The sequence below is a fragment of the Hibiscus syriacus genome, unplaced genomic scaffold, assembly GCF_006381635.1.
Source record: "Hibiscus syriacus cultivar Baekdansim isolate YM2019G1 unplaced genomic scaffold, ASM638163v2 tig00000340_pilon, whole genome shotgun sequence".
Classification (NCBI taxonomy): domain Eukaryota; kingdom Viridiplantae; phylum Streptophyta; class Magnoliopsida; order Malvales; family Malvaceae; genus Hibiscus; species Hibiscus syriacus.
Genome location: NW_024061783.1, coordinates 1,680,134 through 1,924,779, shown reverse-complemented (window position 1 = coordinate 1,924,779; position 244,646 = coordinate 1,680,134). Strand labels below are relative to the sequence as shown.

Genomic DNA, 244,646 nt, shown 5'->3' with positions numbered 1-244,646 from the left:
TAAAATATGATTATTTTTCTTAAAAGTAATTTATATAAAATTACATTTATAAATAGGATTTTTATTTAATATATAAAAATAAGTAAAAATATTATTTATTTATATGTTTATATGACTACATAATAATAAAACAATAATAATTAAATATATAAACATATAAAATATAAATATAAATAAAAATGACTAAAATAAATAAAATTAAAACTATAGTATTAAAATATAAAGTAAAAACTTGTAAGATAAATGAAAGTATTTGAAATTAGTGATTAAAATGTAAAATATTTAAACTTAGTGCTCTAATTCGAAATATCACAAGATCTAGAGTCTACAGTGTAATTTAGCCAGAAATATTAATTATTTGGGTTAAAATAAAATTTGTAAGACTATAAGGGACTAAAATAGTTATTTATCCTAAATATTATATAAACATGGCCAGAGACTAAATTATAATAAATAGAAATTCGAATACCAAATTAAAATAAATAAAAATAACTTGTAGTGACTATTTTGTAAAGATTACAAAATCAGAGGGGTTGCGGAAAGGGTTTTACCGTTATGAAATTACACAAATATCCTCCCCCAAAACGGTGTCGTTTGGGAGAGGGTATATAAACCCTTTAACTGGTCGAGAAAGGCTCTAAGCCTTTCATTTCTTTTTTCCTTTCTCTCTCTAGAGAGATATATAAATCTCTCTGCCTTCTCTAAGTTTCCCTCGTCGAAGAGAAACCGGTCGACGACCGGCCGCCGTAAACATCACCGCCGATCACCAACTCCGGTGGCCAAAAAATATCTACTTACCTTAAAATGAAGATCGGAACGCCCTAAGGTTGATTATGGTATCCTTTTTTCTTAAATAACCTTAAAATTGCCTAGATCTACAAAAATACCTTTGGGTATTTCGAATCTTTTTGTGGCTCGTGGATGTTCGTGGTTTCTCCGATGACCGTGAGGTCCTCTTCGGTAAGCTTCTATCTATCTTTTGGTTTAATATTTGGTAGTGGTTGCCACTATTGGTTGCTATCTGTCTTGTTGTTCATCCTTGCTCTCTGTTGGTGTCTCTCAGTTCTCGTTCTTGCTCTCTTGGTCTTTTCACTTTTGCAGGTTTGGTGGCCGTATTTATAGGCCACCACAAAGCTGTCGTCGAACCGGCTAAAAGAAGGATCGTTCAGTGAGTCACCATAGCTATGGTGGGGACTCACCATAGAGCTTGACGTGTGGAGGGCGTCGTGGCGTTTCTAGAGCATTCTGGCGAGGCGTCGGCATCGGCAGTGGAGTGTGGACGTGGAGGCGGCGTCGCGTGGTCCTAGGGTATCATAACCCTAGGGTTTCACCTGGAACCATCTGGCCGTTGGATCAAAGCCAAATCCAACGGTTGTGAGCTGAGGTGACTGACTGAAATGATGAAAACCCTAGAAGTGTTCTGCTGGGCCTGGACTGGATTGGGCCTTAGGGATTTGTAAAACGGGCCTCCTGGTCTGGTTGTAAATGAGCTCTGATTTTGGGCTTGTATTTTTTTAATAATAATAATATAATATATATTTTAATAATAATAATAATAATAATATGAAAAATTAATGTTTACAGCTGCCCCTCTTTGCTCATTTTTGTTAACAAGATATAGCAATGACGAAAAAAAACAATAATTTTTTACATTTGGCTTCTTTTGAGTAGGATGGAATGTTGAAAACATTTTGCCCATAGGTCTTATGAATGGCTCTGAGGTCTTATCTTGTATTGTAGGTTTTACAGATGACCCGGAGGATTTAAGATCAAGAAACCTTTGAAAATCAGTTTCTTAAAATCTCATTTGAAAACATCCTGCACTATAAGTCTTATGGATGACCCTCAGGTCTTATCAGCTTACACTGTAGGTCTTACAGATGACCCTGAGGCTTTGAAAATATAAAAAACTCCCGAAGGCTTTTTGAAAACATCTTGCACTGTAGGTCTTATGGATGACCTGAAGGTTTTGAAAACATCATGTACTGAAGGGCTTACAGATGACCCGAAGGTTTTGAAAACAACATGCACTGAAGGGCTTACAAATGACCCAAAAGTTTTGAAAACATGCACTGAAGGGCTTACAGATGACCCGAATGTTTTGAAAACATCATGCACTGAAGGGCTTACAGATGACCCGAAGGTTTTGAAAACATGCATGAAGGGCTTACAGATGTGGGAAATAGTTGACTAAGTAAGATACTATGGAAATCGTTTTTACTATTCAACAATTTCATTTTCAGAAAAATTAAATGAGAAACTTTGGAAATCGTTTTCTCATTGAAATAATTTGTTGATTGTGTAACATGCCCCAAAATAATACTTCTTCTGTGGATTGCGTCCATCTATTCTTCAGATGTTTGCGTGATTCCTGCATTTGAGGTTGAATTCTACCTTCTTTTTGTAAGATATTTTTCATCATGAATCTTCTTTTTCATACGAAAACCTGTAAAACTTCATGTTAAATGCAATGAAATGTATCAATGTAATGCATTGTCTATTGTGCAAATGATGTTCTTATGAATACATGCATGTTGATGCAATCTTCATTGACTTCAAAGTGGCGAACTCGGTCTTCCTTCACTTGATCATTTATTGCCAGGGTTACCTTCGGATATCAGTTAGCAACTTATGCTATATTTTTGAAGAACCATTTGATCAACTGGTATCTTTGTGTCTTTTTAGCTTCATTTAAGTCTCAGAAGAAATATTTCATTATGAAACTCTTGTCATAGTCAGACTATGACCTTGATGCCCCATTTATCTTTGATAACATCGGCTTTCTTAGTCTGGACTTGTGTAGAAATCTAATAAAGCTTTCATCTTTGAAAAGAGAATCTATCATCTTTGAAGAGAGAATCTTTGAAGAATGTAGATATGCTAAACTCAGCAAGATTAATAAGAGAGTAGAGTTTGTTCTGATTTGACTCTTGAAACATATCACAAGGAGGATTTTATCCTAATTCCTTTCATGTCTCCACATCTAATCAAATCTCGAATAAGACAATTTGGGCCATATCATGTCGAGATGTTTAACAACAACCTGTCGTTCAACATTAGTTGGCTCCACTAGTTTCTTGTTGTTAAAATTTTGCTTCCTTCTGTGGAAAGAAATCTTCATCATATCTCACTTCTGACCTTGGAGTTGAAGAAGTCAAACTTTATTTAGATCAATAAATGAAAACACCATATGATAGAACATTGGTTCAACACCATAATCACTGGTTCGTAACATGTGACAATATATTCATCCTTTCTCGTGGTTTCTGCCCAATTTTCGTAAAGCTTTTGATAACACATTCATCTTTTCTGTGGCTTATGGCCAGATGTTTGTAAAGCATTTGACAACACGTTCATCCTTTTCTGTGATTTCTGCATAGATTTCTGATCAATGAAGCTCTTTGCACAGTATTCAAAGCTTTTGTATGATGTCACAAGACCACTTGAGAACAAAACTCAGTGGAAATAGAAGTGAGATGTTGGTGTTTCAGACCAAAATGTTGGCCAAATTCACAAAATATGCTAGTGTTGAATTGAAAAGAGATACCAACTGATCTTGATATCATCTGAGCAAGTGAGATACCAATCACGTTTTCTTCTGTAATGAGTGTTGTAGGAAGTAGAAACACATCAGCTATAGGATCCATGTACATAAGGAGGTCCATGGAATTCTTACTACTGTAGATGAAACGACATGATAAACCACATAGATGAAAACTCAGTTCATCTTGACTGGTAATGATAACCCCAGTAACAACGAGAAAGGGCAATATACGTAAGCTGAGCCTCTTTATTCAATGTCATCAAGTAAACAAAAACTGATGTGAAAAACAACTTCGTAACCTCAACAGTATGGTTGAAACTTCCAGAAATCTCAAAGAAATATTTCAATCATCACCGACACACGGAATACAAAATTCAAAGCCAAGATTTTGAGGAACTGAACCCTAGATCGAATGGTCTACATGGGACATCTTTATTCATGCAACCGTGATGTAGCTTAACAAAGAACATCATGTCATGTGACACATGGTTAAGAAGATTGGGTATTGAAACCATACTTGTTGAGTAAATATTTGTTCAACATCAGGACCTTAGTGCAACTGCCTGATGAAAGAAGCAATTATGTATAATCAGCTCGACTATCACTGTTTTAACATTTTCATTCTTCATACCTTTTTGTCTAATTGGAAATATTTTCTCAAGTCAATGATCTTTCTGCATAAGATGATATGGGTCTTCAGCATGCCCCAACATTGGCTAATATAACGTTCAAAATACATCAACATTCCTGATTCTGATTGAAATGAGCTTTCAACATTCTCCATCATTTGCTTCTTGTTAATCTGAGCCTTCAAAATGCTCCACATGGATCTGTCTGAAGTAACCTTTAAAATGCCCAAACATTTGCTGATACAGATTTTAAAATGTACTCAACATTACTTCTTGCTGAGATGAGCCTCCAAGAATGCCCAAATATTCATATTACTATGAGCCTTCAAAATGCCCCACCATTCTATTTCTGGTTGAAATGGGCTTTCAAGATGTCCCGCATGGATCTGTCGAATTGGGCCTTCAAAATGTCCCCAACCTTCTAAACTATAGGCTTACTTTCAATGTTTGTTTGATTTCAATATCATGATCCCCACGAGGTCCAATTTTGACAATGTACTGTTGTGGGTAGTTGTGGCTTTATCCGTGCCCCAAATCTGTTTATCTTGAATACTCTCATTCTGATGTCACTAAACAACAGTTGTCAAGTAACTTGAGGAATTTTCTTCATATTGTCACAAACTTAAGAAGTAATCAATCATTCTGACGGAAAATGTCTGAGATATGTGCCTCTTCTGAATGAGGTGCCTATTTTTTGGATCTGGAGGGATCTAGTCGGACAGAGTGGTATAAATCTTGGTAATTCATTCTAGGCCGACATTGAACCTTGTTTTCAGTGAAGGTTATTTCTAAAATATACTTTTCTGTGGGAGAGAAACCAATTTATGTGAACATTAATCTTATTTTGATGCAATAGCAAGACTACATATACAGTGATATAGGCTCTTGAAAAGTCCACACCCATGCAACATGTTGATTCTGATAACTACTCATCTGATTATGAAGCAATCATTCAGGATGATTTCACAGATATTGATAGTTCTTCTAATATAGGAAATCATGAATTCTGATTCTGATGAGGAAATAAATTGTTATACTTGACGAAAATGGGGTACTCAGAAGCTGAGACTTCAATATTCATGGAGATGTGGTCTGGATTCATCAATTACAGAATTAATAGATTTTATATGTACTGCTCAATGGCTAAGGCTACTGGCGCACTTCTTCCGTAGAAGATAGGAAGCCATTATGCAATGACCCCAATTACAAGCAAAGGCGAAACTCGGGTTATGATTTTTTGGAAAAGGAATAAGCAGGAAGCTTGAAAAGAAGCTTCTAATGAAGACGATCATGCAGTTCATCTTCCAAATCTAATGATTGGTTTTGGGGTTCTCATCGAACCAGATCAGATAACTCAAAGAACACTTCCAGAAGATGCTATTAGGCCTCCTTTTTTCTACTACGAGAACGTGAACCTTGCTCCAGTTGGTGTTTGGACCGAAATGTCACAGTACTATACGATGTAGAGCCATAATTTGTAGATTCGAAGTATTTTTGTGTTACTGTACGAAAAAGGGTTATATTCATAATCTGTATATTGAGAACATATTTCCTCTTATTCTGCTTCCTCCACGCACTATACATGATGCTTTTCCATTGACAAAAAAACTGGTGACCTTCCTGGGATCCAAGAACAAAGTTGAATTGTTTATAAACATGTACAAGAAGTGTTAAATTGACAGAAATGATCCGTAAGGCTCTTGAAACTTATGACGATGAGCCACCTTCGAGTGTCCAGAAGTATGTTCTTGATGAGTGCCAAAAATGGAATCTGGTATGGGTTGGAAGGAATAAAGTTGTTCCACTTGAACCTGATGAAGTAGAAATGCTTCTAGGTTTCCCTAAAAACCATATACGAGGAGGAGGATCTGCTAGAGACATGTTCCCCGGTGTATCAATGTCCTGTCTCTTTTCTCTGGGATTGGTGGTGCAGAGGTTATCATTTACCGGCTCAACATACCTTCAAAAGCAAATGTGCAAGAACTGAATGGTGATCAGTTGGATCAATTGATGAGTAGATTTGTCGAATTTGACCTTGTTGTCGGTGGCATTCCGTGTAACAACCTTACCGGAAGAAATAAACATCATCAGGATGAACTAGAAGATTTTTGTTGGTGCATTTTCTTGAAATAATGTTACAGTGATTGTCTCTTCTGCTGCTTCAAGATACACACCTCCATATTCCACTCTTCTCGAACCATGGAAAGGTTTGGCTGATAGAAAAACTGGTTATCTCTACTTTTGGAATCCTGTAACCAATGTTACCCAATATGAAAGGTTATAAGTGTAGAATCTGTTCCAATGTCTTATTCTGTGCCATAAGTTCTCAAATTCAAGTTCAACAATCTTCTGAAGGACATAATGGATATAATCCTGACAAGAAAATTATCGGCATGGAAGAAGAAACAATGATGTATCAAGACTTGAGCTAGCATCACGGTATAACCAGAGTGCAGGTGGTGGACATGTTCATTCCCATAATACACCTAATGAACTTATGGCTTTGTGATTGGAGGATCTGCTAGAGGACATAGATTGATGGCTAGGGAAATAATTATGGTGATGCTTATCGCCCTCAGCATGAGATAAGTGATAATCTTCTTAATGGATTGCTAATGATGTCACAGGAGAGCGTTACAAGTTCAATTCTCCAGACTTTCTGGCTTTTTGGACCACTTACTTTCAAGAAAGTGAAATGCTTCGTCATTCTAGCCTCGTTCATTCTTTTTCTTTAATAGAGGTAGAATAGGCCACAACTTGCTTCAAAGACCTTCCTCATTTGAGACTGTCCCGTTTGAAAATGTTTTTTCTCCTTTCTTTATCGAAGAATGAAAGAATTTTGTAAAGTGTTGCTTATCACATATTCACAATAGAATCAAATCATAAGCATGAATTCAAAGAATATCAAAAGATCAACAATTCTTTAATGTTTGAGAATTATAGCTCTTTGCAAGTATCAAGATTTATGGGTTAGTTTCAGGATGGCTTTCCTATTTTCTATGGTTACATCTATTTAAGATGTCACTCCTCTCTCGCTCTTTGTGAACTTTGTCACATGCCTCGCTTTAAGGACTTGGTATTTTAACCGAATACGTACAAAATGACACAATCTAGCATAACAGTTACTAGACCTTATAGAATACTTCCATTTCAATTCTCTGAAATCTTTCATTTAGACTCATCTAACCAAAGTAGTGCGAAATATTGGTCTAAAATGAAATTTCTGAGTGCTCGTGTGAAGTTAATTATAATAGGTGTTTCTTAACATCCTTAGTCCATTTCTTAACACATTTGCCATTTTGGCTAGCTGAATTTAGCTTTATTGTATAATAATATAATCACCTTTATCAGGCTAATTGAAACTTATCCATAAAGCCAGGGGATTAATCAATTGCTTTAGAGGGACAGTTTTATGCATATAATAGTAATAGGTTAACTGAATATTATCCATAAAGCCGGGGCTATTAACCAATTGCTTTAAGGGGATAACTCAAGCTTCATTGTATATAAATATATAACATGTGTATCCAAATCCAATTTCTTAAGCTTGTTAAGAAGAACCTGTTATAGTCTAGGTTTTTTGGTGGAATTCAGAAAATCTCTTTGTTAGAGTTTAATATCCAAGCAAGTGACTTAAACTAGATTTATCTATTTGTAAAATTATGTTCATCATCAACGTCATCAATAGAAAAGTAATCTAGTCAATTTTTGCAATGTTACATAAGATGCCCCACATTGTATACCTTTATATGTAAATACCAAGCCTTTTTGTAATTTCTTTCAATAGGAGTACTATCTCATATTTGTAATAGATAGTGTTTGGGTATATTCTTCTGAGGTAAGGTCAAGGGTCCTTGTTTTTGGTTTTCAATCCTGATATTATGTCAAAGATTATAACTCTAATCATAAAGAGCTTTTTAATCTAGTTGATATTCAAAGAACTGCAAGATTGCAAAATTGACTTAATGCTCATAACCTACAAGCAACACAAATTTATTGATCACAAAAAGCAGAGAAATGAACAAAAACATGTTCAAACAATATATTGAAAGTATAAAGTACTACAGTGGTAGATAATAACTTCCACTTGTTTATTTTATCTTGCTCTATCATTCCTCGAATGTTGGGTGTGTACCTGGCCGAGGATTTTCATCCTTATTTGCCCCCCATTTCTTGATCATTTTTTGTGTCAACTTCTTTGGGTAAACCTTCAGATACACAAATCTCTTATTCTTTTGAACAATTTCCATTATCATGTTTTCTCCTCTGACTGGACATTGAGCTTATTTTTAGATCCAGAACAACTTTACTAAGGATGATAGCCTTATCCTGATTCTGAACACATATTACGGCTGTAATTGGAGTAGTATTCACCAGACTCTTTGTATCTAGACTCTTTGTATTGCCCACTGCCTCACTGGTCCTCAGAAAATCTGATAGGTGTTTGAGGTTTCTTCAGAGTTGCATATTTCCTATTCACTCTTAAACATGTGGGGTCAATCTCGAATTACTTCTCCTTTTACTTCTTTATCATTTATAATCAGAGAGCTATTGAAAATTGAGCGTTTTATCTTTGGCTCAAATACTTTGTTTTCTTCGTTTCTGCGGCATGTACTTCACTTGTTTTGATACTATCAACTCCATATTGGTGTTCATTCCTGATTGCATGACCAAAAGACTGACTAACATCCACTTCTATGATTCCCTGAACTACAAGGTCTTAAACCTTTCGTTTGAAATTACCACAATTCTCGATGGAGTGCCCTCGTGCTTCAGCATGATAATCACAAAAGACTTTCTCATCATCCATCTCGGTAAGGAGGTAATAAAGGCTTAGCCTGACATGGGGCAATAAGTTGGGCTTTGAGTAACTCAAGATATAAATTGTTGCACGAAATTGAAGAAACTTGGGTAAATTTCCCTCAACATCACTGTCTCTTTACAATGTTTACTTTGCTCTCTTGAAGACTGTGATTGATGACCAAATTTTTTGAATGTTTGATTCTTGACCATCATCATGAGACAGAAAATAATTCAAACATTTCTCTTTTTCGACCAGTTCTGAGTTTTTAGGAGCTTAGGTTTCCCATCTTCAAAACATAAAATCCTTCTGTTATAAGATCTTGGACTTTTAATTTCAAAGTTATACAATTTTCTGCGAGTGACTGAAATCTCCAAAATAATTGCATAATTCTTTGACATTTTGCCAACTTGGATGCCAAGAATAAGCTCTATGAGGAATGGGTGTTATAAGATCATTTTCAAAGAGAAAAGGTACCAAGTCTGAATATGAGATTGGAATTGGAATGAGAGGCATCACTTTATTTTTTTCCTTTCTTAGCTTTCTTCAATGGTTTTTGAACCTCTTCTATACTTTGCTTCAGCTTGATCTCTGTCGCCTTTTCTGGGAGCTTTATTAGATTTCCACATCTCTTGACAAGTTCTTGGTCATTTATTTCTATTGCATCAACTACATCATTCATAATCCCATTCAAATCTTTCACAACAAGATCCTCTAAGGGTTTCTTTCCATGGATCATAATATTCACCATATCCATTAGTTTTGTCATTTGCTCTTTTGAATCATCTTGGAATTTTTGCTTGATCCATTTGTTCATTTGAATCACCTGGAACTTTTTTACTTGATCAATCATATCTTGTTGAGTCTTGATAAGTTGCTCTTGCAGTTTCTTAATTCTACCAACCCTTGATAAAATCTCATTCATGGCTGTTATCCCTTTTTACGAAGACCAAGTTAGCTCCACTTTGATTTCAAAAATTCTGTCATGGAATTCTCCATAAAATATTCCACATTGTCATGATTAAATATATGTAAAATAGTTTGAAATAAAATGTAATTATGCAAAGATGCAAATGCAAAAATGAAAATGTAAATACAAACGTAAAAATGCAAAAATGCAAATGCAAATGTAAATATGTGAATGTAACAATAAGAATGCAAATTGTACAATACAAAAGCAAACAAAAAAGTATAAATGAAAATGTAAATATGCAAAATGAAAATGCATGTATGAAAAGATGTTACTCAAGAGTGATCATCTTAGAACAGATTTCATTGAACACAAAAGTTTCCATGCATCAAACAAAACTTTTACATGTAGGGGACATCTTTCAATCCTAACTTTAACAAAACTTTACATATAGGGGATAACTTTCCTTCTTAACTTCTCTAAAACTAAGATAATTTCCATTCATGCTCAAAAGTTGAATTATCAGTCTGCTTCAATTCCTTGTAAAGTCAGCTTGGTCTATCAACTTATGGGCCATATTGCTTGTATGGACTGCAGCTTCTTCTATGACATTCTTTTTTTCCTTCATCTTCTGTGTCAATTCTCGGAGTTGCTCATTTTCCCTTGTAAAGAACCTTTGTGTCCAAGAAGTTCTTGGATAAGATCTTCATATATGTTACAGTTCTTTTTCAGTTTGGTGACCCCTATTATCTACTCTTCTGGGGTGTTTCCTATGCCAGCATTTTGAAAGGCTTGACTGATCTTTTGGAAATCTTTATGCATGGTTTCCATTTCCGTGCTCAATTTCTTGTTTTGATCCTTCAAATAACATGCTTGAACTTCATAAAAACCTCATTTATTCTGAATTCCCTGACTGATACTCTTGCCGTAGAATACTTTGGTATCAATCTGGCAGGATCTTTGCGTAATACTTTTGGTATTAATATAACATGATCTTTGTGTGTATAGCTCGCTTATATCCTCGGAGTTTCCTCATGATGTCTTTCCTTGGTTGCTTCATATTTTGTTTGATCATAAAACTTTTTGTCCATTTATGAATTCTTTCCAATTTGATGAACAGTCTTCAAGTCAACACCTTTGGTTATGTCATGATCATGCAATGCAAACAAAAGAAATCAATATAAACAAGTTAGAGCAACAAAATGTATGAAAAATAAAATGAGAAAGAAAAAAATAAATTGGTTAGTACCAATTAATGGAAGAAAAGATCCTATCTATCAAGGTATAATCCTAACTTCATGCTTTCTAGTTCCATGCTTTGTTTGGAAAAATTATCCTAACTGCATGATTTCTAGTTGCATGCATTTATTCAGGAAAAAGAAAATAAAATAAATTAAAAGCTAGAGCTTATTTCTCCTTTGTTTACACCTATGGACAGGGTTTTAGTATTGTTTTAAATCAGGAGAATTTCTAGGGTTTATTATATGCAGAGTTTCAGTTCTAGGAGTAAAGGTACTCGAATTGTCCTTGTTGGTGCCCTGCCAAACCCTCAATCCTAGTCTATTACAGACTTAAGCGGATCGAGATCAATTCGAGGGGACACATTTCTCTATGCCTGACACGGAGAATAAATTCTCACGAAGACATAGAGCATATGAACCCCGAAAGCTACTTGCTAGATCTGACACGAAGAATAAATTCTCATGAAGACGTCGCTTTCACTCCCACTTAAAAGGGATAAGCTTGATTTATAAAGCTTATTTTATGTAATGCACGTGTTGTGTGTGAGGAGAAATTTTTCAAACCTTTGACAAACAAATAATATGAAATTTAATATATGAAAAATAAAATAAAAAATTAAAATATAATGAAAATTTTTGAAAGAAAATAATTATAAATTAAATAAATATGAATTTCTAATTTCTAATTGATTGAGATAATTTATAATTGATTTTAAAGCTTGACCATAGTCCCCAGCGGAGTCGCCAAGCTGTCGTAACCGGTTTTCACCCGGACACGAATTTTTTTACTTGGCGGGAAAAGTGATGTGAATAAATGACTTTTAAAATTTTTTGGGAGTCGCCATCGGCCTTTTGGGTCAGGTAGGTCGAATGCCTAAAAATTATCTTTTAAAAGAGTTTTTAAGAAAACATTAGTTAAAAGATAAACTGATCTGCGTTTTAACCAAAAATTCGTTCTTTTTAATAATAAAAAGGGATTCGTGGTCGATTACGTTTGGGGAAGGATTAGCACCCCCACAATGCCCAAAATTGGTACTCATTAATTATAAGTTGTCTCTATTATTGAAATTTAAAAATTCAAAAATATATTTAATTCAATCCTGTTATTTCAAATTTATTAATATAATTTTAAGAAAATATATATATATATAATATATATATATATTATTTTTATAAATAAGATATTTATTTACTTAGAAATATCAGAAAAGACTTCTAGGTGCTTTAAGATAGCCCATTTCTTAATATTAAAAATAATAAATATTAATAAAACATTTCTAAAAATAATTAAATAAATATATATAATTTATAAAATATGATATTTATTTATTTAAGAATATAAAAGGACTTCTAGGTGCTTTAAGACAGCCCATTTCTTAATATAAAAATAAATAAATAAATATTAAAATATGATTATTTTCTTAAAAGTAATTATATAAAATTAAATTTATAAATAGGATTTTTATTTAATATATATAAAAAATAAAATAAATATTATTATATATGTATATGACTACATAATAATAATAACAATAATAATTAAATATAAAATATAAATAAATAAACAATGACTAAAATAAATAAAATTAAAACATAGTATTAAAATATAAAAAGTAATAACTTGTAAGATAAATGAAGTATTGAAATTAGTGATTAAAATGTAAATATTTAAACTTAGTGCTCTAATCGAAATATCACAAGATCTAGAGGTCTACAGTGTAATTAGCCAAAATGTTAATTATTTGGGTTAAAATAAAATTTATAAGACTATAAGGGACTAAAATAGTTATTTATCCTAATATTATAAACATGGCCAGGACTAATATAATAAATAGAAATTCGAATACCAAATTAAAATAAATAAAATAACTTGTAGTGACTATTTTGTATAGATTACAAAATCAGAGGGGCGGAAAGGGTTTATGTTATGAAATTGAACAGATACCCTCCCAAAACGGTGTCATTTGGAGAGGGTATAAAACCTTTAACTGGTCAAGAAAGGCTCTAAGCTTTCATTTCTTTTTTCCTTTCTCTCTCTAAAGAGAGAGATAAATATCTCTGCCTTCTCTCTATGTTTCCCTCGTCGGATGGAAACCGGTAGACGACTGGCCGTCGTAAACACCGCCTCCAGCCACTAACTCCGGTGGTCGAAAAATATATACTTACCTTAAAATGAAGATCGGAACGCCCTAAGGTTGATTCTGGTATCCTTTTTTCTTAAATAACCTTAAAATTGCCTAGACCTACAAAAATACCTTTGGGTATTTCGAATCTTTGTGTGGCTCGTGGTTTTTCCGGTGACCGTGAGGTCCTCTTCGGTAAGCTCCTATCTATCTCTTGGTTTAATATTTGGTAGTGGTTGTCACTGTTGGTTGCTGTCTGTCTTGTTGTTCGTCCTTGCTCTCTGTTGGTGTCTCTCAGTTCTCGTTCTTGCTCTCTTGGTCTCTTCTCTTTTGCAGGTTTGGTGGCCATATTTATAGGCCACCATAAAGCTGCCGTCGAACCGATTAAAAAAATGATCGTTCGGTGAGTCACCATAACTATGGTGGTGACTCACCATAGAACTTGACGTGTAGAGGGCGTCGTGGCGTTTCTGGAGCATTCTGGCGAGGCGGCGGTTTCGGCAACGGAGTGTGGATGTGGAGGCGTCGCCGCGTGGTCCGTAGGGTATCATAACCCTAGGGTTTCACCTGGAACCATCTAGGTCGTTGGATCAAAGCCAGATCCAACGACTGTGAGCTGAGGCGGCTAGCTGAGATGATGAAAACCCTAGAAGGGTTCTGTTGGGCCTGGACTGGATTGGGCCTCAGGGATTTGTAAAACGGACCTCCTGGTCTGGTATGGGCTCTGATTTTGGGCTTATTTTTTTTAATATAATAATATATATAATAATAATAATAATAATAAGCCGTCGAACCGATAAAAAAATGATCGTTCGGTGAGTCACCATAAGTATGGGTGACTCACATAGAACTTGACGTGTAGAGGGCGTCGTGGCGTTTCTGGAGCATTCTGGCGATGCGGCGGTTCGGCAACGAGTGTGGATGTGGAGGCGTCACCGCGTGGTCCGTAGGGTATCATAACCTAGGGTTTCACTGGAACCATCTAGGTCGTTGGATCAAAGCCAGATCCAACGACTGTGAGCTGAGGCGGCTAGCTGAGATGATGAAAACCCTAGAAGGGTTTCTGTGGGCCTGGACTGGATTGGGCCTCAGGGATTTGTAAAACGGACCTCCTGGTCTGGTATGGGCTCTGATTTTGGGCTTATTTTTTTAATAATAATAATAATGATAATATATATATATATATATAATAATTTTAATAATAATAATAAAAATAATATGAAAAAATAATGTTTACATTTAGGGTTAAAATTTTAAAAATAATATAGACTAAAATGATTATTTAGATAAAAATTAGAGACTAATTTCAATAATATATTTAAATTAAATACTCAAATATAAATAATTTATTTTTAATATTGTAATAAAAGTTAAAAAACTAAATTAAAAAGAAGATAAAGTGTTTTTTACTACCATCTCGAGTTAATATTTGACCCAACTCAGGCTCTATCCATAAACCTGTTTAATGTAACACTTGACTCACATGCTAAACCTAATTTTCACACTATCTCGTCTGACGTGATTTCTTTTTCTTTTTGTTGTACTTACAGAGTTAAGGGTAATGAGTCACTGACATCATTAAAGATTTCGACTCACCCGCCACCTCGCCCGACCGGCTTACACCTCGGCGGCTTCAAGTTATGGTCTCCAGGCAAGCCGGTGCTGTCATTCGTGGCAAAATGGTAATGTATCACTTTGCAATTCACATCTACTAAATTTTCTAATATAACTTTTTAAATCCATATTTCCAACGTAAAATCGTATGTTACAACTCGTATTCGGTGCGGTGTAGGGATCGGGAGGGATCACGATCAAGAAATGGTTGCAGCGCTTATATTCGGGTCTATGATAGCCGGTGACTCCAGGGCAGTGCAACCTTGTTGTGGAGAAGCTGGTAGATTATCTTGCTGATCAGGGCCTGTGATCGACCTACCAAATCGAACCCAATTTTGCATATTTTTTCCATTAAAAAAAACTATGATTTTGCTGAGTTTAAGATTATTTGATTTCACTTCATAAATGTTATTTCTGGGCACAGATTGATGCCATTATTTTTCTAATTGATTTCCATGTTCTGGGTATTCCTTATAAAGAAGATTCGAATATTATTGCAATTTTTTTCTTTGTAAAATGGGAGAATCATGTGGGAGTTTCCCTTTTTTTTATTATATTTTGACGGATTCAGAAATATTTTTTTAGGGTCGACACACAATTTTAACAACACAAAATTTTTGAATAAGTAGAAACAATAAAATTTCAAGTGGAAATGTGCTCACTATCAAGTATAGGTGGATAGGCCTGTAAATGAACTGAACGTTCAACGAACCGTTCATGAACCGTGCATCAGGAAGTTCGTTTATGTGCGTTTATTTATTAAATGAACGAACATGAACAAGATTTTTTGTTCGTTTAATTAAATAAACGAACATGAACATAGGTCTCGTTCGTTAATTTACTTCGTGAACGTTCGGTTATGTACGTTCGTGAACGTTCGTTATGTTCGTTCATGTTCGTCGGTTGTTCGTTTATGTTCATTCATTTATGTTTAACCCAATCTTCTTAAATCAATTTTGGTGACCAATTTGTAAGTATCTTTAAAATATTAATTAATCTGATATTCTGATGACCAACTCCATAATTAACCCAATTTTATTTGGAGATTAAATCCAATATGTTAACCCGTGAGGCACCTCGCACCTATATTCATTTTCTCCCTTTTTTTTTCCAAACTCTAGTGTTCACTGGAGAGTGGAGACGATCGCTGAAAGCTTCGAAACAAGTTATATTATAGTGCAATCTAAATTTTACATGTTTTCATCTCTTTCTATGTTTTATTTGGCTTAATAGTTGATGTAAAGTATTGCGGGTATCTTCACATCTAAAACTCAAGAAAACATCTTACTTCTTTCTAGAAATAGATGGGAAGAAAGGTAACATCGGAAGTATATGAGTATCAGTAAAGAGAAAATATATAGAATTTGCCAGAAAACAAACAAAGGTTTCTATGTAATTTCTGAAAAAGAGTGTAATAGCGGAAGTAATGAGTTTTCCAGGAAAGACCTATTAATAAGTAGAAAATACACTTTGACAATGAACTTTTGTTTCATAGTTCTTGTGTGACCTTTAGTTGTGGAGTAGACTTTAGGTACGTTAAATTTTGAATGGTGGTTTAGCAATAATATTAGTTACGATATGTAGCATCGAAGAGATTTCGATCTATCTTATTGCCTTGTAGTCCAATTTGTACATTTGAAATCTTCAGCTGTTAAATTTCTACTTTGTCAACGGAAAGGACCATTATGAACAAACCTCACTAAAGTCTGACATTAATGTCACAAACTTTAGCCGGCGAATTTATTAGATAACGGTGGAAAATGATTGTTCATGTAATCATGGACCACTAAGATAAATGTTATAGCTTTAAATTAAAGTGTGAATCATTTAATGTCTTTAAAAGATCGATCGAAATATTTGATATCTTCAAACATTTCATCACTACTATCAGCTCTTACGACGTTTATCACTGTAGATTGGTGATTTGCATTGTCGACTATTTTTCATGAAAGAACAATGGAAGGTAGGTCTCCAACGTTTTATATTCGTTTATGTTCGTGTTCATTTATGTTCGTGTTCGTTTATGTTTATTTATTAAATAAACGACATGAACATACCTCCGTTTGTGTGCGTTCGGTTCGTTTACAGGCCTATAGGTGGACACGTGCACTATCAAGTATGGTGGCTCTGCCACTATTTACACTTAATTTTTCTATTGAATTAGTATATTATTATAAGTGTCATTGTTATTTTTTAATTAAAATCTTTAATCTTAATTTTATAGTTAATATATTATCATTAACCATAGCATAAATCTTAAATTGATATCAAATTATTTAAGTTAATAATAAATTTATTAGTATTTTTATAAATTTAGAATATATAACTAAAATTTCTATTATGTCAGATAACATTTATTTTTATCTAATATTGATGATAAGTGATTTGTTTATAATAATATTTTAATTAAAATATTATATTGTATCTTTTAGAAACGAGAATCATTCTTTTTTAACCAAATTAATAATTGAGTGGCCTGAGATGAAATTTACCCAAAAAGGGAAGAAAATTTAACCAAAAAATAAAGCAGATCTCGTTGTTCCTACGCTATATCCCCGTGTCATAAAACTCTCAGTTCTTATTTATTTTTCGAAGCTCTCAAAGCTTTGAAGAAGGAAGAAGGAAGAGGAGAAGGAAGAATAAGAAGAAGAAGAAGATGTCGTGGCAAGCTTATGATGATCTTGCTCTGTGATATCGAAGGCAACCATCTCACTGCCGCTGCTATCATCGGCCAAGACGGCAGCGTTTGGGCCCAGAGTTCCAATTTCCCTCAGGTATTTCTCCTCTAATTTTAGCCCTTTTTTTTTTTGGTTTGGGTTTCGTTTCGAAGAAAAGATTGATCTTTGAGTGACGGAATCTGATTGTTATGATTGAATTCTCATTGTTGATTTTATTAGATGATCTGATTTGCTCCGAAAGGACTGTTATTGTTTACTCGTTAGTGAAACGAATTTTTTATTTTTTGAAGTCCAAGTTGATTTGATTTCAATGTTGAAAGATTGATTTTTCATGCATGGAAAACCGTATGATTCTGGGTTTGTTTGTTTTGTAAGCATTATGCACCGTTTAAATCCATTGAAATCTACTTCTGCTAATAGATCTCTGCAGCTGACCATGATTTAGAGAATGAAACATTTGAATATGCAAATCATGTTCATTTTCCCGCTTGACCTGTGCTTATTGCTTCTCGGTTTTATGTTTATTTCAGTTGAAGACAGAAGAAATCACTGGCATCATGAAGGACTTCGATGAGCCTGGATCACTTGCCCCTACTGGATTGTACCTTGGTGGCACTAAATACATGGTGATCCAAGGTGAACCAGGAGCCGTTATTCGGGGGAAGAAGGTGATGATCTCCGGTGGTTTCTTAATTACGCTGTATCCATGACACTAACAAATCTCATGAGCGGATGACTTTTAGATTATGATCAATGCAAATAGATTTGTCATTTATGCATTTAGATAGTGTAGTTTCTGGTTCAACCTTTTGATAAAATTAGTTGAACTGATGCTGTGCTCTCGTATCTATTTGGTATGCATCTGGTTTCTTTGTATGTTGCTCATGTCTTGTGCCTCCATGCATTGAGATTGCCAAGGGAGTGTATTTGAGACGACTAGTCACCGCGTAACTTTCTAGTCTCTATCTTGTCAATGGTTGTATTCTGAGCATTTTGTCATTTTAATTTCAGGGACCTGGAGGTGTTACCGTTAAAAAGACCAATCAGGCCTTGATCATTGGAATCTATGATGAACCAATGACCCCCGGGCAGTGCAACATGATTGTTGAAAGTCTCGGTGATTATCTGATTGAACAGGGTATTTGATCTCTTTGGTGTGCCCTTTATTTGTAGCAATTCATCTCGACTTTTATGCAAGTGCTGCTGGCTACCTCATGTCGTAATGGTTGAGTGCAGTTAGTATCTTTCTAGTATTTAAGGGAACCCTTTTCGAGATACAGAATGGTTGGTTTTTGTATGTCATGCTTATGATCTCCTGCTCTGTTTACGAACTCATTTCGTTGATGATGTTATCAAAGATTATCCGAGTTTTATTTTGGCTTTTTCTAATGGATTTGGTAAATTATTTGGCTAACTTGTTCATGTAATCTTCTGTTTGTGCCTGCTAAATGCTTAAAAAGGCCAAATGAGCTAAAGAATCCCAAAACCAGGGACATTGATGAAGGAATCACACATCATTCAGTTCAAAGCAGCGGCAATGGACAAAATATACATTCTCATTTTACAGCATCTCATCGTATACCATACAAAAAGCTAGATTCAGCAGGAAGTTCCTCCCACCCCAAATCCATGTCAGACTCTCCTTAATTGCCTTGAAAAAGATGTGTCGAACACATTGTCCGGGATTAGAACGAATCCGTCTGGATGACGAAGAAGAGCTAGCAAAAGCAGTTGTATTACTTGTTGCGGTTTTGTTGACCCTGCATGATAGATAATCACAAAGTTTAGTACTTCAACGATCAGATTCGGGGACGGGGGTGCATACTGAAATATAAGATAGATAGAGTAGGGTAAATTGAAGGATGACAGAAAACGTGCTTACCCTCGTGTAGTAACATAGATGCAATTATCATAGCCTGCACCAATAATGAAAGTTTAGTTTGGGCATGTTGAACCAATTTATGGTGTCATCCGAAAACATTCACCTAAACTAAAGGTTCACGCATTCGAGTGGCGTTGGTATTATAAGTAATGAGTATGTACGTCTAATCTCGGAATCAGATTCAGCTTAAAGTAATTGACTTACTAGGATCCTTGTCAACTTTGACCCCATTTCCCCAAAACTGCAAGCCACATCGGTAGCGCCACTTTTGCTGGTAGTAACTGTTGAATGCGAAGGAGGCATTAGAAAGTGTATTATCAGGCTCGAAACATGGATGGCTCGGCTGAATAGGCGAGCAATCCACATTCCCAGGACCACAAGCCCAATCTAGAGCATTCTGTAAATCTTCTTCAGAAGCAATGCACCATGTTGTTACATTCGATATGGAGCCGCTCGCGCTGTTTATCATGTCAATAGTACCTTTCCCAGTGAAGTCGAGGTTACAGACACTAGTCTGGTCGGGATAAAACAATCCCAGTTTCTCTCCGATTCAAGTCCAGGCTTCCGGTTCTCATTAAACAGCGAGAAAATATACACGTCTAGTTCTTCGCCGGGCTTGGCAGGAGTGCCGGAGTTTTTGATAACAAGATGGATTAGATTGTCTTTATAAGTCTGGGCTTTGGACTCGAATTGGTTTGGATACGCATTTTTACGTTCGTGAATAGGCTTCACACGTCATCCGATCCTGACTTGCGATTTATCGATGATCTTCCAGTAGTTTCTCCCTTTTATGGTTCATTGCCCGATTAAATCAAATTTATTCGTATGTTTATTTTATTCGAACTTTTGGTTAGGCTTTTTAACATTTTTCCTTCTTTGGTTCTTGTATGACCTAGGTGTCTAGGTTTTATGTCTTAATTATGTTTTAATTTATAGTCATGCTCGTAAATCTTCATTCTAATTCTAAATATTTTTAAAATTTAATAAAAAATATATTAATTATATTTTAATTTTATCGGTGGTCGAAATATTTCCAACGTCATATTTTAACAACATAGTAAAATCAAATTAAAATATAAAAAAATAAAAATTTAGATATTAAATGATATTTTGTTGTCCATAAGGGGTGTGTATTATAGTTTACTAAAATATTCTTTCAAGACATCCCATTTGCATAGGCATTTGAGATTCAATGAACAATTGGAAGCAATAAACAATTAATCTGATAAAATAAAATATTATTTCTCTTAAATAAAGTTCAACATTTAAATTTTAGTATTGTAGATAAAGTAAATTAAATTAAAATATCATTTAAGTAACAAATATATATTAATTATATTTTACAGAGTAAAGTACAAAATAATCTTTCAATTAGTTGCTTTGTTGAGTCCCTTAACTATTAAAAGTTACAAAATGGTCACTTAAACATTCATTATGTTCCAAACTCATCCTTTTTCGTTAAAGAATTAACTGTAGTATGAGTTGGACGTTAAAATTGTGACTGAGATATGATAGTCGTTTGAGATTATGAGATTAGATTTTACCAAATCTCATAATAGGTGGGTGATAATTTTGTAACTTTTAATAGTCAAAGGACTCAACAAAGCAACCCCTATAGTCAGAGGACTATTTTGTAAATTTTAATGGTCGAGAAACTTAATAAAATAGTTTCTTATAGTCTGGGACTATTTATGTACTTTACCCTATATATATATATATATATATATTAAATAAATTCCATTTCACTTAAAAAACGAATCAATTTAAAACCGTAAAAAATGTATATATTATTACCCTTAAATTTGGCATTTCACTCGGCACATTAAAATGTTTTTACTTAAGAGGATATTAAAAAACCTTATAACTTAAAAAAATAGTTAAGCCCATGAATTATTTGTGCATAGGGATGGGCATCTAACCCGAACCAGACAGGTTTCGATACGATCTGACCCGATCGGGTCAGATTTTTCTATAAAAAAATCGGGTTCGGGTCGGGTCGGGTCCGACCCTATATATTTAGAATTAATTACAATAATACCCCTCTATATATTTTTTTCAATTTATTCACTGTTTTTATTGAATAAAAATAATTTTTTTATTATTTCGGGTCAGGTCAGGTCACGGGTGGAGGTCCCCTTCTTATCGGGTTGGGTCGGATGGACCAAAAACCCGACCCATGCCCATCCCTATTTGTGCATCTAATTAAAGTTTATTACTTTTAAATTTCATAATTTCATTCTTTAACTAATATTAATATTTTTATAAATTTATCAATCTATTAATAAAGTTTTGGTTTTTTTTACAAAAATTTTAGGATTTAAGAATTTTTTAAAAAATTATAAAGTCTACATGACATAATTACCGTGTGTTACATGATAATAATATCTTAAAAATTAAAAATTAACAATTAAAATAGATTAAATTAAATAATTTAATTCATTTATCATTTTCATTTAAGATTTTAATTAATTTAATTTTTGAGTAAAATAGACAAATGATCCCGATTATAGAGTATTACTTTATTAAGTTCATTGACTATTAAAAGTTACAAAATGATTACCCAACTATTCATTATGTTCCAAAGTCTTCCTTTCCGTAAAAAATTGGCGGTTGTCTAACTTCGATGTTAGCATGATGACTGAGATATGATAGTCGTTTGAGATTCCAAAATAATATTTTATCAAATCACAATCAACGGGTTAACGTTTGGCTCAGAATATCATCAATTTTTAACGAAAAAAGATGAGTTTAGAATATAATGAATAATCATGTGATCATTTTTGTATATTTTAATAGTCAATCGATTCATCAAAGTAATATTCTATAGTCAGATGATCATATTACAATTTTTAATAGTCGAAAGATTTAATAAAATAATATTTTATAATCTAAAGACTATAGATATAGTATACCCTTAATTTTTTTAAAATTTGTTTACAAATTTAATGAAATTGATGTATGATGCCATCAATTCTAATACACTAATTCCATTTGCCTTTCTTGACCAAATCAAATTACATGTCCCTTAAATTGAAGACAGTTGTTAAGAAAAGGATAGATTGGAATTTTTATTTTTTTCGATTTAATTTGAATAAGAATAAATTGTGTTGGTCTCAGAATTTTCTTAATTTCTTTAATATTATTTAATTTTTTATATAAAAAATAATTAAAATATTTATTTGTAAATGAGATTTTAAGAACAGTTTCATACATCTAATCACCAGCTGGACATTACAATAAATTATTATCCATTTTATGCACAGTACAAGGCTTCTTTAATCAAACAGCTTAATAATTTATTCTTTTCATGTCCAAGCAAATTTCTAAGAAGATTGATTTGAGATCCTTAGATACGACTCGGAGGTTTGGTAATCTTTTTATGTATTAAAATGTATATAAAAAAAGTTAGTGGCCAATTTGTTATAATCAATAACGTTAGTGACCAATTTGTTACTTTTGAAATTTTAGTGGATAAAACAAAAATGTACTCAAACTTTAGTGATCATTTATGTAGTTTACCCTATAATAAACAATCGATCATTCATGTCCATCTCTGACTAATACATTAATTTTTTTTAATTTACCTATAAATTTTTTGGAAGGATTTTGTGTGTAAATTTATAATAGATAATCACGTTCTTATATTGAGTAATACCTTGTAAAAAAAATTATAATAGAAAAAATATAAAGAACTAAGTCTTATTACAATTATTTCTAAATTTATAATAGAAAATCACGTTCTTATCTTGAGTCATACCGAGTAAAAAAAATTAGACGAAAAGGCATAAGAGGTTCATGTACTTTAAAATAATTAATGTGGCTCTTGTATCATTTTTTTTCTCTCAATGTGACCATTTAACTACGAAAATAAACCCAATGTGGTCATTTGACCAACGTTTATCGCCGTTGACCGTTACAGTGTTGACGTGACATTTTACAGTACTGAAGTGACGGTTAGGCTGGCGTGGCAGTCTTTGCCATGTTCGAGTTAGCAATTTAGCCAATCTGCCATGTTATCAATCATCGCGGACTGTCACGTCAACATCATGGACCGTCACATCAGGACCGTGAATTATCACGTCAGTATTGAAACAACCAACGAAGAAAAATATTGGTCAAAGGGTCACATTGAACATATTTTATGAGTAGGAGAACCACATTGAGAAACAAATAATACGATAGCCACATTAGATTTATTAAACGTACAATTACATCTGATATCTTTTTACCAAAATCTTATCTTAAACCTTATCCTCTAAAAATTCCAAATCAAACTTTATTTTTTATTTTAAAAAAAACTCGATCCTATAAAAGTAGGGTTAGATTTGAATCTCATGTTCATCCCTAATATCAATGGTAAAATACATGTTAAATAGTAAGAGATGCATAAGAAATCTTAAACACACCACAGTAAGTATAAAACCCTTCTCCAAATTATAAATTTTTATTTATTTATTAAATTTATTTCCTCATCAAACCAATTATATTATGTACTTTTTGAATAAACTCCTCCATTTCTTGAACTTTACAATCCGATCACTGCTGCTGGGGGTTGGGACATGTAAAAATTATTGTAATGGCTTTTTGAAGCAATGTTACTCAAGATAGAAACCTAATTTTCAAAGAAAGAGACTGAGTAGGACATGAATGCCTTTCAAATTTAGATCTTATCCATTGTCCTAGTTCAATGGGAAAAAGGCATATTAAATCTACACCATTAGTAGATATATATATATATATATATATACACACACACACGCATAGGGTTTTCAGAGCTCAGATATTGCTTTTGTTCTTGTTCCTGCTATGAATCAGATGAAGAAGATGGATATCAATGAAGCCTGGGGCAGAAACTTGATGATCATGGAAGGAGACGACTCATCATCATCACTTGGTGAAAACTCATCAAAGAACTGCAGTTCTTCAACATCTTCATCGGACTTTGTTGATGATGCATCATCATCATCATCATCCAATGGACCTCTTTATGAATTATCAGACCTCATGGCTCAACTACCTATCAGGTAAGCACCACCACCAACATGGATCTTTTTTCAATAAAAAATCTAAAGAGAGAAGAGCTTGGTTCTGATCAAATTTATGCATGAATCTGCAGGAGAGGGCTTTCAAAGCATTACCAAGGGAAGTCTCAGTCATTCACAACATTAGCAAGGGTGATGAGCATAGATGATCTTCCAAAGAAAGTGTTGAACAATAGAGGCAAGATGAAATCCTGTAAGAGATATGGATGGGGACTTGATGGTCAAAGAAACAAGTCGTTTAGCCCCAAGGCTGCCACTTCAAAGAAGGGTTGTTCCAACAGAGGCTGTTTCATGTCTTCTCTGGATAAGAGGATTAGTAGTGATTTAGTGATTACTGAAAATGTAGGGTTGAGGTAATATTGTTCATGTCTAGGATGAATCGTCTACAGTCGACACAGATCAAATTTTGTCATTAAGTTGGGATTGGAATTGGGTTCAATAGAAGACTAGAGATAAAGTATTTTGATATCTGGTGCTGGAAATAGATTTTGAATGTAAGAAAAGCTGCAGTTCAGATTTTCAGGTGGATAGATGGCCAGTAGCGCTTAAACCCAAGGTAATTTGGGTTTAATGCACATTCCAAGGCTTGGGGAATGAATATAAACCTACAACTGACAGATTAAAGGTTTGGGGAATGAATGTTGATGAAGATTGCAGCCTGTGTTGTGCAGATTAAGATTCAAGAAACCAGTGGAATGTTCTTATTCTAAAGCTATTTGGAGGAAGATTTTGCAACTAATGTGGTTTGAAGATAGAATCAAGTGATCGGAATAATGAATTACTTGGTATCATCCAATTTTTAAAAAAATAAAGTATAAAATATACAAATATTCCCCGATAATTGGATCTTTCAATTATTAAAAATTATAAAATAGATTATATAATGTTATTTTATTGAGTATTTCGACTATTAAAATTATAAATATAATTACTCGATTATTTATTATGTTCTAAATTTAATTTTTTATATTAAAAATTAACGATCTCATGAGTTTGAACGAATAATATTATAAAGCAAAAAAAAAATGGTCGGCGTTTTCTTACATTGTGTTGAAATTGATTGAATATAATTAATTTCGATCTTATCCATTCACAGAATTACACTTCATCCTCGCCCACAGAGTCACAGAGAGCACCTGCCTTTCCCACCCTCTCTATATATAAACACGCAGACCGCATCACCGGTAAACCACCGATTGACGGCGCGATTTTCGTATCATAACTGAAAAGCAGAAATTATGAAGCGAAGTGGAAAGGGTAGCAAAGGCAACGGGAAGTCATCGGAAGGACAGGAAATCGGAAGAGGGGATGAGCGGATCTCCAAAGAAAGGAGGTCACGGTGGCAAGTTCACCTGGGCCGGAGATGGCCTTTTCACGGCTGAGACAGGTTGTCCATGTTAAGGATCCTAATTTCGAAGATCCAGATGAGGTCCTGAGCACTTGATTGCATTGTGGTATGATGATTATGGTGATCCCGATCATCATCGTCATCTTCATCGCTAGCTTGATCGTAAATATTTCATCAATAAATTGTAATGGATTGTGATTTTCTACTGCTTTTCTACTTCATTTTTATCGATTTTTCTTATGGACAAGATCATTCCTTGATTTCCTAAGGCTAGTTAAGAACTTATCACAGTCCTCCTCCGGGGCAAATTATCGATTTTTATCTATTTTAATATCTAAACTTTTAATTTTTTCAAAATAATACTTAAAACTTAATTTTTTTACATTTCAATATACTGTTATTAAAAACTTTAAAGTTCTTAGCAACTCTGTTCAAAATTACAAATGAAGATGATGAGTGAAGTAGAGTTGATGGTGATATATATATATATATATATATATATATATATATATAAAGAATATGGGGGGCATTGAGAAGGTGAGAATAGTTAATGAATTGGAGTGTGGTGGGGGAAAATTACAGTTCTTCCTCGCCTTAAAACTTGTATTGGTTACACATATCACAGCCATCAAGTTTTTTTTTGGCGGGAAACCCCATTGTTAAAGCTTAATACCGTCTCTAAGTACGATTCTTTACATTACTCGTCGTGCTTTTAGGGGCATTTACAAACTAGGCTGCGTTACAAAAGGCCTTGCATTGTCTCAAGAAAAAGATCATTACTTACTCTGCCCGGTTCAAAGCTACGAGGCGATGGATGACCGCCATGCAAAAGAGAGCATCGTCTCGGCAACTCACATCTCGTTTCGGTATGGACTCCAGAATGGCAAGCGACGTGCAAATATCTATTCAAACGACGACACAAATTAAAATTACTGGAAAACGTGTAAACTTAAGATGAGCTTCCCGTGACAAATATCGATGCGGGTTAAAATGCCAAAACACGTAAAACACGTACGACTAGCGCGAAATATTAGCACAGGATGTAAGGTACAATGAAATGAAATATGAATAGTCTACCTGCCTTCAACTTGTATCTGTAGTTTCTTCATCTAAATACCAAACTTCACGAAACTGTCCTTCCATAGCAAATGGATGAAATATACAGATTCTTCAACCATTTATCCTGAAAAACAGATAATAGCAAGAATCATAGGATGGTATGGGATAAATCAAACATTTATAAGGTATAATTTGGAGCTCCATGGTTTGATCATAACAGACCACAATTCTCTTTATTCGAAAGGTAAATCCGTGAAGAACATACAGCCTCGTGTGAATTGAACTATTCTGGTTCATTTCTAAGCTAGAGCTTACAGGACACTATTCGATAAACGATATTGCCAGTGACATTATTAGCAGGTTGCATGACAATGACATTATAGAAGTTTTCAAGTTTCGAGCGTGGTAGATAATATAACACGGATCACTGAGCCCGCTTCAATCATTAAAGATAGTGATAGAACTATATATAACATCATACACCCTTAGGAAGAAAAATCCTGAAAAATTAGATTACCTTTACATGGGTACTAGGAAAAGCAGATGTACGCAAAGTTTCTTGCATCACGTCTTGTGATTTTCTCTTGGGTGCGCTAAGTATGAATGCTGCTTGGTCATCTGTAGCGGCCGCTGAGGTAATCCGGTATCCTTTTTCCCATCTTCTATGAATCCCCTCACTTGGATAAAGGAAATCGAGTTCAACAACCTAGTTAAAAAATACCAAAATGATTATAGATGATTACTGCAGCGTCATATAATCAAGTGTATTAGTAGGCTGGAATCGGACCTGTCTAGGATAGCCCGCATTCCGGGACATGACAACGCTCCATTTGTTGCCTGCAGTGGTCATTGAGGTCACTGAAAAGCCTTCTTTCCATTTCTTATTAATCCATTTGAAAGGAAATACATCGCAAACTTTGTAGGACTGTTGTGTGTAGGGTGTACCTTTAGAAGAAATAAGGAAAAAGCAATATCAGCATTAATGTTGACTGCCAAAATAAAGTTCATCCTTTTGGATAATTTATATGGTGAACATAGTACTCGGAAAAAATACAAAAACTAAGGCAAACACGATTTTACCCTTTGACATGACAACGAGTGCACTGCCATTGCTAGCACCAGCAACTGAAGTGATGTAGCAATTCTTGTCCCACTGTTCCATTATCCACTCCTGATCAATATAATCAGTAAGGAATAAAACTTCCTATGACTTATCTAATTACATGAAACCGAAAAGCTGACAACTGAGAATCAGTAATTTCTACCTTATGCAAAAAGATAGGCGATAACTCGTAAACCTGAGATGTGAAACCTGTCCCCACATCCATAATAATGGCCCACAGATTCGATGATGAAGCTACGCAGCTAATATACAAGCCATCTTCCTTCCCCTTCTCCACATGTTGGTAGAGTCTTGAATCCATAACATTGTAGTGATATCTGCAGAGAGCATTATGAGTTTTTAATAACAAAGGAGGAAAAATCTAAATACCAAAAATGGCAGGAGCTATATATACTTTATAGCAAATTTTCACCTCTGCTTCATTGAAGGTCTGGAGTTATAGACAGAGATCCACTGACAAGCAGGAGCTCCTAGTCGGAGTTTCTTCTTAAGTGGCTCACTATCTTCCAACTCAGAAACTAATCTTCCCCTTTTTTGACCCACCTGATGCATTAAAAATTATTAACAAATTCTTAAAAAAATCGAACTTTTTGTTTCAGTGTTGGAACAACTTAAAATCTCGGGCAACAACCTTAATAGCACCATCAATTAGGATAGGGAGTATTGATGAATTGAAATCTATGCTATTATGAAAAAGGGAAATGAGCTTCGAGTAATTTGGCTCTTCATCAAATTTCATATTTGTCACAGTATCGAGAAACTGTTGAAAAGGTGGAAGGCACAAGTAGCAAAGCATTTCGGGAGAAGTTGCCATCTTTTTCTTACAAACAAGGAATCCTTTGTTCTCTCCCTGCGGTCCCATGGCAAAACAAATCACAACGCATTAATGACAGGAGACAGCAATTAAGCTATAGTCATTGGAAATACAAAGTGAAAGAGTTGAATAAACTTACAACGTAACCTTGCCAGGGAAGTTTTCCTCTAAGTAGAAATATTAGTGTGTAAGCCAATGATTCAAGGTCATCCCTTCGACTACCAGTCCTGCCCAAATGAGCATGCACACTCGCATAACGCACGGTTCCCCTAAAATGAACAAAGTAATAAATGTTTTAACATGGCAAACTAAATGTTTAAAATCTTTCCTTATTCAGCCTGAACTCTGAAGCAAGAAAAAGCAACTAGGCAGCAAGTCAATAAACATATATCACTTTAAAAATTATAAATAAATAGATTCTCGGGAAAATGTTCATGTTCATAACATAAATCCGCAGTCTCAGACTTGGAGCCCATTACCTAAACACATCAGGTCTTTGGTCATAATCAACATGGCGTCCAGAACCTGTTTCCTTCCATCTTGAAGCTGAAAAGAACCAAAAATTTTAGGTCATTCCAAAATAAAAATAGCAAAGCATCTCTAATACGTAAAGGGAAAGTGGCTATACCCAAACCAAGATCAATTAGATACAACTTCTTCTCATTTACAGTCCCAGGCTGACCAAGCAAAAAGTTCTCAGGCTTAATATCTCCATGCACAAAACTGAAGCAGAGAAAAGAAATGTGAACAAAATACGACAGAGAGTAAAAGAAGCGAGGGAAAAAATGGAAATATAGCAATTTTGAAGTACCCTTTCTGATGAAGCTGCTCAAGAATTGATATTGCCTCCACTGCTATACAAGCGACCATCTCTTCTGTCAGCCTATACCAAAAAGCAAAACAACATATATCAGGAACAAAGTTTTAGTAAAAAAAAAATATTCAAAACATAAAATTCTAGGAAAACCGAGGATAACCCCAAATAGGAGGAAGAGAGAAGAATAATTTCTTACATCTGGTTGTTTGAATTCCAAACATCCCATAAGCTTGGACCTAGCATATCCATGATCTAGATTCACAAAATTCACAGAAACATTAATAAGGACCTTCAAGTTTTTTCGTTTTCCAAAATGCATCAGTGGATTTGAAATTCTTTACTAAAAAACTGACAAGGATGTAGTAGCCTCCCAGTTGACCTTTGTAGTGAACCAAAGGAAGTCCATAACAACCATTAAGATCGCTGAATGATATTTGAGACAGAAAAACAAATTAGTTCATAAAAGTTTGGAAGTTCAAATGACTGCAAGAATCAAATCTGGCATACCTGTACACTTGCCACTCATAAGGAGGACCAGAACTGCATCCCTTACCATTTCGATGCTCAAGTTTCAAAGCAACCTGCAAATTGAAGCAGGATATTGATATTAGCAACAGAATCAACTTCATGTGACTTTTGTATAGGTTCAGAGGAGTTTCAAGTGAAAGAGAACCTCAAAGGCATCTGCCCCAGTGCACCCTGTGCCATCATAGATCCTTCTTCCAACATAAACCTGTCCGAAACCCCCTTTACCCAGCTTTCTGTCTAACTTGTACACAGGAGAATTTCCAAGCTGTACCTGCAAAAGGAGAAGCAGCTAGAATATTAGTATGAATCACATTAAAAGGTTTGGAACATGAAATTTGAAGATAAAATATGTAAGTGAAACAGTCAGATTTGACCATAAATACTTATCACATCAGGCATAACCAGAAAGAAAGTTATATATGCCTCATCTTTTTCTTTATTAGGGGAGGTTGGAATACTTGAAGCGGTTGCTTAGACCAATCTGGTCATTTACTTCAAACAGTTTGACATCCCCATCGCCTAACATGAGACTCTCATCCATTATCATTCATTACAGCAAAGGCAAATTATTGGGATCAGAATTCAGATTAATAAAGGAGAACAATCATACCTTTTCAGGAAGTGGACTAGTGCTTCCTTCTTCCTCAACAGCAACCAATCTTTCTGCAGTCTTCTCAATTACGGGCCTTGCCGGCAAGTTTATTCCTGCTCCATCCCTGACACAGGCACTAGGGCCAACAAGCTTGGCATTGTCATCCTGATTCATTGCTCTGCGCCCTCTACCTCTACCTCTACCTCTAGTAGCTGAAAATTGATTCATATTATACAGGGAAACAACAGGTAAATTGGATATATTCAAAACATAAAAACATTTTAAGAAAAAATCGGAAAAGGTTATAACCAGTGCCACGCTGAGCAGTTGGAGCTACGGCAGCAGGGTTCTCCTGGTTATCATTGATCCTCTTTGATCGTCGAGTTCCACCTCTCAAATCTGGCATTCTTTTCCCATGCAAAAAAAAAGGAAACATCCTCTGATTAAATCACTAATCATGATATTTTACTAAACCATCAACACATCCTTCAGCTAAAATCTCCAAATCTTCCACCATAACATCAACAACCCCACAAAGTGGGAATTAATAACATATACTAGTAAAATTCATAATCCATTTCAATTTCATAGCAACCTAAAAAACAATACTACAATAATCATACATCAAACATCAAGTTCTAAGAAACCATAGCTAACTTGTATGCTTACAAATTCAAAAACCATGTGTAAACCATCATCAAAGTACGAATGCACTTCTATATCAGATTCATCCAAGCAGCAAAACCCACACTCCGATGATCATCATAATAAGAACTAAAAATTCGCATTGATCATCTACTAGGGAGAAAAAAAAACCCAATTACTCAAAACTGAATCCAAATCAGTTCCAAACAAAAACACAATAAATCATCCATAAACCAAATACCAATGTGTTCTATTTTTAATAAATAGTTTATAAATCAGGCTCATTTCTTGAGAAAAAAAAGTTCAAAACTTGAACAAATTTCAGCATTGGCTCTAAACAACAACTTGATCATACCAAAAATATAAATCTGGGCACTCAAAAATCAAATGATCGTCCAAAAAACCGACCCCCATCACCATAAAAACTCTGCTTTTTCTTCTAAAAAATAGCAAAAAAATCAATACCCACAATCCGATTGCCATAAAGAAGGCACTAAAGAAACAAACACATCAAAACATACCCAAACCGATTCGCTTCTTTTACCGTATCATCTTTTCTCTTTTTTTTTTTTTTTGTTGCCGCCGTTTCAATAAAGGCAACAGACAAACAGATAAAAGGGAAGGATATGTGATATATACCTTTTCACAAGAAGAACGTAGAAGATGAAATTGAAATGAGGCAAAGCAATCACGTGCTTTAAATAAAAGTTTGGTGCATTAACAAACAAAAATGTCGAAGAGTTCAATCGAAAAACGATTCATGCGATGGGAAAACAAAGAAGAAGAAAAATGCCAAATATAAATAAATAAATGGAAAGCGAGAAATGACGGTGAGTGAGTCGAAGGAGGCAAAGGGCAAGGAGACATGGACGAGGACTTACCTACGTAGGATGACATTAGGGGATTACGTGGAATGACCTAATTGGTTATCGTAAATTAAGGCACCAATTTGTTAAAGAAGGTGTTTTGGGAGGACTAAAAGATCATTTACCATATTATTTATGATAATATGTTTATTTTTTCATTTTATCTTTTATTAAAAAAATCATCATTTCATAATAATATTTATCCTATTTATAAGTAAAAATTCTAATTTCATTGAAAGTTTGGATAAATTATAAAATTACTTTATTTATTAATAATAAATAGAAAGAGTTATTTTTGTTAAATTAATTTATCTCTAAAATTTATTTTTTATTTTTTAAAGTAATGTTCAAAATATTTCAATCACTTTTCAATGAATGTAACTGCCTATATCCATTTTTGGAGTTACAATTAAATCAGGGTGGTCACGTTGATTGGGCCATGAATGAAATTTGTTTAATAAATTATTTTGCAAATATTTGTCAAATATGTCGGAACGGTCCTTAATCTTTTTGGGCTTTGGCGATAACCAATCCAACTTAATATTGGAAAATATTGTGTTTTAAAATAAATGTAAAAATAATTAAATTTGGAGTCGCCATCGACCTTTGGGTTAAGTAGGTCGAATACCTAAAAATACATTTTAAAATAATTTTAAAAATAATTTTAAAAGATAAAAAGTGATATGCGTTCAACCAGAAATTTGTTTTGAAAAAGGGTTCGAGAGTCGATTAGTGTGGGGGAAGGATTAGCATCCCACAACGCCCGAAATCGGTACCTAAGCGATTATACATTATCTAAATATCGAAATTGGCAAATTCAAATATATATTTAAATTATGATTTTTTTTTAGAAAAAAATATATGAGTTGTTATTTTGCATGAACAATTCTCGAAATGTCTTCCTTATCAATTAAGGGGATATTTTTATAGATTCCCCATACAAAATAATATTGCCCAAATTTCTAAATAAAATACATATATAAAATAAATATAATAATATAATAAATCAAAGTCTGTAAACATATAGGGGTTAAGGAAATTAACTAAGCAAATACATACATATATGATATAACATAATAGTAAAATACTTAATAACATATACGTAATAAGGAGTAAATAAAAATATGCTAATTTTTAAAATAAAAAAATGAAAACATTTTCAGTGTACAAAATATTCATAAATAATATATATATATATATATATATATATACAGCACTGCACTTCTTTTGCAGCACTGCACTTCTTTTGCAACGATTACATATAGCCTTTCATTCATTATTGATCTTTCCTTCTTTTTTAAAGTCATAATGCGGGTTTTAACTTTAACGAGATGCAATTCATATTTCTGACTGTCGGAGGTCTTTTACGGAAGCTGCTCTCAACCTAGCGTTGGGGGCAGCCTACTATCCTACTTCCTCCTCACCTTCACCCTCACCCTCACCCCATTACATATGGGAATAGGGTCAGTTAATTTTAACGAGATGCAAATTGTTGGATGACTATATATTTCAAATTAATTTGAAGTATAAACTAAAATATACAAATTTCAATGAACACTAACTAAAAACCCTATTGATTTTTAATAGGGTAAGATTATTTTAACCTTAAATCCAACTCAGACTCGAACCCGAATCTTTTACACATATCACCTCACATGACCTGATTTGATTCCGATTTTTTTATAAAAAAAAAATTTGATCCTATCGAGTTGAATCAAGTCAAAATCCATTTAATCCGGATCTCATGTCTATCCCTAAGTAATACTCCATTTAACCACGACTGATATCACTATATGATGAGAATTTTATTTCCCGTATTGAGAGTCCAAAAGGGATCATATGGTCATAAACATTTTGATAATTCTAGTAGTTCAATGTTCAAGTACGATGGTGCAAAACTTTGGTTAGAGACAATGCCTTATGTTGATGTTCTCGGCTTCTCGATCTATGAACTAAGATAAAACATTAAATGTTAAGACTCTCGTCATTGTCTGTTCAATTCCGATCCAATTCTTAGTCAAAAACCAACCTACTACCTTCCATTTTCCTCCCTAGTAATTGGAATCTGTAGGGCAAACCGGGGCTGCTGGTGCAACGCAGATGGTTCGTTTTGCAGGCATCGACGCTGGCTGCTGCCGACCGTCATGCACCCGGAGGGGGTAGAGTGACTGGTGGATCCACCGGTTCAATGAAGTGTCTGTGTTCGCCTACGAAGCACCCGGGGTCGTTTCGATGTAGGCATCACCATGCGGAATACGTGTGGGGTGGCCGAGTCATCTGCAAGAAATGACTGCACTACTATTCCCGGAACGTGTGCCTGGTACTATTTAATGGAACCAACGGCTTGAGCTATTTTATTCCATATGGCTTCCTCTTGGTCGATTTTTCTTTGTTTTCTTTTCTTATGAATCATGTTTCCTGCCCAAATCCCAACCCTTCTCCACCAACACCTCAATGATCGGATTCAAATTACGATATCATCTCCTCCATGCTGCAATTGTGAAATAAAGGAACGAAAGAAAACTGTAAAAATCTATTATCTTTCGGATTTCATCCAACAATTATGATCCTTACTCAGCTTGAAGGAAACTAACTGCAGAACAGTAGAATAGTCTATCTGTGCAAAGCTGGAATCTCAATTCACTCATAAAAGTCAAATTCAATTGAATCTCAATATTACAGAACCAGAAGGTAAGCCACAATCATGGGTTTACAATTCCTAATATACGCACTTACTTGCCGAGCAAGCAAAAAAGTACTTTGGGGATACATAGCCTTATTCGATAACCGAACTATGATCATTTACATTCACATATACAGTATAACTGATGAGGAACCAAATCACAGCAGCATCCGAATCTGTTTCCCACTTCTAGTACATCCACTGGCCCAAATGGTATATATTGGTGCACTGTCCACCACATTACTGCGAATCACAAACCATTATAGGGTTATCAGTGAATGGATCTTTCATTAAAAAAAATGGGCAATCGGGTATAGAAGAAAGACTTTTCTTATAGATGGCAAGGAAGCAAAACTGGTCTTAGCACTGTGATTTCATATCCTTGCAAATTGGGCTGAATAATAGACATGTTTTGTGATTTCATCGGACCCAAATTTTAACTATTTATAGCATTAAGTCATTACATTATTGAACTTAGAGACCTTCATACATCAGCTTACACAGCTAATTAGAAAAAGCCATCTCAACAATCCACCTACAGAGCTACTGCCTCCTCAAGAAGGAAAGGATAGAGCTCTTTTACTTTAAAAGAATTTCTGCATATTCAATTGTTCACTATACCATAAATGGCCTCGTACATTTATGCTTAAACTCGACCAAGTACTAGAGTTTCAGAGGTCTCTTCAGTCTTCATTCTTTTAGCAAAAATCCACAAACAAGCGTTAATCTACATGGCCTAAATTTTATATACTCCACAATCATGTTTATACCTTTAGTCACAGAGCTCTAACAAGTCCAACAACCATCCGATTCTTCTAATCCTTCCTGACTAGGGGTGATTATCAAGCGAGTCGATCGCGAGTTGGGTAGTGCTCGACTCGTGCTCGTCAAAACTTTTGTTGCTCGACTCGACTCGGCTCGTTGCTCGTTAAAAAATAGTTTGTCAATAATAGGGGTGCTTAACCAGTTGAACAGCTCGAATTCGACTCGGTCAAAACTCGATAAACGCTCCACTCGAGTTGGCTCGACTCGAGACCTTAACGAGCTGAGCCAAGCAAAGTTTAACTTGACTCGATAAGTTCGCGAGCAGCTAGTTAATTTTTTAAAATATATTTTTAGTAATTACTTCAAAATTATTTTATTCAAAAAATAAATCTAAATAATAATTATTAATTTATTAATAAATAATAATAAAAAATAAGTTAACTAATATATTATTTTTAATAAATAATAAAATATTATTATTTAATAATATTATTTTAATACAAAAAAAAAACCAAACCTTAATATCCTCCTATAATATTAGTAAATTTTTTTTTAGTTAAAAAAACAAGGTAAATTTTTTAGTGAGCTTAACGAGCAACGAGTCGAGTTAAACAGTACAATTTTTTTTAATAAGCACGAGTCGAGCAACAAAATTTTTTATCGAGCACGAGTCGAATATTACCCACCTCATGATTACTCTCTCGATAAGCATCCCTAATAATGGACGGGTAGAACGATAACGTTTTGGTGGTTAGGGTTTGGAGGGAGTCGGCTGTTGGGTACGGACGATTCTCGTAAATCCTGTTTCGACATCTTCGCTTCTGTCCAGTCGTCGTCGGTTTTGGCGGTGGTGTTTTATTAGATGTGGACAAATGTAAGATGTGGACTCTTATTGGGTGTACTACGTTGTCGTTTTAGCTTACATATGCTTGTCAAATTATTAGTTTTATTATAAATAAGTTATTTTATTTCTAAAAGTTACAATTAAGTTGCTTAATTAAAATATTATTATAAATATATCAATTAGTCATTAAAATAAAAATATATTTATATTATGATATAGTACAATAATTATCAATTTTTAAATTTTATATATTTTATTAATTTAATTTTAATTTAAAATAATTTAATACTTGAATTTGTTGAGCAATCTCAATAATAATAATAAATATTATTCTTTCAGAGTTCATATGTTTAAACAATTGTATTTGTAAGATGTATCTAACCGATCAATTATTAGATATTATATATCAGGTCATATTAAACATATATTTTAATTTTAAAGATAGAATGATATATTTAAAATGATATTTTAATTAAATAAATAAAATATAATTTTTAAAAAAAATTAATATATTTGTAATCAGATTGATAATTGATGTGAGATATATTTTACTCATCAATGATGTAAATTGCAGTAGCCTGAAACAGAGAGACCTTTACCAGATGAAGAAAATTGAAGAGAAGCAAAGCTGCTGCTGATAAAGTTGTTTGATTTATAATCACATCCCAAGCAAATACAAAGACCCCAACACACCTATATATATATATATATATATATATATATATATAACATAGCACTTGGTTTGGTCATGCTTTTTAATGATTAATTCTGGGGTTTACGTAGAGTCGACGGACATGGGAGAAAAAGGAGCATGATCGGCAGGCATGGATTTGGATCGCTTCATCTTAGACGATGACCGATGAAATCTGCATCGGAAAGAGCCTTGATGAGTCGTCGGCGAGCACAAACATTGTGCTCCTTTGCCGGAATTGGCTGTTTCGGAGGCGCTGTTGCTGCCTTTGGGGGAAGTGCTTACTGTAATGTTTCCATGGGAAGCCATGTTTTTTTTTTTTTTTTGGACAAGAGAGAGAGAGAGTGTTTAACAAAGGAGCAAAAAGGGAATTGAAGGGGCAAACTTGAAGAAGCGATTAGGCCTTGGTTATATAGGACAAGATGGGTAAACAAACTCAAATGTTGTCACTCTTAGGATATTGTGTAAAGATCGAGACTTTAAACTAAGCAAAACCATTTGATCCACTAAGGTGGTTTGTGATCTTTCACTATAATAAGTTAATAATTAATAATATAAATTACTTTTTTATGTCTCATGTACTTTTATTTTTTTTACCTTCCGATTTCAAGATTCTCTTGATTAATCCGGATCGATCTACGTTGCATACATGATTTTGGTAATTGGAATGTAGTAAGGCAACCGCCTCCTATTAATATAAAATTAAGCTTTATTCTTCTCAAATGAGGTTATTCTTTGAAATCTTGGTGTTTAGTAACATTAGATCTCAATTATATTTAAAAATTAAAATTTATTTAAATTTATATTTTAAAAGAAAAAATTACGAATCAACTTATCTCGGTGGTTAAAGAAATCGTTGTTGCTCTTAGAGGTTATAGATCCGAACACCAACAATTCTAACTGAATGATTGAGCGTTTGTCAAATAGTTAGAATATTTAAAGTTTAAAAAATTGAATGTTTCACATTAAACCCTTATAATTTACACTTTTAAGAAATAAATTGAGACTCGGCTGAAATAGTATTGAGCCCAAGTTGTTATTCGGCTATATCTTTGAGGTTGAATTTGGTTGAAAGCTTGTGATATCAATAATAGAATATTTTTTTATCAATTTAGGGTGATTACATGTGATTAAATAATTTATAATTGTTAGCGCTCGAACTTGAAATATTTAGGGATAATAATTATTACTTTAATCACTTAAGTCGTTTAGTTTGTGCATAAATTATTATTATTATTGGCACTAAAAAAAGTTTAGGTCATGGATGACTTTCCAATACAGAGTCAGCGTATATTTAAGACCTAAGTGAGATTTACATAAGAATTTACAGACTAGAGTAAAGATGGTAGGATTAAAACATGATAGTTCAAAAAATACTTAAAAAAATCTTAAATCTTCGTTTAAAACTTAAATTTTTAACTTTTTGACCTTTTACACCATCTTTGGATCAACTATGTAAATCAAATTTAACCTATAATATTTTTATTACTTTTTCCAACTACTTTACCTTCTTTATATATAACTATCGGTATTTGATTTATGAATCGACTAATCCGGATCAAGTATTACAGAGACAATAACGATCATCTCAATCTAATTTTTTCATACACAATCACTAAAATTCAAACCTCGACTCCCTGACTTTACTTTTAAGATCACCTAAACCATTATTTTGGATTATAATTGAACTAATAGAGATTTTAATGTTTGATTATAGGTTTAAATATCTTAAGTTTTTTTTTTAAAATGACTTTAATACTTTTTAATTTTTTTCCTTAAAAATTAAATAACACGTCAGAACTGTAAACTTAGTCTTTGCATCCCTATATAAAAAATTATGGGTAAATTACGCATTTGTTACCTAAACTACAATTTTAATATATTTTAATATCTAAACTTTCAATTTTTTCAAAACCATATATAATGTTTAGTGTTTATTTCATTTTAGTACATATTCAAAATTTAACGTTAATTTTTGTTTGCAAAAACATAGCAAAAGTAAATAATTTAGCTACTAAATGCATTAAGTTTTTTACGATGAGTACTAAAATGAAACAAAAATTGAACTTTAGGTATAATTTTGAAAAATTGAAAGTTTAAGTACTAAAACGAACCAAAACTGATAGTTTAGGTACTAAATGCATATAGTTTACCCAAAATTTATTGACAAAAACAAGTTAAACGCAACACATCAGTATTTCTTCTTCATTGACAATAAAAATTGCGTCGAGATGTCTGAATCCAATCCAATTTAAATTATCTTTTGCAAATAGAAATAAAATTACTTGACCACCGAAATGAACACTTACTAGTAGTTTTTGGTAATAGTCCTAGCAAAAACATCTCAAGAAGTTGATGAGTAAATGGAACAAGTAATTTTCCTGGTCTAACATGTCACGTCGAACCAGCCTTTCCCATATGATGTTCTGAGGCAGATGGTCACTGTAATATAGCAAAGTCGTGACCGAGGCCGCCGGCTCCGAAATCAACGATGTCAACAGCCGCAGCAGAGATCGGAACATGAGGGGTGCGAGAGACTGCAACAAAGAACATATACTGTAAAACTAATCTATCTATCCATATTATATGTATGTTGAGAAAGAAAATGATTGAAATAAGAGATGGGGGAGGAAAAGGAGCATATACCATGGGGTAATGTGGGGGGGGGGGGTGGTTTGGACAACCTGAAAATATGCAGAAAATGTGGAGCTTGGAAGGAGTGGAGTGGGGCATTGAGTTTATGTTCTCTCACTATCAATCTTCGGATCAGCTGACGGTCATACCTAACCTTCCATGCAGTGTCCCCGGGAACTATGAAAAATGTTGGGCCTTGGTAGCTGGAGAATAACGAGGTCAACAACTGTTGGCAAGTGGAATTTGGCAACAACCAAGTAGGTATCACAATGACTTAAATATATATTATCTGAATATTCGATGTTCAAATTTACTTTACTTTTATAAATAACTTTATTCCTTCAGTTTTTCAATTTAAATACTTGTTATATCCTTGTACAAATTGTTTCCCACGAGATTCAATCCTAACTCCGTCCCCTCGGTTAAACTGATGTCATAGCAAGTTAGCAACAAGTATCAAACCGCTTGTATTCTAGTTCTGAAACATCCCACCATAATCTTCTGGTTGTCTTTTTAGTACAAGCGACCCCCTTTGCCATCTAGCCTTCCCTTCTGTTTTTAAATCCTTCCATCAAAACGTGTCATTGCTTCTTTCTCCTACATAAACAGGCACTTATCACGTTTACAGTACCAAGGAAAACTGTTGGACCAGAAAGAACACATTGCCGATGATAAAGGAGTAGCATACACAAACTCGAAAGCTAGAAATGTCTTACGTGATGGATATATGAGCCCTCAGATATAAGATTTTGGAATGGTAAGAAGTTTCCGTCAGAATTAGTACATGGCCGATATAAACAGGGTAAGTTTTGCGACAGAACATTTAGGGTCTCAGCTAATGCCTTAATTGGAACTACATGCATCTCCTAACTAGTATTAAATGGCCATGTATTAGTCAGTGTTGCCAGAGTATGCAATTAACGGTATTTTATCTGCAAAATCTTATGTCTTCAGTTTCGGAGTACTAAAGAACACTGTTTTATTTTCCATCTACCCACCTGGCTGCCCGCCAAAATCATCACGTAGGCTAACAAGACAACTTTAAACATACTGCAGATTACACAGAATACTTACATTTTGAGTCAGCAACGAAAACGGCGGGAGGCATGGGGTTTGTGGATGCAAGGTGAACTTCTCGAACTCGAGAATGAATTGCTGGAAGCATGCCCCCCAAAAATGTGCTTTAGAGTTGTATTCAGGTTGCTTTGATGTGAGCACAAGCGAGTGCTTCCATGTCCGAACTTACAAATGATGTTATATTTCTACAAGGGACAAAAGTACCTGCACGTTCTATCAAAACAGAAAGGAGGGTAACATATTCCCAAAGCAAATCAAGCCCGTTTCAGTTCACATCATGTACATATCCTCCATACCAGAATCTAGATAGAGATTATGTTACATTTCCTCTAAAATTTCTACATACTTATGTGCATGGTACATGCTCACTATAAAATCAAACCGTATTATGTCTTCAATGCGGTTATACGTTCAAGAGAGCCGAAACTCTAGAGGATATCAAAGATTCAAATCATAGATGCATGACATCAAGATAACTAACAATCAAGCCCCCTTTTCATTTCGTTTTCATCCAAGAAGTTCTAACCCTTATACTAAATCAGCCTGAATAAATTCCGACAAGATGGTCCGGAAAATGGATGACTACAACATTCCATCAACTCAACATACTAAGCGCATAAGAAAAATTCAAACTACATTTTATCATTATTGTTTGTCAGGATTCTCGGGGTCTTCTTCCTTTTCAGGATCTTCCTCCTCTTCCTCTTCCTCTTTCTTTTCTTCCTCTTCTTCGTCTTCTTCCGGAGGATCGTATGGCATCGGTGGTGGTAATGGTGTTTTCATAGGACTAAATTTAGGAAATATATCAGGTCTACGCCCAGGTTTAGGCCTCTCCCACTCCTGCCAATTAAGCCAACAAAAATGTTGAATTATCCAAGCAGATCGTCAGCACCCATTGATCAGACAACGCTTAATTACAGCAAAAAGTAAATTAAACATATCACTTAAAAAATACTTGAAATTCACTCTCCCAGTTTTAGGGTTTAAAAAGGACTTACGATGGGGAAATCGAGGGGGTTGCGACGAGTCAATTTCTCTTCCTCAGGAGCCATACAAACCAAATGAAGTTTCGTTCTCCTCGTCCGCTGACGGCCGTTGGAGAGCGGAAAGACGAGGGAGAATCTACCGCCGCGGCTAGTGGAAGTGGAGGAAGAAGAAGAGCCGGTGGAGGGCGGCGGCGATAAGGACATGCAAACGAATGACGCCATGGTTTGTGGTGGTTACTGCTTACCCAGTCGGGCGAAAGCGGAGTTTCAGAAATTTTTGTGCTTCGCCAATCTATCTACAACTAGTATAGGGCTACAGGCAGCCCATAAAGATATTCAGATCCAATTCGATCTATAAAATTAACCAAAAATCGATAACCGAAAAAAATCGAAATTCATTTAATGTGTTTGGTTTTTTTTTAAAAATCGATCGGTTTTGTTTGATTCAGTTTCGATTTGAAAATCCAACATCAATCCGAACTGAACCAATAATCTCTTACAATTAATGGCATATTCCCACTGTTCGCCTTAATATTAACGTAACTAAAACCAGAAACAAGAACCGACCGGGAAGAATAAGTAAAATAAAAAAAAAACGGCATATTCCCGCCGTAATAGCGGCGGTATAACGACGTTCAAGGCCACTTCGTTAATAGTTGAAAAGTTCATTTTGGCTTCACCTCTAAATATAGATGCTTGTGGCTTGGATTGTTGTTTTGGAATGTTTTGAATTTGAACAATTATACAATTTTTAATAATATATTTGGAGTTTAGAATTTGAACAATGTATTGACATTATCGTTGCCTTGAATTATTTTAAAAATTTAAAATTTAAAAATCGCATTAATTCAAATCAAATCAAGTCGTACTTAATTATATCAGATCAGATTTTATTTTTAGAAACATTCAAATCGATCCAAATCACAAATATTTATACTTTCAGATTGAATAAATTTTTAACTAAAAATAGATCTAAACCGACCTCGAACAACCCTAGCAGCCCATATAAATCTCACCAACTCTAATTTTCTGGCGGCTCAGTCCCTTCACTTTTTATATGTTTTGATAACCTGTGGGTAGGCTTAAGGGCAACAGGCCATGATTGATGATATTAAAATATAATTTAAAAAATAATTATAAATAAGGTAAATTATACGAGTGACACTTTTATTTCTTATTTATTTTATTTTGATCACCGTTTTTTTAAATATTGATTTAATTATTTACATTATCAATTTGTCTTATTTTTTATTATTAAATCATTAATTTTCACTAGTTTTAATATTATATATTTTATTGTATTTATAATAATTTAATACATGACTATAGCATAATGCTTTATTAAGTCCCTTATCTATTAAAATTTATAAAATGGTCCTCTGACTATATAGTATTGTTTTATTGAGCCCTTCGACTATTAAAAGTTACAAAATGATCATCTGACTATTCATTATGTTCCAAACTCATCATTTTTCATTAAAAAATTGATGATATTCTAAACTAAACGTTAAACTTCTTATTGTGATATGATAAAATCTAATTCTAGAATCTTAAATGACTATTATATTTCAATCATCATGTTAACATCCAACTTAAACAATCACCATTTTTTTAACGAAAATGGATGAATTTAGAACATAATGAATAATCAAATGACCATTTTGTAACTTTTAATAATTAAAAGACTTAATAATGCAACATTCTATAACTAAAGAACTATTTTATAACTTTTGATAATCAAAAGGCTTTATAAAATAGTATCCTATAATCAAGAGATCATATGTATACTTTAAAAAATATATTACGGTTTTTATTTTTTTAAGTTTTTGGACTGTTTTTATAAATTTTAAAAATTCTAAAATTTTAGGATTTAAGGTTCATACAACCATGAACCATGCTATATACCACTGAATCATTAAAAGTTTCATTCAAGGAAGCATCTATTCAAATACACCTAAGAACCTAGAGAAAATGCTAATTGGATTGGAAACCCTATAACTACTTTGATTCAAGCCTTAAACCCTCCACTTCCCAAGGCGTTTCCGTGCTGCTAGTGCCCTTCTCGTCCTCAATGTGGCAGTCTTCTCCTCCTCTTCGCTTTCTTCACTATCTAGAACAACTACATTTTCAGATATTGAATATTCTTCTTCCAACACATCAGTTTGCATACTTTGAGCAACTTGATGGGGCTGCTTCTTCTGGATAGGTTCCGAGCCCTGTTGCTTACGACCGAGCCGCTTTTTTCCAGGATTTTGGGGCTTTGAATGTGGCAAGCTCTGTGCTGGCATCACATTCTCCTTGTTAACCACTTGTTGCCTATATGATGAGCCTTTCAGTCCCAGTGAAAGCTTCTTACCTACAGAACTGAGCTTCTCCGGTTTCTTATTCGCAGAGATGTTTTCGGTGCCGAGTACTTTGGTGTTGTCACATGTTTGCATTGGTTCCCTAGACCCAAATGGTTGTTTCTGCATTTGACAAGGTTTTGTGTTGACCTTTGTGCTGCTGTTTCCTGAATTACGATCTTCGTCCTGGTCATGTTGTTGATTGCGGTTAGCCTGACAAGAAGCCTGGTGTGTGAATAAGTAATTTGGGTCCACATTTTCCTTGTTATCAAAGTCATCATTGTACCGATCAGACATTTTCGAACACGATTTCCGGCCATTTTCATTAACTTCATCTTGGTTCAAGTTGTATTCGTTCAGCACATCATTTTCCTGGTCCCTTTTTCGCTTACAGTCAGACAGAGTTATCGGTACCGAGAGAGATAAATAATGATCTGGCACCTTCAGATCAGCAGCTCTTTTCTTGTTTGAGATGGTAGACTCAAGTGATAACTTCTGGCTAATGCCATGTGATCTTTTATGGCTAGGATTAAACTCCTGAGCAGCATGGTTTGGTTCCTGGTTCAATCCTTGAACTTCCACCTTCAATCAAAAGAAGCAAGGAATCAAGTAAAAAGAAACCATAAAAAAAATAAAGCAAATAAATGCTAATAGCCTAATACCGGCGTTGAATCTGGTTTAGATTCAGTGCATTGATTGCTGCAACTGCTTTCTCCAGCTCCAGCCGTGGCAAATTTCTCAGTCATTGATCGTGCTTTATAATCAAAAGCTTGTCTATTATATTTGTATTCCCTACTCTGCAGATTCATCAACATATCAAAAGCAAAGGGGAAACAAACAAAAACAAATCAATTTATCAGCCAAACCCAATTCATCTTGAGAGAAAGTGTACTTACTGCTTCACACATTAGACCGTCATCGGGATTTGGTTCACTGAGCAATAGCCTAATACTTGTAAGCACTGTTGAAATGTTCAACGACGGTTGCCATGCCCCCTTCACAGCCAAGAGAACCATACTCATCATGACATATCTTTTAAGAAACAAAACTTACATTTTGGAAGTGAAATAGAAGAAAAATCAATGAGGAAAACATCGTTTTTAGTATAAACTTTATGGCATCATCCTACGTTACCCCAACTCTTATTTTGCTTGGTTTACCTTTATCCAACATCCGTGTGAAGATATGATCTTCTAATAATCTTTCAAATATATAATATAATTTGAAAAGATATAGCATGTAAAAACCCTTATAATATTATTTATATATAGAGATAAGATCCAATTATATTGTGTAAAACTAAAATTAGAATGATTAAACTAATAAAAATTAATGACTAAGATTAAAAATTAGAAATGATAATATCCACTGTCCCCTCACCTTGAACTAACAAATAGAGCTACATGATGTAAGTGACAATTTCCTAAACTAGCATGGAGCCTAAATATACGAATAGTCATATCAAGTGAATGTTACAATGTCTTCTAGGATAAATATCTAAAGATGATTCATGGCATGGGAGCCATGTATTACACTCTTGAAAGTCACGAGTTTAAAATAACTTCTCATAGACCCTAAAAATATCCAATCCAAAAGTTTTTGATGCATTTGAAAATTAGAATCATATACGTATAATATCTATTTTAAGTATAGAAATGGTTAAATTATTAAAAGTAACATAATTCTATGATCAAGTAGATCTGGGCTAAATCATTGATAATAAATTAAACTTATTTGGAAGGTGCCCCTTTCTAAATGGCCTAAGATATAACGATCTAGTCAATAAGTTGTGTCATTTGATCCTAAATCAGCATATACATATATATATATATATATATATATATATATATATATATATATATGACATAAACCCTTTTAAGTGGGACCAAAGCAAATATATATAAGGTACTGAACAAAGGTAACCTTGGGTGGAAGATTGAGGATATCAAGGCAAATTCGACCTCCGTTATCGATGTTCGGGTGATAAATAGGCGTCGCAAAGGTCACAATCGGAGGCTGAAGCGGATACCTTCAAGTGAAAAAAAAAGGAAAAAAGAAAAGAAAACAAACCAATAATCCCTTCTTTTAAAACGTGAAAGAATAACATAAATTCATTCTGAATCTTAGCCATACCTTTCAGGTATCTGAATCTTAATCTTGAAGATTCCTTTGCTGTATACAGTTTCGTCAGGACCTTCTATTTCTGAAGAGGAAAAAAAAACATCAGTATTTTGTATTTCGATGAATTGATCAGAAAACAAAAACTATTTGAAACGCTGTTGGTGTAAATTAAAGGAGAAAGAACTCGCGGGCGTCGATGGAGGAGAGATCGGTGATATCAGATTGAGAGGATAGAAAGGGGAAGGAAGCGCCGTGAGGAGGGTCGTCGAGGAGAAGCTTGAGCTCCTTTTGCATTCGCAGTTTAAGCCTTGCTTCTTGCGCCATTTTGGTCTGCTAAATCTGCTTTTGAGATTTTGGTTTGGATCCGTATCGGCCTTCAGCTTAAGAAATCAAAATTTTGAGCGGGCGGGAGAAACCTTTTCATGCGTGTTTCATTTTCGGGTTTCAACCTTAAATCTCCCTCGTAAAAAAAGTCTAAACAAAAAAAAATCGCGGGTAAATTGTGCATTTAGTACAAAAAATATCAGTTTTATTCTTTTAAAATACCAAAATTTTCAATTTTTCATCCTAATGTTTAGTTTTGGTTTCATTTTAGTACAAATTTAACATTAATCCAAATTCAATAATTCATTATTCAATTATAAGTTTTAACATAATACTCTACCTTTCTAACATTTGCATATTAATCCTTCAACTTCATGTAATTGCAAAAAGGTTCTTAACAACTTAACCAAATTCCAATTAATCCTTTCAAGTCATTCTAATATGCATTTATCATTATAATTTACTTAAACTTTTTACATTATGTTATATTCAATTTCTATTTTAACCCATAATTTATCCATATTTATAATTTAGTCATTAAACTTATACTTATTTCCAAACCAGTCCCAATTAACATCAGTATCACTATTTTATTATTTAAACTTTAAGTTCTTTTATATTTCTATTTATTCAGTGACTTTCAAACTCACAACATCAACCCAAAAATCAACATTCCAACATTAAATCAACATTTTAATATTCAATTCCAATATGTTGCTTAAAATTCTTAACAATTACACAATTGCCAGTTAAATTCTCATCTTTTTCCATTATTATGATTTAGCCATTATACTCTTACAATCTTCCAAATTCGATTTCAAATTCATAATCTTACCATAGGATAAATTATTATAAAATTCATCTCAACTTTTATATTTTAATTCAATATAATCATTTTTATCATTTAATCCCAAATTCAATCATGAATTCATCCTCTAAACAGCATTTCCAAAAAATTCTCATAATTTCATATGTTAAATGTCATAATTATCATACTAAGATAATAGAGTTGGCTCATTTCAAATAATTAATATAGTATATAACATAAGTGTATCATGAAATGCATAATTTACCTCAATTTCATATTATGGTAGTTTACACTCCCCTCAAAGAAATATTATTTTGTATTAATCTAGGCACTGAAAAAGTATTCCGTTTGTACCCTTAAAAACTATACTCGAATATGAATCTAATCATATAAGACACTTCTTATATTTCAACTTGTACAATTTATGATGAATTTTCTAATTTCATTTACAAAATATGTTTTGAGCAAAATCTGTTGTCCAAATTTATGAGCTATCATCGGTTAAAATTTCATATTTTGTATAAACTTCTAAATTAATAATCGTTTTTTTAAACAAAACTTTATTGATTTACAAATCCAACGGTATAAAAATCATATTTTAATCATTCTAGTATAGTTTATGGTGATTTTATAAACTTATTGTTCAGATTATCAATTTAGGCATATTTCACTAATTTACATCACTAGCCTATTCACTAATTTTATTAGCTTATAAAATGAACACACATGCGTGAATTTAAATTCCTATCATCTTAACCAAATTCATCTTTAAACATTTTCAAATTATTTTAATGATTATTCGATCTTAAAAACAACTTTATTAACATAAAAGTCTATTTTTAAATTATCAAAATCCAACTTGCTCATTATCTACTCTAACAACCAAATCATTGATTCAAGCATAAAAACCATGTAATATACATGACAAGTGATAGAGAAATTGATATAAATAAATTTTCTAGCTCATACCTTAATCCAAAAATCAAAGGAAAATGGCTAAAAATAAATAAAAGAAAGAAAACCTGCATTTTCCTTTTCATTTCATGGTTCACGACATATATAGGAAGAATAAGGTAAATTTCTAGAAAAATCTCCTAAAATATCTATGTATACTAGTATAAATTATAATTAAAATTAATTTTTAAATTAATTTTAGTTCAAAAGTCATTTCTACCCTTCATGAATCAAGCTATCTACCATTTTACCATGTTTTCATCACCATATATACATCATCATATCAATATAAAAATCATATTTATTGATTTCCAGCCAAAATTTTAATTTAGTCACTTAATTTTTATTATTCAACTTTAACATGGAAAATTCACTTAATTCTATTGTTCCATGTTAAATTATAATGATTAAAAATAAAAATAAAATATTTCTAACTCATACTTCCATCCTTCACATTTTTGTAAATTTCTGATTCGATCCGATTATCCAAATACTTTACCGAACTTTATCACTTATTATTTACACCAACTTCGGATAGAAATATGAATTTCATAGGGAATATATTCTTAAAGATGAACTATTTATTTATAGAATAATTTTTTTTTAAATAGCTCTTTGATCATTAAGCTTTTCCACTTTCTATTTTGACAACTAAACTTTTAAAGATTTTATTTTAGTCACTAATCAAATTTTTGGGCTATTTCACCGTTAGTATTTCTTTATTATCTTTTTCCTTTCTTATATCAAATATTTTTTTAAAATTTTAATAAGTCTTCCTCTATGATACGTTTTCATATGCATTTACATATTTCTTTTGTCTTTTGGTATATTTTTAGGTCGTTTGATCGTTTTTCATTTATCTTTTTCTAAGAATTGATTTAACATCTCCACAAAATGATCAAGATGACTCTTATCTAATATGTTGTTGATCTTCAATGCTTTGGACGCGTAGAGTGGATTTGGATACTCGTTCTGCATTTGTGGATAACTTTTCATGTTGCTCGAGTCTGATTTGTAATTTTGTCGATGATATTTCAATATCTTGATCCCCTTTTGTGGTTAGTTATTCGATGCGATCAGATCTATTTGTATCTATATTTCTTTTAGTTTATTTGTTGGATTTTTAATATTTCCTTGTATGGTACTTATGAACTTAAGTTGCTATTTTTGTTTGAATAATTATAGAAAATTATCATAATTAGATGCTTAATTTACTATATGATTATAAAATTTATTGTAATTTGAGATATTTGTTATTTTAAATAAAATTAGTTGCTTTCGTTAAAAAAAGAAAAAAAAACAAAGCAAGGACCTCTCATTTGACACTTCACCCATCCAGCAAGGCACAACTTCGGCCGCTCTTTGTCCACCACTGCCAGCCTTCATGGACAAAACAAAGCGCTCGACCCACCTTGAGGGTGCATTTGGTTCACGGAATATAAGATTACCAGCGATAATAGGATTACTGGGAATGTTATATTTTGTGTTTGATTCGTTTAGCAGAAATATAAGATTACAGTGTTTGGTTAAAGGAATAAAAGATTATTGAAATGTATATTTTATCAAATTGTCCTTATTATATATTTGTTTTTAACAAGTTGAATTCTACTATAATTTTACTATAATTAATTTATATATATTTTTTAAAAAATTTAAATTCATAAAATTTATATAGTTTTTTTTACAAAATTGAAAAAATAAATAAGTTTAATGAAATGGTAATCTTTTATTTTAACCCTGAACTTCATATAAGATTCTAATTATGGATTTTTTTTGTAAATCTAAAATAGTTTAAGGGTAAATTTATAATTTAACTTTCGTATAATTTTTTTATTCAACGATAAAATAAGGATATTTTTGAATAATTTTTTTTAAGAGCATTTTAGTCTAAAACGTCGGTAATCCAATAATACCTAAGGAAACGAGTAATCACATTCCCGATAATATACCCCAAAATACCACTGTTGAAAATAAAAGATTACCGAGAGCTGGGAATGTTGGCAACCAAACGGGAGAATGATTTTGTAACATCCCAAAATACGAGTTAGTGATTAAATTGTAAAGTTTCAAAATTTGGTGATTAAAGTATGATGATTGAATAGTTCAATGATTTGTTCGAAAATATTTCCTAAAAGTTTATAGTAATTATCCAAAGAATTAAATGGCAAAATGGTCATTTAGCATGAAAGATATTCCCTCCCCCCCAATAATATGAATGAATCACGTGGGGGTGGGGGAAAAAGTTATCTGAAAACTCTTTCTTCTTCCTTTCTTCTTCTCCCAACCGTGGAAGCTAGGCAAAGGTAAGTGTTTTTTCGATTTGTTGATTATTTGTTAAATTAAAGGTTAGGTTTTGATCATTAGATGATAACTAAGCTTAAGGAAAACTTAAGTTGTCTTATAATCAAAAGATGAAGAAGTTATAATAGATTTAAGAAAACGAGTTTTTATATGAAATAATGGAAAAGAGTTGATAAGTTGAATTTGAAGTTAAATTTGACTTGTCATCATGCTAATTAGGGAATATGAAGTATTAGAATTGTATTTAGAACATATTGAAATTTGAGTATGATTCTTGAATTACATATGAAGGATAGAATTTTGAGGTTATGGATGGTTTTCATGGATATAAGTTGGTTTAAGTAATGATAGTTGAGTTTAATGACATGATAGGGGTTTAAGGATACAATTGATGGAATTTGGTTCAATAATCTGGCTTAAGTTGTTAACGTCAAGGTTAAGGTTTAGGCTTCTGATAGTTGTTTTGAAATGTTATATTTATGTAGATATTGAGCCTAAACAAGTTCTGGAATAATCAAAAGATTAGAATTAATTCAAATCAAACAAGGCTAAGGTGAGTGCAATTTTAATTGTACTTATATTATTGAACGAACATTGGCTTGCGATGAGTCAGTGATGGAGTTACTATGGTAAGAAGTGACTCCTAAAATGTTATTTGATTGGTGATTCTTATATGTGCATGAATACATGAAATGAGTATAGGTTATTATATATGTTACATAATATGCATATGTGATATATGCTATGAGACATGACCAATATGAAATGAGATAAGCTATGTGACTATATGAAATGATATATGAATATGCAATACGTGATACATGTGATATGATATGAAATGACATATGAATTTGTAATACGTGATACATGTGATATGATATGAAATACATGGTTACACATACATGTGGTATGTGATAGAAGAGAAAGAACAAGTGATGAGAAATGTATTCATAATAAATGCCCATAGTATATGATACGAGAGTTATAGGTATAGTTGGCATGCCAAGAGTCTAGGGTTACATATGTCCTATAAGACATATGATAGGTCTTACGAGACACAGATTACATCCTTCGGGATGAGAGGTCCTTCGGGACACAGATGACATCATTCGGGATGATAGGTCCTTCGGGACATTTATACGAGCTGTGGTGACAGCATATGTGTGCACAACCTCAGTGTACTCACATACCTTTATTCTCAATAACATACATGGGCAATACAATTGAAAGATAAATTAAAGTGAAAGTGGCACAAGAAGGTAAGTTTTACATATGCATGACATGCTTATATATGTTATCGTGTAATAGATACATGCATGTTGAAATGTCATGATCAAAGGATAAGAATGCACATTCATGAATTTGTTGTTAAATGTTTATTTATTACCTCACTAAGTCTATGACTTAGCGTGTAAGTGATTTACACGTAGGTACCAAGAAACGATAAGAGCAAGAATAAAAGTGGCAAGGACAGTATTATTACTAGAAGATCAGATCAGAAGTAATCAACAAAGTATATATTTTGGTGTGTATAGAGTGTTGGCATGTAATAAGTCGTTAATTACGAGTACTCTGATGGAGTTTGTATTTTGTGGTAATTTTTATGTAAATTAACGTATTTTGCTTTAAACAAAGTTTTTAATTTCTCTGTTTTTCAAAAAGAGTCAAAGTTTGAAAAGTCAATGTGACACCTCGGACTTGTATTCGGGTCGGGTACGGGTTGGGGTGTTACAGATATTTCATTCCTCTTGTAATGTGAGATGACTTGAACCAAACACCCCATAGTGATTACACACTTATTCATGAACGCCTATCTACGGTTTATATAATGAGAAAATAACTTCAGTGACCGAAAATACCTTATAATATACGATTTTAACCATTTTTTTGGATTTGCGAAAATGACAAACAAATTCGCAACGCGATCTCAAATTTGCAACGCGAACTCCAATTTCGCAACACAGGTTCCAAAATTGCAACGCGAAAGTGAAATTTGCAACGCTAATTACCGATATAGGTAATTAGCATTGCAAAAACGAAATTCGCGTTGCGAATTTCTTTTTCGCAACTCGATTTTCGCAACGCTACCTATATAGGTAATTAGCGTTGCGAAATTCGAGTTGCGAATTTAGAGAATTCACGTTGCGAATTTGACTTCCACGTTGCGAATTTGACTTTCGCGTTGCGATTTTGACTTTCGCATTGCGAAATTGGAGTTCGCGTTGCGAATTTGAGATCGCGTTGCGAATTTGTTGGTCATTTTCGCAAATCAAATTTTTTTATAGTTAAAATCGTATATTATAAGGCATATTCGGTCATAAAGTTATTTTCTCTTATATAATAATATCTGAAAACAGGGTAAACTACACTAATAGTCTATGAACTTTTAAATCCCTTATATTTCAGCTACTAAACTTTTAACATTTGTATTATAATAACTAGATTTTTAATTTTATTTTCATCATGATTAATGTAATCAAGTACTATTAACAACAACTCACATTATGTATCATCATCTCATTAATGAAATATAATAGAAATATGATATACACTTGATAAGAATCAAATCAAGTTTTATGGAGAAGGAATTAAGTACTACCAGGGTAAGTTAGAATATTAATATGATTAATGAACTTTATTTACAATTTATATTATAAAATTAAAAGATTAATGAATAAAAAAATAAAAATAATAGCAAAAATAAATAAATTATAAAATATAGAATATTTTATATAATAAATTATAACATCAATTAAAATATGTTTAGAATAATTTTATAATTTCATAAGAAGATTAAAATTTATTTTTTGTATTTTAATTTTATAATATAAGTTATAAATAATATTTATAAAAATAATATAACATATGGGCATGAAACATCAATGGATTAAAAGTTTAGTGAATATAATACAAGTTTTAGAAGTTTTATGATCAAAATGTAAGTATTTTAAGAAGTATGAGACCATGAATGTAGTTTACCCTTAGAATAAAAAAATCCGAAACAAAAGCGAGCCAAAAAAAGATCCTGCCTGTTCCACACGCGTGGACCCATGCCACTCGTCCTCTCATCTATCGTATCCCATACTCGCCGCTCCTCCTCGAGAGAGGCGCCGCTTAAAATTTTAAAAATATTCAAATCTAGATAGGAAGTACTGTTGACTTGAAATTTAAAAAAAGAAAAAGAAGACGAAGAAGGAAAGCTTCAAAACAATCCATCATCACTTACATTTCACCTGTTCGTCTCTACTCTCCCGTTAGCTTTACCTCTTTCTCTCTTCATATTCTTTGTTTCTTCTCTGTTGCCTTTTGGGTTTTCTATCGTAAAACTTTTTTATTTTTGGATAATTTATCGTAAAGCTTTAGTTGTAGAAGCTTTTGCGGAGTTATTGTACGGCCGGCGAGAGAGAATGAACGTTGTAGGGAGACAGATGACGCGATCTGATTCGACGGCGAATCATCAACGTCAATACTCCGATAACTTCCTCGACGCTTCGTTTGACAGTGACTGGCTTCAGTCCTCCAATTGTCCTTCCTCTCACGTCTTAAGTCTTTCCTGGCTCTCATTTACATTTTGTTTTCACGTATCAAAGGCGTTTTTCTCATTTATTGTTATTATCATTGTTTTTTTTTCTGTTTGGTTAGGAATTCGGATTCTATGGCGGAGGAAGAATGAACCGGAAGTCGCCGGAGCCAGGGACGACACCGATTTGTTCGAGGAAGAACAACGACGAATACGTGTTGCCCAGTGATTTTAGCCCTGGTTTACTTGATCTGCATTCATTTGATACTGAGCTGCTTCCAGAGGTTTTACTCTATTTCTTCAATTAGATTAAAATTTTCCAGTTTTATTCTCACGCATGAATGCTAGATTTAGCTCGCGTTTAAATAAAAATATTAAATGCCAATTAATGATAAGTTTTGTTCTATGGTGAACTGGTGATATTCGACGAAATTCTCTGGTAAATCAAGTGATTCGATCGATAATTATATCGATGCATTTTGTTTTTTATAGTATATCTTGAACGTGGCGGACCGACAAAATTGGTTTTTGTTAATAATTGGTGGCATTGAATATTTCACCATTTGTTGAAAACTGCTTTTCTTTAGTGGATAATAAGTTTATCAGTGCCTTTTGTCCCCACTGGTTGCAGGTTCCTAGTGTATACGAAGGATACGAGCTTCAGAAACCTGTTCGTGGTAAAAGTTTTGATGATTCTGAACGGTATATAGCTACCGACAAACTTCCGAACATGCCGCGCGGAAATGCTGAAAGTAAAGTTCTTGAAAGCATCTCACTAGATAGAGAAAGAGCTAATAGTGTTGCCAAGATTAAAGTTGTGGTATGCTACTTGAATGCTTTCGTTGGTTTTATGTATCGCACAATATAAATTTCATTGTTTTGAATGGTTATTATAGTGGATTGATCCATCAGGTATTTAGTTGTGCCAAGAAATAGGATGATCTGTTTGATTTTGAGGACCTTAATATCATCTGCGTGATGAATTAATGATCCCAACAAATGTTAAAGTTCTAAGGACAACTGAATCATTTGGTTTAGACATACAGATCCATGCTTTTCACAGGCTATCAATGTTAGCGATATATGCTATAGATTATGAAAATCTTTACCTCTGACTAATTGTAAATGCCGTATGGTAGAAAATATAGACTGTTGAAGTTGGCAATGAAAACCATATACTCTTACTAGCTTTTGTCTTATAATTTTTAAAATTGCTCATAACAACTTCCATTGCAGGTGCGCAAGAGACCATTGAACAAAAAGGAAATATCAAAGAAAGAGGAAGATATTATCACTATAGGGTCAAATTCCAATGCACTAGTGGTTCATGAAAAAAAACTAAAGGTGAGCTTTTTTAATAGGGTTTCCCTTTTTCCCCTTCAGTTGTATTTTGATGTAAATATCTGGGTTTATTTCCTGGTGCAGTTACTAAATTTAGCCGCCATGGGCTGTTATAGGATTTTCAATAGATTGCCATTTAAAATTTGAACAATAGAAAGTTAATTGCTATTTGCCTTGATTTTTTCATGGAAAATCCAGAGTGACTTTAAAGCCTTAGTTATTGATGATAATCATCGCCATCTGTAACACTTTACATCTTTTTCATTTTGGTGCCATGCTGAAGGAAGATGTAGTCTTCCTTGGGTTATTATACATATGACCTAGTAGCAATCTTTTGCATGGTCGTTAATGATTGATACCTGCAGGTTGACCTGACAGAATATGTTGAGAAGCATGAATTTCTTTTTGATGCCATACTGAATGAAGCTGTTAGCAATGACGAAGTGAGTATATGACAGGAAGTGTATAACCTTTAGTGTGTCATCGAGCTAATTTGACTAGATTTAATTTTCTATTGCTGTAGGTATACTCTGAGACCGTGGAGCCAATGGTACCACTGATCTTCAATCGAACAAAAGCAACTTGTTTTGCATATGGGCAAACAGGTAATTGACAAAGACAGTAGAATAAAATTCCGTAGAATAAATCTTATTGTGAACTTGCCATTATTTTTAAGCCGAGTGCCAGCTACTTTAATGTTTTTTCCCCTTGAATGCTGATCTTTAAATATCTGTAGTTTTATATGCTCTTTATGCTAGATTTTGACAAAGACAGTAGAATCGGAAAAAAGGTCAAAGTAGAATTTTGGTTTTTTTGTGGACAGGGAGAATATGGAGTAAACATACATACTACTCGATCTGGTTTTAGGAGTTTGAAGTATTAGAGTTTATTTATTAGTCACACTCACATTCTCTATTTTCTAGTACTCTCATAGTAACCAATTTGCCGGGTGTATTAGTTAATTATTATGCTATAAATTCCTGAATGCACCTTGATAAGTTTTTCCATGGTTAAGCATAGCTGTCTCGTTTCCTTTGTCCTTTATCTTTATGAGCTACAATCTGTTCACCTGGTCCTTTTTTATTTGCATTTGGCGTTTGCCCTTTACTAATAACGAATAACTCTTGGATTCTATGACTAGTAATTATGCTTTGGTGTCTTGAGCTATGGTTTTTTTTGGTCTCTGTATATTGTGTTTGAGTCATCACATAAGCTGCATTAAAACATAAACAGAAAGCACTAGAGCTATCATTTGGATGAATGTGTATGTATGCATATGGGAAGGGCTGTTTCAAATTATGAAATTTCTTAATTAGTTCAAACTTTCACCATCAAATGTGTATTTTTTATGGATTCAAATACACCTTGTATAGCCATTTTGGTCTCTGTTGAAATCTTTAGTTGATCTTATGTTTTCTTCACAGGAAGTGGAAAGACGTATACCATGCAGCCACTGCCTCTAAAAGCATCTCAAGATATTTTAAGATTAATGTACCATACATACCGGAACCATGGCTTCCAACTCTTTGTCAGTTTCTTTGAGATTTATGGAGGAAAAGTCTTTGATCTCCTTAATGATCGGAAGTAAGTTATTTCCAAATAGAAACCTTTACAGATTGCCACCGAGTTTGTAGTTCTCTGATTAGATTTGATTCTTTTGGCAGAAAGCTGTGCATGAGAGAAGATGGGAAACAACAGGTCTGTATTGTGGGCCTACAAGAGTACAAGGCATTAGATGTTCAAAAAATCAAGGAATTAATCGAGAGAGGAAATGCAACAAGAAGCACTGGCACTACTGGTGCAAATGAGGAATCCTCGAGGTCACATGGTATTCTTCAGCTTGCCATCAAGGGATCAGCTGATGGCAGTGAAAATAAGCCTGCTAGACTTGTAGGGAAGCTCTCCTTCATAGATCTTGCTGGAAGTGAGCGTGGTGCAGATACAACTGATAACGACAAAAAGACGAGGTATTTTGTTTTAGATAAGGGATTTTACTTCTTCAAAGAAACGAGTAATTGCTTAGGCATATTATGGAGTTGTAGAGCCACTGAACTAGATTATCAAATCATGGATGCTCTGAGTACCATTATATAGAATGCGTTGTTCATGTCATAACATGCTGATTTTGTATTTCTGCAGAATGGAAGGTGCTGAAATAAATAAAAGTTTACTTGCTTTAAAAGAATGCATCAGAGCTCTCGACAATGACCAAGGTCACATTCCTTTCAGAGGAAGTAAGCTGACTGAAGTTCTTAGAGATTCATTTGTTGGCGACTCTCGTACTGTTATGATATCGTGTATTTCACCGAGTTCAGGATCATGTGAACATACCCTGAATACACTCAGATATGCTGATAGGTATGCGGTTCGGTTCTGTAATTAAAGTTTAAAATTGTACCACAGAAGTTACGCATTTTTATTTCATAATAATACGGCTACCTGCATTCCAGGGTGAAGAGCCTATTGAAAGGGAACAACTCCAAGAAAGAAACAGTATCTTCATCTTCAAATCTGAGGAAGTCAACTGCATTGCCCTTGGCTTCATATTTTCCAGCAGAAACATTCGAGGATAATATAACCGATGTTCGTTCCGAGAACAGATTTGGGTGGTCAAAGCAGATTCAAAGAGACCCATCTTCTAAAGTGGATCGTGTTCCTAGTGCAAGGACAGAAGGAAATTCGGCCGTACCGTATTCAGATCATTTCAAAGGTCAGAGAGGTGATCTAAATAGCATGGCCGAGGATGATTTTGATGACTATGAGGAGACATATGAACAGCCAAAGATGTTGCAGAAGACCGTTGTCGATCCTTCAACCTTCGATGGCAACAATTCTCATTCAGACGATGATTTGAGTGCTCTATTGAAGGTAAACATCAATCAAAATGTGGACATCTTATTTCAATTTTCCCACTTAATCATTAAACATAATCAATCTTGCTTGTCACTAGGAAGAGGAAGATCTCGTATCTTCCCATCGGAGGCAAGTCGAGGACACAATGGAGATTGTTAGGAAGGTAAACGAGATTCCGGCTGTCACTCGTTCTATCGTCTGCTATGATTACCCTTGTTTTGATCGCTATTATTATGCCTGTAGGAAATGAATCTGCTAGTCGAAGCCGACCAGCCAGGCAATCAGCTGGACGACTACATCTCTAAGCTAAACACCATTCTTTCCCAGAAGGCTGCAGGAATTTTACAACTGCAGACTCGGCTGGCCCAGTTTCAAAAGCGATTAAACGAGTACAATGTCTTGGTATCTTCTGGAAATTGACTTTACCTGCAGAAAAGGGCTAATGAAACATACAGATTACAGTGTGGACTTATAGTCGTGTGGATTCAGGCCGGCATTTGGTTTGATGAGTTCTTCCTTAACGGGTAAGGAATTTTTATTTCTTCCTTCATTTTTTGAGGCTTTAAAGTAACTGGCGTTACATTTGAATTTTATACCACCATAGAAATATAAGATCTATGCATTGAAGTGGTTGAATCTCGAGGGTGTTCAATCAGTTAATCCAATTAGTGGTTGAACTGAATTAGTCAAAATTAAATTATCAGTATTATAGAATGAAAATTGATGATTTGATTAATTGAATTGGTCGACTTAGGGGTTAATATCTTTATAAATTTGATTATTAATCCTATTCTTATAATATTAGAGATTATTATATATATATAAGGATTGATGTTTTGATTCGATTTTGATTGATTTTGAATTCGTTTCGGTGTGAGAGTAATAGTATAATTTATCTTTTGTATTTAGGGATAATTACTATAATATCTTTTTTATCTATTTTTTTTCAATTAGATCCATATTTACTTAATAAAAATGAATATTATATATATTTATATCGGATTGGATCCGTTTGAGTATAATTTTTCCCTTTAAAAATCAAATAGAATTATGGTTCAGATGAAATTTCTCAAAACTTAGATCAAGTTGAATGACGTATAAACGATTATTATATTCAAATCGAATTTTTCTTGTTCAAGTGCATCTCCATTCTTTTTAAAAATGGTTAAATTTAGTCTAATGTGTTAAAGAAAAAAGAAAAAATTTATATACCCATTATTTTTAGAAAATTAAAATTAAAATTTTAGATCATATTTTGATATTTCTAGATCCGTCGGTGTTCAACATGTGAACCATTCCTCATTGTTGGTCAACACAATACAAAATGATAATCATTTTAATATTAGTGATTTATTTACTTTTACGATATTATGGTTGTATATGTGAAAAATATCACAAATATTTAGGTTTTGAAATTGAAATATATTTACTTTTAATATATTTCGTATTCATTTTATTATTAATTATGTATTATATGTTAATAAACTCACAATCATGAATCATTGGCATAACTTTCGACTTAACCCATTAATTCAATGAATTAAATAATTAATTTTCCATTTCAATTTAATTTTAAATACCATAATTAAAATTTAAAAATTTAAAAATATCTAAATTTACTATATTTAGTGAAATATGAAAATGAAACTAATAAATAAGATTTAAATTTTTTAAGATGGGAAAGGCCTACGGGCCTTGGTGCTTGCAATTTGCACATCCAATCATTTTCACTTTTTTATGACACCCAATATCAGAAAAGAAAAAGAAATTTTTTTTATATAAAAATAAGTTTTTAAATTATACTTAAAATTATTTTTATTAAAATTAAATAACTAACATTTTTCGGTATAATTTCATGTGTCTGCTAAAAAAATCATTAAGTAATACATGTTATATTTAGAATTTTTTAAAAGTTATTTTAAATAATACCTTTTAAAAAGTCTAAAAAAATATAAACACGATATATGTCACTTAACGTTAGACACATAAAAATATAACGAAAAAATTAGACATATTTTTAATGAAAAAATTTTAAGCATCAAACGTTGATTTTTAGGCTAATTTAGACACTTGTATTTGTATTAAACCAAAAAAAAAACTCAGCCAAAAGCGGCTCTAATGACGGAAAATACGCGTTTTTATCTAAATATTATCACACAATTCGTCTTTCTTCTCTCATATTTTTTTAGGATATTAATTCTAAGGTTTAGTATTTAAAGTTTAGGGTTAATATGTCATGAGTTATCAAAAAGTGTTAAGTGCAGTGATGAGACTCGTTGAATTCACAATTTCTTTTTATAAATAAAGGTCACTACTTTTATTAAAAATATGAAATATCTAGAATTATAACGAGGTTTACAATTATTAAACATTAACACATATATGATCGTATAACGAACTACAAAAGGGAATCAAGTTATTGAAAACCCACTTACAAATTGCTATTCAGAGTCGATTGACATGAGAAAACTACCATGAAAGCCAATTGTGTATCCTAATCCAATCCAAGAGTCCTAACAAATAAATGTTATCTTGGTCAATTGTAATAATATCAAATCTAACACTGATAGGAAGAAAAAACCGAAAAAGTCAAATGTCCCTAGTTTTCTCGTCAATACCTGGATGACTATGATTATATATTGGGTTCCTTTAAACATTTAGAGTTTGATCTTATAATATCTCTAGGCAACCCAACTTCTAAAAGAGTATAAAGTGTGGGACAATGTCCCTTAACAATCTCCCTGGCCAAATCTTTGCACTGACATAACAACTAAGTATTCACGTACGTATAGTTATGTCGTGCGTATATAGGTGTATACACTTTAATACGTAGATGAAAGGGCCAAGACATGCAGACTGCTGGCGAAGAAGAATTATAGCAGATCATGACTCGTCAGGAGCATTAGGCAAGTGCATGGCGACTTTATGTTTATAAAAAGTGATAGTCTGCACTTTCCTCTTAGCAAAATCTTTTTTTTTTCTGTACTGCCATGTGATCTTCCAGCTCTTGCTCGTGCCCATATACATGGTTTAGGCATGGCCAAGCAGCCAACCAAATTAGCTAGCATTAATATTAATATAAAATCTTACGTTCGTTTATGATTACGTTTGGTTTGATCATCATTATAGTCACCTTTTGTATATTTTTAACGCAAACTTGTCCTTGTTACTTTATTGTTGGGATCTCATGTAGGATCCTAGTCGAATCTGCAGGGAAAAGAAAGCTACTAATTATAAAGAACAGAATCCTCTGCAACATTTCGGATTCCATGTCTTAAAGGTTTCCATTTCCAACTTTAGTTTGGGTTTTCATTTCCCAGAAATGGGAATTTGAGAATGGGATCCACCTAAAGGGTGAGTGGGATAAATTTTCAATTACTCCTTTTTTTTTTTCCTTCTCTTCAACCTGCCAATTGTTGGACATTTTAGCAAAGATTCACATGCTACTGAGGTATTCATGACCATCCGTCATGCTTATGAAGTGAGAATTTCTTTATCCTCGTTATCTCCTGATTCATTACTTTCTGAATTTTTGTGCAAATACAAGCTTGACACAATCTTTGTAGCTTCCATTGTTCCATTCTGCATTTTTCATTTTTGGGCTGTTATTATGTTCCCAAATCAATGACTGATATTCTGGAGCATTTTCACTTCCGAACAGGTATTATCTAATGAAGTAACAAGGATTCGGTACGATCGTGCACTTACATGTCAAGAGGATGTTGGGAGGTCTTACAAAGGAAAATGGAACCATAGTCCTAATTTTGAAGACGGGGTTAGGCTCCATAGGTGGAAAAATGCAAGAAGAAAGATCCCGAAAACGAAGGGTGTTCTTTCTTTTACGAAGAAACCGATGACGAGGATGAAAAAGAAAACCTGCTACAAGAGAGGGGATCTTTTATAGTTTGGATCTCGGTTTTCTCTTACCTTCAGAAGCCTAATGGCTCTCCTAGATAAGAAGTTGGATGCCGGATATAAGATTGGTTACGTAATCGCCTGGGTTTCGGGTGGGAGAGGCGGTGTTTTGCTGACTTTATGTCCTTCGTTTGCATGTTGGGTTTGCGGAAAAAGCAGCGGGTTGAAGAAAGGAAAAAAAAGGAGTAATTGAAAATTTATCCCTAAACTGTTTTTGATTTACAAAAAGACCCATTTTTAATATTTTGCTTAAAGTTCAGGAGTTAAAATAAAATTTAACATTTTTATTAATGAGTCAAGTCATCAATGGTTTAACGTCCGTTTATATTAATTGACCACGTCTTGACTAAAATAAAACAAAAGTGACTACATGTTAATTTTTTTAAAACGAGTGATCATACGTTTAAAAAAATGAAACAATACTCACATGAAAAACTCAAGGTAGTTGTTTTCTTATTGGAAACGAGGGCATATATGCATCACCATTTACTAAATGACAATTACATATGCCAAAATAAAGAAGTTTGAGTTATATTTTGGGATTTACTATAATGAAAGGCGTCATATGGAGGTGTCGAATTTCGAAAATATTTTTTTTTTAAACTCGTCACGTGAACATAATAAATTTCAAAAAAAATATTTTTTTATTGAGATATGTCACATCTGGATAACAAGTTCTAATAAAAGATATCGTAAATTGCTCTCACATCTGGATAACAAGCTCCCATAAAAAATATCGTAAATTGCTAATTAATTTTTTAATCATCCTACAAACCTAAATAATTATTACACCAACGTTAAATGACTGATTTTGACATGTCATTTTCCCTCATTATTCCATTTCCATTATATGAAAACATCATAATTAATTTTTTTTTTAAAAATGGTGTACCACTTTCGGCATGGCCGAATGTAGAATTTTATGTTACGGGTGGTGAACTTATAAAATTTTAAGGGGCGAAAACAAATTTTTAATATAGAGTACAAAGAAAATATCTAAAATATATAGAAATTTAAAAATTTTAAGAGAGCGAAGCCCTAACTAATATAGACTGATCCGAATCGCACACTTGACTTTGGTGGACAAGTCTTCCAACGACGATTTTTTGCATACACAAAGACTCGAACTTGAGACTTACTTAAGCGATATTAAACTGCTTACCATTGAACCAACCTTATTCATCTTAAATTTTTTAATTTAATACCCTAATATAAACTCATGCATGGTCTTTAACTACTTCACATAAAAAGCATTAATCAATTGAACAAAATATACCGACATAAATCAAACATGTTTTGGGGCCATGATTGCTAACTGGGTCTCAATACTTAGGGCTTGTGATTTATTTTTTGTTTTGGGTTTGGTTTTAATTTTGAGTTTAATTTTGTTATTGGGATTTAAGAAGACTAAATGGCTTTGAAATCCAAATTTAGGCAGAATCTTCTTTTGAATTTATTTTTTATTTAATTTTAATGTATTTAATTTTAAAATATATTTTTATTCAATAAAAATAGTGACTTAATTGAAAAAAATTATATATAGAGGGTTATTATTGTAATTATCCATAAATATATAAGGTAAAATTATATATATTTTCGGGTCGGATCGAATTTTTTCCACCCTAAACCCGACCCGACCCGACCCGAATAGTGCATTAAAAAAACCCCGACCCGAATTCGATTTTTTTTATAAAAAAAATCCGACCTTATCGGATCGGGTCGGGTTCGGGTTGAGTTGCCATCCCTAGTTAGGGTGGTTCTCCCAGTTCAAGGTCAGGGTATACCTAAGACTTAATTGAAATTTATATAGTAATTAAAATTATTATTTAAGCTCAAATATAAAATTAATGAATTAGTAAATATAATTTACTTTTATATGTATATGTCAAATTTGATATAGATTTTTATCTTAAAAATCGAGTTAGATTTCAATTTAGGTGTAATTTCCCTAAATTCGAGTCGGATCAGATCACGAGCAGGGACAAACTATATAGTGTGGGATGGGGCACTTGCCCCTCCTAAAATTTTTAGTTTAATAGTATTTTAGGTCATTATCAGTTTAAATTTAAATGAAATTAAACTTTTGTCCCCCGAATTAATAGATTAAATATATAATAAAATCTTATTATTTTGAAATTATATACTTTATCCCTCCTAATATTTGATTAGCCAAGAGAAACTATAGTCGGATCGAGTTCGAGTGAACCAAAAACCTACTCCAACCTAACCCATTTCCAATTTACCATCCCTTCATGGGAACCAACAATTTCTCCGTTACGGCTCAACCAAACTGGTTGGTCATCGGAGCTTAATAGCAGGATGGAAATGGAGACTCAGCTTGCACCGTTACAGTCGAATGAAAACAGAACATAATCATTTCTCAAAGTTAAATCTCTTGTCCTGTCTCACAATCATGTCATATTTATAAATGGCATCATTCAGGGAAATTAAAGGTAAAAACACCACATGAAGATATACAAAAGTAATTAAGACAAACTTTAAATCTTGACCTGTCAGGGAAAGAAAGAATGGTTGCATCACGACCTTACTGATCGATACTTGGTCCTCGGTTCCACACTCGAAGAACCCAAGGCTCCGAAAATTTCCGCATATATCTCCATGAAAAATTTGTCGACGATTTCCAGATATGTAGGACAAGTGAGTCGAGAATAATAATAGAGAATCTCTTGAATGTCGATAACATGATCCACATTGCTCATGTCCATCATCTCCAGCTCCTTCAGTCTTCGAGCCATCAATGAACTCTCGTCTCTTCTTCTATCACTTGAACCCGAACCCTCTCGTGCTTTTCCCTTGTTCCCTTCCCTTGGAGCCGAAACAATCCTCGTGTTCCGGTTGATGTTGTTGGCATCCCACTTGTCTCGGGGACTCGTTTGTCGGTCCATGTCGAGGCCGGCAAACGAATGGGGATCGTAAGGAGAGGTCTTGGGAAGTTTACGGTAAGGCTCGGTGTCGGTGCCGGTGAACAAAGACTTGAAACTTCGTAAGGTTCTTTGAAAGAACCTTTTGGTGTTGGAAATGGGATTTCTAAGCAGCATTGGCTACCGATCACTAAAGGCTTCAAATGTGGGTGAAAATTTTACTTATTGTCCTTTGGTGAAGACATATAATGTGTGGGGGGGGGGGGGCTTAAAGGAGGGTATAAACATTATGAAAATTAAGACAAAAGGGTCCTTTATTTGCTTTGGGGCTTCCTTTTAACTTCATTCGTTGTCTTCACGTTAGGGTGCCCTTGGGATTTTGTTCTTTTGGTGACCAAGAGAGTGCACCACAAAGGGGCCTAGCTAATGATCATCAAAGGTTTTGTTTTTATGGAAGCTTTTGTGATGGTTTCTCGCTCATTAATATACTGATAATAGTAATTTAAGGAATTAGATAGGGTTGTTTATTGGGCTTTACTTTAGATGGTGGGAGTTGGTGTGGTGTTGGAGGAGGAAAGATGAGCGGCGGTTGTTGAATTAGAGCTCTCCGCCATTTTCTCCGCCCATCAATTCTAGAATTTATGATAAGTAGGGATGGTAATAACCCAAAATAGACCGGTTCCGACACGCCCCGTTTGATAAGGTCGATTTTTTTTAAATAAGGTTCGAGTTAGATCGGATCAAATTTTTTAACGAGTAAGGTAAAATCAAGTCAAATTCGGGTTGATTATGAAAAAACTCCAACCCGATCCGAGGATAGTAATGAAATTTCTTTAAATTTTATTATATTTTTAATGAAGTCTTTATTTTATATCAGGTAAAGTCAATTTGGGTCGAATTTATACTCTAAAAATTTAGGTAGGATTAGAGTCATGTATAAAGATATATTTTTCGAATCAAATCATACCGAATTGACCAAAAACCAAATCCTAACCTAATTCGTTGCGATCTCTAAATTCAACAAACTCTGATTTTTCGCCTATAATGAAGATGGTGATGGTTTAGTTTTGTCATTAGAATCAACGTTGGGTATAAATTGAGCAAACTCGTGTGACTATTAGATAAAAAAATCAGAATAAAAAATATTTAATACAAGTAAACATCGTTTATTCATTATCTTGTTTAAAGAGGTTAAATTATGATTTTAATCCCTCTATATATTCAAATTAAAATAGAGAAAATAACTTCAGAAAATAAATTCAGTGACCGAAAATGCCTTATAATATACGATTTTAACCAATTTTTTTTGGATTTGTGAAAAAGACCAACAAATTCGCAACACGATCTCGAATTCGCAACGCGAACTCCAATTTCGTAACACAGTTTCTAAATTCGCAACACTGAATTTCAAATTCGCAACTCGATTTCTGAAATCACAACGCGAATTTTGTTTTCGCAACTCAATTTTCGAATTCGCAACACGAATTTTAATTTCGCAACACAAATGTTTTGGGTATACAACTACGCAGCAACATCAACTCATAACCTAAATCCCTAAATCGCATTTTATTCCATCTCCATCTATCACTTTCTCTGGCGACATCCGTTCCTATATCCAACGACATCCTTCCCCGTCTCTAATTTTTTTTTTACATAATTTTATTTCTATATAATTTTCAATGATTTCACTCCCAAATTATCAACTATCAACTTAATAAAGGTATGTTTTTCTCTAAGTTAGTGATGATATGTAGTTTATAGCTCGTTTGTTTAGTAAATTAATTTACAATTTGTAGAATGAATAATGTTGATCATGTTTGGATAGATTTGTGTTTTGGAGGGTCATGGGAGAATGTTTGGATAGATTTGTGTTTAGTAAATTAATTTACAATATATGTCTTTACCCATGAATCTTCAACTAAAACTGTCATTAAAAAGTTAACTTATGAAACTCTAATGTTACGTGTTGCAAAGAAATTGAATTTAGAGCCTCGAAGTGGATTTAGGCTATCTTATCAGAGAAAAGGTAAAATTTATTTGTTAACCGACAATGAAGATGTTGTCGATTCATTACTACATTAGTGTTCGCAAGAAGATGATGTTACAATGTTGTTGAACCTAAAGTAGTGAAGTTGGTCAGTAACGGGTAGTATCAACTAAGTTCTTCAGCCCCAGTTTATGGTGCTCCAATGTACAACGTTGTTACAACCTCAAAATTTAATGGTTCCACCAAAATTTCATCACCAAGAAAATTTTGTTTCACCACATTTCCAATACCAAACACAATCTCAAAACCCACAACATTTTCCTAATCCAAATCCCAATCAACTTTCAGCACCAAATTCCGATTTTCGTATGACCAGTTAGACGATTATGAGCCAACAAAAAAAATTGTGAGTACTAGTCAGTATTCAAAATTTGATCTTGGTCAATACCCAGATTTTGATCTTGGTCAATACTCGGATTTTGATGATGTTTCAGAAGAAGAAACATACCCTGCATGTAATGATTTTGATATTGGTCAATACCCAATTTGATGATGAAACAACGCGCTGAGGAAGATGTTGTTGATAATAATGAGGAGGAGTAAGACTGTGAATAACATGTTGAACATCCATTCTGTAATTCATATAACCCTGAAGAAGAAGAAGAAGAAGTCCGAAGAAAAGAAAAAGAAGAAAATGTCACGGGGATAACTGGAATATGCCAGAATTACTTCAGATACCCGGAAGAAGAGTTGTAAGATATCAGTTGATTGTTACACAAAAGTTATTCGTATCAAGAAAGATGATTGTTTTGATACAAATGAAGACTTGAAGATAGCTTTGTATATGAAATGTTGGAAGATGGCTATCAACTAAAAGTTAACAAATCAAGCAAATATCGTTCGAAACAAGTGTATGATTGACAAAAAATGTATGTGGCGTATGATTGCAAAGAGGATAAAAGATTGCGAAATGTTTCAAGTTAGGACTTTTATTGATAAACATACATGTTCAAGAACCCAAGTTTTTCCTTACCATAGACAGACAAACAAAAAGGGTGGGTGGTTTTCTGGATGAGTTAATGTTTTTGAATGGCAAGGTATATCGGGACATGAAATTATGACTAGAAGAAGAAGAAGTCCCCGAAGAAAAGAAAAGAAGAAAATGTCACGGAGTATAACTGGAATATGCCATTACTTCAGATACCCGGAAGAAGAGTTGGTAAAGATATCAGTTGATTGTTACACAAAAGTTATTCGTATCAAGAAAGATGATTGTTTTGATACAAATGAAGACTTGAAGATAGCTTTGTATATGAAATGTGTGGAAGATGGCTATCAACTAAAAGTTAACAAATCAAGCAAATATCGTTTCGAAACAAAGTGTATGATTGACAAAAAATGTATGTGGCGTATGATTGCAAAGAGGATAAAAGATTGCGAAATGTTTCAAGTTAGGACTTTTATTGATAAACATACATGTTCAAGAACCCAAGTTTTTCCTTACCATAGACAGACAAACAAAAAGGTGTTGGGTGGTTTTCTGGATGAGTTAATGTTTTTGAATGGCAAGGTATATCGGGGACATGAAATTATGACTGACATGAATGCTCGGTTCAAGATTAGTATCTCATATTCTCAAGCTTGGAGAGCCAAATGTTATGCCTTGGAATTGTTGAGGGGGTCTCCAGAAGCATCGTTTGCCCAACTGTCGGCTTATTGTCACAATTTAAAGCTGAAAAAGCCTGGGTCGGTAACTCATCTCAAAACAGATAGAGATGGACGCTTTGAGTTGGTGTTTATCGCCATTGGTGTTGCGGTTAGTAAATCAATAAAATTTTTTTGACTCATTTTTGTTAGTTACATGCATTTCACATTTAAATGATTATATTTCTTATGTATATTATTTTGTAGTTTCGTTCGTTTATTACTTGCATGCGCCCAATTATTATAGTTGATGGAACACATTTGAAAGGTCGATACCTTGGAGTAAACTTATTAGAAGTAGCCATGGATGCTAACAATGGGATACTACCAATAACTTACGGGGTTGGCAAATCTGAAACCTCTGATTCATGGACATGGTTTATGGGGCATCTTAGGGATTGTATAAGTCCTATTAGCAATCTGACAATCATATCCGATAGGGCAAACTCAATTGACAACGATGTTAGAAGGTGTTTCCCAGATGCTTTTCATGGACTTTGTGGAGTTCATTTGTACAAAAATCTAAAATCAATGTCTGCTGGTGTAAAAAATCACAAATGGACATACTAGAAGGCTGTAAAAGCTTATCAGGAAGTATATTTTAATAAGCATATAAATTGTTTAAGACATGTTTTGCCTCAATGTGCTCAAACACTAGAAGATGACGGGTTTGAAAGATGGTCAAGCGTACATCAACTTGGAGCAAGATATGATTTCATGACGTCTAATAGTGAAGAATCAATCAACGCTCTAAGTCGTCATTCTGGAAAATTACCCATTACTATGTTAATGGAGTTTTTTTAGCCTCTATTCAATAGTGGTACTACAAGAAAAGGAACCATGCATGTATTATTTCTTTAAATTCGCAACTTATCATATTTATATATTTTACTAAGTATTATTTATTTAAATTTACAGGAACATTGGAACGTCGTGTTACACCGTGGACTGAAAAAAAGATAACGAAACGTGTTGTGAAGTCAACGTCATGGAGAGTTGAACAATGTTCAAACACTTTGTTTGAAGTATTGGATAATAACTTAAATGGGTTTGTCGATCTAAATGCAAAGACGTGTAGTTGTATGAAATGACAAACATCTGGTTATCCGTGTGGCCATGTTATAAAAGTTGCTCTTCATCTAAACCAAGATGATTCAAGCGCATACGCTATGGATTGCTACACTACAGAAGTATATCGATAGACTTATGTCGAGATTGTCTACCTTATTCCACATCCTTCTGAGTGAGACATACCAAATGACTTACAAACAATTTTGCCACCAGTCATGGACAACAGGCTACCTGGCCGACCAAAAAATCACGATCGTCTACCGTCTAAGGGTGAAGAGAAGAGGATATCGACATGTAGTCGGTGCAAGGAAAGTGGTCATACAAGGTTGACATGTGGATCACCAGTGCCATCACAATCATCTTTTCCTCTACCAAAATATGAATCCTCATCAATATCCAAAGCTCATATGGTGCCAAGCAAAAGGAAATCAAAATCACAATAAAAAAAACTCAATCACAACCGACTTCACCTTTTGGGACTTATTAACTTAGGTGATTTTTAAATGCAAACGTTGTATTATGTGTATTTTATGTGTGAATGCATACATTTTCAGTTAGACATGCATTAGTAACTTGAGTTTGAACATTGCTATGATCTGTTAAGTTGTTATCACTTATCACATTGTTGTCTGTTATCTTTTTGAAGATGGTTTCCTTTAATTCGCAACGCGAAAGTCAAATTCACGTTGCGATTGTTGCGAAAGTCAAATTTGCATTGCGATTTTAGCGTTGCGATTATTGCGAAAGTCAAATTCGAAACGCGAAAGTAAAATTCGTAACGCAAAAATCAAATTCGCAACGTGAAAATCGCAATGCGAATTTTACAATCGCAATGCGAATTTTACTTTCGCAACAATCGCAACGCGGATTTGACTTTCGCGTTGCGAAAATATACCTTCAACATGTCTTTTTTGCATTCAACATAATGCAGATTGAAATTTTCTTAAACAACAAATCAAATTTTACAAATCAATTAAACAAGAAAAAACAATTCTTATTTACACATCTAAAAAAACAAATCAACAGCACATTGATACAATTAGCCCAGACAGTACATCCAAATGCTCCTAACAATAGGGAGCTTACATCCAAATACATTCACGCAGCTCATTTCAGGATTAACCTGCAGAAACAAAATATTTGCTCAAACAACACTTTCTACACATCTAAAACCAACAAACAACAAATTATTGAATTCTAGGTACTTAACCAAACATTTTCAAACCAACAAAGAGTATATATGTTAGCAACACTTGCTCAAACTTACCAATAACAAATGGTTGTTTTTTGCACACTTTCAGCACGCAGATGCAGGTAGGTAACTCTCGAATATATCACTCTAGCCATAAAATGACTAAACCACAACCTTACTGCACCTCTATCTCTATCTGTGGGATGTAGAAAATGTTTACCTCCTGTCATCAAACGTTCCAAGCACATGCATACAAGAGGACCACAATCCCCTCTGGCTCCCGTCATTTTTTGTGGCACTGTCTCGTCTCTCATCATTGTAACTTTGAATATTTTTGGCTTATTGTTTCCAGAATTAGTCCAATAATCAATCGCATCCAAGTATTTAGCCAAATGAGCGCTCCATCCCTTACAAATAATATATTTCAAATCATACAATGGTATGTAATTCAACATGCTGTCATATACTATCGTCTTTAGAGATGGGAGCTGAAGCTCGACGAGAAGCCAATGATGTCGTTCCATAACATGGATAAACACCTGCAATCATAAATAATAATTCAATTGCGCATATCAAATAAAATTTATGAACACCTTTAAAATATTTAAAAATAAATACTAACCTTATCGACCTCCCACCACACAGGATTAAATACTAACCTTATCTACCTCCCACCACACAGGATAAAGCTTAGTTTTTCCATTACTCAATCCATATGAAGCGTCTCTCTGATCCTTCAAGTGAGCTACGTGAAAATACGAAGACATAATAGTCCATCACGTCTTTTTTATTTTCTTCAATTTCCTTATAATCAGAAGACGTGACACTCATGCATCAATATGATGTGGATAAAAAATACATATATCAGTGAATTTAATAAATTTTTAAAAAAATAATCAAAATGCAATATAAGAAGAATATAAGACTTACCCCTCATTCGAAATAGTCATTCTCTTCAAACCCTAATAAAACACCCCACCAAGATCGATCAAGAAACAAATGCATACTATCGTCGATTTTATATATGTCAGCGTAACACCCCTGGCTCTGCTCATGTAGATAAAAACCAACTGTGGTCTTAGCCCAAAGAGTATTATCCATAATTGTGTCCGGTAGTGTTCTCCTCTCCTGCTGAGGAATGGTACTGGTCGGTAACTCATACGAAAGCCAACTCTCATCCATCATATCGGGCACGTGAGGGGGTTTATCAATATATCGACATAGTATGCCATGTAAATCGGGCTCTTGAACGGTGGGATAGACCTCTTGAACGATGACAAGGGCCTCTTGAACGGTGGGAGGGGCCTCTTGAACGATGAGAGGGGCCTCTTGAATGATAGAAGGGACCTCTTGAACGATGACAAGTGAATCAGACTTCTTCTTACGGAGTCTTGGCACTATTGGGGTGAAAGGAGACGTAATGACACGTGCACGACGTCTGCTGTGTGAACCCCGTCGTGCAAGAAAAACCCGACGTAAAACATCTACCTTATCGGGCCACTAAAAATAAATTAATACATAAATCAATAAATAAAAAAATAAATAATGCCAAAAAAAGGTTATTTACATTTTTAGTATAATATTAAACAAACTTACCTCATTGCGTAGAGTATGAACCTCATTCTGCAACGATGAAACAATCTCACATAGAGCGGTTACCTGTTAACGTAAAGTAGATACCTCACCACGTAAAGCACCATTGTCATTGCGTAAAACATCTACCTCACCACGTAAAGACAGTACCTCATCACGCAAAGCACCGACCTCATCACGTAACTCCCTAACTCATCCCGTAGAGATGGAGAACAGGGAGATAAATGTCTTGGCATCTTTTCCGGTCGCCTATCATGAGGTGATAGTGGATAAGAGGCTCGATGATGTGATGGAATAGGTGATGGCTCTAGTTGTGGAGGTGTATAATCGGCTCGATCAGGTGATGGCTCTGGGTGTCGAGCTGTAGAATCGGCTCGATCAGGTGATGGCTCTTGAAGTGGGGGGTGCTCATCATCCATCCCATCAAAAAAATGCTTACTAGCTTGCCACCAATCAGTGGCAAGCTCAGCCTTTGTGGGTATCAGCCTCTGTAATGGATAGTTGGCCTCCTAACAATATAAAAGCTCAAACAAAGTTAAACATCTATAGTAATAACTTGTTTATATATGGTAGTATTTGTGTTAACTTACATCATCCATCGTCGTATATGGTAGTAAATCTTCCCAATCCAACAACCGGATCCTCCTCCAGGTAATAGCCCTAGGAATATCATTTGAATTTTTTCATGCATATGTCCGCATGCTGGGAAAAGCCTCAAATATCCAAATCTACAAACAATATAATACACAAACATTAGTAATTGTTAAATAATTAATTATAATTTTGGAAACATTATATATAAGTTCTTACCTTAAAGGCCCAAATAAAGCCTACTAAAGTGTATTTGAAACCATCGTCACGCAAACTACGACGGTTCTCAAAGACAGACCACAACTTTTTCCAGGTAGCTTTCCATAGATATGAACCCCACGGAAACACGTTCCATGCATTTAGGTCCTCTACCAATAATATTAGGTCCTCAGAAATAGGTTGTCTGGCCTCTTTGCCTAAAAAACCGGCATTCAAAAGTAATAAAAGGCATACTCGGACAACATCAAGGTCATCTATCTGAGTAAACCCATCTTTAAGAAGTAATCTTTTCAAGTTGTCGATGTGTAAACTGGGCTTCGCCTTTGCCAGCTCATGAAAAACCCGAGATAACCATGATGGGCGAGCGATATGACTAGTGTACCGACCTACTTCATCGTGTCCGAAACGTAAACCAGTGATTAAGCAAAACTCCTCCCGCCCAAAACAAGTATACGCCGGTGGAAAATGAAACCATATCTCTTTATCACCACGTTGTATCCTCTCGGGTAGATCGTTAGTCATGGTCTGAAGAAACAAATTGGTCAACATAGCATATCCACCTGGATGTTGTACTTTCAGCCATGGCCCAAAGCAAGTATCCTCAAACAATTTTCTTTGTACATGTGTAAGTGTCGATGCTATTGTAGTGGCTAGGCTTAATTTATTCCTTAGAGTAAATGAAGCCGAAAAAATTTCTAACAAAAACAATAAACATACCAAGTTAGATATACAAAAAACTACAAATTATACACTATAAACATACATGATATTAAACAGTGAAAACAAAGCCAAATATATTTAAAACTAGCACGATTTTCACCTCAAGTCATTATTCTATCATAGTTTTTTGGTTGAAGTAATTCAATTCATTCAAGTTTCAATTTTCAGAAGAAGAGTAGTTTCTGAAACTTAAATTCGCAACGCGAAAATAAAAATCGCAACGCGAAACTAAAATCGCATTGCGATTTTCGTGTTACGAATTTCATTTTCGTGTTGCGAATTTAAGTTTCAAAAACTATTCTTCTGCAAATTGAAACTTGAATGAATTGCATTACTTCAACCAAAAGACAAAACAAAGACAAATACTAACTTCACAGGGTTAAAGACTAAACAGTTTAGTAGTATTGGCAGCAACCGAATGAATTTACTAAGCAATCTTAAGTGAAATGGTTAATCTATATATTGAAATTACCAGCAAATTTATCATCAATTTAAATATGAAAAATCTAATAATAATACAAAAATTTCAAAATAAAAATAATTAAAAAAACTAACCCTCGGTGGTTGATTTTCCATTTGTAGTCGTGAATGGTTGTGAGGGTGGCTCTGAGAGATGGAGATAGACGGATTTCGCAGGAGATGGGGACGGATTTCGCCGGAGATGGGGACGGATGTCACCGTAGAGAGTGAGAGATGAAGATGAGACTGAGTTGTGATTTTGGGTTTTAGGTTATGAGTTGCAATTATATTGTTTATATTTGTGTTGCAAAATTAATATTGTGTTTCGAATTCGAAAATAAAATTTGCGTTGCGAAAATAAACGCGCTTTGCGAATTTGACTTCTGTGTTGCGAAATTGGAGTTCGCATTGCGAATTTGTTGGTCATTTTCGCAAATACAAAAAAAGTTGGTTAAAATCATATATTATAAGACATTTTCGGTCACTAAAATTATTTTCTCTTAAAAATATTATAATTTTGAATCTTCTCCTTTCCACACAATATTACTATATTAGTAGTAAATCTGAAATTATAAAGAGCAAATACAATAAAAGAAATATGTGAATCACGAAGTTCATTCACAAGATATAAAATCAATATATGAAAAAACATGAATATTAGTCTTGTCGGTACTTATTAAATAATGTTTATATAATTCGTGTTAATTTGAACTTATTAAGTTTAGACGATTAAAAAGTAATATATGTTCGAAATACTCCAAATCATTTGATAATAAACGCTCAGTCATCCCATTACAGTTGCCAATGCTCGAGCCCCGAACCTCTAGGAAGATAACAATTCCTTAAACTGCTGAGGTAATTTGGTTCGTGTAGAAGAAAAGACGTTATCTTGGGTAGAAAATGTGATATTTACACATACCCTAATGAATGGGTGGTATAGGGATAACGAAAGCATATTGCTCAACTAACAATCATAGGGGAGTTGAGTGCTGGAACCATGAGCTGTATGGTTGACCCTTCGACATCAATGTCTTTGGACACCTACGTTTTACCTTTTCAATGGTCCTATACAACCATACTAAGAACTAATCATCTTGTAATTTTTTATGATTTAAAAACCAAAACATGAACTTACTAATGATTAGATGACATGTAATGTAGTTTAGCCAATTTATACACGAGTACGCACAATTTACCTCGAAGATCATTGTTAAAGTCCCCTAACTAAAAGCGTTAAAAATAGTGCTGACATGGCGGCGGTGATAGAGACCAGGGAACGGTTTGTTGAACCGACCAACAAGCCAACTGGAACTTAACTACAAGTCTAATATGCAACCCAGATGTAGACGGTTGAGTTGTTGTGTAAGGATGGTTTAACCACAAGCAATCTGCCACTTCTTGTTTAGGGTTGGAACCAGTCCTTGTCTATGCCACGTGCTCTCAAAATTCAAACGCTTCTTCAATTTCTAGCCTACTGCTTCTTTATTTTTTTATTAGTTCGGGACACGTAGATGCTGTTTAAAAATAAGTACTTAATTATTTAATATTAAATACATCATATTTCTGATATTCATAATGTTCAAATCCAAAATCTCTATAAACATTTATAATTCTATTTCATGCCTATGCTTCTTTATTGAAACTTGTCAAATATGCACCTTTTTTCCTTTAACTGGCCTCCTTAGAGTTCTAATAGGCTTTGCTACCTACCTTTTTACAGGACAATATTCCCCAAACTTTAACAATAAAATTGGACTATATTCAGAAAGGCATTCCATACTCAAAGTTGAACTCGGATTTGAACTCAAATTTCAGACCTTAGAGGCTAAAGAATTTTCCATTAACAGAAGAGGGGAGGCTAAAGAAACGTGGCATATCCAATGGGTTCATTGCAATGAAAAAGAGGGTTTCCTTTGAGTTTAGGGTTTAGGTTAAGATGAGGACTAGAGATGGCAGAATGATCCGAACTCGATGGGAAAACTTGAAACCCGATCAAGTTCGAGTCGGGTCGGGTATCGGGGATTTTTTTGGGTTGGGTTCGGGGACGGGGAAAGGTATCCCCGACCCACCCCGATTATATATATATATATATATATATTATATTAATTATATATTTTATATTTTATATATTTTATATTAATTATATATATAATATTTTCGGGTTCGATTTGGGTTTGAGTATAATATTTCGGGTCGGGTTCGAGGACGGGACAAAAAAATCTCCCACGGGACGCCCCGATAAAAAACCCGACGGGGATCAGGTCGGGGTCGGGGATGGGGATTCATTTCGGGTTCGAGGACGGGGCGAGCAAAACCCACCCCGAACCCGACCCATTGCCATTCCTAACGAGGACGACCCCAAGATTCAACCAACTATTACAATGAGAAAGCAACCACTCCCCATTCTATGTTTCCAAGCAAAGGCAACAAATTACCCATTCAAGTCAAACATGAGACCACAGTCTTTCGAACATATATCATTTTATAACTATCCTTAGATTAATAAAAAAAATATGTCGATGATAATGAAATTAACATGGGTTATTTTTTTATTTTAAGAAATAAAAAATAAATTTTAAATTAAACTGTACAGTTAATTCCAAATGGTAAAATATAATGAATTATTCTACTTTCAGATCTGCCAAAGATATTTTCCCGGCTCTTACGCAATTTTACATAGCTTTCAAGCCCAATGGACGAAAATAAAAGACCAAAAGTTGAAGTGCACATCCAAGTCCAAATACACAAGTCCTTCATGTGTGGAAACAAGATAGAGATGATTTTTTAAGGGTAAAGTATAGTAATGGTCACTGAATATTTATGAAGCTTGCATTTAGGTCCTCCAATTTTTAAAACTTGCAATACAGTCCCCCAACATTTATTCCGTTTGTAATATGGTCCCCAACTTAAATCACTGTTAGAAAATTAAGGTAAATTATATAAACGGTCATTAACTTTTTAGGCACTTGAATTTAGGTCCCCAACTTTAAAACTTGTAAAACAATCCCCAATAATTTTATTTTCTTATTAAATATAGATGTATAGAAAATATAAATGATTCAATTTATATTAAATGTATGAATCATTTATTTTTGATATTTTATTTTTCTTGTATAAACTAGTATTTAAAATATGTTTATATTTAATCAAAATATTTCAATATACGAATAAAAATATTTATTAAAGTATATTTATATTTAGATGTATAAATAAAAAAATATTCATATATTAATGTATGAATCATTCATATTTTTTGAATATTTTATTTTTAATAGAAATTAAAATTATTAATTATATTAGAAATACTCAACTTAAGATTATATATATAATCATGAATTATAAATATGAAAATATAATTATTAATTTAGTTTAAAAATATATAAATCTTAAATTTTTCTTTTAAATATTGTATCAACTAATATTTAAAAAATATATTAAATCTATCAAACAATTTATCAAATATAATATTTTTTATTGTAAAAAAATATAATAATTTCCCATCATTTATTGCTTTCAAATTTTTTGCCGAAGTTAAAATCTCATTATTTCCATTTTTCATTATATTCTTTTTTTTCTGGCATTGGTCATACTATTAGTATATGTATTATTATATATCTCTTAACACAAACGATGGTGTTAGCTTAGTGGCTCCACCTTGTATCTTTCATTTGCGTGACTCAAGTTTGAGTTTGCCCAATACCCAAATTTTACTTCTTTGTAACTTAATTTTCTTCTAATTAGGTGGTGACATGTGTCACTAATAACATATATAATGATCATGTGTTAACACATGTCAGATCCTGGTTAAATGATTAATTTATTAAATTTATTTAATTTAGGACCAAATTGATAGCATATATAATATTAGGTGGTGACATGTGTCACCAATGACACGTGTCATGATCATGTGCTAACACATGTCAGATCCTAATTAAATGATTAATTTATTAAATTCTATTTAATTTAGAACCAAATTGATTATATAAATAATAAAGACTGAATGTATAATAATGTCAATTCCTTTTAACTGCCACTTTATCATTTGTATCAATTGGTAATGACTAGTGGCTTAGTTGAAACAGTTAAATAATTATGTTATATGATTGATAAATTTAAAAGATCGATGACAAAAGTAAAAAGGGCTAGATAGTTAAGTTGTCAACCTAGTAGTTTACACTTTTATTTATACGTCAAAATAACATTTTATTTAAAATTCGAATTATTTTCAACCTCTTCTATCCTAACTACTTTTTTTAATTAAAAAATTTCTTCAACAGATAAGAATACTGTTATATTTATAAAAATACGTATCACATGAAATAGATGAAATTAAATAATAATAAATCTGAAATAATTGAATTTAATTGAATTATTTTGGAATTTAGGGTTTAGAATGAAATTGAATTACTTTGGAAATTGGGGTTTAAAATGAAATTGAGGACTGTTTTGCAAGTTTTAAAAGTTGGGGGACCTAAATTCAAGTGTCTGAAAAGTTCAATAACCTTTTATATAATTTACCCTAATTTCTAGCGGTGGTTTAAGTTGGGGGACCATATTGCAAACGGAATAAATATTGGGGGACTGTATTGCAAGTTTTAAAAGTTGGGGGACCTAAATGCAAGCTTCAGAAATGTTCAGTGACCATTACTATACTTTACCCTTTTTCTAAATATATATTATCATTTATAATTATTTTAGAATATTTTAAAAAATTAATATTTTATTCAATAATTTATTATTGTTAAAAAAATTCTTTAATTTTGAAATGTTTAATATTTTTTTTGAAAACATATTAAATTATAGGGTAAACTACGCATTTAGTATTTAAACTATCATTTTTGATCTGATTTAGTATCTAAATTTTCAAAAACACACATAATGCTTAATTTTTGTTTCATTTAGTATTTCACCATTAAAAAATTAAGGCCATCTCCAGTGCATCGCTGGAGTGGCATTCATCTCCACTTTTGAGATGATTCTATGCTCCAGCCCATCGCCATTGTTATGCTGGATTGTGGCGTCGGGCTACAGTGCACGCTACAACTGGCGTTGCACTGTAGCTGCGCTACAATTTTTTTCTTCTTCATATTTTTGTTTTTTTTTTTCTGATTTGAATGTTGAGGATTTTTTCTTCTTCTCATTTTTTGTTTTTTTATTATATGTAGAGATAGTACTGAAGATGAATTACTGTTTCATCTTTAGAGTAGAGATATAGATGTTGTAGAGTAGAGATGAGGGCCGGAGATGGCCTAACACATTTAGTATCTAAACTATCAATTTTGGTCCGTTTTAGTACATAAACTTTCAAAAAAAAATTAAAACATAACGTTAAATTTTGAACTGGAGTACTAAAATAAAATAAAAATTAAACTTTTTAGATATTAAAACAAATCGAAACTAATAATTTAGAAACTAAATACATAATTTATCCTAAATTATATAATATAGAAACAAATTTGCATGTGATTAATGATAGGGGAGCATGGTGGGATGGGTTTGTTTCTTCTAGTGTCTTTATCTACGTAATGAGAACAGAATGAATTGCTTGCATTAAATAAATTGAATTAAGTGGTTGTCTTCTTGGAAGACTTCGGCTAAAAGGTTCACAATGATTTATCGATGCCAGAACCTTTTCCCGTTAACTTTATAATTTCAAAAGTTGATGCTTTAGGTTTATATTTCCAACGCGATAAAATAAAATAGGGACGAATATATGATTTTATATTAAATGAAGGAATTTGAATTTATAATAGTTTATAATTAAAAAAATGAACTTATAGTGTTTTAGGAAATAAAATAAAATTTAATAAAAATACATTAAAATCTATAATAAATGATATATATTTTTTTTTAAAAACGATTGTCCTACCGTCTCCTTCGGTTCATCCTAAATTAAATGTCTAATGAATTTGAATATGTTCAAATAAAGATATAATTTGCATAAAAGAGTTGATAACAGTATAATATATTTAAATATGTTTATATAAGAGTCTAATATTTTTAATTTTTTTCGAATAAAAAATTTATATTTTAAAATAATAAAATAAGAACATCATATTTTCAAATATATTCAAATAAAGGTCTAAAAATTCGTCAACAATTTCTTCTTTTATTTCAGAATATTTAAAATAAGATAAATTATATAAATGGTATCTGATTATATAATATTTTATTAAATCATCCGACTATTAAAAATTATAAAATAATCATTTAATTATAGGATGCTACTTTATTAAATCCTTATTGTGAAAAAAAGTTATCTTAATTCAATATCAATTTTCTTTTTGAATTCAATCCAATCTAAAATTTGAACTTCATAAAAAAATTTAATCCTTATTTGAACAAGTTTAATAATACTAGACATTTAGTTACACATTTAATACTTAAACTATCGGTTTTTGTCTTTTTTTTTGTTATCCTTCAGTTTCAAGGCTTCACTCTGACTAATCTGGACCGACCTGGGTCACACACCTGATTTTGGTGGGCGAGTCTCCCAATGAGGATTTTCTGCATACACAATGACTCGAACCCGAGATATTGCTTAAGCGATATTTGTTACCACTTAAACCAACGCTCGTTGGTCTTGGTCTGTTTTAGTATCTAAACTTTTAGTTTTTTTAAAATCATACCCAACTTTTAATTTTTTATATTTTAATATCACATCGTTAAAAACTTAACGTATTTAATACCTAATTTTTTTTAAAATTTAAGGTTGTTATTAAAATAAAACAAAAGTCTAACATTCATATCTTAGTAAATTGACCAATCCAAAACAACAAATCTGTCTTTTCAAAAGAAAAAGCAGAGCTGCCGCAAAAGTTTTCAAATTTCAAGACAAAAAATGAATCTTTCGTGGAGACGATAAAATTCATGTTAGAAGATAAAAACACTGTGGATAACATATATGGATCATAGTTTATCTCATTAACAACGCTACTTAAGAGTTAGATCAACCCTAGGCTAAGAAGCTATAACTGCAACTAAGTTTCTCAAGAACATGCAATAATAACAGAAGACAAAGAAAGTGAAACAGTTTGCTTCTTGTTCTTGTCGAGTTGTTTGTCGTTCTGCATTTTAAGACCAGTTAGAGAACAGCGTCTTACAAATCTCTGTAAAAGCCTCGACGATTGTCCTGTGATGGTGATGAGAGTTTAACGACAAGAAACACTGCAACAGTTGTTTCAGTTCTTTAGCTTCGAATATCTCTCTCTCGACGATCATCTCCACCATCGATGCCCTGAAATCAGTGTAGGGATCATCGGAACTTTTCACCACCACGAAGCTGTCTTTTACTTTATTCCCGATCTTAGCTCTTCTCCGGTGATCACGATGTTGGTGCCACTCCGATGATGAATCCGATGACGAGAGTGAGAGAGTCCTTGAAGAGAAAAGAGTCTCGGCTTCGTCTTCGCTGCTAAACCACCACCACCACCCACGGCCACGGCCACCGTAATGAACACTTTCGTGAGAAGATGAGCCGAAGAACATGGAATTAAACGGCGTGTTATTGCGTTTGACATGAACTCTTTTCTTCTTCTTCTTCTTCTTGTTTGTGGCTGAGCTCTTCTTTTTCTCGTAGAAACCAAAGTCTTTACAGTCGGAGAAGAGCTGCAAATGCGGTATAGGCGAAGCAGGAGGAGCCTTGGCCGAGACTTTACGCCGCCGTGGGAGAGTTTCTCCAGGAGCAGCCATTCTAGAATCGATATTGATTGCTTCTTGGGTTGATTGATAAGAGCATCTGGGTTTACAAAAAGAAGGTAAGGACCGACCCTTAGGTGGTGGCGACGACGTCTTTAACGACCGGAACTTGTGGTTTTTAAGTGAGAAAACAGCTTTTTTAGCGACGTCGGAGACGTTCCGGGTCCGGCAGGAGCCAAACGAGGTCCGAAATATGCGAGATATTCGGCGCTTGAATCGATTTTCCATCTCCACCAACTGAGAATTTTGTTTTATTTGAAGTGAATATCTAAATATTGGTGATAAAATCGAATGTTGAAATGATTTTATAATAATATTATTATTTTTAGTGAGTTGTATCATTGAATTTTTCTGCTGTTCGTTTTCGTCCATTTCTTTGTCTTTATATGTGGAAATTTTGGATTAAAGAGGGACTTTTTTAATTTTCTTTTTCTTGAAGTCAATAATGTTTAATCATTAATTAATGGGATAATTCAAATATTTAATCCTTAAACTCGATACTTTTCTCAAATTAGTCCTTAAATTTATAATTTATCATACATTTTAGTCCTAAATCAACGATGAAGATAGGTGTATGGAGGTGCTTTGCCTCTCTAGATTTTGGATCTAATTTATTTTTAGATCCCTCTTAATTTTATAAGTAAAACAAATTAAGTTTAATTTCTCTAATTGTTTAGATTTAATATGTGTTAAGTTAATATTAATTCAAAATTAGATAAATTAAGTTTGATTTTTATTCTTTATTTAAATATTTGTTAAATCCTTATCGATTTTAAAATTTGACAAAATAGCCACTAGCCAGTCAAAGTTAACTCTTCTCAAACTTTCATCTTTACTCCGTCCTTTTCTTTGTCCTTAATGAAATTAAAGTTGAAGGATCAAACTGGATAAAAATACCAAGTTCTAAGAATGTGAATCGGAGAAGAACTTCATGTATCAAGTTGAGAAAGATAATCAAATTTAAGTACCAATATGAACCAAAATCCAGGTACCAAATTAAGAAATCTTGTTTAGTTTAGGGATTAAGAGTTACTTTATACATTAATTAATTAATGTTTAGAGATATTCAAATCATGTATCGTTTAGTTTTCATTTTAGTAGTAGTCGGTAAAAGCTTAGCATGTTTAGTACATAAACTATCAATTTTGATCCATTTTAATACCTAAACTTTTATTTTTTTCAAAACTTAACGTTAAAACTTAAACGGGATACCAAAATAAAACAAGAACTAAAGTTTTAATGTCGGTACTAAGATGAAACAAAAACTAAACTTTAAATATGATCTTGAAAAATTAAAAGTTTAAGTACCAAAACAAACCAAAATTAACAGTTTAAGAACTGAACTCGTAATTGACCGAAATAATAATTCCAAAATATAGAGGACAAATCTGACAATATTAGCACCTTTTCCCTGTTAATGCTGGAAACTACCACATCGGTACATATTTTTGTCACCTGTAAATTTCCATATTTGAAAGTTAAAACCAGCAGTATATTTTTACTCAACATTATAGACATTTCCTTGGATTGGATTGATTTTAAATATAAAAATTATATAATTAATAAGTCGATGAGGATCGAATATAATATTTTATGTTATATGATACGAACTTGTAACATTTTAAAAATGTGTTATATCATCAATCTAATATATAAAGTTATATAAATTATATGAGAATTTAAAATCGTGTAAAATCGAGATCCTAATCGAACATCGTTTCGATCTATCCGAATTCGATAAAGACTCAAGTGAGATAATAAAAATGAGGAAGAATATCTGGGTGTGATGGAAAGCACATAAAAAATATTAAAATATATAATAATTTTAAATTTTCAGAGGACGACTGTCTCGTTTATCTATTTGAATCCTTCCTACAAAACATCCTTCAACTTGCTTCATTAGTCTCAAAGCTCTCAACTGGTATTATTAAACCCCTTTGATCCTCTATTTATAATCATTAGTTTTCTTAGATAGATAATCATGAATTATTTTCTTAGGAAGATCCTAAACCAATAAGGTGGTGTTTGGTTCAAGGATTGTGGGATTCCCATGGGGGAGAATCTCACATTCCCATGTTTGGTTGGCCGGAAATCTCATTCCCAGTAATGTTTTATTACCAATAGTAGATTTTTTGGGGTATATTATCAGGAAGTCATTACCTCCATTCCCTTAGGTATTGTAACTTACGGCGTTTGGACTAAAATGCCCTTAATTTTTTTTTCAAAAATATCATTCTTCTGTCATTGAATAATAAAAATTATACGAAAGTTAAATTACAAATTTATCCTTAAATTATTTTAGATTTACAAAAAAAATCTATAATTAAAATTTTATATGAAGTTCAGGGGTTAATTTTTTTAACCTTTCATTAAACATTTTTTATATTTTTAATTTTGTAAAAAAATATATAAATATTATGAATTTAATTTTTTAAATAAAATTCATAAATATTTTACAATTTGTATTTATACAAATATATATAAGGACATTTGGTCAAATATCATTCCAATAATCTTTATTCCTTTAACCAAACACGGTAATCTTACATTCCTGCTAAACCAACCAAACGCAAAATACAACATTCCCAGTAATCCTATTCTCTGGTAATCTTTTATTCCCACTGGTAATCTTACATTCCGTGAACCAAACGCACCCTAAAGGGTAAACTAATTATTTTTAGTCTAATTTTTTTAAAATTATACTTAAAATTATATTTTAATTATCTGTTAAAAAATTTAACGATAATATAATATGTTTAAAAAAATTATATTAAAAAATAATAAAAATACTATCAATATCACGTTAATTTCTAACAGTAGATGATTAAAATAAATTGATTTTAACAATGAATGATCGAAACATAAATTAAATAATATCTGAGTGACCAACCATATATAATAAAAGCCTGAAAATATAAGGCGTAAGAGCGTCACCTCTTTCAAACCAGCACGACAACGAAAATAGCGACACAAAACGCCACGTGTCGACCTAAACGACAGCAGATTAGGTTCTGCTCAACGTGTGGTCATCACGCTCGTCTGCCTCGAAAGGCAAATTTTAACAGGAGAAAATAATCATCGGAAGGAAGGTTCTTTTTAATTCTTTCCTTGCCGATAAAGTTGGAGAAGAAGAAGAATAAGTACTGTTTAAAGATTCGATTTTTCCCCTTTTAGTTTCAATCTCCGCCAAAAATGGCTGCACTGGCAAAACTTCACTTACGTAGTTTCCAGAAAGACCAACCGTTTTCTTTCAAGGAACAACCGCGGAGCTGGATTAAACGGTGCCGTTTTCTACGGTTGCCCATCATAACGAGAAACACTTATGGGGTGTACGTTCAAAGGTGTCGGTCATTCAGGGGAGACTATGGAGGGGGAGCAGTGGGAGAGAAAGAGATGGAAAGTGCGGGAAAAGTTGGGATTTTGATGGAAAATGAAGTGAAGTTGGAAACAGGAGATGGGTTTTGGAAATCTTTGAAATCTGCTGTTTTGGGGGTTAGTAAATTCGATTCCCAATCTCAAGATGAATATGAAAAAACTGTAGCTAAAGTTGAAGGAGTTTTCTCTTTGGTGAGTTATATATATATTTGTAAATTGTGTTTCATTAATTGAATTTCTCTGTTTTTTAGCTCCCTTTTATGTAATTCAAGTTCATTACAACTTGAATTGAACCTTTCTGTTTCGCTCATGAACCAGATATCTATGCAAATAGGAAGATATGTAGTGACCATGATGAGCACTGGAGTGATACTCTTGACTGGTTTTCAGCTGTCAGGTTAGCGAATTTACATCGTCGTATAGTTGGGGACGAACTTATAGAATTTTTACATATTATTAATAGAAAATAGAAACACCTAAACTATACGAGAATTTGAACTTTTTAGGGGTTGACCGCTCCGCTGGCCACCCTAGGTCCATCCCTGTTTAGATGCCTATTCATCTATGGAAGTTCGGTTCTGTAGGTGGAGACAGTGAGATGAATGCATTGATTTGGTATAGCTGGCTTGGAGGGATTATAATTGGAACCATGATTGGTGCTAATATGGTTCTAGAGGAACACTGTCGAGCCGGTCCGAGAAATGTTGTTATAACAGGAAGGTGCAATATATGGTTTTACCAGGATGGTTTGATTTCTAAACAAAATTTTATGCAGGGAACTTATGTTTTCTATTGTGATTTTGTGTTTTTTATTGGCCTAATGTAGCACAAGGGGATTGGGAAAAGCACTTGCTCGAGAGTTTCTTCTTTCGGGAGATTGCGTGGTTGTTACTTCTCGCAGGTGGAGTATGAAATCATTCCTAGTTTATTATCCTTTACATTCAATATTCGTCGGTAAAGCTCTAACAACATCTTATCTTCACTGGATCTTGCGAAGGCAGTCCCGAGTCTGTTCATGTGACTGTCAAAGAACTTGAGGAAAACCTCAAGGAAGGTATGACTGCAGGTGGTTCATTTAGTAAGAATCTGGGACGAGCAAAAGTGGTCGGCATAGCATGTGATGTTTGTGATCCTAGTGATGTTGAAAAATTAGCCAACTTCGCTGTGAATGAACTCGGGTCTGTTAACATTTGGGTAAGTATGAAGCTTGAAGTTTGTAAGTTCCCCCGTCTCTATCTTGCTTGCCAAGCAATCACATTCATACAAGATGAACTGCTGTGTCATGTTAGTTTGTTGATGTTTTAGGGGACTGGTATGAGGTTACTTCGGACCAAGCTGAATGACCTTATCTGAAGTATTCTCGATAATAGTCTCACCCGTAGCATATTCTTGAACTGCAAAGAAAATTTCTCCCAACGGCCATTTCCAATTCTGTTCATGAGATCTTGATGTATAACATTTACTCGTGGGAAAAATATGATACTCTTTGTGATTCTAGTTTGGGATTCTATTGACAGGTAAATAATGCTGGCACTAACAAAGGTTTTAGACCGCTGCTACAGTTCAGCGATGATGATATTCGACAGGTTTGTATGTTATGTATGGTTAAACATAATGGCAGTAGCATTTCTCTGACCATCTAATCATGTCATAGATCGTCTCAACAAATCTTATCGGATCTATTCTCTGCACTCGGGAAGCTATGCGCATAATGAATAACCAGCCAAAGGTGGGACACATTTTTAACATGGACGGAGCAGGTTCCGGGGGATCTAGCACTCCTTTGACTGCTGTGTAAGTTGTCATTATCTGTTATTGTTGGACGCGAATATCTTGCAGGAACGACACTTTTGGAATTTTCATTCAACAAAACATTAAAAATCTTGTGATGTTCTGAAGTTGTTATATTAGTTCAGAGTGATGATTAATCGTCTTTATGTTCTCAAACTTCCAGATACGGTTCGACTAAGTGTGGTCTTAGGCAGCTTCATGTATCACTTCTGAAGGAGTGCAGACGTTCTAAAGTCGGAATCCATACTGCATCTCCCGGCATGGTCCTAACTGATCTGCTCTTAAGGTATGTTGGCCTTCTCAGCTCATCTAAACTATTTGTGTATCTATTTGAATGTGTAATTTGACAAGGTAAACACGAGAGACATGGTTGTACCTATTGGAAAACTCGACAAATTGTTCGATAATTGTTTTGCTCTTTTGCAGTGGTTCGACCTTAAAGAACAAGCAAATGTTTAATGTCATCTGTGAGCTTCCTGAAACTGTTGCTAGAAGTCTCGTTCCACGATTGCGGGTTGTAAAGGGGACTGGGAAGGTCATCAACTACTTGACCCCACCTCGAATATTACTAGCTTTAGTCACCGCCTGGCTCCGACAAGGTCGCTGGTTTGATGAACAGGTACTTTTGATTCTTTGGCAGAAAAAATAACATTTGTTACATAGTTGCAATCTCTATAACAAAATGGCATCCTGCAGTTAAATACAGTCATGAATCACCAAGAACAGGCTGCTTCTCGAAGCCTGCGTGGTCTGTTGTTGCAATCTCGGTTTCCGGCTTTAACTCTCCGGACATTCGATCCTTTCCCTCTTCCCCATTTCTCTAGAACTGAATGCAAATGTGTGTATATGCAGGGTAGGGCCTTATACGCAGCAGAGGCGGACCGCATTCGAAACTGGGCTGAAAACCGTACACGCCTCTCGTTCACAGATGCAATGGATATGTACACAGAAAACACCTGGGTGTCTGTGTTCTCACTGTCGGTTGTTTGTGCCTTCATTATCCTTTCTAGCACGAACAGCGCCTTTCCCGGCACCTGAGAAAAGCGTGTTCCGTATAAACATTGTTCGAATCAAGGAGCCAATTATGATGCCGGTGACTGTAGAACTGATACGATTCTAAACGCTACATAGCCCAGGACAAGCATGCATCTATCAATTTGAACAAATAACGCCGCCGTCTCAACAACCACGACAGATGTACAGGTGTTTGCTAATGCCGGAAGCTAGGAGAATTGACAAAATATAATAATCCACGATTTAAATTATTTCTGAATATGAAAATATGAGTAAATTATAAACTTCACCACTCAACTTTCTTCTTACTCTTATTTCGATTAATAAAGTTTAAATTTTTTATTTTATTCATTAAACTTCGATTTATTTATTATCACTTTTATATTAAATAATTAATGACAATATGATTGTATATTTCTATTTTAAAAAATTATGGAACCCCTCTATTTTTTCATTTTTTATAAACCCCAACTTAAATTATAACTTAAATTATATTTGATCTCTCAAAGATGAAACGTCTTCTTTCAAATCCTAATGATGAAGAGGTGAGCAAGAAAAATTGACTTATATATTTTGATTTCACGTTGATAAGATGATGAATATTATAAATCATAATGGTTTTGGAATTTTCGAGTTTTGAGCTTAGGGTTGAGTTTTAAAATGATTTAAGTAAAATATAAACTTAAGAAGTATGAGACAATGAAACAAATTCATCGTTATCTTTAATAATCGAAGAAGACGTTAAGGAATAACAATTGTAACGACAACATGACAAAAAGATAAAACTATAAAACTTTCATCTTTGAAAGAATAACACAATCAAAACAAAATGTAAAATAATATGAATAACAAGTTGATTCACTATCAATAAAAAACAAGGCATATCAGCATATGAAACTATCATGTCACCATTTTATTTATGATTTAATATTTGAATGATCAAAATAAGAATAAATAAAAAATTTGATAAATAAATTGAAATAAATTTAACTTTAATGGTCAAAATAGGAGTGAGAAAAAAATTAAGTGAGAAATTTATAATTTACCCTTAAATAAACTTAAATCTTAATTAAAAAAGAAATTCTATTGATATTATTTTCAATTTATAAAACTAAAATTTTATTATGACGTAATTCGACCGGCGTTGGTTTTTACTAACGAAATGGGTAAATTTCAGGCGGGTTGAGTGCTCCACTACCGCTACCACTAGACAATAAGGTACAGCACAGCAGCTTCCAGCACGAAAAATGGTTCAAACTTTGGGTAAAATTTTTCAGAAGGGTCTTCAAGTAATCAACCGCAGCACAAACCACACGGCTGCGAAGGGCGGGGCAGCTGCCATCTCCCATCACCTTGAACAAAAAGAAACTGCCAAGTAATACTTACTTTTTATCAAAACGCCACAATATCAAGCAAATCCCTTCATTTTCCTATGAACCCTGTTCTTGTTTCTTAAAAACCTTCCGAAATTTAATTTTTTTTGCTAACTGAAACCCTTAAAGATTCAAGTTTTCTTTAGAGCTTTGTAATTTTTTTCTGGGTTTTTTTAGAGAGAATAATGTCATCGTCTCCTTCCCCAGGGGCTTCTCCGGTCCCGACATCACCTCCGTCAACAAATTCCACTTCTCCTCCGCCTTCTTCCGCCGCTACTCCGCCGCCAACCGCTGTCACATCTCCGCCGCCCGCCATCCTCCACCCTATCAGCTCCTCCGCATTCGACCACCCCATCCCCTCCTGCTCCCTCCACTTCATCTCCTCCTCCATCATCTTCTACCTACCCACCGACTCCAACCACCACATCTACGCCACCATCATCGTCCTCCGTCTCCTCCTACTTTTACTCCGAGAATTCCATCGCGCCCACCGCCTTCGAGGGGTTCGGGGACTCCACCTCGTCCGCCGGCGCCGCCTTCTGAATCGGGCAGTGGGGTGACGACGGGAATGGTGGTCGGGATAGCAATAGGGGGTGTGGCGATATTGTTGTTTTTGAGTTTGTTGTGTATATGTTGTAAGAAGAAGAGATGACGAAATTTACTTCGTTCCTCCTCCGCCACCTCCTGCTCCTAAAGGTCTGATATCTCATAAAATTTTGAAATTTGAACCTTTTAGAAATGGGATTTCATTGACAGTTTTGAAGATTGATCCATATGAGACATTTGAATAATAATTTTGGTTTTTTTTTTTTGTATATATTGCTGTTACTGCATTTGCATGTGCGTCTTCGATTTTGGTTGGATCATACAGAAAATAGAGATCTCACTGTTTTTTACTTGAAAATCTCAGTTTGATCGAGTTTTAAAATCAGTGTTTTCTTTTTTTCCCCCACCAGAAGATCCATATGGTGGACATCAGTATCGGCGGCAACAAAATCCGCCACCACTGCCTGCGAATCAATCCGGCGCAGCACCTCCAAAGCCCGCTCCTCCACCAGTTACAGCATGGCAACCTCAGCAAATGCCGCCGCCTCCACCACCCCCGCCTTTCATGAGCAGCAGTGGCGGTTCTGGATCTAATTATTCAGGTTCTGAAACCCCACTTCCGCCACCCTCGCCTGGTATTGCCTTAGGTTTCTCAAAGAGCACGTTTACCTATGAAGAATTAGCAAGGGCAACGGATTGCTTCTCAGATGCAAACCTTCTTGGGCAAGGTGGTTTTGGGTATGTTCACCGTGGAGTTCTCCCGAATGGAAAACAAGTAGCAACTGAAGGCCGGAAGTGGACAAGGGGAGAGAGAGTTTCAGGCAGAAGTTGAGATTATTAGCCGTGTTCATCACAAACATCTCGTGTCATTGGTAGGATATTGCATCTCCGGGACGACAAGAATGCTTGTTTATGAGTTTGTTCCAACCAACACCTTGGAGTTTCACTTGCATGGTAAGATAATCTTAAGTTGCAGATCATAATGCCTGTTTCAGTTATGGTGGATGCTGAGTAATGTTCAATTCATCAGGTAAAATGATCTAATATAGAATGCTAATTCCAGGAAAGGGGCGACTTACCGTGGATTGGCCAACCAGGATGAGAATTGCTACAGGATCTGCAAAAGGACTGGCGTATCTTCATGAGGATTGTATGCTTTTGCTCCCTTGCATGCTTGCTCCGGATTTAGGATTTCAGCGTCGTATTATTAACCATTACCAATGTTTTCAGGTCATCCTAAGATCATTCATCGTGATATTAAGGCGGCTAATATTCTTTTGGATTACAAGTTTGAGGCTAAGGTATTGATTTCATTCTAATTTCTTAACACTTGAAACATAAACGAAATCCAAGCAAAATGCAAGCATATTCGAGAGTTTTCACCCACTATTGTCGTTTAGATGATGGACAAAAATGTTGCTTTCAGGTTGCGGGTTTTGGACTCGCAAAGTTTTCTTCCGATTTCAACACTCATGTCTCTACTAGGGTGATGGGTACTTTTGGGTAAGAAGACATCTGCTTTCTTTTCTTCTATGTACATTGGATAAATGATTAAAAAAAATTGCTAGTTGTTTTCGATTTACTTGAGTCTCACTCTCTTCAGGTATTTGGCTCCCGAGTATGCTTCAAGTGGAAAACTCACGGACAAATCAGATGTTTTCTCGTTCGGGGTCATGCATTTGGAATTGATTACTGGACACAGACCTGTTGGCTCGTCTTACATGGAAGACAGTCTGGTGGAGTGGGTTAGTTATATTAATTTTGGTCTATGATTGTCCGTGCATTCACTCACAAACAAACATAATTTCATCTGAATATTCTTCTCTGACTCACTGAACCAGTTCCGGTACGGCAGTCTGGATTAAGTTCCATAGCTTCTTTTCTAAGTAAATCCCATTTGGTATTGCAGGCTAGGCCATTGCTCGCTCGAGCTTTGGATGACGGAAACTTTGAAAGTCTGGTTGATCCTAAGTTACAAAAGGAATATAACCACAATGAGATGACTCGCATGGTTGCTTGTGCTGCTGCTTGCGTGCGACATTCAGCAAGACGTCGACCTCGGATGAGCTAGGTAACTGGTCTAGCCAAATTTCTCTCAAATGCCTTTTTAAGTATTGAGACGTGAAGTTACCGTACTTTCCGTTTGACTGCGTGGTACTTTAAACAAGTGGACTCTAACCAAAACTTTAACCGAACAGGTAGTCCGTGCCTTAGAAGGAGATGCATCATTGTCCGATCTCAATGAAGGAATGAAACCCGGACAAAGCAGTGTCTACAGCTCTTACGAGAGCTCTGAATACGATACAAGCCAGTACAATGAAGACATGAAAAGGTTCAGGAGGATGGCCTTGGGCACAGGCACAGAGGAATATGCCGCTAGCAACGAGTACAGCGAGCCCACCAGTGAATATGGTTTATACCCTTCAGGCTCGAGCAACGAAGGGCGAACCACCCGCGAAATGGAGATGCGGAAGTTAAAGAAAAGCAACTTGGGTTTCAGCGGGAACTCAACCTCGTGACGCAACGCAACGTACCTCATTACAACATTGTAAAGCTCCCATCCTCCCTTCTTTTACATACTATATAAACTCATATAAACTCGAGTCGGCTTGTGTTTTTTTTTTCATGGAGACAACACAATTTTAATCCCCTCTAATTTTTAAACCAAGGTTTTCATTGATTTGTAATTTTTTTTAGTGATTTCACAGAAATGGATACAGTTTGCTCCATTCTTTCATTCATTGGTGAAATGTTGATGTCAGTTTGGTTTGCTGAAAACTAGGCTTTCCCCTGTCAGTTTTGCTTGAATTGCTTGCAATCTCAGTAGTTAGGTTGGCTTTGAAAATAACTGAAGTTTGAGAGAGAGAAAAGAACAGGATTGGGGGCATTCTTCCAGCTTTGAAATTGTCTTCAACTTGGTAATTTTATTCAATTTGGTCCTTGAATTTGAATTTTCATCCATTCTAAGTCCTTTCAGAAAAACTTAGGTGGGGTTGAGGGGGTTCACTATGATCTCGTGCATGGCCTGAGAAAGCAAAATGAAGTGCAGAATAAAGTAATAAAACGGCAAAAAAGTAAGCATGACAGGCTAATGAGGACAAGGTGCTTTTCCTTAAATTTCGTGATTCTTTGTCTTTGTTACTTTAGCTGATAGATAATGTTAATATTCATTTCTCATGTAAACAAGATTGATCCATAACAAACTTAACACAGCATCCATATTGGTAGATACCAACAGTAAACAATTTATATAGATTCAAGAACTGGGGTTCCCAGAGTTCATCCCATTCGATTGAAGATTGCTTGTAATATTCGACAAAAAAAGCTGAGTGTTTCGAACGCTCTCTGAATCCGAATCTCTAAAACCCCAGTCCACATTTCAGGCGTTCTTCATTAATTTTGTCAAACGGTACATGAATTTTCTGTTGTACACTTGAGACTCCGATCAGTAGGGAAAAAATTCAGTCTGCTTTAGCCTCCCCGTTCTTTCATTGAGGTAAAAGAAGTAAACTTCTGCTTCCAGGGGGCATCCTTTTGTTGTTCGATCCATGACAAAAAGGCGCTGTCCAACAGGCAGAAGATATTGACATAAAGGAGTTGGTATCTCACCGGAACATATCAGAAATTCGCAACCTGAACAATTAGCCACAGGAACATATTGGAAATTCGCAACCTGAACAACTGGCCATAGCCACCTTCCAAAATCAAGGCCGGGAGGAAATCTCTCTTCACGTCTTCCTTCACTTGATCAATGTTTTTCCCAGTGCAAAACCCCATATAAGTGAAAAACACAAACAACAGATAAGGCCATCCAATGCAACTTTGGCGGTGATGAACTTTGCCAACTTTGGCGTTGTTGAAACCTCATCTTTATAAATTTGTCCAAGCCTTCATACTTATATGGAGAAAGGATTATGGTTGTTAGCTGCTGCCGGCATAACCGGTTCAAGATATACTCGTATTGCCAATCTTACAAGATAAAACCCAGTTCTAAGTTTCATACATACGTATTAGTTCGTATTAGTTCTATACGATCGGTAAGAATTGGAAGAATTCTGTAATATTTTATGGAATGAATCGGGGCATACGTTCAATCCCCAAAAGTAGAATTTCACTGTTCCGGACAGCCATTTGAACTCGACAAAAACCTTGATTTTGTTAGAGGCATGTAGAATGCTAACTCAACCATCACATACAAAAACATAATCCCTTAGTCTTACTAGGTACTAACCATCAAATGCCCCCAAGAACACCTTCAGAGTTCTCTTTTCCTTGAACTTGGCAGAAAAAATCAGGCTAATTAAATCACAGTAAATAAGGGAAGAAGAAGAAGAAAAAGCAAACCAGAACCAGAAGTGTCCAAGTGGTCCGACAAATCCAAATCCAAATGTACTTGTGACAGCTACACGACCTTAAATTCTTGATCTTCATCCTGCCAATTCAAACACCAATCATTGTCTTACTATTACTTCAGCAAACACGCATGCGAATGATAGAAACTATTACTTCCGAAAACGCAAACATGGTTCTTGCCAACAAATCGTTGGACACGAGTACGAGGACAAATATGTAAAACATCCGAAATACGTCATTACAGCTAGTTACTCGTCGATTTGGAATAATGCTCATTTTTTGATATCATTATACAAGAATCATCAAACAGAAGGAATTGGTCGTTTAAAGTGCAAGAAAACAATCCTATGGTACCGAATACCGGAATACCGGAATACCTTAAAAGAGAAGGATAAGTATTAAGTAGAGACTGCTGAAAGGGAACCGTGTCGTCGAATTATGAATAATCCAAAATTAGTTAACCCTAATGCATGATGCCAACCAAAAAACACCACCTTAATATCAACTGCTTAACCAGATTATCTTGGTACCGAATTAGGAAATTATTTCGACAATTAAGTAAAACTTGTAAGCTCGTATTTTACGCTTGCTATGAAACTTGAGGCAACAGTAAACTGGTGATAATGTGTCAGATGCATGAAACACAAGATCAACCAACTCTTATAAAGCAATCATTTGGGGGGGAAGTTATGTGATCAGAACCGCATAAGCTTTGAAGAATTCATATCGCCTAAGATTTATCATCAAACAAGGATGTCTTATGGACTTAAACCGCACACCATAACATCATTAAATCGATTGTGACCGATGACCCTGGGTACACATTGTTGCTAACTAAGACACATTTTTGGCTTAGTCACAAGTAGATCGGCACGAACACGAAAAAGTTGAGACCACAACAGGAGGGAAGAACACATCATACATACTTTTCTTAACAGCTCCATCTCAAGTGTATCCTTGTAGCACACTAGGATGTCTTAAGGACTTACTTAAACAGCACACTATTAATGAGGTTTGGGAATATAATCACCACAAATGACAAAACATTGGAACCAATGGCAATATCCAAGGAGCAAATATCGGCTTCGTTTGCATTACGGAGATGGAGCCAAGCCATTAATCACCACGTGTTTTCAACAAATTTCTCATATGACATTGCCATTATAAGATTGAATCTACATCACCACTTGAAAAATCAAAATTATCAAGTATCAATCAACAGCACTCAATCAAAGATAAACTATGAACATCAAGCAGACAATCCTGGAGCTAATGGACAAAATGTGAATATAATCCAAACAAAAATCATCATAGAATGTTGCAATAACCCACAAGAAATCAACATAAAACCTACACATGCACATACTCACTAGCTCAGATAGGTAAAGTTAGGCATAAAAGGTAAATCAACTGGAAAAAGAGATGGAAAAAGGGATTTCTGCGATTTGGGGGGAAAAGATGCTTACTTTATATTGAAGACTTTCATAGCGGTGGAATGGGTAATGAGCAGCAATATCCCCAACGCCCCAAAGGAAACCCGAGCTGATAACTTGTGTCTTTACAGGATGAAGAGATAAACAGCTCTGGTACCATTTCCATATCCTCAACATTTTGTCCCAAAAAACAAAAATGCAGAAAAAATGAAGATATAAAGGAAGAAAGGGTTTATTAAATCCGTAAAGGGGGAAATTTGAGACTATAAAAGAGAAAATTTGGAACCCATTTCTTCCTGGAGACCGCCTCGCCTGGAGGTCAAACTATATCTATCCCTGCGGGTGTTTTTGGCTGACTTGGAGTTCTATGAAAACGATAAAAGATTGAATCTTTTGTATTCAAATTACAACAAATCCGACTATGATTAACAAAATCAAACTACAATCCCTCCAGTATTTATCAATCTTTGATAGATGTGGGACTGTTTGACCAGGAGAAAAGTGAAGGTAAATTATATAATTTACTATTTAAATTATAAGTTTTAGTTCGTTTTAATTTTTAATTTTTTTTAATTTTTTTAAATTATATTTTACATTTAATTTTTATTTTAGTTTAATATTTTGTTGTTAAAAAATTAATGAAACTTTTGCATAAGACATTTGTTATAGGTAAATTATATCATTCATCACTTAATTATCTTTTTACTCCTATTTTAGTTCTTAAAATTTAAAAAAAAATCAATTTAACTACTCAATTTTCAAATTGTTCATGTTTTAATCACCCAAATTTATTTTTTTAATAATATTTTCTGACATGATATTTTTTATTATTTTATCAATATATCATTAAAATAAAAAAAAATTAAATTTGAAAGTTAGAGTGATTAAATTAGAAGTGATTTGAAAGTTAAATAATTAACATAAAAAATTAAACTTTAATGACCAAAATAAAGGTGAGAAGATAGTTGAGTGATGAATGATGTAAGTTACCCATAAAAAAGCGTCAAGTTGTAACGATAGAGTACTAAATTGAAATAAAAACTAAAGGTTATGTATAATTTGAAAAAATAAAAAATTTAGATACTAAAATGAATTAAAATTAATAGTTTAAATACTAAACTCATAATTTGCCAAAAAATGAAAAATGCTAGTTAAAAGAGAGTTGGGCCAGATTCCGGTTGGACTGACGGGCTTGAAGGGTTTTGGGTTAATTTGGCATGTGTTTTTTTAATATAATAGTCTTGTTGGTTAATTAGAGCAGAAAAAATAAAAGGGTAAAAATTATACTAATCATCATTTAACTTTAATATCTTATATGTTATTTATTTTACTTTAAATTCATTTAATTTTTTAACCGAATGTAATACATTTAGATTTTTGTAACTCAGTTATTTTCTCACTAACGACATTATTAATCGATTGTTATATAGAAGCAAAACGACGTTGTTTTGATGAAAATTTATTTTTCTAAAACATTATCGTTTTAACACAGTTAACTATTTAACGGTCCAGTGACAAAAAAAAATCAGTATAGAAATAGTTTACAAATTTTCTGTGCTCTAAAATTGTTAGCCACTGGAGCAAAAGCTATCGTGGCAGCATGTGATTCCAAAAATAATGTACAAAGAAGAAAAACCCATGCAGAGAATCCGGTTCTGATAATATTTTGTGGATAAGAATCTCAGTTGGAAGTGTAGAGCACAATCACCATTCCCCCATTACACTCCAACTCACTTCTTTCCCTATTTCAACTCCCTATTGGCTCCTTCTTCTCTCTCAAGTCTTGGCCATGCATAATCAAAACCCATTTCTCTGGAGGTACCATCAGCTCTTCTTCAAAATGTTTTGTTTATTTATTTCGATTTAGGTTCTTGGTGTGTGTAAACATCTGCAGGCATTTTAGTTTTAGTTCCAGGGTTTGGTCTTACTTTGCTTGTGTTGATGTGTGGTAATTTGCATTTTAATCTGTTCATCTAGACTTTGTTCTTTTTTTTTCTCTTCCTGTGTATGATTGTTAATGGACTGATATATGCTGTCATTTCTTGGTTAAAACATGAGTTAGCGTAGACTTTTGAATTTGTTGACGACTAGAATGGGGTGATAAGAGACGGACACGTGATTTTATATTAGTGAGACGATTCTTTAATAGTTTAGGGTGAACTTATAAAATTTTAAGTGCATAAGCATGTTATCAATAGTAAATACAAAGAAAATACAATGAAAGTATTTAAAATATATGGAAATTTGAAAAATTTAGGGAGCGACTCAGTCCATCACCGATGGTGATGTTTGGTGATCCACTCCTTTTGATTTAGGCGAAAAACCACGTATGATGATTTTGTAGATATAAACGTAAAGATAGAGTTAGACAAATAGAGTCTATAGAAATCCCCTTCAGCTTTGCATGACAATTTACGTATGTGTTCGTAGTGTTGGTGTAGGCCTAGGGTGGTGATGACTATTTGTAGTTCAGGCGTCTGAACAGATCTAGTCATCATATAGCAGATTTAGTCAGTGATAGGATCGAAAGCAGTCACGTCAAGTGATTGTACCAGTCCGAAGGATATGAAACTCCGGAGGCTTCCAGGAATTCTAAAAGTCTCGATATGCGAAAGATTGCTTATGAAAGTGCAACTTGAGAAGGTATAACAGAATTATTATGTTGCACACTCTTCGTAGCTGTGTCTGACACTTTGATATGGGTATATGATCTCCTCTAGTATATGAAAAACTGTAAAAAGTTCTAACCAAACCCGGCATCGGATACATAACTGGTCCGACACGTACACCCGAGTATGACTAACATAGCTTGTGTATGTGTGTGTGATGGGATGACTTAACTATTGGATAGTCTTGGATTATAATCTGCTGACAGTGCAACCTTTAAGCTATTAAAAGGAAGCACTTTGTAAGAGATCGGAATATTCATTGCCTTCTTGTGTAAGATGAAACATACACCATTGCCAAAATCTTAGTTTAGAGGTGTGCATGCATCTAAAGAAAACTGCGTTAAGTCGAAAATTCAACCGAATTGTGTTTGATGCCATCTGTGACATTTGATAATTTTCTGCTCCTGTGGATCTACTACTTGAAAAATCTTTGTTGCTTCACTTATTTTTTATGATGCATAATGTTTTGATTTTGCCTCATTCCTTATCTGGTTCCATTTAGGATAGGTTCTTCAGGTGTAATCTTTGACAGAGGAAATCGAGTCGGAAAAAACGTTCCCCACCCCCACATGGTTAAGCGGAAGGTGATGGTTTATTAGATGGTGAAGGGCGGAGAAGAAGCTTTGGATAGTGTGGCTAAGAGGAGGTCCATTCCCATGGTTAAGCATCAGGAGGGAACAATCATGAGCAAGAAGCCGGTTAAAGCTTCGGCAGTTGCGGTATTATCGTTTCGACTGCTTTTCTGTTTTTCTAATTGGTTCAGTTCTTTTTCCTTGTATGCATGCTTACCTATATAAGCACATGCTTTTTATTTGCATGGTAATGATCAAATAATGATTGCTTTCAATGTAACAGGTATCACATGTACATGAGAATGAACAATCATATTCAAGTACAGATTCGGTGGATTCTGAAGTTGAATCGAAATGCATTGTTTGCTTGGGATACAATGGTTGTCGGACTGTTCATGCAAGGACAAAACTAATGAATGTTCTGATCAAGAAGGGGAAGCCTCAAGAAGTTCAGTTTATTTTCAACATCTTAGTGGAAGAAGGACACACACCAACTCTTGTGACCTACATGGCTCTTGTGTCGGCGTTAACCCGTCTGAAACGTTACAAGTCCATTATTCCGCTTATCTCCAAAGTGGAAGAGAATGGTTTGAAGCCTGATTCGATTCTCTTCAATGCTATGATCAATTCCTTTTCGGAGTCCAGGAATGTGAAAGAAGCCATGAAAATCTTTCAGAAAATGAAGAAGAGCGGATGCAAGCCTATGACAAGTACTTTCAATACCCTTATGAAAGGATATGGAAATATTGGCAAGGCCGAAGAATCATCGAGACTGCTAGTCAATGTTGCAGGAAGAAAATGTTCAACCGAATGATAGAACATATAATATTCTGATTAGGGCATGGTGCAACAAGCTGAACATACAAGAAGCATGGAACGTGGTGTACAGAATGGTGGTGTCCGGTATGCAACCCGATGCTGTCACTTACAATACAATAGCAAGAGCCTATGCTTAGACCGGGGAGACTTAGAGAGCGGAACAGATGATATTCAAGATGCAAAACAACAAAGTGACTACCAATGTCCGTACTTGCGGTATCATCGTGACCGGATATTGTAAAGAAGGTAATATGACGGAAGCTTTGAGGTTTGTGTACTGGATGAAGGAGCTAGGAGTGAAACCAAATCTTGTTGTGTTCAACTCTCTGATAAAAGGTTTTCTTAATGCTACAGATACCGACGGAGTTGATGAAGTGAGTTGCAGCCTTAATTCTTTTGTTTACTTTTTCCGAAAACCATTCTCCTCCATCTAGTAAATTATAAAATGCTCCTGGAATCATGCACTAGGATTTGAAAATGCTACTTCTATCATATTTCGTTGAATGATTCGCTTTTGAAAAGCATAATTTGCCAGGCATTGACACTACTGGAAGAATTTGGGGTCAAACCAGGTGTTATAACATTTAGTACGATTATGAATGCATGGAGCTCAGCAGGGTTGATGGACAATTGTGAGGAGATCTTCGATGATATGGTTAAGGCCGGTATAGAACCCGACGTCCACGCCTTTAGCATCTTGGCGAAAGGTTATATTCGTGCCGGGGAGCCAGGGGAGGCTGAGTCACTTCTCAAGTCCATGAGCAAGTTCGGTGTACATCCAAATGTAGTAATCTTCACCACCATCATCAGTGGCTGGTGCACTGCCGGAAAAATGGAGCATGCAGCCAGAGTTTATGAGAGAATGTGCGAAATCAGTGTTTCCCCCAATTTGACTACTTATGAGACTCTGATATGGGGATTCGGGGAAGCAAAACAGCCTTGGAAAGCGGAAGAACTCCTGCAGGTTATGAAAGAGAAGGGTATCTCCGCCGAGAGGAGCACTATACAGCTTGTTGCAGATGTCTGGCATGCAATCGGTTTACTAAACGAAGCAAGAAGAATTATAAGAAGTGTAGATCGAGGAGTTGCATCGAACGATAAAGATGACTTACCAGCTGAGGGCTTGGAGAAGATATAAGAAACAAAACCTCAGTGCTACTTATTCTAATGTTTTGCAGATACCGGGAGTAGCCATGACCGAGCAAAATGGATCATCCGGTGCAAAAACAAGAAGCCAAATGGTGTTGAAGAAATACGAATTGTCTTCTGCATTCCTCGCCCAAGCAAGTGTTTACCGGGTGCAACCGGGGATTATATGCTGGAAACAGGCAGCTTGTAAATTCATGTAAGTTGGTGTTCATAAACTGAAGAGAGTTTGTTGGTGGTTGTCTGGATATATCATACGGTGTTCCTTGAATTTTCCGGAACAGATGAGTTTCGAGTTTCTTGAAAGCTGTAGATAATGAAGAAGCTGTTCTTCAACGCATACTTTCATATTTACCGGATCATTAGAGTATACAGTCGTTTTTGTGTAGTTAATTCAATGTGACTCTCCCTACAGTGTTTATATACACATTGTTTGTATCAGGTAAGCCAGACGAGAAAGGCTACTGTTAATTTGTCTGTGAAAGTAACACAATTTTAGTTGCAAATTGCTAACATCACTCTCCCCCCCGACTGCCGGTCGGCACCTGAAGCCGCTAGCATCATCATTGTGGCCGCCACCGTTGATATATAATCATCGACAATCTACCTTCGTATCCCTGGTTACGACTTCTTTTGTAGTACAGATATAACAGACAATCAATTTTCATATCCCTGGTTACGACTTCTTTTGTAGTACAGATATAACAGCAAGAAGTATGAACCATAATCTAGTTCATATTTCTCTACATAAACAGGTGAAACTTTGAACAATGAAAACCATAATGAATCAAAGCTAATATTATATGTAACAAGACATACCCTAAAACCATGATATACTTCATATTTCTCCAGGACTATCAATAGTCAACCATATTCGCATGCACCATTTTGAAACGGGAACGCTTAGATCGATTAATCCTCCAAACGATTCGGAAAAAAAATAAACATGGAATTGAAAGGAAAGTAAACAAAATGAAGGGAAGGGAATTGCATTTTAAAAGAGAGTTCCCGCAACGTATATTTACTAGTATATAATATATATTCAGGTACAATAAACATTTGCCATTCTAATAGTTGAAAGAAACACAATCTAACACTTCCAACAACAGAAAACTGCCTGCCTGCCCCAAACTGTATTTGAAAGCAAATATTGTTCTGTTACATTCTATGTGGACGAGCAACGATCAGTTTCAGTGGGATCTACTTCTTTCCAGTGGCAAATGTGTATCCAGTGTTGAAAGTATCTGGGGCATCGACATCCCCCCGGACACCACAATTTCTGTAATGAAAAGAATGAAAGAGAGAGATGGAATAAGCATGATATGTTATGGTACAGCCACTTCACGATAGAAAAACCATCATGTAAAGTGTCAAGTAGAATGTAATCCCACCAGTGTTTCAAAAACTGGACCAACCGGTTGAGACATGTTAAAGTAACATAAAAGTAAATTCATATCAATGAAACAGTTGTTGCGTTGGTTTATATGCATATGTGAATCAACCAGATGTAAGCCCAACCACTCTTGTGTCAGTAAATTATGAGGACAAATGAAAGGGAGTCCCTCACCGATTCCTTCACGGACCGATAGATTTGGTCTGATAACATCATTGGTATTGATGAGGAATATATCACCAATGTAAAGATGATTCGTGGGAACATAGACACAACATAGATCTTCTTCACCGGAGTAGGTCTGCATTTTAAAAATGAAAAAAAATAAGATCAACATTCTTGATATTGAAATTGCCTGATGTGTCTTATTATATCTCATGGGTTTTTAGGAAAGAAAACGTGATTTAGAAATGAATGTCAATGACACCATGGAGAAATTATAGTTTAGGAACAAAAACTTCCTTTGCCCACCTGTAGATTAACAGACGAAGTAATGAACCCAAATGCATATTCACCAATACGAGGATGCCTTATGATAGCTACTTCCTTGAAGGCCTGGGTGTTCTGATCTGAAACAGAATAAAGATATAAAACATGGAAGTGTAAAATATAGAATGTCACTATCTGAAATAATTTTATTAACATGACCAACTAAACTAATTTATGTTATGTTGAAGAAAACCAGCAGAATGCACACCTGGTGATATAGCAGAACTAATCTGCTTGGAGGCATTGTAGATATGACGAACAAATGGCATCCGTTTGATAAACCACTCACCAAGGCCTAGGACAGATGCTCCCAACCATGACGACATGAATACCCCAACCAAGAAGATGAATGTTATAGAAGTTACAAATCCAAGACCTAAGGAGAAACCATCAAGAGGCCTTTTAAGTTAGCCAGATAGTACATACCATAAAAAGAGATTCCTAACAAAAAATGACAAATATATTGACATTAGTACATGTAATAAGGGTAAATTATTTGCAAAATGACACCAGTTGAAAGTCATTAGCATTCTTGTAGTGTATATAGAAATAATATACCATGTTAAGGATATGTAAAACTACAATTTAATAACCTCTTTACCCCAGGCAAAAATGTCCAGAATATATACATATATCTGTGTGTCTATTTATTTTCATGCTATCAAAGTCTCATTCTTGCCAATTTCATACGAATAATGCTTAATAAGTATCACTTAGGCTACAAGCACAAGGAAATTTTGAAAAGATAGTATATGATAATAAGTATCATCCAAGCTCTCACAATTAGCAATTTATCACAATTTTCCATAATCCCTCAAAAAAATTGCAGTGCACACAATCCTCCATCATTCAGCGCCCTTAAGGAAAGATTATAAATTTACAAACTTCAAGGTCCAATTGAAGGAAAGAGTAAGGATTTAATAAACCATTAAACAATTTCACAGGTCTAGAAGGGAGATGCAAAGAAAAGTTTTTAAGCTGCTAGCTAATTTAGATGCTCACCAAATATATCAATGCCGAGTTGAGCATAAATTGGAGAGAAAAAGCCATCCACAAAGTGGATAAACCACCATGTTATGTAGAAAGTGATTGCTATTGGAAACAGAATCACACTGCAAAACAACAATGAATCAGCTATGTCTGTAACAACATAGTGAATGATAATAGAATTTCCATAAGATAAAAATTCCATTAACATATTTACTATTAGAAACCAAATCTAAGAAGTTTCTGAGTCATCAAGTAAAAGTTTACCACAGATTCATGATGGTAAGAACTACCAATTCAGTAAGATGATAGATAAGTAGCAGAGGAGATTCATGACAAATCAAAAGCAGGGAGATCAAAGAATGCAGCTTACCATCCCATCATGAATTTCTTTGAAGCCCAGCTCCGGAAAACTTGTAAAAGGTCTAGATAAAACAAAGCTTGTCAGGCAAAAATTTCAAAATAATAACGTACAGTTGTCACTACATGAGTACATAAGCAAGCATAAGCATATAGTTCCTACACAAGCAAGTGGCTGAAAACATCTGTGTTCAAAGATTTCAAACCTATGCCGTAGACCAGAAAAAAACTGACAAGTCTCATAACCAGAAGGGTGACTTCAAATTCAAACATGTATATGATTTCAACATCCTAAACTCATCTGAGGGGATTTACAACAGAAATAGAATGCAAAGAAACCAGTATCATATACGCTTTTTGAGCGGGGCTTTAACATGACTTATACAGTAATTAAGCTAAAATATAAAACTCGGATACATGCAAAAACTTACATAGCCTCTAAGAGAAAAAGGAACGCAACCATCAGTCTTATATTCTGGTTTAAAAAATAGAAAAGAAACAATCACAAATTTTTCAACAGCTCCAATAAATTATATTGTAATCCTACAAACACAATAAAACAGTTCATTTTCATATAAATATTCTAAAAATCAATTTAAATCATCCAATTTTCTCTCCATTAACAACTAAACATTCAATCGATATCGCACAAGCTCCATTATGATAATTGATTGCAAACTTTCCATTATCCAAAAAAAAAAACAGCTGCAGTAGACCAAGTCAAATCGAATCCAATAAAAAATGCAACTTCAATTAACAACCAAAAAATATCTATTTCAAAATATGTTTTCCTAAAAAAGAGAGACCTCACGGCCGGCGTGATGCGAAGAAGATGAAGGAGAAGGTTTGGAGGAATCATCGTAGGGAGAGTCGGCGACCGGGATTAGAAGCTCTCGATCTCTACTCTCTCTATCTCTACTCGCCATCACGATCATCGATTTGTCATCGCCCATCACCAAAAATTCTCAGCTGCTACTAATCTCCCCCCACATGTAATCCCAAAAACCCTAACTCGCATCGACCTTTTCCTTCCAACTCACTGATGATCAATCACGAACAAGAAACAAAAATCACACACACGTGTATATATATATATATACTTATATAGAGATAGATAAATTCAATTTTGGAAATTGAGATGAATCAAGGGATATAGGTAAGAGCAAGTGCTCTGTGAAATCTATGCTTCCTTCCTCAATTTCGACTGTGTTCTTGTAATTAGCTTTTTTAGTTAGGCTAAATTGCTCTCTATATCACTCAACTTTAGTTTTTATATCGAATTTACTATTCAATTTTAAATTGATATTATTGAGCCGCTATATTCTAAATGGCATATTAATGTGGTCGTTTTCTTTCTCATCAGTTTAATGATAAAACTTTAAAATCACTAAAAATTCCGATTATGCTTGCAATTAATTAGCACATGTCATCATTCATAATAAGATGGGTAAACTACATAATTGATCGTTTATGTTTTATCTAATTTTATTTTTTGATTTTAAAAAATTATAATATATGATTACTTTATTTTTTATTTAATTAAGAAGCGATCACCACAAGTTAATTATCGTTAAATTTTTTTGGAATAACCACACATTTGATCATGTTATTTATATATTCTCTCAATTTAGTATTATTTTTAATAAATTAAAATAGATTTAACCCTCCAATCTGTATGTCGTGCCACGTGTCACTAGTACCGCAAATGGTCCATTGACTATAAGATATTGCTTTATTGAGTCTCTCGACTATTAAAAGTTACAAAATGTTCTTCTAACTATAGGAAGTTACTTTATTGAGTCCCTTGACTATCAAAAGGTACAAATGATCACCCGACTATTATTTATGTTTCAAATTTGTCATTTTTCGTTTAAAATTTGACGACAATGTGAATTGTACGTTAATATGCTGACTAAGATATGATAAAATTTAATCTCATAATATCAAACGATTATCATATCTTAGTCAATATGTTAACGTTCAGCTCAGGTGACCGTTAATTTTTTTTTAACAAAAAAGACGAATTTGGAACAAAATGAATAGTCGAATGACCACTTTATAACTTTTAATAATGACTCAACAAAACAACTTTTAATAATTAAAGAACTCAATAAAATTGTATCTCATAGTCGGGATCATTTGTATACTTTATTTTATTATTTATCAAATGAAATGTAACGGACATTTTTCTGAAAGGTTCTTATATTAAAATACGATTACAATTAATATTTAGAAAAATTCTAAGGGTAAACTATTTTTTGTCGCTTAATTTTGTTTGTATTTTTATTTTATTCATCCAATTTTAATGTTTTAATTTCGTAATCAAATTTTTAAATTCTATTTATTTTGATTGCGTGGACGTGAAGTTTTTGAAGTAGTTTAAACTTTTTAGATAAATTTATGTAAAAAAAAATTATATTTTTGAAAGATGAGAAAATTTCCCAGAACTTTGTTAAACCTATTTGGAGTAAATTATGTATTTAATAATATATATATATATATATATATATATATATATATATATATATATATATATTCTTAAAATTATGTTTTATTCCTTCAGTTATTTAAAAAAATTATATATATATATATATATATTTTTTGATAACGTAGGACCTCTCAAGGCCAAGCTAAAGAACCCGACCCTACAAGACAACCTCCGGAGGAACTCAACCCACCACTCTGTCTCCCGCTTTTTTCCAAGATTCTCAGTCAGCGCGGTTTGAACCTAGGACATGAGACCAGCTCATAATATCAAGAGCCCTTGCTTTACCAACTGGGCCACGTCTTCGGTGGTAAAATTATATTTAACAAGAGCTTTTTTGGTTATTTACATATTTTCAGTTACTAAAACTTGGGTTATTTACATATTTTCAGTTACAGCAATGAAACTATGAGTTTGAATGGGAGAAAATGGCCAGCAGTTTCAACTTTGTCTCTAGTGTTGATGCATTACTGACCTTGTTGAAGCTATTGAATCTGCAGATCTGATGAACCGTTTTAACAAGTTGTTAAGGAGCAAAATTTATGCACAAATCTCTGCAATTATTCCTCTTAATAGTTGCTTTTCTATATCTTCCGCTACTTGTATTGTGTCATCCATTGAGAATCCTTTCTTCCAACCCAAGTCCCATATTCCGCTCAAAGCTTCACTGTGGTTTCTATCTCTTTCCAGCATTGCATAAAGGCCATTGGTGGGGTAGTTTTCATCGGCGAGTTCGCTATAGCTTCTCAGAGCTTCGACACCTTCGCGTGTTTCCTTTAACAAATGGTCTAGAGAGACATGCCTTTTGGCATTTCCTACCAGGCTTGACCAGGGATGGTGGATCAGTTGAGAATCGGGATGGCTTTTTCGTTGAACAATTTCGTTCGCACAGTCCAAGGAAAGTCGTGTGTTGTCAAAAGCTGGACTGCTCAGTAGCAACGCCTTTAGACCAGTTGCTGTCATGAAGCTTTCATTGTCGGCACCAATAGGAGTGATGGGTTCATCGTCGTCTCCGAAAGATTGTCTGCTGTTTTGATCATTGATAGTAACCGGAGTGATGGGATCATCATCGTCTCGAAAAGATTTTCTGCTGTTTTGATCATTGATAGTAACCGGAGTAACATCATAAACAGAACTCTCACAGCATTGTTCTACTGGAGAAACAAGACAAGAGAAAAGAAATAGTCAGAATCTCAACATGACAGTCACTGTGGGTTTTGGAATCTATGTTGTCGACTCCGAAGAGGAAGTTTGAGGAGGTAGTTTCAGCATTTGAAGAGAGAAACGGCAAATTCCAGCATGTAATTATTTAAATATGACAGACATTGTATATGCAATAACATCAGAGATGTCACTATATGTATATACATCTCCAATGTGAGAAAATGGCATCTGGCTAATGTAAACAGTGATTTGATAAAATTTCAGGCACAAAGGGTGTTACCTTCAATCTGAATATCAGTGTGGTCTGTTTCCTCTTTTGTAGGAACATGATCCGCGGTTTTGGTGCTATATCCTTCCAAAACAGTGCCATCATTTGATGCAAGATCAATCCTCTTTTCATCCAAAACTGTATCGTTTTCGGATGCAAGATCAATTCTCTTTTCTTCCAAAACAATATCATCTTTTGATGCAATATCAATCCTCTTTTCTTCCAAAACAGTATCATTTTCTGATACAATATTAATCTTCTTTCCTTCCGAAACAACCTTATCTCCTTTGCATTCGAACTTTTCAGTCTGCACAGAAGGTAAACCGCATTTAATAACGTTTGATCCTATTTTCATAGCTCAATACGTGTAGCAAATGCATTTTAAATCTCGTATGTCAACATGCTACTTAATGAAATTAGAATTATAACGGCAGAAAGTAAACTTAAAAGGACTCACAGTTATTTTAGCTCCGGTAGGCTTGCTCACTGCGTTTTTCGTTGAACTCTTTTTCACATCAATGGGGGCACGAACCGTATTTCGTGGTCTGCGAACAGAGTTGGAGTTTGTGGTTGGACTTGGTTGACTTGAAATTTTATTTTTCATAACATTTGATGCATTCTCGGGATTACTGGGCTTTCGAGGGACAACCTCGGCTTGATCTTTAGACCTTGATAAATTCTTTGCTTTTGCAACCTCCTTGACAACTGGTTTCCTGCTGCTTATCATAGGCTTTGGTATCACGTTTATGTTCTTTGCAGTTGCCACTTTCTTCGCAGATGGCTGAGTTAAAGAACCTGAACTTTTCAACTTAGTAGGAAGGCTTTGTTTAATTTTCACTGGTCTGGTCCCATTATATTGACCGTCTTTTCCACCTTCCTGCTGGATAAGTCTCTTCACTGGAGTTTCTTTTGCTTCCACTCTTCTGCTCATTTTACTGAAGTTCAAACCTCTATTATCCGGATCGAATATTTTGGAAGGAGAATCCTCTTTTACTTTCGGCTTTTTGAGCATTGTTTCGATGTTTGAGCTTCTTTCCTCCGGAAACATTGGCTCAAACTTCTCTTGCGGTTGCAGATGCGGATCACGTCGAGGTTTTATGAGTACAATAGGTGGACTGTTGTTAATCAACCTGTTTCCGGAAAAGAAGTCACTTGATTGATAGGAATCAGGCTTAATCTCTTTGATGGAGTTGTTTTTCAGAAGCCCTTTAAAATGCATGGTCTCAAGGACATCCTTCAGCGTCTTATCCGGATCTTCTGTTCGTAAAACAAATTGAGACTTCCATACTTTCGGCGTATCAATTTCAAAGGTAGGTCTTTGTTGACTGAAAGTCTTGTTTTTCTCCATAACATTCTGAGAATGCGTCTGCAGTGATTTTGAAGGCATTTCTTCAAGTCCCATAAGCTTTGCGATCAAACTCGGGCCCCTTGTCTTGTTCTCGTCAACTGCCGAGCAGACAGACGAATCCATGGAAGTAAAGTTGTCGGTTTGGAAAGAAGAAGATCGACTCAAGCTTGTGGACGGGATATCTGAAGCTGAATCCGGATATCTTGAACTAAAACATCTCTTTTCTTCAGCATTTATGTTTGGCAATAGATTTTGCCTAGCTAAGCTATCTCTAATCACCTCCCTAAGCTCGTCGATGCAATCTCTTGAAGAAGCACCGGTTGAAAGGTGCGAATTCTGGATTCCCTTCTGAGAATTCCGCTCACCGATTGGACTCGAATTCACTCTCCGAATCAATTGATCATTTCTCCCCTTATCAGATCTTTCCTTCCCTTTCTTCTTCAACCTGGCCAGATGAGATGCTTCTTGCAACTTCCCTAGCACGTGTAAAGAATCCTGCAATTCGAGAGCTCCTTTCAACAGATCTTTCGCTATATCTTCCGAATGCTGATCGCACCAAATCCCCCCTCTCGACCACGAGTTGTTCACCTGGTTCAGCTTGTGAGCCCCTCTCGAAACCTCCACCAGCTGACAGGAAGATGAGCAAAGAAGTTCTTCCATGGCACCGTTCGACACCGTCTCTTCTCTTTCCACCTTACTCGATACTCGACCTTTGTTCTTGTGCTCCATCTTCTTCGCGGACTCAACGACTCCCTTCGGATCATCACACATAACAAACGATCTGTAAACAATTGACCTCAGACCGTCTCGAGGCATATTCTGTTTATCCAAAGCATTTTCTAATGTCAGGTTACACGACAAAACTACAAACACTCCAAACACCAAATCAACCAACACTAAAAACATAATCTAATAACCAGTCTTTTTCAAAGATTGTTCAAAACATACAACAGCAACAAATGTTCAGCCCCGGTTCAATGAAAACAACACAAGCAACATCCTTAAATCACTTGCTGCCGTCCCAAATAAACAAAAAAAAACAAAACTCCATTTCCTTTTGGAAATTTTCAAACTTCAGCTACTGAATTATCTTGCATACCAAACAGATCCTTCACTAAAACCAAAAGTGCCATCTTTTACGAACAAATCAACTCAATCTTCTCTCATTTCCCAAAAGAAGGCAGGACAAAGAAGGCCCAGATGAGAAACTGCATGTAAAAAGAAAAACAACAAAGACCCAAGAATTTAAAAGCTGAATGCTGACCTTTTCTTCCAGTGAAAGAGAAGAGATTCAGATCCAAAGAGGAGAAGAAAGCAGTTAGGAGCATTGACTTAGTTGTTGAATCAATGAAGGGGGATTCAGCTTTTGCTTCCAAATCAAAGAGAGAGAAAAATCTGTAAAATAAAAAAGTTTTAGTTGCTTAGTTTAATGAGACGACAGAGCAAAAGAGATGGTTTGAAGAAGAAGCAGAGTGAGCGGCGTGATTTCATGGCGGTGGGACTTTAAGTTATAAAGTTACCGGACGCGTGTTGCAGAAACAAAGGGAATAAAATAAAACGAAGAAAAACCAAAGGAAATCTGTTGGAAAGCACGACAAGGTAAAGAACAGTTAACAGTAAATTCAAGCTTTTTTTTAGTCAAGTATTTAATACCTAAACCCCACCAATTTTAGACCCAATGCATCTCCCACCTCCTTCAATTTTCCCTCCCAGCTCTTCTCCCTGCGCCTGCATTCATGTGAACTGCAAGAAGAAACGGTGATAAGTTGCTTCGTGCAACAATCACATCAACCATGTTTAAAGTTGCATGGCAGCAATAAGTGCTGCAAAAAACCAAACATAATTTTATATAAAACAATGGCAACAATTATTGTATATAGTGATGGCTTGATATATATATATATATATATGATACCCCGAGTGAAATGAAACAATCACCGAAGAGAATAAAGAAAGGAATGGAAGAAGAAAAAAAAGGTAATGTTTTATTTATTTATTTATTTTGATTATTTTATTCATGAATAGTATAGATGATTTTTTACCATTGTTGTTTAAATTAATTAGTTAGTTTAGATTACTTTTTAGATTAGTTTTTTTAATTAATGTAATGTTTAGATTAATTTATTATTGTTGTTTAATTAATGTAATGTTTCTTATAGATTCGTTCAATGACAGAACAAAATCAACTACTTTATATTGACGTTCAACATATTTCTAGCAATTTGGGAGCGAGGTTATTATTATTTTTTAATAATATATTTTATTTTATTTTGAGAATAAATTATTATATTAAATGGTAGAAGTTTATTTTATGATTAATTAATTAATTAATTAATTAATTAATTAATTAATTTTATTTAATTAATTGTAGGAAGATAAGCAGTGAGTCCTCCGTCATCGACTCAATATTCCCAACAAGCCACACCAGTTGATTGAAGAAAACTTGCAACAGGTCGGATTTTATCAAGTAACATTTGTTCAAGAATACAAGTTGGTCACGAGTTTGATCAGTGCACTAATTGAACGTTGGAGACCAGAAACATATACATTTCATTTTTCGTACGGAGAATGCACGATAACTCTGGAGGATGTGGATATGCAATTCGAGGTCCCAACAAATGGGACGCTAATGGTGCTAAAAATGATTATGAAAATGCATAAAAACTTTGCGATGAATATCTTGGGCAGACATCAGTAAGCCCAAATTTAAAAGGGTGGCGTGAGGCTATTGTGGTTGGAAAATCAATTTAAGTTCAAAGAAAATAGTACGCAACTAGAAATTTTATATGCAACTCGAGCATATATATATTGCAGTTGATTGAGGGAGTTTGATGTCATATAAATATGGTAATATGGTTCACATACAATATATCTCATTTTTGAGTAATTTTCAAAATACTCATCAATACAGTTAGGGATTGACGATATTGGCGTTATTGTACCGAGAGATGTGCAAGACATCATTAACCCTAAGTAATACTAATACAATGAAAATCGGTAGATGTATGATGTTGCTACAATCATGGGTTTGGCATAGACTTTCATTTATAACACTGATTAGTCGAACGGCGATTGACTTTCCTCTTGCCCGAAGGTAATATTTCTATATTTTAATTTTGAAATTTAATTAGAATTTATTTATTGTGATTAAAAATAATTAACGAATAATTTTATTTATATTTAGATGGAGGCATAAAATAGAAAGAACAATGTTGGTGATGGACATTTCTAGCAAAAAAAAATAGATATAATTTTATAATTATTTTATTTATTAAATGAAGTTTAAATTTAGGGATGGCATGACTTGAATCTGACGGGTTTCAACCGACCAAATATTGATTGAATCATTTTTAAAAAAAATTGAGTTCAAGTTGGGTTGGGTCGGGTTTTTTTAGAGATTAGGTTCAGGTTGGATCGGACGAGTTTATGATGAAAAAATTTGACTTAATCCAACCTGAAAATAATATAAAAATACCTTATATATTTAGAGATAATTGCAAGAATACTCCTCTTTATATTTTTTCAATTAAATTCCTATTTATTAAATAAAATTAATAATTTTATATTATTTCGAGTCGGATCAAGTTTCGAATCAAGTAAAATTACTCTAAACTCGAGTCAGATTTCGAGTAGAAATATAAAATTTTCAGATCGGATAAAATTGGGCGAAAACCTAACTCATATCCATCCCTATTTAAATTGATTCATTTATTACTTTTTTTTCAAATTAGGTAAAAGAATTATAGTAGGTGAAAACAATGAAGAAATTAATGCATTCACTTCCCTTTTCTGGCTTAATTGTAAAATACTGTCTGTTCCAAATATTATTAACAATTTAATAAACACGTTCAATTTTTTTATTGTCATTGGTATTTAAATCTATAATCTCTAGAAATAACAATTATTTCTTTAATTATTAAAATAATTTTGTTCGTGCATTTATGTTGATTTAAAATAACAGTAAATCTCATGGACATGGTTGATTTAAATGGTAAGTAACTTGGTATTCCTCAAACAATGTCTCGAGTTCGAGTCTTTATATATATATAAAATTTTTATTGTAAGACATATTCACCAAAACTATACGTGCGAAATGAGTTCGATCAAAAATAATCACGACGAATTACATGACCAATAATTCAAAGCATAATATATATATATATATATATATTATTTAATTGGGGGAAAATGGTCTTCACGATCACATCACTCTTTCCCCTCGAAGAGGACAGTGAGCACATGCATATGGCACATTTATTTCGACATTTTTGTAGTTTAGCCACAGTATTTTGACCAATATACCTTCAAATTAATATTTCGGGTACATTGTTTAATAAGCTCGATATTTTCAAAGAAAATTAATAATTAATATATTATATTAACCATAAATCTTAAATCAATAATACCAAACTAATTCGATTAAATTTTTATTGAAATTTTTAATATGATATTAATGCAAGATTTAACACTAATTATACTAATGCCAAGCATCATAATATTACATGGAATGATAATTTGCCAATTTTATGTACAATATTAAACATTTTATTGAAATGAAGATATGGCATTGAACATTATGTACAATATTAAACATTTGTATTTGGGTCGGGTCGGGTCGGGTATTTTCCACTTGGGCCAGAGCTAGGGATGGGCATGAGACTCGAACTTAACCCGATCCAAAAAATATATAATTTTTCAATTGAGTCACTGTTTTTACAATAATAAATCCAACCCGACCCATGCCCATCCCTAGCCATAGTTGAGGTAATTCAAGAGCACCCAACAGCAGCTAATAGAGTCACAATGGGTTTAGGAGATAATGGGCTCCGAGCTGTTCAACCCACCTGGAAGGAATTTGCATGAGTCAACAACCTAACGTTAGATTTGTTCGATTTGCAATACATGTTACAGCTGTGAGGGTTCATGTGCATATATATAAATTGTACCAATTCCTATGATGGATCATCTCTTATGAATGAAATCAGTATTTCCTTTTATCTTAGATTCTTTTTTCCCTGAAATCTCCATTCCCTCTAATACATTCACCCCTAAAAGGTGATAAGAGCTTTGTGTTGGGAGAGTCATGTAGACTGTGGATAATTTGAAGGGTGGTTCTCTACTTATTCATATTTTAAAGTAGGCTTGAGAAGGATATTTTGTACTGCATCTGGGAGGAACGTAATCATCGTCTGTTTAGAGTTGCTAGTCGATCAGCAAATTCAATTGTTGATTGTGTTAAGGAGATAACAATAACAACAACAACAAAACCCTATTCCCATATGTAATGGGATAAGGGGGAGGTAGGGTAGTAGGCTGTCCCCAACGCCAGGTTGAGAACAACTCTCGTGGAAGACCTCCGACAGTCAAAAAATTAAAAATAAAGATAAAATGCAATGCATGTATAAATAAATAAATAAATACATAGTTGAGCAGTCTTTATATGCAGTCTTCATATGCGCGTTTGTAATGAGAATTAATCCCTGCAAATAAATCCCTGCGTAAAAATCTCTGCATATAGACAGAAACGTAAGACCCGACAAAATTTAAAAAGAGGAAACATGAGGAGAATGATACACAGTAGTCAACGATAGCAAGCTACGAAAAGGAATAAAGTCAAATGTGTTAAAACACAGACTAAGGCAACACTACTCCGCTACCCTAATTCTAAGCTTTTATAAATTCCAATGACAGAAACGTATAAAAAATAGAAGTGATGAAAATTACTACAAAGGACATAAAAGAATACATAAATAATACACCCTATGGATGTGATCTACACTATTCGACTACCTTGGTGTTAAGGAGATAGATAGGATTAAACTGAGTAGGTATGCTATTGATAGAAATGATAGAGTAAATACGAGTAGGTATGCTGAGGTTTTTCTTTCGGCGTTGTCTGCTTGGATAGTCTATGTTGGTGTTGAAATTTGTTTTCTGATGTGATTACTCTGTTTGTAGTAGTTTGCCTGCTTACTATAGTCGTTAATGCTTTAACCCGAGACCTCTAGGAACAACAACGATTTCTAAATTAGTTCGTGCTAATTATGCTTTTAAATTTTTTAAGAAAATATATCATCATTAATTTTGTTTTTCAGTGATATTATATCAAATAATAACACATATATACATACAAGCTAATAATAAAATAAAACGGATATTATTCAACAAAAATTGAATATATTTTATCATCATGATCAAGTTATTATGTTAGTTTTGTTGTACGACTGCCTAATATAAGACTAAGTAAAGGTGTTACTGAAAATGTTAATATTTTTTTAACATTTCCGATAGAACACTACCTAAAATGTTATTTTTTTTTCTACTAGAAAGGTTATTTTCGTTACTTCAAACAAATATTTATGATATTAACATTACCAATAAAAAATAACATTTTAAGTAGCGCTCGATATTAATATTTCCGATAAAAAAAATAATATTTTAAGTAATGTTTTTTTAAAAATGTTAAAAAAATAATAACATTTACTGTAAATAGGGAAGGTCAGATAAGTTAGTTAAAGCAGTTAAACTTGTACGTTTTTTCGTACATTATGCGACATTGATTTGTTGTTTATAATTCATCACGTTTTGTGAAAAACATGCAGACCGCTCATTATCTTGTCGTAAAAACAGTAAACGATAATCGACCACTCGAACCTTTTATTTATTCAACCTCTGCACAGAAACCCTATTGATTTCGTCTTCTCCTCCTCCTCCTCCTTTGTTTCTGTTCATATGAACAAAGAAGAAGCTTAAATTTCGCATAACTCGACGATATGCTTCGAACAATAACGCGCAAGTGCAGCATTCGTGGCTCGTCGTCTTTCAAAGGCACGAAAACGTCCAAGCTCAACCACCAGAATCTCATCCCAGATGGCGGCGCAACCGCCGTGACCGATGATATCGGCACGAAAAACGCAGAAGACCAACCAATGGTGTAGCTGCAAGATGTGGAGCAATCTGAGCCATTGAATCCAGAAGAGATGCGTGCAGGTTCAAGCATCTTTCTCTCTCTATATATAAACTTATTAGGTTTATGAAATTGTAATCAAATTTTGACCATAGCTTCCATTGATGCAGATATGGAGATGATGAAGGAAAGGTTTGCAAAGTTGCTTTTGGGTGAAGATATGTCTGGAGGCGGTAAAGGTGTTTCTTCAGCTCTGGCTTTGTCAAATGCAGTCACAAATCTAGCTGGTAGATATTCATGTTTGATATATATATATATATATATATATTCGTATTCGATACATATTCGGTTATATATGTGTTTTGACACATATCGGTACCGGTTAATCATCCCGAGTTCGAGAAACAACGATTGTTCCGAACTGATGGTGGATCACTTACGTTGCAGCATCCATTTTTGGAGAGAAGGGGAGATTGGAGCCATTGGCTCCAGAAAGGAAAGCAAGGTGGAGAAAAGAAATGGACTGGATCTTATCTGTTGCTGATCACATTGTTGAACTTGTTCCTGCAAAACAGACATCTAAGGATGGAACAGAAATGGAGGTAGCCACATCAATTCATAATCTTTCTCAAGTGAATTTCACTGAATTTAATCATCTCCCAACGATTTGTTTCGACTAGACAGGTTATGGTCACGAGACATCGAGCCGATCTGCTAGCGAATATACCCGGCCTACGCAAACTGGACGCGATGCTCATCGTCGGTATCTCTATCCTTAGCCGATGATGATGATGATAAAGGTTTTTAACACTTTGGTTTTTCTGATCAAATTGCACAATGACACAGGAGACTCTCAACAACTTTGGACAAGAAAAGGAGTTTTGGTATGTGCCCAAGAATGATGTTGAAGAGAAGGAAAGCGGGCAGAGGGAAGACAAATGGTGGCATCCGATCGTTAAGGTTCCCGAAAACGGACTGTCGGAAAACCAACTACGATGGCTGCATTTCCAAATGGAATCTGTAAACCAAGTGCTGAAAGCAGCAATGAACATCAATGCTGAAGTCCTATCCGAAATAAGGATCCCGGAAAGCTACATCGATTCCCTGCCTAAGGTATAGAAATGAAATCAATGTCGCACCTGTCGAGTAGCCTCCCGATGTGACATGAATGAGAGGGAGTTTTATAGTTTTTTTCAGCTCTAATACTAATATGACTGATGCAGAATGGAAGAGACACACTTGGTGATTCGATCTACAAAAGCATTACGATGGAGTACTTCGATCCGGTGCAGTTCCTCGCGTCGATGGACTTCTCGACCGAACACAAGATTCTCGATTTCAAGAACAGGATCGAAGCCTCGGTTGTCATTTGGAGAAGGAAGAAGGTCCAGAAAGATGCAAGGTCTTCTTCATGGGGCACAAGCGTTAGTGTGGGGAAAAGGGAACTATTCGAAGAGCGGGCGGCGACCGTCTTGCTCATACTCAAGCAGCATTTCCCCGGACTTCCACAGTCTACACTTGATATATCAAAGATCCAAGAAAACAAAGTACGACGGCCATAAACCATGTTGTTAATCTCATCCCTTCATTGCATTCCGAGTTCGATGGACTTGTTCCAACTTGTTCCACAGGATGTTGGACTGGCTATCCTGGAGAGCTATTCCAGGGTACTTGAAAGCTTGGCCTACTCGGTGATGTCGAGAATCGAGGACGTTCTTCATGCCGATTCGCTTACTCGAGCATCGTCGTCACCGGCTCGATCCGAGATGTCAAACGTGGATGCATTTAGATCGAGTGCTGCTTAGGTTGATATAGGACTCGGTTTCACCCCAAAGAAAGCTTCCTGCCTAGAGAGGATTGAGAACTTAAATCCGTTAAGAAGTACCCCCATGGTCGAGATTGATGGATGATTCACTGCTACATTTAGAAGAGAAAGAGAAAGGGAAAGGAAAGGAACAAACATAGAAAACTTATTTTCATGTATATAATAAACGTGCAATCGAAAATAATAATAAGAGCAATATTGTGAAAAGTTTATTATGTGATATCTCAAATTTTTAGTGTAATATCTTTTTTTTTCCTAATATTTTATTTGAATTTGCACTTTCGTCTATGATATTTAAATTTGACAATTTTAATGTGATATCACAATCTTATTAGTTATTTGAAAAAATTGACAAACTCAAGTACTAAATTGAAATAAAAGATGCACTAAAAAGGCAAATTCAGGTACTAAACCATATTTTCAAAGTCAACACAAAATGTCATAAAAGAAACATAATTATACTTCTCAGAATCATTATTATTGGTACCACCAACAATTGATACCAACTTCAAGTATTCCATTTACGATGGCCTTTAACATGAAGTCAAAAGGAGGAAGATACATAACATTGAAATCGAAATATCCGAAATCTGGTTCGGATCCAGAACTAGCAATTGCTATGGAAAATCATATTTGCTTGAACAGTTGGAGAAAAAGAAAACAGTCGTGACATAGATGGGGTAGTACTTGGTAGACTTGGGTACATACTTTGAAGCTGCTTCCTATGAGGAACGGGTGACTGCAGCATGTATGGCATCGGCAAGATGCGGGATGGTTTTGGAGCTAAGACCTGCCATACTAATCCTCCTGCAAAACAAAGAGATATTAAACCGTTATTTAGCTTGTTCCAGATTGGTATTAGTAGGTAACGGTCTTCGGAAATAATAGAGTTACGGTTCATAGAATATAGAGACTTCGGAACCCCCCATTTCTATCGGTACATGTAAAATAGCAGTACCATCAACAATGCAAATAAAGTTCAGCTCCGGGGATACGGATGACACGGTGTGTGGGGTGAACATAGGCGCATCGGAAGTGACGAGTGGCTAGAATTGGATGAAGAGAATACTTAAGTGTAACTAGGAATGGCTCAATTTGTTAGCAATGAAAACCATGTAAATTCAAAGTGGAACAACTTCATCATAGAAGTAAAGAAGCTCTCCACGTGTTGAATGAAAACGTTTTAATGATATTCACATTCATTGTATGATCTTATTACTCGTGCAAGAGCAATGGGAGGAGAAATGATTTTCAGACTTAGAAACAAAATCCTCGCATACAACAATCTAGAAGCCCCCAACTTCAATAGAAAAATGCTCAAAGAAAAAAAGGAAATAGATCTGTTTACCCATCAGATGTCATGTAAATGTGGTACTCTTGGTCATGAAAGCAACTTGATCACTGTTCAATCCCGTGAAAGTAAACATTCCAATTTGCTTGGTAATGTGACTCCAGTCACCTGGGGTACCTGCAAGAAAGGAGATAAAAACATGCTTTCTTATTTTATGAAATACACCAAAGTATTCATACACAGCAAAGAATAATAGAAAGGAACGCAAAAACTTCTTGCCAACAATATATAGGTCAGCAGACCCCAAAGCCCGGAACAACAACAGGGCTTTTTGTTAATTGACTTGTACAACAAATGTTTACCAACTCGTACATACCAAACTTAGCTCAAGCCAACATGTAAACAAAAAAAGGGTGGAGATACGTATAGACCATTGAAAGAAAGGATTCAGCAAAACCTTTAGCTGTTAAAGCATCAAATAGTTGTTTCCTCATGCTAATAATTCGGTCTGCCATTGCTTTCAGTTCAACCTTCCACTCATTATACATATCACTGCAAAATAAAATAGAATTAAGACAAAAATACGAAGTGCAGAAGTGAATTCACTTCATTTGAGCTGATTACCTCACTCAAAGTCCGGCAAGAAAATCATAGATGAAAAATTACACCTAAACAGATGAATAAATGTTGTCCATCCCTGATTAATATCAATTTGGCATGGGAAGTAAGGAAATTTTAGAGAATCCTATGATTCACTTTTCTTCAATCTTTAATACTATTTCAATCATCCCATTTTCTGAAATTTTAGCAATGCTACTAGTTTCTCTGTCATCAGAATCATTCTAAAATACAGGTATTTTGGATACAAAAGAAGGTACCTACCTATTTTTCAGGATAGTGGATGCAATTGAGGCACCATGAAGTGGTGGGATTGGAATACATAGGCCTAATCACAAGCTTCAACTGGCTCTCGACCCTGCTTGCAACTTCAGCCGCCTTACAGACCTATAAAATTATTATTGTTATTATTATTATTCCATGAAAGAAGCCATAGTCACAGTGAAAGAAATTTATTCAAGATTTATAAGTCTAGCATCTTACAATGCTGAGAGCACCAACACGCTCCCCATAAAGTCCCATGTTTTTGCATAACTTTGAGCTATGAAGCATTCCCCACCATCTGCAACAAACATGCGGACAGGCTGTGCATCTGCATCTAAGCTACCACTTGCAAATCCCTGGATGTCAAAATTCAAGTGTTCGTAAAATAACCATTCTCTAACCCTCAGAAAACTATGAGATTAACATCTATGGAGTACACTAAGCATTCTAACATTTATCACACCCCATACAGCTTTAGCCATAACTTTATAACATCAGACAATTACCTGGTAAGCACTGTCAAAGAAAGGCAATAGTCCTTTGGATCTTATCAACTTCCGGATCTGCTCCCACTGTTCAACAGTTGGATCAACACCAGTTGGGTTATGCGCACAGGCATGAAGAAGCACTATAGCTCCAGCTGGTGCAGCACCAAGATCTTCTAGCAAGCCTGTTTCCCAAAATTTTGCCATCTTTTATTAGAATATAAAAACCAAGATTTTAGCTCCAAAAAACATAGAAAATCTTGGTAAAACAATTTGAAACCAAAAGCAGGCAATAAAATGGCAATCACATATTTTGCAGGAAGACATACGGAGAATAGTTAAGCCCACTTCCTGTATTGTACAAGCATGTTTTCACCCTCAATGCACCATTAAAAAGGCAACGACATATTGAAAAATGTAATAAATGAAGAAATCAATTGTCTCTCCAAGAATTTGTTATCTAATTAACTTATTAACAGCATCAACTCATTCACGGTATGGCCAATTGATAAAGCCATTAACTCGACCTCGGAAATTAAGCCCACGAGTAGTTGGATCATAGTAGCTATAAGTCTTCACAGACAACCCCCATTGTGAAAACCTTCAAATGGTTTCCCCATGATGGCTGCGGAATGTAAATAGTACGCTGCCAAACAAAAGATGGGCAAAATAAGCATTACATTTTTTCTTCAAGCAACAACATAGTGAAATACAAATTATAAACAGAAAAAAAATGTACACTTTACCTCGTTGTAATGCTTTGCTAAAAATTCAGCTCCAACCCTCAAGGAACCAGTACCAGACAAGCACTGAGCAGTAGCCACTCTGTTCTCTTGAATAGCGGGACTACTCCAAACCAAGCAAACAAAAAGCATCCAATAAGTTATCAAGAGAATACAACAGAAATGGGCAACTACAGATTTTTTTTTTCAACTGATAGTTTTTTTTAATAAAAAATCACTTCCATTTTTCTTTAATTATTTTCTTGTTTCTTCATTTATTTACCTGTCATCACCAAGAATGAGCTTAGCACTCAATTTATTGAACTCTGCAAGACCAAGAATAGGAAGATACTCCTTGACTCGAGACCTGAAAATACATAAAACATGATCACTAATTCACAAAAGGGTCGAACAACGCTGCAAGTCATGAAAAAACAGAATAATTTTAACAACTTACTGGTCATTAACAAGAAGCTGTTCTGCTTTCCGAACAACATTTAGAACCAGAGGTTTTCCTTCCTGTTAGGCACGAACAGATCAACTCAATCAACATCAAGAAGATAGATCAATTTTATTATCAAGATGATTTTTAAAGAGGGGAGCAGAAATTTTACAATACCTCAGTTCTGTAAGCACCAACGCCCAAATTCAACTTGACCGGGCTTTGGTCCTTGTTATAAGCAACTGTAACCTGTTTGTTCAAATAAAATATTCAGAATAACATAAAAAATGAATTAAACAACAATCAATCAAACGAAGCTTCGTCTATTTGTTCTCTAAAAGAGAAAAAAACGAATTTAAAAGGAAACTGCAAAACTTCAATATCGAAAAAACAAGCAAATAAGTAAAAGAAGAAGAAGAAGAAGAAGAAGGAGAAGGAATTCCTAATTTACATTTGATCATACAGTTCATGATTACTAGCGATTGGCCACGAAATAATCCGATCAACAAATAGGATTGAATCAACCTTAAATAAAGTATATCGCTAAAATAATTCACGGCAAATCAAATAAAGAGATGAAGAGTTACCCCGAGAATGGGATCTTCGGGAGCTTGAACAATGGCGGCAAACACTGAATCCATTGCTTTCGAAGAGGAACGTCGAAGAGTTCTTCTCTCTTTGCTGAGGTTTTAAAGGAAGATAGAGAATGATCAGAGAATCAGAGAAAGGGAAATAAAATGGAGGTGTCAGATTCGTTTTTATAGGCTGAGATTTTTGGTTGTTTTTGAAGCAGCGGGCGGTCTTGAACACCGCGAACTGTGGGCGTTTTTGCCCGGGTAGTTTCACTTTTGGTTGGGTAAACTACATATTTAGTACTAAGCTATCAATTTGATCCGTTTTAGTACTTAAACGTTTATTTTTTTAAAAAATTAACATTAAATTTTGAACGGGATACTAAATGAAACAAAAACTAAAATTTTCAAAAGTAGGAGTATTAAAATGAAATAAAAACTAAAATTTATATATAATTTACCCTTAACTTTTTACCACGATTTTCGGATCATTATTAGGAAACTATTTTATTTTTATTTTAATCATTAAAATTTTAAAAATTAAACTTTTAATCACTATTTTATTGTCATTTTAATCACTAAACATTCTATTATATTATTGATATAATTTGAGAAAAATAAGTGTATCTTTGGTGAGATTAAAATAGAGTCTGAGGAGTAACTTTGGTGAGATTAAAACAAAGTCTGAAGAGGGGATCCAATAGTTAATAACTAAGTTAAAGTAAAAAGTTAAGGCGATGTTGATAAAAATAATATACAAGTTAATTTATAGTATAAAATTAATATTTATCGATAAATATGGAATAAATATAAGGTAGTGCAGGTTTAAAAGCTCTCAATATTTTGATAATAAACGTTTATATTTTTACGTACACTCGAATTCAGGACCTCCAAAAATATGCTTTCGCCTTTCGATCATCATTTGGAGTTAGATATTATATGATATTTTTAAAAAAAAAAATAGACTTAATACAAAGATAAGTGTCTAAATTATACTCAAAATCGACTTTTAGTGTCTAAAAGATTTTTTATTAAAAATAAGTGACTAGTGTTTTATCTGCTATATTTTTAAGTGTCCATCGTTAAAAAAATCTGTTAAGTGACATATGTTATGTTTATATTTTTTGATATTTTAAAATAAAATATTTTTTAAAAACATTTTTAAAAAACAATCTCAGCGTAACACGTATTACTTAACAGTTTTTTTAACGATAAATATTTTAAAAGTGTAACAGAGAAGATGTTAGACACCAATTTTTAACGAAAAATTCTTTAAACACAAAAAATCAATTAAATGTGTTACTAATGAAAATTGGTTTTGTCCTAATTTGTTACTTCCTTTTTGTCTAATTAAATGTGTTTCTTTTGATTTTTTAAAGAGAAAACAACCTCAGTGACCAAAAATCCCATATAATATACGATTTTAACCAACTTTTTCTGGATTTGCCAAAATGACCAACAAAATCGCAATGCGATCGCTAATTCGCAACGCGATCTCCATTATCGCAAATTCGCGTTGTATTTTCGCAATGCGATAGTTGAAAATCGTGTTGCGATGGTCTACAGTATCGTTGCGATTTTCCCAATTCGCAATGCGAATAAGTAAATCGCAACGCGAATTGGGAAAATCGCAATGCGATACTGACTATCGCAATGCGATAATAAAAAATCGCAACGAGATACTTACTTTCGCAACGCGATACTGACTTTCGCAACGCGATTTACATAGCGCCATTCGTATTAACGCGTATTTTTTTTTTCAAATTCCAAACACGTATTTTTTCTTAATAAATCGGAAAATGAACCGTCCACAGTAATCGCAACTCATAACCTCAAACCCAAAAACACAACACTCAGTCTCATCTCCATCTCTCACTCTCTACGGCGAAATCTGTCCCCATCTCCGAAGATTTCCGTCCCCATCGCCGGCGAAATCCCTCACAACCATTCACAGTCAAAAATCCCTCACAATCATTCAGAAATGGAAAATCAACCTCCGAGGGTTAGTTTTTTTTTTTGTTGAAAATTTTGCATTATTTAGGTTTTTCATATTGAGATTGATGATAAGTTTACTGGTAATTTCAATAATAGATTAACCATTTCACTTAGATTTCTTATTAAATTCATTCGATTGCTGCCAATACTGCTAAACTGTTTAGCCTGTGAAGTTAGTATTTGTCTTTGCTTGTCTTTTGGTTGAAGTAATGCAGAAGAAGAATAGTTTCGAGAATGAAAATCGCAACGCGGAAATAACTATCGCAACGAGATATCGCAACGCGATTTTCATTTCGCGTTGCGAGTTTTTTCGCGGTTGCGATTTTCATTTCGCGTTGCGATTGTCTGGTCGCGATAGTCATTCGCGTTGCGATTCTCTCGTTGCGATAGTCATTTCCGCGTTGCGATTCTCATTATCTCGTTGCGATTTTCATTTCAACCAAAAGACAAAAACAGTGTTGCAAATTTTAGTTTCAAGAATAACTACTATTTTGTTTATTGTTTGTGTTTTGGTATATCTTGACAGTGTAATTTTTGGTATATCTAACTGGTATGTTTATTGTTTTTTTGTAGAAATTTTTTCGGCTTCATTGACATTAAGGAATAAAGTTAGCCTAGCCACTACAATTGCTTCGAAGCTTTCACCTGCACAAAGAAAATTGTTTGAAGAAACCTGCTTCGGGCCATGGCTGAGAGTACAGCATCCGGGTGGAGATGCTAGTTGACCCATTTGTGGCTTCAGACCATGACTAGTGATCTACCCGACAGTATACAACGTGGTGAGGAAGAGATATGGTTTCATTTTCCACCGGCGTATACTTGTTTTGGGCGGAAGGAGTTCTGCTTAATCACTGGTCTATGATTCGGACACGATGATGTAGGCCGGTACACTCGTCATATCACCCGCCCATCATGGTTATCCAGGGTTTTTCCTGATGAGTCAATAGAGAAGCCGAACTTACACGTCGACGACATGAAGAAATTGTTTAATAAGAAAGATGGTTTTACTTGGATGAATGACGTCGATGTTGTCCGAGTATGCCTTCTACTACTTTTGTATGCCGACTTTCTAGGCAGAGAGGCCAGACAACCTATTCCTCAGGAGCTAATATTATTGGTAGAGGACCTAAATGCATGGAATCTGTTTCCATGGGGTTCGTATATATGGAAAGCTACCTGGACTAAGTTGTCGTCTGCCTTTGATGACCGCAAAAGTTTGCGGGGCGATGGGTCGAAATACACTTTGTCAGGCTTGTTTGGGCCTTTAAGGTAAGAATTTCTATATAATGTTTTCAAAATTATAATTAATTATTTAACAATTACTAATGTTTGTTATTATATTTTGTAGATTTGGATATTCGAGGCTTTCCCCAGCATGCGGACATATGCATTAAAATCCTCAGATATTCCTAGGGCTATTTCCTGGAAGAGGAAACGTATGTTGGATTGGGAAGACTTAATACCATATGCGACAATAAATATGTAAGTTAACACAAATACTATCATATAAAACAAGTTATTAATAGACGTTTAACTTTGTTTTAGTTTTTATATTTTAGGAGGCCAACACTCCATTAATGAGACTGACACCCACGGAGGCTGAGCTTGCCACTGATTGGTGGCAAGCTAGTCAGCGTTTTTTTGATGGCACGAATGATGAGCAGCCTCCACTTCCTCCACTTCGAGAGCCATCACCTCACCCAGAGCCATCACCTGATCGACCCGACTATACACCTCTACAACGAGAGCCATCACCTATCCCGTCACATCATCGAGTCTCTTCTCCACCATCACCTCATGATAGGCGACCGACAAAGATGCCACGACTTTTATCTCCCTGTTCTCCACCTCCACGGGATGAGTCAAGGGAGTTACGTGATGAGGTCAATGCCTTGCGTGAGGAGATCGGTACTCTACGCGATAACGATGGTGCATGGCGTGTGGAGGTGTCTACTTTACGTGGTGAGGTTGCCGCTCTACGTGAGATGGTAGTATCGTTGCAGAATGAGGTTCATACTCTACGCAACGAGGTAAGTTTAAGATTTTCCATATTTAACTTGATGATAAATTTACTCGTAATTTCACTTAAATTAACCATTTCACTTAGATTGCTTAGTAAATTTATTCGGTTGCTGCCAAAACTGCTAAACTTTTACTTTAACACTGTGAAGTTAGTATTTGTCTTTGTTTTGTCTTTTGGTTGAAAGTTTGAAATATATTTATCTTTGTTTTCACTGTTTAAATATCATGTCTGTTTATTTACTGATATTTATTTTATTTAGCGGACCGATAAGGTGGATGCTTTACGTCGGGTTTTTCTTGCACGACAGAGTTCACGCATCAGACGGCGTGCACGTGCTATTAAGTCTCCGTATACCCCAATAGTGCGAAGACACCGCAAGAAGAAGCCCGACTCGCCTATCATCCCTCAAGAGTCCACTCCTATCATTGAAGAGGCCCCTATCATTCCTCGAGAGTCCCCTCCCACCGTTCAAGAGGCCACTGTCATCGTTGAAGAGGTCCCTCCCACCATTCAAGAGCCCGATTCACATGGCGTCATATGTAGGATTCTTGAGAAACCCTATGACGTGCCGGACATGATGGATTCAAGTTGGCTCTCGTATGAGTTACTGGCCAGTACCATACCAGTATCTGAAGAGGAGAGGAAACAACTACCAGACACAATTCTGGATAACACCCTTTGGGCTAAGACCGCAGTTGATTTTTATCTACATGAGCGAAGCCAGGGGTGTTTCACTGACATATGCAAGCTCAATGATGATATCTATTTGTTGCTTGATCGGTCTTGGTGGGGCGTATTATTAGGGGTCGAAGACAATGGCTATTTCGATGGAGGGGTAAGTCTTATATTTTTCTTATATTTTCATTTGATTAATTTGTTTAAAAATTAATGTAATTCACTAATATATGTATTTTTTTTGTAAAACAGCATATCGATGCGTGGGTGTCACGTCTACTAATTTAGGAAACTTAAGGAAAATAAAGAAATACACGGTATACAATAATGCCGACGGCTTTTAACGCAGTTCACTTGAAGAATCAACGAGATGAATCATTTGCGTTGGGCAATGGACAAGCTAAACTTTATCCTGCATGGTGGGAGGTCGATAAGGTTAGTGTTTATTTTAGATTGAGTTTAAAGGTATTCATAAATAAGTGCGCAAATGAATGAATTATTACTTATGATTGCAGGTGTTTATCCCTGTTTTGGAACGTAACCATTGGCTTCTCGTCGAGCTTCAGATCCCATCCCTTAAGGCAATAGTATATGACAGCATGATAAATTACATATCATTGGCTGATTTAAGAGATATTATTAAGGGATGGAGCTCTTATTTGGCTAAATACTTGGATGCGATAAATTATTGGACTCGTTCTGGAAACAAGAAGCCAAAGAAGCTCAATATTACAGTTAGCAGAGACGAGACCGCACCACAACAAACGAAAGAACCCAGAGGGGATTGTGGTCCTCTCGTATGCTTGGCGTTGGACCGTTTGATCACAGGAAGTATAAAGTATCTACCTCCCACCGATATAGATAGAGCTGCAGTAGGCTTGTGGTTTCGACATTATATGGCTAGATCGATATATACGAGACGCTGCCTACCTGCATCCGCGTTATAAAAATGTCCATAAACAATTGGTATGTTTATAGGCTTGTGGTTTGAAAATGTTTGGTTAAGTACCTAGAATTCAATAATTTGCTGTTTGTAGGTTTTAGATGTGTAGAAAGTGTTGTTTGAGCAAATGTTTGGTTTATGCAGGTTAATCTCAGAAGTGAGCTGCGTGAAAATGATGTATGGCTGCAAAAGTTGATTCAATAGTAGAAGTGTTATTTTCTAATAATTATTGCTTATTTTTTGATTGTTTAATTGATTTGTAAAAGGTGATTTGTAAAAGTGATTTGTTTAATTGATGTTAACATAATTCTTATCTGTGCTTGTTTAATTGATTGAAATGTAATGGTTGATTTTGTTGATTTCAATCTGCATTATGTTGAAGGCAAAAAGTACTATCGCAATGCGAAATGAAAATCGCAACGAGGGAATCGCAAATCGAAAATGAAAATCGCAACGCGAAATTAAATTCGCGTTGCGATTTTCATTTCGCATTGCGATTCCCTCGTTGTGATTTTCATTTCGCATTGCGAAATTAGCGTTGCGATTTTCATTTCGCATTGCGATTCTCTCGTTGCGATTTTCATTTCGCATTGCGATAGTAATTTCCGCGTTGCGATGGACATTAAGATGATTGCCTATTAAGTGATAACAACTGGAACAGATCATAGCAATTTTCAAACTCAAGTTACTAATACATGCCTAACTGAAAATGTTAAAAGTTCACACATAAAATCTACATAATACAACGTTTGCATTTAAAAATCACCTAAGTTAACAGTCCCAAAAGGTGAAGCCAGTTGTGATTGGGATTTTAAAGATGATTGCGATTTTGATTGCCTTTTTCTTGACACCATATGAGCTTTGGATTTTGATGATGATCCATATTTGGTAGAGGAAAGATGATTGTGATGGCACTGGTGATCCCATATCAACTTGTATGACCACTTTCCTTGCACCGACTACATGTCGATCTCTTCTCTTCACCCTTAGACGGTATACGATCGTGACTTTTTGGTCGGCCAGGTAGCCTTCTGTCCATGGTTGGTGGCAAAACTGTTTGTAAGTCATCTGGTATGTCCCACTCAGAAGGATGTGAAATAAGGTAGACAATCTCGGCATAAGTCTGTCGATATACTTCTGTAGTGTAGCAATCCATAGCGTATGTGCTTGAATCATCTTGGTTTAGATGTTTGCCATTTCATACAACTACACGTCCTTGCATTTAGATCGACAAGCCCATTTAAGTTATTATCCAGTACTTCAAACAAAGTGTTTGAACATGGTTCAACTCTCCATGACGTTGACTTCACAACACGTTTCGTTATCTTTTTTTCAGTCCATGGTGTAACACGATGTTCCAATGTTCCTGTAAATTTAAATAAATAATACTTAGTAAAATATATGATAAGTTACGAATTCAAAGAAATAATACCTGCATAGTTTTCTTTCTTGTAGTACCACTGTTGAATAGAGGCTCGAAAAAACTCCATTAACATAGTAATGGGTAATTTCCGGGAATGACGACTTAGAGCGTTAATTGATTCGCACTATTAGACGTCATGAAACCATATCTTGCTCCAAGTTGATGTACTCTTGACCATCTTTCAAACTCGACATCTTCTAGTGTTTGAGCACACTGAGGCAAAACACGTCTTAAACATTATATGCTTATTGAAATCCACTTCCCGATAAGCCTTTACAGCCTTCCAGTATGTCCATTTGTGCTTTTTTATACCAGCAGACCTTGATTTTAGATTTCTATACAAATGAACACCACAAAGTCCATGAAAAGCATCTGAGAAACACCTTCAACAGCGTTGTCAATTGAGTTTGCCCTATCGGATATGATTGTCAGATTGCTAATAGGACCTATGCAATCCCTAAGATGCCCCATAAACCATGTCCATGAATCAGAGGGTTTCAGATTTGCCAACCCCGTAAGCTATTGGCAATATCCCATTGTTAGCATCCATGGCTACTGCTAATAAGTTTACTCCAAGGTATCGACCTTTCAAATGCTCCGTCAACTATAATAACTGGGCGCATGCAAGTAATAAACGAACGAATCTACAAAATAATACACAAGAAATATAATCATTTAAATTTTAAATGCATGTAACTAACAGAAATGAGTCAACAGAATTATTGATTTACTAACCGCAGCACACAAATGGCGATAAACACAACTCAAAGCGTCCATCTATCTTTTTGATATGAGTTACCGACCCAGGATTTTTCAGCTTTAAATGTGACAATAAGCCGGCAGTTGGGCAAACGATGCTTCTGGCGACCCCTCAACAATTCCAAGGCATAACATTTGGCTCTCCAAGCTTGAGAAATATACTAATCTTGAACCGAGCATTCATGTCAGTCATAATTTCATGTCCCCGATATACCCTGCCATTCAAAAACATTAACTCAGCCAGAAAACCACCCAACACCTTTTTGTTTGCCTGTCTATGGTGAGGAAAAACTTGGGTTCTTGAACATGTATGTTTATCAATAAAGTCCTAACTTGAAACATTGCGCAATCTTTATCCTCTTTGCAATCATACGCACGTACAGTTTTTGTCAATCGTACACCTTGTTTCGAAACGATCTTTGCTTGATTTGTTAACTTTTAGTTGAGCCATCTTCCACACATTTCGTATACAAAGCTATCTTCAAGTCTTCCTTTGTATCAAAACAATCATCTTTCTTGATACGAATAACTTTGTGTAACAATCAACTGCTTCTTTGCAAACTCTTCTTCCGGTAACTGAAGTAATTCTGGCATATTCCAGTTATACTCCTGTGGCATTTTCTTTTCTTCGGGGACTTTTCTTCTTCTTCTTCTTCTTCAGGATTATATGAATTACAGAATGGATGTTCAACATGTTCATTCACAGTCGTAACTTCCTCCTCATTATCATCAACAACATCTTCCTCGGCAACGGGTGTTTCATCATCAAAATTCGGGTATTGACCAATATCAAATCATTACACGCAGGGTCTGTTTCTTCTTCTGAAACTCATCAAAATCCATGTATTGACCAATATCAAAGTCCGGGTATTGACCAAGATCAAATTTCGAATACTGACTAGTACTCACAATTTTTTCTCTTGGCATCATCGTCTAATTGGTCAATACGAAAACCGGAATTTGGTGCTGAAAGTTGATTTGGATTTGGATTAGAGAAAGGATGGGTTTTTTGACCCACTTAGTTGATTACTACCCGCTACTGACCCAACAATATACTTCTAGGTTCAACATACAATGTAACATCATCACTTGAAACATTAATGTAAGCAATGAATCGTTCAACATCTTCATTGTCGGTTAACAAATAAACTTTACCATTTCTCTGATAAGATAGACCTAAATCCACTTAGGGGCTCTAAATTCAATTTCTTTGAAACACGTAACATTAGGGTTTCATAAGTTAACTTCTTTAATGACAGTTTTAGTTGAAGATTCATGGGTAAAGGCATATATTGTAAAACACCATGAACATTCTCCCATGACCCTCCAAAACACAAATCTATCCAAACATGATCAACATTAGATGATTTCATGGTTGTAAATAAACAAACGAGATGTGAAACTAAGACCTGTTGCCGGATGGGGAAGGATGTCGTTGGATATTGGAACGAATGTCGCCGGAGAGAGTGATAGATGGAGATGGCATGAGTTGCGATTTAGGGATTTAGGTTATGAGTTGTTGCTGCTGCGTATATATATACACTCAAAATTTGTCTTGCGAAACTAAAACCTGTTGCGAACTTTGAAACTCGCATTGCGATTCTGTATTATCTCGTTGCGAAAGTCAGAATCGCGTTGCGAAAGGCAATCATTTGACCATCGCAATGCGAAATGCAAATCGCAACGATATAATCGCAATGCGAAATGAAAAAGGCAACGAGGATTAACATGCATAAACTTTAACAATTATTATTGAATTCTAGGTACTTAACCAAACATTTTCAAACCAAAAGGAGTATATATGTTAACAAAACTTGCATTATGTGTATTTATGTGTGCACTTTTAACATTTTCAGTTAGGCATGTATTAGTAACTTGAGTTTGAACATTGCTATGATCTGTTCAGTTGTCATCACTTATTAGACATTCATTTGACTATCGCAACGCGAAAATGGTTATCGCAACGAGAAAATCGCAATGCGAAATAAAAATCGCATTGCGATTTTCTCGTTGCGATTTTCATTTCGCATTGCGATTTTCATTTCGCATTGCGATTTTCTCGTTGCGATAGCCATTTCGCGTTGCGATAGTCTGTTTTGCCTTCAACATAAAGCAGATTGAAAATCAACAAATCAACTATTACATTTCAACACAAATTATGTACATCAATTAAACAAATCAAGATTTACAAATCATCTTTTACAAATCAATTAAACAATCAAAAAATAATAATTCTTATTTCTTCATCAATTATTGAATCAATGAATCAACAACTTTGTGACCCCGTACATCCATTTCACGCAGCTCACTTAAGGATTAACCTGCAAAAACCAAACATTTGCTCAAACAAGACTTCCTACACATCTAAAACCTACAAACAGCAAATTATTGAATTCTAGGTACTTAACCAAACATTTTCAAACCAAAAGGAGTATATATGTTAACAAAACTTGCATTTGACTTACCAATTAACAATGGATACTTTCATAACGCGGATGCAGGTAGGCAGCGTCGAATATATTGCTCTAGCCATATAATGCCGAAACCACAAGACTACTGCAGCTCTATCTCTATCGGTGGGAGGTAAAAACTCTATGCTTCCCGTCGTCAAACGCGCCAAGCAAAGGCATACGAGAGGACCACAATCCCCTCTGGCTCCCGGCGATTGCTGTGGCACGGTCTCGTCTTTGACAACTGTGACATTGAACTTCTTTGGCTTCTTGTGTCCAGAATGACTCCAATACTTAATCCCATCCAAGAATTTAGCCAAATGAGAGCTCCATCCCTTGAAAATATCTCAAATCAGACAGTGATATGTAATTGATCATGCTGTCATACACTATTACTTCAGGGATGGGAGCTGAAGTTGGACGAGAAGCCGTGACGACGTTCCAAAACAGGGATAAACACCTGCGATCATAAGTAATAATTCATTTATTGCGCACTTATTTATTAACACCTTTAAAAAATTTAAAAAATTAACACTAACCTTATCGACCTCCCACCATGCAGGATAAAGTTTAGCTTGTCCATTGCCCAACAAAAATGATTCATCTCGTTGATTCTTCAAGTGAACTGCGTGAAAAACCGTCGGCATTATTGTATATAGCGAATTTTTTTTATTTTTCCTAAGATTCCTTATTATTAGTAGACGTGACACCCACGCATCGATATGCTATTTTACAAAAAAATACATATATTAGTGAATTATATTAATTTTTAAACAAATTAATCAAAATCATATATAAGACAAATATAGTCTTACCTCCCCATCCAAATAGCCACTGTCTTCAACCCCTAATAGCACACCCCACCAAGACCGATCAAGCAACAAAAACATTTCATCGTTGAGTTGCTGATGTCAGTGTAACACCCTTGGCTCCGCTCATGTAGATAAAAAATCAACTGCGGTCTTAGCCCAAAGGGTATTATCCACAATTGTTTCCGGTAGTTGTCTCATCTCCACTTCAGATACCGGAAGGGTACTAGCCGGTAACTCATACGAGAGCCAACTCTCATCCATCATGTCCGGAACCGGTGGGGGTTTCTCAATACTTCGATATATTACCCCATGTGAATCGGGCTCTGGAATGGTGGGAGGGACCTCTTCAACGATGACAGTGGCTTCTTGAACGGTGGGGGGGAATCTTGAGGGAGAATAGGGGCCTCTTGAACGATTGGAGGGGACTCTTGAGGGATGACCGGTGAGTCGGGCTTCTTCTTGCGGAGTCTTCGCACCATTGGGGTGAACGGAGACGTAATAGCACGTCCACGCCGTCTGATGCGTGAACTCCGTCGTGCAAGGAAAACCCGACGTAAAACATCCACCTTATCGGGCCGCTAAAAAAAATTAATACATAAATCAGTAAATAAACAGACATGAATTAAACAAAGACAAATATGTTTCAAACTAGCATTGTATTCACCCAAATCATTATTCTATCATAGTTCACAAAATGCTCAGATAACATTCCAGAAGTAAGCACTTATATAAACATTAAAAGGACAACATATATAAACATTCCAGAAGAAGAATAGTTTACTTTCGCAATACGACTTAAAATCGCAACGCGAAATGACTATCGCAACGCGGAAATGGCTATCGCAATGCGAAATGAAAATCGCAACGACAAAATCGCAACGCGAAATGAAATCGCAACGACAAAATCGCAACGCGAAACACAAATCGCATTGCGATTTTCATTTCGCGTTGTGATTTTGTCGTTGCGATTTCATTTCGCATTGCGATTTTGTCGTTGCGATTTTCATTTCGCATTGCGATAGCCATTTCTGCGTTGCGATAGTCATTTTCGTGTTGCGAAAGTAAACTATTCTTCTTCTGCAAATTGAAACTTGAATGGATTGCATTACTTCAACCAAAAGACAAAAACAAAACCAAAAACAAATACTAACAAAAACAGATTGGCAGCAACCGAATGAATTACGAGTATGAAAAATCTTAAACTTACCTCGTTGCGTAGAGTATGAATCTCATTCTGCAACGATGCTACCATCTCACGTAGAGCAGCTACCTCACCGCGTAATGTAGACACCTCAACACGCCATGCACCATCGTCTTTGCGTAAAGTACCGACCTCCTCACGCAAGGTATTGACCTCATCACGTAACTCCCCTAACTCATCCCATTGAGGTGGAGGTAGAGAACAGGGAGATAAACGTCGTTGCATCTTTGCCGGTCGCCTATCTTGCGGTGATGGTGGAGAAGAGGCTCGATGATGTGACATAATAGGTGATGGATGTCGTTGTGGAGGTGTATAGCCGGGTCGATCAGATGATGGCTCTGGGTGAGGTGATAGCTCTGGGCGAGGTGATGGATCCCGAAGTGGAGGCTGCTCATCAACCGTTCCATCAAAAAAACGCTTACTAGCTTGCCACCAATCAGTGGCAAGCTCAGCTTCCGTGGGTGTCAGCCTCCTAACAATATAAAAGCTCAAACAAAGTTAAATGTGTACTAGTAATAACTTGTTTATAAACATATGGTAGTATTTATGTTAACTTACATTATTTTGTCGTATACCGTAGTAAATCTTCCCATTGCAAGGTTCGTTTCCTCTTCCAGGAAATAGCCCTGGGAATTATTTGAAGTTTTTATTGCATATGTCTTCATGGCGGGAAAGGCCTCAAATATCCAAATCTACAAACATATAATAACAAACATTAGTAATTGTTAAATAATTACTTATAATTTTGGAAACATTATATAAAAAATTTTACCTTAAAGGCCCAAATAAAGCATGTCAAAGTGTATTTGGAACCATCGCCATGCAAACTTTTTCGATCATCCAAGGCAGATGATAACTTATTCCATGTAGCTTTCCATAAATACGAGCCCCACGGAAACAGGTTCCACGCATTTAGGTCTTCTACCAATTTGATTAGATCATTTGGAATAGGTTGTCTGGCCTCTCTGCCTAAAAAGCCGGCATGCAAAAGAATTAGAAGGCATACTCGGACAACGTCGACGTCATCATCGAGTAAAACCATCTTTATTATTCAAAAATCTTGTCAGGTCTTCTACGTGTAGACTCGGCCTCTCCAGCTCAGGAAAAACCCGGGATAGCCATGGGGGGTAATGTGTCTAGTGTACCGACCTACATCATCGTGTCCGAAGCGTAGACCGGTGATTAAGCAAAACTCCTCCCCCAAACACGTATACGCCGGTGGAAAATCAAACCATATCTCTTCATCACGACGTTGTATAGTCTCTGGTAGATCTCTAGTCATGGTTTGAAGAAACAGGTGTGTCAACATCGCATCTCCACCGGGATGTTGTACTTTCAGCCATGGCCCGAAGCATGTATCCTCAAACATTTTTCTTTGTGCAGGTGAAAGCTTCGACGCAATTGTTTTGGCCAAGCTGACTTTATTTCTCAAGGTCAATTGAGCCGAATAAAATTTCTACAAAAACAATAAACATACTAAATTAGATATACCAAAAACTACACTGTGAAGATATACCAAAAACAATAATAACATAAATAATAGTAGTTTTCTTCAAACTTAAATATGCAACACTGTGAATTTCGTATTTGTCTTTGTTTTTGGTTGAAGTAATGCAATTCATTCAAGTTTCAATTTGCAGAAGAAGAATAGTTTGAAAATGAAAATCGCAACACGAAAATGACTATCGCAACGAGAGAATCGCAACGCGAAACTAAAATCGCGTTGCGATTTGCATTTCGCGTTACGATTCTTGGTTGATTTAATAAGCAATCTAAGTGAAATGGTTAATCTATTATTGAAATTACCAGTAAACTTATCATCAATTTCAATATGAAAAACCTAATAATAATGCAAAAATTTCAAAAAGAAAATAATTAAAAAAACTAACCCTCGTTGGTTGATTTGGTTGATTTTCCATTTCTGATTGTGAGGGTGGCTCTGAGAGATTTAGATAGACGGATTTCGCCGGAGATGGGGACGGATTTCGTCGGAGATGGGTGAGAGAGAGAGAGATGGAGATGGGACTGAGTTGTGATTTTAGGTTTTAGGTTATGAGTTGCGATTACGGGATATACTGTGGACAGTTCAGTGTTCCAATATATTAATATTCATATTTGGAATTTAAAAATAAAATACTTGGCCAGGATACTAATGGCGCTTTGAAAATCGCATTGCGATTATGTATTATCGCGTTGCGAAAGTCAGTATCGCGTTGCGAAAGTATCTCGTTGCGATTTTTTATTATCGCATTGCGTTAGTCAGTATCGCATTGCGATTTTCCCAATTCGCGTTGCGATTTACTTATTCGCATTGCGATTTTCCCAATTCGCGTTGCGATTTACTTATTCGCATTGCGAATTGGGAAAATCGCAACGATACTGTAGACCATCGCAACACGATTTTCAACTATCGCATTGCGAAAATGCAACGCGAATTTGCGATAATGGAGATCGCGTTGCGAATTAGCGATCGCATTGCGATTTTGTTGGTCATTTTGACAAATCCGGAAAAAGTTGGTTAAAATCGTATATTATATGGGATTTTTGGTCACTGAGGTTATTTTCTCTTTTTTAAATTGTATTGTATAAAATATCTTATTAGAAAAGTCAGTAAACAATAACACATATATTTCTTTTTCTTTATCTTTATATGAATCATTTTTTACGTCTATCAAAATAAATATATCAAATTTATTAATAACTTTTTAGAAATAATTTTGTTATTTTCTTTTATTAAATATATCTCCTAAAGCTACACGTATAATCAATATAAGATACGAATTATGAGAATGAGAGAGTACTATAATACCCTTTGTTATTCTTGCTGAGAAATTTGTTAAAAACAATCCATTCGCAGTGAAGCGCTTTAAAATATAATCTTCTCGTGTTATTTTAATTAGTAATTAAAGTAGCACAAATCAAAATACCATATAGTTAAAAAAAATGGTTGTTATTTTTAGAAGTTTCAAGTTCAAACACTAACGATTACAACATGAGTGATTACATATTTATTGTCAAATGATTAAGTCTTTAAAAGAGATACTACTTTGTAATCATCTTAACTCCCGATGTTATAGGAAGAGACATCGATCGAAAACACCGCAGACATTTTAGTTCACCTTCAGAACTATTTATAAAAGTAGAGACAAACTGAACCAAACCGACTCGACTGCAAAAACCATGCAGGCACGGAAATAACAAAAGTTTTCTTCATTTCAGAAGAATAATGTTACATACAAACAATGAAACACATGAACTCGCGTCTTAGTCGGTTCATGTAACATTCTTAAAATAAGTTGCATTCAACGGGTTCGGATTTGAATCCGAACATCCGAAACTCTTTCATTATTCTTAAACTATGACCAGGAAAAAATGAGAAAGAAAATACATTAATGATTGAGGCAACTCCATGCTATAAAAGAATCCCTGAAAAAAATGGATCTACTGTATTGAGCTAAAGCTATGGCTGAAGAGGAAAACCGATAAGTTTATCGATAATGATAGAATTAATCAGAGCAACGGTCAGTTCCCACATCACATTGCATCGCTTCAAATCTGAAGGTGGAGAGAGTGGAATAGTGTAGATAAGTACCATACCTTGCGCCTTTGGATCTTTACATCTGTTTTTCGTTTTTCGATTTAGCATCCCTGTTGAGTTAATCGAATGACGAAATTGGCCAAGAGGGGGGTGAATTGGCAATAAAAATTTTGTGGAAGCTTTTGCAGAAAATTGAAAATAATTGCACAGCGATTTACAGTGGTTCGACTTTCTCAAACAAAGTCTACGTCCACTACCTTAGCTATCCACTAAGGATTTTCCAACAAATTCACTAATTTGTTCTTTTCTTTTGAGGCCAAAGAGATAACCTTACAATTCCCTCAAGAGTATACCCCAACTCTTGAGAACACTCTTTTCTCAAAGAAGATTACAATTTGCAAACTTACAAGAAACCTCACAAGGTAAGATGTTTGCACAATTCTAGAACAAAAAGAACACTCAAAGATGAATACAACTGAGCACAAAAAGTGTTCTTGAAGCAAAATGAATATTGAATGAAAATGGGCTTGAAATGCTCAAACTTGAGGTTGATGCTTTCTCTTTGATTCTCTCTTGATTCTAGTTGCTTGATGTTTCTTGTTATTGATCAATGGCTTCTAAGCTTGCTTAAATCACCTTGGATCACTTCTGAACGTTGGGGATAATTAGAGAAGATATTATAGCCGTTTTAGTGTGAAAACATTTAATAAAACAGCTTGGACAGGTGGGAATCGTTCCCTCTCATAGGGAATCGGTTCCCTAAGTGTAAAATTCAAATATTTCGACCGTTGAACAGGGGGAATCGGTACCCCCTTGGGGGGAATCGGTTCCCTCCGAGCATTCTGGAAATCTCGGAGCCAAACCATTCAGGGGGAATCGGTTCCTCCTATGGGGGGGAATCGGTTCCCTCGAGCAATCTGGAATTTTTGGCTTTGAATTGGTTCGAAATACTTTGTAAAATTATTTGAAATTGTTTTATGATTAAAACTTAATTTTACACTTAAATAAGGATCAAAAATGATTTTTGAAATATTTGGAGTAATGTTTTGATATTCTAATAGTTATATCGAATATACTTAGAAAATCATTTGGAAAATCTTAAAATCCATTTAACTTAATTTGTTATATCGAAATATTAAAATGTTTCAACAATCTCCCCCTTTTGATATAACAAACATTTTAGTAATTTTAAGATTTTTGAAATCAAGTTTTGAAATTAGAAATTACTCCCCCTTACTTTAACACTTATTCTTCTCCCCCTTTTTGTTTAAATCAAAAAGACATTGTAAAACAAGGTTTGAAAATCATTTAGCCAATTGATTTATTAATTATAAGATTAAGCTGCTAAGATCACAATCAAAAGAGAGTTAGCCATTAGTTTCATAAATCAATATTCATAATAATGTGATATGGTAAAATTGGTCATATTGCTAATGATAATGTAAATGATGCAAAAATGAATAAACACACCAAACATATAAGTTCACACCATTCATATATCCAAAATCCAACAATCCCAAAATCAAACAATTCAAATGTTGAAACAATATTCATTTTGTTCAAAGTTTTAAAGCTAAACATAAAATCAAGCGGATCGGTAGGAGGAAAACGGGCTCGCATAGCGGCCATCTCGGTGTGAGTTCATTGATACGAGCGTTTAGATTCATTGTTTGCACGCATCTCCCGAAGAATCTCTAGTTGTTGAGCTCCCATTGTGGATAAATGACTCTATAGAGGAAAAGCGCGAGTCCATGGTAGCGTATCGGAAATCGAATGTCTCCATAAGGATTGAAAATATGGAGGCATTTGATGCGTTTGTTGTGCTTGCTCCTCGGGCTGCTCTTCGGGTTGTTCAGGTTCTTCTTCATCTTCATCAATATCCCTCATTAATTGTTCAAACTCGGGATCTTCGTCAGCCTCGGGTGGAGCTTGTGAAGAACTAGCTCCCGGAGTAGAAGATCGAACCCATTCCCCGGTTTCTTTGTCCTTTACCCATCCGCTCTCGTTAAGGAAGAAGATTTATTTGTTTCTTAAGGAAAAACGGCTCTAGACCGACTCTAAGCAGCTTTGGAAAACAGATTACTCAAAAAGCAACCGTAAACTAGAGATGAACAGTGTTTCTTGTTAGGAACAAGATTTACGGTTTCAACAATTTCAGCAAAAATAATCTGAGGTAGGTTAATTTTAATATGGTTTTCAAAACAATGTAACCACCAAAGATCCAAAGCTCTAAGAGTAGAATAACGACCTCCGGATGGTCGAAACCACCAAGAAATCATTAGATGAAGAAAACGCTCATGTAAGTCTAAGACACTCGCACTATCTCTTCTTTTGTAACGAGAACCTAAAATTTGTTTTTCATTCGAGACCATCATTATCTAATCCAAATGTATTGGCTATATATGCCGGGTCAATATATAAGAATGTCCTAGGAGGTAGGAACGAATTCCTATGGTTTCGGTTTCAGCTTGGTTTTTAATACATACGGCATTAGAGTAGAATATACGAACAAGTTGATGGTAAACGATGGGTTCAAGATCAAATAGTTTATCAAATTTCCATTCTTGTAAAATGGATAATACCAATATCGGTGATTTCTAGACCCAGGATGATTGAAACACGAATTTTGGATAGTCAAGTTAGGATCAGTGGGATTGGGATTAGAAATTGGATAGAATGAGGATTTGGAGGTGGATTGGTTGACGACTAGAACGACTAGATGAAGACCTAGGACGTTTAGGATTTGACATGGTGAAGGAAATCGGAATAGATATAATAACCTGCAATTTAAAACAAGTGTATGCAATTCAATTAATCCCAAAACTCAAATGAGTCCTCAATATTTCAAGATTCTCTAAATCAATCCTAATGGGCAAAGTTTTTGAAAAACTTTTGAAAAAATATGGTTTTGAGAAACAATATATGTAGTTTTCATAACAACAATATAATTTGATCAAAACACAATAATTTGAAAAATAACTTTTTTTATTATTATTATTTCGAAAATTTTAAAAAATTTGAAAATTCTTGTGTTTTTGATGAAATTAGTTGTAACATCTAGTTTCTAATCACTAAATAATCAATGCCCGATCACTATTTCAACCTAGAACTAATTGAAACTAATCCTATGTTCAAAAATAATGAAATAAAGAGTTTAGAAAATTTACCTTGAAATATGAAGATTGAGGGGATTTAGATGTTGTTTGCACGATTTTAATGATTCCAACAGGTTTGGAAGATGATTTATGAAGCAAATTCCGATTAATATCGTTGATTTGAGGCAAAAATGGAGATTGAGGGTTTAGAGGGTGAGAACAGCGGAAGATATAATAAAATGAGGGTTTGGGATTTGGGGTGTTCTGTTCGATTTTAACAGAACCCCAGGGGGGTATCGATTCCCCTGTGGGGGAATCGGTTCCCTTCAAAGGGGAATCGGTTCCCTCAGGGGGGATCGATTCCCTCTGCACCAAAATGCTAAAATCCGAATTTTTAAGCACAAAATGCTAAATTAATCTTTCTAGTGGTATTGGCAACTCATATATCAAACATTAATTATGTTCAAATAATTAAATTAATCTTTAATTGATTTTGAACATAAAATTAATTTTCATTAAGAATCACAAACCCCCTAACTAATAGCAAGAATGCAATCAAAAAATATTATTATAAGCATTTTTCAAGCTTTATTAAAAGTGCCAAAATTATTTTAAACACTAAGTGAAGATAGGTTGGTCAAACCTAATTCTCTCTAAGTGTCCAAAATCTTTCCTTGTCTAAGGGTTTTGTAAAGATATCCGCTAATTGGTGCAAAGTATCAACAAATTCTAGAACTACATCTTCCTTAGTGACATGGTCTCTAATGAAGTGATGTCTTATTTCAATGTGCTTAGTTCTAGAGTGTTGGATGGGATTTTTAGTGAGACAAATAGCACTAGTATTGTCACACTGATAGGAATAGTACCTACTTCAATTCCATAATCAAAAAGTTGTTGTTTCATCCATAAAACTTGTGCACAGCAACTACCGGCTGAAATGTATTCCGCTTCAGTGGTAGATAATGCAACACAATTTTGTTCTTTGAAAACCAAGAAATCAGCATATTTCCAAGGAATGGCAAGTACCGGAGGTGCTTTTCCTATCTAATTGCATCCTCCATAATCCGCATCAGAAAAAGCATGCAAGCTAAAACTAGAGTCTCTAGGATACCAAAGTCCTAAACTAGGAGTGTCCTTAAGGTATCTAAAGATTCTCTTAACAGCTAGTAAATGTGATTCTTAGGACATGATTGAAATCTAGCACATAAGCAAACACTAAACATAATGTCCGGTCTACTTGCAGTTAGATAAAGCAAAGAGCCAATCATTGACCTATATAATTTAACATCTACACATTTACCTCCTTCATCTAAGTCAAGCTTTGTTGAAGAGCTCATTGGAGTGTTATGAGGTTTCCCATTTTCCAGTCCAAACTTCTTGAGCATATCTTGACGTACTTAGCTTGATTAATGAAGATGCCATCTTTTCTTTGCTTGATTTGGAGTCCCAAGAAAAATGAGAGCTCCCCATCATGCTCATCTCAAACTCACTTTGCATTAGCTTAGAAAATTCTTGGCAAAGAACATCATTAGTAGAACCAAATATTATATCATCAACATAAATTTGAACTACTAATAATCTTTACCTTTTCTCTTTAAAAACAATGTAGTGTCAACCTTTCCTTTTAAAAAATCTTTTTCAATTAAAAAAATGACAATCTTTCATACCAAGCTCTAGGAGCTTGTTTTAAACCATAAAGAGCTTTTGTCAATTTTAAAACATGATCCGGAAAATTTGAATCTTCAAAACCTGGAGGTTGTTCCACGTACACTTCTTCTTTATAAAACCATTTAAAAATGCACTTTAACATCCATTTGATATAATTAAATTCATTGAAACATGCAAATGCTAATAACATTCTAATTGCTTCCATCCTAGCTACGGGAGCGTATGTTTCATCATAGTCTATGCCTTCTTCTTGAGTATAGCCTTGAGCAACAAGTCTAGCCTTGTTCCTCACTATATTACCACTTTCATCAAGTTTATTTCTAAAAACCCATCTAGTACCTACAGTAGATTATTACTAGGCCTTTCAACTAATGTCCATACTTTACTTCTCTCAAATTGATTTAATTCTTCTTGCATAGCCATAATCCAATGTTCATCTTTTAATGCTTCTTTGATGTTCTTAGGCTCTATGCATGAAATAAATGCAACATAATTACAGATATTTCTAAGAGAAGATCGAGTAGTTACCCCTTTTGATGGATCACCTATAATTTCACCATCTTTGACATAGTTGTACTCTCTTGGAAAAGATACTTCCCTTTCTTCAATGGTTGGATTCTCGAGGGGATCATGAGTTTCTCATCTTTTGTTTCTTCCTTTGATGATGATTCTCCAACGTCATATCTAACGTCATTTGCTTGTACAATACCTACATCATCATTAACAGAAGAATCCTTCCTCGGAAGGGGATTATCATCGAAAACAACATGTATAGACTCTTCTACAACTAAAGTTCTTTATTAAATACACGATAAGCTTTAGAGTTTAAGGAATAACCCAGAAAAATTCCTTCATCACTTTTAGCATCAAATTTACCAAGATTTTCTTTACCGTTGTTTAAAACAAAACATTTACATCCAAAAGGATGAAAATAGCTAATGTTAGGCTTTTTATTTTTGAGAATTTCATATGGAGTTTTCTTTAAAATTGGCCTAATCATTACTCGATTTATAACATAACAAGCGGTATTTGTGGCTTCCGCCCAAAAATATTTTGGCAAATTATTTTCACAAAGCATGGTTCTAGCCATTTCTTCTAAAGTTCGATTTTTACTCTCAACAACTCCATTTTGTTGAGGGGTCTAGGTGCTGAAAAATTGTGGCTAATACCATTAGAATTACAAAACTCAATAAATCCAAGATTTTCAAATTCAGTTCCATGATCACTTCTAACACTAGTGATAGAGTATCCTTTTTATTTTGGATTATTTTGAAAATGTGATGAAATTTTCTAATGCTTCATCTTTAGTACTTAAGAATAGAACCAAGTGTATCTAGAATAGTCATCTACCAAGACAAATGCATATTGTTTTCCTCCCAAGCTAGTAGTTCTAGTTGGCCCAAAAAGATCTAAATGGATCAATTGTAATACTCTACTAGTGATACATCATTAATAGATTTAAAAGAAACTCGTCTTTGTTTTCCTTTAGCACAAGCATCACAGATTTTATCATTATCAAATTTAAGCTTAGGCAACCTCGAACTAAATCACCTTGAATTAGCCGTTGCAAAACACTCATACTAGCATGACCTAGTCTCCTATGCCATAACCAAACTATCATGCTCATCCTTAGCAACTAGGCATAAATTAGTCATATCAATAGAATCTAAATGCACCATGTAAATGTTTCCTATTCTATGACCAACAAGCATAATCCGATTAGATGCAATGTCAATGACTTTACAACCATTAATTTCAAATAAGACATTGAATCCTTTATCGCATAATTGACTAATACTCAATAGATTATGCTTTAATCCATTCACATATAAACATTCTTAATTTGTATGGAAGAGGTATTACCTATTGTACCAATACCTTCAATGTGACCTTTTGAATTGTCTCCAAAAGTCACTTCTCCTCCATTTTTGGCATTAAGCTTAATGAACCGGCTTTGTCTCCGGTCATATGTCTTGAGCATCCACTATCAAGGTACCATGAGTTTGAATTTGTTTCCCGTGCCTTGTAGCAATGCTCCTTTCCCTACAAACATAGATTAATTTTTGATTTTTGGTACCCAAATTCTTTGGGTCCATATTCATTAGTTTCCAAAATCCTAGTCCCTTTAGGTATCCATTTGTGTAGGATATTTTTATCTTTAGTAGTAATGAGTTCTTTAGGAACCCACACACTTCTAATGATTTTTCCATTAGAGGTTCTTTGGGGACCTCTATGATTGTAGTTTCTAAAACTTTTTCTAACAAAGTTGGATTTTGAATTTTCACCTTTTTCAAAATGTTTTGTTCCAACTTTATCAAAAGAAGTTTTAAGATCATCAATTTTCTTTTGATGATCATCATTGATCTTTGAAAGTAAATTTTGCAAATCTAAATTTTTCTTTTCAAACTCTTCTAGTTTGATTTGCAAATTTTTGATTTTACTTTCAAGATCGTTGTTGTTTTGGATATGAGTTTGTTTTCATTTTTCAATTTTGAACATCATTTTTATATTTAAAAACAATTTCTCATAATCCGAAGCCAACCCATTGTACTCCTCAAATAACTCATCATAAGATAAATCATCAAAATCGGATGAGTTAGAGGTTACCTTAGAATCTTCCCCGAATGCCATCAAGCACAAGTTTGCTACTTCTTGTTCCTCTTCATCGGAACCTTCTTCATCGCTCCATGTAGCCACATGAGCCTTGTGCTTATTCTTTGATTGACCCTTTTTCTTCAATTGTGGGCAATCATATTGACATGCCCGGCTTTTGCATTCATAGCAAATGATGGGTCCTTCTCTTTTGGTTCATTTTTGAGGCCTTCGTTTCGTTTGAATTTTCTTCCTTGGTAAGGTCTCATCATTTTTCTGAACCGTTTGGCAAACAATGCCATTTCCTCTCATCATCATCATTAGAATCACTCTCATCTTTTGTGGATTTGAGAGCAACTCCAATGTTTTCTTCTTCTCCTTCTCCTTTGGTGTCTCTTCAACTTTATCAAGGTCCACCTCATCTTCAAGCATCATCTCATGAGTGAGGAGTGAACCGATAAGTTCTTCAAGAGTTAAGGACGATAGGTCCTTAGACTCGATGATTGCCGTCTTTTGATTGCCATGATTTTGGGAGGGAGTAGACTAACTTCCTCACAAGCTTTTCATTTGAGATGATCTCTCCATATGATTTGAGACCATTGACAATCGTTGAAAATCTATCCGTCATAGCTTTGATGTCTTCATTTGGTTTCATCCTGAAATTTCATAGCTATGCGTTAGAATACTAATTTTTGATTTCTTTACCTCATCTGTACCTTCATGTGTGACTTGAAGTTTGTCCCATATTTCTTTGGCGGTTGTACACGATGAAACTCTTCCGTATTCATCTGGTCCAAGAGCACAAAAAATAATATGGATGGCTTTGGAGTGAGCTGGAACATTTTTGTCTCTCCTTCACTCCACAACCTTGGATGAGTGAGAGGTTTGATGTATCCTTCTTCTACAGCATTCCATGCTCCCATGTCACTTGCTTGAATGAAGTACATCATTCTATTCTTCCAATAGGCATAGTTAGCTCCATTGAAGAAAGGAGGATTGTTGACGGGCATCGAATCGAGACCGGAATCGAAGTTTGAAGTGGAGGCCATTGATGACTTTGTAATCGATGTAACTCTTCCCGGATCGACTCAAGAGGCGATTAAACCTTCAAATGAGTTAGGCTCTGATACCAATTGTTGAGTTAATCGAATGACGAAATTGGCCAAGAGGGGGTGAATTGGCAATAAAAATTTGTGGAAGCTTTTGCAGAAAATTGAAAATAATTGCACAGCGATTTACAGTGGTTCGACTTTCTCAAACAAAGTCTACGTCCACTACCTAGCTATCCACACTAAGGATTTTCCAACAAATTCACTAATTTGTTCTTTCTTTTGAGGCCAAAGAGATAACCTTACAATTCCCTCAAGAGTATACCCCAACTCTTGAGAACACTCTTTTCTCAAAGAGAAGATTACAAATTTGCAAACTTACAAGAAAACCTCACAAGGTAAGATGTTTGCACAATTCTAGAACAAAGAAAAGAACACTCAAAGATGAATACAACTGAGCACAAAAAGTGTTCTTGAAAGCAAAATGAATATTGAATGAAAATGGGCTTGAAATGCTCAAACTTGAGGTTTGATGCTTTCTCTTTGATTCTCTCTTGATTCTAGTGCTTGATGTTTCTTGTTATGATCAATGGCTTCTAAGCTTGCTTAAATACACTTGGATCACTTCTGAACGTTGGGGATAATTAGAGAAGATATTATAGCCGTTTTAGTGTGAAAACATTTAATAAAACAGCTTGGACAGTGGGGGGAATCGGTTCCCTCTCATAGGGAATCGGTTCCCTAAGTGTAAAATTCAAATATTTCGACCGTTGAACATGGGGAATCGGTACCCCCTTGGGGGGGAATCGGTTCCCTCCGAGCATTCTGGAAATCTCGGAGTCAAACCATTCAGGGGGGAATCGGTTCCTCCTATGGGGGGGAATCGGTTCCCTCTGAGCAATCTAGAATTTTTGGCTTTGAATTGGTTCGAAATACTTTGTAAAATTATTTTGAAATTGTTTTATGATTAAAACTTAATTTTACACTTAAGTAAGGATCAAAAATGATTTTTGAAATATTTGGAGTAATGTTTTGATATTCTAATAGTTATATCGAATATACTTAGAAAATCATTTGGAAAATCTTAAAATCCATTTAACTTAATTTGTTATATCGAAATATTAAAATGTTTCAACAATCCCCGTTTTCAGGAAGGGATGGAGGCCGTTGAAGATCGTTGTTAGCGGTGGCAACTACCGTAGCAGCCGTATGAGATGTCTTTACTGTAGGTGGACTAACATTTTTAGGAACTCCATTGGTAACGGATCCTTGTCGATCCCCAGTTTCGTTTCTGACAACTTCAGTTCCATTACTGAGGGTTCTTTGGCCACCTATCTCTGTTCTAGCTACCGATGAATATTTTGTTTCTGTAATTGAAATATAGCAGCATCGTCAATTCCCAATAGTTCATGCATAACAAAAGTTAATACATCAGGAAAAAAAAAAGATGATTATATACAAATTTTGCTAAAGCGGTTCTCTCCGAGTTACTGAAAAAGTTTGGGATGGTTTCAATGTTCAAAACTTTCTTCCCTTTTGATGCGCAAAATATAATCAGATGTGAATCAATTTTTCAGTGAAGGGAGATGGGAACTTGCCCTTTATTTCTCCAAAAGTGATAAGCCTATTGAGACAATCCCGGAACTTTGTCAAAACCATTCTTTCCTCCTCTGCATAGATCTCCGTCGTTTGTGAAGATGAGCTGCAGCCATGGCCCATGACTCCATTAGAGGGAGCTTCCACGAACATTGCATCTTCTTCATCACACATCAATGCCAAAGTTTCCGGAGACATAGGCCTTTGCTTTGGCGTATCAGCACCATCTGAGCAGGAATCCTCATGACCAGCTCTATCAGCCGGGCTTGCACTTGAGCAATCATCAGCCATGGTTTTCTCAGCATCAGAATCTTTGTGGTTTTGCAGCCTGTCCTGAGTGGATGACGCAAGGGAGTTTTCGGTCTGATCTTTGGCCTGTTTCTCACTCAAACTTCTCTGATCTGAATGAATACAGAAATTAAGGGAAGACCCATATGAAAATTTGTCTCAATTAGAAAATCAAGTATAAGTAGATTGTTATGCATGATAACATTCACATAGTTTTCGGGAAATAAGCACGAGTACCCATATGTTTACTCATGCAAACACATGAAGTAAGAACTAAAGTAATAAGTATGTCACGAATTAGACAGTGGAAGTTTAGACTAGAGATTTAAATCGTTTTACATGTATTCCCATTTACCTGCAAGTGTCTCCGCTACTTCTCCAGATAGAACAACCAGAACAGAACAAAGCTCCTTCAAGTCCTGCTTCTGAATGATGTCCGCTAACAAAGACCTATATGTGAGTTTTGATGTGCCAGATGCAGCAGTTGAACCCGAACGGGAAACTGGCACAGAAGAGGATGGTGCAGAAGCTCTGATATGAGTTGCCTGATTCACAAATAACATAAGCTGAAAATGCAAATTCTAGAAGCAGAAACTAAAGGTAATTATGAGAAGGAGAAAGCTTCTATGGTAAACTAATCGAATGTCAAGTAGCAGCAGAAGGATGAGAATAAAAAAGTTCGAGCAAACATCTGCTCCTTATTAAGACAAATAAGATTAGCTAGATTCAAGGTAAGTGGAGCTGAAATATGATTCAGAAAATTCCTCTGAAGACAAATGTCAATAAATAAACATGGACGATGATTACCTGCGGTAAATGTCCAAGCCTGTGAACAGATGGATCCTTGGCAGTTGACCCAAAGAACAGTTCCTGGCCTTTTCTCTTCTTAGATACTGGAATGGATGCAAAACCAGAGGACCCAATAGCTCCGGTTATGGCAGCATTTGCAGCCTGCTGAATATATGCTATGTTGTTGGCATGGTCACCGTGAAAAAGAGCCTGCCTCTCTTCACTACCCTCGAAATTTTTGCAGTCCATGCATTTGCAGTTTTCAGAGCAGAGAATGTTGGCTTGGAAACACTCACAGTACTTTTTAAGGCACCCAGATTTCTTACAGTGGCATCCTTTGTTGTGTTTTCCCAAATTAGAACTTCCCCAGCATCTTCCTAAAATTATTTCAGAACCAGTCCATATGAGAATGTCAATGGCAGCAAGCTCTATCAAAATCAAAATCATTCATGCTGTACTTTGAATTCTATATTTTGCTATCAAATACCCAGTTCGGACTTTTTGCCATAAGTTAATTTTCTAAGAGTAACCATCGAAAATTAAGGAAAGAGGATATAATCTATGTGCTAAAATCAAAAGTGAGCTCACATCAAATAATCAACAGAAGAAAACCAGTGCCCTGACGGAAAATTTTCAATAAAAAAAACTTTATGGCTTTTTGCTGAATCAATATGGTGCAAAACGGTAAGTCATTATTTCATAAGTGTGAATTAAATCCAGCATACCCTGCTATCCCGTGCACCATGGGGACTGCTAGCAATTTTTGGCCTGAACGCATTTGGATTACGCTCCAAAGTTGCTTCAATAGAATCTCTTCTCGCAGCTTCATTCTCAACATTGTTATAACAATTAACACAGTTGCACCCATCACAATATATCCCAGATGCAAAGCATTCGCAATATCTGATCAGGGCATTAAATTATTAACTTTCTACTATATCTTATACCATCAACGTGTGGGTTATAATTAACATAAAAAATGGATTATTTACTTGTATTTACAGAAAAATCATACAAAACGAATAATTGAAAGAAAAAAAAAGTACCATCTTAAAAGCCCAGGCAAGCTGCCTAGATGCTAGCCATAAAAGTCATAGCCCAATTTCTGTCTATTTCCTCTCATGCCAGCTTCTTAACATATAGAACATACATGAACTCTGAATATAACCAGTGTGTTGGAAACATACATGGACTCTGAATCTAATCACTGTGTTGGAAACATCTATACGTATGTCATAGAGCTAGAACAATATATTTAGATCCATATAGTGAAGAGGGTCAACGTAAGTAGAAGGAAAGACTAGCCTTCAACAGAACCATCCGATACTGAAGAATGACAAAATTGGACAGAGAATGAATTATATTTTTTAAAATCAAGGGCGTGTTCCTCCTATTTCTGCAATTACTATAATTCCTCTTATTTCAGCACTGCAATTAGTTCAGATGATAATATTTCCTAGGCCTAGCACTATCTGCATTTTGAGGCTGTTTGAAGCAAACCAACCTAAATTAAATGGATTTGGAAACCGATGCATAACAAACTAATAAGCTATTAAGTACAACTTATCAGCCTGAAGAAAGATCGAGATAATATCGGTATAAAGTGTAAAAAGGGTATTTACTTTATTGTTGATGTAGTAGCATTATTTCCATTAAAACATAGGCATATATAATGCTTCACGACATACAAAAGACTAATAAGCTATGTAATGGGGTAAAGGGAGGTAAGATAGTAGGCTGCCCCCAACGCCAGGTTGAGAGCAGCTTCCATGGGAGACCTCCATATTATGAAATGCCCTCTGTGGGACTCGATCCCACGACCTCAAGATTAAGAACCTTGTGCTCCCCCTATTTATGTCCATGTCTATTACTATATCCAACTCATTTTTGGAAGTATTTTTATAGTCTCCAAACAATTTTGATATTTCTTTTTGTAAAAGAATTGAAGGAAGAAAAATCAAATATATGAATTTGGAACTGTCATATTAAATAGCACAAAAGACATTCTAAAGATTATGATCAGAAGACTATATGGTCCAAAACTGCACATTTCAAGCTAATTAAAGCCTCCTAAGCTGAATTGATATCGACGGCAAAGTACCACAACATCATGGAACAGCTCAATTCACGTCAGACAAGTATATTACTTACAGTTTCAGACAGCGAGAATGTTTACAATTGCACTGCTTCTGCTTCTTTGGAGTGCCATCTTTTAGTTCAGTTGCTCTTGGTTTTACTTTTGGGGATTCTGGTTTTCTGAAGCAAGCAAGAAATGTGAAAAAGAATAAAGTTGAGTAAAGTTGCTTACTTCCATATTAAAATTTTAAAAAATGGCATAAAAATAAACAATTTTTTCCAGAGTTTGATTCAAAATATAACCGACTGAAAGGGGGGAAATCGCAATTTTTTTTATTTCTAGAACTTACAGAACCCTCAACGATGCTGTAGTAAGAGGTTGCACAGTGGCCACAGGGAAGGTCGCCACCATTTGCGGTGGCTTTATCTGTTGCTGCTGTTGCTGAGTAACTGTGCAGCCCCCAACGACGAAGGCGGAGCTACAGCCATTTCTTGGGTCGATTGCGGGTGTTCCGGCAATACTGCACCAGCAGAAGAAACCCCGCCTAAACCGGCCGTGAAATCCAGCTGCCTTGCAAGCTTCTTCGCCGGAAAACCAGCCGTATCGGATTGCGCCTTTTTTGGCGGGAACTCACTTCCTTCTCCTTCCCCCATCCAATTCCAGCTCCCTCAAATTTCAAAAAAAATAAAAATCAAATTCGAAACTTTTTTCCAATACCCCCCTACACAGCCACAGCTGAAAATCAACCGAATAATCTCACAAATTGCTTTAAATAAACTCGAATTGAACCGCTTTAGATCCAAATCCCAATTCACAATCTCCAAGACCTAAAATTCCAGAAGAGAACACCAAAATTTCTCCAAGCTCGAGATTTCCACCACAAAGTCCCACGAAACAAAGAAGGTTTCGATTCCGATCGACGCATAGAGAGAGAGGTAAAGAGAAAAGCTAGAGTTCTTTTAAAGCATTTGATATTGAAAAACAAAGAAAGAAAAAGGAGAAATTTGTTGGTGTTTCTTCTTCTTCTTCTTCGTCTTCGTCTTCGATTCGGTTCGGTTCGGTCTCTCCTCCCTCTCTCTTGTTAAGTTTTGAAATTTTAATTTTTTTTATTGAATGGTGAGATTCGAACTGGATTTTGGATCCGACGGTTTTCATTGAAAGAATTAATCTGACGGGAGAAATTCATAGGAGTGTCTGTGGTAAGTTTCTGACCATTGGATCAGATTAAATCGCAAAGTTTCCGTTGGAAATACCGGGAAGGTCCCTCTGAAATAAAAACTGGTTCAAATTAGTTCTTTTATAATTCAATTGATCAATTTAATCCTTGTAATAGTAATAAAGAAACAAATAAGGTCAAAATTTAACAGAATTAACATTTAATATTTAAAAAACCCATTTATTATTTTTCAGAACTAGTATTTTAAAATCATTTATTAGTTTTAACTTTTACAAACGAAATTATATTTTAAAATTATAATTCGTCGATTTTTAAGTAGTATCAAATTAATAATATAAATTAATTTAAATTTATCACTATAATAAATAGATCTATAAAGCATTTTTATCCGAAAGAAATGCGAAATAAAACACATGGATACTTCTGAAAATTTAAGTTTTGGTCGGATTTTTTAAGGTTCGATCGAATCATATGAAGATTGAGACTATAGTGAAAAATCTAATTTGTCATAATATTATAAATCTCCATTTAAAAATTATTACAATAATACTTATTTCTATACCATTTTTTTTACTTATTTTATATAATAAAAATGAATTATTTTATATAAATCTAATTTAACAAAATTAACATTTGTTTTAATGCTTAAACTTTTAACTTTTTTTAAAATCATTATCCAACGGTAGTACTAAAACGAAACAAAAGATAAAGTTTTTAACAACGAAATACTAAAATAAAACAAGTATGATTTAAAAAAAATAAAAGTTAAGATACTAAAATGGAATAAAATTAATAGTTTAAGTACTAAACACATAATTTACCGTAAAATTTACACTATGAGCTAAATATTTCAATATAATATTAGAGAAATGATAAATATAATATTAATAAAACACATTAAATATTAAAAAACTATTTAAATATACATAGAGCTAGTTAATAATACTTTTAGCCATCAAAATGACAAAAATGAGAGTAATTAACTAGAAGATAATCCAACTCCCTACTAAGTTAATATTTCAGCAGAATACACACAAAAACAGAATTAAAGCAATAAATACATGAGAGAATGAACAATTCCCTCCATCATTCTTCCATGTACGAATTTAAGCATCATGTTCATATCCTCTGCAGATCAAACTCCTGCAAATAGATCGAAAACGATTCGATTGTCCGATTCGTATTCGAATACGAGTGTGAAATATACAATCTTCGAGTAATAATGTGCACTACAAGAGACACACTAATAAGCTAAATGTTCTCAAATGACATAAACATATCATCAAGCAATCTACTTCGCTTACCGAATGGAGCAGCCGGATCTCCGGTTGCGGCGTATCTTCCTCGCCACCTCCTTCCTCCTCGGAGGTTGAAGAACGACCTTGATTGCAGTGTCGAAAACGGCTTTCACGTTCTGATCCAACACGCGGACAAAGATATAGTTAGTGTGTCCGTTGGAATATGTACATTTATATAGTTAGTGTGATCATAAACGGCATCGAATTCACCTGCTGAGTCTTGGAGCTGCATTCGACATAGGCCGCTGCACCGATCTGTTTCCTCAATTCTTCTCCCTGCATGACCATTTGTATCCGAACAAGCGGTTTTGAATTGCGATCGTGGAGGCGTTTTCGGTTTCCGTCGAGGAGAAACCGAAATAGTAAAATGTGAAAGAGCATACCTGAGCAGATGTTATAACACAAGACCCCATTTGATCAGCAAGACATGCCCTGTCTTCCCTCAGATCTGATTCATTCAGGAAAACAAAACATTACCCAACCTCATTTCCGAAACATTAAACGAACATGTTCTCAAACCATAACCTAACCTACCTAGCTTTGTTCCCACCAGTACTATTGGAACATTTGGTGCGAAACGACGTAGTTCTGGCATCCACTGTAAAAAAATTCCACCTTTTTTCAAACATGATCTAAAAAGGACATTTTTTTTCTTTCTTTTTAAAGAATAAGGGGGGGGGGGGGGGGAAGTTACCTTCTTGAGAACATTTTCATAGCTTGGTCTGCTAATTAATGAGAAAGCCAAAACAAATATGTCTGCACCTCTGTAACTCAGTGGCCTTAACCTGCTGTAATCTTCTTGACCTTTTTGAAACCACACAAGAATGGAGAAATCAAATCAGAAATGAAAATCATAGGGAGAGAGAGAGAAAAAAAAAACCCAGTTTTTCCCTTCAACCAAACATCAAACAGAAAAAGCTCAAATGAATACCAGCAGTATCCCATAAACCCAAATAAACAATGCTCCCATCTACAGCCACATTGGCACTGAAATTGTCAAACACTGTTGGTACATAATCCTGACATAAAAAAAACCCTTTTTTTAGAAGGAAAAACAGTAACATGTAGGAAAAGAGAAAGAAGAAGAAGAAGAAATCATACAGTGGGGAACTTGTTGCTGGTGTAACAAATGAGCATACATGTTTTGCCAACAGCTCCGTCTCCAACAGTAACACATTTAATGAACTTTGAAGCACTCATCTTCTCCAAATAGTACTTCAGCTAAGCAACAATGTCTATATCTATGTATAAAAGGCTTCAAAAGTTTATATAAAGAGGGGGAAAGTGTACTTCGGAAGATATATTAGAAATGGGAATGGCTTATGAGAGAAGTAATCATCTATCCTATTGTAGTCCAAAGGGCAGCACTTTTTGTTTAGGGTAAACCACGCATTTACTACCTAAATTATTAATTTTAGTTCGTTTTAGTATCTAAACTATTAATTTTTCCAAAACCATACCTGACTTTAGTTTTCATTTCATTTTAGTACCCGCCATAAAAAAACTTAACGCATTCAGTATCTAAACTATCAATTTTGGTCTGTTTTAATAACTAAATTTTCAATCTTTTCAAAACTTAACGTTAAATTTTGAACAAGTGAAACAAAAACCAAACTCTAGATATGATTTTGAAAAAAAAAGTACTAAAATGGATTAAAACTGATAATTTATGTACTATGTGCATAATTTACCCAATATATCCATATCCCTCTCACATATTTCAAAAATCCAAACAAAAATTTTATTTCATTTTATTGCAGAAAAATAGGTCCCCCAATGTTTCTCTCAAAGGGGCACTTGTGGGGGAAATATGGCCACTTCTTCTCATTATTTATTACCCTTGCTAAGGAATAAATAAACCCTCCCATTAATTGAACGCCTGATTGTTGTCCCATTGACCGGATGGAATAGATAATCCGAGTATGAATGATAAATTTGGATGATACAATATATAAATTTTGAGACTAATATTATTATTTATTAATAATTAAATTTAATTATGATGTCAAATAAAAACAAAACGTTAAATATAATTTTAAAAAATGTCAACCGGTCAAAATAAAAATATAAAAAAATTATGGATAGTTTATCCTTTTTATGGGTAAATTACGCATTTAATATTTAAACTATCAATTTTGATCCATTTTAATACTTCAACTTTTAATTTTTTTAAAATCATACTAATGTTTAGTTTTCATTTCATTTTAGTAATATGTCATTAATAACTTAAAGCATTTAGTACCTAGACTATCAGTTTTTGTTCGTTTTAGTACCTAAACTTTTATTTTTTTAAAAACTTAACGTAAAATTTTGAAAGGGTACTAAAATAAAATAAAAACTAAACTTTATGTATGTTTTTGAAAAAATTAAAAATTGAGTTACTAAACCGGATCAAAACTGATAGTTTAGATACTAAACTCGTAATTTACCCTTTTTTTGTTACCGCAACATGTGTTTAAGTCTTCTTGTCTTTTATCCACTGTAAAGGACAAGATCTCGCCATTAACTTGCCCACTTTTCTTCTGCAATTCCCCCTAGTCCCCACCATGTTTCCTTCTCTGCTTGGCCTAAATCTCTTTTCTTTTTCAGGTGTTTCTCACTCAAGTCTGTGACAAATAAACGTGTGTAAAAAAATGTTTTTTTTTTATCTTTCTTGGTCGTCAAGTTTTCAACTTTTTATTGCAAAAAGAATGGACCATTTTGTTGGGGACTGTGAATTTTGTGTTGATGCATTTATGTTTGAGGGCAGGGTTTGTTGGATGCCATTAATGGCTTTAGAAAGCTCTCCTTTGCATTGAAAAGTTTCAGCCTTTTACACCTCCCTTTGACGGGAAATTTTATCATACGATAATTTTAATATACGATCAAGAAAAGACGTTATTAATTTTATTATTATTTATTAATAAAACATGTAAAATTTACTTAAAATATTATTATTATTATATAAAACATTAATATTTTTTTAACATTTATAGTAAAATGCTCAATAATAACAAAATCAGTAGAAAAAATAATGTTTTAGATAGCCCTTTACCAAAACCGATAAATAGTTCAATAATAATAAAACTGATAGAAAAAATAATATTTTAGTTAATTTTTTACCGATTTTATTAAAAAATAATAACAAAACTGATAGCACATTTCCTTAGTATAAGTTAAAGCTGTCACACGTGAGACTTCCCCTTAACAACTTGTCAGAATTCGAATGTTTAACTCAAGTAAAAATGAATTTATGATGAATTGAAAAGATTCTTTTTTTGCTTTAAGCTTACATGAATCCTTCAATTTTTTTTAGAAAAAAACAAATATTTTTTCACACTCAATTAAACCCTCAAATTAGTACTAAATTTTATTGTTTGATCTCTAACCGATAATTTTCGTCGTTGATTTTTTTAATTTTTTTTCTCTAACTCAAAAATCATTACTAACTGTAACAACCGTCGTCACCGATGACCGTTCAACCTCAAAGCTTCCCAACAATCCTTTCCAATTTTCCTAATCACAAATTTAATATCCGTTACATTGAAAATCGTCTTGATGTCCACGAAACTAGATCGAAATCTTTATACTAGGACATAACTAAATTGTTTTCCTCACTATGGGAGACATCTTCACCGTGTATATTGTCGAAAAGAACTTTATGTTATCAAAAATCATCATGATCGAAAAAGATGAGTCTTTTTTTCTTCTCTTCTTTTTTGTTATATCTTATGGTTTTGTCTCAAATTTCGATACGAGTTTGAGACAGATGAAACATCATCAAATGTCGGGATAGGTCCGGAGCAGATGAAAGTAGAGAATTTTGGGTTGGGGTGACAAATAAATCGACCTATCCTGTCCCGTGTCCATCACTAGTAATGACCCTCAACTACGATATGACACAATTAAAACTAGTAACCACTAAATTGTATAAATACCAAAGGATAGTTTAAGAAGATGGCTAGGAATTCCAAGGCCAAGATGAGACAACTACATGGACAAAGCAACTCTAAAAGAGCTTTAAAAATGGGCATAGCTAAAAAAAAACTTATACAAAAGAACTAAAAAGCTTTTCAAACTGTATACCGAGCCATTATATAATACATAAATGGTCCCTCAACTATCAGACAATGCTTTATTGAGTCTCCAACTATTAAAAGTTATAAAATAGTCATCGACTATTCATTATGCTCCAAATTCTTCATTTTTCATTAAAAAAATAATGACAGCCTGAGTTATATATTAGTCTGTTATCTTATATATAATAGTCATTTGAGATTTTAAGATCAAATTTTATTATATGTCAGACAACATATTAACATTCAACTCAGATTATCGTCAATTTTTAACGAAAAATGATGAATTTAAAACATAATGAATAGAGGGTGATCATTTGTAACTTTTAATAGCCGATGAACTCAACCAAGCAACATCCTATAGTCGAGGGATCACTTTGTAACTTTTGATAGTAGGGGGATTCAATAAAATAACATCCTATAGTCGAGGAATCATTTGTATACTTAATTTATTGTCTGATGTGATTATAAAGTAGTATACGATTATAATTTTTTTTAATCATTAACAACATGCACACAGCTTACAAACATATACAAATACTCAAATCGAGGGCTTTAAGAAAAAATAACACACTCTATTTAACCACGAAAATTGCTCAATAAATAAATTTTAAACTATTATAAATATATTTGTGGATAGTGATAAAAGCTTATTGATATTGATGTTATAAGTGTATGCAATACACACCTAAATATCAATTATAATAATTGATTATTATAAAATACGATCGAATAGTAGTTGGAATATATTAATTATACATCATATAAATTTAGGACATGGCTTATATGTGATGAGATTTAAATTACATCTAATAATATTTTTGTATAATGTCCAAAAATATTCTAAAATTTTATTAAACTGTTATTTGTCCTCTTACTCTTTTATTTTTGGAATATTTTAACTTATTAACCTTTCATTTGAGATAAAAAAAACTCATACATAAATGAAAAATCGTTAATCAATAAACGATTAATATTCTAAGACAATTTTTTTAAAAAAATAAAATTTTATAACCTTTTGACCCTCTAAAATTTTATTTTATTTCGCGTAAAAAATAAAACTCTCTTTTAATACCAATATTTCATGAATGTTTTAAAACATTATGCACGATCCATATTCATAGATCATAATAAATTTAGGACATGATCCTATGTAATAGAATTTAAATTACATCTAATTATACTTTTGTCATCAATTTTTTCAAATATTTCTTTAAATTTTAAACAGTCCTCACCTTGTGTAATTTTATGATTTTTAAATTTAATTAATTTATGAAAAAAAAATTAAATTTATATTAAGTATTTTATTTTATTATTAATATTTTTTAGGGGTTGTGGGCCACAGGATTAGGGTCTGCAGATAGCAAAATACGTATAGAACTCTTTTATTATTATTTATTATTATTTAATGTTTTCCAGTATCGCCAAAATCAAAAGATGGGCCCACACTGGTAATTATTAACTGTAATTTTCTTTTTCTTATTATTTCGATTTTTAAAAAAAAGAAAATAGCCAAAATAAAATATTTTACGAAATGATGTCATCCTAACTCAATATTTTCTGATTATCGGAGGTCTTCCACGGAAGTTGCTTTCAACCTGGCGTTGGGGTCAACCTACTATCATACCTTCCCCTTACTCCAGTGCATATGGGAATCAGGGTTTTATTGTTGTTGTTGTTGTTGTCATTGTTCAACCTACGAGTCTTCGCCCATTTCGGGCTCTGTCGCTTACGTTTTTCTGGTAACTTAAAATTTAGTATTAAAATTATTTATTTTAGTTTATTTTAGTATTTAAATATTTTTACCTTTTAGAAATCATGTTTAATATTTAATTTATCTTATTTAAGTATTTTTCGTTAAAAATTTAATGTCATTATTATTTAAATTATCAATTTTAATCTGTTTTAATATTTAAAATTTCAGTTTTATTAAAAATTAACGTTAAATTTTGAACGAATATATTAAAATGAAACAACCAAAATAAAATGTGGGACATGAGCAGCTGGGTCAAAGCCCGAGGCTACTTTGAATTAAAAACTGCAATTTTGACATTGGACTATGAAGCCCAAATCCTGAAGTAAACTTTGTTGGTGCCAATTATGGGCAAAATTGGCCCAATATCATTCGCGGACTTATTATTTAGCTCAATAAAGTACCAAACAAATTATTTAGGGATTTACAGTAAACGTTATAATACAGGAAAACTTGTAACGTGACGAGTTTTAATAAAAAAAATTATTTAAATTTTCACTCTGATGTGACAAATTCTAACAATAAATTGTATTTTATTTAAATTCATCAAGCTGACGTGACGAGTTTTCCCTACACTGTAATATTTACGGTAGATCCCAAAATAATTTTAAAGATGGCCTAAAAGGCTAAATATTTAACCTACTGGCCGGTTGGGTGAATTTCTCCGCCAATTATGCCATTTTTACTCCGAATAAATTGTAGATTAGAGATGTTAATCGGATAACACAAAGATATAATGTTTCTTTTGCATTTATTTCATCATATAATTTGTATTTATGCGCGAATCAAATTATCTCATTGAATAAATGAATATGTATTATTTTTACATGTCTCGAGTTCGAACACCAATAACTATAGTAGAGGTGATTAAGCGCTCGTTGCCAAATAGTTAAGAGTGTTTGTTCTTTTTATAATCGCGCTGGTTTAATAAAAAGAATTATTTCTATTATTATCTAATTGCCCGTCCAGCTTAGTTGGTAGAGCGCAAGACTCTTAACCTTGTGGTCGTGGGATCAAGTCCCACGGTGGGCAATTCATAATTGCCGGAGGTCTTCCACGGAAGTTGCTCTCAACCTAGCATTGGGGCAGCCTACTACCATACGTCCCCTTTACGGCCTTACCCCATTACATATGGGAATAAAGTCAGCTAAAAATTTCTATTATTATCTTACAATTTATTACGGATATAAAATTTAAAATTATTTTCATTTTCAGTTTGTTACGTTCATTCTACGATCTATTTTATATAATACATCTATAAACATCAACTAAATAAAATAAAAATCAATTATTTTATAAAAAATATAAAATACATATCTTTTGAATTTCATCGCATATATGACATTATTTTGATACCACTGTCCTGACAATATAGTGTAATGTCAGTTCGATTAATTTATCATACCAATATTTTATTATTTTTAATAAAATCATTGTAATAGTTAATTACGAGGGATCAATTTATTATAAATCGATAATATAAATAATTAAATTATTAATTTTAAAATATTAGGATGAAAAAAAAGAATTTTTCTTAAATATCAGTCGGTTTACCCTAGTTTTAATCACGTGATTGAAACAATCTGTTATCCAAAAATGTGACAGAAGCCGGCAAAAGCTTTATTCTGGGAAAGAGCAAAAGACTTTAACAAAACTGTACTTTCAAAAGCCTGGAATTCTTGGAGAGTCCAGAGAAAGTAAGACTAATTTAAGTTTAAGAAAAAAAAGTTATAATAATTATAATATTTTTAATTGAATTTAATCTGAATTATTAACTTTTTATTTAATATTTTGGACAGTTTGAGTGTAATATATAGTTCTTAACGTTAAATTAGATTATTCTACGACAGAGCTACCTGAATTCCAGTATATGTATATCTCTAATGTAGGGGTAAGCTTGGCTTACTAAATAAAATAAAGCATCAGCGGGAACAGGAAGGATCTGTTATTCTTCTTGCATCTACCTTTATTTGTTAAAGGAGGAGGATTCCATTAAAGAGAATAATGAAGCTTAAACAACTATAAAGCCTCTTAGGCGATCTTCAACAATTCTCAAACCCGAAGGTCTTCTCTTCCTCATTAAAAAAACCCCCAGAATTTCTTCATCATGAAGTTGTTATCGAATCAGTTTTTGGTGGATTATTTGATTTATTCAATGCAGGTGGAGCTCGAACAGTACACTACTGGCCCTCACATCGCTTCTCGCTTGCTTTACACTGTATGAACTATTTTTTTTTTCTCTTTTTGGGGCTGCATCTTCTCGTGCTAAAGGCTAGTTGTGTATTGAAATTCTCTTTTTGTTTAATTGTTTTTGGGGGTTTTTTTAGGCTGAGAATTCATTTGATGATATTAGCGACAAGGTGGTGGCGGATTTTGGTTGTGGATGTGGCACTCTGGGCGCTGCTGCTGCTCTCTTGGGTGCTAAGTAAAACCCATTTTCTCTTTGTTGATTCCTTGGCCTGAATCCGTGCTTTTTGCATTGATATGGACGTTTTTGTTTGCTTTGGATTAGGCAGGTTATTGGCATTGATATCGATTCTCAATCTCTTGAAACAGCTTCTATGAATGCACTAGATCTTGAGGTGCTTTTCCTTTTTGTTGATTTTGATGTAATGTTAAGTCTATAGATTTTATCAACTATTTTAACATCTGTTTCTACTTTACCTGTTATCCATGATGAGATTCACTTGCTAGTTAATTTTGTGCTATTCGCTTTGCGATTTGCTTGTTTCGTGATGTCTTCCTTGTGTTTGCTTTCGTAATTGAACTGCAGCTGGACATAGATCTTATTGTGTGACATCAGTAACATAGGATGGAGAGGTAACAGTTTCCTTTCCTTCCCTTTCCCTATCTATCCTATGTCTTCGGAACTGTAACATAATCGCGATAGTTGATTTTTCCCGAAAAATTACCGGACATTACGATACTGATATGGACAAGCTATCCTCTTTAAGCTATGTAATCAAGGGTTAGTCGTTTGCAGGCGTTGTTTGTCTTGCACATTGGAATAATTTGGGTGAACAAATATACGGGAAGTGTATAGCTAGTCATTTTCATGCTTAGACTTATCGGGGCATGGCTGATTTGCTCTTAAGATAATTCAACTTGTTTCATCTCTGACTTCAATATATATTTATGTTGAAGATGCACTATAAATTGAATGTGTTTGTTACTTTCTGGCAACTATGCCATGTGTTTGTTACTAGTCGAATACAAGTCTAGCTTTTCTGTGTGTGCTACTCTGTAGTTCTCTCCGCTCGATAGAGTCCGAAGTTATCACCTTATCATGGGAGAGTCTCGGTTTCCTCTTATCTTTACTTATTGGTTATGTTTGTACGATCAAAACCGACTTTTTTTTTACTTACATATAGCGACGTTATTCGTCTGATCGAGTTGTCTCGTGTTGTCTGTTTCTTTTAATGCAAAGAAGTTTCAGTTGCCTTGAGGAACTTATATGCAAGCAGTGCAGAGGTCCTGTGTGAGGTAAGTAAAAAGAAGCTTCACAATCCGATGGCGTTTCGTTTTCGAACCACAAAATGGTTGCCATTGCACTGTCGACTTGCCGTTATTCTATTTTTCATCGAACATTGCCATCTTTCTCTTATTCGTCTCCTCTTATCCCAACCCTACTCCCCCCGTTTCATCTCCAGCTTCCGTTTTGACGTCTCTAAACTATACAAACTCCACAAGAAAAAGGCGGTGGATGTTGCCGTGGATCTCTGGCGATTCGTCCCCAATCGCAGTCCGAAAAAGACGATTAATCATCGGAGTTCAGTTTAAGACCATAGTTAAAGATAGATTGTTTATTTCTACTACGTTAATTTAAGACACTTTGGTCAAATCTCTATATTTCAGCTTCCTAGTCTGAAAGTCCTGAAACAGGCATTTTGGTCAAAGCAGGTGGATATTGCCGAGGATGACAACATAACACGTCATTTTATTGAGAGATTAAATTTATCAAAATATTTAGAGTTAGGATGAGGACCAAATTGAAATGGTTTGTAAATATTGAGGGTTAAATTTATTAAATTATTTTAAATAAGTATCGAATTCCTAATGTTTTTGAAAGGTCTAATTGATAATTTTTTAAATTTGATGATCAAAATAAAAGTGCCCTTATAGTTTAATGATTATCTGGGTATTTTACCCTAAACTAATTTGATTTATTCTGTGTTTTCATTTTGCAAAAATATATTGAAGAAGAAACAACTTTCATCTTACAAAATAAAACACTAAGCTTTAATGGCCATTTATGAAGGCCACTACAAAGAAAACTTCGCTTAAACACAACAAAAAATTACCTGATTATCCTCTCGTCCAAAATTAGTTCCTACCTCCATTTACCCAAAATGCTCCACGCTGTTGACAATGGAAGTTCCGACGATTTCCGCTCTCATGCTTCAGTTACCGTTATAGTATCTCCGGTTGTCTCGCCAAGTGTAAACCGAACAAACCTTCGAACTTTTATGTTCTCTCCTAGAGCTGCAACGGTTTGCTTTACCAAGTCTTTAACCAACAGGCTGTCGTCCTTGACGAAGGGCTGTTCCAATAGGGCAAGCTCTCCGAGCCTCTTCGAGACCCTCCCTTCAACGATTTTCTCTCTGATGTTCTCTGGTTTTGACGCGAGGTCGTCTCTTTGCATCTCAAGCTCTTTTTCTTTACTCACGATGCTCTCCGGGATGTCTTCGATGGATACAAACTGCACCTGGGGACAGGCCACAACTTGCATTGCTAGGTCATCGACCAACTCTTTGAACTTTTCACTTCTACCAACAAAGTCAGTCTCACAGTTGACTTCGATTAGGACACCGATCCTCGAGTCGTGAATGTAGGCACCGATTCGGCCTTCAGCAGCAAGCCGGCTGGATTTCTTGTCAGCAGTTGAAAGGCCTTTCTTTCTGAGGTATTCCTGAGCCTTCTGGATATCGCCTCCAGTTTCAGCCAGTGCTTTCTTGCAGTCCATCATCCCGGCTCCTGTTTCTTCACGTAGTTGTTTAACAAGTGCGGCGGCGACTGCCACTTTGGGTCTGCAAAAGAGAAACGGGTGTATATAAACCGTGAAAGAAATGACATCGTATTAGTTACAAATGAGAACCCATGGAAAACCACCACTTACTTCTCATCGGCTTCCTTGACTTCCACTGGAGTCGATTGCTCTTTTCCAGCAGTGGAAACGGGTTTTGCGGCAGTTTGGGCAGCCACTTCCGCAGCAAAATCCTGACTTTTCTTCTCTAGTCCCTCTCCAAGATTGAACCTCACAAACCTTTTCACTTTTATATTTTCTCCAATGGTTGCAATTGTCTGCTTTACCCAATCTTTCACCACCATCTTATCATTCTTAATATAGGGCTGCTCGAGTAAAGACAACTCTTCAAGCCTCTTCCGTATCCGTCCGTCAACAATCTTTGATCTAATTAGCTCTGGTTTCGATAAGAGATCTTCCTTTTGCATCTCTATTTCTTTTTCCTTGTTTACAACCTCCTCGGGAACTTCTTCTGGAACGAGATATTGTACTTGAGGGAAAGCAGCGACCTGCATGGCAAGATCATCGACAAGTTCCTTAAAAGTGTCACCCCGTGAGACAAAATCGGTCTCGCAGTTAACCTCTACTAGGACACCGATCCTGCTATCGTGAATGTAAGAACCTATTCTTCCTTCAGCTGTGGCTCGACTGGCTTTTTTATCCGCATTTGCCAAGCCTTTCTTGCGGAGAAATTCCTGAGCTTTAACAATGTCCCCTCCGGTCTCCGAAAGCGCTTTCTTGCAATCCATCATTCCTGCTCCCGTTTCTTCACGGAGCTGCTTTACTAAAGCTGGAGATATAGTTGCTGCTGTTCATGCATACAAATCAAAAACAGGAGAATGCATCATAAACGTATTAAAAATATAACAATCATAAATGTTTCAAAAGTTCCCATTTCATATTAGAGTTCGATTCAAAAGTTTGTAAGAGACATTCAATATGCATAAAAACTGCCAAAATGGATGAAGTACAAACCTTTAGTCTCATTTTCCTTGGGCGTAGTGCCATTTGAATCGGTAACCTCATCGTTCTTTTGAGATGCAGGGTCTGCCTCTTCAACTTCTGAAGTAGGAGTAGTTTCACCCTCAGAAACCGGTCTCTCTATCTGCGCTTCCTCCTTCATGTCCTCAGATGGATTCTCTTCTTCAACTGCTTCACTTCCCAAAGACTTAATCTGATTATCAGTCGATTCTTGAGAAGGATCAGGAGAAAATGTTGTCTCTATCTGCACATCTTCCTTGGTATCCTCAGATTGATTCTCTTTTTCTTCAACTGCTTCAATTCCCGAAGACTTAATCTGATCATCAGCCGATTCTTGAGACGGATCAGGACTTGCATTGTTTTCCACTGTATCTGCACAAAATCAGCAATAGGAAACTGTAATAAACCATATCCCCTTTTTCCCTTGAACATTTTTTTCTTCACAAAAACATATCACAAGTCATTGGTATGAATTCCTCGAAAATAGGTTTGCTATCAGTGTCATGATTATCGTACCATCGGCATCTTTGGTATCAGCAAGATCTGGTTGTACATCTGTGCTGGCAACACTGCCTTTTTCATCCGAAATAGTTGCAGAGGGAGTTTTATACTCATCAAGAGGTGTTTCGACTTGTTCATCAGGAATACTTCCAGTTTCTTCATCTTCAACTGATGCAGCAGCCGGAGTTTGATCCTCGGCTATGGGTACTTCCTCTTGTACTACATCTTTTGCTGTAGAATCTGCATCAATTAAATTTTCAGATGTCACTTGATCAACGACTTCAGATGATCCAGCTGTTTCATCGGTTTCGACCACATCCACTAATGGAACTTCCAAACTACTTTCCGGAGACAAAGCTTCAACACTGTTGCCTTTTTCCTTCTCCGTGGTTTCCTCGTCCTTGTTTGCAATATCAGCTACCGTATCTGTTTCCTTTTCAACCATTTCATCCGCTGCAGTAGAGGCAGTGGTTGTCTCCTTATCGACCGCTGATGGTTGAACCTCTAATTTCTCTGACTTTTCTCTCTGATCCAAGAATGCAGCAATCTCCTTGTTCTGACGAAAAGCCAGCATAAAGGGATTTGCTGCAGTATACACCACACCTTGGGTAACCTGTGAGTCCGACTTGTCATCGTCCTCTTCTTTCTTCATCGTCAAGGTTACTGATCCTCTTGTGATGCGTAAAACACGGACTTTGACTTCTTGGCCAATTTGCAGCGATGAGTTCCCCATCATGCTCATAAGTCCGTCATCAGATTCTTCTTCGTGGGGCAAGAATCCTTCTTCTCCCTCAGGAAGGGATATGAATGCGCCAGACCTAGCTAAATTCTTCACCGTGCCATCCAACTCTTGTCCCTTGACGAATTTTGAGCTTTTCACATCCCTTTTCTGGCTGGACCTGGAAGTGTTCTTCCTTGGAGACCTTTCCCTATCAGTAGTGGCAGGACCATCTTTCCGTGGCTGGCGCTTACCAGATTCATCGTTTTCACGCATGGAAAGAGAGATCCTCCCGCTCTCATTGTTTACTTCAACTAACCTCACCTTCACCTCTTGCCCAACAGAAACAACACTTGCAACATCCTTAACAAAGCTATCACTCAACTGGGAAACATGGACCAGTCCTTCCGTGAAAGCTCCAATGTCAACAAAAGCACCGAATGGTTGGATCGATCTTACTTTCCCAGTGAACATTGCACCAGGAATAAGCTCCTCATTCTTTACAGGTGGCATCTCACTTTTTCTCACAGGTCTTGTTCTTTTTGATTGAGCTGGAGCAGATGAAGAATCGGGTTGGCTAGTAGATTGTTCGCTTGTTTCAACTGCATCTGGTTGTGTTTCTGATCCTCCATCGGAAACTTTCGTCACAGAAGAACCTGATTCCTCCACTGCTACATCAGTCCCTGTGGCTGATAAACGAATTCCCAGTTTTCCATGTAAGGCATGCCCCGTCCTGTAGTTTCGAAATGGACTAAAGGAGGTTGATAGAGGTAAGATGAATCTTTGTGAGGGTAAGGCATATCGTGTGTTTTTCCTTGATGAACTGCATCTTGTAAAACTAGTGTTCTTCCGTACTGTACATGCAGCACCAGGAACGAATGTAATGTTGCTAACGGAAAACGGGATCACTGGAATCATGCTGACTTGAATGAAAACGTTTAAGGTACAGTCTACGCTAAAATAAGAGTTCCATTTGTATCTTCACCTGCAAGAACATGAATGACGAGCTGAAAAACATGAATTTCTCGAGTCAGTGATAAGGCATGATATGTCCAAGCACCGATCGTGCTCAAACCAATGTGGATAACATCAAAAGATCATGCAAATCTAAGTTTCACATTCAACTAAGAGCTTGATATGCCAATCGTACTTGGTTGTTCGAGTACATTAGCCGTTTTCAGAAAATACATCATGTTCCGAACTCGAAAACTTGTGGATTTAGCTGATGATCCATGTTTATTTTATATATTTCACAAGTCATTGAGGATTCAACATTTCAAATAGCTTGATTACAAGTTATCAAACAAACAATTCTCCGCCTACTTAGCCGAAACAACAAATTCAAAGCTGCAACACCGGTATAACTGTTCATCAATCATCTAACTGTTCTAGCAGCCGAGAAAAACCTTCATATTCAAGTTAAGCTAATAAAATCAACTACAAACAAAAAGAAAGATTTCAAAGAAAAGAAACAGTATCCAAACTATAACATTGTGCATTCGAACAACATTCTCGGACCGAGCAAAAGGGAAGCACTTATCAATTATCAATAAGCAATTCTTATATAAACAACCAATAATATACTTGGATGAAAACTTGCCAAATTCTAGCTTAATGCCACAGTTAATGTTAGAAAACCCAATATTTCCTTCCCAATTGAATAAACAAGCAGAGCATATTTCATAACCAAAACACCATTAAAATTCAAACATGGCATGAGTCTAGGTAAAGAGAATTGAAAAAAATGGAAGATTAACAACAACCCAGAATTCATAAGTGGAAGGAAATGAAAAGGTAAGTTGAAAAACAATGACCCATTAGCTTGTAAGCAAGGAAAACTTATACCTTTTCTAAGAGAGAAAATTTTCTGGGAAAAAAGTTTGAGAATGAACTGAAAACGCTAGTCCTCAGTTGAAGAAGAACGAAAGGTGGGGCTTAAAATCCTTATCTTTGGTTTTCCTTCGTGGATAATTTCATAAAAAAGAATAAACACGATGAAGATGATGGGCTCATCTTGCCTACAAGATTTATTCTCATCCTTTAGTTTTTTGATCGGTGAAGATGGACTTGCACTGGTTTGGACCAAAGACAATAACCCATAGCATTTGTATTAGATACGAATCGCCTTGGACCTCAAATCCTGTATATTTTACCTTTAGACCTTAAATTTTACCCTTGGATATATATGATGAAATAATCCAAATTGTTTATGGTTATGGATGGATCTAGGAGTGTTAGAGATGATTATATCTCTTAAAAACTTTAATTTTTATTTAATTTAGATATTTTTTAACGTATTTTATTGATGATCTAATTTTCTATTCTTAAAATCTTATAATTTCATATATTTTAAAATTTTACATCTCTTGACATTGAATCATTTGTCTGTTTATAAGGCCACTAATCCCATTTTTTATATATAGGTAAATATCAAATCAGACTCCTAATTTTAGTTTATTTTGATTTTATTTCTTATTTTTATAATTAACTGTACTTTATTTTTATTTTATATGATTAGTTATACTTTATCTCTTTGAACTGATAATGTAGCGATGTCACCATATGAGTATATATATATATATATATATATATATATATATATATATATATATATATATATATATATGTATATGCATATTAGGTTAAATTATGTGTTTAGTGCCTAAATTATTAGTTTTAGTCTGTTTTAGTACCTAAACTTGCATGTTTTTCAAAATCATGCCTAAAGTTTAGTTTTTGTTTCATTTTAGTACCCCTCATTCAAAATGTAACATTAAGTTTTGAAAAAAATTGAAAGTTTAAGTACTAAAATAGGCCAAAACTGATAGTTTAGGTACTAGACGCGTTAAGTTTTTAAGGATACTAAAATGAAATGAAAACTAGACATTAGGTAGGTTTTAAAAAATGAAAAATTTAAGTAATAAAATGTAGGGGTGTTCAAATAACCGAACTAATTCGGTTAACCGACCGAACCGAATTAGTTCAGTTAATTTGGTCGGCCACCGAATTAGTTCGGTCGGTTAACGGTTAAGAAAATTTTTAGAATTCGGTTAACGGTTAATTCGGTTCGAAATCGGTTAATTAACCGAATTACCCGAAATTAAATTTTAAATATTAAATATATTTATATATAACATATGGGTTTTGCCCAAACCATTTAAAACTCAATTAATAATTTAAGATCCAATAACTTTTAAGCCTAAATCAATATTAATTAATTAAAAATTTTATATAAAATTTTTATTTTATAATTATATATTATTTAAATTAATTGCAAACTGTTTTTTTGAATTAAAAAATATTAAATATTATATATAACATATGAGCTCAGCCCAAACTATTTAAAATCCAATTAATAATTTAAGATCCAATAACTTTTAAACATAAATTAATATTAATTAATTAAAAAAATTATCTAAAATTTTTATTTTATAATTATATATTATTTAAATTAATTATAAACTTTTTTTGAATTAAAAATATTTAATTTTTATATAAATTATAAAATTTTAAAAAAATTCGGTTAATTTGAAAATTAACCGAATTAACCGAAATTTATTCGGTTCAGTTAATATTTTCGAAAAAAAAAGTCCGGTTCAATTAACAATTAAAGAAAAAAAAAGTTTGATTAATTCGGTTAATGGTAATTCGGTTCGATTCGATTTTAACCGAATGAACAACCTTACTAAAACGGATCAAACTTGATAATTTAAATATTAAATACATAGTTTACCCGATATATTATTATCTCACTCCTTTATATAATAAACTATGATATGGTAAAGAGCATCAAAAGTTGAAGGTGATCTCATAAAAAGTATTATATATATTGGTAATTGGCCACATGCATGCATGCAAGGTAGCTAGCTAAAATAGGCTTTTTCTTTTGCAACTTAAAAAAGCCAGCTTTTAAGGTTTGGCAGCTGAAACATAAACCAAATCCCCCCCCTTCACTCATTCATCAATAATAAACTAATAATGTAAAAGCATGGGCAAAATTTTGCATATGCGTACGAGTCATGACCTCATACGGGCTGTAAGTGAGACGAGACAGATTGCGAGCTACTCGAGATCGACTCGATTAAGGTTCGATAAATACTTGGATCGAATGGATTCGACTCGAGCTCGAGCTCGACTCGAGTTCTTAACGAGCCGAAACGAGCTACTCGATATTTGACTTGAAAAGCTCCTGAGCAACTCGAAAATATAATATATTAAGATTTTATTTTTTTAGAAAATAAATTATTTATAATATTAATATTTATGTATTGATTTTTTTTTAAAAATACAGTAAGATTTTTATGTATTTAAGGTTCATGTTCGAGTTTGAAGCTTCAATCGAGTTAAGTTTAAGAATTTTTTTTTTCATTTCGAGCCTTTTCGAGCTGCTCACGAGCTTCAGTTCAGGATTTCGAGTTCGAGTCGAGCTTGAAAATTTTAAGCTCGCGAGTTTTCGAGTCGAGTCGAGCTCAAGCGCTCGACTCTGCTCGTTTACACCCCTACTTTCGTAATACTCCAACAACATACCATACATTAGTATAATTTATCTCTGTGTATGATTCTTTTTATAAGTTCGAGACGTGAATGAGATTATATCTGTTTAATTTTTTTAGCTATTTGACAATAAATATTCCTACATCTATGTATATACGATGTTTGAATCTAAAATCTTAAGAGATAACGATAATCTTAAACCAAAAGATATAATTGATCATTTTTGGATTTCTAAATCAAACAACATCAGAGAATCATATCCATGATAGATCATGAGAGCACTGGGGATGTTGGTTTTATACTTCAATGATAGATCACCATTGAGCTTCTATTTGCATATAAAAAATAAGAAAATTATTGAATGAAATTAAATATTTTTCAATCAAATTTCAAATTTAAATCCTATGGATAAGAAAATGTAACTTTGAAAGAATTTTTTTTGTTTTAAAAATTTAATTTGATTCGAATTTGAATATAACATGATTCGATAAGATCGATCAGACACCGAAGATTTTAGAAGGAAAAAAAAGAGCAGCATCTTTCATCATGTGGTAAGGATCTCTCCTGGATGTTTCCAAGGAAACCTCTTAAGCAAATTTTCCAGTTGTATTCTCCAGAGATTATTATTAGGGTAAACTATACATTTAGTACTTAAATTATTAGTTTTGATATGTTTTTGTACCTAAACTTTCAATTTTTTTCAAATGCATTCATAACGTTTAGTTTTTATCTCATTTTAATACCCGTCGCTAAAACCTTAATGCGTTTAATACCTAAACTCACTGGCGGTGGATGTACATGGCCTCTGCCCACCCTGAATTTTTTATTTGAAATTCAATTTTTTTCGATTAATTATTGAGTTTATTTATTGTGTTCACCCTGAATTTTTATAGTGCCCACCCTGAAACGTTATCCTACTCATCCACATACAAAAATTTTATATTATAGATATATATGTGGACTCGCCCTCAATTGTTTTTAGATCCACCACTACCTAAATTATTAGTTTTGATCCGTTTTAGTACCTAAACTTTTATTATTATTTTTTTCAAAATTTAACGTTAAATTTTGAACGAGTACTAAAATAAAACAATAACTAAACTTTATGTATGATTTTGAAAAAAAAACATTTGAGTACTAAAACGACCAAAACGGGTAGTTTAAATACTAAACACATAATTTACCCTTATTATTTATAATTAATTATTTATGGGATCTTGGACATTACCTAAAGGCTTTTAGTATATATTTCTGATAAAAAAAAGCACATGATCCACCAGTTTTAAACGCTGTACAATTGGTTGAATTATAATATAGCTTTCTACACGTGCGAATATTTTGGATATATTTATAATTCATGCATAATTTGGAGTTGTTGGATTGTGTACACGTGTATTCGTTGAGAATATAATTAAAGATTAAATATTGAAAAAATAAATTAATTAAGTTTAAAATAATAAGATTCATTAAATATTTAATTCCAAAAAAACCGAAGAGATAAAAATTAAATTTGAACTAAATTTAAAGCGATAAAGACTTTGAATTATTAGACAAATTATTTTGTTGGGAGAGACAATAGACCCTCTATCTCATTCTTTATGTATATTTGTTATAATATTACTAAAAGTTGTGATAATATTAAATGTATGGGTGGGTAAAGTACGCAAATGATCCATCGATTATAGGGTATTATTTTATTAAGTCCCTCAACTATTGAAAGTTATAAAATGATCTTTTGACTATAGAATATTGCTTTATTAAGCCCTTCCACTATTAAAAGTTACAAAATGATCACTCGACTATACATTTTGTTCCAAAGTTATCCTTTTTCGTTAAAAAATTGACGGTTGTCTAAGCTGAACGTTAGCATGATGATTGAGATATGATAGTCGTTTGAGATTTTGAAATCAGATTTTTATCATATCACAGTCATCAGGTTAATGTTCAGCTCAGAATACCGTCATTTTTTCAACAAAAAAGGAAGAGTCTGGAATATAATGAATAGTCGGGGTGATCATTTTATAACTTTTAATAGTCAATGGACTAAAAAAGTAACACCCTACAATCGGATGATCATTTTATAATTTTTAATAATCAAATGACTTAATAAAACAATACCCTATAAGCGAAAGACCATTTATATACTTTACCTAAATGTATCGAAAATATATATGTTAAAGAGTACATTTTTCAGAGAAATTCATGAATATTAAATATAAATTATAAAACGAATCCGAAGGATAAAAATATAAATATCATATGTTATATCATTTATATATATAGCGATTTCCTAGGGATTATATTTGGTTTGCAAATCGTGTGAAGTGATTATGCAAAAAATGTCACTAAAATACGAATATTTATCGGCATTTATTTAAAAAACGTTACTAAAAATACCGCTAAAAATTCATTTTGTTGTGGTGTGCAACCATTAAGGCTCTTGCATATGCCTTCAAATCTATTGTAGATACCATTTTCTCTACGCATCTCTCCACTACATTTCTTCCTTTATTATTATTTTTTTTATTTTTTATTTATCATAATAATAATAATTATTGATAACTCATCACCATATCAATGGCATAAAATTCTTTAAACAGATATTGCTTTGTATTTATTTCAGATTAATCAAAAGGTAATAATTCTTCATTTAAGAATTAAATATTATTTAGTTCAACATTATTAATTCTTACATTTATGTCAATAAATTAATAAATTTTATTCACGTCATTTGAATTAATATTTAATTAGCTTATTAAAATATAATTAATTTATTATATAGTTTTTGTTATAATCAATGACTAATTGGTGTTTGGGAGAATATTCATGACTCAGCATTGAATGACTACACGTGGCGAAATCTAGTGAATCCACAGCCAGCGTGAAGTCACATTGTTTAAAGAATATAATATATTATTATTTTATTTCCTCTACTTGAATCATATGATTGAGGACATGGACTTAAATAAAATATTAATTGAGGTGGTTTGAAACTTTTGAGATATTAACATGATTTTTATCATGATAAATATTAGGGTAAACTATGCATTCGGTACTTTAACTATAATATTTTATTTCGTTCGATCATCAATTATTATTTTTTAAATCTTACCTAACGTTATGTTTTGTTTTGACCACCATGTTAAATATTTAATAGCTCTGTTGACGTAATATTTTTAAAAAAAATCAATAATGACATGACATTACTTCATGAAGATACGTCAATATCACCGTTAATTTTTTAACGGTGGATGACTAAAATGAAATCAATACATAACGTTATGTATGATTTAAAATGACAAATAGTTTGATGACCAAAATAAAACAAAAATGATAATTGAAGTACTAAACATGTAGTTTACCCTTAATATAATGATTATATTATAAATAAATAATTTATGTTACTGTACTATACCATATTACCGTTTGTGTCAACAATCAAATCTAAGAGTCAGTATCAAAATAGAAGAAAAACATAAGTTTATGAAAAAGATAGTTGAATGATTAAGAAAAAAAATACAAGAATTAGGGTAAAGTATCCGATAAATATTTATTCTAAAGAATAATATATATATATATATATATTTAGGGTAAAGTATACAAATGATCCCTCGATTATACGATGTTATTTTGTTTAGTCCCTTGATTATTATAAGTTATTAAACGGCCCCCTGACTATAGGATATTACTTTGTTGAATCCCCAGACTATTAAAAATTACAAAATGGTCACCTGACTATTTATTATATTCCAAATTTATCCTTTTTCGTTAAAAAAGTTGACAACAATCTAAGTTTTATGTTAATATGCTATCTGAGATATGATAAAATATGATCTCAGAATCTCAAACGGCTATCATATATTAGACATCAAATTAACATCTAGATCAAATCGTTTTCATTTTTTAACGGAAAAGGACGAGTTTGGAATATAATGGATAGTCGAAGACCATTTTGTAACTTTTAATAATGAAGAGACTCAACAAAACAATATACTATAATCGAGACCATTTTGTAACTCTTAATAGTCGGGGGACTCAACAAAGCAACACCCTATAGTCGAGGGACCATCTGTGTGTTTTACCCTATATTTTAATAAGCAAAGTAAGTCATTGTGGATATGCGTGATGCATGTTTTTCTAACCAACTTTTTTTATCTATTTATTTATTTATTTATCAGTGCCTTTATTTTGACTTTTAATTAATATTGTAAAACCCAAAAATCAAATTTTATATTTATTTAATTGTTATACGTGAAGAGCATATATTATTTCAAAAATTATATTTATTTAATTGTTATATGTCAAGATCATATATTATACACATACACCCTTCTAGTTCTATGAATTGTTTTTTTTATATATTTTGAATGGATGTTATAGCGTCTTCATATTCAAGCTTCCTGTAATTAATTAATAGATTTCCCGATTAAAGAAACGAGGGTTTTGGACCTAATTGCAATCTTTTCATTCAATTGGACTTAAACGTCTTTTTAATGAATAATTTTGTGTAAATTAAATTTTCCATATTACAGTTCTTAAATAATGAAAATATATGCCTAAGAATTCAACTTAATAGTCGCCGATGGATAAAACGTTAGATTTTTTAACTTTTAAGGAAGGTCAATGTTTTAATTTTGTATTATAAATTAAACAAATTGAATTGAGAGGATCATCTTCGTTTATAGTATTCGAGACCCATATTTATAATAAATTGTGATTTTTTAATCAGGGGTAAGTACAAGGCAATATATGTTCAAAGATAACTCTTAATCCTTTGACATTGAACGACCACATCCCTGACATCTATGGTGCTCGAATTTGAATCCTCTTCCTTTACTACGGAGACCACTTGGTTCGTGCTATTATATTTAAAACATATTGTGATTCTTTAAATATCTAAATTGTAAATTATTGATTAGTTAAATATGTTTGAATATATAACTTCTAAGATATTGTAAAAGTAATAAGATCAAGGGGAAATTGTGCTTTTAGTATCTAAACCATTAATTTTGGTCAATTTTAATATATAAACTTTTACTTTTTTTGAAAAAATATACTTAAAGTTTGGTTTTTATTTCATTTTAGTAACTCATCATTAAAAACTTTTATTTTTGTTTCATTAAAGTGTATCGTTCAAAGCTTAACGTTAAGTTTTGAAAAAAGATAAAAGTTTAGGTACTAAAACGGACAAAAACTGATAGTTTAGGTACAAAACAAGTTAAGTTTTTAATGGTGGGATACTAAAACATTATGTGTGATTTTGAAAAATTAAAAGTTTAGATACTAAACAGACCAAAACTGATAGCTTAAGTATTAAATGTATAATTTACCCTAAGATCAATCATACAAAGCATGTCTAAAATAAAATCGGTATAGAAACTTAATAAAAAAAAACTTAATCCACTTCGTCATCATAAAAACATATTAATTACATTAAAAGGTATTTTTAATAAAAAAAATTAAAAAAACAAAATTTATGGATCAGTACAAATTTGGATATAATCCCTAGAAAATCTTTTATCTCTAAATTTTCAATAATTATAGGATCCCTGTTAAGGCCTAAACCTTTATTAAATATTAATTGTAATAGCTTTATTCTTGCAATGTATCTCTGAGTATCTGATCTGGATTATCGATCGGGAAATTAATAAATTAATAATTAAATAAAAATATATAATATTTTTAGATTTATTACTCGTGTTTTACTTAATTAGAAAATATTTATATTTAAATTATATTTTTTATTTTTAAAACCAAGTTTGAAATCCCCAATATACAAATATATATAAACTATAATGACTACATGAATAAATAAATAAATAAATATTCAAACGAATACCTTACTCTAGATATAAGAGAGACAATTACATTTGGTCTCTAATTTAACCACTAATAAATTGAGTTAATTTTGTCTCCAATCCTTGTACCATTAGAACTTTTAAAATTTCACCCCTTTGTTTTTATTTTTAGAAATTTGATTTTTCTAATTTAATAATTAGAATCCAACCCATATCACTATTAAAGGTTCTTTCTTTAAATTTAAATCCGTGATAGTTTAATATTCAAATTTAACATAAATCAGAACTCACCAAGTGACCTTAGTGGTGGTAACATGATCATTAGATTTTGATAAATATTATAAAGTGACCATTAACTTTGTTGAAATGAATCACTATTTATAAAATCGTAAGGGCCATTTTGTAACGATTCATTAAATTTAATGACCGCTTTATAACATTTCCGAATTTTATTATGAAAAAGATCATTTTGACTTAGTTCATTAAACTCGACATACTTTATCCGAAATTTGAAATACCAAAGAATACATGGACTAGAGACATAATTAGGCCATAAGTTAAATAGAATAGTAAAAGTTTTAAATGTTTTTAGGGTAAACTACACATTTAGTACTTAAAGTTTCCGTTTTGGTCTATTTTAGTGCCTAAACTTTCATCTTTTTCCAAAACCTGCCTAATGTTTGGTTTACATTTCATTTTATATAGTATCTCGTCGTTAAAAACTTAACGTGTTTAGTACATAAACTATCAGTTTTGATCGGTTTTAGTACCTAAACTTTCATTTTTTTTCAAAATTCAACATTAAATTTTGAACAAATGTACTAAAATGAAACAAAAACTAATTTTTTTAACGACGGGATACTAAAATGAAACAAAAAACTATACTTTAGATATGATTTTGAAAAAATTGAAAGTATAGATACTAAAACGACTAAAACTGATAGTTTATATACTAACGCATAATTTACCCTAATGTTTTTAATATGTAGCAGCAATATATAAACAAGTGAGTGAGAGAGAGAGAGAGTATTTGAAAAGAAAAGGTAGTGGAAATAAAAAGGGGGCATAAAATCTGTGTATATACAGATAATATAATCTCTGATAAATCTCTACAAAATCTGATCCAGCGATGCAATAATTACTTGCCTTTGCAAAAACCTTAAAAAGAAGGAGGGGGGGGGGCAGTGCCCACATCTCTTGATTCTTCACCATCATCATCATCATCTCTCTCTCTCTCTCTCTCTCTTTGCTGCAAACACACACAAAAAGCTTGGGATTTTCAAAGCTAAAATGGATAACAGTTATCACGGTTCGTCGTCTTCGAGGAAAGGAAAGAAGGGCAACTCGGACAAGCCTAAGCAACCCCAGAGAGGCCTCGGTGTTGCTCAGTTGGAAAAGATCAGATTACATGGACAAATGGCTTCTTCTGGTTATAATAATAACCTTCCTCTTCATTATGGACCTTGCCCTGCGAGTTTCAACCAGGTGATTTGGATTTTCAGTGATGAAAATGATTTGGGGTTTGTTTTTTTTCGGGGGTTTAGATTTGATGGGAATGATTCTGTGGTTACTGTACGTGCAGGAAGATAACATGGGAGTGCAGCAGATGGGTTATTCATCAATGGCGTCGTCGTCGTCTTTTTCTTATTCATCGACATCACCAGCAGCTTCTTACGGTTTCCAGTACCCCAACACGATGGTATGTGAACCGGCACTCGGTCTCTTTGGACTTTGCTGTACCTAAACAGTTCCTTTCTGATTTTTCTTCGAAAAATTGAGTGCATTTTCTGTGTGTCACACTGTGAAATACCATCACAACGTAGCGTAACAGTCGTATTAAATGTAACGTTTTTTAAGGATACGGTACCAGTATTTATCATATGAAAACATAATTATTTGCATCCATCTGCAACTGCTGTCACCCTAATGGTGTACTGGTAGCTTATGATTTTACTTCTTTGTGCTAACCCTAGTCTCCCCATTGAACTAAATCTCCATTATTCCTTTGTCATACCCAGCACTGTTATACATGATAGTTTTTAATGTTACCGTGATATCGCAACCGCATTCGCAACATATACCGTAACTACAATTCAGTAGTATGATATTATATATTATTTTACAGATGGGGGTTGGCGAGTATGATCAAAGAGGGAACTTCAGATATGGTGATTCCCAACCAAGTACTACAGCAAGGTGCACAATCTGATTAATTTCCCATCTAAAAGAGCTTTGATTTTGATTTTGATTTGCTTGTTGTTTATTAATGTTTCAAATCATTTTGCTATTACAGTTGGAACACCAGCAGTGGCATCCTAGAGAGCCAACATTTTGCACAACCAAACATGACCAGACAACTTCTTAACCCACACGATGAGGTTTGTAATATTCACACACATGAAACATCCTTGTTCCATGGCATGTCAGGATTCTGTTCTTTTAGTTGATTTTTACCTGCATTTTTTGTTATAGGATTCGCGTTCAAGGAGCAAGAAACACCGGAGCAGCTCGTTGGGATCGAGCAGTCAAAATTCGGAATCGAGTGACACACAAGAGCTGGATTTGGAGCTCAGATTGTCATTGTAATTAATAATTTTTTTTCTATCAACTCGATTGAAAATGTTATGCTTTTCCTAGAAATTATAAGTTCAAGACAAGCAGTTTGAACCTTGCAATTCACATATATATATATATATATATATATATATATATATATATATAACTTGAGCAAGTTGATCATGGAAGTTGTTTGAAATTTTCTCTTATGTAATGAACAAGGCAAATTCGACTTGCTGAATGAGATATAGTGAAGGAAAATTTCCAATGATTTTCGATTTTCATCATTTAACTGTTCAAAAGACATGAGATTAAGTATTTTTAAGTGTTCAATATCCTTCGGTTTATAGACGGGAAAGAGAGTAGGAGTACTATAAATATCGTATCTAATATATTAAAAAAAAGAACATTTATATTCTAATGCATCGAATCAACTGCTAATCAACATTTCTATTCTATAATAGCAGCCCTTGCGAAAGAAAATTTTCACGTGCGAACACATAGGCGTACGATGTTCAATATTTTATGTTTTAAGATCAAAAAAATAACATATAGGTTTCACTGTCAATTCAATAAAATAAGTAAATGGATGGGATTTTAAATATAAAGGTTTAATTGAGCGTAAAAAGGAAAGGAAATTAGGGTTCATATTTTCTTAATTTATTTCTTAAACTAATTAAGTTTATTACGTGTATATACTTATGAAACCAATATTAAATCTGCTTTAATTAAGTGGCTTCATTCTTAATTCTTAATTAATTTGTGTCAATTCTTCTCTGTTTGTCCATATTACAAGTGAGCTTGACATGCTTGTGTCCTTTTTCACTATACATAAAGTTTGCAACTTTAATATGCAGTGAAAAAACTGTGAACACACCACTAGGAAACACAGCTCTGTTCAATATGTCAATCAAAAGATGTATAATTAGTCATCAATTTGACCCAAAAAGTTTTTTAAAAATGTTACTTTTGAGGTAATATAATCAACAACTATTATTTCAACCAAAATCACCCTCCTCAATAGCATCTTAGTTTTTGTTTTAATATGTTAATTTGGATCAGTTATTGTAGAAATTTATCATGGGATGACCTCCCTAACTTTATTTTATTTTATTTACAACGTCAAGATCCAAATATCTAATGTTGTTTAAGGCATTTAATGCTTCAATCCATTATATCAACTGATTATTCGTGATTTAAATTTTATCTATAGGGATGATAGTTTAACATGAATCTAACAATTCCGATCTTATCCAATATAGTTGGTTTATATATATATATATGAGATAGGACCATTGGATGAGAGAAATTAAATGTTGAGGTTAACAATAAAAAATGAAAATATATTCAATGGAAAAAACAAGGAGTTAAATCCAACGATCTTCAAAAAGTGTGAAATTAAAGGAGTTTTACATATTGTAAGTAAATCTAACCCTGAATATATTTATATTTATATCGAGGGAAATCATAGGCAAATATTAACTCGTTACTTTTTTTTTCCAGTGAATATCTTCTCATCCAATGCTCCTAAAAATGTAAAATTGAAAGAGTTTTTCATAATGTAATTAGATCCTGCCTCATATATATATATATATATATATATATATATATTCAATGTTCTTCTTTCTATAGTTTTTTTAATTCGTCTCTATTTTTGAAAAAAAAAAGATTTTTCTTTTTTATATTTGTGTTGAGTCGAGTTGGATGTAAAATTTTATCTTAAAATTTAAGTCGAATGAGACCTTCCTAAGTTCATATCAAATTCAAATAAATAAAATATATTTCTCGAATCTGGTCAAACTTATAAAAAATCAAACCTCACCCAATTGATGCCATCCTTACATATCATGTCCTCTAAAATAACAATAACAATACACTTTTATAATAAAGGATCAATTTAGTTCTAAGTCAATAACATAAGGACTTGTTTGACAATTTATCCGAAAATGAATATATATATATATATACTCTTTTTTTGTTAACAACGTTTACATACACACATACATTGAAGTGTATGTGCTTTTAGCATGGGTTTGGGAATTTAGATAAAACTTAACCAAAGTTTAAGTAAATATAAAGAGGGTTAGTGTGACATTGAAATTTGTATGAATCGAGTTAATTATGATATTATTGGGAATAAAATAATTTCTTGCAAAAATAATAAGAGTTTGATATTTTTTTGAAATAAACAGATTTTATACATTATTATTTAAAAAATTAAAATATATTAAAATATTAAAAAAAATTCACAGGAGTATTATTCCAATATATATTTTATAAAATTTATTTTTCAATATTAAGTTCCCAGGTAAGAATTTAAGTTCAAGTTTTTAAAATAATATTATTTAGAAAATTTGATATCAAGTACAAAAATGGTCTCCCGATTATAGGATATTGTTTTATTGATTCCCTTTACTATTAAAAGTTATAAAATGGTCCTCTGATTATAGAGAGTTTCTTTGTTGAGTCCCTCAACTATTTATTATGTCACAAACTCATCATTTTCTGTTAAAAAGTTAACGATCACCTGAGCTGAGCATTAACATATTGACTAAGATATGAAAGTCGTTTGAGATTATGAGATTAAATTATATCATATCATATCGCAGTCAACATATTAACGTACAACTCACATTGTCGTCAATTTTTTAACGAAAAAGGATGAGTTTGGAACATAATTAATAGTCAGGTGACTATTTTGTAATTTTTAATAGTCAAGGGACTCAACAAAGTAACTTTCTATAGTCAGAGGAGTATTTTGTAACGTTTTATAGTTGAAAGGCTTAATAAAGTAATATCATCCTATAATCGAGGGACCATTTTGTGTACTTTACCAAAAATTAATTAAAAATAATTTTAATTAGGACAGAAATTATCATTTTTATGGCCCATACCATACCTTATATGGCCTTATCCTTTGACTAATTTAAGACTCTTGCCAGATTAGGCATGGATAAGTGGCGCACTAATTATTTCTTTTCACAATATGGCCCAATTCGTCTTCCCTTGGTTTGTCATGTTTATATCTCATTCACAAGTAAACATGTTTTTATAAAATAAAATATAATAAATCAAAAGGACGAATCTTCACTGTAAGTTTTATTAAAAATTAAAGGAATAAGTTTACATTATAGCTCTTTAATTTTTGTTTATTTTAATTTAATTTAATTTAATTTTATAAAAATAAAAATTTTCAAAAAAAAATCATCAACAAGATATGTTACGAAATCATACCAATATAGACGGAATAATTAATTAGTGAAATAGGATATCTTCAAATATATTTTGGGATCTATGACATTTATTACAGTGGTTTAGAACTCGTCACGTGAGCATGTCGAGTTATAATAAAATATATATTTTTTTATTAAAATCTATCACATGAATATAACAAGTTCTAATTATAAAAGGTTGTACATTTTAAAACGACTCATATCCACCTGACGAGTTTAAAATTATTTTTGAAGCTATTATTATTGTGTTAATATTACCAAGATATATCGACTTTTACAATATCATCGGAAATGACGACTCTAATCTCCACTGTGATAATTATCTCATTTCCTTAATTAAATTTAGGGAAAAGTCTATAGACAGTCTCCAACCTTTTAGGGTTCTTAAATTTTGGTCACTCAACTTTTAAAACTTACAATGCAATCATTAAATTCTTAATTCATTTTCAGTAAGATCCCTATCGTTACCTTCCGTTAATCAATGTTGATGTGGCATGTTGCTTCCGTTGACCTTCTTCCTCTTCCTCTTCTTCTTCTCCTTCTTCGGTTAATGTTTTTGAGTTAGAAAATAGGTAATTATCTTTTTAGTCCATCGTTCTTTGTAAGCCTTTAATTTGCCCCTTTAATTCGAATTTAATCCTGATTTTCCTTTTAATTTTATCCCCAATTTCATTTTCTTTTAAATTGGTCATTTTTTTATTTTCACGTTTTTATTTATTTTTTATATTTTATTTTTTTTATTTTGTATATATATTTTTATCATTTTTATGTATATATTGTTTATTATTATTAATTTTTTTAATATATATTACTTTTATTTATTTATCTAACATTTTTTTACCTTTTAAGGGGTATGCTTTTAAACCAATCAGAGGTAAGCAATTCAAATCGAATGTTTTAAATTTAAGTTTAAATTTTTAATTTTTGCAATTAAAGATAATCAACAAATTAATTGGTACCGAAAGAATAATTCAAGAATGCTAATCCTTCATTGGCTGTAACCGACTCCCGAACCCGACACATTTTTAGTAAAACACAGATCAGGTAAGATGGTGTCCAATCCACCTAAATGTTTTTTAAAGTGATCGGTGGTGACTCTAACCCAATTTATTCAAGTCGAAGCCTAATTCTGGGCCCACCTAAAAGACGGCCGCGACATATATATTGAATTTAAATAAATTATTAATACTTTTTTAAATATACAATAAATAAAAATTATAGTTAAACTTGAATTCCAATTATAAACCCTTTACATATTAGAAAAAAAAATCATATGTCTTGTATAAGCTCAAGTCTTCTTGTATTTAAAAATCATAATTTTTACTTCTTTATACTTTTAAAACTTATATTGTTAATAATTTTTCCCGAAATTATTATTTTTTATGAGGTTTTTAGATCGATAAAACATATTATATCATCAAAGTAAATATATTTATGGCTGTCAGAAAATATTTATCATAATAAATTAAAGAAAATTTCTATAAATCATTACCCAAATGAGAAAGAAATTCTATATGGGATAACGGGCGAAATGGCCGAAAGAAAAAGAGTAGCTAGAACTTTTACTAGAACACCAGCAAAAACGTAGTAAAACAACCATTGTCCTAAACAAGAAGCTAAACATCATAGTACGACCTAAGCATGCGGTCAGGCATTGAGATTTCTCCTCTTCTTGACCGGTTCAACAGTATCCGTTCTTCTGGAAGTGATCTGAAAGCAAAGACCGTCGCTCCGACGGTGCCTAAACACCATCAACGTAACGAAGTCTCGGAGCGCGAGAAAACCATGATCGGTGCAGAATTCCATCCAGCCTTCCTTGAGGACATGGATTTTGTTCGACCAATGCATCAACGTCATCGAATACTCTTTCCACTCGCCATCGTAAACTTTCACAGGAATCCCGCGCCTTATATCTTCGTCTTCCTTCAATAACGGCGACACGGCGGCCGCTACGTATTCTTTAGGGATGGAAAGCCTGCATTGCTTCGAATTCACGTCGGTTGCAGTGAGCTGCTTCTCGAAGGGTTCGCTGCGCCTTCCGATGATGCCCTCGGCGATTCCATCGATTTCGGGGCTAATCGACTCATCAGAATTTACATCGGTTTCAGTGAGCCGCTTCTCAGCCGGTTCGCTGCACCTTCCGATGGTGGCAGCGAAATCTAAAAGCAAGTCGACAGTACTTTGATCGATTTCGGGGCTAATAGACTCATCTGAATTTTCATCAGTTTCAATGAGCCGTGTCTCAACAGGTTCGCTGCTCCCTCCCGTGACGCCATCGGAGCTTAAATGCAAGTCTCCACTTTCATCGACGTCGGGATGAACTGAATCATACATCATTGAAAGCATTTGAAGACAAGCCCTAAATTCTTTAGACATTCTCAAAACCCTTGATGTAGCTTCTCTTAAGAGAGAACGGAGGGAAATTTATAGGTTAAAGGTTTGATCTTTGTTAAACTTGTAATCAAACGATACACTACGACTGTATTTACTTTACAAGAAATAGAATAACAGTATAATTAAACTAAATTTCTTTTATAATATATATATATATATATATAATTGGAATTCAAGTCTTTATTTATTGTATATTTTTAATATTCTTATATTTTATTGTTATAAAAACCCTTGAATATTAAAACACTTTAAAAATATTATTTGAATATTTTATTTGGTTAATAATTTATTCTTATATAAACACTTGAATATTAAAAATCATATATCTTATATAAGTTCAAGTCTCCTTGTCTTTAAAAACCATATTTTTCACCTCCTTATGATTCAATGATTTATATTGTTAATATTTTTTTTCTTCAAAATCATGATTTTTTAGGTTTTTAGATCGATAAAACATGTCGTATCATTAAAGAAGATATATTCATGATCGTGAAACAAATTATCGTAATAGACTAAAAAATACTTGTCTTAAACCTGAAGAAGACTTCTATAAATCACTCTCCGAGAGAGAAATTCCCTATGAAAATGAGTATAGTATCAAGGAGAAGATTTATGGGAGCAAAAAAGAATTTATGTAAAACTAATAAAAATTTTGAGTGGACGATGAGAATAAAAAAATATAAAGAAATCGATTATTTTTTAATTCCTTTAAAACAAATTAAACCCACTGATAGGATTATTATGACGGACTTTAATGGTAAATGATTGATTGTTATCCGTAGGAACGAAACTAAGTTTGGTCATGGGGTCACAACCCAAATTTTTTACAATTTAAAACATATATATGGATAAATATCAAATTAGACCTTCTAATTTTAGTTTATTTTGGTCATGCCCCTCAATTTTATGGTTATATTTATCTCATTTTTCATGGTTAATTATACTTTTTCTGTAACATCCCAAACACATGGTTAGTGACCAAATTGTAAGATTTTAAAATTTAGTGACCAAATTAGATAAATTAAAAAGTTAATGTACTTATATGGAAAATTGTTTGTGTAGGAGTGAATAGCAAAGAAGGAAAGTTGGCAGGGAAGATTGGTCATTTAACAAGAAGATGAATTAAAAATTCATCTAATGTGTGTTATAAACACGTGGAGTGAAAATGAGATAGTTAAATGAGAATCTAGATTTCTCTCTTTCTTCATCCTTCCTCCCTCCTTTCCACCGTGAGCATATATCTAAGGCAACTTTGTTTTAAATGGAGTTTTTCTTGAATTCTATGTTTAGTTTTGGTCTATGGGGTGATGCATAAGTTTAAGGGAAGCTTAAAGGGTTATAAAAACTACAAGAACTACAAGTGATGAGTGATTAAAGAAAAGAGGTTTTGAATGAAATTTTGAGAAAGAGTTAATAAGTGAAGTTTGAAGCCATATTTAACTTTTCATCAGTAGGAATAAGATATTTATGAAGTTAGAAATAAAATTAGAACATGTTAAAAATTTAGTAAGATTCTTAGTTTCAAGAGTTAGGGTGAGATATTGAAGACGATGATGTGTTATTATGATATAAGATGGTTTGTGATAGTATAAATGAGGTTAAAGGTGAAAAAAATAGTAAAGGGAAGAATTTAGTAAGTTATTGGTAAATTTTCGGGATGTAGGAGTAATCTGGGCTTGTGGTATCGGTATCGGATGAACAGTACCAATACTACGAAGCATTAAGAGGGGGGTATTTGCGTATAAGCATCGATACTGGATGAACATTATCGATACCATCAAGCAAACGAGGGCAATTTCTTTAGTATCGGTACCATGAGTATCGATACCAACATGGAGGTATCAGTATCATTTTTATAGTGAAATTCCAGAATCAAGAATAGATATCGATACTGAAGTAGAGTATCGATACCACTATAGAAAGTATCGGCACTGTACCTTGAGTACCGATACTAGTCAAATGGAAATAAAGAATCAAGTGTCTTTTCGAGATTCAGCTTTGATGATTGATTAGTAGTGATTCAAATTATGATATTATAAGTATTTTATATTCGTGTAGATATCGAGCGAAAGTAAAGTCCGGACAAGTCGACTAGGTAAGAGTTACCAAGAGAGATAGATAAGAGACTAGTATTGACTAGTGAGGCCAAGATGAGTGCATACTATTAGATATATAGTTTATGGAAACAAGACTTGTGATAAGTCTATTTTCCACATTGACTTTATGGTTGCATAAATACATTCATGTGATTGATATGATTAGTATGAGTACATGAGTACATGCATAAGTTATATGTGTTAATATGTGGTTATATAAAGATTCAGTTGCAAGAATTATTGGACAAAGGATTTATCAAACCAAGTGTGTCACCTTGGGGAGCTCCGATATTATTTGTAAAGAAGAATGATGGTTCAATGCGTCTCTGTATAGATTATAGACAGCTCAACAAGGTGACCATAAAGAACAAGTATCCTCTCCCTAGAATCGATTATTTGTTTGATCAATTAAAGGGAGCTTTGGTATTCTCGAAGATTGATTTGCGTTCCGGTTATCATCAATTGAAGATTCAGGAAAAAGATATTTAAAAAATGGCTTTTAGAACGAGATATAGTCACTATGAATTCATTGTTATGACGTTTGGGGTAACAAATGCACCTGCTTATTTTATGGATCTTATGAATAGAATGTTTCAGCCTTATCTGGATCAGTTTGTAATTGTTTCATTGATGATATATTGGTGTATTTGTAGTCTAATGAAGAGCATAGTGTACATCTGAGGGTAGTTTTTCAAACTCTACGAGATAAGAAGCTTTATGCCAAATTATCTAAGTGTGAGTTTTGGTTGAATGAAGTGGGATTCCTTGGGCATGTTATTTCTGCAGAAGGGATTCGGGTTGATCCTCAAAAGATAAAAGCCATTTTAGAATGAGAAGTTCCAAAGAAAGTGTCTGAAGTCAGGAGTTTCATGAGGCTTGCTGGTTATTATCGAAGATTCGTTAAAAACTTTTCGATGATAGCTCTGCCTTTGACTAAGTTGATGAGGAAAAATGTACCATTTGTTTGGACTCTTGAGTGTCAAGAAAGTTTTGAAGCGTTAAAGAGAATTTTGACAGAAGCTCCAGTGTTGGTCCAACCTGAATTTGGCAAGAACTACGTGGTTTACAGTGACGCGTCCCATAATGGATTAGGATGTGTACTGATGCAAGAAGGGAAAGTGATAGCATATGCATCTAGACAATTAAAATCACGTGAGAAGAACTATCCAACGCATGATTTGGAGTTGGCTACAGTAGTGTTCGCTCTTAAGATTTGGCGTCACTACTTATATGGTGAACGTTGCTATCTCTATACAGATCATAAAAGTTTGAAGTATCTGATGACTCATAAAGAATTAAACTTGAGGCAGAGAAGATGTGTTGAATTTCTAAATGATTATGATGTCATAATTGATTTCCATCCTGGAAAAGCAAATGTGGTAGCTGATGCCTTAAGTCGAAAAACGTTTGCAACCTTACGAGCTTTAGATGCAAGGTTGTCATTAGATGGAGATGGTGGTCTATGTGCAGAATTAAAGCTTAAGCCAACATAGTTTCTGATCGAGATCCTCGATTCAAGTCGAGATTTGGAAATCTTTACATGGAGCGTTGGGAACTCGACTGAACTTTAGTACAACTTTTCACCCTCAGACGGACGGACAAACTGAGCGGACTATTCAAATACTGGAAGACATGTTAAGAGCATGTGTAATCGAGTTCAAAGGGTCGTGGGAAAAGTATTTGACACTTGCTAAATTTGCTTACAACAATAGTTATCAGTCAAGCATTAAGATGTCACCCTATGAGGCTTTATATGGAAGAAAATGTCATATGCCACTAAACTGATATGAGCTTAAAGATCGAAGTGTTCTTGGTCCGGATTTGATTCAAGATGTGGAAGAGAAAGTTTGGAAAATTCAACATAATCTCAAAGTGGCATTCGACCGACAAAAGTCATATTTTATAATCAAACAAGATATATTATAATCCTAAAAAATATCGTAATAAATCAAGATTACTCATCTTAGACCTGAAGAATAGTTCTATAAATCACTGTAGGAGAGAGAAATTGTCTATGAAAACGAGCGCAATGTCATAGAGAAGATTTGTTGCAGAAAAAAGAAAGCGTGTAAAACTAATAAAAATTTTGAGTGGAATGAATTAATTGGGTTAAAAGCTTTTAAAGAATCTTAAGGTCGATTCTAAGTTCTTCTAACATAAAATTATTTTTTATGAAGTTAAAGAAATCCATTAGTTTTTTTAATTCCTTTAGAACAAATTAAACCCACTGAATGGGATTAGTTAAAGAAATCGATTAGTATTTTTTTAATCCCAGTCACCGCTGTGTTCAGGCCGGTCTTTGATAACCGAGTGGCGCCGTACCGAGAACATCTTAGGCTTACCATTCAAGTTCACAGAAACAGCTTCTGCATCAGCACGCAGGCATTGGAATGATCATTAAAGAAGTTTTTTTTTTGAAGGCTTTGTCACTCTGAGTGAGTGCACCTCCACATCCTCAAATGCAAGAGACTGCACTCTGTAAACAAATACCAATTGCTACTCTGCAGAGTGCACTCATTCGTTCGAATTCAAATCATTGATCTTGACGGACTTACGATCATTTAAAGACGACAATTCCGTATTATACTCTCGTGACACCTTAACCCGAGTCGTGGCATTAATCTTATCAATCTTTAATGGTAGAAAAAGAAGTGGCTAAAGCAAGTAAATCCAGAAACACAAAATCAAGAACTTAATGCAAGTGCCAATGGCTGCTTGAAACTATGATCTGGTGAATCAATATTTCGGAGTGTTCAAAGATTAGCCAGATTGATTCAACAAGAGTATACAACACAGAGTGAAAAATGTATGATTAACAACGTAAAACAACATCAAAAGAAATTTAAGAATTTGGGTCTCACCCTATATCATCTCTTCTCCTACTATGATTATGGCATCACCTGGTTCACTATGGTATATCGATTCATCATACTATGGTTATGGCTTTCTCTTCTTATTGACCGGTTCAAACACATCCGTTCTTCTCGATGTGATCTGAAAGCAAAGATTGTCTGTCTGACGGTGCCTGAATACCAGCAATGTAACGAAATCTTGATGCGCAAGAAAACCATGATCAGTGCAGAAATCCTTCCAACTTCCCATGAGGACATGAATTTTATTCGACCAAAGCTTCAACGTCATAGAGTACTCTTTCCACTCACCATCGTAAACTTTCACCGGAATCCCCTTGTTGATGTCCTCGCCTTCCTTCAATAACGGCGACACGGCGGCCTCAACGTGTTCTTTATGGATCGAAAGCCTGCATTGCTTCACATTCACGTCGGTTTCAGTGAGCTGCTTCTCAAAGGGTTCGCTGCACCTTCCGATGATGTCATCGGGGGTTAAAGGCAAGGCGGCACTTCCATCGATCTCGAGGCTAATCGGCTTATCTGAATTTACATCGGTTTCAATGAGCTGCTTCTCAACCGGTTCGCTGCACCCCCAGGTGACGCCATCGAGACTTACAGGAAAGGTGGCACTTCCATCGATTATGGGGCTAATCGGCTTATCTGAATTTACATCGGTTTCAACGAGCTGCTTCTCAACCGGTTCGCTGCAACCCCAGGTGACGCCATCGGGGCTTAAAGGCAAGTCATCATTTTCATCCGAATCATACATCGCTGAAAGTATTAGAAGAGAAGCCCTGAATTCTCTAGACGTTATCAAACCCCCTACTGTAGCTGTTGTTAAGAGAGAATGACGGGAAAAAAACAGGTTAAGGTTTGCTCTTAGTTAAATTTATAAGCAAACGATAGTCTACGACTGTAGTTACTTGTATTACAAGAAGATAAAGAATAAAGAAACGAAAAGATATCAGTTTAGAAAGAAAGCACTTAACAAAATCTCTGTTACAGTTACAAAACTACTGGCGGTTACACAAGCTTTTCATCTACGACAGCGGTGGTGGTTTCCTCCAACCAATTCCCTGTCATTTTTATTTTATTATTATCCGATTTTATGAATTTTCAAATATATTTTAGCGTATTTAGAATAATATTTCTTTTTATTTTTTTTCCGGTAAAAGACATCCTGATTGGTGTTTTGACTTCCGATACAGGTTTCTTTCATTGGTCTTCTTCTTAGTATATGGTTCTTTGAGATTTCATGATTGCTTGCTTTTACGATGTTTGGTTCTTTTGTTTGTTTTCATATGACATTCTGTTGGTTCTCGAAAATACGTGTCAGACAATACCGTGGTTAAAGGAGGATTCTTTTTTCATTTGTTCACTTTGAAATATTCTTTAAGTTTTCCTCCTATATGTATGATATTTTGAGAAGTTAAAGTAATCCATCTAATGAATGTAGTTGGCTCAATTGTTCACTCTTACTCACAGACTGTCAATGGTCAATCACCGATATATTTTACTTATGATAGACATAAATGTATTTGTCTTGGCAATATGTTGGTGATGATGTTTTATTTGGGATAACAATAAAATTATTTTTATTAAAAATAAAATTATTTTCTATCGATAAGAATGAAAAAAATTTAAAAAAAAAATTGATTAGTTTTACGATTGCCTACTATTCTTGGATCACATAGATAAATAAGTAGAACAAAAGATCTGGTACAGATTAATTCAACAAGAGGATACAGCACAAAGTGAAAATATATGATTAACAATGTAAAACAACATCAAAATAAAATAATTAGCTTGATTGACATTAAGAAATTCAGAGAAAGGGTCTTACCCTATATCATCTCTTCTCCTAATATGATTATGGCATCATCTGGTTCACTATATTATATCGAACCATACTAAACCAGATGATGCCATAATCATCATAGGATAAGAGATGATATAGGGTAATACCCTTTCTTCAATTTCTTAATATCAATGATGTTAATTAGTTTATTTTGATGTTGTTAATCATCACTTTGTGTTGTATTTTGTTGAATTAATCCTTCTGAATGGCCGAAAGAAAAAGAGTACCTAGAACTTTTACTGGAACACCAGCAAAATCAACCATTATCCTAAACAAGAAGCTAAACATCATAGTACGACCTAAGCATGCGGTCAGGCATTGAGATTTCTCCTCTTCTTGACCGGTTGACAATATCCGTTCTTCTCCAAGTGATCTGAAAGCAAAGACCGTCGCTCCGACGGTGCCTAAACACCAGCAACGTAACGAAGTCTCGGTGCGCGAGAAAACCATGATCCGTGCAGAATTCCATCCAGCCTTCCTTGAGGACATGGATTTTGTTCGACCAATGCTTCAACGTCATCGAATACTCTTTCCACTCGCCATCGTAAACTTTCACCGGAATCCCGCGCCTTATATCCTCGTCTTCCTTCAATAACGGCGACACGGCGGCCGCTACGTATTCTTTAGGGATGGAAAGCCTGCATTGCTTCGAATTCACGTCGGTTGTAGTGAGCTGCTTCTCGAAGGGTTCGCTGCGCCTTCCGATGATGCCCTCGGCGATTCCATCGATTTCGGGGCTAATCGACTCATCAGAATTTACATCGGTTTCAGTGAGCCGCTTCTCAGCCGGTTCGCTGCACCTTCCGATGGTGGCAGCGAAATCTAAAAGCAAGTCGACAGTACTTTGATCGATTTCGGGGCTAATAGACTCATCTGAATTTTCATCAGTTTCAATGAGCCGTGTCTCAACCGGTTCGCTGCTCCCTCCCGTGACGCCATCGGAGCTTAAAGGCAAGTCTCCACTTTCATCGACGTCGGGATGAACTGAATCAAACATCATTGAAAGCATTTGAAGACAAGCCCTAAATTCTTTAGACATTCTCAAAACCCTTGATGTAGCTTCTCTTAAGAGAGAACGGAGGGAAATTTATAGGTTAAAGGTTTGATCTTTGTTAAACTTGTAATCAAACGATACACTACGACTGTATTTACTTCACAAGAAAAAGAATCAATAACAGTATAATTAAACTAAATTTCTTATATATATATATATATAATTAATAAAAGCATTTAATGAGACTAAGAGTTTGTGCAAATAGTGATAAAAAAAAAAGCATTCTTATTAATAAGAATATACAATAAATAAAGATCGAGAAAAGTGTTTATTAATTAGTCTTTATTTATTGTATATTTTTAATATTCTTATATTTTATTGTTGTATAAACCCTTGAATATTTTATTTGATTAATAATTTATTCTTATATAAACACTTGAATATTAAAAATCATATATATATATATAATTAATAAAAACATTTAATGAGACGAAAAGTTTGTGCAATATTGACAAAAAAAAATTATGGGAAAGTTATCAAGCGAAACAAGGTTACCGATACATGTATCGATGAATATACTGATTGGAATTTTAAGATCAATTTTAAGTTCTTCTCTAACATAAAATTATTTTTTTATGAAGTTAAAGAAATCGATTAGATTTCTAATTCCTTTAGAACAATTTAAACCCACTGAATCGGATTAGTATGGTGGACCTAATCCACGGGTACATACGAATGTTGGATCAATAAGTAGAACAAAAAGTGTTTTTACCATACGTGACACAAATGATTGACAATGCGAAAAATAAGAAACAAAATAAGTATTAGAATGAAAAATATTTTAAAATAATTATAATAAATCAATAATACAAATTATCAAAATACCTTATAAAAGTTAAATAATTAAAAATAAAAATAGAACTATCAACAAATATTACAACAGATGAAGCGACCGTAATGATTAAAGGGATGGTCGTTATTCCCAAAGACGAAGCTAAGTTTTGTCCCACTGAGTCATTGTCTTCCTATTTTTATAATTTAAAATATATGTGGGTAAATTGTCGGGGAAATCGGGTTATTTCCCACACGAACGTAGTTTCAAAATTAACCTAAAATGTCAAGATCAAAACCACCAAAGGTTGCACAGCGGATAAACCTGTCAAACTATTGAATATTAAAACACAATGGGAAAACCGAATAAAAAACAATAAAGGAGATAACACGCCAATTTTACGAGGTTCGACAAGAATATTGTCTACTCCTCGGGCACCACATCGGATGATAATTTCACTATCAACAAATATTACAACAAATGGAATTCTTTAGAATTCCCAAAGTGAGAGAATGAAGAAAACAAGAGGAAGAGAAAACTTGTTTTTTGGGATGATTTCTAATGAAATACTTAGGTCTATTTATAGTTGAGTTTTAAAGACTAAACTTATAAATAACCTAATATTTTAGGGATTAAACATGAAAATAAGTTGGCCACCTACTAAAGAATTTTCCAATAAGTTGGCCACCAACCAAGATGAATTTTTCAATAAGTTGGGCACCAACCAAGATGAAATTTTCAACTTGCCAACTTAATTTCAAGCCAAATCTAACAAATCTCCACATTGGCTTGAAAATACCAAGCATACTCAACTTCTTCAACTCTCCAAATTTGTAGTGCCTCTAACTGATCTCACAAGCGCCACACACCCGAAGGTGTTCATACTTTCAGGATGTTAATCAAGTTCAAACAATGATTGAACTTGATTATTGTTACCACCTTGGTCATCATATCTGCATGATTTTCTGATATTGCAATTTTTTAAAGTAAAATCTTTCCTTCTTCAAAGATCTCTCACACAAAGTTATACCTCACGTCGATATGCTTAGTCCTTGAATGATAGACTTGATTTTTCACTAAGTGAATAGTGCTCTGACTATCACAATAGAGACTAATGTGACTTTGAACAACTCCCAAGTCTTCCATCAACCCGTTAAGTCAAATGGTTTCCTTTACAGCCTCTGAAACTGCCATGTATTCTACCTCTGTAGTAGACAAGGCCACCGTAGATTGCAATGTAGACTTCCAACTTACTGGGATTTAGCAAGAGTAAACAAATACCCAGTAGTTGATCGATGCTTATCCAAATCACCATCATAGTTGGAATCAACATATCCAACCACACATTGACCAAGTGCTTCATCTTGTTCAAAAACTAAACCAACATCCACGGTTTGTTGGAGATACCGTAGAATCCATTTCACAGCTTGTCAATGTCATTCTCCAGGATCATGCATGTATCTGCTCACAACTCCAACTGATTGTGGAATGTCAGGACGCGTACACACCATTGCATACATCAAGCTCCCAACTGCATTAGCATATGGAACTTTTTCAATATACTCTTGTTCTTCGTTAGTTTTAGGAGATAATTGAGAACTAAGTTTCAAATGAGAAGTCAGTGTATACTTACATGTTTGGTATTTTCATTCATGCCAAAACATTGTAATACTTTTCTCAGATACTGCTTCTTTGTCAAAGTTTCCCTCTCTGTCTATCTCTACTTATCTTCATACCAAGAATCTTCTTGGCCTCACCTAGATCTTTCATCTCTAACTCTTGATTCAACTGAACCTTTAATTTGTCTATCTCCTTTTGACTCTTCGAAACGATCAACATATCGTCAACGTACAAGATAAGATAAATGAAAGATCCATCTTATAGCTTTTTCAAATACACACAATGATCATATTTGCTTCTAGTGTACTTTTTCCTCCTCATAAAGCTATCAAATCACTTGTACCACTGCCTCTGAGATTGCTTCAATCCATATAGTGATTTGTTCATCTTACAAACCCATTTCTCACAACCACCATCTTTGTATCCTTATGGCTGAGTCATATAAATCTCCTCTTCTAAATCACCGTGCAAGAAAGTCGTCTTTACATCATGTTGAGCTAGCTCAAATTCAATTGTGCTACCAAGGCCAACATTATTATAATGGATGAATGTTTCACAACAGGGGAAAATACTTCATTGTAGTCAATTCCCTCCTTTTGAGTGTAGCCTTTAGCTACCAACCGTGCCTTGTAGCGAACATCTATCTTGCTATGAGATCCATTTTTCTTTGCAAATACTCACTTGCATCCAATTGTTCTTTTACCTTTCGGTAATTGTGCCAATTTCCAAGTGTTGTTCTTTTGGAGAGATTGCATTTCTTCAACCATGTCACTTTTCCACTTATCACTTTCCAAGCTTTGTATTGCTTCTTGGTAAGTGATAGGGATATAATCATCAACAACTGGAAGAGCATAGGCCTCCATATCAACAAATCGAGCAGGTCTACAAATTTCTCTCATTGGCCTTGTAATTGCAAGTTGTTCTGGTGTCTCCAATGGTTCTTGGGTTTGAACATCTTCATCTTCTGATTCTTCTATTGGAGTTGAAGAATCAGCTACATCAATTTCTAGGATCATCGTCTGCTAAAACTCCACCTGTTTTGGAGTATGCTCAACTTACTACGGAGTACTACTTGTCTGGACAGCTTCATTTGTTACCTTCTTTACTAGGACAGATTCATCAAAGGTAACATCTCTACTACAAATTATCTTCTTAGTGTCTAAACACCAAAATGTGGAATCCCTTCACTCCATGGGTGATTCCCATAAAGAGAGCATTCTTTGCTATCGGATCAAGCTTGGATTCTTTCACATGATAATAAGCAGTAGATACAAATATATGTAAGGAGTCATAATCAGTAGCAGGTTTTCCAGACCCTACCTCCAATGGTGTTTTTCCTCCTATCGCTGATCAAGGCAGACGATTGATGATATGGTCAGCATATGTCACAGCCTCAGCCCAAAATGCCTTACCTAACCCTGCATTAGACAACATACATCGAACTTTCTCCAATAGTGTTCGATTCATACGCTCTGCCACCCCATTCTGTTGTGGTGTATTTCTAACAGTGAAGTGTTGAACAATACCATACTCATGGAAAATGTCAAAGAATGAGTCACTTTTATATTCCCCTCCATTGTCCGTCCTAAGACGTTTGATCTTTCTACCAGTCTGGTTCTCGATCATATTTTTCCATTTCAAGAAAATTCGAAGCACTTCATCTTTAGACTTCATCGGATACACCCAAACTCTTCTGGAAAAGTCATCTACAAAAGTTACAAAATAATGGTTTCCTCCCAAAGACGATGTCTTTGAAGGACCCCATACATCTGAGTGAATATAATTCACAATACCTTTTGTATTATATATAGTGGTGCCAAACTTCACTCTCTTCTGCTTTCTCAGAACACAATGCTCGCAAAAGTTCAATTTGCAAGCATTTGCACCTTTCAACAATCCTTTTTTTGCTAGAATTTGCAAGGATTTTTCTCCAGCATGTCTCAACCACATATGTCACAACTGGGTTGCATCCAAACCATCACCTCCGGAAGCTGCTGCAACTGCTCCAATAATTGTACTACCTTGGTAGTAATACAAAATTTTTCCTGATGCCTTTCATCATCAAAGTGCGCTATATGTGACTTTTAAAACTCAATCTCTCATAGTGACTACTGAGCCTTTGGATTCCAAGGCTCCCAACGAGATGAGATTTTTCTTCAAACTGGGCACATAACGGACATCTGTCAGAACTCTGGTTGATCTATCTTGATTCTTCAATCGAATTAAACCTATCCCAACAGTTTTACAGGCATTGCCATTGGCCATATAAATAACTCCTACATTTAGTTCTACTAAATCGGAGAACCACTCCCGATTAGGGGACATATGATAGGTGCAACCTGAATCTAATATCCATTCATCTGAATGGAATATTGTTGATGAAGTAACTAATGATATGTCAGATTCATTTGCATCATGCTCTGCAACACATGCATCTGGAGCAGCTTTTCCTTTCTTCTTCAGCTTCGGACAATCTTTCTTCCAATGATATTTCTCATGACAAAAGGCACATTCATCCCAGTATGGACTTCGACTTTGATCTCCCTCTCCACTTTGGCTTTTGACTTTTTGAGCGACCTCTTGCCACCATGGTCTCCGCTGCTTCGTACTTGCTCTCCTTCTTTGTTTTTTTCCTTAGCTCATAACTATACAAGAAGTAGTTACATCTTTAAGGGTAACATTATCCTTACCATGAAGTAACGTTGTCTCAAGGTGCTCAAATTCATCTGGAAGATATGACAACAACATCAAGGCCAAATCTTCATCTTTGAAGGCTTCATTCATGCCCAATAAGTCTGTCACTAGCTCAATGAACGCAGTGATGCGTTCATTCATACAGGTGTCTGGTTGATAATCAAATCTGAACAATCTTTTCTTCATGTGGAGAAGATTCTGAGAGCTTTTCTTTAGGAATTTTTCCTCCAATGCTTTCCACATCTTACTTGCAGAAGTCTCATTCTTATAGCCATACTTTTGCTCCCTAGAAAGACAAGATCGAATCATGCTGCACGCCAAACGATTAATTGTTCCCCATTTTTTCTCCTCCATATTCGGGCTTTTCTTCCTCAATGGCAACGTCTAGACCTTGTTGGAATAAAGCGTCTAACACCTCACCTTGCCACATGCCAAAATGCCCGGATCCATCGAACAACTCCACCGAAAAATTTTCATTTGACATCACCCTCTTCACCGGTCCAGATGAAGAGCTTGATGTCTCAACTGATATGTATTTTGGCATTTTAATTCTAACGAACAATATTCAATATCACTAACTGTATCTTTTCAGCAACGGAACCACCAGGATAACCTCAACCAAAGCTCTGATGTCAATTGTTGGGGAAATCGGGTTATTTCCCACACGAACGTAGTTTCAAAATTGACCTAAAATGTCAAGATCAAAACCACCAAAGGTTGCACAACGGATAAACCTGTCAAACTATTAAATATTGAAACATAATGGAAAAATCGAATAAAAAACAATAAAGGAGAAAATACACCAATTTTACGAGGTTCGACAAGAATATTTTCTACTCCTCGGGCACCACACCAGATGATAACTTCACTATCAACAAATATTACAACAAATGGAATTCTTTAGAATTCCCAAAGTGAGAGAATGAAGAAAACAAGAGGAAGAGAGAACTTGTTTTTTGGGATGATTTCTAATGAAATACTTAGGTCTATTTATAGTTGAGTTTTAAGGACTAAATTTATAAATAACTTAATATTTTATGGATTAAACATGAAAAATAAGTTGGTCACCTACCAAAGAATTTCCAATAAGTTGGCCACCAACCAAGATAAATTTTCAACTTGCCAACTTAATTTCAAGCCAATTCTAACATAAATATCAAATTAGACCTTCTGAATTTAATTTATTTTTATTTCCCCCCAATTCTATGGTTAATTTTACTTTCCCTTCATTTTTCATGGTTAATTAAATTTTAGTTGAGATCAAGTTGAGATTTTCGAAGGATAAGGTCGAAACGAATTCGAGTTTAGGGTAAAAAAATCTAACTTGGTTTGATTTGAGATAATATTATAATTATCTTTGTATATTTTGAGATACTTACAATGATATCTCTCTATTTTTAATTAAGCTGTTATTTTACCTAATAAAAATATATATTAAGTTCGGTGTGTGTTTTTACCTTAAAATTTGAGTCAAATTTCGGATAGGATCAAATCTCCTTAAACTCAAGTCCTTTTAAATTTGTGTGAAGGGGTGTAATATTTGGATCGAGTTCGAGTGAGCCAAAAAACCAAGTCAAACCTAACACATGAAAATCTCTAAAGGTAGGAGAGAGATTGAATTGAATTAATTGAATTTGCGGACATAAAGTTAGTATTTAAGTGTATGTCACCTTGCAAGGGAGGATGAGGTTCCTGGTAATTCAAGCAGTCCACGTTACCTGGCAACGGAAAATGAAGAGTTGGAGCATAGTGTCACGGGGTCAGAATTTCGGATTAAAAACCGTGCAGCACGGTTTTAGTTCGAAATTATAATTTCTAATCCGTCACAATAGCTAAGAATTCACTTTCGTACGGCAACAAGGACATCGAAGACGGATTCATCGGCCGAGTGCTCCAGAAATCTAAGCAGCGGTTATTTCTAGCAGGGAGCTGAAGAGTACATTTGCCCACACCATTCCTCTGATGCAAAAGCCAAGTCAGGTGGTTTTTGACACCTTGTTCATTGCTTTCTATTCACATGGTCTTCATCTATGGAGTTCAAAATGATCTCCACCTCTGAATATTTTCATCCCACCAGTGGTAACCCCCTTTGCAGGTTTTATTACCGCTGTGTTCAGGCCGGTCTTCGATAACCGAGTGGCACCGTACTGCTTACCATTCAAGTTCACAGAGACAGCTTCTGCATCAGCACGCAGGCATTGGAATGATTATTAAAGAAGTCCCCCCCCCCCCCGAAGGTTTTGTCACTCTGAGTGAGTGCACCTCCACATCCTCAAATGCAAGAGACTGCACTCTGTAAACAAATACCAATTGCTCCTCTGCAAAGGGCACTCATTTGTACGGATTCAAATCTCTGATCTTGACGAACTTATGATCATTCAAAGACGAAAATTCCGTATTATACTCTCGTGACACCTTAACCCGAGTCCTGGCATTACTCTTATCAATCTTTAAAGGTAGAAATAGAAGTGGCTAAAGCAAGTAAATCCAGAAACACAAAATCAAGAACTTAATGCAAGTGCCAATGGCTGCTTGAAACTATGATCCGGTGAATCAATATTTCGGAGTTTTCAAAGATTAGCCAGATTGATTCAACAAGAGTATACAACACAGAGTGAAAAATGTATGATTAACAACGTAAAACAACATCAAAAGAAATCTAAGAATTTGGGTCTCACCCTATATCATCTCTTCTCCTACTATGATTATGGCACCGCCTGGTTCACTATGGTGTATTGGATCATATCATACTCGTAATATCTGATCAATCTCTGGGCTTTCTCTTCTTATTGTCGGGTTCAAACACATCCGTTCTTCTCGATGTGATCTGAAAGCAAAGATTGTCTGTCTGACGGTGCCTAAATACCAGCAATGTAACGGAATCTTGATGCGCAAGAAAACCATGATCAGTGCAGAAATCCATCCAACCTTCATCGAGGACATGGATATTATTCGACCAAAGCTTCAACACCATCGAGTACTCTTTCCACTCACCATCGTAAACTTTCACCGGAATCCCGACGTCAATGTTCTCACCTTCCTTCAATAGCGGCGACACGGCGGCCTCAACGTGTTCTTTATGGATCAAAAGCCTGCATTGCTTCGAATTCACGTCGGTTTCAATTAGCTGCTTCCCAAAGAGTTCGCTGCACCTTCCAATGATGCCATCGGGGATTAAAGGCAACTTGGCACTTCCATCGATTTCGGCGCCAATCAACTCATCTGAATTTACAACGGTTTCAATGAGCCGCTTCTCAGCAGGTTCGCTGCACCTTCCGATGATGTCAGCGAATTCTAAAAGCAAGTCAACAGTACTTTTATCGATTTCGGGCGTAATAGACTCATCTGAATTTACATCGGTTTCAATGAGCTGCTTCTCAGCCGGTTCGCTGCACCCTCCGGTGAGGCCATCGGGGCTTAAAGGCAAGGCGGCACTTCCATCGATTTTGGGGCTAATCGGCTTATCTGCATTTACATCGGTTTCGATGAGCTGCTTCTCAACCGGTTCGCTGCACCCTCCGGTGACACCATCGGGGTTTGAAGGCAAGTCGTCACTTTCATCCGGATCATACATCATTGCAAGCATTTGAAGACAAGCCCTAAATTCTCTAGACATTCTCAAACCCCTTGCTGTAGCTTTTGTTAAGAGAGAACGACGGGAAAAACTACGTTAAAGGTTTGGCCTTTGTTGAATTTATAATCAAACTATGCTCTACGACTAGGGTGTTCAATAATCGGTTATAACCGACTGATCCAACTGAATTTTTTCGGTTAATCGTTCGGTTAATTTTATATTCGATAAAAAATGCACGATTAACAACATAAAACAACTCCAAAATAAACTAATTAGCATCTGTAGACACTAATTTTTTGCCCAACAATACTATCCTCGTATTTCTCGGTAACAAGAATAACAACCAAGTCAAAATACTAAATCAAGGCATTTGAGTCCAAGTGGGACTCTAAAACTAAATAAAGGAGCGTTTCAGTTTGAATAGGACTCTACAAATCTATCTAAAAATAGCCAGTTTCATGGCTATAAATTGAGGCAAAAATAAGGAGGAAAGGGGGGGAAAGAAACAGTAGAAAGCACGAATCTTTGAGAAAAGGAACCTGCGAAAAGAGAAGAGAAAGAGCTTCTTGAACAAAAGAAGTAAAACGCCAAAACATAAAGACGCAAGCAAACCTTCAAATCTTGGGTGAACGAACGTTCAACGGCGAATTTTCAGACTTAAAGAAGGGATCATTTCAAGTTTCAGTACACTCACCGAAGCTTAAGAAGGGTAATCTGATATCAATCTATTTCTTTGATGATTGGCATTTTCTTTTTCTTTGGCATAATTGTTTACTTGGAAAAGTTTTTATTCTTTCTCGTGAATTATATTTAAATTTCAACTTGAAACTGGTTGTTGATGTTGAGTTGTAATTTACATTGTTATAAGATTTTTGTGTGAGTGTTTTTTAGATCTTTTATCCAATGAAAAAGTTTAATCTATTTTTTTAGTGGATATTAATTTGTTTATCTGAACTGAGTCATGTCTCGTTCCTCGCATATGACTTCCTTTAAAGATCAAAAGCGCTCGTATAGAATATATTTCATGGTTGTACATTTACCTCTAACGACAAGAATACTATTAAATCTAATCTTTTGTCCTTCGTGTATGTAGTACTGGCTATGCCTTGATTATCCAAAACTATGGTCTCAGACTCAGTAAGACTACTAACAGTTTAGTTCTTTTGTAGTTTCTATTTGCGTCCTTGTTTCTTTCCCTCTCTTGACATTGGCATTTTTTGTTAGATCACATCTCATCTCTGGGGTATTTCTAGATCTTTACTTTCCAATCCACTTAAATGTGTTCTTCTGTTTGTATTCAATCTCCGCAAACTTCCATCTTCTCTTTTGTACTCACATGTTTAACTCTTATCTTTGTTTTTCCAAGAATCTATTGTAGCATTTTTAAGTTTTTGTTTAACTTTATCCTGTGTTATTTTGTCAGTCTTATTTTACATTTAACAGAATTTTCCTTAGGTTTGAGCACTAGACTTCCAGTGTGTCTGTTAATATTTTATTTCTCTTCATGTGCATTTGGAAATCAAGATGTGTTGGCCTGCTTGTGCAGTCATCTAGAATGATCGACCAGTGTTTTTTAAAATTTATTTATTAATGGATAATTGGATTTAAGTTAGATAATTAGTGTCACTAAACTCACATTATTTATTAATTGGTTTTAATTGGCCTTAATTTTAACACCTAGATACTCTCATTCATTATCCTTATTTATAATTGGGCCTTAGGAAATAATTTGATGATTCAATAATTATATCTCTTTTGGCCTTAATTAAGAATTTGAATAATAATTTTTGATGCATGTTGTTGAAATTGGGTATGTTTGAATCAAATATTTTTGACTTTTTCAGTAATAATTTCCATCGATCGAAGGTAAGCAATTTGAATCGGGTTTTTAAATTTCAATTTCAATTTTTAATTTTCGCAATTAAAGACAACCAAAAAATTAATTGGTACCGAAAGGGCGGTCCAAGGGTGCTAATCTTTCCTTGACCGTAACCGACTCCCGAACTCGACACATTTCTGGTAACTCGCAGATCATGTAAGATGGTGTCCGACCCACCTAAATTCGTTTTAAAATGGTCGGTGGCGACTCCAATCCACTTTCCTAAGTCAAAGCCCAATTCCGGGGCCCAACCGGAAAGACGGTTGCGACAGCTTGGCGACTCTGCTGGGGACAGGTAAGTGAGTCAGGCCAGAATTAATTTTCGGTTGTCTTTTTATGCGAAAATTGTAAATTTTAATTTTAATTTATTTATTCGGTTCCAATTATTTACCTTTGATTATTTTTCAAATAAATAGTTGTACTAACATTTTTTAATGATTTCAGATTTTTCAAAGTTTTCTCAGGCTCTATACCCGAGCTCCAAACCCGTTTTAAGTGGGGGTGAAAGCGACGCCTTCGTGTGAATTTATTCACCGTATGGGCCTAGCAAGTAGCCTTCGGGATTCATATACCTTATGCCTTCGTGTGAATTTATTCTCCGTATGGGCATAAGGGAATGTGTCCTCTCGAGTTTAACTTAGTCCACACAAGCCTGTGATGGGCTTAGGACTAAGGGTCTGGCAAGCCCAAGGGGGCACCGGCAAGGAGAACTCGAGTACCTTTTTAGAACCTAAACCAGGAGAGGGCAGGGAATTAGAGCCCACCCCAAGACCTCATTCAAAACCCTAGGATGCTTTGTTTCCTGCTTTATTTTTCTGTTCAAAGCATGCGAACTAGACAAATATGCGGTTAGGATTTGTTTGAAATTAGCATGCGGGATAGATATCATATCCGGGTAGGAATTAAAGCATGCGGAGTAGATATCATGTGGGGCAGGATTTTTCATTTTTTTTATTGTTTTGATTTACCTCACTAACCCTTTTATTTTATTTTTATTTTTTTTGTTTGTTCTCTTTTATTTTGTGTTCATCGTTTGCATCATTTAAAACGATGTGTTGATCCACCAAAAATGTGTTTGTTAAACATGAATAATTTGTATTAATGGACAAAGGGGTTATAATACAAAGAGATAAAAAGCTCAGAAGTCCAGCCGTGGTCAAAGAATACTCAAAGGCAAAGGTTGCAGGGGCAAGACGAGGAAAATGTTGCTGGCCCAGAAACTCCTTTTGAAAACTACGATAACAAGTGGCGGAACCCCAGCTAAGCTGCAGACCATTATTGATGAATTCCAAAAACAAGTCGACAAACTTCGGATGGAAGGCTCCAAAGACACTTTCGTTTGGAACGAGCTCGGCATAGAGTGAAGGCCGGAGATGCAGTCATTCGAGATCTTTTTTGGGGCAAGCAACTCGTCACCCGCACAAGTTTAGCTAAAGGATCTGGAACGGTTCGACAGGATATTCAACCGGTGAAGAAGCGGAAGACGAATCAACTTGCCAGAGGCTGTGCGGGATCTATACCATCAAAAAGTTTTTTGTCTCTTCAGACGTAACATTTTTGTCCCCAATAAGGATTATTCAGAATAATAGGCACATTTTTCGGATCAATGCCTCGGACATTTCATGCTTCATGCATTTAAACATTTTTCATTTTGTTCATTTCTTTACATTCACATTAACTATCTTCACATGATTCATCAAAAAATGAGAACACTTCGACCCTATGACATATAAGGAGCTTTACCAATATTTGTTCGACGCACATGTGGTGTCACCATATCCAGAGAAATCCATGAAGCCCTGTACCCCAGGTAGTATGATGAGAACGCTCATTGCAGCGGAGTCCCAGGGCGCACTATCGAGAATTACTCCACAATCAAGAGAATCATACAGAAAATACGTAACAATAATCGGATCGACTTCAACAACTTGGGGGCATCCAAGTGAGGAAGACCATTTCATCATTTGAGACATTTTGTTTGAATTTGTTTTTTCATTTTTTTTCTCAAGTTTTTATAAGGACTTTTAAATAAATTTATGTTACTTTAAAGATGTTAAGCAATGGATCACATTTGTAAACTTGCAATTCTTTGAATATCATTTGAATTAAGAAACTCTGTGAATGGTTCAAAGTTACGGATCTTTGACAAAGTAACATGTTTTAAAACAAGGACCTTGACCTTACCCAAAATATACCCTCAAACACCGTACCCTGCTCTTACAATTAACTAATACAACCTTTTCCTTTCATAAGGTACGGACAACATGGGGCATCATTTGCATATGACAATTACTATGTTTTTTATTTAAGATGTTCAATGACGATGATGATCTTTACAAATGAAAGAGTCGAGTATGTGAATCTAGTTTAGGTCAGTTGCTTGAAAATTGAACTCTAAAGATGAAATTTTTGACTTTCAACAAACACCTAAGCTATAACAGGTTCTTCTTGACAATCTTAAGAAATTAAATCCGTAAAGCTGAGCTATTCCACTAAGGCAATTGGTTATAGAGGAAACTTGAAAGCCCTGGTCTTATGAGTAGATTACGTTCAAACCATGACATTGCTCGGACACTTGGCAATTCGGTGTTTGCTCCACTGCTCTTGTCAGGCTGAAGACTCTGTGATGAGATGAACCCTTCAGTGAACTTGATAAAAGTGATTATAATGTTAAGCTGTCCCTCTAAATTAATTGGTTAAATGCCCCGACTTTATGGATTCAGCTAGCCAAACTATGAAAAATTAAATCAAATTTATCTGAGCAAGAATTTTTCGGTAATGTTGGACTAAGAGAGTTAAGGAACACCTGTTATAGTCGACTACACACGAGCACTCAAGAATTTCATTTTTTGACCGATATTTTTTTTGCACTACATTTGTTGGAGGAGCCTACAAAGCTTGAACAAATGGAAGATTTCAGAGGACCGAAATAAAATGTCTAGTAATTGGTCATTCTAGTTGCGTCATTATGTCCGCACCCAAATGAAATGCCAAAGTATATTTCGATATTTAAAAAAAATGACATTTTGGGTTACCAAAACCTTAGAAAGGAGGCCAACCTAAAGCCAACTCATCCCTTTGAACGTTTGTCAAAGAGCTGTAACTCTGAAAGCATTAAAAGAGCTCTTGATTCCTTTGATATTTTTTGAACTCACATTTACAATTTGATTCAATTGCGAACAATATTTTACAACATTTTTATCATGTCTCTCTCCTAAAACAAGAAAAATGAGAGAAACATTTTCAAGCAGAACAGTCTCAAATATGAAAGGTCTGTAAAGCCAAAGCTCGGGAAGCAAATGGGGCACGATCCATTCCAAGGACCTGATTGACAGACAAAGCACGAGACTCCATCCAGAAGATAACACATAATTCATCCATATTGCATGCATCTTAAACATACTTAGGTGCATCACATTCATCATTTTAGCATACACGTTTTTGCAGCTTTTAGAGTCAAGTTTTGACTTCAGGATGAAGAATACTCGATTCTCAAGTGCCTTCAAAGAAGGATGGTGGTTGATTAACTCGACAGTAAGAAGCTACACCTCAATCAACTTCTCAATTTCAGAGCCAATTTCAACTTCACAATGAAGGATATTGGACTCTTGACAACGCATGTTCAACTTCACGACGAAGGGACCGCTGGTTGTCAACAAACAACTTCTCAATTTCAGAGCCAATTTCAACTTCACAACGAAGGATATTGGACTCCAGACAACGCATGTTCAACTTCACAACGAAGAGACCGCTGGTTGTCAATAAACAACTTCTCAAATTCAGAGCCAATTTCAACTTCACAACGAAGAATATTGGACTCCAGACAACGCAAGTTCAACTTCACGATGAAGGGACCGCTGGTTGTCAATAACCAACTTCTCAATTTCAGAGCCAATTTCAACTTCACAACGAAGGATATTGGACTCCAGACAACGTAAGTTCAACTTCACGACGAAGGGACCGCTGGTTGTCAACAAACAACTTCTCAATTTCAGAGTCAATTTCAACTTCACAGCGAAGGATATTGGACTCCAGACAACGCAAGTTCAACTTCACGACGAAGGGACCGCTGGTTGTCAACAACAACTTTCCAATTTCAGAGCCAATTTCAACTTCAGAGCGAAGGATATTGGACTCCAGACAACGCAAGTTCAACTTCACGACGAAGGGACCGTTGGTTGTCAACAACAACTTCCCAATTTCAGAGCCAATTTCAACTTCACAACGAAGGATATTGGACTCTTGACAACGCATGTTCAACTTCACGACGAAGGGACCGCTGGTTGTCAACAAACAACTTCTCAATTTCAGAGCCAATTTCAACTTCACAACGAAGGATATTGGACTCCAGACAACGCAAGTTCAACTTCACGACGAAGGGACCGCTGGTTGTCAATAAACAATTTTCCAATTCTAGAGTCAATTTCAACTTCACAGCGAAGGATAGTGGACTCCAGACAACACAAGTTCAACTTCACGACGAAGGGACCACTGGTTGTCAACAAACAACTTCTCAATTTCAGAGCCAATTTCAACTTCACAACGAAGGATATTGGACTCCAGACAACGCAAGTTCAACTTCACGACGAAGGGACCGCTGGTTGTCAATAAACAACTTCCCAATTTCAGAGCCAATTTCAACTTCACATCGAAGGATATTGGACTCCAGACAACGTATGTTCAACTTCACGACGAAGGGACCGCTGGTTGTCAACAAATTTTCCCAATTTCAGAGCCAATTTCAACTTCACAGCGAAGGATATTGGACTCCAGACAACGCAAGTTCAACTTCACGACGAAGGGACCGTTGCTTGTCAACAACAACTTCCCAATCTCAGAGCCAATTTTAACTTCACAACGAAGGATATTGGACTCCAGACAACGCAAGTTCAACTTCACGACGAAGGGACCGCTGCTTGTCAACAAAATTTCATTCAGAATCAATTTCAACTTCATAACGAAGGATGTTGGACTCGAGACAACACAAGTTCAACTTCACAACGAAGAGACGGCTGGTTGTCAACAACCAATTTCCCGGTTCCAGAGCCAATTTCAACTTCACGGCGGAGGATATTGGACTTGGAACAATGCTACTTACTTGGATTTCAACTTCACGACGAAGGATATCCAATTCCAGACTCAACTTCACGACGAAGGGGTCACCAACGGTTTCAACTTCACAACGAAGGGAATCGTGCACACAAGCAACATCCATCTTTAGATTGGATTTTAACTTCACGGTGAAGGATATTCAACTCAAAGAAGGAGTGTCTGTCAACACACTTTCCAGTTTCAGAGTCAATTTCAACTTCGCAGCGAAGGATATTGGCCTCGAAACAACGCAACTTACATTGGATTTCAACTTCACGACGAAGGATATCCCATTCTCAGGCTCAACTTCACGACAAAGGGGCCATATACATATACAACTTCACAACGAAGGGTATCATACCCTAATAGGTTGACCTTACTTCATGACGAATGAGTCATCTGTAACACATCAACACCAAAGTCTTCAGGTCAAGTTCCACCTTCACGACGAAGTATCTTGAGCCAGAAGACGATCCAGGAGTCACTTGCCAAAAGCTTTGAGTTTGATTTCAACTTCACAACGAAGGATATCGTACTCAGAAGTTTCCAGTTCAACTCGACCTCACGACGAGGGAGTCATTTTGTGATTCAATTTAAATTAACAGATCAGTCATTGCATCGGATTTCAACTCTACGGCAGAAGACGTTCGATATGGACAAAATTTGTGTCTTTTTATCTTTGTCCTATTTTTCGTTCCACGAAAAAGGACAAAGAGGGGCAGCTGTAGACACTAATTTTTTGCCCAACAATACTATCCTCGTATTTCTCGGTAACAAGAATAACAACCAAGTCAAAATACTAAATCAAGGCATTTGAGTCCAAGTGGGACTCTAAAACTAAATAAAGGAGCGTTTCAGTTTGAATAGGACTCTACAAATCTATCTAAAAATAGCCAGTTTCATGGCTATAAATTGAGGCAAAAATAAGGAGGAAAGGGGGGAAAGAAACAGTAGAAAGCACGAATCTTTGAGAAAAGGAACCTGCGAAAAGAGAAGAGAAAGAGCTTCTTGAACAAGAGAAGTTAAACGCCAAAACATAAAGACGCAAGCAAACCTTCAAATCTTGGGTGAACGAACGTTCAACGGCGAATTTTCAGACTTAAAGAAGGGATCATTTCAAGTTTCAGTACACTCACCGAAGCTTAAGAAGGGTAATCTGATATCAATCTATTTCTTTGATGATTGGCATTTTATTTTTCTTTGGCATAATTGTTTACTTGGAAAAGTTTTTATTCTTTCTCGTGAATTATATTTAAATTTCAACTTGAAACTGGTTGTTGATGTTGAGTTGTAATTTACATTGTTATAAGATTTTTGTGTGAGTGTTTTTTAGATCTTTTATCCAATGAAAAAGTTTAATCTATTTTTTTAGTGGATATTAATTTGTTTATCTGAACTGAGTCATGTCTCGTTCCTCGCATATGACTTCCTTTAAAGATCAAAAGCGCTCGTATAGAATATATTTCATGGTTGTACATTTACCTCTAACGACAAGAATACTATTAAATCTAATCTTTTGTCCTTCGTGTATGTAGTACTGGCTATGCCTTGATTATCCAAAACTATGGTCTCAGACTCAGTAAGACTACTAACAGTTTAGTTCTTTTGTAGTTTCTATTTGCGTCCTTGTTTCTTTCCCTCTCTTGACATTGGCATTTTTTGTTAGATCACATCTCATCTCTGGGGTATTTCTAGATCTTTACTTTCCAATCCACTTAAATGTGTTCTTCTGTTTGTATTCAATCTCCGCAAACTTCCATCTTCTCTTTGTACTCACATGTTTAACTCTTATCTTTGTTTTTCCAAGAATCTATTGTAGCATTTTTAAGTTTTTGTTTAACTTTATCCTGTGTTATTTTGTCAGTCTTATTTTACATTTAACAGAATTTTCCTTAGGTTTGAGCACTAGACTTCCAGTGTGTCTGTTAATATTTTATTTCTCTTCATGTGCATTTGGAAATCAAGATGTGTTGGCCTGCTTGTGCAGTCATCTAGAATGATCGACCAGTGTTTTTTAAAATTTATTTATTAATGGATAATTGGATTTAAGTTAGATAATTAGTGTCACTAAACTCACATTATTTATTAATTGGTTTTAATTGGCCTTAATTTTAACACCTAGATACTCTCATTCATTATCCTTATTTATAATTGGGCCTTAGGAAATAATTTGATGATTCAATAATTATATCTCTTTTGGCCTTAATTAAGAATTTGAATAATAATTTTTGATGCATGTTGTTGAAATTGGGTATGTTTGAATCAAATATTTTTGACTTTTTCAGTAATAATTTCCATCGATCGAAGGTAAGCAATTTGAATCGGGTTTTTAAATTTCAATTTAAATTTTTAATTTTCGCAATTAAAGACAACCAAAAAATTAATTGGTACCGAAAGGGCGGTCCAAGGGTGCTAATCTTTCCTTGACCGTAACCGACTCCCGAACTCGACACATTTCTGGTAACTCGCAGATCATGTAAGATGGTGTCCGACCCACCTAAATTCGTTTTAAAATGGTCGGTGGCGACTCCAATCCACTTTCCTAAGTCAAAGCCCAATTCTGGGACCCAACCGGAAAGACGGTTGCGACAACATCATCGATATTAAGAAATTCAAGAAAGGGTCTTCCCCTGTATCATCTGTTCTTCTATTATTCCTATAACATTAATTAAATTTTAAATGGATTTCGTTTTCATAACTCAGTTGAACCGAGACTCCCCCTAAACGGCCGAAAGAAAAAAGAGTAGCTAGAACTTTTACTAGAACACCAGCAAAAACGTAGTAAAATTACAACCATTATCCTAAACAAGAAGCTAAACATCATAGTATACGACCTAAACATGCGGTCAGGCATTGAGATTTCTCCTCTTCTTCACCGGTTCAACAATATCCGTTCTTCTCCAAGTGATCTGAAAGCAAAGACCGTCGCTCCGACGGTGCCTAAACACCAGCAACGTAACGAAGTCTCGGTGCGCGAGAAAACCATGATCCGTGCAGAATTCCATCCAGCCTTCCTTGAGGACATGGATTTTGTTTGACCAATGCTTCAACGTCATCGAATACTCTTTCCACTCGCCATCGTAAACTTTCACCGGAATCCGGCGCCTTATATCCTCGTCTTCCTTCAATAACGGCGACACGGCGGCCACTACGTAATCTTTAGGGATGGAAAGCCTGCATTGCTTCGAATTCACGTCGGTTGCAGTGAGCTGCTTCTCGAAGGGTTCGCTGCGCCTTCCGATGATGCCCTCGGCGATTCCATCGATTTCGGGGCTAATCGACTCATCTGAATTTACATCGGTTTCAGTGAGCCGGTTCGCTGCACCTTCCGATGATGGCAGCGAACTCTAAAAGCAAGTCGACAGTACTTTGATCGATTTCGGGGCTAATAGACTCATCTGAATTTACATCGGTTTCAATGAGCCGTTTCTCAACCGGTTCGCTGCACCCTCCGGTGACGCCATCGGAGCTTAAAGGCAAGTCTCCAGTTTCATCGACGTCGGATGAATCATACATCATTGAAAGCATTTGAAGACAAGCCCTATATTCTTTAGACATTCTCAAACCATTGCTCTAGCTTGTGTTAAGAGAAAACGAAGGAAATAAATAGGTTAAAAGTTTGATCATTGTTAAATTTATAATCAAAATATACTATACGACAGTAGTTACTTGTCTTACAAGAAAAAACTAATAAAATAAATAAAATTATAATTCAACTAAAATTCTTTTACATACATACATACATACATACATACATACATACATACATACATACATACATACATACATACATACATACATACATACATACATACATACATACATACATACATACATACATACATACATACATACATACATACATACATACATACATACATACATACATACATACATACATACATACATACATACATACATACATACATACATACATACATACATACATACATACATACATACATACATACATACATACATACATACATACATACATACATACATACATACATACATACATACATACATACATACATACATACATACATACATACATACATACATACATACATACATACATACATACATACATACATACATATATATATATATATATATATATAAAATAAAAAGTATTTGATGACACGAAAAGTTCGGGCAATGTTAATAAAAAATATTCTGGTTAATGTAGATAACATTATTATTTAATAAATAAACTTAGAAATTGAAATAGAATAGCCTAACAATATTTTTTATTAATATTTTTTAAAATATACAATAAATAAAACTCATAATCAAACTTTTCAATTAGGATAAAATTATCTTTTATCTCACATAAACTTAAGTTTCTTTATATTTAAAAATCATATTTTGCACCTCTCATATTCTAAGAAGTAAGAATTCATTCGTTAATATTTTCTTCTTCGAAATCATTGATTATTTATGTGATTTTTAGATCGATAAAATTATTGTAATAGACAAAAGATTATTTATCGCAAACTTAGAAAAGAATTTCTATAAAATTATTGTATATCAATGTCACGGAGAAAGTGTCTAAATTACGGTTCACGAATATGTGTATAAATTATTTTTTGAATAATATTAGTACTTAATGTTATGAATTGATATACTTTTAGGTGTTTGGGTCATTAATGGAGTTAATTTTTTCTATTAAGTGACATGTGTTATAATCTGATAATTTTTTTAAAAAAAAATTTAAAATATTAATAATGTTATTATATTCATAAAAAGAATCTTAATTTCTCTTAAATTATAAAAAAGAAAAACCCAAAAACCATAAAATCCACAAACACTAACTCTAACCTGTCGTCGTCGTCATTTCCGACCACGACCACCGATATAGTCTTTGCCATCCTCCTAGTCATACACTATCTCAGATGTCGCCCATTGGCCTTCAGAATCGCGTGGGGTAGCGATTTTCTCCTAGGTTTCGTAGGGTATAAAACATCGATTCACCATCGATCAATCTCGATTTCATAGGAGCCAAGGGAAGTGGGGTCGGGTGGAGCTTCGTTGATGGTAAAAGGCGTTGATCAGCGTGGGTTTAGGAGTTGAAATGAATGTTTTCAAAGTTATGAAGTTATTTTGGATTTTTTACGTTTTCTTCTTTTAAAAAATATAATTTTATTTTTTAAAATTTATATAAAAAATTAAAAATTACCAGATTCTGTCACATGTCATTTAACGAAGGAAATTAATGTCGTTGACAGTATGTATAACTACAATGATAATATTTATTACGTTAGACATCAGGATCATTCAAAAAATGTTTTAAACATCTATTAGTGAAAAATGCTATAGATCCGGACACTTATTTTATTTTGCGTTTTGATTTTGACGAATCTTTGTTATATTTTCTTGTCTTTTTATTTAATTTATTGATACCTAATGGTTAAGTATAGTTTGGATTATATTTAAAGTGGAATTAGATTATGTATTTAAATAAAATATATTATTTATTTATTTTATTTACATGACTAATAATTCTAAATTTTATTTAAAAAAGTTAAACTATTTATTATATGACCTGACAAATAGGGTTATTTTTTAGAGAAAATAACCTCAGTGATCGAAAATGCCTTATAATATACGAGTTTAATCAACTTTTTTTGGATTTGCCAAAATGGCCAACAAAATCGCAACGCGAACTCTAATTTTTCAACTCAGTTTCTAAATTCGCAACGCGAATATCCAGATTCGCAACGCGATTTTGAAAAATATGTTGCGATAGTTAAAATGTGTTGCGAGAGTTTGAAAAACGTGTTGTTGCGATAGTGAAAAAGTGTTACGATAGTGAAAAATCCAAAATAAGTTTACATTTTAACTATTTCAAATTCACGTGGAGTTTGAATCAATAAAGAATATGTTGCGATAGTGTAAAAGATTCCCAAGCCATTTGTAAGATCTTAGTTTGAAACAATAAAAAATGTGTTGCGATAGTGTAAAAGATTCCCAAGTATTTGCAATGCTCAATCCCACATAGTATTGGAAACACTATTGGGAATGAGTATTTAAGGTTTGGATTTCCCACTTCCTTGTTGAGTGGAAGAGAACAAAGTGGACTCTCGCGCGCCGCCGCCGCAGCCGTCCCGTCCCGTCCCTTCTCGGGTCGTGGTCGTGGTCATATGTGTCTTCGAAACGTCCACGCGGATACTATCTTTTTAGAGAAAATTCTTAAGAAATCGCAACGTGAACTTGGACAATCGCAACGAATTTGGACTAGCGTAAATTTGGAAAATCGCGTTGCAATTTTATATTATCGCGTTGCGATTCTATATTATCGCGTTGCGATTTACATATTCGCATTGCAATTTTCTAAAATCGCAACGCGAATTTGAAAAATCGCAATGCGATAGTCAAAATCGCGTTGCGAATATGGAAACTGATTTGCGACTGGAGATCGCGTTGCGATTTACATATTCGCATTGCGATAGTCAAAATCGCGTTGCGAATCTGGAAACTGATTTGTGATACTGGAGATCGCGTTGCGATTTAGAGATCGCATTGCGATTTTGTTGGTCATTTTGGTAAATCGAAAACAAGTTGGTCAAAATCGTATATTATAAGGTATTTTCGGTCACTGAGATTATTTTCTCTATTTTTTATTGGCTTTCAATGAACGAGAAGTCGTCTCGAATGGATAAGCTCAAATATATATAAAATATTTAGGTTTTTATGTAAAATAAGTCCTCAAGTTTTACCATTTTATAATTGAGTATTTGTTTAATTTTTAGTTAAATTAGATACCTAAATCACAATTTTGTAACTAAATTGATCCCAATCATTATCTACATTAAAAAAGCATCTTTCAATTAATCATATACTGACTTGTAATTTTCTATTAATTAACATTAAACTCATCATTAGATTTAAAGTCACAATTATCTTTTTATCTATTATTGAATAGAGGAGTTTCATTCTAAACTAAGTAGAGAAATAGAGAGATGAGTGTGAATTAAGTACCTAAATTATTAGTTTTTGTTCATTTTAGTACTTAAACTTTTATTTTTTTCAAATCATATTGAACATTTAGTTTTTATTTTATTTTAGTATATGTCGTTAAAAATTTAATGGACGGACTCGTCCGTCGTCTCATCCGTCTGTCGATGAAGCCCAAACGTTATAACTCACACCTTTTTGATCCCCTTAACGAAATTTTGGCCTCCGTTTCATAAAAAACGCATCAATCTCCCCTAATGGACGATGGACTCTACGATTTCTTCATCCTACGATCTCCATGGTCCACTGTCCTATGGGATTGAAACTGGACTATGTTGGTCAAGTCGTCATTCTCTCGCGGTCCATCGTTCGGATTGGTCATCCGTTCACTAAATCTATACTACGTCAGACCGTCAGTTAAGTTTTTTAATTGTGGGTACTAAAATGAAACAAAAATTAAATGTTAGGTATGGTTTTGAAAAAAAAAATTAGGTACTGAAACGACTAAACCTGATAATTTAGGTACTAAACACATAGTTTACCCTAATTTTTATTTTAAATAAAAACCAATAAATTAACTTCTGTTTGATTGGCTGAAGGGATATTTTTAGGAAATAACCGTTTGACCCAAAATAATTGTGAATTTATAGTGGGCAAGCTCTACTTGGAAAGAAAAATCATTGTTAACTTCGATTATGAAACTTGCTCTTAACGCCCTTATCTACTTTCTCTGAGAAGAAAGAAATAAGAGGATCTTCAAAGGCTTCTCCAAAAAAGTTCAAGAGTTATTCTTTGCCATTAAGGACGTCGTTCGCTTTCAACTGAGGGGTAGGAAAACAAATCGAAATGATATTGCTAATTTTTCCCTTTGTAAGCACTGTGATATTTCTTGTTCTTAATTCTTATTGTAAGTAGAATGCTTCTATAACAGAACACTGCTGTTTGTAGCAGGTTCTGTTCTTGTAATAGAATGGTTACTTGGGTAATGAAAATTGATGATTTATCCAAAAAAAAAATTGTGAATTTATACTTTAGGCACCTAGTTCAAATAAAAAAACTTTAGGTATAGTTTGAGGGCTTACTTCTCAAATAAACCTAAAATTTATTTTCCAGTCAAATAAGATGAGAGTGAAAATTCAACGCTTGAAAGGTAGCTCTTCATCATCTCATCTTATCCAAACTCTTAGAGGAAAAATAAATGGCTGAATATAATTCTTATTTTTTATTAGATAAAATAAGGACATAACTAAAAATATAGATAAAAGACTATTATAGTAATTATTTTTAAATATATAAAGATCAAATATATTATTATTCTTAGTCCGATTATGTATTTTTTACCCTAAATTTAACCTGATAAATCTTATCTTACAGAATCAAATCGGATCGAATTGGGACTTCATGTCGAATGCCCATCGCTCGTTATCAGCGGGTTAAGCGATATGTAGTTGTGGAATAGCTAAATTGAGCTGTAAAATTATATAGATAAACACAAAAGTATTACATTGTTTAAGATAAAACATCCAACTTGTCGGACTCAATGTCCAGCTATACCTTGCCTTTTAATACATGTTTTGGTTTATCAAGATATCCATTTTGACGGATAGTTAATTCTTCTCGTTCTGTAAATTTAATATCAGTGAATACTGATAATAATTTTTGGAATTATTCTATATTTAGAAGGAGGATTAGACCTCCGACTATTTGTTAAGAGAGATCTTTATCATCTCACCTAAATCCGTGATTTTTATGCTGTAATTCAGTAGAATGCACGAGTACGTTGAACAGTCTTCTTCATGGTTTGTCTTTATGCGAAGACTTAAAATAGTATAATAACTGCCTACTAATTTAAGAATACTTTCATACCAGAAGGCGTTGGCTTTTTTCTGCCTATATATATATATATATTACTTTCTGGACTTGCTCTTCATCTTCTTCAATACCCAGAGTTTAGATTTTTGTTTACTGCATTTTCCGCCATGGCGGGTGGAGGTTTTGGCAATGAAGGAGGGAGTTTGAAGAGAGCTCATCTGTATGAATACAGGATTACCAATTACTTTATATTTGCTTGCCTCGTTGGTTCTACTGGGGGATCTCTTTTTGGTTATGATCTTGGTGTTTCTGGTGAGGTTTTTTTTTTCTTTATGATTTACATTTTTTTTGTTTTGATTCATTGGTTTGTATTTTCAGCCTGTTTTTCTCTCTCTTTGTATTGATTATGGTCATTTATTGATTGTTTACAAATGTTGAAATCTTTTTAGATTTGTATCATATCTTCCGGATTTACTGGATCTCATGAAACCTTTTTCACATGTTGGAAAAAAGAGAGAAGAAAATTTTCCCGAGAAAATAAAAAGTAGGTGAGAGAGGAATTCATTTCCAGTAGGACTCTAAAGTCAATGGTCTGATCTTAATTTGTTTTGAATGCTGCTGAACTATGGGGAGTTTCACCTAATTTAGTTCCTAATTCATCAAAATAAAATCTTCACACAGACACACATATATATATGTATATATAATCACTGAGCTTATGTTTGGTTTTTATACTAATTTTGTGCTGCAGGTGGAGTGACTTCCATGGATGATTTCTTGAAGGATTTTTTCCCAAAGATATATAGAAGGAAGCAGGCACATCTCCATGAAACTGACTACTGCAAATATGACAACCAGCTGCTCACTCTTTTCACGTCATCGTTGTACTTTGCCGGTCTCGTCTCCACGTTTGGAGCCTCCTATGTAACGAGGCAGAAAGGACGTCGAGCGAGCATCCTCGTCGGTGCCGTCAGCTTCTTCCTCGGAGGAGTCATCAATGCAGCTGCGGTTAATATCACAATGTTGATCATAGGACGGATTCTTCTCGGTGCAGGCATTGGATTTGGGAATCAAGTAAGAGCAAAGCTCCTTGAGCCTGAAAATATAACGGTGGTCACTAATCTTACTTATGATGCTGCAGGCAGTTCCCTTGTACCTTTCCGAGATGGCTCCGGCGAAGCATCGTGGAGCGGTGAACCAGCTTTTCCAATTCACAACCTGCATGGGAATCCTTGTAGCAAACCTGATCAACTATAAAACAGATAAGATCCATCCATGGGGTTGGAGATTATCTCTTGGCTTAGCTACTGTCCCGGCTACACTGATGTTTATCGGCGGCCTTGCGTTACCGGAGACGCCTAACAGCCTCGTAGAACAAGGAAAACTTGAAGAGGCAAAAAGGGTGTTGATAAAAGTTCGGGGTACCCCCAATGTCGAAGCCGAATTTGCTGATCTTATAGAGGCCAGCGATGCAGCACGGGCAATAAAGCATCCGTTCAGGAACTTGCTGCAGAGGAAGAATCGTCCGCAGTTGGTATTAGGGGCTTTAGGAATCCCGGCTTTCCAACAGCTTACCGGCATGAACTCGATTCTCTTCTATGCTCCTGTCATGTTTCAGACCTTGGGGTTTGGCTCAGGGGCATCCCTCATATCCTCTGTCTTAACGAGTGGAATGCTTGTCCTAGCAACACTCGTTTCAATGGCGTTTGTGGACAGATTTGGAAGAAGAGCTTTCTTTTTGGAAGCCGGTACAGAGATGTTCTGCTACATGGTAAGTTATAAACACATTTTGTTGCTAAGCACCATTGTTATGTATGTGGATATAACGATTTGAGTTTCGATGCAGATTGCGGTGGCTGTAACTCTGGCCCTTAAGTTTGGAGAAGGAGAAAAACTTCCACAAGCCATTGGTTGGTTCCTTGTGGTGATCATCTGCTTATTCGTCTTTGCTTACGGACGGTCATGGGGTCCCCTAGGATGGCTAGTTCCGAGCGAGCTCTTCCCGTTAGAGACTAGATCAGCTGGCCAAAGCATGGTGGTCTGTGTCAACCTGCTCTTCACAGCTTTGATAGCACAGTGCTTCTTGGTGTCGCTTTGTCACCTCGAGTATGGGATTTTCTTGCTATTCGCTGGGTTGATATTCATAATGAGCAGCTTCATTTTCTTCCTCTTGCCGGAAACAAAGCGAGTTCCGATCGAGGAAGTGTATCTTCTCTGGAAGGATCATTGGTTCTGGAAGAGATATGTCGAAGACGACGACGAAAAGTACAGCAAAAAGCCTACTATGTAATATCATCTAAAAGAACACTGTTAACATTCTTCACTGTCAAGTTGTTGGATTCTCTCATAAATAATTTACTGAATTGTTTAAGCAATAAGTGAAAAAACAAACATAGTATTAGTGATTACTGAAAGAAGCTTCTTGTTTTCTCTAAATTGTTTCTGGAAAACACCTTAGCAGCATTTCATAAATACATGTTAAAGATGAAGCTAATGAAATGAGCATAAGCAGGGGAAGATTTCAGGCTGTAAAATATGCCTACAAAAGTGGATTAAGCTAATAGTTTAGCAAGCTCATCAACTCTCAGGCTTCCTTTTGGTACGACGTCTGAATGAATTTCATCCATGTCTTTGAATCTTCGAGTTTTAGAAGCTTGTTTTTCATTTCCTCTCTTATAGGAAACTGCTGTGACTTCCTTCACTTCCAAGTTCCTAGACTCTTCTTCTTGTTCGTTCTTTTGGATAGCCACTTTAAGAGGCTGTCGCCTAAAAACCGGGCCAGGCGGTGCGGACTGGGAAAAGGCAACGGATCTTTGATATATTTCATCAGCATCCAAAGTAGCATAATCTAATACAACTGCACTCCCACTCTCAACAGCCTGTTTCATTAGATGCAAAACTCTATCAGTACAAGGTGAACTTGTTTCTGCTGGCCCATTGATATCTGGTAAAGCTTCAGCTACAATTTCCGGCTTGTCATGATTCAACAAATCAGAAACAGAAGACACCGAATGATTTTGACTACTCTCAGGAGTCCCGGGCCTGACATGACTTTTTGTTGGCATAGCTGATGACTCTTCATTTGCTTTGCCCGAATTATCTAATATAGGCTCCAGACCGTAGGGCATGCTTTCAGATTCATCATCAGCTGACATAAGATAATCAGAGATTGAACTTCTAGAGGTGTTCGCTTCGCTGTCAGACTCATCACTGGAAAAATCTACCCCATCTAATGTTGTTTCAACAGACTCCCTTTGCTCAATGCTACTATCTTGTGAACTAATGAGTGGTGAGCTTGAACCAACTGTTAGAACATAAGCTGGTGACAACTCTTGTCCTTCCAACTGTCTGGTAATGGAAGCTTCGATTGCCAAGGTTTTTTCTATGCCCGAGTTTACTGCTGGTTTAGAGAAGGATGACTTCCAATTGTTTCCTCTCCACATTAGTATGTGCTCATGTTCAAATGAGATTAGCACACATGGGACCAGGTCCTGCCAGTTAATAATTCAGGTTATGGGACATTAATGGTGAGGAAGAGTTGTAACAAAATACATCAACTAGATAAATATACCGAACCTTAAGTTTGGCACCAATTTTCCGATAGTCACTTCCCTTAATCCCTTGACAATTAATCCGGACAAGTTCACACTCTTCAAATGCCTCCCTAATATTTTTTACAAGGTCAGCATAAACACCGTTCTTCCCTGCAAAACATTAATTTTTACATTTTTTAAAACGGGCAAAATTGAAGCATTCTTTATAAAGTTTCAATGTCCACTCCTACCAGCAGCTTACCAAGTTTGCGTATTGGCATTAATTTCCTCCCCTTCTTTCTCATTTCAGTTGCTTGTTCTAGTGTTAGACCCTCCGGAGCACGCTGAATCAACCGCGGATACACAGGGGTAGCAGGTTTCCACAGCATAAGAGGGAAACGAGGACGAGTTTTATAATTGTAATTTCTTCCTCGGAAAAGGAATAGAACTCCCCCTCTTCTGAAAATAACTTTCCCTCCTGTTCTTTCCTGACAAATCATATGTAGATCGAACACGATACACAAATCAAAATGATTCATAAACCAAACAATAACACAAGTTAAGATAAACCAATCTTAAGAAAAAGTACAAACCTCTAGCTGCTCACACACATTGTCCATGTCGACCGTACAAACTCCCTTGCATTTTATCTTACAAACTCTTCGACGTTTCCAATGAGCATGTATATTATCTAACATGTTGTGCGTCAAGCCATCCCTACCTAAACATCAAAGAAATAATTTCACAAAAAACAGGGCAATGCAGTATGATTCAGATTATCGAACAAATTCCATAATCTATTCTAGTTTACTTCTTTACTTAGCATGGAAGATGGTAAGTGCTTATAAATTTGTTCGAGAAATTCAGTTCAATGAAATGAAAATGCAAATAAGTAGTAAACAATCGGATTAGTACCCATATTCAACTGTCGTTCAGACTTCAAGCAACTGTTTACTAACTCCTTAACCTCCTCTGAAGTCAATGGCTCTCCCAAAATCGCCTCTCTCGATTGGACATACCTTGGACCAGAACCAGGCAAATACGGGCCGGGTTTCTGTATGCTCTTGACCCCTTTCTTGTTAGGCGGAGGCAATACGAAAGAATCGAATTCCTTCATCTTTTTCTTACTTGGCGGCAGTGGAGCTCGGCCAGTCCATGGCCTAGCCATGGTCGTGGGTCCAAAAGGCGAGTAGGGTGGTTCCCTTAGCTTTACCGGCTTCACTTTCGGCGTCTCAGTGTAACTGTATTTGAATTCGAACGGCGCACCGTCGATGACGAAAGAAAGGCCGTCTTCGCCAACGGCGACATTCGCTTGTTTCTTGTCAAGTGGAGAGGGTGGAGGAGGATTGGATGTTCGGGAGGATTTGCGAAACGCTGGGTGGCTTGGGGGTTTGGAGTACTTGGATTTCTTGCCAGGAATTGAAGGTCTGGAAGGAGAGGAAGGGGATCCAAAGGATTTGTAGGTTTCTTCTGGTTGTGGTGGTGCCGCGGCGGAGGTTTCGATGGTGGAGGCGATCTTGGAGGCGGAATCGAAGCGGCGGCTGCGGCGAATGTCGTCTTCGATTTCTTGCTGGCCTCGTCGGCGTTGGTTGAATTTCTCGGCGTTGGCGTTGTTCCAGCGGGAGAATCGAATTTCCGTCGGCGGTCGATTGCCGGATTCGTTAGTGTTGGGATAAGGGTTCGGCGAAGGCGGCGCGAAAATTGGGAACGAAATGGTAAATTTCAGCGCCATCACTTTAAGCTCTCAGTAAAGAAAGCTGAAGCTAACTAAACCAAAAAGGGGGAAATCTTCTCTTATCGACTCATGAAAGAAGATAACTCTAACGACGTCGTATTTCTCTGTACCGATGAAATTCTGAAAAATATCGATTCATGGAGCTTTAATGTATATTAATTTTTATATTAATCTAATGTGATTATAAGTAAATGTACTATTGAGTAAGTCGATCGAGAATTGGATAGTATTTGATTTGCATTCGTTAAAAAATTTTAGTGCTCGTCTCAACTCATTGTTCGTTAAAAAAATTTGTTACTCAATCTTTTGTTCGTTAAGCTCGATGTTTGTTAAGGTGAAATGATTCGGTGCATCTAATTTATATATGTATTATATGGCACCAAGATGAGTTATTCGTGGTCTGACTCGGGTGCCTTAGTGGTACACGAGGTGGAGTGATATATTCTAATAATAAATTTATATATAGCGCGTTCACTAGTTATCTAACTCGTGTACGGCGCATTCTCATAATAATACAATAGACAAATGTCTAATATGAATAAGAAAAATATAGATTTGAAATGATCTAATTTCGAAAAGAAAAGTACAATTTTATAATGATATGAACTAAAATAGAAAATACAAATCTAAAATGATATAGTACAATCTGAATTACAGTTTTTTATAATAAATTCTTATTTCCAGTTAACATATGATTTTATACATGTTTTATTTTATTAATATTTTTATACAATACAAATATTGTCTTTTTATACGTTAAATATTTTATTTTATTTTACTTGATTGTCTCACTAAGAGAAAACTTAACGTGTAAGTATTTCACACGTAGATACAAGCTAGAAGGAGAAAATAGGGAGCACATCAATATCATTTTCGAGGAATTAGTTTTGCTACCAGAATCAGTAAGGACATCTTGTCTATTAATTTATTTGGTAGTGACATATATATCAAAGAAGTTTCTAGCTGCTCTGATTCGAGTTTCTTTTAACATATTTTTGTTTCAAGTTATAAAAGTTTAGTTTTACAAATAACATTATTAATTATGAATATTGATTTATTAAATCATAATTATTTATGATATAAACTATTTTCAAATCAGACATTTTTCTGACAGTTTTGATTTAAGATATGTTACAGTACAGAACTACCTAAAATATTATCTAAATTGAATTTAAATTTTGATATTTAAATATTAAATTATGATTTTTCGCGATTATTAGTTTTAAAATAAAAAAATGGAGATTTTAAAGAAATAATTTTTTTTAGTTTTTAAATAATAAATATTTCGAATGATTGGTGTGACATATTTGACTCATATACGGATATGTTTATGAGTTAAGGGTGTTACAATAAATATTTACAAAATGATCCTCCGACTATAAAATATTATTTTGTTAAATCCCTCAAATATTAAAAGTTACAAAATAATCACTTGACTATTCATTATGTTTCAAACTCTTCATTTTTCGTTAAAAATGAATGATATTTTAAGTTGAACGTTAACATTATGACTAAGATATAATAGTCATTTGAAATTCTGAGATCAATTTTATCATATCGCAATTTACATATTAACGTTCAACTCAAAATATCATCAACTTTTAATGAAAAATAACGAGTTTGGAACATGATGTATAATCAAACGATCATTTTCTAACTTTTAATAGTCGATAGACTCAAAAAACAATATTACGTGGTCTAAGTATATTTGTAACTTTTAATAGTAGATGGACTTTGTCAACACACCTTTTCGTACTACTAAGATTCAAACTCCTAAAAATAAGATAGAATTTTGCTAAGATTCAAACTCCTAAAAATATGATAGAGTTCTACTATGATTTAAACTCCTAAAGATAGGATCCACAAGCACTATAAATAGCCATTGTAACACACGATTTACAGACAGGAGTTACACAAAAGGAACGCCAGAAAAATACGAGCAAAGAAAAAGTGATTTCGAGACTATTGTAAATGATTCGAAGTAATAAAGGTGAAAGCTTTTTTTATCTTTCGTTTGTTTCTCTATACTTTTCACTTGCATGCGTTGTTAATCGTGTTTTCTTTGGAGAACCCCAAAGACAAATGTTTTAGCCGATGACCCAGAGGGAGTTTTTTCAAAACTTTGATTTCAGATCTACGCTCCCTAGAGGCTATTTCGCAAAAACAAATTACATTTTTGGAATGAGAGTACGAAAATCTATCAAAAAATGAAAACTTTTTTATTTTTGCCGGTTTTAATCTTCAATGTTCTTTGACATTTACCCACTTAATTTACATTACTTTCATTTTAATCCCTTAATTAGTTTTTTTTATACATATATACATACTTGCTAATTTTATTTTTAATTTATCACTTTTTTAATTTTTCTCTATTTATATACGTTATTACCAATATATATATATATATTTATTTTTTTGCATTTTTATTATTACTATTATATTTATTATTATTTTTACTATTATATTTTCTTTTTATTCTACTTATTTATATTATATATGTATATTTTTTTATATTTTATTATTAATATATTTTTTTACTTTCTCTTTCTTTTTATTATTCTTGTATTATTACTTGTATTGTTTTTATATTATTTATTTTGTTATATATATATATATATGTGTGTGTGTATATATATATATATATATGCGTATGTTCTTTTTAAATATTTTAGTTTTTATACCTATTATTAATATATATTTGATTTTTTATTTTAAGTGCTATATTTTATAATATTATACATATATTTTCTATTAATTTTCTATATTTTTTATTATCATTATATTATATTTATTTTCTTTTTTTTATTGATATTATTGTTGTTATATATACATTTTACTATTATTATTATATATATATATATATATATATATATATATATATATATATTCTAAACAAGTTAATTATATCTACCTACTTTGTCCCCACCCCTCATCATTTTTTTCTTCTCGTCAATTATACTTCACCAAACCTTACTTTCTTTTCTTTCCTTTTCGGTGTGATTGTCTTTTTTAACTACTTATTATCATTATTAGTATTTGTTACTATATATATATATATATTGTAATTATATTTATTTGGTTTTTTTTACCATTATATGTGTATATGTTCATTTCGTCATTTAATTTATTAATTTATATATATTTACTTTTTTATTTATTATATATATATATATATTATTCGTACTTTGTTATTATTATTTTGTTTATTTGTTTTATTTATTTTCTTTTTTTATATATATATTTTATTATTTGCTTCTCACTTACTATTTTATCTTTGTTTTCTTCATTTTATCATTTTACTTAATTTTTTTTTCTTTTTTTTTCATTTTAATTTAATTAATTAACTAATTTCTTACTATTTTATCTAACATGGCTTTTTTACTTTCTTAAGGGTACATTTTCAATCAATCAAATGTAAGTTTTGGATCGTTATTTTACCTTTCAATTTAAACTTTCAACTTTCTTAATTAAAGACAACTGGAAATTACATAGTACCGAAAGGGCGGTTCAAGGGTGTTAATCCTTCCTTGACCGTAACCGACTCCCGGATCCGACATATCACTGGTAAGACACAGATCAGGTAAGAAATAAGGTATCCGATCAACCCACTTTTCGTAAAGTGAATGATCGGTGGCGACTCCCAATTCATTTTTTACGTCGAAGCCCAATTTCGGAACACAACCGAAAGACGGTTGCGACAGACTTATTAAAACAATACTCCATAGTCGGAGGATCATTTGTGTACTCCATAGTCGGGGGTTATAGTCGGGGGGGGGGGTGGGTCCAATTCGAAGAGACGCTCAGCGGCCATCTCCACATGTTCGATGTCACCCTGCTTCTCCCGTGCAACCCGAACGGCCAAGGACATTGATCATGCATGCAAAGTGATGCCGTTTACTGATAGAATCATAATATCAACGTCCTTCTTGAACTAAACCAGCATGGCTACAAGCGGATAGAACAGCCACAAATGTAACATCATCGGGTTTCAACTTCTTTTGCAACAAATTTTCATAAAGGGACAGTGCCTCTAAATCCTGTCCATTCTGTGCATAACCCCTAATCATGGCATTCCAAGAAACTACATTTCGGGACCGCATCATATCGAATACAACCGAGGCATCTTTAGTGATTCCTCATTTACAGTACATATCAACAAGAGCACTAGACACAAGGAAATCGCTATCAACTCCCGAAAGAACGGCTTTCCCATGAACAACCTGGCCATTACCAGAATAGGCTAATTTCACGCAGGAACTAATCACAATCAAGAACCCACCACGTTTTATCAATCTCGCCGCAATTAGCGTACATATCAATCAAAGCATTCGAAACAAAAATATTCATTCCCAAACAACCAACGTAAATCCGAACATGAATCTGTTTCCCTTTCCTCTCTATTCATCCTTAAAAAAACCTCCAGTGCCTGATTCGAAAAAACCCGCTTCCAGCCAAACCTGCAATCACGGTGTTATAAGAAACAGAATCACGAGAAGGCATCTGATCAAACAATGCTCTCAAATTCTCAACAGACCCTGATTTTGCATATAAAGAAAGCATCGTGTTCCAGGATACAATATATTTGTGGGGCATTTTTGTGAGATTGCAGTCTCTTAGCTTGACCGACATCGTTGACTCGAAGGCATTCGACCACGAGCGGCGTGTATGCTTCAGCCGTCGCTTGGCCATCGGTGTGCAACGAATCAATTTCTTGGCGAAGCTTTTGCTTTCCTTCCAATTTTTTTTTGGATCAATGTGCGCCTCCAACTCGGGAAAAAAAAACGATCAAAAAATAATTTCCATTAATAACAAAGATAATCAACAGAACTTCATCAAAATGTGAAGAAAACACTGCAAAGGAATTACCTGACAGAACAAGATGAGATAAGTAGTGAACATGGATACTTTGACAAAATCTTGATTACGGTTCGAACCGTTGGGAATTTGACGGTCAAGCTTGTTGACTGGTTATTTTGTACTTACCACATAAAGAAGAAGAAGCCAGTGACAAAAGCAGGATATTTCTGGAGAAATCTAACCGGAGCAATCTCAGCGTCCCTGCAATAACATCGAGTTAGTGAGTCAGAGTCTAAAGCGTAGACGAGTTGATCGAGATAGAATGGAGGAAGCAGACGTCACCCAGCGGAATCGCTTCCACCATCGACTGCAAACGACGCAGAAGCTAAAACCGACTTCAAAATCTCCCGCTTAATAATCGGCGAGCTCTCGAGTACCAGTAGTGACGACCTTAGCTGTCTCCCCCACATCACATTCCTGCCATCTCCGACGGCTCCGATAGGCTTAGCCGAAACAAATGAAACATTGAGACAATCTCGCGAAAGCTTCTTCAGCCTGATCGGAGCCAAGCCGACGATGTTGGTAGCGCGTGAAAACAGCGACCAATAACGTACTTTTCGACCTTCCATTTTGGTCTAATTCTTTCCTTAGTCCTTGAAGTCTCTAAAGTTTCCGAAATTGAAAATTTTTAGAGTTTAGTGACCAAAATATAAGAGAAGAAAATTGTTGAGTGATGAATGGTGTAATTTACCCAAACAATAGGAATTAACGGAACCGTTGGTCAATTAAGGAAAATGCTGGTCAAAGGGTCACATTGGATTTTTTTTTCAAGTGAAGGGCCACATTAATCCAAAAAAATAGGATGAGGGTCACATTAATTTTTTTTGGAAAGTTCAGGACCGCGGGTGTCTTTTTGCCTAATTTTTAAAAAATAACAACAACAAAAAAAGAAAAAATATGTATGTTTTTCCCAATAAAAATTATATATGTCCAAAAAAATTGATGTATACTTAAAGATGATAATGGGTCGAGTTCGATCGAGTTTTGATCAATTTAAATTTGACATGAGTAGCATATTCATTCCATTCAAATTTTACCTCAACTCGAGAAGCGTACTTTTTCCATCCGAATTCAACCTAATCCGAGTTTAAAAGGTCCCATCCAATTTGAAGTCCGATTCAAATTTTAGTATAAAAACTCGTATCTGATTCAATCTGACATAAATATATAAAATTCTTATTTTTATTTGATAGAATAGAGACATAGTTGAAAAAAATATCGAGAGAAATGATATTAAAACAATTATCACTAAATTTATTTAAATATGTATATATATTATTATCACGAGTTGAGTCAAATAAAAGATTATCCTAAAATAGAATCCAACCTCACCCTTTACAACATTCAACCCAACATGAACTTAATTTTTTAAAATTTAATCTTATAAAATCATATTGAAATTCATGGAATTCAAAAAAAAAATATCATCCCAAAATATAATACAAAATTATCTTGAATTGTGAGATTTAAACAATTTATTAATCTAAATTTATCTTATATATATATATATATTGGAACTTTTTGTATACACTAATTCTTTTGAAACATTAATCTTACACTAATTAATTAATAGTATATTATATATTTTAAATAATATCACATTTACATTTTTAAATTTATTATAGTATTAAAAGCATTATCCGAATTAAAGTTCAATCAATACATTTATTTATCAATTAATTTTAAATGTTGAAAGCTTACTAATTGAAGAGACTTTGATGCATGAAATTTAAGATGTAGAGTGGATTAGGTAAAGCAAGTTTTTATTATTAATAATGACGGCTCACCTTCCCTTTTCGCCAGCTAATCTTTATAGAGTAAAATATACAAATTGTCCCTCAACTGTAAAGAATTGTTTTATTGAGTCTTTCAATTATTAAAAGTTACAAAATGATCTTTCGACTATAAGGCTTTACTTTGCTGAGTCTCTTAAACATTAAAAGTTATAAAATAGTTACTCAATTATTCATATGTTCCAAACTTTTCTTTTTTCTTTTAAAAATTAACGACTGTTTAAGTTAGACGTTAACATACCAATTAGGATATGATAGTTGTTTGAGATTCAGTGATCATATTTTATCATATCTTAATCAGTTGGTTAACGTTCAACTCAGCTTGTCATCAAATTTTAACAAAAAAAAAAGGATGAGTTTGAAACATATGCATAGTCAGATAACCATTTTGTAACTTTTAATAGTCGAGCGACTTAACAAAACGTTCCATAGTTAGGGAACTATTTTATAATTTTTAATAGTCGAGCGACCTAACAAAATAACGCCTATAGTCGGGAAACCATTTGTGTACTTTACCCATTTTCATATATAAAATGCTTAAATGAAGTAATTAGCTTTCTAGAGGGATCAAATAAGTAATTGATCCAATATTTTCAATGGAGACCAAAGCCTATCATCGTTAGTTTAATGATATTCTTCTAATAGATCAAACCAATCATTTTTTTTATAGAATTTATATAAAAATGTATATAAAATAATTAATATTATTGCAAGTGTTTTATGATTACAATGATTGTGGAAGGTGGACTGCATGTTCAAGTACACCAACATGCATGTGACTTACTAATTGAAACCAATAAAGCAATAATGTGCTACGTACATTAATGCCCTTAAACCAATATTAAACTTTAAGATATGATGTTTTTATTAATAAATTTGGGGAAGATGTTCATCACAAAATCAATTTAATAAATTCGACACATCAAACAGCCTTACTGATAAAAAAGAAGTTATTTTTACAAAAAAAAAATTAGTTCGAACAATCAGGGGCGGACCTCCATGGTGCCCGGGGTATCCCGGGCAACCCCTCATCCAGGGGCAGACCTCCATGGTGCCCGGGGTATCTCAAGCAACCCCTCCACAAGTGTCACCACTAATACAAGTGTCACCACTCAAAAGTGTCACCCCTGAGGCTCTTGCAACCCTTGAATTTTTGTCATGGGTCCGCCTCTGCGAACAATTATGTCTGTAAGTGTATATGCACTGCCAATTGGTTAAGAAGAAAATATATATAAAAACCAAATATAGTATTATATATAATCCTATATTTCTATAAGAGGTAAAACATATAGGGTTTAGTAAGAAAAATATATGTAAAAATCAAATAAACAGTGGAAATTATCATAAATATTTAAAAATAAAACGAAATTAAAAAGGTTTTTTTCCTGTTTGATTTTTTTTTGTTATTAATATAGGACAAGTACAAGGCAGTAGATGTTCGAAGATAACTCTCAATTATTTCACATTAAATGCTCACACCTTTGACATCATCCTTCAAGTTTGATCATATACAACATGGAAATAATAATATGATCCGATTTAGTAATAATTGATTTTGATTTAAAATAATTTAATAAATCATATTTTTAAATTCGACCAAAAAATTAATTATGATTCAAACTTGATCGAAAATCAATTTATTGAAAAACTAAATATATCTTAAATAATTATATAAATTTTAATAATTTCAAAATCAATTCAACTTTTTTACTACACGTCATTCCAAAGTGAAGTGCCTCGTCAATAAAATAAATGGTCACATCAATATAATCGTTTATCACATTAATATTATAACAATCAAAGCATAAAATTAATATAATTAAATGATTCCAAGTACAAAATTAATGCAATTAAAAAGTAGGGATAACCTTGTTGATATCCTATTTATTTAGGGACAAAATGATCCTTTAATCTGTTTTTTAAATATTGAATCTTTATTAAATTATGATCAAATTAATATAAATGGATCAATTTTACATATTAAAACTATTGTTATATCATGATATATTATCGTTTTAATTTAATCGATAATCAAGCTTATTAACGAATACTAAAATAGATATAATTTCAAAAATAATCATTAAATGAACATATTGTGAACACAAAAACAAATAATTAAACCTAAAAGTGTTATAAACCCTAGATCAAATGAAGAAAATGAAAAAAAAATATTAGATGAATGAAGTGAAGAAAATGAGGGGATGTCTCAGTTGCGGAAGTCTTAATATACGTTTAAGGAAATGCGCTATCAGAAATATTATTATTATTTTAATATTTCTGGTAAAACACTACTTAAAACATTATTATTTTTTATATAAATGTTAATATTGGGCATTACCTAAAATTATTTTTCTATCGAAAATATTAAAATTGGACATTACCTAAAATATTATTTTTTTTCTACCAAAAATTAAATAGCAAATTAATATTTTTGATAAAAAAAAATTAATATTTTAGATAATATTTTATCAAAAATATTAAAAAAATATTAAAATTTTTAATAACGTTCGTATTAGTTATTCAAAGATAAGATAGAAGATAGGTGGATGATTTTCATTTGTCAAATGTCATTTCATGCACTCACTCTTGTGTCTATGTTACGTCTCTTTTAATTGGCTCCTCACTTCACAATATAATTACTTTTTAGGTCATTAACTATTAGTTTCGATTTGTTTTAGTATTTAAATTTTTAATTTTTTTAAAATTATACTTAAATTTTAATTTTTGTTTTATTTTAGCACCCATTAAAAACTTTAACTTATGTTTAATTTTAGTACCGATTCAAAATTTAACGCTAAGTTTTAATTTTTTTTTTTAAAGTTTAGGTACTAAAACGAATCAAAATTGATAGTTTAGATACTAAACGTGTTAAGATATGGTACAAAAATGAAATGAAAACTAAACATTGGGTATGGCTTTAAAAATATTAAAAGTTTAGGTACTAAAACAAATCAAAATTGATAGTTTAGATAATAAATGCGAAATTTACCCTATTTTAAAGAATAACGAGGACACTATTTCATTTATAATTATAATACACAAATCAATCGGTAATTATAATATATTCAATCTGAGATACTAATTTATACACTAATTTATAACAATATTTACAATATGATAAAACTTAAGTGTACTGTAATTGATTATAAAATGTTTTTAAATGAATAAATTAGTTAATTATTACATTTTATACAATATTACTATTTTAATAAATGTACAAAACCATCTCTAAAATACTTTAAGTATGTTTTTTAAGTAAAAAAATCATAGAAAAATAAACATAAAATAAATTGCTTGTAATTATGGTGAATTTAGGTCACACATACACTTCAAAGTTATTATCAATGCAATAATTAAAGAAAAATGGAGTAAATATTTATCAAAATTCGAATACAACCAACAGTTGGTATAGTTGGACGAGACACTATATCCCTTAAGCAATGTCAAGGGTTCGAATCCTGCCGTTTGTGAATGGAACAAACTGGGTTGAGGGTCGCCCTCGCCTCTGCAGTACTCGATATGAATTAGTCGGTCAATATATCGAATATCAGTGATTAATTAAAAAAATAATTTAATTTACATGTTTGCATAAGCTGATTCATATTTAAAATAGTATTTTATAGTCGGGATTATTTACGTGAGATGATTTAAATATAATAAAATAATTAAAATTTAAATTAAGGGTAAAGTGCACAAATAGTCTCCAATTATAGAGTATTATTTTATTAAGTCTCTCTACTATCACAAGTTACAAAATAGTCCTTTGATTATAGAATATTATTTTATTAAGTCCTTCAACTATTCAAAGTTATAAAATAATCACCTAACTATTCGTTATGTTACAAACTCGTCATTTTTCATTAAAAAATTGGTGGTTGTCTAAGTTGGAAGTTAACATGATGACTGAGATATAATAGTCATTTGAGATTCTGAAATTAGATTTTATTATTTCACAATTAATAGGTTAACATTTAGTTGAGAATACCGTAAATTTTTTAATAGAAAATGACGAGTTTGGAATATAATGAATATTCAATTAACCATTTTTTAACTTTTAATAGTCGATGGACTCAACAAAGCAACACTCTGTGGTCGAATGATCATATGTAACTTTTAATAGTCAATGAACTTAATAAAGATGTATCCTATAGTCGGGGATCATTTGTGTACTTAACCCTTAATTAGACCTAAAATTTAAATTTTAAAAAACTGTTATTATTAAAAAACTACATGCACGCGCTTCCTGACTCAGTCTGGTTGGCTGCCGAGAAAGAGAACGGCACCGTCAGTTAATTTATTTTCTTCTCACTTCATTTCTCATCCAAAATTCATTATTTTTTTTCTCGAGAAAAAAGGGGGAAAAAAATACCAAATTCCTTCTCTGTCTAATTTCTGTTCCTTTTAACTTTTTTTGGGTGTTTGATTGATAATTTGCAGAACTTTCATTTTGTTTCCTTTAAAGTAAAGCAAGAATCTTTAAACCAATAAATTAACAAAAGTCCCATTAAACCTTCTTCTTTAAGCCCCGTTTAATTTATTTCTTTTTAACTCTGGAAATTCTTTAAGCATGCCGGGTGGTAGATTAAGGGAAAGAACTTCCAGCCAAGCCGAACGACGCACCAATCATCATCAAACGACGACGACGACGGCAGCGGCGATGCCTAATTACTTGACCGAAACGCTGACGTCTCCTTTTGGGGAGTTGGCGACGAATTTATCTGAAACGGAGCTCCGGGAGACCGCTTACGAGATTCTGATCGGAGCTTGCCGGACTACCGGTGGGAAGCCTTTGACTTACATATCGCAGTCGGAGAGGAATTCGGAGAGGTCGGCGGCACCGACGCCGAGTTTGACGTCGTCGGCGTCGTTGCAGAGGTCGTTGACGTCGACGGCGGCGAGTAAAGTGAAGAAGGCTTTGGGATTGAGATCGTCTCGGAGGAGGAAAGTGAGCGGCGAATCGGACTCGGAACGAGTCAAAAAGGCGGTTACGATTGGGGAGTTGTTGAGGGTTCAAATGGGAATTTCAGAGCAAACGGATTCCAGGGTTCGAAGAGCTCTTTTGAGAGTCGCTGCTGCTCAGGTCTGTTAAAAATTGTGCAGTAATCTTTTTTTCTTTCAGTTTTTCCTCTGTTAATTAAGCTTAAGTAATGTAATAGTTTGTGCAATTAGTTTTCTTATTTTTTCTCTTTTGATTTTGATAATTTGTGCTGGAATCATGAGTCTTGTACACAAATGGATAATTCAAATTGTTGATTATGTGGAATGTTTATGGAATTTGAGTCAATTATGATTTCCCCCCCCCCCCCACTTCATTTTTATCAGTTGGGAAGAAGGATAGAGTCCATAGTGTTGCCACTTGAGATGTTGCAGCAACTGAAACCCTCGGATTTTCCGAACCAAGGCGAATACGAAGCTTGGCAGAGGCGAAACCTGAAGCTTCTCGAAGCCGGACTACTGTTGCATCCTCTCTTGCCACTGGACAATGCCGACAGCGATCCTCAGAGACTACGGAAGATCATCCGTGGAGCCCTGGAGAAGCCCTTGGAGACTGGGAAAAACAACGAATCGATGCAAGCCCTCCGGAGCATTGTTTTATCTCTTGCTTGCCGGAAAAGCTTCGACGGGTCTGTTTCTGAGACCAGCCACTGGGCAGATGGATTCCCATTGAATCTCAGAATTTACCAAGTGCTGCTCGAAGCCTGTTTCGATGTTAATGATGAAACTTCTGTCATCGAAGAAGTTGATGAGGTTCTTGAACTTGTTAAAAAAACATGGGTAGTCCTCGGGATGAACCAGATGCTGCATAATCTGTGTTTCTTGTGGATATTGTTTAACCGTTACGTTGTAGCCGGTCAAGTGGAAGCCGATCTGTTGTTTGCTGCCAATAATCTGTTGATGGAAGTCGAAAAGGATTCGAAGGCCATGAAAGATCCAGATTACTCCAAGATATTGAGTTCTACTTTAAGTGCAATTTTAGGTTGGGCTGAGAAAAAGCTTCTTGCCTACCACAATTATTTCAATAGTGATAACACCGAGTTAATGGAATGTGTTGTTTCTATGGGGGTTCTATCGGCAAAGATAATGGTAGAGGATATCTCGCAGGAGTACCATAAGAAAAGAAAGGAAATTGATGTCGCTCACGAAAGGGTTGATAAGTACATACGATCATCACTCCGTACTGCTTTTGTTAAGGCAAGTTTCCTAAAGTCCAAGTGGCTCACTACTACTCTTTCGAAACTATGATCATTGTTTTGTTAGCTCTTAAATTTGTCTGAAAATGACTCAGGGTTGCGCCTTTTGATAATGTATTTAGACAGATAATGGAGAAGGTGAAACTTAACAAACGTTCATCGAATAAGAACCAGCAAAATCAGCTTCCTTTCCTTTCCATCCTCGCACAGGATGTATGTACGCTGGCTTTCAGTGAGAAGGCGATATTTAGTCCAATATTAAAGAGGTGGCATCCTCTTCCTGCCGGTGTGGCTGTTGCCACTCTTCATTCCTGCTATGGGAACGAGCTGAAGCAATTTGTTTCCGGCATTGGTGAATTGACACCGGATATATTGCAAGTGCTGAAAGCAGCGGAAAAATTGGAGAAAGATCTGGTGCAGATCGCGGTTGAAAACTCGGTGGAGAGCGAGGACGGTGGGAAGTCAATCATAAGGGAGATGCCTCCTTATGAGGCTGAATCCGTAGTCTCTAATCTGGTGAAATCATGGATAAAGACTAGAATAGACAGACTGAAGGAATGGATCGATAGGAATCTGCAGCAAGAGGTATGAATGGCTTTCGTTCCTTTAACATTTTGATGGTGGTTTGAGTGAGTCAAATATTCTTCTGTCGTCTTTCCGTAATTGGAAGATCTGAAGATGCAAGCTGTTTTACAGGGAAATTTTGTTTATGTTTGTAGATTATACTTGGTTTCCTGCCTCTGTATTGTCTTGAATCTCATTTAGTTGCTTATGATCCATTGCTATACGATTCTGTTTCTCGCCTCTTTGCAGGTATGGGATCCACGGGTGAATAAAGAGCGATTTGCTCCTTCTGCTGTTGAAGTTTTGCGAATTGTAGATGAAGCTTTGGAAGCATTCTTTTTGTTACCGATATCCATACATGCTGCGTTGCTTCCTGATTTAACCAATGGTATTGACAGATGTCTTCAGAATTACGTATTGAAGGCGAAGTCTGGCTGTGGTACGTATTTTACACGGTCTATAGAAGATATACGAATGGATTTCTTTTCTTTCTTTCTTCTGAAGTTATCGATTTTGATGATACACCATCTTCTGATCTACAGGGACCCGAAGTACTTTTGTTCCATCAATGCCTGCTTTGACTAGATGTTCAACACGATCAAAATTTCCGGGCGTATTTAAGAAAAAGGAGAAGCTCCAGATGGCACAGAGTAGGAAATCTCAGGTTGGGACTACAAACGGCAATGACTCGTTTGGGATACCCCGGCTCTGCTGTCGTATTAATACTCTTCAGCATGTTCGAATGGAGTTGGATGTCTTGGCAAAAAGGAAAATTGTGCATCTTAGAAGTTCTGAATCTCCTCATGTTGACAATGTTTCCAACGGGATGGGGAAAACCTTCGAGCTTACGGCTGCTGCTTGTTTGGAAGGGATCCAACAACTCTGCGAGGTAACTGCGTATAAGGTCATCTTCAACGATCTAAGTCATGTCCTCTGGGATGGCTTGTATGTCGGTGAAGTTTCATCGTCTAGAATTGAACCTTTTCTTCAGGAGCTCGAGCACTATCTGGAGGTAATTTCATTAACTGTGCATGACAGAGTTAGAACACGAGTTATTACCGAAATAATGAAAGCTTCTTTCGATGGTTTCCTACTGGTTTTACTTGCCGGAGGCCCTGCTCGTGTTTTCAGCCCGCAAGATTACGAAGCAATAGCAGAAGATTTTAAGTTCTTGACGGATTTGTTTTGGTCCAACGGCGATGGACTTCCGACCGATTTGATCGAAAAGTTTTCAGCCACAGTTAAGGCCATCCTCCCATTATTTCATACCGATACGGACAGCCTGATTGAGCAATTCAAATACATGACCACAGAGAGTTACGGTTCTGCTGCTAAATCCAAACTGCCATTGCCACCAACCTCTGGTCAGTGGAGTTCCACGGAACCGAACACACTCTTGCGAGTTTTGTGTTACCGGAATGACGAGACGGCGGCCAAGTTCCTTAAGAAGACTTACAACTTGCCAAAGAAACTCTGACAAATTCCTTAATTCCGGTGAAAACCGTCGAATGACGGTATTATAGAAGGCTTGAGGTGATTCACGTGGCTTCTACTTCTCGAGAACTTAAACCTGGTGTGGATACAACGCTCCGCTGGCGACAGTCAACGAGCGTTATAATGTCGATATCCATGGAGGGCGAGGATGCTGGATGAAACACTACAAGTCAATACAACCAAAACTGCAGGGTGAAAGTTGAAGAGGTCTGATAATTTATTTGGAATTTGTATTTTTTTTTCTTTTCATGGTGATTTCTGAACAGCTTGTTTATGGAAAATTGTGTTGCGCTCACTCGTGTTCGATAAAAAAATTGTTGTTCAACTCAACTCGTTGCTTGTTAAACTCATTAAAAATTAACTCGTTTAATATTTAAACTATCAATTTTGATATGTTTTACTACCTTAACTTTCAAAAAAAAAATTAAACCAAACAAACAAATGCTACCAAATTTGGTTGGGTGCTAACTTTGGCTGAAAACCGACGTGATAATACAATTTGATCATTTAGTACGGTTTGTAAAGATCCAAATTTGGTTGGGTGCTAACTCGTTTAAAATTATGCTTGACTCGTGCTCGTTAAAAAAAATTGTTGCTCAACTCGACTCGTTACTCATTAAACTCACTAAAAAATTCACCTTATTTTTTTAACTAAAAATAAAATTTACTAATTCTATACGAGGATATTAGGGTTGGTTTTTTTGTATTAAAATAATATTATTAATTAATAATATTTTACTATTTATTAAAAATAATAGATTAATTAACTTATTATTTTTATTATTTATTAATAAATTAATACCAATTATTTAGATTTATTTTTTGAATGAAATAATTTTGAAGTAATTAATAAAAACATATTTTAAAAAATTAACGAATTGCTCGCGAATTTATCAAGTCAAGTTAGACTTTGCTTGGTTCAGCTCGTTAAAGTATCGAGTCGAGTTTGAGTCGAACTAATTCGAGTCAATCATTATCGAATTTTGACCGAGTCGAATTTAAACCGTTCACGAGTTGCTCACAATCCAAATGCCAGGCAGAAAACGACATGTTTCATGGAGAAATTATTTGAGAACATAATATTGGTTAATTTTTGTGGTATTCGGGTGAATAAAAAAATTAACTCCCTAATCATAAATTTAAATTATAATTTATATTTGTGTCTTTGATTTTATAATGTTTATTGTTTTTGCATACATAACTAATTATATTACGGCCACTATATTGTGATTGTAAATTTTTAATAACATATGCTATCGTGGACATAACGATTGTAGATATCGCGGTTTCAGACGATGTCATCACTGCCGCATAGCATTCATTGTTGTGGTTACATTTCTTTAGTTAAGTAATTGTTCATAATAGCGAGTGTTAAAAAATAAAATTTAAGGACAATTTTATAATAACAAGTATTGAAAAATATGTACCTAATAACAAATATTAAAATAAATAAACTTTAAGGGTACACTCATAATAAGAAAAATTGAAAAAATAGACATGTAATAAAAAATACTAAAAAAATTAGACTCATAATAACAAATAAATATTAGAAAAGAAGTTGAATTTTAAAAGTATGTCCTAATAACAAATATTAAAAAAATTGATTCCCTGATGATAAATATTAAAAAAAATTAGACCTTTAATAATAAGTATTAGAAAAATATTGGCAAAAAAATGGACACTTATACAAATATTAAAAAAAAAATTATAAAAGTATGCTCTTAACAATAAATATTAAAAAAATAAGCTCATAATAATAAAAATTGAGAGAAAATTGAATCCTTAATAATAAATATTAAAAATAATTGACACTATAACTATAATAAAACTATCTTTTTATAAATATAATACATTATTAAAATTCTGGACCCTGGACATGTGTCTCTTCTATCCAGGTCCAGATACGACCTTAAGAGTGTGTATCTATCATCAATAGGTTAATTTTTTTTATAGAGATATTATGGTTATAATGGTTTCAACTATAAAAATACCAATTGGCTTATTCAATTGATCTTAAATATTAATTTCACACAACACCATTTACTCTTTTTTAGCAATGATATTAATTTTGATGTTGGTCATCGACCTTGATATTTTATTTTATTATATCATTTTTTTTTTATTTTGTTTTTTAGTCTCTATTAATTATACTTTATGGCTCGTTTTACTATACCATTTGATATATTTTCAATCTTCTTTAACGATTGTTTAGTTATTTTTTCATTTATTTTTCTAATGATTGATTTGATGTCGCTTCAAATAATCAAGATAAATTTATTCGTTATCATGTTGATATTTTTCTATTTTGGATCATCAGATTGAGTTTGGTTACAAGGTTTGCGTTCATAGATAATTTTATCATAACGATTGGTTATAATTTGTGGTTTGTTGGTTGTCTTTCAATATTCCGATCGTGTATTGTGATTTATTTATCAACATAGTCAGATCTATTGATATCTATATTTTGTTTGAGTTTTTTTAGATAAAATTTCAACCTTTTCTTTGTATGTCACTTGTATGATCTAAGTAACTTGTTTTTCGTGTTATTAGTTATAGAAAAATATTTTTAATTATATGTTTATTTTACCTCTATAATTATAAATCTTTATGATAATCTTGAATATTTTACGTTTCTAATATAGATAGCAGTTTCTATTATAAAAAATAATTTAAATTTATTTATTAATAAAAGTATTTATGGTTAAGTTTATCAAAATCACATTATCATCAGTGGAATATGTAAAAAAAAAGTGTAAAATCAAACATATTCAAATATTTTAATTCAAATTAAAGGTGAAAATAAATTTAAACATTAAAAATAACAAAATAATTTATTAGACATGTCACATGAAGTGTCCCTACAAGAATGCATTGGAGATATTGAGGGGCGATTTGACCAAACACTACCTTTTTGGTACCGTTTAATATATATTTCTCGAAGTGGCACCCTTTCGGCTGAGCTGGCGAAAGGCGCGTCCCCGGGGACGCGTTTTACCCGTGTTTTCGCTGAGTTGGATGTCACGTGTGGAAGGCGCATCCCCGAGGACGCGCCTTTCGCCAGCTCGACTGCCACGTGTGGAAAGCGCATCCCGGGGACGCGCCTTCCATTAAATGTCATAAATGCCCCATCCGTTTTCCTAACTACCCCCCTCCTCCCCTATATAAACCCCCTCAACCCTCCCTCATTCTTCACACCAAAATCATTTCTCTCTTATATAACTCAAATTCTCTAACTATTTGAGTTTTAAATTTGTTATTAGTGGTAAGAAAATTTTTTATGTTGTATTTTTTAAATAGTTATTATATTTTATATTAATATATTTATGTAAATATTATATTTTTATTAAAATAATATTTATATTTATTATTTATTTAGAATTATTAATTTTTTGTTCATTATATTGTTTGTCTACAGTTATAATGGAAAACGAAATGCTGTTGCGATTGGATATTGATCATATCTCCAGACATTTTAGCGATATGGTAATATTTTTATAATTAATGTTAATATTTAAATTTATTTTTATTTTAAAGTTATTATGAATTTATATGAATTTATATTTTTATAATGTATTATTGGATACTGATCGTATTTTAGACTTTTATTAAAAATCCACGTATACGACACCGGAACGTATTTTGCCATATTTGGCTTCTGCCGGGTTCGGGTATATTGCAACAATTATTGGCGGTTGCAAACCGAACCTGTCCTAATTTCTGCACTGATTGAGAGGTGGAGGCCGAGACACACTTTTCCTTCCATGTGGAGAGGCCACAATTACATTGGAGGATGTCTCTATGCATCTGGGGCTTCCGTCGATGGAAATATGATGTGTGGTATGCGGATGGTTATTGGCAGTCAAGTGCATTGATTATCTTGGAGCTGCTCCGCCAGAGTTTAATGGAGGTAGAATAGTTTTATCTTGGTTGAAAGCTAATTTTGAGGTTTTAAATGAAAATGCTTCAGATGATCAAGCAAAGGCATGTGCTCGGGCATATATTCTACGAATAATTGGATGAATATTGATGCCCGACAAATCTCGCAACCAGGTGCATATGTGGTTGCAGCATCTAATCGATTTTGATGAAGCTGGAAGATATAGTTGGGGCGCTGCAGTTTTGGCATTTCTCTTTAGAGAAATATGTCGGGCGACGAATTATAAGAAAACTGCTATCGGTGGATGTCTTCTGCTTCTACAATCATGGGCATGGTTCCGCATGCCTTTCTTATGTCCGATCGTGAATGAACCATACGTATTCCCCTTATTGTTGAGGTAATTTTCGAACTAAATTTTGATTTAAATATTTTTAATTAAATAGGGTGATATTTAGTTTATATTATATTTCATAGGTGGTCGATGAAAAGAAAGGACCATAAAAGTATACCTACTGGGTTAGAGAAAATTCATTTACTTATTGATACGAAAGTTGGGTCTGAGGTATGTTTTTAAATTTGTTTAATTATTAATATTTTAATTTAAAATGCTAGATATAATTAGAATATTTTATTTATTTGAATTGTATATTTATATTTCAGTTTCAGTGGATACCTTATGCGAGCGATGAAGTGAAAGCTTGCATCCCACCCCACCTTAGTGGGTCATTAGAGGTATGGATATCGGTTATACCTCTTATATGTTATGCTATTATTGAGTGGCATCCAGTTGATCGCGTGCTCCGTCAGTATGGTTGTACGCAATATATTCCTGGAGCACCTAGGAGACGGCAGTCTATTCACATCCCACATGATACAATGCCCTCAAGTTCAAGGCGAGGACACGCAAGCGGGAACTTATTTGACCTCAACATTGGATTATCGGAGGAACCTTCATCTCCACCAGAAGAACCTCTTCGGGAGCCAGGTGCAGATGGTTCTGAAATAGGATTATTCGTTGAACCTGACTCACCACAGTTTAACGTACATTCTGATGAGGACGAGGATGACGTTCCGATAAATACAACACCAGGCGAACTTCCTGCACATATGTATGAGGCTGATTATGATGCAATGTATGAGCCTGAATTTCCAGATCTTCCTGATGTTAGCAACTATGGACTTCAATTATTAGTCAATGACGGTAATTTACATATTGGAATGGAGTTCGCATCGAAGGAGGAAGCAATGATGGCAATAAAGAGTTACAATATTCGTAACTCAGTTAAGTCCCGAGTTGATCGATCTAACACGGAGAAATATGTCTGCTACTGCGTCCAACGTGACAACGGATGTCAAGGGGGAGGAAGAACACTTATGGGAACTAACCAACACGGTCCTTGGACAGGTATCATCATCCCAACTTGGACTCCAACTTATTTGTCAAGCAATCATGCCATGTGAAGCAAAGCTCATATAGCTGTTGCAGTGTTGATTTCTGATATACAGTCACAATATGGGTACACTGTCATATAAAAAAGCGTGGTTGGCAAAACAGAATGCCATTTGCAAACTTCATGGCGAATGGGATTCCTCTTACAACGAGCTGCCCAGTTGGTTTCATGTTGTGCAAATACTTAATCCCGGGACAATTGTTGAGTTCGAAACTCAACATCATTACGTGAATGATCGAATGGTTCGCGATCGCTGCCAATTTTACCGTGTCTTTTGGACTTACCCTCAGTGTATTAATGCAGTCAAGTACTGTAAACCAGATGTCACAATTTTGATGGTACTTTCTTGTATGGGAAATACAAGCAAGTTTTATTATTGGTTGTGGTCCAAGATGGAAACCGCAATATTCTTCCTGTTGCGTTTGCCCTCGTTCAAGGAGAAGACACTGAGTCTTGAGCTTTTTTCCTTAAAAAATTATGTTTACATGTTGTCATCAGAGAACGAGTATGCATTATTTCAGACCGAGGAGCTGGGATAAAAGCAGCAATGGACTATTTGGGTACAATGTATAGACCTCCACATGTTCAACATTGTTATTGTGCCCGTCATATTGCTGCAAACTATTACGGAAAATACAAGAAGAACGATGAACGTCAATTAGTCGTGCGGATGGGTATGTTACTTTTTCCCAATTT

The 244,646-nt window shown here is 34.3% G+C and overlaps 19 protein-coding genes, 1 long non-coding RNA gene and 9 pseudogenes across 24 annotated transcripts; 12 read left to right on the top strand and 17 right to left on the bottom strand.

Annotated features, from left to right (window-relative positions):
• The first annotated feature begins 17,503 nt into the window (after positions 1-17,503).
• LOC120201988 lies at positions 17,504-18,902 on the top strand (annotated as a pseudogene).
• A 199-nt stretch (positions 18,903-19,101) lies between these two features.
• On the bottom strand, positions 19,102-20,051 carry LOC120186136 (glucan endo-1,3-beta-glucosidase 13-like). The gene is made up of 3 exons (XM_039190182.1): positions 19,627-20,051; positions 19,423-19,456; positions 19,102-19,300 (listed from the first exon to the last, which is right to left on the bottom strand). The coding sequence occupies exons 1-3, from the start codon at positions 19,889-19,891 to the stop codon at positions 19,102-19,104; spliced, it is 498 nt and encodes a 165-aa protein (XP_039046113.1). The 5' UTR covers positions 19,892-20,051.
• A 4,152-nt stretch (positions 20,052-24,203) lies between these two features.
• LOC120201969 lies at positions 24,204-24,836 on the top strand. The gene is made up of 2 exons (XM_039202475.1): positions 24,204-24,446; positions 24,539-24,836. The coding sequence occupies exons 1-2, from the start codon at positions 24,229-24,231 to the stop codon at positions 24,819-24,821; spliced, it is 501 nt and encodes a 166-aa protein (XP_039058406.1). The 5' UTR covers positions 24,204-24,228; the 3' UTR covers positions 24,822-24,836.
• Positions 24,837-26,677: 1,841 nt separating this feature from the next.
• Positions 26,678-32,230, bottom strand: LOC120201945 (casein kinase 1-like protein HD16). 2 transcript variants are annotated; one of them, XM_039202457.1, is made up of 19 exons: positions 32,030-32,230; positions 31,055-31,152; positions 30,764-30,957; positions 30,299-30,424; positions 30,133-30,206; positions 29,979-30,048; positions 29,822-29,877; positions 29,620-29,691; positions 29,437-29,531; positions 29,288-29,354; positions 28,948-29,077; positions 28,626-28,844; positions 28,407-28,537; positions 28,137-28,311; positions 27,952-28,042; positions 27,659-27,816; positions 27,389-27,577; positions 26,890-26,995; positions 26,678-26,714 (listed from the first exon to the last, which is right to left on the bottom strand). In XM_039202457.1, the coding sequence occupies exons 2-18, from the start codon at positions 31,149-31,151 to the stop codon at positions 26,936-26,938; spliced, it is 2,004 nt and encodes a 667-aa protein (XP_039058388.1). In that variant the 5' UTR covers position 31,152; positions 32,030-32,230; the 3' UTR covers positions 26,678-26,714; positions 26,890-26,935. The 2 variants fall into 2 exon arrangements, with proteins under 2 accessions (XP_039058388.1, XP_039058393.1); XM_039202462.1 differs by lacking the exon at positions 32,030-32,230 and adding an exon at positions 31,912-31,935.
• Positions 32,231-39,416: 7,186 nt separating this feature from the next.
• On the bottom strand, positions 39,417-40,185 carry LOC120201997. Its single transcript, XR_005523695.1, has 2 exons — positions 39,886-40,185; positions 39,417-39,776 (listed from the first exon to the last, which is right to left on the bottom strand). It is a non-coding gene; the product is annotated as an uncharacterized LOC120201997 (long non-coding RNA).
• Positions 40,186-41,322: 1,137 nt separating this feature from the next.
• On the bottom strand, positions 41,323-42,215 carry LOC120201979 (histone acetyltransferase KAT6B-like). Its single transcript, XM_039202482.1, has 2 exons — positions 41,949-42,215; positions 41,323-41,790 (listed from the first exon to the last, which is right to left on the bottom strand). Exons 1-2 carry the CDS (start codon positions 42,156-42,158, stop codon positions 41,596-41,598), a joined length of 405 nt encoding a protein of 134 aa, XP_039058413.1. The 5' UTR covers positions 42,159-42,215; the 3' UTR covers positions 41,323-41,595.
• Positions 42,216-43,922: 1,707 nt separating this feature from the next.
• LOC120201960 (probable ubiquitin-conjugating enzyme E2 37) lies at positions 43,923-46,776 on the bottom strand. Its single transcript, XM_039202468.1, has 6 exons — positions 46,588-46,776; positions 46,412-46,481; positions 46,202-46,307; positions 45,175-45,273; positions 44,941-45,075; positions 43,923-44,860 (listed from the first exon to the last, which is right to left on the bottom strand). Exons 1-6 carry the CDS (start codon positions 46,721-46,723, stop codon positions 43,952-43,954), a joined length of 1,455 nt encoding a protein of 484 aa, XP_039058399.1. The 5' UTR covers positions 46,724-46,776; the 3' UTR covers positions 43,923-43,951.
• A 7,346-nt stretch (positions 46,777-54,122) lies between these two features.
• On the top strand, positions 54,123-58,936 carry LOC120201935 (kinesin-like protein KIN-13B). Its single transcript, XM_039202451.1, has 12 exons — positions 54,123-54,325; positions 54,429-54,590; positions 54,932-55,126; positions 55,543-55,650; positions 56,013-56,090; positions 56,171-56,252; positions 57,072-57,231; positions 57,312-57,614; positions 57,787-58,005; positions 58,098-58,515; positions 58,598-58,663; positions 58,744-58,936. Exons 1-12 carry the CDS (start codon positions 54,194-54,196, stop codon positions 58,918-58,920), a joined length of 2,100 nt encoding a protein of 699 aa, XP_039058382.1. The 5' UTR covers positions 54,123-54,193; the 3' UTR covers positions 58,921-58,936.
• A 2,397-nt stretch (positions 58,937-61,333) lies between these two features.
• Positions 61,334-62,608, top strand: LOC120186029. The gene is made up of 4 exons (XM_039190111.1): positions 61,334-61,410; positions 61,930-61,981; positions 62,162-62,377; positions 62,408-62,608. Exons 1-4 carry the CDS (start codon positions 61,334-61,336, stop codon positions 62,606-62,608), a joined length of 546 nt encoding a protein of 181 aa, XP_039046042.1.
• A 19,211-nt stretch (positions 62,609-81,819) lies between these two features.
• Positions 81,820-82,778, bottom strand: LOC120194487 (transcription repressor OFP8-like). Of its 2 annotated transcripts, none has more exons than XM_039196796.1 (2): positions 82,547-82,778; positions 81,820-82,507 (listed from the first exon to the last, which is right to left on the bottom strand). In XM_039196796.1, exons 1-2 carry the CDS (start codon positions 82,757-82,759, stop codon positions 81,908-81,910), a joined length of 813 nt encoding a protein of 270 aa, XP_039052727.1. In that variant the 5' UTR covers positions 82,760-82,778; the 3' UTR covers positions 81,820-81,907. The 2 variants fall into 2 exon arrangements, with proteins under 2 accessions (XP_039052727.1, XP_039052779.1); XM_039196848.1 differs by having other exon boundaries at positions 81,820-82,511; positions 82,551-82,778.
• A 2,786-nt stretch (positions 82,779-85,564) lies between these two features.
• Positions 85,565-88,998, top strand: LOC120201921 (probable chlorophyll(ide) b reductase NYC1, chloroplastic). Of its 2 annotated transcripts, none has more exons than XM_039202441.1 (10): positions 85,565-86,098; positions 86,225-86,303; positions 86,491-86,626; positions 86,733-86,807; positions 86,908-87,100; positions 87,424-87,492; positions 87,561-87,700; positions 87,861-87,983; positions 88,124-88,316; positions 88,550-88,998. In XM_039202441.1, the coding sequence occupies exons 1-10, from the start codon at positions 85,724-85,726 to the stop codon at positions 88,733-88,735; spliced, it is 1,569 nt and encodes a 522-aa protein (XP_039058372.1). In that variant the 5' UTR covers positions 85,565-85,723; the 3' UTR covers positions 88,736-88,998. The 2 variants fall into 2 exon arrangements, with proteins under 2 accessions (XP_039058372.1, XP_039058376.1); XM_039202445.1 differs by having other exon boundaries at positions 85,566-86,023.
• A 1,245-nt stretch (positions 88,999-90,243) lies between these two features.
• Positions 90,244-93,408, top strand: LOC120201913 (annotated as a pseudogene).
• Positions 93,409-93,990: 582 nt separating this feature from the next.
• On the bottom strand, positions 93,991-96,771 carry LOC120201900 (annotated as a pseudogene).
• Positions 96,772-98,155: 1,384 nt separating this feature from the next.
• On the top strand, positions 98,156-102,096 carry LOC120201890 (annotated as a pseudogene).
• Positions 102,097-102,627: 531 nt separating this feature from the next.
• LOC120201880 lies at positions 102,628-106,030 on the bottom strand (annotated as a pseudogene).
• A 1,846-nt stretch (positions 106,031-107,876) lies between these two features.
• Positions 107,877-111,850, bottom strand: LOC120185932. Its single transcript, XM_039190033.1, has 6 exons — positions 111,776-111,850; positions 111,637-111,695; positions 111,381-111,511; positions 109,226-111,012; positions 108,781-109,075; positions 107,877-108,490 (listed from the first exon to the last, which is right to left on the bottom strand). Exons 1-6 carry the CDS (start codon positions 111,848-111,850, stop codon positions 107,877-107,879), a joined length of 2,961 nt encoding a protein of 986 aa, XP_039045964.1.
• A 5,039-nt stretch (positions 111,851-116,889) lies between these two features.
• LOC120185840 lies at positions 116,890-118,828 on the top strand (annotated as a pseudogene).
• A 515-nt stretch (positions 118,829-119,343) lies between these two features.
• LOC120201873 lies at positions 119,344-123,427 on the bottom strand (annotated as a pseudogene).
• A 15,584-nt stretch (positions 123,428-139,011) lies between these two features.
• LOC120201861 lies at positions 139,012-153,215 on the bottom strand (annotated as a pseudogene).
• Positions 153,216-154,399: 1,184 nt separating this feature from the next.
• Positions 154,400-158,160, bottom strand: LOC120201850 (rac-like GTP-binding protein ARAC7). The gene is made up of 9 exons (XM_039202388.1): positions 158,153-158,160; positions 155,792-155,893; positions 155,622-155,709; positions 155,385-155,494; positions 155,225-155,288; positions 155,074-155,138; positions 154,901-154,966; positions 154,697-154,806; positions 154,400-154,535 (listed from the first exon to the last, which is right to left on the bottom strand). Exons 2-9 carry the CDS (start codon positions 155,888-155,890, stop codon positions 154,499-154,501), a joined length of 639 nt encoding a protein of 212 aa, XP_039058319.1. The 5' UTR covers positions 155,891-155,893; positions 158,153-158,160; the 3' UTR covers positions 154,400-154,498.
• Positions 158,161-162,502: 4,342 nt separating this feature from the next.
• LOC120185741 lies at positions 162,503-163,295 on the top strand (annotated as a pseudogene).
• Positions 163,296-164,753: 1,458 nt separating this feature from the next.
• Positions 164,754-168,708, bottom strand: LOC120201832 (polyprotein of EF-Ts, chloroplastic-like). 2 transcript variants are annotated; one of them, XM_039202378.1, is made up of 4 exons: positions 167,019-168,708; positions 166,497-166,874; positions 165,615-166,326; positions 164,754-165,525 (listed from the first exon to the last, which is right to left on the bottom strand). In XM_039202378.1, exons 1-4 carry the CDS (start codon positions 168,637-168,639, stop codon positions 164,892-164,894), a joined length of 3,345 nt encoding a protein of 1,114 aa, XP_039058309.1. In that variant the 5' UTR covers positions 168,640-168,708; the 3' UTR covers positions 164,754-164,891. The 2 variants fall into 2 exon arrangements, with proteins under 2 accessions (XP_039058309.1, XP_039058300.1); XM_039202369.1 differs by having other exon boundaries at positions 164,755-165,525; positions 165,615-166,329; positions 167,019-168,707.
• Positions 168,709-179,303: 10,595 nt separating this feature from the next.
• On the top strand, positions 179,304-180,600 carry LOC120194389 (protein SPEAR1-like). Its single transcript, XM_039196734.1, has 5 exons — positions 179,304-179,498; positions 179,596-179,712; positions 180,139-180,209; positions 180,307-180,391; positions 180,486-180,600. Exons 1-5 carry the CDS (start codon positions 179,304-179,306, stop codon positions 180,597-180,599), a joined length of 582 nt encoding a protein of 193 aa, XP_039052665.1. The 3' UTR covers position 180,600.
• A 4,849-nt stretch (positions 180,601-185,449) lies between these two features.
• On the bottom strand, positions 185,450-186,136 carry LOC120185643 (putative B3 domain-containing protein At4g03160). Its single transcript, XM_039189838.1, has one exon. It carries the CDS (start codon positions 186,134-186,136, stop codon positions 185,450-185,452), a length of 687 nt encoding a protein of 228 aa, XP_039045769.1.
• Positions 186,137-212,529: 26,393 nt separating this feature from the next.
• LOC120185544 (putative B3 domain-containing protein At4g03160) lies at positions 212,530-213,241 on the bottom strand. The gene is made up of 2 exons (XM_039189751.1): positions 213,052-213,241; positions 212,530-213,008 (listed from the first exon to the last, which is right to left on the bottom strand). Exons 1-2 carry the CDS (start codon positions 213,239-213,241, stop codon positions 212,530-212,532), a joined length of 669 nt encoding a protein of 222 aa, XP_039045682.1.
• Positions 213,242-218,581: 5,340 nt separating this feature from the next.
• On the top strand, positions 218,582-220,750 carry LOC120201822 (sugar transport protein 14-like). Its single transcript, XM_039202361.1, has 4 exons — positions 218,582-218,767; positions 219,207-219,529; positions 219,597-220,226; positions 220,302-220,750. The coding sequence occupies exons 1-4, from the start codon at positions 218,623-218,625 to the stop codon at positions 220,743-220,745; spliced, it is 1,542 nt and encodes a 513-aa protein (XP_039058292.1). The 5' UTR covers positions 218,582-218,622; the 3' UTR covers positions 220,746-220,750.
• A 121-nt stretch (positions 220,751-220,871) lies between these two features.
• LOC120201814 (CRS2-associated factor 1, chloroplastic) lies at positions 220,872-223,795 on the bottom strand. Its single transcript, XM_039202352.1, has 5 exons — positions 222,904-223,795; positions 222,582-222,709; positions 222,251-222,476; positions 222,032-222,159; positions 220,872-221,946 (listed from the first exon to the last, which is right to left on the bottom strand). The coding sequence occupies exons 1-5, from the start codon at positions 223,718-223,720 to the stop codon at positions 221,008-221,010; spliced, it is 2,238 nt and encodes a 745-aa protein (XP_039058283.1). The 5' UTR covers positions 223,721-223,795; the 3' UTR covers positions 220,872-221,007.
• A 3,842-nt stretch (positions 223,796-227,637) lies between these two features.
• On the bottom strand, positions 227,638-228,412 carry LOC120185442 (putative pentatricopeptide repeat-containing protein At5g37570). The gene is made up of 3 exons (XM_039189681.1): positions 228,181-228,412; positions 227,873-227,963; positions 227,638-227,782 (listed from the first exon to the last, which is right to left on the bottom strand). Exons 1-3 carry the CDS (start codon positions 228,410-228,412, stop codon positions 227,638-227,640), a joined length of 468 nt encoding a protein of 155 aa, XP_039045612.1.
• A 6,349-nt stretch (positions 228,413-234,761) lies between these two features.
• LOC120201805 (protein unc-13 homolog) lies at positions 234,762-238,849 on the top strand. Its single transcript, XM_039202340.1, has 5 exons — positions 234,762-235,453; positions 235,696-236,565; positions 236,691-237,149; positions 237,378-237,567; positions 237,671-238,849. Exons 1-5 carry the CDS (start codon positions 234,941-234,943, stop codon positions 238,603-238,605), a joined length of 2,967 nt encoding a protein of 988 aa, XP_039058271.1. The 5' UTR covers positions 234,762-234,940; the 3' UTR covers positions 238,606-238,849.
• Positions 238,850-244,646: the final 5,797 nt, after the last annotated feature.

Excerpts from the sequence above, each read along its gene's own strand:
- LOC120201832 (XM_039202369.1), bottom strand. The coding sequence starts at position 168,639 with ATGATTCCAGTGATCCCGTTTTCCGTTAGCAACATTACATTCGTTCCT. Across the intron at positions 166,875-167,018 it reads TGATACCAAAGATGCCGATG|ATACAGTGGAAAACAATGCA; the intron begins GTACGATAATCA and ends GATTTTGTGCAG. Across the intron at positions 166,330-166,496 it reads CAAGGAAAATGAGACTAAAG|CAGCAACTATATCTCCAGCT; the intron begins GTTTGTACTTCA and ends ATGCATGAACAG.
- LOC120185643 (XM_039189838.1), bottom strand. The coding sequence starts at position 186,136 with ATGTATGATTCAGTTCATCCCGACGTCGATGAAAGTGGAGACTTGCAT.
- LOC120201805 (XM_039202340.1), top strand. The coding sequence starts at position 234,941 with ATGCCGGGTGGTAGATTAAGGGAAAGAACTTCCAGCCAAGCCGAACGA. Across the intron at positions 236,566-236,690 it reads TCCGTACTGCTTTTGTTAAG|ATAATGGAGAAGGTGAAACT; the intron begins GCAAGTTTCCTA and ends GTATTTAGACAG. Across the intron at positions 237,568-237,670 it reads GAAGGCGAAGTCTGGCTGTG|GGACCCGAAGTACTTTTGTT; the intron begins GTACGTATTTTA and ends TCTGATCTACAG.
- LOC120186029 (XM_039190111.1), top strand. The coding sequence starts at position 61,334 with ATGAAAGGGCCAAGACATGCAGACTGCTGGCGAAGAAGAATTATAGCA. Across the intron at positions 61,411-61,929 it reads TCGTCAGGAGCATTAGGCAA|CAAAGATTCACATGCTACTG; the intron begins GTGCATGGCGAC and ends TGGACATTTTAG. Across the intron at positions 61,982-62,161 it reads CCATCCGTCATGCTTATGAA|GTATTATCTAATGAAGTAAC; the intron begins GTGAGAATTTCT and ends ACTTCCGAACAG.
- LOC120201960 (XM_039202468.1), bottom strand. The coding sequence starts at position 46,723 with ATGGCGCAAGAAGCAAGGCTTAAACTGCGAATGCAAAAGGAGCTCAAG. Across the intron at positions 46,482-46,587 it reads TCTCTCCTCCATCGACGCCC|AAATAGAAGGTCCTGACGAA; the intron begins GCGAGTTCTTTC and ends TTTCCTCTTCAG. Across the intron at positions 46,308-46,411 it reads AAGATTCAGATACCTGAAAG|GTATCCGCTTCAGCCTCCGA; the intron begins GTATGGCTAAGA and ends TTTCACTTGAAG.
- LOC120201814 (XM_039202352.1), bottom strand. The coding sequence starts at position 223,720 with ATGGCGCTGAAATTTACCATTTCGTTCCCAATTTTCGCGCCGCCTTCG. Across the intron at positions 222,160-222,250 it reads AATGCCAATACGCAAACTTG|GGAAGAACGGTGTTTATGCT; the intron begins GTAAGCTGCTGG and ends AATGTTTTGCAG. Across the intron at positions 221,947-222,031 it reads AAATTGGTGCCAAACTTAAG|GACCTGGTCCCATGTGTGCT; the intron begins GTTCGGTATATT and ends ATTAACTGGCAG.
- LOC120186136 (XM_039190182.1), bottom strand. The coding sequence starts at position 19,891 with ATGATAAACAGCGCGAGCGGCTCCATATCGAATGTAACAACATGGTGC. Across the intron at positions 19,457-19,626 it reads CAAAGTTGACAAGGATCCTA|GCTATGATAATTGCATCTAT; the intron begins GTAAGTCAATTA and ends TTATTGGTGCAG. Across the intron at positions 19,301-19,422 it reads ATCTATGTTACTACACGAGG|GGTCAACAAAACCGCAACAA; the intron begins GTAAGCACGTTT and ends TCTATCATGCAG.
- LOC120201850 (XM_039202388.1), bottom strand. The coding sequence starts at position 155,890 with ATGAGTGCTTCAAAGTTCATTAAATGTGTTACTGTTGGAGACGGAGCT. Across the intron at positions 155,139-155,224 it reads ACTGGTGGGAACAAAGCTAG|ATCTGAGGGAAGACAGGGCA; the intron begins GTAGGTTAGGTT and ends TGAATGAATCAG. Across the intron at positions 154,967-155,073 it reads GTGTTATAACATCTGCTCAG|GGAGAAGAATTGAGGAAACA; the intron begins GTATGCTCTTTC and ends ATGGTCATGCAG.
- LOC120194487 (XM_039196796.1), bottom strand. The coding sequence starts at position 82,759 with ATGGAAAATCGATTCAAGCGCCGAATATCTCGCATATTTCGGACCTCG. Across the intron at positions 82,508-82,546 it reads CTTATCAATCAACCCAAGAA|ACTCTCCCACGGCGGCGTAA; the intron begins GCAATCAATATC and ends GCTCCTGGAGAA.
- LOC120194389 (XM_039196734.1), top strand. The coding sequence starts at position 179,304 with ATGGATAACAGTTATCACGGTTCGTCGTCTTCGAGGAAAGGAAAGAAG. Across the intron at positions 179,499-179,595 it reads GCCCTGCGAGTTTCAACCAG|GAAGATAACATGGGAGTGCA; the intron begins GTGATTTGGATT and ends CTGTACGTGCAG. Across the intron at positions 180,392-180,485 it reads TTCTTAACCCACACGATGAG|GATTCGCGTTCAAGGAGCAA; the intron begins GTTTGTAATATT and ends TTTTTGTTATAG.
- LOC120201921 (XM_039202441.1), top strand. The coding sequence starts at position 85,724 with ATGGCTGCACTGGCAAAACTTCACTTACGTAGTTTCCAGAAAGACCAA. Across the intron at positions 87,101-87,423 it reads TCGGGTCTGTTAACATTTGG|GTAAATAATGCTGGCACTAA; the intron begins GTAAGTATGAAG and ends TTCTATTGACAG. Across the intron at positions 87,493-87,560 it reads GCGATGATGATATTCGACAG|ATCGTCTCAACAAATCTTAT; the intron begins GTTTGTATGTTA and ends ATCATGTCATAG.
- LOC120201979 (XM_039202482.1), bottom strand. The coding sequence starts at position 42,158 with ATGGCGTCATTCGTTTGCATGTCCTTATCGCCGCCGCCCTCCACCGGC. Across the intron at positions 41,791-41,948 it reads ACCCCCTCGATTTCCCCATC|GAGTGGGAGAGGCCTAAACC; the intron begins GTAAGTCCTTTT and ends CTTAATTGGCAG.
- LOC120185544 (XM_039189751.1), bottom strand. The coding sequence starts at position 213,241 with ATGTCTAAAGAATATAGGGCTTGTCTTCAAATGCTTTCAATGATGTAT. Across the intron at positions 213,009-213,051 it reads TAGCCCCGAAATCGATCAAA|GTGCAGCGAACCGGCTCACT; the intron begins GTACTGTCGACT and ends CATCATCGGAAG.
- LOC120201822 (XM_039202361.1), top strand. The coding sequence starts at position 218,623 with ATGGCGGGTGGAGGTTTTGGCAATGAAGGAGGGAGTTTGAAGAGAGCT. Across the intron at positions 218,768-219,206 it reads TTATGATCTTGGTGTTTCTG|GTGGAGTGACTTCCATGGAT; the intron begins GTGAGGTTTTTT and ends TTTGTGCTGCAG. Across the intron at positions 219,530-219,596 it reads GCATTGGATTTGGGAATCAA|GCAGTTCCCTTGTACCTTTC; the intron begins GTAAGAGCAAAG and ends ATGATGCTGCAG.
- LOC120185442 (XM_039189681.1), bottom strand. The coding sequence starts at position 228,412 with ATGGCCAAGCGACGGCTGAAGCATACACGCCGCTCGTGGTCGAATGCC. Across the intron at positions 227,964-228,180 it reads TTATAACACCGTGATTGCAG|CCTATTCTGGTAATGGCCAG; the intron begins GTTTGGCTGGAA and ends GCGTGAAATTAG. Across the intron at positions 227,783-227,872 it reads TCTAGTGCTCTTGTTGATAT|GGGTTATGCACAGAATGGAC; the intron begins GTACTGTAAATG and ends TGCCATGATTAG.
- LOC120201969 (XM_039202475.1), top strand. The coding sequence starts at position 24,229 with ATGAATCAGATGAAGAAGATGGATATCAATGAAGCCTGGGGCAGAAAC. Across the intron at positions 24,447-24,538 it reads ATGGCTCAACTACCTATCAG|GAGAGGGCTTTCAAAGCATT; the intron begins GTAAGCACCACC and ends ATGAATCTGCAG.
- LOC120201945 (XM_039202457.1), bottom strand. The coding sequence starts at position 31,151 with ATGCCAGATTTGAGAGGTGGAACTCGACGATCAAAGAGGATCAATGAT. Across the intron at positions 27,817-27,951 it reads ACTCGTTGTCATGTCAAAGG|GTACACCCTACACACAACAG; the intron begins GTAAAATCGTGT and ends TTTCTTCTAAAG. Across the intron at positions 26,996-27,388 it reads TTCCTAGTACCCATGTAAAG|GATAAATGGTTGAAGAATCT; the intron begins GTAATCTAATTT and ends TCTGTTTTTCAG.
- LOC120185932 (XM_039190033.1), bottom strand. The coding sequence starts at position 111,850 with ATGCAGGCGCAGGGAGAAGAGCTGGGAGGGAAAATTGAAGGAGGTGGG. Across the intron at positions 111,013-111,380 it reads CTCTTTCACTGGAAGAAAAG|TGTTGGTTGATTTGGTGTTT; the intron begins GTCAGCATTCAG and ends TTATGTTTTTAG. Across the intron at positions 109,076-109,225 it reads CTACCGGAGCTAAAATAACT|ACTGAAAAGTTCGAATGCAA; the intron begins GTGAGTCCTTTT and ends CCTTCTGTGCAG.
- LOC120201935 (XM_039202451.1), top strand. The coding sequence starts at position 54,194 with ATGAACGTTGTAGGGAGACAGATGACGCGATCTGATTCGACGGCGAAT. Across the intron at positions 54,326-54,428 it reads CCAATTGTCCTTCCTCTCAC|GAATTCGGATTCTATGGCGG; the intron begins GTCTTAAGTCTT and ends CTGTTTGGTTAG. Across the intron at positions 58,516-58,597 it reads ATTTGAGTGCTCTATTGAAG|GAAGAGGAAGATCTCGTATC; the intron begins GTAAACATCAAT and ends GCTTGTCACTAG.